The 260784-nt window shown below is 41.0% G+C and overlaps 14 protein-coding genes across 38 annotated transcripts; 6 read left to right on the top strand and 8 right to left on the bottom strand.

The window, feature by feature from the left end:
• Positions 1-18592: 18592 nt before the first annotated feature.
• On the bottom strand, positions 18593-22565 carry si:dkey-28n18.9 (sorting nexin-6). 2 transcript variants are annotated; one of them, XM_026348708.1, is made up of 14 exons: positions 22351-22565; positions 22059-22169; positions 21808-21915; positions 21055-21115; positions 20824-20948; positions 20551-20634; positions 20391-20465; positions 20283-20313; positions 20017-20104; positions 19883-19922; positions 19692-19778; positions 19449-19538; positions 19219-19284; positions 18593-19142 (listed from the first exon to the last, which is right to left on the bottom strand). In XM_026348708.1, exons 1-14 carry the CDS (start codon positions 22354-22356, stop codon positions 19002-19004), a joined length of 1113 nt encoding a protein of 370 aa, XP_026204493.1. In that variant the 5' UTR covers positions 22357-22565; the 3' UTR covers positions 18593-19001. The 2 variants fall into 2 exon arrangements, with proteins under 2 accessions (XP_026204493.1, XP_026204494.1); XM_026348709.1 differs by lacking the exon at positions 22059-22169.
• Positions 22566-22758: 193 nt separating this feature from the next.
• Positions 22759-24129, bottom strand: LOC113154474 (dnaJ homolog subfamily B member 9-like). The gene is made up of 3 exons (XM_026348710.1): positions 24012-24129; positions 23458-23877; positions 22759-23156 (listed from the first exon to the last, which is right to left on the bottom strand). Exons 2-3 carry the CDS (start codon positions 23693-23695, stop codon positions 22849-22851), a joined length of 546 nt encoding a protein of 181 aa, XP_026204495.1. The 5' UTR covers positions 23696-23877; positions 24012-24129; the 3' UTR covers positions 22759-22848.
• A 73-nt stretch (positions 24130-24202) lies between these two features.
• zc3h10 (zinc finger CCCH-type containing 10) lies at positions 24203-27794 on the top strand. Its single transcript, XM_026348706.1, has 3 exons — positions 24203-24391; positions 24800-26086; positions 26874-27794. The coding sequence occupies exons 2-3, from the start codon at positions 24941-24943 to the stop codon at positions 27384-27386; spliced, it is 1659 nt and encodes a 552-aa protein (XP_026204491.1). The 5' UTR covers positions 24203-24391; positions 24800-24940; the 3' UTR covers positions 27387-27794.
• Positions 27795-28736: 942 nt separating this feature from the next.
• On the top strand, positions 28737-46341 carry esyt1b (extended synaptotagmin-like protein 1b). Its single transcript, XM_026347002.1, has 52 exons — positions 28737-29372; positions 30418-30459; positions 31402-31536; positions 31644-31717; positions 31801-31873; positions 32032-32121; positions 32299-32354; positions 32519-32639; positions 32726-32902; positions 33107-33189; positions 33380-33428; positions 33538-33627; positions 33765-33860; positions 34375-34446; positions 34552-34638; positions 34745-34894; positions 35081-35194; positions 35281-35457; positions 35559-35644; positions 35734-35782; positions 35982-36071; positions 36158-36253; positions 36342-36413; positions 36541-36627; positions 36719-36865; positions 37087-37193; positions 37296-37473; positions 37566-37742; positions 37839-37921; positions 38238-38286; positions 38372-38461; positions 38643-38738; positions 39185-39256; positions 39619-39705; positions 39801-39947; positions 40037-40176; positions 40456-40582; positions 40683-40765; positions 41679-41820; positions 42273-42449; positions 42558-42640; positions 42958-43006; positions 43117-43206; positions 43427-43522; positions 43609-43680; positions 43770-43856; positions 43967-44113; positions 44189-44334; positions 44469-44600; positions 44725-44827; positions 45200-45249; positions 45747-46341. The coding sequence occupies exons 1-52, from the start codon at positions 29019-29021 to the stop codon at positions 45772-45774; spliced, it is 5505 nt and encodes a 1834-aa protein (XP_026202787.1). The 5' UTR covers positions 28737-29018; the 3' UTR covers positions 45775-46341.
• A 1365-nt stretch (positions 46342-47706) lies between these two features.
• Positions 47707-60193, top strand: LOC113153951. Its single transcript, XM_026347873.1, has 14 exons — positions 47707-47793; positions 48028-48117; positions 48269-48304; positions 49520-49724; positions 49921-50084; positions 50597-50801; positions 50930-51093; positions 56997-57201; positions 57388-57551; positions 57641-57716; positions 57888-58045; positions 58127-59308; positions 59420-59637; positions 59745-60193. The coding sequence occupies exons 2-14, from the start codon at positions 48037-48039 to the stop codon at positions 59812-59814; spliced, it is 2928 nt and encodes a 975-aa protein (XP_026203658.1). The 5' UTR covers positions 47707-47793; positions 48028-48036; the 3' UTR covers positions 59815-60193.
• A 68-nt stretch (positions 60194-60261) lies between these two features.
• LOC113153949 (low-density lipoprotein receptor-related protein 1-like) lies at positions 60262-135595 on the bottom strand. The gene is made up of 89 exons (XM_026347872.1): positions 134979-135595; positions 123896-124018; positions 113315-113452; positions 110407-110526; positions 109679-109807; positions 109302-109565; positions 103510-103672; positions 102279-102501; positions 100936-101125; positions 100700-100843; positions 99846-100082; positions 99502-99682; positions 98144-98366; positions 97768-97957; positions 96650-96775; positions 95900-96040; positions 95017-95142; positions 94814-94930; positions 94600-94680; positions 93365-93532; positions 92225-92407; positions 91932-92129; positions 91546-91791; positions 90551-90748; positions 89228-89432; positions 88905-89069; positions 88545-88789; positions 88310-88441; positions 87237-87464; positions 86424-86598; positions 85145-85239; positions 84920-85069; positions 84687-84827; positions 84376-84501; positions 84133-84264; positions 83841-83975; positions 83443-83572; positions 83196-83322; positions 82929-83080; positions 82673-82797; positions 82173-82547; positions 77991-78180; positions 77687-77891; positions 77298-77490; positions 75899-76024; positions 75580-75708; positions 75362-75481; positions 75166-75279; positions 74915-75064; positions 74537-74659; positions 74324-74440; positions 73909-74037; positions 73682-73804; positions 73444-73584; positions 72950-73137; positions 72672-72855; positions 72503-72588; positions 72282-72401; positions 71884-72071; positions 71444-71649; positions 71162-71350; positions 70908-71056; positions 70723-70816; positions 70496-70612; positions 70273-70392; positions 69551-69673; positions 68996-69121; positions 68771-68887; positions 68000-68106; positions 67771-67903; positions 67553-67675; positions 67341-67463; positions 66979-67119; positions 66751-66888; positions 66529-66648; positions 66152-66417; positions 65857-66038; positions 65598-65704; positions 65390-65509; positions 65061-65237; positions 64832-64972; positions 64573-64746; positions 64305-64466; positions 63967-64150; positions 63752-63859; positions 63556-63629; positions 63308-63401; positions 62217-62361; positions 60262-62121 (listed from the first exon to the last, which is right to left on the bottom strand). Exons 1-89 carry the CDS (start codon positions 135073-135075, stop codon positions 61981-61983), a joined length of 13671 nt encoding a protein of 4556 aa, XP_026203657.1. The 5' UTR covers positions 135076-135595; the 3' UTR covers positions 60262-61980.
• On the top strand, positions 79583-81664 carry LOC113153952 (delta-type opioid receptor). The gene has a single exon (XM_026347874.1). The coding sequence runs from the start codon at positions 80299-80301 to the stop codon at positions 81379-81381; it is 1083 nt and encodes a 360-aa protein (XP_026203659.1). The 5' UTR covers positions 79583-80298; the 3' UTR covers positions 81382-81664.
• A 10695-nt stretch (positions 135596-146290) lies between the features above and the next one.
• Positions 146291-171083, top strand: LOC113154212 (RNA-binding motif, single-stranded-interacting protein 2-like). Of its 2 annotated transcripts, none has more exons than XM_026348272.1 (14): positions 146291-146451; positions 158032-158195; positions 163545-163603; positions 163784-163875; positions 167059-167216; positions 167371-167450; positions 167578-167687; positions 167879-167922; positions 168119-168212; positions 168356-168406; positions 168571-168681; positions 168798-168878; positions 170236-170323; positions 170625-171083. In XM_026348272.1, exons 1-13 carry the CDS (start codon positions 146380-146382, stop codon positions 170314-170316), a joined length of 1197 nt encoding a protein of 398 aa, XP_026204057.1. In that variant the 5' UTR covers positions 146291-146379; the 3' UTR covers positions 170317-170323; positions 170625-171083. The 2 variants fall into 2 exon arrangements, with proteins under 2 accessions (XP_026204057.1, XP_026204056.1); XM_026348271.1 differs by having other exon boundaries at positions 146293-146451; positions 158029-158195.
• Positions 171084-175569: 4486 nt separating this feature from the next.
• faim2b (Fas apoptotic inhibitory molecule 2b) lies at positions 175570-178219 on the bottom strand. The gene is made up of 12 exons (XM_026349344.1): positions 178205-178219; positions 177675-177720; positions 177292-177359; positions 177145-177209; positions 176992-177045; positions 176842-176892; positions 176681-176720; positions 176542-176579; positions 176332-176419; positions 176132-176227; positions 175820-175873; positions 175570-175719 (listed from the first exon to the last, which is right to left on the bottom strand). Exons 1-12 carry the CDS (start codon positions 178217-178219, stop codon positions 175570-175572), a joined length of 765 nt encoding a protein of 254 aa, XP_026205129.1.
• Positions 178220-180953: 2734 nt separating this feature from the next.
• Positions 180954-190182, bottom strand: LOC113154958 (nuclear receptor subfamily 1 group D member 1-like). Its single transcript, XM_026349406.1, has 8 exons — positions 190164-190182; positions 185391-185702; positions 185200-185288; positions 184937-185081; positions 182929-183491; positions 182646-182831; positions 182329-182539; positions 180954-182239 (listed from the first exon to the last, which is right to left on the bottom strand). The coding sequence occupies exons 1-8, from the start codon at positions 190180-190182 to the stop codon at positions 182043-182045; spliced, it is 1722 nt and encodes a 573-aa protein (XP_026205191.1). The 3' UTR covers positions 180954-182042.
• A 10340-nt stretch (positions 190183-200522) lies between these two features.
• On the top strand, positions 200523-229590 carry LOC113153936 (retinoic acid receptor gamma-A-like). 2 transcript variants are annotated; one of them, XM_026347850.1, is made up of 9 exons: positions 200523-200673; positions 210698-211105; positions 225405-225553; positions 226225-226366; positions 226467-226630; positions 226721-226897; positions 227060-227264; positions 227378-227536; positions 227661-229590. In XM_026347850.1, exons 2-9 carry the CDS (start codon positions 210934-210936, stop codon positions 227990-227992), a joined length of 1500 nt encoding a protein of 499 aa, XP_026203635.1. In that variant the 5' UTR covers positions 200523-200673; positions 210698-210933; the 3' UTR covers positions 227993-229590. The 2 variants fall into 2 exon arrangements, with proteins under 2 accessions (XP_026203635.1, XP_026203636.1); XM_026347851.1 differs by lacking the exons at positions 200523-200673; positions 210698-211105 and adding an exon at positions 216513-217034.
• A 2083-nt stretch (positions 229591-231673) lies between these two features.
• Positions 231674-236181, bottom strand: calcoco1b (calcium binding and coiled-coil domain 1b). 2 transcript variants are annotated; one of them, XM_026346870.1, is made up of 13 exons: positions 236072-236181; positions 235228-235371; positions 235011-235113; positions 234609-234811; positions 234308-234520; positions 234054-234202; positions 233889-233958; positions 233550-233804; positions 233329-233454; positions 233054-233149; positions 232501-232588; positions 232241-232416; positions 231674-231854 (listed from the first exon to the last, which is right to left on the bottom strand). In XM_026346870.1, exons 1-13 carry the CDS (start codon positions 236138-236140, stop codon positions 231852-231854), a joined length of 1695 nt encoding a protein of 564 aa, XP_026202655.1. In that variant the 5' UTR covers positions 236141-236181; the 3' UTR covers positions 231674-231851. The 2 variants fall into 2 exon arrangements, with proteins under 2 accessions (XP_026202655.1, XP_026202654.1); XM_026346869.1 differs by having other exon boundaries at positions 235228-235443; positions 236072-236155.
• Positions 236182-237021: 840 nt separating this feature from the next.
• On the bottom strand, positions 237022-238864 carry smug1 (single-strand-selective monofunctional uracil-DNA glycosylase 1). The gene is made up of 2 exons (XM_026346983.1): positions 238365-238864; positions 237022-238126 (listed from the first exon to the last, which is right to left on the bottom strand). The coding sequence occupies exons 1-2, from the start codon at positions 238677-238679 to the stop codon at positions 237596-237598; spliced, it is 846 nt and encodes a 281-aa protein (XP_026202768.1). The 5' UTR covers positions 238680-238864; the 3' UTR covers positions 237022-237595.
• Positions 238865-239430: 566 nt separating this feature from the next.
• znf740a (zinc finger protein 740a) lies at positions 239431-260577 on the bottom strand. Of its 21 annotated transcripts, none has more exons than XM_026347562.1 (21): positions 260304-260577; positions 258245-258401; positions 257861-258043; positions 257484-257630; positions 256743-256863; positions 256417-256500; positions 254371-254454; positions 252636-252719; positions 252047-252130; positions 251506-251589; positions 251155-251238; positions 250417-250500; positions 248143-248226; positions 247699-247782; positions 247255-247338; positions 246696-246779; positions 245918-246001; positions 245395-245478; positions 243469-243552; positions 242924-243042; positions 239431-242731 (listed from the first exon to the last, which is right to left on the bottom strand). In XM_026347562.1, the coding sequence occupies exons 2-21, from the start codon at positions 258287-258289 to the stop codon at positions 242558-242560; spliced, it is 1965 nt and encodes a 654-aa protein (XP_026203347.1). In that variant the 5' UTR covers positions 258290-258401; positions 260304-260577; the 3' UTR covers positions 239431-242557. The 21 variants fall into 21 exon arrangements, with proteins under 21 accessions (XP_026203347.1, XP_026203348.1, XP_026203352.1 ...); XM_026347563.1 differs by lacking the exon at positions 260304-260577 and adding an exon at positions 259951-260286; XM_026347567.1 differs by lacking the exon at positions 243469-243552.
• Between the last annotated feature and the right edge of the window lie 207 nt (positions 260578-260784).

The following is a 260784-nucleotide window of genomic DNA, read 5'->3' as shown; positions in this document are numbered from 1 at the left end:
TGAAACTAGAAACATGAATCATTTATTGCATCACTTTGGTATAATATCTATGGGGATCTGCACTATACTCTCACAGAAGAAGAGGTGATGGGCCTCTGGCGATGGATGCCAAGAAAGCCAGAGGATACAAAGATTCCCCCTGAATTTATTATGATGCCTCATTTTTCTGAAAGAATTTGTGTCTCTGTTATGGACAACAAGGTTGTTATTTTTTTACTGCAACAAGAAATGTTATTATAAGTCAAGTGTAGGCACAGTTGAGCATTTTGGGAATTCTGCTTATTCTTGAGCGCATTAGATGAAAAGTGCAAAACCACTGTTATGTCTGTATGATAAATATGAAGCTCGAGCCAGGAGACACTTAGCTTAGCTTAGCATAATAACTGAAGATCAAGAGGAAACAGCCAGACAGGCTCTTTCCAGGGGGGTAACGAAATTCAACGCCCAGCGCCTCTAAAGCTCACTAACATTTCTGGAGTGCATATAAAAAATGTGAAAACGTCAGGTTGAGGTTTAACTAACCTTTTATTTTTTTATAAGAGCAGTGACAGTGTCATTAGAATAAGTAAAAAACTGTGTTGGTTCCAGTTGAATTTTAACAGAGATGGGAGTCATCTTTTAATCTAAGCAAATAAGACAGTGATTGTTTGTTTCCAAAAATGTCAAAACCTTCACATGGAGACTCAGACTTGGGGACCCCCAGGCTTTGTTTTAGGGCTCATTGGTCATTCATTCATGCTGCTATATGACTGTACAGGTACTATTTAAACTACAAGAGCAAAATGCTATCTTCTGCTGTGGTGTGGCACCTTTTCATTGCACAGACATTGTGGGGTTTTGGATGTATTACTACTTTTAGTCTTGGTCCAGACTGAGTTGAATATAAAATATGAGCAAATACACAGTCGTGAAAATGAAATGTATTAGTAAAATTTAAGTCATTGTTGTTTCCGAGGGAAACAGGAACTTCTTTGTGGCGTCCAAAACCTGCACAGTGAGTACTGTTTGTGTCGCTCTTCCACCACAGAGAGCTGAAAGTTGATTCAGCACTCACTCTGTGTGTTAGTTGCAACGGGCAAATCATAATTTCCCACCATTAACCTGCAGTGCTTGTGGTGTGGTTGCCATAGCAACAGCTCCCTCCCAGGAAAGGCGCTGCAGCATATCTACTGGTTTATTAGATCTCTGATCACACAGCTCCCTCCACATGGCCATCTGGGAAAACCAGTCACACAGAAACGCTTGCCCTGTGTTTTACCTTTCGCACATCTTCTCGTCATTTTGCTGCATTACACTCAGCGGCGGAGAAGACAAGGTGTCATTTTTCTCGTCAGCGCTTGTCTTCGGTCGTGGAAGGGTGGAATATCAAATGAGTGGTGTTTAGGAGCGATGAGATGAATATAGGCAGAAAATAAAGCAGCTGCTGAGAAGAAGAAGCAAACACACACAGTCACGTATCACAGCTTCAGTGAACTAGTAATGCCTCAATCCTAATTTATTTATTAAGTTCACCCACAGTTTATCCAGAATATATTAAGAGATGTCTGCATTAGATCACACGAGGTACACGAGAGTTTTATGTGGGAGATATATGCAATATTTCTTAATGAGATTTTCTTGATTGAATCTGCTCCTAATTAACATTAACACCAACAGCTTGATGCTGTCTTCAGCTGTAGCTGGAACAGATGCCTGCCTCAGAACATTTAGCACATTAGCTAGATAGTTGTGACATTGTGTCACTATCACGCCATTTCTGGTACCACTAGCATCTTCTGCCATGCTAATGCTGCAGACAAGCGGCACTACACACACACACTACATGAAGAACGCATGTATGAACGCAATAAACTCTGTCACTTTACAGACAAACATGGCAACTCCCTTTTGATTTCAGTTCCAAGCTCTGCCTATATGGATGGATGGATGGATGGATGGATCAAGCAGGAGGCAGACACAAAAACAGAAGCACTTTACAATATAACACAGTCCAATACAACAACAGCACAAACTACAGCCTCAGAAATTCCCCTCTGAGTTGAATCAGCGCCTCTCAGTCTCAACAAATTGAACATTATAAGCTTTACTGAGGCTGGATTTATTGCAGGGCTGTTATATTGGATTGCAACAGAGTGTCCGAGAGGTGCCTTTATTGTTTCCCCTGTAGCGTTCACCTGGTTTTACAGCTATATCACACCATGCCGTAGGATCAAATCCAAATAATTTACACATTTAAAGCACGAGTTTAACAATGTGGGAAATGCACGAGATGATGAGAATATCATCATGCAATTAAGCAAATGTCCCCTGGTAAAACCACAACCTGTTGCTCTTACTCTGTTTCCTGTACAGATTAATCAAACTAAATGTAATATTGAAACTTTGTTTTAGAGTGAGCACAGGCAGTACTGCTCTTCCTGCGGTCTTGGCATTGAATGTTTTCATTAGGTTGCACTGCTGAGCCCCAAGGTGAGCATGAGTGTGAAATATCTCATTGGAATCAGTCTTAACAGCCACAGAGGTGATGAGGTCCTGACTCCTGTTACACATGTCACTTTGCATTAGTGTCCACATTAGAGCCTGCCACAGAGCCACTTAACAACAAAATCAACAGATCACTTTATAATTGCTCTGAGCAAAGCAATTTAGCAGAGGCTCCTGGGGATTGACTTTCATTTGGGTTTGTCAAATACAGGACTTGCTTGATTTGTTTTGGCCCAATCGAAAAATTAATATTGCTTCTGGAGCATCTGTGTGTACGACTTTGTGAGGTGGCTGTTTGTATTCACTTGTGCTTTACAAAAACAACTTAATAAAGGTAATTGTTCCTGGAAGTGCCACTTTACAGAATAGAAAGATAATAGTCTCTTGTTAATCGATTTCATTTATCCATCTATCATCTTGTGTTTTAACAAGCCAACTTTTTTCTTTCCTTCCGCTTCATTCCACAAAAAAAAAGCAACCATCAATATTTAATTACCATGTGGCATCAGCATCTTTAACATCACCGAAGTTTTGCTAAGTACGAGAGGAAAACTGTTTTAGGTCGACTAATGGAGTTAGTTTTCTTGAAACTTTTCACACACATTTCAGACACAGCTGGGAAAAATTGCCATCAAGGGAAAGTACTGAAATGATCAAACTCTTCCCTGTAAAATCTATGGCAAAGTAAGACAGCACAGTCTTTCCCATCTGTGTCTCACCATTAAATTATTATGAACAGTATTTTGAAATCATGAAACCACACAGGCTGTTAGTTAGAAGATAGACACGAGTTGATAATGAAAGATCTTTACACAACAATGCACTATTTACACTTCATGCTGGGAAACAACACATGAAGTGACCTCTAGTAATGTCAGGAACCAGCTGGTTGTTACTCATGTCATAATGCCAACAGCTGCATTTTGCCTTAACATACATGATGCTCATAGGACATATTTTCATAACGTTGGCTATTCCAAAGTCAAAATTGTGGCATATGCAGGAAGTAAAGGACAACTGCAATAGCAACACAGCAACTAATCAGGAGCTAGAACAACAACCCTGCGCCATGACAGCAGCAGGTCACTAAGATAACAACCCAGCAACATAACACACAAGCTGGACAGCATGAGCGGGTAAGCAACAGTATGACAGACAATAGACAGCAGCACAACATCTGATCAACACAGCAGCAGACACTAAAGTGCAATTAAAGCAACTGCAACTAAACTAACAACACAGCAACATAAAGTCATAAAGTCCATGGCAACTTCATCCCCCATGCAGACTAAAGGGGTTGGGACTCTCATGAGGATCTAATGCTACATTATATTGAGTATTATACTGCACATATACAGGAAATATTGTTCCAAGTCCTGGCTGAAATAAGTGACCCTTTGCCTCCTGTGTAGGATGTGAGTAGAACTGTTTATATAGGAGCTGGAGGGAAGGACTGTTACTAGATTTAATCAATCAAACCCCCCCCCCCCCCCAAAAAAAAAAAACACAGCCATTGTTGTATTGCAATAGTTTGGTTTAAAACTAACAGGCAAAACTAATGACATCCCCAAGAGCCTCAGCTGTGCTGTGTTTCTCATGCTAATTAGAAAACGCTATTAGAAAAATATAGTAAATGGTATTCTTGCCTAACATCACCATGGTAGCATATCTACTGGGAGCACATTATCAACCTAGCATTAGTATGAGCCACACAGCCCGCAGGATGTCTGGAGACACATTTGCCTGCTTTCCTTTAAGGTACACTCATCCTTTACGAATGTCTAAGCAAAATCCTGTGCATGTTGCTTTACATCGTGTAAGCATCACAGTGACCTCTCACTTTCCCCCACCCGCCTGAATAAGTGCTGCGGTGTTTTTTTAACGCATAGCTCCCAATCTGGGCTCTGAACAGATCGCACTGAATTTGTGCACATGTTGTGAGATTAGTGGAAGAAATTTGGCTTCTTCCCTCTTGTTTTTTGTTCTCAGTGAGAAAAGGAAAATCAGTGTCTCTCCCCCATCCTCCCTCCTTATCCCTACTTGTTCCCCCCTCCCTCTGCTCTCCAGCTGAACAAAGACAACTGTTCTTTGTTACATGCTCTGTCTGGGACTTGAATTCAGAAAGTATCTTTTTTTTTTACTGCTGCCGGTGGTAGAGATACTGCTGCTAATGTGTGTACGGGCAGAAAATAATCCTGAAGCTACTGTTAGGCCTTGTGCCCAATAGGCCTCTGTTTAGAGCATCAGCACCTTTTTCAGACATTTTCAATAAAGACGGAGAGTACGTGGAGCTGAAGCAGCTGTCTCTGTAAAAGCGCTTCACACAGCACCTTTTCTTGTTCAAAACACTCCACCTTTTTGTTCTGCTGCTCTGGGTGCTTCAACTTGAAAATATCTCAGATTTTCAAAGAAGTGCACTTTTCCTGTCAGGAGGATGAGATGTTGTCAAAGATACAGTACCCGTACACAGCAGTTTTTTTTTTTTTTCACCCTCACTACACCAAAGCACTTCATCCCTGCGACCAGCCGGTGCTTTTCTGCAGGAAAAAATGCCTCAGTGAGCACAAGGCTTTGGGTTAAATGACAGGCTGGGTTGCCCCACTTGGGAAGCAGCAAGGTGAATAAAAACATATTGGAGTGAGTGATTAAGATGAGAGGGGAGAGGATTTGCATCAGAAGGGGAAATGAGGAGAGTGATGGAATTTTCTATCCCCTCTTGCTCACCTAGTTTTGTCCATATATGGCAAGACTGATGTGCCGGGGGCTGCTGATGTGGTTTGCCAGTCTGATTTCTGAGGGTATTTTTTAGGTGAGGGGGAGAAGGGGGTTGGGTGGCCTCTTTTATCACTTTCCTACGAAATACTTCTTTGTCTGCCTTTTCCATATGTACCTACTACTCTTTTGGTGCTTGTTAGTATTGCGGGTCACATTGTGCCTCAGTATTCTGCAGGAACTAAAAAAATGTGTATAACACAATGATAATGTGTGTATATTTAAACTGTGCATAAGCAGCTGTCAGTGAGTGTCTGTGTGAGAACTGCAGCAATGTTGCAATGCACACGAGTCTCCTTTAGAGGGTAAATCCTATGGCCTGTTAAAGTCACCCAGTAAATGGGATAATTTAGCACCGTTTTCTGGCTGGGCTAATATCAATATATGGAGAGTTAAAGAGCATGAAGACAGTGGGTGGCTATTAGCCCTTATAAATCACACTGGTTCCAAAGAGAGGGAGCTAGAGATAGAGAGAAGCCAGTGGGTAGGTGGAGGGAGTCAAGGACAGAAAGGCTACAGAGAATCTACGTCAAAAACTCTTTTAACTCTCAGAAAATGAACAGCATTTTCACATCCAGTGCTTCCTATTGTGGAGACGCCGCCTGAGACACAAGCTGTTAATTGCTATATCAATATTAGGCCACCCTTAGCTGTCGTCACTTATTGTGACATACACACAAAGATGCGCCATCAGTGTTTAAAGATTTAGGCAAAAAAGAAATGATACCCCAAAATTCAAAACACAATGTGCTGTTGTAATGTGAAAGAATGTGGTAAAATTTAGCTTTGCTAGTGATCCCTGTTCATCCTCACAGCTTGTGCAGCTTTAGGACTTAATACAGCTGCAGGATTCTGTGTAAATAGAAGCATTTGGGATTTTTTAAAACAGAGCTTCATTAGATTAACTCAATAGAGACTGCTCTTTAAGGGGACACTATGAAGCAGCGTTGCAACTCTTACAAGCCTCATTACATCTGAATAACTAGTAAATGTCATTTTGAGTGATTATCACGCTGCTGCTCTAACCTAAACATTAATTTTTGCAACGGCTGGTTCAAACTTGCAGCAGGTTTTCATTGAACCTTCCATAAAAATTCCTCAGCAGTAACAAGGATAACATGGAAAAATATACAGTATAATTACTTTATCTTTCCAGCACATAAAAATCGTGCATTCCTTCAAGTCACTTTACCATGTCAATTGAATCATGTTTTACCTTGATTCAACAGACTCACACAAGAGTGAGTATGTACATATGCACTATACACTCACAGACCACTTTATCTGGTACACCTATGCAATCTATTGCAATCCAAAACAGCAGCTCTGCCATGAATTCTACCTTTACTGGGTAATAGGTCATAATAAAAGGTTATAATTCTTTCTATATGTAGGCCACAGGGAGCGGTGGAGTCGTACTGGAGTTCATCATATTAAGAGGTGTCTCTAATGTTTTGGCCACCCTGTTTATATAAATGAGGGTCTCTTCCTCTTTTGGTGCCATTGCAGACTGTTAATGACGTTTTGTAACCACCAGAAAACACACACATGAGAACAAACTGGCCTATTCTAGTCTCAGTGACCTACTGTAAGTGTGTGTTTTCATTGTCCACTTTTACATTGTTCTTTCCATTGTGCAGACTCTTGGGGTATTCCCTGCTGCTGTCTTTTTGTGGCATCCTGTCAGCTCCAGTGAAACGGATTCCCACTGTCAGTGCTGTCACACAGAGTTCACTTCTTAGCGGATATCATCTCACACCATTCGCTGGTAGATTACAGTTAATGAGCAATAAGATTTCTCATGCACACAAATAACATTTTAGACAACCAGGTTGTCACCAAGTACCAAGACATTAAGTTAGTCCAGGTACAGCAGAAACACGGAGATTAACTAGTCTCAGGTTCATATCAGCGCTGACCTTCTGTTTTATCTTCAGCTTTCTTGCTACTGCCCTGTTACTTACTTCCCTTCTTCCCAACACTGTGGTTCTCATCACTCATCACATCTAGACAAACATAGAATTTAAATATTAATCAGCTCCTCAGACAAGAAGTGACATCCGCTCTGGGACAGAGATGGTGGTGGTGGCTGGTGGAACTACTGTACATCTGTGCAACCACCATGGTTAACCCACATTCATCCCATTAGCTGTCAGGACTCATGTTTCCTAACACAGACGATTGTTAATCTTTAAAATCTTGTTGGTTTTAGTTTTTTATGTTTAGTTGTTTGTATGTTTGTTTTTTTAGGTGGAGTGTAGGACCATATCGGTGTGGCAAATTAGAAGATGTAGGACCAAACATTCAGCTAAGAAATTATTGTTTGTTTGTTTTTTTCAAATTCACTTTGCTACTGTTGACCTACATTAAATGGATTATTTATGCACTAGAGCAGAGGCTGCCATTAGCCAACAGACCAGTCTATGATGACTGTGCTATGCTGCTGAGCAACTCCATGACCAATTAGATACAGCGGTTGGAGGGTTATACTATGGGGTGTAGGGAAGCTGAATGAAAAGAAAGACATGACTGAGAATTTCCCTTCAGCCACTGGAGCCGGAGAAGTTCACATCGGGGTTACAGTATCATTAGATTACTGTATCACCCAGGCTATAGTCGGGGACATCTCTGTTCATTTGACCCAGAGCCAAAGGCAATACAATTATGCCAGAGGTAGTTTTTAGACAGCTGCATAATGCTCTGGCTCGCTCTGTCCCACTGTCTACCAGTGGCTTCTTGCTTCCATCATGGAAATGAGGCTGTATGTTCAAGCATGACTGTAGTTTCCCTGTGGAGAGTATGGTGTCATTTGGTATTTAAATGGGTCAAACTGTGCTGATTTATTCATGTTCAGAGTCTTTAGTGCCACTCAGCCTGACAGGCAAGCACCACTCTCACCCTCTCTCAACATAAACTCTCTTCTCTCACCCCAACCTGATAAATACATATGTAAAGTATACAGTGTGTACAATATACAGCCGTCCAGTCCTTTTCTTCCTTTTCATTTTTCTCTATCAATAAAAAACTTTGACTGTTACGTCTAGAAGGTGCTGTTTGGGATAATCATGACCTGGACTGGTGAGAACTTTAACAGATATTTACTAATAACTACAGCCATGCATGTTATAAAAAGGTATATAACTGTGTCTCCTCATATCCCTCTGCAGCGCTAGAGAACACATGTTTTTGTATGTCCTAGGGACACAAACTTTCAAACAGTGCTGACATCCAAAGCCTCTCAACCTCCCTTTGAAATCTGCAGACTGATGCTTCTGCTTTTATTGACTGTAGGTCGGTCACCTGTATCACAGAACAATACCAAAGAACAGGCGCATTGTACACAGATCTCAAAAAAAAAAGAGAGAGAGGCAAGCACATGTACACACAGTCAGTGACACACAAGAGCTACGATGTGACTGTTCACTCCTGGGAGGTGTAAATGATGAGAAGAGGGAGAAAGGAGAGAGAAATAAAACACAAAGAGGTTTGCCCGTGATTCACCTCTGGTGAAAGTCCTTACAAAGACTCACTCGGTATTGTGGCAAATAGATTCTTATCAAGGTTGCCAGACAGCTGGGCTTGCTTTGAGTGCTAAGACACTCGAAGCCAACAGAAAGGTCATTGCTTTTTGTATTATAAATTGCAAAATTTTAAACTGTCATCTGACACAACAGATGTCAAGCTGCACACTACGTGGACACAATTACACTGTAATTACACAACTATAATAAATGTCCACAAGCTTTGTGTTATATTTAAGGTGGTGCTTCATAATATGTGAAATTAAGCACCTCTGTGTGTAAAATCTTTACTGTGTTCATTGTAACAAATGGTCGCTTGCATGAAATATTTGTTTTTGTTTGTTTTGTCTGTTTTTTTATTTCATAACTTTTTATTTGTGCATGGGCTACAGCATTAGTGAATTTAGCGATACAAAAATAAAAAGATATGTTAAAATAGCAGAGAATGTTTGTGTTTTTCTTCAGTTTCAGTCAAATACCCCCCCCCCCCCCCCCCCCCCCCAAAAAAAAGACCCAGCAAGTACTGCCACTGTTTTTAAGCCTGGGAAATCCACAGTAATTAAACTAATAAGCCACCCTCTAAGCAGGTTCATTTGTTTAGATTCCAACAGAGTCGACCAGATGGTCCCTGGAGCCTTGTGGTCGTCCATATTCATGAGGTGCAGTTTGACCCTGTCACCTCTGAAGGGCTGACCTTTAACCCAGACCCTTTACAACATCAATTGGATATGGAAGGGCGCACAGGCAGAAGCATTGCACCAGGCACACCAACCCCCACCCACAGTCCCGCGGGTGTGCGCCCCAATCCTCTGACTGAAGGCATTGGAAGTGTGTGAACGGGGTTAGCCCAAGTTTGGCCAGACTTCACATGAGTTCCCAGGCTCTGATGGGGCGTCATCTGTTGGAAGGGAACATCTGCGCCAACCACACAGAGTCCTATACAGGGACGGAGTTTGGAGTGCAAAGACAAAGCCAAGAAATCAGACTACAGATGTCAGACTGTGTGAGCAGTGTTCGAGAGCATTGCAGTGAACTCTGACCTCTCTGCAGGATGTTTTCATGAGCACATGCAACCTGTGGGAACATTCAGCGTGATTATAACTCAAATAATGTAGATGTAACAGTAGACTCGTGACCTGCATTAGTGCCATTTGTACCATTCCAACTGAACGCAATAGGAATGGTACTAGTGACATATTTAGACGAGAGTATAGTCTACACTTTGGTATCTGGGCCTATTCAACCACAGTAGTGTACAGAGGCTGTGTGCCTGTGTAGTGGAGATGAGCAAAAATAAAGATAACACTGCACATCCGTCTGACTAATTGGCTCTGCAGCGACAAGCAGAAGAAAAAAAGCTCTGATTTATAAGGCTTGAGAATGCAGTTTTGCACTTTAAAAATATCTATCCTTCTCTATCAGTTTCTGCTTAGGTCTGAATTTAGAGCCCATTTACCAATTAGAAAATTTGGTTTGTGATCTCATTTAAAATATTCTGTCTGCAAAGCCCAGTTACATACACACCTGACAGATGCTTGTGGGCATTTTCTGCTCGCTGGTTGTGTATTGTAAAGCAGGAAAGAGATACAAATGTTCAACCCCCAGAGTGATGCCACCTCTGGCAGCCTAAAAGCCTTCAGAGAGGGTTCATACAAAAGAGATTCATCCATAAAACCCAATTACAGTCCCCTCAGAGATGATCACGCAACATTTTATTTTGGGTGGCTATGAATTATCCACCAATTATGTGCACAATGGCGTCAAATTAACAATTCATTCCTAATTTGTGGTCTCTTTCTGTTATTGTCCTAACATTTGATAGACTTTAACATGGACATTGGTGGTTTTAGAGTATTTTTCACACAAACTGTGCCCCTGGGGCAATGTCAGACACACCACTGACAAACTATCTCATGACACATGGTAGACAGGCTGTCTAGGCCTAACTTGTCACAGGGATTCCTGCAACTGTCAACACAGTCCTTGTCACAGCAGCTCCGGGACAGCAGGGGAGTTTGAGGGAAGTGAAAGTTTGATAACAGTAACATTTGACACTGTGGGTACAGGAACTTATTTGGGATCTTAGCAGGATTAGTCACTCTCTGCATCACAGTTTGTCCATGTCAGGGCGAAAACATATAAAAGTAAATGTATACATATACCATAAAAACATACTCATACATGCTGTACATACGTGTCCATGCAGACAGTTCAGCTCTAAATAAGACTCACGTCTCTCTTGCAGGGATCAAGGACTGCACAGGCGATATCCCACAGATGGTGGGGGAACAATGTGATCCACACAACCATTGGGAGCCTCTTGACTCATTACTCGGAATAGGAGTCCTGGGTTAAATGGGGAGAAGCACAAGGTAAAGATGTGGTAAATGATCCCACGACAGCAGGAACAGGAGATGCTGCATTAGACCTCTAATGAAGCACTGAGAGGCTTCAGCCTGTAGATACCTTTTCATTTCTGAGTGAAGTTAAAACTGAGAGGTCTGAGTGTCTGCATGACACAGCGACAGGGATCTTCTGTCACTGACACGTTGCTTTAAGGGTAGTTCAATCATTACATCAGTAGGAAATTTTGACCTGTGACCTCACGCCATAGCTTCTATCAGTTCATCGGTCATCTGACCGGCACACCTCATTAAGCTCTGGAGTCAGTTTAATCAGTTTAATGACAGTGAAACCATTAGGGAAAATACATGTCCTTGTTTTGCACACAGTTTATCATCCAAACAAAGATCCTGTAGTGATGTCATTAGCATGTCAGGGCAGATGTATTAATTACAGAATTAGTGAGGCAGCAGAGAAATCAGTGCAAGGTGTAGCTCAGGGTTTTCTAAGACCACTGCACTGCAAAGTTGAGTTGACAACCAGCGTCACTGATAAAGTCCTTTTGCTTAAATGTGTATTTATACGATCACAATCCCACAGATATTCTCAAGTGGTACTATATTTTCAGAAAAGAGCCATGTAAAGGCAGGACACATCACAAGGTTGCTCTATGGTGATCGATTTGTTCCACTCAGTGCCCCCACACCATCCGTCAGAGGGAGGAAAAACTGCCTTCATCAATTTTTTTTTTTTTTGGTCATCTATATTCATATCCTCATTCATATTCATCACTGGTTACACAGAGCAGATTAGAGACTGTTGCATGTTTTTCTGCAGATCATCGTTTGAGATGACAAGGTGGAGCACTGCCTTGGTCCCACTAGCTGTATAGCAATAGAAGAAATGCATACAAAATACTATATTGTGCATAGCTTAAGAGGGCTTTGAACCTTAGGCAACATGCTAACACATAGTGATGTTTACCCTGTTCACAGTCTTAGTTTAGTTTGTTAGCACACTAATATTTGTACTGATTGATACTGAGCACAAAGTAAATGTGAAGTGTTTGGTCTAAAGCACTTGATAACTTAAAATGTGATGTGATGGTGACCCTGGATTAGTATTTAAATGTATTATTAAGTATTAAATCACCAAAGTTATTAAAATCCGTCCCAATGAAGACATAAATGTCAAAACCAAATCTTAGATAATCACTTTCTATCTCAACACATGTATGTGCAGGTGCATCCAGTAGTTTAAGTAAAACTTGATTTAGACCCAAGTGGTGAATCCACTGACTCAATGTGGACAGAAAAGTCAATCAAGGGTGAAAATATTTTATTTTCAAGCAAAGATTTTTGCACATACAGTATGTCAGTTGTCCACCAGCTGAGAATAACACAGCCACCATCATTTACCTTAAACTTGCTATTCTTTTAGCAGTGACGGCTCCCATTCAAATCTGACTCACGTCGAAGTGCCGCCATTGTACTCCCCTGTGTTCTGTAAGTGCACAGAGACTTAATCTGAACGCTGAGAAAGCTCATTCAGACAAGACTGGAGCACACTCTGCCTCATCATTCATTATCACTGCCACAGAATAATTCACTCAGCTGTTTGACTTTGATTAATGACACCACGGCCACATAGAAACGTTTGGATTCTTTGAACATCGTCCGGTGAATTTGCCACTTTCAGAAAATGTGTGTATTTTCTTTTCTTTTAAAGTGATACCATATTTCCCCTGCTTCTTTCCTCCCTCCTCTTCTCTTCGCCTCTCCTCAGCACACACCTCATTTCTTCCACCGCTACAATACAATTCATTTCCCCCCAATCAGCATCTAATTGGCTGCTTCACACTATAAGTGGGAGTGTGGTGTGATGTGCACACCAACATTGACAGACACACATGGGAGTGAGGAAAACAAGAGCATAGGCGTTAAAGTATGATTTAAAAATATACTTTTGCTCTTTATTGTGTTTAAATACTTTGTTCCCTCTGTCTCCTAGTCGTGTAATACAGCAACATATTAGTTTGTGATATGTGACGTTTGTTCATGAATTCACCTTGTGTCACCTAGAAAGGGCTAAAAATGAAAACTGATAATGTTTAGGTGTTTTTTCAGTGAGTTAATACAATAGATCCTGTGTCTTCTCTTTAACTGCTGTGATCAGCAGAGATTTCTTCCTCGACGTTTCCAGTTACAAAACCCTGCGTCTCTCACAGGCTCAGCTGAAAAAGACAGGAAGAAGAATCGCTGCTCGGGCAGCAGGTGAGAGAAGCAGCAGCAGGACGTGTACGTTACAGGACATTGTGGTGCGAACAGGCTCCTCCTCAGAGACTAAAGCACACACATAACTCCCAGACTGCACTGTGATGTCTTTTTTCTCTTTTCTTATACTCTAACCCTTATGACTAAAGTCAGCTTTGTTCAAAATATCACAGTGTGTACTCTACTGACTAAATCTAACCATATTCCTTGAGCTTTAACCTAAAAGTAGTGTCTTCCCATACAGTATATGCACTGCTACATTTAATGTATACTGTACACTGTCTTGCTCTGGCACATTTTTAATCCCCTCTGTTCAGTGATCCCAGCTGACAGACTACTTCATCTCTAAGAAGCAAGAGAAATATCTTCAAGAAGCCTTTTTTCCATGTTCCCTCCTGTCAGGAAAGTTTGATTTTCAAATACAGACTAAAACCTCTTTATTCTTGCTGTCTTAGGAGTGTGCGTAGCTTTCTAAATTCAAGGGGATTAAACAGTGTTTATAGTGCAGCGCAGGATTTACTCTGCCACACAACCATTTTACCGCAGCTTCTATAAATAATTTTAGCATAACCGGTGGATGGGGCACACAGTCCAGCAGTCCAGGTTTTATCTTGTGGCCTTTTTGTACACAGCTCCTGATGTTGCTGCTCTCTCCTCGACTGTTCGACCTTTAACCCTCCTTGAACTGGATGACATACTATGTTTATTTAATCACTTTTGACCTCTCATATTTGTCTTGACACTCCTAAAAGGCACCTACTATATTACTAAATTCAATTCCTGCACTTATTTTTTTTGTTGTTGTTGTTGAAATTTCCAACCCCCTCTGGATTCTATGGCTTCCCCAGCTGAGAAGGAGAGAAGATTTCTCCTTGAATTACACGTCCCGAGGCTTTGCTTCCTCCATCCCTCATTATTCTGTAAGGTTTGCCTCTGTAGAGCGCTATTACAATGTATTATTGGACACTGGGTAATACACTAGGCTGTACACATCTGCTTAATTTGACTTCACTGTGCAAGGAGTTGCCAATGATATGAATGGAGGCAATGATAAGTCAGTCTGAACAAGCAGGAAGCACAGAGACAGCTGCTGACTCCTCTTTGGTTCTCCCCGTGATACCTTAAAAAGCCCTGTACCATCTGTGTGGAAAAACACTAACACTTTAAATACAATAAAAATAAATAAATAAAGTGTATGCAAACTGCCAACATGCTCTGTGGGTGATGACAACATGCAGGTCAGTGCTGCAAAAGGCGAATGACACCACCTCTGTCACTTTTTGAACTAAACGTGACAATAATTATGTGAGTAAGCAAAAAAGGCAAAAGCACATGTGACTTTATTTACGACATAATTTCCAACACACAAAACGCAGGTTGTATATGATGACATGATCATTATTCACCTTTTAAGGCATGTTGCAGAAATCCTTTTCAATAACTTTATATTTTATATCACTTGGTTTGCACATGTCTGTTGGGTATATTGGACAAATGAGCTACTATAAGATTAAAACGATTAAGTAGTGCAGCAATTACACACCTGACAGCCTGAAGGAGTGTACATTTTGCTCATAATGTTTAAAACCACTTATATAGAAACATTAAACCCCATACAGAAATGCTCTTTCTACTTACACATTGTTTTCTTTTCCGCCAATTTATTCATTTCTGCAGTCACACAGCAATAACACTGAAAACAATTCCATTTAAAATCCACTCTCATAATAAACAATATACAATTATTTCACTTCATCCTTAGAGGAAATGATGAGATCGTTACTGCTTGCTCAGCTTGTTTTTCTGTGTTCTGTCTTTTTTTTCTGCTTGTAGCTCTTGTTTGCTCTGCAGCAGGAAGGATCTGATTAAAAACACAATCAGCACGACGGCAGGCCCTCTGCCTTCTAATCAAACCATAATGGGAGTTTACAATGCATTATATCTGACTGGGATTTAATGAGACTTTCAAATCCTCAAAGTGAAATTTAATAGCAGTATCCGGGGGGCGTTTGCAGTCCCATCTGTATTGTGCAGCCAAGTCTGAGTCTAAGAAACCAACAGCAGGAAAGGTGAGGGGAGACTTGTGTTGGGCTCCAGAATGGGCTCGAACACATCCCTGCAACAGATGTTCAACCTCTGTTTGCTGTGGGGCCTGGGATGATTTTCCATCTGGTTGCTTTGCCCTTCTATATTTGTTTAGAACATGAAGGTGGCGCAGTGAGCAGAGAGGCTGTCCTTCAACCACTGTAGCGGGCCCTGGTTTGAACCAGTTTGGCAGCAAGTATCCCCCCGTCGAGGTGTCCTTGAACAAAATTGTGAATCCTGTGCAGCTCCTGTGGCTCAGTAAAGTAGCTGACAGATATCATATCATATCTAACATGTAAAATATTCCACAAATCTACAAACTTCCAAAGTTTCATTAATAAATCTGTCAGTTAAATATAATGAAACACTGGAGTATGTTTCCAAAATACTGAAAGACTTTATATTAATAGCAAATGTTCCAGGCTTCAGGTTCTTCCAGTGCTGCTACTTTACGTGCATTATGTAATACGACTGTTACTACACTATAAGCCGCTGGACACAATTGAAAAACGCCACATGTTAAAGACATGTGACAACATGACCTCTGGAGTGAAGAGGCTCATCGCTGCTTGCCTGCTACTCTGTTCAAAGCTGTGGTGGAAAAATTGATGAATAATTGATTTTACTCTAATGGGTGCATTTGTATTAGTGTGTGTGTGTGTGTGTGTGTGTGTGTGTGTGTGTGTGTGTGTGTGTGTGTGTGTGTGTGTGTGTGTGTGTGTGTGTGTGTGTTTGTGCACTCTAAATTGTTTTCTACCTTTGCATAACAAAACACCACCACTACTCTGTGTAATATCTTATTGTTTTCTTCTTTAATATTTAAGTGGCTCCCTTTAGGTGAATACTATCGTGGGGGAAATGGGCACTTTTCCTCGCAGTGAGTAGATTCAGACAACACTGCTGTGTGTTGAGAATGGGAAGAAAGTCATCACCTCAGCATGTCAGCTTGTTCATAGGTTCGCTGTTAACATTAGTCTTGCAAACCTAATTAGCAGTATCATACCATCACCCACAATCCCTTGAATACATGACAAGCAGGCAAGACGGGAGTATGAACGTATTAATATTTATGGCCCCATTCAGTAGTGAACGGAGAAATGGACTGAATTAGCAAGTCTAATGCTTTGCACAGTGTTGCAATCCACAGCAAAGGGGGGGAAAAAAATGAGAAATGGTTCACTATCCAAATCATCAGCAGAGTGCTGCCATCAGGGTTGATTTAGGAGCCGTGAGGCTTTTTTTTTTTTTTTTTTTTTGTAGTATTTACATTGTGTTGTGCTACATATTCAGGATAGGATGTGGCTTAGGAAGCTGTGCAAACTACAGATGGTTGTGGTATTTGTCTCTTTCACTTCTTCTCCTGTCTCGTTCTCCATCCACAAACTTTTAATGAGTCATAATCTGTGTACAGCAGTGATTAGATTTAATGGAGTGCCCACAAGCTTGGGTTGACTCAACTCAGCTGCAACCTACCAGTAATTTGTGATAGAGCAAATACAAACCTTAGACCTTATGACAAAAGTATCATTAGAGTGAATATGGAATTAAAGCTTTCAATTTGTTTTTTTATTTTAAGCTCCATGTCATTAGAGGGCAATCACATTCAGTCTCATTTATATTTATTAATGTAATTTAACTGACTTTGCATTAAGTAAATGAATCAGTTAGTGACGTTTAAATACATCCTTCATACTGGTATAAGCGCAGCTTTGTTGGGATGGCTGTGTCATAAAGTATCGAGCGAGTCTGTTGCCTTCACTCTGCACTTTGCAGTCCTCGTCAGGTCTGTACTGAGTGCTGTCTTTCCACCAGTAATGAGCTGCTTAAGCAAATCAGTTCTAAGTGCATGTTTTCAATGGGATGTGCACACACACACACACACACACACAGCGTTGCCATGATCTCTCTCATCCTTGATCTGGGTCATGCTCTCAGCAGTTGAGAGGGGCTCTCATTAGTGTGCGCGTGTCCATGCGCACTCGCCATGTGCACTAGTTACTGCAGCAGCACAATGAAATCACCAGAAATGTGACTCCCCCGTTGTGAAATTCATCTGGTACACTGCAGTGACAAGCAGCGGGGCTGGAAGCATCACAGCTTTCAATAATAACTTTAAGGATTTTGTGGCAAAATATGCTGACGTACTGAGTTTGTGTTTCAGTGATCTGATGGTGACATAAATGTAGCTTTCCCAGTATAATAGAGATAAAGGAGGTAGATGTGGCTGTAGTGGGATGAACAGATAAGATAATTCCAGCTGTCTTTGTTTGTCTTATGGTCATTGTAATTGGATCAAACACATGTTTTCATAAATTTTTGTACATTTCTAATTTGTTCACTTATTTTTAAGAACAATAGTTTTTTTTAGTTTTTGTACCTTATTTAAATATGTCAAATAAAACATTTTGAGGTCCTTTGGGATAAAACCAGAGGCTAAAGAAGACCAACAAGAAGGTGGAGGATACAGATATATAACTTACAAGATCATCAGGGAAAACAATGAGGGTCTAGCATGGTCCAACATGCCAAAAGTAGCATGTTAGTATGTTTTAGCAATTCAACTCCAACCAAATGCTGCACCGAATGACTGCTCTCATTAATTTATTCTGTCTGGGTGAAATTAAACTAAAAAACACTATGACACGAGTGCCCTTTTTCTACTCCTTCACTGTCAAACGAGCCAAACCTTCTCTCCACCGTCTCTTATGACCAGTCATCTATCTCTCTCCGACTCCACAAATGAGAACAACTCCCACTTATTCACCAGTGGAGAGATTACAGAGATGAAGTGCACAGCAGAGCTGAGATACGCACCTACACTTCTCAGTAGGCAGTAAAGGATCGGATGACACTGAGCTTATCTTAGATGATTATTCTGTTAGTTAATCTTAGTTAAGCGTGACATAGTTTAATGCCACATTTCACTAAAAGTTTAACACACTACAGAAAATCAAACCAGTGGATCAAAGTTACTATACAGGCATTCACAAAACTAATTTCAAAAGCCACACAAAAAGGCAGCAAAGAGCGTCCTTGCTGCCGTGCCCTTGCAGGAGCAGTCAAACTAACTGATTAATGATCCAGGAGTAAGAAACACACACAAAGGCAAGCAGGTACTTTGGGAATCAATTCATCACACTTTATTTTGTGTGACCCCAGCTGATGTAGTGGCTAGAGAGCAGCACAATACACTCTCAGCACAAATGTCTGAGTGTAGAGTAGAACACAAACACACACAACAGCCAAACCAGACAGCTCTTCTGCTGTGATCGGAAAACAATTATTTCTGCTGGGACGTTATTCATAAGAGTGTGATTGTGGAGTGCATGTGCTCACTAATTATAGTGATGCTGTTTAATTGTGAAAAAGGTTTTCCTTTCTCCTTTACTGACATGTTATAAATTGACACTGCACATGATCAAACACAGCAAAGAATCAGAGCACAGCACAGAAGAGTGAAGGACATGTTTTATGCTATCTTTAAACATACTGAGGATGCTTCATTAAGAGGGTACTAGTGAGGTCAGTAGGCCATCCCTCTAAAGGCTTGCAGGTGCTGGTTGAACTGGTCAGCACTTTCTTTGGCTGTAAGAAGCTGCTGTTCACACCACTGAACCAGAGCCTGTTGCAACGCCGCCATGCGGATTCCCTTGAACTGTGCAATCTTGGAGAAAACCATAACATGCGTGTTAATACACAGAGTATAAACAGGAAACCCGGTTTGTAAATGGACTACTTACCTCTTCTTTAGCCACTCCACAAATTTGATTAAACTCTGTCTCTGCTGCTTTCTTCACTTCTTCCATCTGATGAATATGGAGAGCATATACAAGTAAATATACAAATTGTACTTGCATTAACTTTCCTTCTTAGTGATCTACTCTCATCTACTGCATCATCTCTGCAGAACAATGCTGCCATCTGCTGGTCACAAGAAAGAATGCACCTCGGCTTAATTACAGACACTCACAGCAGCCTTCTTCACAGGTTTCGCCTTGTCTGCATTCCTTCTGGCACTCTCCAACTCCACCAGTTTACAGGTTCTTCTAAAGAGCATTTCCTGCATTGGATACACAGTCATGTTACCTACAGGAATGTTGGTCACATGTTTCATGCAGAATATTATGTGATATTTCTATGGAAGGACGACTTTTAAGTTAGATGGTGAGACTGGATATATGACATTAAATTACATTAGACGTAGAAAACACACCTTTTCTGCCTCTTGATAGCGTGACTCCAGGTCCAGGCCTAGCCCAAGAGTGTTTACATTGTTCTTAGCAACAGTCATCATATTTTTCTGCACACACACACATCAGATTAGCAAATTATCTGGCAAAGAAATGGAGCATCACAATAAAAATCTATTAAATCTATTAAAAAGAACCAAAACAAACAATTTACCTTCATCGAATCGAAGACTTCCGATAATTTCACACAAACCCTGAAAGAGCAAAGTGTTTAATTTATCAAACTAATTTTTTGTAACTCATGGATAAGTGACAAGTGAAATGGGACCAGTATTGTTACTGTCTCACTTAGAAAAAGCTTGTTTGTCAGGATCCTCCCCTGGTTCAACACAGAGATGCAGAGCAGCTGAGAAGTGCCCACAGGCCACTGCTATTTCTGCAAAAGACATTACACGTCAACACACGGTGACATTCAACCTAAATGAAATTAGTTCTGTGATGTGAAGGAACATTAATAAACTGCATATCCAACTGAAATGTTAATGGTTGAATCTGGGAACGCAAATTACAACTGTGAAATACAACTGATGAATACTGGGGAGCACTTTTCTTACTTTGCTCAGTTTGCATCACATCCAGGAACCTCTGCAAGAAAACAAAAACAGCACAGTGTATGTCTGGTTGTGTGAGGAGGGAAGAAACCAAACAGATGATGGACTCACCTCAGCCGCATTCTTGGCACAGCCAGTTACTATGAGGTTCTGATCGCGCTCAGTTTGAAAGAACCCGTCCACATCCTGTGAACACAAGTCATGACAGGGTTAAAGGTCATATATAGGTGTAGACGCTGTCTATGCTCCGAGCATTCCCTTTGTCATTTACCTTATGGCTTTCTTTCCTCATCTCCTCCACAGCTTGACTGAGCCGGTTGAAAATGTTTTTCTTCACTCTTTGTTTACCTGGGGGCTACAAACGAGGACATGATAATATTTTTAAGGGTAAGTTACTGTTTAATAGTTAACAAACAGTAACTTATTGACTTACTTCATAGAAATATTAAATCTGCACATGTTTCTTTGATTTGGCGTGTTCGGCATTGCTCTCAGTATCCAGTGTCGTGTTTGTGACTCACTTAGACCACAACTAACCACTTACGTCTGAGCTAGTAAGGAAGATCTCCACAGCTTTGTTTTTGCAGAGCACGCGGTGTGAAGCCACCTGCTGGAGGTACGCTTCCAGTGCTTTGCAGTATGGCTGCCACTCTCCTAAACCAAGGACACCTGCAGGAAAGCCATCAGCATTTCAATCATGCTTTAGATCTCATTTGAAACTGTGCAACACAATAGACACTGTAATGAAAAGTATATATTTATGTACAGAACTCACCGAGCTGTTTCATGACCTTGGCAGATGGATTTGCCTGAGCCTTTGCAGGGAGAGGAGGAAACTTAAAGGAAAAATAGAGACGATACTTCTATTTAGAGATTTGTCCTTTTGTTCTGTTCAAAACGTTTAGTATGAGCTTCAGAGATGCATCTTAACAATGTTAGTGCATTTTGCAATATGCAGCGCTTGGAGTTGCAAAATGCACATAATGTGAACCTTTATATCTGTTCTTGTGTAATACAGCACAACCCCGACCTCACTGAACACACACTGTCATGTGACTGTATAGGAAGTAGCATACACAATACAACGCTTTGACTTCATTTTTTACAGTACTGAGTAAGGTGGCAGAGTTACAACTGTAAACTCAGCTTCCTGATTACACAGGGAACGAAGTTGTAAAGAAATACACTCCATAATTTGGACGGCAGCAGCACATTTAAAGCATTTTGTCCTGTGATTTTTTTTTTTTTTTTAATAACGAAGGCACTGTGCTGCAAGAGCAGATAATATTAAGCTATCATGTGCAGCTTGTAAATTAGACAGTTCTACTCTAACCTTTTTGCATCAGTGACGATACAGTAGTCAGTTAGAAACAAAGATAAGCAGCTCCATTCAGGAAAGGTTCTCAGCTGTTGCACAGACTTCACGGGCCTTTGGTTTTAACAACCAATTTACTGGACCAAACGATCTGTCCTAGGTTTACAAGTCGAACTGACTTAGATTGATGGGAAGAAGAAATAAAGAACTCACTATCACTCCCTGAATCCCGGGCACATCCTCCTGAGAAAACAGGTGCTGCTGCATCCACTCAAAATCCTCATAGGTCCTGTGCACATGGTACTCTCCTGTCCCAGACAGCTGACAAAAACAAGAGAGACATGTCACCCGAGCAGTCAGTCAGTTTACACTATATCCATCTATACTAGTGGTCTGCTGCATTAATCTGGATCAAATGTTGTAAATTGTTGCAAGAAATAACATCTAAATAATCCCGTTCTCACCTTTGGAGATACAATTAGAAAGGTCAGCGTGTCCCCATCTTTCAGCACCTCTGTAACTTGAATGTTATGACCATGGACACTGAGAGCAGATGTCTCCTCTTTTGCCTCTTCCTGTAATAATATGTCTGTGACTATTAGCTGAAGATAAACTCACATTAGCGTGTCAACTAAATTTAAAGAGAATATAAAACTTAACTTAGCCCACACTGTATATGTGGATTCCTGCCTGGAGTAAAACGATGTCACATGACAGTCAGAGGCGATGGAAAACAACATTTTGAGTTATACATACCATCATTTTCAAGTTTGAAAGAGAATCTTCCCAGTGCGTCTTTTATCTTCTTTGCTGAATGTTTAATTCTCCTTTTATCCTGTTAAAAATGCACAAAGCTGCTAAGATCGTTTGCCTCGTGCTGGTTTTAGTGCACTCACACTCCAACTGCTGAGAAGGCACAGGATATCCTCTGGGTCAAAGTGCACACTGGTCCTAAGAGTAACAGAGTAGAACGATGCCAAATCTAAAGTGCTGGCACAGAGAAAATCACGAGTAAATGGTGTGTTAGTCAGTAACTTGGGGCCTCTGACACACCCACACAGGAAAAGCGGCCTAACGGTCTAATCAGTTACCCAGCTGTCAGCCTGTAAACATCCCAACGCTACAAGTCATGGCACAAAGGAGGCAGAGTATAAATCATGGATATGGAGAAAACTATTTAATATGGAGACATTGTTATTAATAAAACACAGTACATTATGACAAAACTGTCACACATGGTGCAGATAGCAGACATCAGTGATAATACTCTTCCTCGTTTTCATCCTCATCACCAAAATATAAACTGAAGCCAGGCCCCTCAAAACTATAATGTTCATAGAGGACGTCCCCATCGTCCCCATCCTGGTTAGAGCTCCAGTGGAAATGTGGCTCCTCCATGAAAAAAGCCTCGTCAAAGTCGTGGAATAAGTCGGAGAAACTGAAGGGGAAGCTTGTCTCGTCCTCGTCCCCGGGGTCGTCAGAGGCCTCGTTTCTTAGGAAAGTGTCGTGGTCCACGCTGTCGTAGAGCCTCCTCTTCTCCTTGTCAGAGAGCACTGTGTAAGCTGAGAGAGGGGGAGACATAAGGAATTAAGAATTAGGTACACACAGAGAAAATGAATACAACCCTGCAATGAATCAAACGTATTCATGTTTAGATGTTCTAATACTTACTTCTAATACTTCTAATACTTACTTCTAATACTTTTATCACTGTTTCCAATGTGTCCCATCAATAAGGTTAGACAAGGTATTAGAAACACCTCTCTATATAATGCAATACAACAGATCAACAGAACTGCAAATCAAATTAATTAACTTGTGTTAATGCCGTTTACAGTATAGGGTCCATTTGCTCTATTTTACCTTCAGCGATCTCTCTGAAAGTCTTCTCTGCGTCGGCGCTCTTGTTCTTATCGGGGTGATACCTGATGGCCAGTTTTCGGAAAGCCTTTTTTATCTCCCTGTCGGTTGCACTTGGCTCAACATTGAGGGTGTCATAGTAGTTTCTGCTCGTCTCCGAGGCTGCAGGGAGGGCTTCAGATAAGCAGAGCAGCAGGACCACGCAGGCTTGCATCCAGCGGAGAGTTGCAGGCGCTGCCATGCTGAGAGCCTGAGCACGGACGAGGAGCTCCAACCAAACTCTGTGGCATAAAACTGTGGACCTGGGAGTTTGAGCAGCTACCTCGCGGCTTGACAGCTCGTCTGCATGTTCAGATAAAGCTATCTGGAGCTGGACTACACGTCAGCATTAGCGGCAGGTAGCTGTCCTGCATGTTTCTGCTTCTAACAGGGAAGAAGAAGTCAGCTTCCTAAAGATGTTGCACCTATTTCAACCAAACTACGTGTCAGAAAATGTGATAAAGTGTGCATCTAAAGAAACGAGACCCTCGACCACAGATGTTCTCAGTGCATCTCACCGTGCTTTAGCTGTAGTCTGCCACTAGATCCTCTGCACCGATCTTTACAACGTGTATTAATTATTTCTTGTTAAAAAGGGGAAGCGCAGCCCAGCTGAGAGCGTGTTGCTAGATGTCATTCCCCACTTTCACCGCCAGGTGGCTTAACACAACAACTCAAGGAAGCGGAAGTGAAGAGCGTCTTCTTCGTTGGTAGTGAAAGATGCATCAAGAAATGTGGTAAACAGTACCGGGGCTTAGACGATTTGCCAAAAATAACACAACCTTGGCTTGCTGTTGTAAGCAGAAGCATCGGTGTACGTTTCAGTGCATCGGATCAAGGTGTTGTTACACGGGAGTCGCTCAGCTGAAGTCTGGATTATGCACCTGGTTTCTGTTTGGTAAGACAACATTAGCTGTTGGCCAGCTAGCTGTATGACGTTCTCCAGCTAATATTAGCCAGCTAGCCAGTGAACCCGAGCTCGTAGCACCATAACAGGCTAGTTATTCAGAAATATGATACAGTGCGTTTTATTTGTCGAGAACCATTACGTGTAGACATTGCAGTTTGTTGTGTCAGGAGTCTAGCTTCAGTGGTTGTTTTGTTTTATTTTACCACAACGTGGACAGCTGCTCATTCTTCAGAAACAACAGGACCAGTGCTAGTTATTTACTAATCCTTGTCACGTGATATTTCAGCTCTGTAGTTCTAGTCTGACTTCAGTGTTTTGCCCTTAAGTGACCTATTTCATATATTTTGTATTTCAGTAATAAATATTTGAACCTGGCTTTGCTTTTTTCTTTTGTAGGTGCTTGAATAGGAGATTACACCGCTCCAAGGCACAAACAGTTCATGACTTCTTTCCCAGTGTATGTGAATGTTTGCCAGGTCACGTCAGCCCTTCTCATACACATGAGTGCTATTTTCTCCTTGAGCTGGGCCAAGCGCCATGCCTGACCGGGACAGTTCCTACCTGTCAGGTGGTGGTGGGAGCGGTGGTAGTCTTGGTGAAGAAGGAGTACCTGTGTCTGGTTTGACTGGAGGTTCATCAGAGTGCAGAGGGGGGTCAGGAGGAAGCGGAGGAAACGTGTCAGGCTCTGGGGGCATGGGGGGAGGAGGGGCACTCGGTAATGGCAATGGTTGTGGGAATGGTGGAGGCATGGGGCAAGGTGCAGGACTGGCGTTGGACGGCGTCTGCAGGGACTTTATACGCAATGTCTGTAAGAGAGGGAAGCGCTGCCGCTTTAGACACCCAGATTTTAACGAGGTGCCTGATTTGGGCGTGCAGAAGAATGAGTTTATCTTTTGTCATGATCATCAGAATAAGGAGTGTATGCGCTCCAACTGCCGCTTTGTCCACGGATCAAAGGAGGATGAGGACTATTACAAGAAAACTGGAGAGCTGCCCCTCAGATTAAGGGGGAAAGTTGCAGCACGCCTGGGCTTGTCGCCCATGGATCTCCCCCATAGCCGTGGGGAGGTCCCTATCTGCAGAGACTTCCTGAAGGGAGAGTGCCAAAGGGGGAACAAATGCAAATTTCGGCATGTCAAAAGGGACTATGAATATGAACCTTCTCGACTTGGAGTGGGCGGTGTTATGGGGCCAGGTGCCAGTGGAATGGTGAATGCTGTCGGAGGGATAAGTAGTGGAGGAGGTGGTGCCTGTGGAGGAATGCAGGGACTTGTGGGAGGTGGAGGTGGAAATAATATGATGGGCATGGGCTGCCCTAGCTTAGGTGGTTGCAGAGATCCAGGCTTATCAGGCGTTGGGGGAGTGGGTGGAGGTGGCATGAGTGGTTGTCTGACCGTGGCTTCTTCAGGACAACGACGTTATGACAGGAGCTCTTGCTCAGTGTATGACCCTCTGCTCGAGAGCGGGCTGTTCGATGCTGGTTCTCTGGAGGCCTCTATGGACCACACTGCCCTACAACTGAAGAGGCGGCGGTTGGAGGGTCTACGCCTGGCAGATGGGAGCGGAGGTGGGCACTATGAGCTGGGAGTTCAAGCCACCTTGCCACCACGTCCTCTGGAATACAGGTTCCTGGAGGAAGAAAACTCCCTGCTGAGGAAAAGAGTAGAAGAGCTGAAGAAGCAGGTTAGAAAAAAAATAAGAAAAAATTGTACTTTACATAAATACTCATATCAGCTGAATGTAAACATACATGTATTCATCTTTTATATTTAGCAGATATCAGATGCACTGGCAGACAATTTGATAGCGTTATGCATACATGCTGATTGTGCACTTCTTGTATTGGTAAAATAATATGGTTGCTGGTTGGTTCTGAGAAAATGTTACTGCTGCAGGGGGGAAGATGGGTTTAAGTCATTTTAAAGTTGAGTGCTAAAATAACTTTCTCTGCCAACTTTCTGTGAGCTGCTTTCTGAGCCAAAATCAAGTGAATTGATTTAGGTTCTTTATAGCACATGATGAAAATGTTTAAAGAAGTCAAATAATTAGTAGTAAACTCCCCAAACTAAACTAATTCTTCAATAATTAAATAATTAATAAATAAACATTTCACATATGCTTTTATAAAGTAAGCATATATTTGAATGTCAAAATGTAATCCTATCTGCTGCTGTTGACAAACTTAAATACATCTTCGGCATTATAACGATTTTGTTTTTGCCATGTGTTACGCCCAGTCAGTCAACTTGCTTCTTTTAGGAAGGAAAGAACGTTTTCAAAGATATATATATATATAAGAAATATTTTATATTTTAAAATGTGTTTTGAAGAGTTTGAAGAGACACCGGCAATGGTACAATAAGTGTAAGCTATAATCAATCTAAAGTCTAAAACTTATTTTCTAACCTAATTGTGGAAAGACGTTTGTGACATGTTATCCTTTCTAATCCATGTCTTGTGTGTTTCTAAGGTTTCAAATCTCATTGCCACAAACGAGGTTCTTCTGGAACAGAACGCCCAGTTCCGAAGCCAGGCCAAAGTGATGACGATGTCTTCGACTCCTGCTCCCACTGAGCAGAGTCTGGCACCCCCTGTGGGTGCAGTGAGTTCCTATAACCATGGCATTGCCCAGACTCATACCACCCTCAGCAGCGCAGGACTGCAGCCTCGGCCTGTCACTCAGCAGGACCTGGTAGCTCCCACCGGTGCTCCTGCAGCGCCACCAAACAATGCTGCTCCACCTACAGCTCCTCCTCCGCACCTCAACCCTGAGATCACCCCCCTCTCAGCTGCCCTCGCACAGACCATTGCACAAGGAATGGCACCTCCTGTTTCTATGGCACCCGTAGCTGTATCTGTGGCACCAGTGGCAGTCAGCATGACACAGCCTCTGCCTGGCATCACCATGAGTCATGCCACCACCCCAATGGTGTCGTACCCCATTGCAAGTCAAAGCATGAGGATCACCACTCTGCCTCACTAAGTGGTTCATTATCAGGACCGTATGACCCCAAGCCAGTAGCATCCTCAGTGGGGATTTTTTTAACATAGATGATCTCCTTATAATGTATATAAAACTCTGATTACAGAACAGTGACGAGAGTGAGGAAGAGACGTTTCTCCACTAGAGGGCAAGATAAGGACTTCTCTGTTTAGCCTCCTCTCTGTGGCAACATTACAAGTATTTTTTATTTCAGACAGACTGACCCGTGAACTTTGGCAGAGGTATATGTACCAAAGGGATCTTTTCAAACAGAGACACCAAAAGAGAAAACAAACTGAAAATCTGTGCAGTCATCCATCGTGTTTGAACCATTTCTGCAAGACTGCTGTGTTATAGTGGGGACTTGAAAACTTTAGAAGCAGTTTGTGTTTCTATTGTTTTTTTGTGGATTGCTCTGGTGTAATTAACTTGGTACTTTGCACATTAAAGAAAGAAAGCATACACACAGCAACCTGACCCGTGAACTTTGGCAGAGGTATATGTACCAAAGGGATCTTTTCAAACAGAGACACCAAAGAGAAAACAAACTGAAAATCTGTGCAGTCATCCATCGTGTTTGAACCATTTCTGCAAGACTGCTGTGTTATAGTGGGGACTTGAAAACTTTAGAAGCAGTTTGTGTTTCTATTTTTTTTTTTGTGGATTGCTCTGGTGTAAATTAACTTTGGTACTTTGCACATTAAAGAAAAGAAAAGCATACCAACCACAGCAATGAATCTTGTTTTATCTGTCTCTTTGTTTTACGGCTGTCTTCTTCTGTTCACAGTTACTTTTATATTGACAGTTAACTTGGGTAAGTTCAGTGAGTCTTGCCCAGACAGACGGTTTCTGAAAACTGCTGATGTTAATCCTGTTGCTTGAGTTGTTTGGGTGGAGTTGCATTGTGTAAACCGACGCAGTCTATAATATTATGCTAATTCATATCCATGTGGCTCTCTATACAAGTGGAACATTTGCTGTTGGCTTACTCTAAGGAATGGGAACCATTTGGCAAGGGCCTGTGCGCTCCTACTGGATTTAGGGATTGAGGAGAGTGCACAGTTTGCTCTTTTAAAATAAACAAGCAGCACAAAGTATTGCGCAGAAGCGGTGCGCACAGGACTGTACCACAGTATTTTCTCTTTGAAATGAGTTTATTCTGTAATTCATTAGACAGGTCAAGTTACATTTTAACATGGTTAAAGTCGTGTTTGAATAAAACTTGTTATACGCAGGAAATCTCGGTTACTATTACGCAACGCTGCAGTAATTACGGTAATTACACCAAACGGGACGTCTGCCCTGGCGCAGCAGCCAAACACTCAAATATGCATTTTTCCCCCCCAGTGGGCGGGTTTTCATGCAGATAACTGAGCTGGTTGAGGAGCAAAACTTGTAGCTGCTGCATCTGCTGCCACGGGGCTCGTCGGTTTACGAAGTGCTGCAACATCCGAGCGAGAAGAAACCAGCTCGCCGACGAAGATGCGACACGAACCGAACTAAACGAGTTCGTCCAGTCGGTGAGTTGAGACATGAGGCGTTAGGGAGGCCGTGTAAAGACAAGTAACGGGATCGTTTCATAGCAAAGAGCAGCCTTTCAGAGATTAGCAGTTTGATTTAGAAAACAACGCCATGGAAAACGACAAACCGGCGCCGAGTGAAGCCAAGGTCGCCGACAGTCCGAGCGCAGGCGACGCGGAGAAGAAAGCGCTGAGTGCGGCGCAGCGCGGAGACCCCGAGCCGCAGGGGATAAGTGCGGTGGCCGTGCTCTGGACGTTTGGCAAATGTCTGGGCGCCTTGCTGCCAGTGTATCTGGCTGGTTACTATCGGGTCAGTACCAGCCTGCTGGTGTGCGGGATGATGGTCTACACGGGCTGGAAACATGCCCGAGACGCGAAGGAGGCACGCCTGAAGTCAGCCATACAGCTGCTCGACGACCAGCAGGAGCACACAGCCTCCAGAATCAAGAGAGACCTCCCTGCATGGGTAAGAAACGACAGGCTGTCTGCAAACCCTCTTCATTAGCTGTGACTCAAGAGCCCACTTTATCCCAGGGTTGAATTAACCTCACATTACGTAACGTTGCAGCGCGTAAATCCATGAGTGAACCATAAAAACCCATCATGTCCCTGCAGGCAGGAGTTGCAAGGTGTGGTAAAGTTTCCCACAGTTATGTTTTATTTTTAGCTCACAGTCTCAGAATCATATACAACCTATAGTCTTTTGTTGTAAAACTTTTCCTTTTTTCAGAAACAGGGTTTAGGAAATAGTTTCTCATAATTCCCATCCCCATTGTTCCTGATGCTGTTTAGTACCCTGTTATTTCCTTAAGTTGTTAGTGTTTGTCTTTTGAGACCAAACTTGCTTAAAGGTGTTGCAAAATAGTTCATTGCAATAACTCCTCCAGACAAAGGTTGAAAAATTTGAGTCTAGTAGTGTTAAATTTGCATCACCCAGTCTGACATGTACCCAGAATGGAAATGCTGAAACCCACATGGGTATGTTTTGACTCAGAACATGTGGCCACACCCAAATAATGTTCCCCTGAATACTTTGAGTGAGTGATTTCCCTGATTGCTTGCACTGACAGACACGCCACTCCCCCTTAAAGTACTCAAAAAGAGACTACTTCATGTTGCTTCTCCAGTTATGTCTCCTAATATGCATAACAAATGATTTGTGTTGGGACTTTCTGTAAGAGAACCCTATGAAATATAAATGGAGAGCACATTTTGTGCACTTACAAAGTGCAAAAGTATGATCACGTGTGATCCTAATGCGCAGACAAACTGTTGTAACCATTTATATCCTTCAAAGAGATGTTCGAGTTGACAGTTGGTGCACTTAGCCGCTTTCATTTTATTTCTTTTTAAAATATTTGCTCAGTCTAAACGTTGGTGCAAAGAGCGCTGAGATGATTTTAGCAATGCTGCTGACAACATTTCCAGACCAGCATTATCTATGGCAGAAACCATATCCTGTTGTGTGTTTACCAGCCTCTATGCACCCTCATTGACTTTGTTTCTTTCAGGTCAACTTTCCAGACGTTGAGAAGGTTGAGTGGCTGAATAAGGTAAAGTATTTTCACCATGTGTCTTTACATAAAGGTGCTGTTTATTCCTTTGTTATTAACATGTATGCGCTAACACTTTATCCATTCTGTACTCCAGCTGTTGTGCTGATGGAGACTGTGTGAAGTGTGTGCCTGGTCAGATGGTGCTAACTGATAGACGGTAGCACAGCTGCTGTTGCTCTCACTTCCAAAAAGGCCCCACCACCATTTGTGTAGCGCCTCTGTCTGTCTGTGCTGCAGAGAGCAGGGGCAGTGCCAAGCAACTCGCTCAACATTTCCATTATATTACTCGCTAACTCACAAGAGGAGGGGGGAGGGGTTGGTCAGTCCCCCAAGACAAATAAAACTGCAGCTATGGTGACCCTACCTCCACCCATTTTGCTCCTGTAGCCCAGATAAATGAGGGACACTAACGTAGACATACAGGAAACAAAGTGGAACGCCAACAGGACCACGAGACCTGAGTGTCAGAAGAGACAAAGCCGAGGGCTGAGCTTGGATACTGGAGGGTAGATCAGCAGATTCCCCTGTTGCTCAGGCTTCGTCCTCCACAGGAACAGGCGGCTGATGACTCACTCTCCAGTTATGCCAGACTGTAGCAAACTCTGTGGTTCTTATTCCAGAGTCACACAAGCTCACAGAAAAACACTGCCTCTACTTTTAGATTCCTTCCCAGGAGGAACTGATTAAAAACTAAACAAGTTTACATAGCAACACAAGTCTGTAAAAGTGAAACAGTCCTACGTGAAGGACACATTAGAGGGGGCTCATCTGACTCTCATTTTGCTGTTATGGCACATGCAAGCCAAGCCATCTCGTACTTAAAGTTAGTTTGATGATTTTGTACATGGCTACTGAAGGCAGGAGCCTCTGGGTGTGTACTGCAGGGATGTATGTGTAAGTTATGTTTACTTATAACCTTGTGCTTGGTGGCCTGCTCAGGTGCTGCAGCAGGTGTGGCCCTTTGTCGGCCAATACCTCGAGAAGCTGCTGGTGGAAACCATCGCTCCATCTATCAGAGCCTCCAGCACCCACCTCCAGACCCTCAGCTTCACTAAAGTGGACATGGGAGACAAGGTGGTGCCACTCGTACCTTATCTATCATATGTAACTGCTGTAAACATTTACACTAATTATGCACATTGTTTATGTTGGGCTAACAAATGTTTTTCTGTTTGTTTCAGGCCATGAAGGTTGTGGGGATCAAGGCCCACACAGAGAATGATAAGGGACAAGTCCTGCTAGATCTGTACATCAGGTGAATGTTCGTTTAATAGTCTTTGGAATAATGACCTTTGAATTACTACGTTTAAACAACTTTTTTTGTTCTTCTTTCCTCAGCTATGTTGGAAATGTGGAGATCAACGTTGAGGTGAAAAGATATTTCTGCAAAGCTGGAGTGAAAGGAATACAGGTGTGTCTTCTTATCAAACGCAGTTACATTTATACTGTATATAAAGTCTTCATTTAAAGATGTTTATTTCGCACAAGCTCAAGGCTGAAGTGCACAGAGAAGTTTTGTTAGTATGAACAATCATTTCACAGACAGCATTTCTGTTCTTCTGTCTTCAGCTCCATGGGATGATGCGAGTGATTCTCGAGCCTCTGATTGGAGATGTGCCCATAGTGGGTGCGGTCACTATGTTTTTCATTCAGAGGCCGGTAGGTTGATCTGCAGTCACCTCTGTTTGCCCTTTTGTTGTTGCTCTCTTAACCTTCGTCCCTGTGACTATCATGTATCTCAGTTGGGAGCTTATACGCTTTTGGTGATATTGATTTCTCATCCATCCTGATCGATTTGCTGAATGCAGCACATTCTTTATTCTAATCTCTTCCCAGAAACTGGACATCAATTGGACTGGACTTACTAATTTGTTGGACGTCCCTGGACTGAAGTGAGTCATGTTGAAATAAACTTGTGGTGCACAGCAGTAAAAGCCATAACTTTTCAATAAACACAACTTCATAATATTTTTTTATAGAGTAAAGTGAACAAATAATTCAGGCACCGCAGGGGGAGTGTATTTCCACTGAAATGTTACTGTCTCTTTCGTCTCAGCGTCATGTCAGACAGCATGATAATGGATGCCATTGCCTCCTTCTTGGTTTTGCCCAACCGTCTTGTTGTTCCCCTGGTTCCTGGCTTACATGTGGCCCAGCTGCGTTGTCCTTTGCCCAGGGTAAAGCCTGAATATGTTCCTGTAGATGGTCATCTTATTTCATATTTCAGTAAACATGAGCATTAAAAGCTGTTTTTATTTCTCAGGGTGTGGTACGCATCCACCTGGTGGAGGCACAGAATCTAGCAGCAAAAGACAACTATGTGAAAGGGGTCATGGCTGGCCTGTCTGACCCCTATGCCATATTGAGAGTGGGCCCTCAGACCTTCATCTCCAAACACGTTGACAACACAGACTCTCCCAAATGGGGAGAAATGTATGAGGTAAGTACAATGATGGAGTGTGAGTCCTTGTTTTTCATATTTGCATTGGGTATCACATATCACTTCATCTTGTTGTGTGTTAGTCCAGGATTCAGAGATTAGTCTGCTGCTGTGCTGAGAATGGTCATTCATTCAGTAACGTCCATACACTGTAGATCGTCCATTCAGTTAGTCTCATGTCCTTATGTGTGTCTGGTACGTCAGGTTATAGTCCATGAAGTTCCTGGTCAAGAGTTGGAGGTGGAGGTCTATGATAAAGACCCAGACAAGGATGATTTCCTGGGCAGGTACTTATGCACAGTTCATGTCTCTCGTACACCTGAATCACCTTTCATCTCATCTTTCATGTCAATAGGATTAGAGTACATGTTTCTGACTACGTGATATCACTGTTCCAGTCAAGCTTATGCTATGATCCTTTTATTTGTATCAGTACAGTTTTTAAGTAATATTGTCTCACACTCCTCTTCCCTATAGGACCAAACTGGATTTGGGCATTGTGAAGAAATCCATAGTTGTTGATGATGTAAGTGAAAATCCTTTATCATCTCTGTCGTAACAGACAGTTGTATATGCAAATGTCTAATCTTTGGATTGTAAATGTATTCTTTGGCTGTTTTTTTTTTTTTTTTAAGTGGTTCACTTTGAAAGAAACCGACTCAGGACGGGTTCATTTCAGACTGGAGTGGTTGGCCTTGCAGCCTAGCACCAACCGACTAGAGCAGGTTTGAGTCATTTCCACCAGTGCATTACAGAATATAATGTGTAATAATAATAATATAGTGTGTTTGTGCGCGTCAATCACTGATCATCATGTCAAATAGTTGCAGTGAGGAAAAATGTGTTTGCTGTTCTCTCTCAGATCCTGAAGAGCAATGAGAATGTGACCAGCAAGAATGCCAACCCACCTTCTTCAGCCATCTTGGTTGTATATCTGGACAAGGCTGAGGCTCTTCCTGTGAGTCCTTCCTGGGTGTCAGATAGCACATTGCCACCCAGTGTGCCCACGTTTCGTGCTTAGCTCAGAGCTGCTTCCTGTGTGTGGTTAAACTGAGCTAGAGCTGTAATTGTTGTCTGTCTGACATTTCACATAGTTGTTGCTTTGGCCTGTAACCCTGCTCACTACATTGCATTATGCATGAGTGTGGCCAACACTGTCCAAGGCTGTTAATCATACATATTCTTCTGTGATATCTTTTAGAAAAGGTAACATCACTGACATAATATTTAAAATCATACTTTGTGGTTTCTTTCGATACAGAGTTTTACTTCCTAAATATGCCACGTGGTGTGCTGTTTCCCTTTAGCTATTTGTGTTGTTGCTATGGTAGCCTTATAAACACTGTTATTCACATCAACCAGTTATTCACGTCACGTCAGAGTGGGAGATAAGTCATTGTTCTGCTCTTAGTTATAAACTGTTATTGTTCCCCTTTCTTACTGCATGTTCTTCTTTACCATGTGTCTTTTAGATGAAGAAAGGAAATAAAGAGCCCAATCCCATGGTGCAGCTGTCTGTGCAGAACACTACCAAAGAGAGCAAGGTGTATTTACTGAGAAGATCCATTACAATGTAGATTATTTCATGTATTTCTATTTAATGCATCTGGACCTTTCTAATCAGTCTTATTGTTCATTTTTGTATTTAGACTTGTTACACAACCATTAATCCAGAATGGTCAGAGGCTTTCACCTTCTTCATCCACGATCCTCGCAATCAAAACATAAACATCGAGGTAACATCTTATAGGCTCCTGTACAAAACGTTTTTGTAGTTTGGCATTATAATAGACAAACCTGTTGTAGCCTTATTCTGGATTTCTTTTATGCTAAATTAACCAGGTGAAGGATGCTGACCGTGTGCAGTCACTGGGCAGCCTGGCCATCCCTTTGTCTCGCCTGCTGTCCAATTCCAATCTTTGTCTGGACCAGTGGTTTCAGTTGGAGAAGTCTGCATCTGCCAGTCGCATCTATATCAGCACAGTTCTCAGGGTAAATTGCAAAAAGGCCCTAATCTTGTGCTGCTTTAGACCAGTTAATGTCTGAAGAAAACATGCACAAAGTAGCTCATTAATGACATCAAGAAGTATTTAGTTTGATGTCTCAACTGAGATTACATTTTTTGGTCAAGTTAGTCATCTTATTTCTGACTCTCTTTTTCTTCCTGATGCAACATAGCTCCTGTGGTTGGATGAGGAACATATTCTGTCTGATGCGTCATCTAATCTGGGATCTGGACTTTCCAAACAGCTGCCCCAGCAGACCTCCCCCCATCCAAGCTTTGGCACAGAGGTAATGGAGGACAGTGTGATGGTGTGTTTTTACTTCCAATGATCTGAGCCTGGTGCACATAACATGCTAAAGTTTTTTTTCTTTAGGGATTGCTTAGAATTCACTTGTTGGCAGGCCAGAATCTTGTTCCAAAAGATAACCTGATGGGAGGTGTGGTAAAAGGCAAGAGTGATCCCTATGTCAAGATCAACATTGGAGGAGAAACATTTACAAGTCACGTTATCAAGGGCAATCTGAACCCCACCTGGAATGAGATGTATGAGGTAAATAACAGTATTAGATTGATGACTGGATATGTTTGTAGATGTCTTGTATAACTGGGTTAAGAGAGATTTTTATAATGCTGTCTTTGTTTACCTCTCAGGTGATTCTAACCCAGTTGCCAGGCCAGGACCTGCATGTGGAGGTGTTTGATAAAGACATGGACATGAAGGATGACTTCATGGGCAGGTAGTTACATATATATATATATATATATAATGTAATTATCACATGTGCTAATTAGATTTATACTGATACTTATGCTTCTTGTCATGCAGGCTGAAGATCAGTTTGAAGGACATCATTGATTCTCAGTATACTGATCAGGTGTGATACCTCAGCCAAACACACCAATTTCAGATTTTGCGAGACTTGTAAGAATTAGGGAACCAGCGACTTAATTTTAGAATATCTGGAAATCTTCTTTAACATTATTACTTATTCAAGTAACTCTGCATGTCGTTGTTTCTCTTGTTGGATCGGACCCTGTAGCTCCAGATTAAAATGGTTTATCTGTGTTTATCAGTGGTACAATCTGACTGATGTGAAATCGGGTCGAGTTCACCTGGTACTGGAATGGGTTCCTACAGCCACAGTGTCAGACAGATTAGACCAGGTTAGTATTTTTATATCTAGCCACAAATTAATGGACACTTCCTGGTTCCTGAGTCAATTTTCACTGTTTCTTTTTTGTGTCTTTAGGTTCTTAGGTTTTATTCCAAACAGTCATACCAGAACAAGACCGTTCCCTCAGCAGGCCTGCTGTTTGTGTTTATCGAACAAGCAGATGGCTTACCAGTGAGTCTTTTAGTACTACTGTGAAGGATAATCTGTGGCACTGACAACTAGCTTTTGATCTCCTGTTACCTATTCTGTCTCTCTGCAGGTGAAGAAGAGTGGAAAAGACCCTAAAGTAGGAGCAGAGCTCACCCTTAGAGATCTCTCCCGCAAGACTACAGTAAGATAATAGATAAAACTAGATAACTAGAGAACAGTGGATCTAAGTTACCACTGTAACACTGTTTCTAAGACTCATGACAAAATATCTGTCATTCATTTGACTGACTCTAATGTCTCTTCTGAAGGTGTGTGATCGCACTACATCACCTCAGTGGAATGATGCTTTCTGTTTCCCAGTTCGAGACCCCAGAGAAGATATTCTTGTAATTAAGGTAAGCTGCCCAATCAAAGGTCAATGCAGGTGATGTAATGTCTGATATATAAATACACTTATTCTAATGCCCTGTGTTGTGTTTTTTTAAGCTCTCCCACAGCTGGACCCTACCAATTGGTTCATTAGTGGTTCCTATTAGAGAGTTGTTGTCTGAACCAGAGCTGGTCTTGGACCAGTGGTTCCATCTGGATGGCGCCTCACCTGAGAGTCAGGTTCTTATAAGGGCTGAACTTAAGGTGGGAAAACTCTGTTTGTCAACATAGTTTTCTCTGTATTCTAGGCATTCAGTATAGATTCTTAACTTTCTTATTCTCTCTGCCTTTAGCATTTTCTGTATGTCTGTCGTTGTCTTTTTCTTTATCTTATATTACATTACTATTATTTTACTTGTACTGTGCATATTGATATTTACATTCAGGACTGCTGGTTAACAAACTGAAATACAATTCAATTGCAGATGCTGATTCCCAGCAAATGTCCTGGGGCCACTGATAAAGCCAAGGTCATTTCAGCGTCAGGCCCTTCCCCTGCTGTCCAAAAACAGGAGACGGGCACAGTCCAAAGGTTAGATATATCATTCAAAAAGGCCTTTCTTTTTTTTCATTGTTGCTTGTCTCTTACATTACAAACTATTACTGTATGAATAGCATTACTGTTTATATTTAGGTCAAGTTCAGTGGACACTCCTCCAGTGGAGACAGTTGTGTCTTCAGTGGCTTTTAACAAAGATGTTGATGTAAAGAAAACTGCAGTTGATGTGACAGAAGATAAGTTGGAAGAACCTCCAGCCCCTGCCATAGTACAACCTCGTCATACTTCCCCAGATCTGAGCTTTGCCAGTGAGGTAAGTTGAGATACAGATACAAGCAACATGACTTCAAATCATCACTTTTAATTAAAAATAAGTTATAAAGTTTAATGATCTCTTTTCTGTAGGGACTACTGAGAATCATCCTAATGGAGGCCAAAGGCCTAGTTGCCAAAGATAACATGATGGGCGGTATGGTGAAGGGCAAGAGTGACCCCTATGCCAAGATCAGTGTTGGAGAGGTCCCATTTAAAAGCAGCGTGATCAAGGAGAATTTAAACCCAGTCTGGAATGAGATGTATGAGGTGTGTAGATGGGGCTGTACAAATTGGATTTCCTTAAGCATGACAGTAATAAAGACTGGATTTTTGGTCTGTCTTAACATTTGTGTGTTGCCACAGGTGGTGCTGAGGCCTCAGTCAGGCCAGCAGATACAGGTAGAGGTGTACGACAAAGACATGGACAAAGATGACTTCCTGGGAAGGTGAGGGCTAATGTTGAGGTTTCTAGTTGTTCAACAGTAACTAGTCGCCTTCTAATGAAGCTACCTAAGTAGTTTATGTGTTCATAGGACTAAACTAAACAGATTTGACCATATAATCTTAAAGCTATATATATGGTATATTATATGCTATATATTAGATGACAGTCTGCACCTAATGTTTCTAAGCTGGTCATAGTTCAAGAAATAGATTGTTTAAAAAACTGTTAATAAATATTATGGTTTTAGTGATGAACCTGCATTTCACACTTCACATTTGATGGTGTTTAAAATGTGTTTTCTTTTTCATTGTGGACAGATTCCAAACCAGTGTGGCTGACATCATCCATTCCCAGTACACAGACCAGGTGAGTATTTCAGGCTTACTGTAAATATGTGCTCCTCTGGTTTAATCATAGGCTGCGACTCAGTAAGGTCACCTCTCCATTTCAGTGGTACACTCTCAATGATGTGAAGTCTGGACGTGTTCGCCTGATACTGGAGTGGGTTCCAGCAGTGTCCCACAACGACAGCCTGGACCAAGTTAGTGCACTTTAATATAATTTTCAATTTCTCCCTTTTTATCATATACATTCTTGTGATCATGATTATTTACACTGCCTAGTTATCTTACTTCCAAATAAGATCCGCTCTTGAGTTGATTCACAGTGCACATCGGTGCTGAGTCACTATAATGTATTTTTAATTTGATTTTCCACTGCAGGTCACGCAGCTGCAGTCTCTCCAGTCTTACCAGAACAAGACCATTCCCTCTGCAGCCCTGCTCTTTGTTTATGTGGACAGAGCACACTCATTGCCTGTGAGTCTCTTTTGTGAAGTCTTATTATGTACCACAGCCAACCAGGAAGATATAGTTGATTTGATCACCTTAGTTGATGCAGACAGGCCTACATAAAGTCCAGGTAAACACAGGAATAACAAGAGGTAGGGTCGGGAGATTCTTTTAACAGCAGGCAAAAGTTCAATATTACTTAGCAGCAGACTCAAAAACTAGGCACACAAAAACAGTCAGGTACAAACAGGAAGAGGGCGACTTGCACAAATTTGGCAAAGGACAATGGAAAACCAGCTTCTATAAACTAGGGGAAGTCATTTTTGAATAGAGAATAGGTGAAGGTAGGGTGGGGTAGGTCTTGCAGTTAATAAAAGGCAGCCCTAACTATACCAGATCCCTGAGGGAGTGCTGTGGTTTTAAGTAAAGGATACAAACTATTCATATAATGGTATGTGTTTTTCTGTGTCCAGTTAAAGAAGAGTGGAAAGGAGCCCAAGGCTGGGGCTGAGCTTGTCTTTGGTAAAACAACCTGCAAAACCAAGGTATGACACTGATAATAAAGACATGAAACACACACACACACACAGTCTATCACTATGTCAGTGTAGGACTGCAACCCCTAATTAATTTCATTCTATTCATTTTGGTTGAACTATTATTTGTATTGGTGACTTTAGATGTTAATTGGGTGATCTTAAAATGTAATGGGAGAAATGGCTTACAGCCTGTGGACATTTCAAACACTCTGGCACCCCTAGTGACGGTATCAAAAAAGGTTTTGCAGCAGTGCACAATAATATCCTGTTTTATTTGTTCAAAATACCAATTGAAACTGAATTAAAGCATTTTGTTTAAAGTTTGAGGCTAGTTAAGGATCTACCATTATTTATTTTTCCGTCTGAAGGTGTGTGAAAGCTCCACATCACCTCAGTGGAATGAGGCGTTCTACTTTTTGGTTCGAGACCCCAGAGAGGAGATGCTCATAATAAAGGTACAAATGTAGTATTTGTCTCAAAGTACAACAGTATTTAAAATCTAAACAATCACACGCTGACATTATGTGTTCATGTGTCCTTATCTCTGTAGTTGTCCAGTGCATGGGACCAGCCAATGGGATCTCTGGTAATTCCTGTTAGAGAGCTGCTCTCTGAGCCACAGCTGGTGCGGGACCAGTGGATGCATCTCGATGGAGCTTTACCTGAAAGTGAGATCTTACTGAGGGCTGAACTGAAGGTATGAGAATATAGAATATATATACACAGGGAATTAGTGTCATTGTCTCTGATAGAGAGATTATCCACATGGAAATATTTTGCTTACAGATCCTCAACTCAAGGATGACTGAAGTTCCAAAGCCTTCAGTAACTGGTTCGAAGGTGGACACCGTCACAGCTGAGACATTGAAAGCAGCTAGTGAGAAGGAAAAAAGCTCACAGCTGCCAACACCGCATGACACAGCCGTGTGAGTGTTTGGTGTCTGATTTTAATAATAAACAACATAAACATAACAAACATAAAAAGTGCTGCTGCTAAGACCTTAGTCTAATTTGGAAACCCTCATAATCATGCTACTCAGTGCTATTCAAATATGGTATAAGGAAACATTATCTGTAAATACTCATTTGGAAAGTAAACAAGCTTAATTTGTAGCTTAGTGAAGCTAATAGAGATAAAACTAGGTCTTGTTAGTCTCAGTCAGGAGCCTCTCTGTGGTGTTGTTAACAGCAGTGTGTTTTTCCAGGTCAGCATCCAACCAGCCTCAACAACCTAAAGCAGCAGAAGCAAATGCAGCACTCTCCACAGAAAAAGCTACTCCTCCTGAACCACCTGTGATTCACACTGCACCTGAAACGCCCCCTGATGCTGCTGTGAGTTCTGTCACATAATAGTCAGTGGTTTTGATAATCTGTCTATTTTCAATGTCATAACATGGCTGTCATTTTGTTTAGCTGGTGAAAAAACCAACAGGTGTACAGGAGCATCCCACAAAGCCAGACCCAAGCAGTTAAAGGAGACACAACTAAACCACTACAACTAAAACAAACAGAGGGGTGAGTTCTACATTGCAGAAAAAAAATCCTTCATCATTACTTTCGGTTAGAGCCATAAATTTGGAGAACCCCAATAAGATATGTATCAATAAGAGAATAATATAGCAATAATAAAATAATAATGAAGTATTATCCATTAAAATAAAATTATCCATTCATACCATGAGAGATTAATGCATATGGATATGTCAGAGATCACATCGAAAATCTGTGATATTTCCATTTAAATACATGAACAAATCAGGATGTTTCAGGATTTATAAACATAAGAAGTTATGACACGTACAATGGAAAAGATATTTAAGGTTCTGCACCATAGGTCAGCTATTTCTAGGTCATGAATCAAATTTAAGCTGATTTGTGGCATCGATCATGTTGACTTTGTTCAAAAGTCCAGAGTAAATCAGCTTACAGAAAGTATCAGAAATCAGATACTTTCTCAGCATCGGTCATGGCTGCAGGTTATTAAGGGGGCAGGGCACAGCGCTCTAAAACACTTTGCAGAAACTTGATCAGTTGCATCGAGTGCACAGCCAGGCAGACCAAACCTGACCACTCCAACAGAAGATCAATACATCAAGCTCAGTGTTCACTAGAAAAACAGCTTCATCACAGAGAAAGAATTTGCTAAATAAAGAACGTACGATTGCAGTCAGCAAAAATGTGCTGTTAAACCTGAAGGCTGATCTTACCTCCTTTTTTTCTTCAGACAAGTGGTTTAGAGATGTAAAATGTTTCTTCTTTTTATAATTTATGACAACTTGGGTTTCTAAATCCTCAAACTCTCTTGAATATTTAAGCAACACTCTACTGAAGCAGCACTGTATATTATCTATATCTATTCAGATTGTGTTTTAAAGCTGTCACTAAACACGTTTAAATCCCTGCACTATTTCTGTTTGCATAATGGTAGTTCTGGTTTGGATAACCTTGCCCATGCCACTGTGACTGGTCTGCCTGCTAAAACCATTGAGCCAGCAGAGGTCAAAGAAATCCCCAAAGCCGTTGAAGTTCTTCCACCTCACACCACCCCTGAGCCAGATTTTGGGAAAGAGGTGGGTTGTGGGATCTGTTGCCCATCATCACGTGTTTTTGTTTTTCCATTTGAGAGTATTAGTTTATGTTAATTAGTTCAGAAAACCCTCCTGGGTCTCTTTTCTTCTGCTTATCTAACTGTATAAGTTAACATGAATAAAAAAGGATGTGTGCCAAACATTGCATCATTTTTTCAATTTAAAGAACTGTGGCTAAATAAAAAAAAAGAAAAATGACGACCCTAGGAAATATTTCCATTATCTTGTCAAAGTTTATTTTTACATATTTCAGACATGATGTTAGTAGAAGTCAATGTCAGTCTAAACAAGGCTGGTTGAACTTGTTTAAATAACCCTCTGTATGATGGGGAACTGTCCCTCTGTCCCTCTAAAAGGTACAGCTGATCATAGATGCACCTAAGAGAGCTACAGATGCTGTGTGTTCTACATCACTTACAATGTTCATCCTGCAGGGGTTGCTGAGGATTCACCTGCTGGAGGCCCAAAACCTGGTTGCCAAGGACAACCTGATGGGGGGCCTGGTGAAAGGCAAGAGTGACCCCTATGTCAAGATCTACATAGGAGGGGCTACATTTAAGAGTCATGTTATCAAAGAGAATCTCAATCCAACGTGGAATGAAATGTATGAGGTATGAAGTACTAGTTATCAAATACTGTTGCACTATATCTACATATTTGTCAGGAAAATGTTTGGTATCTTTGTTGTTTATTTTAAAAAACTAATTTGTTTTTAACAGCTGGTTTTGAGTGAGCACAGTGTGCAGGAGATCAAGTTTGAAGCATTCGATAAGGATATTGATTCTGATGACTTCCTCGGCAGGTGTGTGTCTTGTTGGTTAAACAGTAACTTGCATCACTGCTCTAGAGACCTGTGTACATTGATCTGCATTGGGAGAATCTCACTTAGATACATGATCAGAGATAAAAAGAAGACTATTATAGAAAAAGAACAGTGGTTTGGTTCATAGAGGACCAACAAGTCGTATGTCACATTGTATTATGTGTATTAATAGAATATTTACATGGAGTTTCTGTAAATAACCTGTATTAATCTACTGCTTAGTGTCAGCACATGATATCTTTCTTTCTTGAAATAAAAAACGTGACGTTAACCATTGCTTGTTTTTATGTTGGCAGGTTCAGCATTAAGTTAAATGAGGTTATCAGATCCCAGTACACAGATCAGGTTAGTCAGTACCTCGGAATCTGAACCAGTGCCATGTGATCTCTCTAAACTCACTTCCTTATATGAAGGGTGTTGCCGTGCTGATCTAACTGACTTTGTTTGTGTCACAGTGGTATCCTCTGAAAGATGTGAAGACTGGACAGGTTCACTTGATACTGGAGTGGGTTCCTACAGTGTCAGATTCTGTCAGGCTTGACAAGGTGGGTCTTTACCCATGTTTGCAGCTACGTCACCCACTGGTTTTGGCCTCACTCTGCTTATCGAGTCTTTTGTTTTGTTTTTTTAAATATGGATTGTTGAAATGTACCCAGGAACGCTGCCTACTAGATAAAGCTGTTCAGTCAAATTCCAACAGGCAGGGCACATTATTCACATTGCACCATAACAATCAGGCCTAACTGACTGTGCTCTATGTTCCAGGTTTTGCAGCTTCAGTCTCTTCAGTCTTATCAGAACAAAGCCATCCCCACTGCTGCTCTGCTCTTTGTACACATCGACAGAGCACATTCCTTACCTGTAAGCCTCCTGCATTTTATTTACATACTGTGCAGTAGTTGACAAAAACAGTTTATCATGTAATAAAACTCTTTGTTCCCTATTAGTTGAAGAAAAGTGGCAAAGAACCCAAAGCAGGAGCTGAGCTCGTTCTGGCTGAAACAACATACAAAACCAAAGTGAGACTCACACACTGAACTTTGTGTTTATGAGTAAGCAATAAAAACTTTTAATAACTGTCTGATGTTTTTCCATTATCTCTCTTAAGCTGTGTGATCGCACCAACAACCCGCAGTGGAATGAGTCTTTCCACTTCCTGGTTCGTGACCCTAAACATCAGATGCTTGTAGTAAAGGCAAGACCCTTATTTACTTTTAAATATATGCACCTCTGCTGATGTGGTTACAGGTTAGATTTGTTCACATTTAGCAGCATTAATGTTTCATACTGTGTCTTCCGTTGCAGTTATCGAGTGGCTGGGACCAGCCGATGGGATCTCTGGTGGTTACTGTTAAGGAGCTGCTCGCAGAGCCACGGCTGGTCATGGACCAGTGGTTCCATCTGGATGGAGCCTCGGCCGAGAGTCAGATCCTGCTGAGAGCTGAACTCAAGGTGAGAAAGGGAGCGCATGTGCACTTATACATGTTGTACACACACAAATATTAAAGACTTCTGTTTTGTTTTCAGATTCTCAATTCCAAAATGGTGGACATGATCAGTGCAGGCACTCTGCCCTGTGCTGCCTCTGCTTGCTCTGGAAGTGGGCAGGTGAAGTTGTCTCTTTCATATGCATCAAAGGAGAAAAAGCTAATAGTCCTCGTCCACGCCTGCAGGTGAGCTTCTTCAAATAGAGTACCAAATCACTTTCAGTCAGATTGTGTTCACGTCAACGATGTAAATAGAAGTGGAGACTTTTTGCTTTAGCTTGTACAATCGGTGAGGATATTCTTTCTTTTTTTGTGTACAGAGGTCTGTTGCCTCAAAGTAAAGATGGCGTAGACAGCTACGTCTCCCTCATGCTGCTGCCAGACAAAAGCAAAGCCACCAAGAAGAAGACGGCAGTGAAGAAAAGGGACCACAACCCAGAATACAATGAGAGGTAATTATCGAAATGGGTAAATGTATTGTCTTTATATTCCAGTTCAAGATTCTTTTAATTTGAATATGCATACATTTTGGAAGATCTTTATCATATCTCTCTCATATTTGCCATTTTCTCTAAGATTTGAGTATGATCTGTCTGCGGAGGACACAAGGTTCAGATCCCTCAGTGTTTCTGTGAAGAATAACTCGGCCTCGTTCAGGAGCCGTGATGTCATTGGCCAGGTCAGTCTAATACCTGCCCCTCTTATATTGCATACATTTTATTGCTTTCTATATATGACAGATTTTATAATGGACAGATTTTTAACAAAGCTATCTAACAAAATAATACACAGATGCTCTGTGGACTTTCTAAAGATTGTTCCACCTGACTAGCCCCCAACTCAAACACATTTAGAGAACTGGGGTAAATTCACAGGTGTCCAGCTCAGGTTCTACACCAGGATAATCTCGACCAGAAACCTACAGTCTATTTTAAAACCATCCCTAGTTAACAAGTTATTTCATTCTTTAACTCTTACTTGTTTGTACTAATACATATAAACAGTAACAAAGGTAAAATATAGCTGTTAACATGTCATTCCTGTTCTTTAGGTGCAGATCGAGTTGGCTGATGTTGACCTGGTTTCTGGTGTCACTGAATGGTGAGCAGAGCTGTCTGAACTTTCTACAGACTGCACTGAAGTTAGCTATAGTGATATTCCACCCAAAATATATTTGTGATCTTCACTTGGTAAAAATAAAATGCATTCAACACTGATCATCTGATCATGTGAGAGGTTGCTGTTATGGTAAGTGTTTCCTCACTCATAGAGCAACAGATGATGTGCTCAGCTTGAATTAATCAGTTTTCATGGTACAAAGTTCAGTGCAGTGCAAATAATCAGCATTACACCAAAGGATACTGTAGCCAAATACACTCCTTGCTCTGGAGCTGTAGAGTGTTGGGGACGATTATGCAACACAGAAGCAGTGAAGGCAGCCTATCTATAAACATATAAGCACAGCAGAGAAGTGGGTTATGCTGTAGGAGTGATTTGATACATTTCAGTTCATGTTTTAGGTGGAAAATGACTTAACTGTCCACTGTTTCATTGTTTGATCAACACACTAATTAAATTGCTGTCTCCGTTTATTCCAGGTTCACGCTGAAAGACGAAGCTGAATAGACGCTTTGCTTGCCGATGCCATAGTTGCATCATCATTACTCAGCGTTTTGTCAATGCTGCAACTCACACCGATGCCTTCTCCCTCCAGTGTCACTGTGGCAGCCTTTCCTGCATCCACCCAACTTTGTGTATCAACATATACTGTAGTATAGAATGAAACTGCACTATATTTACTCACCAAAGATGAGTAGGTTGAAGTACCTGAGTTGCCAAGGACTGTGGAGCAAGTTGGTTTTAACTGAAGGTGACTTAATATTTGAAGAAATAATAGTTTTGAGTTATAGTTCACTTTTTTAACTAATGGGTTTTTTATGCATTTCTTATTCACGCTAATGCCATATCAGTATTTAGGATATGCTTTGTGACATGCTTACATTTTAGTTATGCAATATTTCACAGGATTTTTGCTTTTGAAGATTATTTTTATGAGTTATAAACTACAAGACATGCATTTTGTTTTGTCACAACTGAATCATTATATGTTTGATTTTTGTATATTTGCAAATGATATGGACCAGATGGGATACTTAAGGATGGCAACACAAATAAACAGATTTTACACTTCAATTTTGTTTTATGTAGTTTTTGATGGTTAAATCTATGGATCAGTTGTTGGCATTCACACTTGTTATTAATTCATAATCTGTGCTGTTATTTATGTTCACACATTAACTTGTTGCAACTGAAAGTGCAGAGGAACGAAAACATTCTGTCAACATATCCATTTTCTACATGTGACACAATGTCCCAGAGCGGTTTTATGTAAATACATAAAAACAATTAGCAGACTCCATGTTTCACATGGTGCCGTGGAACACTTTAAAAGTAGTTTAATTTGAGGAAAGCTCACATTTGCTCTGTACTGATAGATGCCCTTTAAATTTACATCTATCGGTCTGTGAGAACATAAAACCTTCAGGTTGCAGCATTATAATTAATAGGACTGATTTAAAGACAGATGGTACTTGTATTTATTTAGCTTGTTCTTAGTTAAACTGCCATTTTTGTGTGTTTGAAATAATTTTACTGCTTTTTACTACTGCATTAAGACTAAGTAGCAGACATTACACAATTTATTATATCAAATAAATATTTATTTCATATATCATTTCAATATATTTTGTATAAATTGACCTAAATGACTGAAATGCATATTACTGTTTTATAATGTTTCTTGTTAGTTTTTATGAATTAAAGTTTCTTTAAGATGCAGCAGACAAGAGAGGTCTTAAACCAATGTATTCTCATCACTTTATTTTTGTGTTATAATAAAACACAAAACATTTGCTTTTGTTTTCTCTACATTAAAGAAGGTTTAAATCAATACCTGTTAATGAGTTTTTAAAGAACTTGAAAATGCTCTTTGACTGCACATCACTCCCAGGCAAAGACAAAACATATAGCCTACTATACATCTCTGTATATTTACATAAACATAATGCTGATGTGAGCTGTGAGAGTGTGTGATAGCTGACATGTTCAGTAACAGTAATTGGTAAAGTGCCCCTTTGCCAGTATAGTGTTTGACCCCTACTTTGTCTTGAGAACTGCCTTAATACCTAATGGAATAAATTCAACAAAGTGCTGGAAACATTCATATTTGGGTCCATGTTGACATGACAGCATCACACCGTTGTTGTAGATTTGTCAGATGCAGGTCTATGATGACAATCACCTATTCCATACTAGATGATTTCAGTTTGGTAATGTTGCACATTGTTCTGCTGGACCTAGCCTAAAATATAAATAAACAAAATATCCCCCACCCACTACATCACCACCATCAGCAGCAGCCTAACCCTAACCACTGATACAAGGCAGGTTGGATCTATGTTTTCATGTTGTTTCTGCCAAACTGCAACTCTACAATCTGAATGTGCAAGACACATCAGACCAGGCTGTAGACTGAGTTTGCTGTGACACATGGTCTGATGCTATAGTCCGTTGGCTGAACCTCAGAGGACACTTTCACTTTCATTTCTGAGGAAGAAGCTGCGTCCAAAGCCAAGTGAAGCTGCAGTAAGTGTTTTTCTGTCTTATTCACTCATTATTTGTGCTAAGTTCATGTTCACGGTGTCAAAATAGAGTTTGAGATGTAGTGTCAGATGTTGTGTTGTCAGAAAGAAGTGGAAACGCAGGTTGTGGTGTGGAGACCATCAGCCTGCTGCAACTGAAAGTAACATGTCTGAGTGTGGATTTATAGAAATACATAACAAAAAGAATAGAAATAATAATAAATTTGCATTTGTTTAGGTAGACATCATGTTTCAGACATTTGCGAACCTCTGGAACAGTCTGACAATGGACAACCCTGCCGAGGACACAGAGGAGGAAATGGACACTGTGAGTACAAACTAAACACTGGAGCTGTAAAGACAAGTTCTTGTATTGTGATTCTACTTTAATGTTAATATGTGAATCTGTTTGTTTGTTTTGTGAAGTCTAAACTTTCTTTCTAATCTAAATATCCGATTTCTCTTCTGCTCTCTTCTAGTCTGATTATCAACCATCTTCTTCTAGTTATACTCAGGTAGGTGTATTTACATGTTCAAAGACACAGATCACTTGAACCAGTCTGGTTAAGGATTTAAAACTGATGGAAACTGCTAATGGCAGTGGGACTGGTTTTCTAATAACACATAAGCTGCTGGTTCATGTTAGGGACTAAAATCAGGTGGATAGAAAACTAATGTAGTGAAGTGTATGTGAAAGTGAAAGAACCTGCACAACGTTCTGGAGTAATTTTGGACGACTCCTCTTCACAAAACTGTTTCAGTGTAGCAATATTCTTGGGATGTGTGGTGTGAATGGCTCTCTTAAGGTCATGCCACACTATTTCAATCGGGTTGAGGTCAGGACTCTGACTGGGCCACTCCAGAAGGTGTATTTTGTTCTGGTGAAGCTATTCTATTGTTGAATTACTTGTAAGCTTTGGATCATTGTCCTGTTGCATCACCCATCCTCTGTGGAGCTTCGGTTGGCGGACAGATGGTCTTACGCTCTCCTGCAAAATGTCTTGATAAACTCTGGAATCCATTTTTCCATCAATGACAAAAATCCGTCCAGGCCCTGAGGTAGCAAAGCAGCCTCAAACCATGATGCTCCCTCCGCCATGTTTTACAGTGGGGATGAGGTTTTGATGTTGGTGTGCTGTGCCTTTTTTTCTCCACACATAGTGTTGTGTATTTTTTCCAACAACAACTCAATTTTGGTTTCATCTGTCCACAGAATATTTTGCCAGTAGTGCTGTGGAACATCCGGGTGCTCTTGTGCAACCTTCAAACATGCTGTAATATTGTGTATATTAACAACAATGGCTTCCTCCGTGGTGTCCTCCCATGTACTCCATTCTTGTTTGATGTTTTCCTTATTGTAGATGTGTCAACAAAAATGTTAGCATGTGCCAGAGATTTCTGTAAGTCTTTAGCTGAGGGAGAGTAGCAACAGTGCTGAACTTTCTCCATTTGTAGACAGCCTGTCTTACCGTGGACACGTGAACATCAAGGCTTTTGGAGATACTTTTGTAACCCTTTCCAGCTTCATGCAAGTCAACAATTCTTGATCGTAGGTCTTCTGAGAGTTCTTTTCTGAGCGGCATGGTTCACATCAGGCAGTGCTTCTTGAAACCAGTAAACCCAAAACTGGTGTGTGTTTTTAAAGGGCAGGAAAGCCAAGTTCAGTTCAATTGTAATTTCAAAACCAGATCTTTCCATGTGAATAACCCAAACAAGTTTGTTTGTTTCAGGCCTCAGGGAGTTCATCACAGGAAGAAGAAACTCTAGTTACTCTCTCAGTGAAGTGGTCAGCATCTCATCGATCACAGAAATTAAAATTCCAACTAGAGCAGATTCTTCAGACATGGTTCAACAGAAGGAAACCTGACACAGACTGTTCAGTTGTCAAGACATTAGGAGATGAGAGTTTTTTGATAAAGATCAAACCTGCTCCAGGTGCAGTAGAACTATGTTTTATACTTAACTGTTACAATTACATCTCAACCAACCATCTAATCACCTACAAATATATTCTGTATAATAACTATAATTAAAAAAAGAATACAATTCATTTTCGCCAATGTTTTGTTTATGTATTATTCTTTTTATTTGTTTGGCCATTTGAATTTTTCTTTCTTTTTCTCTTTTTAAGCCATGAAGGATCTTCAGGAACTGAATGGACAAACACTGACCCACAAAGATGGCAAAACAGTCATAATAATGTCCATTAGCCTGACACCACCACAGCTGGAGACCCAAATACCAGCGCCTGCATTAAAGAACCTTCCTCCTTCATCCTTATCACAGCCACAGGATGTATGTACTTTATAATAAATCAGTAGGATCAAATTCTATGAAAATAGCTTTTTACTAAATGAAAACATTATCTTTGTGAAACCAGTCTGTGTAACCATGAGTAAATTTTTACTGTCTTCACAAAAATACCAGTAACAAACCAAAAATAACCAGGCTATGTCAGTTGTGCCATGTGAATCAAAATTTAATATTGAAAAATACCCCTGTGTTCTGTACTGATAGATGCTCTTTAGTTGGTGCTTATATTCATTTAGCTTGTTCTGTTGAATATTTGAAATAATTGTTATTTGCACTGTTAATAAGTAGCTGACATTACATAACTTCTACGTGTTCATAAAATATATGTTTCATATATAATTTTTAGCATTTTTAAAAGTTAAACCAGGTTCAGTTCAATTGTAATTATATTTCAAACAGAAAATAACTTTTAAAACCAGATCTTTCCATGTGAATAACCCAAACGAGTTTGTGCTTCTCTGGTTGTTAATAAAGTTATATGAATGATTTTTCAGGCTTCAGGGAGTTCATCACAGGAAGAAGAACCTCTAATTACTCTCTCAGTGAAGTGGTCAGCATCTCATCGACCACAGAAATTAAAATTCCAACTAGAGCTGCTTCTTCAGACATGGTTCAACAGAAGGAAACCTGACACAGACTGTTCAGTTGTCAAGACATTAAGAGATGAGAGTTTTGTGATAAAGATCAGACCTGCTCCAGGTGCAGTAGAACTATGTTTTATACTTAACTGTTACAATTACATCTCAACTAACCATCTAATCACCTACAAATATATGCTGTATAATATCTATAATTAAAAAATTTGATTCGATTTTTCTCTCTTTAAGCACTGAAGGATCTTCAGGAACTGAATGGACAAACACTGACCCACAAAGACATCAAGACAGTCACAATAATGTCCATTTCCCTGACACCACCACAGCTGGAGACACAAACACCAGAGCCTGCATTGAAGAACCTTCCTCCTTCAGCCTTATCACAGCCACAGGATGTATGTACTTTATAATAAATCAGTAGAATCAAATTCTACAAAAATTGCTTTTAACTAAATGAAAACATCTTTTATTCAGCAGCAAATGCGTCACCTGGGACAAAATGGTTTCAGCAGTGCAGAGGCAGTTTCACAGCTGGAACCACTTCTGCAAAGAGGAAATCAAAAATATAGAGAAAAAGAATGTTAAAATCATGGCAGAGGTGATGATGACGTTTGAACCAGACCAGAAAAATGGAGACCCACAAAAAGCTTTGTCGAAGTTCACAGACCTTGCACAGAAATGCATTGGAGAAACCAACGGCTCAACCGTTCCTTTTAAGTCTGGAGATCCAGACGCATGGAGCGACACACTCAGAGTCATCCAGAGAAGTGAGAACAAAGTTTTGGTTACTCTGACTTCTGAAGAAATTACCATATGTGGGAGTTTAAGGTTTCAGAATCAGAGATAAGTGATGACAAAGTCATTGTCAGGGCTTCCTACAGGGGATTTAGAGGAAACGTGTCAATGGAGAGCCATACTGTCAGAGCTCTTCTCCTGTTCATACTTTTAATTACAATGGAAACCATAACAATGAAAAATAAACGTTAATATCAGACACCGTATGAAAAGAAGAGTAACTTATCAAATTTATAGAAGTGTATGATCCTTTTTCAATAATGGACAATAAAACGAAATGGAAAAACAATAAAAGACATTGCTATCAGCATATAACTGTCTGTTGGGTTTTCACAATACACATCATCAAGTATTCACCTCAGTATCAGGAGACTTAGAACTTATTTAATGTAGGTTTTAGTATAGTCGTCATCTTCAAGGTTCTCATCCTCGTCAATTATCTGTTGGTACTTAGCATTAATGCAATGGAGACTAGAAGAGAAGAGTTAGACTGCTCCATCTCCAAAACTATTTCTCAGACAAGGAGGTGAAAGGATCGTCTACCTCAAAATTTGTCACCAGCTGGGTGAAGGACTCCATGGCCAGAGATCAGACAGGACAGGACGGAATAGTCAATCTTTATTTATAGCAACAGAACAATCGTAAATCAATGGACACAACAGTCACTAGAAGGAGATGACGTAGGGCGAGTATGGTGGTCTGGAAACCGGACGTGACGTCACGACCAAGATGGCCGACCAACAGAGAGCACATGGACAAAATGGACAATGGAGAAGGTTCAGGAGTGCAACAAGAGTATAAGCACCATGAGAATACAGTCCAGCTTCAGTTCCTAAAGAAATCCAATGTCTAAACCAGGTGTGGGAACAGTCTGAGGTTATGAAGAAAGGCAGTCCACACAAATAATTCACAAAGCTAAACTCAGAGGCGAGGGAAATCCAGGTCATACACAGTTAGGCAGTTCGGAGATAAGTCCGGCAGGCAAAATCCAAAACAGAAAAGGGGTCCAAACTGTCAGAGAGGGGGAAAAGAACAACGAAGGACAAAACAGAACAGAGAAAACACTCACTGAACCAAAGGGGTAGTCAATTAGGTGACCGCATGTGAACAGACTGGGAAGATGAAACAGGAAGTTGCCAAAATAAGAGCATGGGGGAAAATAAAGGCAGCAACAAGGCTGGAATCATGACAAAGCTTCCAGGTTGTTCTTCAGACAGTGCAGTCAGATCTTATAAGGCTTAAGTGGTGCTGCCGTCTTTTGTGAGGTTTGAATGTACAGTATGAAACACTCTACAGACACCTCCATTTTCTGTTAACAACATTTCCAATACCTTTTGTTTCTGTTAACAACATTAATGATTGTTGGGGCCAATTGCTTTGCTGTTCCTTTGAACCCATCACTTGTAAAACTCAACAATCACTGGTGATTGGTAAAATAAATAGTTTATCCAGTCTAATCTTTTAATTTTAACCTACCACATAAGGAATTATTCAAATCTGGCACCAGTTTGGTTTGTAACCTTATATATATAAGGAACACCTCCAGGGACCTTTATAACAGTTCATCTGACCTTTTTACTGTTTGGTTTACAAATCACAAGGAATTACAGGGGAGATCTTCTGAGGTGATGTTAATGGTTTCATTATAAGACACTGTTTTGAAACATCTTCACATCTTGTTTAAACCAGTACTCTTGTTCAGTCTTGGGAGAATTATCTTGCTTATTTTTTATTAATTTAACCAAAATATCTAAATTTTGTGTTTTCAAGCTAGTTCAACTTAAAGTTAGGTTTTATTGACAGAACTTATAACCATTGACTGCTGCCTACACAGCATGTAATCACCCATATGAGGATGGGTTCCCTGTTGAGTCTGGTTCCTCTCAAGGTTTCTTCCTGTTGCCTTCTCAGGGAGTTTTTCCTTGCCACTGTCGCCCTCGGCTTGCTCATCAGGGACAATCACATTATTATGACTCATACACATACACTGTTCATGTACTGTTCTTTGGTTGTGTAAAGCTGCTTTGTGACAATGTCAATTGTAAAAAGCGCTCTACAAATAAAATTGAATTGAATTGAATTGAATTAGTTTTTCTCACTTTAGGTTTGTAACTTAAAATGATGTCATTAATAAATAAATGTGTGAATGAGTTTACTCAGCTCGATAAATTGAGTTGATAAAATACAAAACTAATTAGAATTTTAGTGGATTTCTCAGCATGCATTTGTCAATTTAATGCACTCAAAAGGCTGTTCTGCTTGAGTATTTAAAGAAAATAGTTATTGTTGAACTTTCCATGTGTCTTTAATACACATATATATATATTAGATCACAGTTGTTTACTTTCACATATACATTTAAGGACCATGATAGAGGTGGGTGTTAAATTCAATCCCCACCACAGTACACTTATAGTTTTTAAAAACACATGGTTTAGCTAAACATGACTGCCATGTATTAATTATTGTATATTTTGTCCCAAGCAGAAGCCAGCACATTATGTTAGATGCAGTACTATGGTCGTTCTACTCAGTTTGATGAGTTTCTTTAGGGTAACTGAGAAATTTGTAGATGTTAACAAAACTAGGAGCAATTTAAATATTAGACCAAACTGACTGGTATCAATGCAACAGATCGTCCAAATAAAATTAAATCTTTAAGTCAGAGCAACTGCCTAACTTGTTCAATGAACTAATAAATCTAAATCAACCAAACCAAAAACATTAGTTTACACAGCAAACTATACTTAGTCAAGACAGCCTTTAGGTGTCTCAGAAGAACAACATTACATTTCTTGACTTAATCTAAAAAAAAAAAAAAAATCAAAGCAGCCTATGAAGTTGAGACAACAATTTACATTTCACAGTGTGTGGACACTATTACTCCGATCAAGTCTAACGGGAGATTTTTCTTCCTTCGCTTCACGTTACAAGGACTATTAACATAGATATAATCTTATAATATTTATTGACAGGGCATCTTTTCTCTCACCTACATCAAATAAACCTTTTAACTACATAACCATATACACTATCTTTTTAACTGTTGACACGCAGTTACATTATTGAGCATACATATGTATTTTGGGTGGCTATGGTTTACCAGTTTCCTCCCCTTGTCTCAAAAGAAAACTCCCACATCAGTGGTTTTAATAAAGATACATGGGGCACTTAAATATTTCAATAAAATCATTCTTCTTCTATATTAAGGCCCTTGCAGCCTGTGACCTCTTATCCTAAAAAACAGTTACAGGTATCCCCAGCCTGGAGCTGTATACCTCCAGAATAATGCCCAATGTTTTTCCTGCTTGTTATTGTTTTTGTTGCCTGCTGTTCTTTTCTCTCTCCTCTTTCCACTCAGCGGTCGAGGCAGATGGCCGACCACCATGAGCCTGATTCTACTGGTTTCTTCCTCTAAAGGGAGTTTTCCTCTCCACTGTTGCCTAAAGCTTGCTCAAATGGGATTGTTGGGTTTTCTATATCATTTTTTATACAATTATATTATATTATAAGGTCTTAAACCTTACACTGTAAAGTGCCTTGTGATGACTTCTGCTGTGTTTTGGCAATGTACAAATAAAATTGAATTAAATTGAATTGAATTGTAAGTGTTAATTCTTCAGAAATATTATGCATGAGTATGCTGAGTTTCAGGTATCCTGACCCCTATCTGAGCAGAGTCAGAAAGCAGCTGAAGCCTAAAGGCATAAGGTTGATTAAGTCTAGACTGTTTTTGGAGAACTGTGGTCACAACTCTAACTTAAAAATAACTTTAGTTTAATTTAGTGAAAACTAAACATTTTTATTATCTTTCTAGAAGAAGGCCTGAGCCAACATGTATCATTGTGTAATGTAAAGCTTGACCAATATCTACAGGCTTGAATGCATTGAGCTGCTGCCATGTGATTATATAATATTTGTGCCATCATTCAGTCTTTTATTTATTTGACAACCAAGATGCAGCATTGACAACACTGAAGCTCTCACAGAAAAGGAAGCAAGAGGAGAAGGCAGAAAAGAAAACTCTCCAATATGCATGAATATATTAGTTAGTAGTTTTTTATGATTGTCTGGAACAGACAGAAGAAAATAATGAACTATTTGAGAGCACAGTGAGTTGATAATGTGCAGGATGGTGAAACGCAGCAGCTGCGCCAGTCGACGGGGGGGTGGAGCCTGTGACGTCACTGCAGCACTTTCACTTTCATTTCTGAGGAAGAAGCTGCGTCCAAATCTAAGAAAAGCTGCAGTAAGTGTTTTTCTTATTCACTCGTTATTCGTGCTAAGTTCATGTTCACGGCGTCGAAATAGAGTTTGAGATGTAGTGTCAGATGTTGTGTTGTCAGAAAGAAGTGGAAACGCAGGTTGTGGTGTGGAGACCATCAGCCTGCTGCAACCGAAAGTAACATGTCTGAGTGTGGATTTATAGAAATACATAACAAAAAGAATAGAAATAATAATAAATAATCGTTTGTTTAAGCAGACTTCATGTTTCAGATATTTGCGAAGCTGTGGAACAGTTTGACAATGTCCAACCCTGTCGAGGACATGGAGGAGGAAATGGACACTGTGAGTAGATTGATATGAACCAAGTCTACAAACTAATGTAAACACTGGAGCTGTAAAGACAAGTTCTTGTATTGTGATTCTACTTTAATGTTAATATGTGAATCTGTTTGTTTGTGTTGTGAAGTCTAAACTTTCTTTCTAATCTAAATATCCCATTTCTCTTCTGCTCTCTTGTAGTCTGATTATCAACCATCTTCTTCCAGTTATACTCAGGTAGGTGTATTTACATGTTCAAAGACACAAATCACTGATTTTAAAACTGGTGGAAACTGCTCATAGCAGTGTGAATGTTTTTCTTATAACACAGAAGCTGCTGGCTCATGTTAGGGACTAAAATCAGGTGGATAGAAAACTAGTGTCGTGAAGTGTATGTGAAAGTGAAAGAATCCAAATGAAGGCTCAAGATCAACACTGACCTCTGCTCGTCTACTAATGAACTCTGATGTTATTCCTCTTTTCCTCTCTCAGCTCTTCTGGTATACAAACAAGCAAATGTTGATTTTTTTTCAACACAACACAGGCTATTTAAATATGTTTGTAGCAGTGATGTCACATAATAAGACCAAAATTAAAACGTGAAACAGAATTTTGGATTTGTGCAACCATGAGTAAATATTTACTGTCTTCATATGTGTAGTCCGAGAGATAGATGACCTTTAGTTGGTGCTTATATTCATTTAGCTTGTTCTGTTGAATATTTGAAATAATTGTTATTTGCACTGTTAATAAGTAGCTGACATTAAATAACTTCTACGTGTTCATAAAATATGTATTTCATATATATTTTTAGCATTTTTTAAATTTAAGCCAGGTTCAGTTCAATTGTAATTTATTTGAAACTGAAAATCATTTTCAAAACCAGATTTTTCCATCTGAATAACCCAGACGAGTTTGTGCTTTTGTTGTTAATAAAGTTGTATCAATGATTTTTCAGGCCTCAGGGAGTTCATCACAGGAAGAAGAAACTCTAGTTACTCTATCAGTGAAGTGGTCAGAATCTCTTCAACCTCAGAAATTAAGAGTTAAACTAGAGCTGCTTCTTCAGACATGGTTCAGCAGAAGGAAACCTGCCAGGGACTGTTCAGTTGTCAAGACATTAGGAGATGAGAGTTTTGTGATAAAGATCAAACCTGCTCCAGGTGCAGTAAAACTATGTTTTATACTTAACTGTTACATTTACATCTCAACTAGCCATCTAATCACCTACACATATATGCTGTATAATAACTATAATAAAAATAGAACACAATTAATTTTGCCCAATGTTTTATTTTTATTTTGATTTGTTTGGCCATTTGATTTTTCTATCTTTGTCTTTTTTTAAGCCCTGAAGGATCTTCAGGAACTGAATGGACAAACACTGACCCACAAAGACATCGAAAGAGTCACAATAAGGTCCATTAGCCTGACACCACCACAGCTGGAGACACAAATACCAGCGCCTGCTTTAAAGAACATTCCTCCTTCATCCTTATCACAGCCACAGGATGTATGTACTTTATTATAAATCAGTAGGATCAAATTCTATGAAAATTGCTTTTTACTAAATGAAAACATTATCTTTTATATTTTATTCAGCAGCAAATGCGTCAGCTGGGACAAAATGGATTCAGCAGTGCAGCAGCAGCAGTTTCCACAGCTAGAGAAGAGACATGTACTTTTCCTGTCCTAGTTACATCTCAAACAACCATCTAATTTCCTATTAATTTATACTGTATACTATTAACAAAGATGAATTCCATTTTAGCCTGTGTTTTGTATTTATATGTTATGTATATTTGTTGGGAAGTTGTTTTTTTAAGTTTAGGTTTGTTTTCTTTTTAAGCCACAAAGGAGCTTCAGGAACTGAACAGACAAACCAGCAATGATTGGAAACCAGTCACAGTAATGTCTATGAGTGCATCACAACCACAGCAGAAGACACACATACCAGAGGGTGCTTTATTGACCCTTGCACCTTCATCCATGTCAGAACAACAAGATGTATGTACATCTGTGTTTATAATAAATCAGTAGAATTGTATATATAAAATTAACTAAATTAATACAGTATCTCACATACAGGTGCTAATGAATGTGGTGGAACAAAGCACTGCAGCAGCAGCAGTATCCACAGCTGGAGAGGAGACATGTACTTGTCCTGTCCCAGTTGGTCATTTCTGGTATATGAACAACATCTACAAAGAGGAAATCAAAAATATAGAGAAAAAGAATGGAGTTAAAATCATGGCAGAGGTGATGCTGACATTTGAACCAGACCAGAAAAATGGAGACCCACAAAAAGCTCTCTCTGAGTTCACAGACCTTGCACAGAAATGCATTGGAGAAACCAACGGCTCAACCGTTCCTCTTAAGTTTGTAGATCCAGACGCATGGAGCGACACACTCAGAGTCATTCAGAGAAGTGAGAATAAAGTTTTGGTTACTCTGACTTCTGAAGAAATGACCATATGTGGGCCAAGCCAACGCCAAGAAGCCATTTGTCAGTCCATAAATGCAACACAGAAATTCAAAAACACCAACAACTCTGCTGGTGAGACTTCGTTTGGATCTCAGGACACATCACCTAAGATAAGCATGAACATCAACGACCCTCTCGCCCGTGCAGGACTGGGAATTGAAAAGAGCCTCTGGAACCTGATAACTGACTCCTTCAGTGAGAACATAGATATGATCAAACGTAAGTTTGGTGTGGAGTTCAAGGTTTCAGAATCAGCTAGTGATGGCAAAGTCAGTGTCAGGGCTTCCTACAGGGGATTAGGAGGAAACGAGTCGATGGAGAGCCATGCTGTCAGAGCTCTTCTCCGTCTATGTCAGAAGGTCATAACGTCACCGATGAACTTTGTCCAACCCCCAGGTGCCAGTGGGGTCAGTCTGTCACCAGCAAATTGGAGGAGCGATGACCAGTCAGAGGGGGCCTCCAGTGGACAGTCAGGTTACAGCAAGCGTAGCAGTGAAACCCTCACAGGAGAAGACAATAAAGACGACAAGTGCCCTATATGCATAGATACATTTACTAATAAGAAACGTCTCAAGTGTAAACATGAATTTTGTGATGAATGCCTGAAACAAGCAGAGAAAAGCTTGGGACCCATCTGTCCAGTCTGCAAAGATGTCTTTGGTGTTGTAGAGGGAGACCAGCCAGATGGAAAAATGTCAGTCAGGACAGAATACTTTTCCCTCCCTGGATACTCATACTGCCAAACTATAGTCATCACCTATGATATACCAAGTGGAAGGCAGACGGTAAATTTCTTTTTGTGAATACTTGAAGAGTTTTTGCCAATTGTGTGTTCAGGTGTTTTGTGCTAATTTCTTCACTGACTGTCAATTCTGTCTATCATTCTTTTATTGCAGGAAAAACATCCAAAACCAGGACAACCCTATCATGGTATTAGCAGATCAGCATATCTTCCAGACAACAAAGAAGGCAGAGAAGTACTGCAACTGCTGAGAAAAGCATTTGACCAGAAGCTTATTTTCACTGTTGGGACGTCCAGAACAACAGGGCTGGAGAACCAGGTGACCTGGAATGACATTCACCACAAGACATCAACTTCTGGAGGACCACAGGGGTACAGTAGCCAAATACCTTTTTCTTTAATGTATATTTTTGATATTGGTAATTCTGCTGAAATGTTTTATATTCTTTATTATTTATTTACATATTCTGTTTCCACAGTTTTGGGTATCCTGATCCCGACTACCTGAGCAGAGTCAGAGAGGAGCTGAAGGCTAAAGGCATCAAGTGAAGATTAAAACTGGTTTTGGTGGGTTGTAGTCACAACTGTAACTTAAACTATGGAAAGAAATTCCAACTGAAACTCAAGTCAAAATATACAATTATAAATAACATTGCGTTGTGTGCAGTTTTGTCTCTCATACCTTTTAATTTTATCTATTAGGGCTATTTTGAGGTGCAACACTGTAAGAGTTTATTGTATAGTCAAATATACTTCCTTTATTCAGATCATTTTCTGTGATGGATTTCCTCAGTTTTTAATTAATTAACATTTAACATTTTAGAATTAACAGTATAATTTTGTTTGAATACGTACATTTAATTGTCTACAGTGTGAAAGATCAGATTCACTGTTTGCCTAATAAATGATTTAACCATCCCACTGCAAACAGACTCTTGAGTGTATTTTTCACTGTATCAGCACAGATTGTCAACAAAACACAATATGCGTTGGCTTGTTTTCTGTACAGTTTTTAAATTTTATTTATAACAATATGTTATTTAGTTTGTAAAGTACTCCAAAATTAAACATTATTCTCTTTCCAGAAGAAAGTCTGAGCCACCATGCATCTTCGTGTACTATAAAAGCTATGTGTCATTCAAAAACAAGGACTAATCAAAAAAAAAAAAAACAATTCAAGGCATGTATGATTTTGCAAAAATGTTCTTTAGGTAAAATGATTGTACTTCTCTCAATTAAAGACAAAACATATACAACAGCATAAAATAACACTTGCTGACGGCTAAGCAAAATAAAAACTTGTTATCGTAGTTACGTTAAAGATCGGTGTTACTTTTCACATGCATTAAAATATGGCTGACACATTTCTGACAGAAGCAGCATTTTAGGACAGAGGCTGAGCGTAAGGACGTGTCAGAGCGACCAGAATGGTAGCGTTAGCAGCAGCAGGGCACAGAGAAGAGAAAGAGATCCGAAAGAGCTCATTAGAAATGGAAATGCTAAGGACCAAATGAACATAATGCACTTAAGACTGAGTCGTTACAAAACTGTGAATGTACACACTTTGATCCTCTAAAGTTCAATCTACTCACAATTCCAGTTATCTGCATTTAACAAAAGAAGTGACTGCAGAGACAAAAGACAAGCGAGAAATCTGTCTTTTTCCATCCCAGTGGAACCAGTTAACTGCAGCCCCCCTCCCCCCACTTTCCTTTTGGAGGAAGACTCTTTTAACAAACAGCTAAATGGTGCAGAAATGCCCTCCCATTATCAGCCAGATGTAGCCTGGGCAGGTACAAGCAACAGTCCTCCATAAAAACATTCATCCTTACCATCTCTTTACATGCGTTATCTCCACCCACCATGCTGCCTGGAATGTTTAACCCGTGACCAACTTCCTCGTTCTGCAACTCCATAATTACACACCAAAACATGTTTCACTCTCTCACATCAACACATGAGCTCCACCTGTCATACAATGTGATAAAAACAAACGTACCTGCTTTACAGCTTACGGTATAAAGCCTACAGTATACGCTATACCGTAAAACATGATATTCTGTGCAAGGAAGACAACACAATCATGTAACATTGTTCTCTGAGGAAAGAAAATGATGTGTTAATACTGTAGTTGCCATCCGGTACTGACATTTTACATGTGCTATACACAAACTGTGCTATCACAAATCTGCCTCACACAAATCTCACGAGGAATCCAGCAAGACAACATATGTACGTACCGATTTAGAAAACTTTGAGTTTTGCCTTTCCCGCTCAAAGTCAACACAAACAACAAACAGTTGGCACTGGTGAAATGGAACAATGTTTTTTTCTTTTCTATACAATTCATACAAAAATAAAAAATTAAAATTGCTCCAATGATAGCATCTTTTCTTGTGATTTTCTTGTTTCCATTCCATTTTGCACAGAGGTAGTGGCTATTTAGGTAAAGGGTAAGGGACAACGTGTAAATTAAAAATCTCTCATAGAAAATGTCATTTTTGACCAGAGGAATCTCAAAAGAACAAAATATAATACTGCAATCACATACAAAAGTAGTCCTTCATTTTTGTACATTTTATACAGTGTTCACACTTTTTTTTTATCAATTTTCTCTCACACTTTTTTTTTAAATCAATTTCTTAAGATTTGTTTTTCTTTAAAAGGCAAGAAGGGGGTGTGTTTGGAATAGCGTGATCCAGGCCGATGGACAGTCTATGCCAGTGGGTCCACAAGCGGCTCCTCATCTCCACGTGATAGCAACTCTTTCTTCTCATCTGTGCTGGCCAGTGAGTTGCGGCTGTTGTGAGCTCCCATGTACAGAGTGGCGTATACGGGGTTTGTGAAGTTGGTGGGCTGGAGGGGATACAAAATTACCATTCATTAGATTAGATTAGATTATTTTTTTATTCTTTTTTATACAGTATAGCATGTCTGTTATTTTTCGCTACCTTGTCTGGATCCAATGTGAAGTCTGCGTCTAGCAGCTCCCCGGCGTCGTCATCAGGCTCGCCCTCGTAGATCTTGTAGGCAGGGTTTCCAATCTCAACATTCATGGCCCCATTGGTCATCCTTTGGTGCTGGAAGCCCTTGGCCCTACACAAAATATTTAGGACATGATTACACCTTCATGCCTTATTCGAGGTTGTACAGTAAGAGCCAAAACAGTACAAGCAGGGGCACAGTCACACTACAACAGGAGGGAAGAGACATTGCATGACTCTAATCACCATCCAGGCTGAGGGAACAATGCCACAGCACAGGCATCTACACAAACCCAGCATTCGTGTAGCCCAGGACAGATCCAGATACAGCTGACCTGGACAAGGCACTGTTAATATCCAAGCTATGCTTTCAGATCAAAATAACCCAATAATAGATGTTTTAAAATATTCAATGAAAGTACTGCTTATATTGCCTGCCTCTACTATAACTATACATTTTTCAAATCAGGTTTTCCAACCTGAGCTTGTAAGAATGCTGTTGTACTGTCCATGTCTCACTATGAGAGACACTACCACAGAACAAACCACAGCACAGTACAGTACAATATGACACAATATGATGGACAGGAGTATGAGAGATCTAGAGCACCTGCTATAAACAGATCTATTAAATGCTTATTTTGAATAGATCTGCCCTGGAGCTGCTCTGAGGACGGCAGTTCATCGATAAGAAGAGGTACTGTCGGAGCAGGATGAGTTACAGTTCCCACGAACACCAGAGAAAATGGCGCAACATTCACAACACAACCAAACACTGTACAGCAAAAAAAGACTCATGAGCGAAGTAAAGATAGAGAAAGAGAGAGCATCGGTGTGCAGAACTGAATGAGGTTATGGAGAGAAAAGTTTAACCCTGGCAACCGTTACCGCAAGCGCCTGGAGCCGGTTTTGCCGGGCCGGCTAGACCTGAGGAGCAGAAAAGATGTGTTTACAGAGAGGAGCGGAAAAGTGCAGATGGAAGAAAGGAAAGAGGGAATAAAAAGGCAAAAAGTGGTCTTCACTGTCTCCTGTTGTGAAGGGGTTCGAGTGTTACTTACCCTCTCATCCTCCTCCTATACCAGACCACTGCTCCTCCAGTGAGCACAACCAGCAGCAACAGCAGCAGCACAGGAATCACTATGGATGCTGTGCCTACACACACACACACACACACACACACACACACACACACACACACACACACACACACAAATGTAAAAATCTTTAACAAAGTCGTCTTCATCATAGCAGCATAAAGGAACTTCTATCTTCCACTAATTTCATAGTGGAAGCTTGAGAAACTTACGTCCACTTGATCCTGGGGAACCGCCACCGTTTTCCACAGACTCACAGCGGTGCCCCACCCAGCCAGCTGTACATCTACACACACACACACACACAAAAGAAGAGAGAACTGAGACATAACTTTGTAAGCGATGCCACAGTGAAGATAGTGAGACTGAATTGATAACAATTATTCATTAGGAGGCTCTGCTCTTCACCTGCACTCTGGAAGGCGCGTTATGGGGTTTATAGAGCACTGGCCATTTGCACAGTACTCATTTGTATCACATGTATAACAGCTGGGCTGGATTCTGCCATTTGTGCATCTATGGAAAAGAGTACAAGTCGTGAGTAACAACAAGACTGGTGAGACAGCTGGGCGTGTGATTAAGTATTGTTTGTGTCCATATAAATAAATATATTCTCTGTTTACCGGCAGGTGAAGTTCTCTGTAACTGAAAAACTGTCGCTGGGGATACACTCGCCGTCACGACAGTAGTGACACTTGTCTATTTCACATGTTTTGCCAGTGTACTGGGGCAGACAGCGGCATAGTTGGGAGCCATTTTCACTCTGTAGACATGTACCTTTGTTCTGACAGTGGCCCTCACAGCTTTCTGTTGGCACACACACACATAAAAATGTAAGTGTGACACTGTGGGATTCTGATTGTTAGCCAAACACATCACATCAATACAATACAATTCCTTTATTTCAAATGATCATTAGAAGTAAAAGAACATTTGTCAACCACATAATGAAAACACTCACTATACTGGCACTGGTCGCCCAGGAAATCAGCTGGGCAGCGGCATGTTGGCTGGTTTCCAGTGCTTACTGTACAGTTGCCGCCATTCTTGCAGTAATCCCTACAAGTGTGCAGGTTACAGTTCGGCCCTGTGAAGCCTGGCAAGCATCTGCAGGTAGGAGTGCCTGTGGAAGAACAGATACAAAAATATAAAATACTATAATCTACTGTGGTTGTAAAAAAAAAAGATGCACAAAGTCCCCAAATCAGCCTCTAATGTCTGAGCGTTACCTGTAGGTGAAGGTGTGCATGTGCCTCCGTTCTTGCAGTAGTCCCTGCACTGGTCAATCTCACATCGATCTCCTCCATAATTAGGCTGGCAGCGACACTTGGGCTGCTTGTGGGCATTCAGGAAACAGCTGCCACCATTGAGACACTGAACCAGGCACGGGCCGCTTGGAGGAGCTGTAGATAATAAAGCATTTCAGTCAAGCAAAATAATTCATATGCCAGTGTGGGAGGGTGTATTTGTGTCTGCGTGTAAACTCACAGATGGGAGACAAAGTGGGAGTGGGCAACTCCACACATGTGCCATTGTCCAGCGTGCGTCCATTGGGACAAGTACAGACCGGTCCACTGGGGCTCAGCAGACACAGCCATTCGCATTTCTTCCTGTCACAGGGATTAGTCACTGACAAAAACAGAGCAAGAACCACCATTAAAAATAATCCTCCTTGTTTTGGTGAGTATTATGGCGTTTGAGAAATGTTTCTACTCACTCTCTGGTTGTTTGTAGCGGTGGTACAAAACTATATCTGTGGCGTGGTTCATTCCAGTTGTCACATTCTCAATGGGACCTTTGCCAAATTTATTCACTCGGAAGACATAGTTATTGATGTAGGTGACACCGTAGACATAGTCCTCAAACACGTCAATGCTGAAGGGTTGATGGAGTTCTGTGCAGAAATAGAGAATACATGTTATGGATGTTTCTCTAGGAATATACAGTCCATGCTCAAATACACAGTCTTGATTTTTCCACCAAATAAAAAAAAAAAAGTAAAAGAGAAATGCAGTCGTTCTTAATTAGCAACAATTAATACTCAACTGTTCTTAATGCTGTTTACAGCCACAACTGCATCACTGCCATTCAGCCTCACACTGCAGATCAAGGACAGCTTTGCATCAGCCCAGTACAGACGCTCGTTGAAGTAGTCCACTGCCAAACCTACACAAACAGAGAGCAGTGATGATTGAAATACTGAAGGAGCACTGAACAGATTATGGGTAAGTACTCGGGTAAGACTGTGTTTTACCAGTTGGCCACTGGATGTTTTCTTCCACCAGTGTTTCTCTCATCGTTCCGTCCATTGCAGCTGTTTCGATCTTGGGGTGGTTCCCCCAATCTGCCCAGTACATTTTCCTAATCATGACAATGTTAAAGCTGCATTAACCACTGATGTCATCACAAACAAATCTCTGTTATCACAATCAATTTGAGATCATTTGTGAATTTCTAAAAGAAGCTTCTTTGTCCTATTTAACTGAATTCCCAGTCCCCAAAGCCCTACTCACCCTCTCTGGGGGTCAACCACAATGGCGTAAGGTTCATCAATCATGCCAGAGATGAGAGTTTTGCGGTGGCGTCCTCCACTTATCTGGGCCACTTCAATGACGTCTCTACCAGAGTCAGTCCAGTACAAGTTCCCTGCTACCCAGTCCACAGCAATGCCACGTGGCATCTTCAAATCGGGGATCTGAACAGAGACCCAGGACAGCAGTAAGAACATCCGAAATCAGTCTTCCATTTAATGTCTTGTTTGTATATGCCATCATATGTATATACAAAAGAAAACATATACACACTTACCTCCAGGTTGGTGACCCTGGTGTCACTCTGGCGCCGATTACGGTTGCTATTGGGAGACGAGGAGGTAGAAGGCAAATCATAGGAAGAAATGCGCCCTGTGTGCCAGTTTGTCCAGTAAATGCGGTTTGTCTTGACATGCAGGTCCATGGCATCAATGCGCACGTTGGCATCACCCTGGAAGATCTGCTCATAGCGCCAGTTTGGGATTGAAGGGTCTAAGCTGCGGATCTCATTGTCATCAGCGATGTAGAGCACTTGTCTTTGAGCTGGACAGGAAATGATGTCAGCCAGTCAGATAATTGTAGTGGAGAGAACAGATAAGGAAAATACAGTGTATGCATGTATACAGATAGCTCGGTTGTGGTGGAAGTACTCACTATCAGCCTTGCAGGTATCATTGATTCTGGTGAAGTACTTATGGCAGCTGCACTTGTAGGAACCCTTCGTGTTGTTGCAGATGTGGGAGCACATCCCAAACTGCTTACACTCGTTCTTATCTGTCAAACATCCCAAGGTTACACATAGTTTTAAGTCTACAAGTTGTAGCCATAACATCAGTGAAGCTACTGAAAAGAGAGGCAGCATGGAGAAAGCTGTACCTTCACATCTGTTACGTCCTTTGGGCTGGAAGCCAGGTTTGCAGGAGCAGAAAGAGTCAGTGCCATTCACCACACAGTGAGCTTCATCACCATCTCCACACACTGTCCTGTTACTGCGACAGTCATTCAGCCCTGTGTCTAAGGGCAAAGAAATAGGGAGCATGTATTCACACTGATAACAACACTGTCATAATGACATTAAGTACTATATACTGTCACATAACGCACCTTTCTTATTGCAGTTGATCTCATCAGAACCGTAGTCCTCACAGTCGTTGAAATAGTTGCAAACCAGGTCAGAGCTAATGCAGCGGCCAGTGGAGCACTGGAACTCCTCCTTTTGACACGTTGGCATGAGAGGAGGCACTTCTGAGGTAATACACAGAGTGTCACTGTGTCATTATTATCCCAATTATCATGTGCAATTACTGCAATACATGCAACTGCAACTGAGATAACATGTGGTCCTCTATTGTTGTCACTTCACAAAAGCTACTAAGACAATTTTCTTGCTCAATGTCTCTATTCATTCTATGCCTAGTGTCTTTATAAGTATTATTCTTTCTTGAACTAGTTCAAAAATCACTCACTGCAGTTCAGTTCATCACTCTTGTCTCCACAGTTGTTGACTCCATCACAGCGTTTTGATACCGGCAGGCACACACGGTCGTTAAGACAGCGGAACTGCCTCGTGGGCGGACACTGGAATTTGACTACAGGACAGAAGAGATGCAGTTTTTACATGAAGTTTTAAAATGGTCTTCAGTAATATTGTCAATACATTAAATGCAGAGATTCTTACCACACTCATCTGGGTTCTCATCAGAGTTGTCTCCACAGTCGTCCTCACCGTCACACTTCCAGCCCAGGGGTTTACAAAGTGTGTTATTGCACTGGAACTCATCCAGGGGGCAGTGTCTCCCCACTAAAATGCAATGGGGAAAAAGAACGAAACTGATGATTAATGTCTTCAGCTGCTATAGGATGGTGTGTGTGTGTGTGTAAGTGTGTGTCCCTTACCACCGCTATCACATTTCTCCTCATCACTGCCATCCATACAGTCAGCATCAGCATCACAGCGCCAGCGGATGGGGATGCAATGGCCATTGTTGCACTGGAATTGATCACTGTCACACTTCACGTCACAACCATTCTGGACCAAAACACAATTAGTTTTGTTAGTACCCTTAGTATTGTATGTCAAATTTCAAAGCACAATGTTAATCAGGAAGGAAATGTTTAGGGATACCTCATCTGAACCATCAGCACAGTCATGGTCCCCGTCACACTTCCAGCGCCCAGCAATGCAACGGCCATTTGTGCAAGCGAACTCACTCTCTGAACACTGCCGGGGCACTGAGGACAGACAGAACAGGCATTAACAGGGTGACAGAAGATAATCAAAAAGGAAAAGAGAGTAGAGCAACAAGAGCTGTAAGGAAAGGAAAAGAGAAACAACACTAGGTGCTCTGTTGTGATCTGGACATTCAAATAATAAAGTAAGGTTCATAATTCATATCACAAGGTTAACTCATTGGGCACAGTGGTGGGGATGGAACAACATACTGTACTGTATATGGTGGAGGAGCTAGAGGGCTAGTGGGATTGAAAAGGGAGGGATAAAGCTTAGAACAAAAGACAAGCTGAGGGTACACAAAGCACCTGGCAGCTGAGGTTGTGAATGGTTGATCTGAAGACACCTACCTCTGGCTCACAGCAACAGGCCAGTGTGAAATGCAAAACAGACATGAGATGATGTGAGATGTGCAAATGGCCACAGAACTACTCAATGCAAAACGCAATCAACCATGCATGCATTTGAATAAGTATAACCCACATACACATAGTGAAAGGTGATATATGGCTTACCACTATAGCCTGCTGCATCTGAACAATGTGCGTACAGTAGAGCTCATAATACGGAATAAATCAGTGAATTCATAAAGACAGTGAGCTGTAGTTGTGGCTGCGTGACCAAGCAGTGTCCATCCACAAAATAAGAACAACAAAAGAAACCTACCACACTTGTCTTCATCCGAGTTATCACCACAGTCATTGTCATAGTCACACTGCCAGCGGCCAGGCACACAGCGGTTGTTCTTACAGCGGAACTGGTATGGCTCACATGTCCGCTCGTCTGAGCAACATACAGACATAGTAAGTACAGTTCTATTTTCCATCAGATATCTTCCCTATCACTAACTCTGCTTCCTTTTTATTCTTCCTTATCACACTCCATTCTTACCGCACTCTTCCTTGGGTTCATCTGAAGCGTCTCCACAGTCATCCTCTCCGTCACACTTCCAGCGCGCCGGGATGCAGCGCCCTGAGTCCTTACAGCGGAACTCATCCACGCCACACATCATTTGAGCTGCGGCACAGAGGATTTAATGGATTAGACATTTATCACTAGACATGACAATGCAGGGATATTTAATCACTTTCTCCAACAGAATAAGAAGATGATAAATAGGGAATAGTCACAATTATTGTAGAAAAAACTCCTCCTGTGTTCTGATCAGACTCAATAATGACCCTCTGAATAACAATGACTTGAAAATCAATGCTCTGTACTTGTTGTGGCTGTATCATTTTGACTGTCCTTATTAAACTCCCAACGCTGGTGCAACATTTTCTAGATTTAGTATATCCTGTATATACTACTGACATCCAAAGCTTCCCATTAATCTAATCAGTTCTGTACTTAGGTTTTATTAGAACGTCATATTTAAGATGTAAAGGGGAATTATTTCTTTGGTGGAGGTGTTATTTGGTGCAGGAATAATAAGTTGTATCTTACTGCAGTTGGCAGGCTCATCAGATCCATCCACGCAGTCATTGTCCCTGTCGCACACCCACACCCGTGGAATACAGCGCTTGGTGATGGCACACTGGAACTGGTTGGGGGCACATGTCACTTCCGCTATACAAGAGACACAAAGCTTAGACCACTTAACTTAACACGAAGTAAAGTGTTTCTAAACTAATACATTTTTACAAATGAGGACGATTACGATGCTAAAGTCCTGCCACAGGCACCGTGAGACCGCAAAGTTCATTGCATAATAACACGGTGATTGTGCCGTTCTTACAGCCTTGCAGTTAAACACGCTGAAATGTAAATTCTGACCCTCAGAATGGCACACAGTTTATAGCTTATGTAATATCACACTGTGGAGGATGAATGCGCTCAGCAAATGTCATGGTGATTATATTATGCAACATCATTTAGCCTAAGGGCGTTGCCAAACAAAAGGTCAAACGGATAGCGACCCTCCTGGGGAGTGTGGTAGTGTTCAGCAATTTTCTATTTGCTCATTAGATGATAAATTAAAACTCTGGACTAAGGCATACAACATGGGAAAGGTCATGGGGTCACTACAGTCATTAATGTTCAACCTCTGGGGACAAATGTTAGTCTGACTAAACAGAAGACATACATATATTTGTTTCTTGACCAAAGAGTTGGACGAACTGCTAATCACAGGAAAAAGCTGCTAAACAAAAGATGGTCTAACTTACGACAGTCTTTCTCATCCTCTCCCTCTCCACAGTTGTCCTGTCCATTGCAACGGAAGATGCCAGGGATGCAGCGACTGGGGTGACTACATTTAAACTGACTGGGCAGACACACATGGATGTCTGGAAACAGTAGGATACCAAATAATAAGTAACAGGGACTATGGGTAATTATATGTGCAAGTAAGAAGAAGGATTTCAAATATGTGTAAGGACGTGTGTGTACCGCAATTGGCTTCGTCAGAGTTGTCTTGGCAGTCATTGTCTCCATCACAGATGTATGCTGGGTTAGTGCAGATACCGGTGCCACACTGGAACTGTCCAGGCCTACATTTAAACTCAGCTGCAGCGAGAGGACAAAGCACATTCTTAACCTGAACAAGCACAATAACGTAATACAACACTGAATCACGAGTAAATAACGGTCCTAGCCGGTCAGCGTCTATCACTCACGGCAGTCTGCTGGTTCGTCTGAGCGGTCCCCGCAGTCATCTTCGGTGTCACACTTCCACCAAAATGGAATGCATTTGTCATTTTTGCACACAAACTGGAAAGAACAGAAAAGATCACGGCTTTTCAAATTAGCACTGTGTTAATACAGGTGTATGTGATAAAAGTTAAATCCTGAGATGTCACACCTGACTTGCTGTGCAGTTGGACAAGCACTGTTTGCCATCAGCTGCTAGATAAAAGTTAGTGGGGCATGCACACTTGTAGCCCCCTCCAGGTGAGAGAAGACACAGGTTGCTGCAGCCTCCGTTGTTGATCTGACATGGGTGGCCGGCCACTAAATAACAAGGAAAATGTACACAGAGCAAAACAGGAGCCGATCAGACAAGGACCAGAACATACATGAAGATACACGTGGTTGTGGATAACAGTCAGGTCTTACCTTCAGGTTGGCGGTAAGGGTGGTAAATGTGGATGTCCATTGGTCTGTGTAAGGTGCTGATCAGCATAGTCTTGTTGATTCCCAAGGTCTTATGAGCTCTGTTGATGGACTTTGTTTCCCAGTCTGTCCAGTAGATGTACTCCTCAAACAAGGTCATAGCAAAGATGTGGGGGATATCCTGAGCAAGAACTACAGTGGCACAGGTACAAAGACAAATAAGTCAGTGGCAACAACTAGAAGAGTACACAAACACACTCCACTGTGTCTATGTGTGCGTGTTACCTGTGTGTCTGCTGGATCCATCCAGGCTGGCAAATGCAATGTAGTCCTCCCGAGCATCAGCCCAGTAGATGCGGTCATTAACGAAGTCCAGAGTCAGACCATTGGGCCAGGTTATCTTATCCTCCACGATGACACTTCTGTTGGTGCCATCCATCCCGATCCTCCCAATGTGAGGGTTGTCACCCCAGTCTGACCAGTATAAGTACCTGTCAGAGATAAGCTGTATTAGTGTGGTTCCAGAAGTCATGTGGTTAAATGAAAGAATAACAGTGGAAATAAAAATCGAATACATATTCAATGTAAGTAACTGTCAACTACCATATGTAGGCAGTTCAACTTAAAAGACACATACACACACTGACCATCAAAACAGAATAAAACAAACTTTCTCTGCTGAGAAGAATCTTTGCTCAGTGCTGCTTTTTGTCGCTCTGACTCACCCATAGCGTACGTCCACAGCCACAGCACGTGGCTCCCTCAGGCCACTGTTGACCAGAACGGTCCGGTACGCTCCATTCAGCTTTGACACCTCGATAGTGTCTCGTCCCTTATCACACCAGTACAGATTGCCTCCCACCCAGTCGACTGCCAAACCATCTGGATTGCTGAGTGATGTGCGATGAAGGACCTAACAAAATGAGCATGCAGTGTACAGTTCCTGTATTTGTGCCTCAAAATGAAGGATTTAATTGCTTTTGCCTGGGTCTTCACTGCACATGCGAGCAAACAAATGAAGTTTAATTAATCATTTTAAATGCAGGCTTTATGTTGACAAGGATAGCCAGTCAGGCATTTCCTCATATCCTATCTTCCCTAGACAAGAGGCTACTACACTGACCTGGACGTCGCTGCCGTTGATGTGCATGCGCCGTATCATGCTGCCCTGGGTGGTCACATCTGTCCAATAAATCATCTGCTCGCGGTAGTCAAAGTCCAGAGCCACAGCATTGTTCAAGCCCTGTCAAAGCACAGGAGCTCTATTAGTCTGGTCCAGAGATAAACCCCTGCAGGAGGGCTTGCAAGGTGTCACAAAGGACATTCTGTATCTGCAGGACTCACCTGTTTGAGCAGTGTGTAGTTGGAGCCATCCAAGTTGAGCTTCCTCAGGTAGTAGCGGTTTGCAAAGATCAGGAAAGGCTCCTCATCTGTAGGCATGGAGGCTTCATAAGTGGGTGGATTTACCTTTAACACTCGCCTGAACGTTTTTTAAATCTGTCATGTTTCTTACCAGAGGTGGATTTGCATATGGTGGGGTTTTCAGGGCTCAGCTGGAAACCCTCCACACACAGACAGTGGAAGCTGCCATGTGTGTTGATGCAGCGTTGTGTGCAGGGATAGGTTGTCGTACACTCATCTATGTCAACACAAGTCTTCCCATCATCTTTCAGACGGAAACCAGGATGGCATCTACACTGTGGGGAGGCAAAGTACGGAGCAGGTAAAGCAACAATGCACGCTGCTTATTTTACACATGCATGGAGGACTTACGCCGAGAATTTCACTTACCTTGAAGCCTATTTTCCAGTCCTCACAGAGCTGAGAGCAGCCACTCAGTTTGCTGTTCAAGCACTCATTGATAAAGCAGTTAAGCTCATCTGAGCCATCACCGCAGTCATCCTTGTGGTCGCAGAGCAATGTCTCATTGACACAATTTCCATTATTGCAGGCATATGCGGTATCATTGCATTTCTTCTCTGTTCCATAAAAAAAGAGGAAATTACATTAAACAAGTGCAGTAAAAATGTCAACCAATGTTGCCACTACTATTTCTGAGCCATAGGAATACATTTCAGTTTCCAGTTGTCCCAAACTTAATAACAAGTACTGGTTTCCTGGTCATTTATACATTGATGTATTTTATTGTATTGAATGTGTGTTCTGCACTTAGATTACACTGTCAGATGATATACTAATTTAATAAGATTGATGCAGATTCATACATACATATATATAATAAAAGTATGTAAAAAGTGACTCTGGAGTGGCTGTGTGAGTTTCACCTGGGCCGGTGCAGCGTGGGTTCTTGGGTGCTTCATCTGACTGGTCATGGCAGTCAAAGTCTCCATCACACTCCCATGAACTGTGGATGAGGCAGCGTCCATTAGCACAGCGGAACTCACTGGGTCGACAGGTTGGATATTCTGCAAATGAGAAACAGCACAACATTGAAAGAGAGTTGAGAACTGTTTATTATTAAATGTGACGGGGAGGTGGAGAGCGCTTCCACGATCCACTCACCACACTCTGGCGACTCATCGGAGCCATCGCTGCAGTCTTTGTCATGGTCACACACAAAATGTTTGGGGATGCACTGTCGGTTCTGGCACATGAACTCATTGCTGCTGCACGTATCGTTGAACACTGAGGTATAAACATATTTGGTGAGTGATAAGAGATGCAGTATAGATTTATGTGTTCCTTTTTATCTCAGGGTTCGACCACATCGTGACCCTGCCTGTACTCACCACAGCCAGCTTTGACGCTCTCGTCAGCTCCATCGGGACAATCTTTGTCTCCGTCACACTTCCAAAGTTGAGGGACACACATAAGCAATCCAGGGCACTGGAATGCCTCAGGACTGCAGGTTATGGTTTCTGTGATGGAAAGATGTTATCTAAAATAATTTTGCTGCTCTTGACTGTGAATGTATGATTAACAGAGCTGTGTTATTAGGGAATTACCAAAACCTAGTCTTTTAATGATGTGTAGTAATCACCCTTATAATTATCATGCAAACAGATTAAAGAAAGAGAAATGAGAAAATGTATAAATACTATTATATTTTCCCACAGAATCTGCTGTTGTAAAAAAGGTGTTTGGAGCTAAATATACTAGCGCTACATTTGAGTGTTGTATTCCAGGTTTGTGCCGAGCACTCACTGCACTTGCTGTCCTCATCGCTGCTGTCACCGCAGTCGTCAGCTCCGTCACACACCCAGCGGCTGGGAATACAGCGGTGGTTCCCACACTCAAATTGGGAGGCTGAGCAGAACTTATCTAGAGGGGCAGAAAGAATGAATGCAGTCGAGGATAACGGCACCGATAATGGTCTGCTGCAGTTCAGATTGTTTGGGTTCTCGTGTCTAAACTTACCACAGTTAGCCTCGTCTGCACCATTCTCACAGTCATTCTCCTTGTCACAAGTCCAGCTCATGGGGATACAACGTCCGCTAGGACAAGCAAAGAAGGTCGACGGACACTTCGCTTTCCCGCTTCCTGGTAGAGTGGCAGACAAGTGGTGAGTTGAAGAGTGAGGAGAAAAACTGAAAATTGAATTTATGCTGCCATGTTTTTCGAGGAAAATCTCCTCCCAGACAACAGTTTAATGGAAGAACCATCCATTGTTTTGTTTCTGTTGCATTTAGAGTAATCCTAATTGGACTTTAATCCATCTGTGAAGGTTTTTCCTTGAATACAGCATGTACAATGAGCTGTGAGAAAATATGTGGATTTCAGAGGTAGTTAAAATACCTGGGCAGTTTCTTTCATCTGAAAAGTCTCCACAGTCATTAGCTCCATCACACTGCCATGAAGGAGCAAAGCAGAGTGTGGTGAACTCGCACTTCTGAAATGTCACTCCCTTCACTCCCAGATGGAAGTAACTGGAACAGTCCGTGGCAGCTTAACAAAGAGAACAGTACTACTTTATACCACATCCCAAGAGATTTCTGTTTAACTCATTGTAGGTATTCTGGTCTATTCTGAGTGAACTGGGAACTTACGACAATTCATCTCATCACTAGCATCCTCGCAGTCCACTTTCTGGTTACACTTGCTAGAGTTGGAGATACAGCCTCCGTCTCTGCACTGGAACTGATCAGCTGAGCACAGTGTGGCTGCACGCACAAGACAGGAGGCTTTAAATTTTCATACAACTGCAGGCAAAAATAACTCTTTTAATCATAAGCCTCGACTCACTGTTACAGAAGAGTTCATCAGAATTGTCTCCACAGTCGTCTTGGCCATTGCACCAGGAGCTATGCCCCACACAGCGGCTATTCACACACCGCCTATAACCCTTCTTACACACACGGTTGACTGGGAACCACACAGGAAATGAAATTGACTCAAATTACAAATGTCAAGTACAAGAGCCTTGCTGAAAATGTTTTGGCAGAGAAAAAGGTTCCACTCACCACAGTAGGACTGTTTCTCATCAGACTTGTCCTTGCAGTGGGCTGTGCCATCACAAGTCAGAGTGTATTTTATACAGTCTCCATTTCCACACTCAAACTCATCAATGTTGTTACATGTAGTGTTGAGGGCTGAGAGGCCAAGACAGAAAAGTGTATTTAGGAAAAAAATCGCCTATCCAAAGGCATGCAGCGTAGTACATTTCATTTATAGCTATTCAAATCTATTCAAAGCCTGCCGTCACTGGTGACTTGTATTTTATTACATGATGTTCTAAAAAAACAGAAATTATAATTTTTATGAATCCCTTTTTTGTATTACCTACGCAGGTGTTGTCCTCCAACAGCTTTCTGTCACCACGGCAACTGCAGTTGACCCTTCCCTCAGAGGTCAACAGACACAGGTCCTGACATCCTCCGTTGTTAACACGGCACAGAGAGAACTCGCCTACACAGACATGAGGAAAGTTGAACACACAAACACACAAACACACACACGTCTTCGCATCCTCACATGTGTATGCACATCAACAGACAGATAGGCCTGTATGAATGTGGCGATGGCTCTGCTTCTGCTGAATGCATAATTCAATGTGACTCAATCTAAATGGGATTTGCAGCTATTACCGCAGGCTCTCGGCTCGTATGGGCGGTGCGGGTACTGGAGCACGAGAGGGTTTAGTGAATGAGGCAACTTGAGAGCAAAGATGGCTGATGATATGGCAGCGAAAGAAAACGGATACAGACAATGGGAGATGTGGAATTAGACAAGATGGAGGAAAAGGTGAAGAGTATGCATAGCGAATAGTGAAGAACACTGCTATGCATATGTGTGTGCTTGTGTAGTAATACAGTGTGTGTGTGTGCTTGTGTAGTAATACAGAGCAGGTGGGCCCGTTCTGTAGGTGTCTGTGAATCCGGCTGTGTGTGTGTGTCTGTGTGTGTGTGGCGCTCCCAGATTACTTTTGTCATCTCATTAACTGCTCTGCTGGAGCAGAATCACATCTTTGTTTGCATGTTTTGTACTTCTCTGTGTTGAAGTACAACATCTTCTTCAAGAAAGCCGATAAAACCTTTTACTTCATTTAATTTATTTGTATTGTATATTGGCCTCACTGCCATGATGTTTTCACCACAGAATAAATGGTAATGAAATTTCATAAGATATTATCTTTATTTCTACCTATCAAACGATTGCGAATATCAAATAACCACAGTGCCAACTTATTATAAATGTAAAATGTGGTGTTATCAAATTTTATTAGTTAGACTTATGTGCTGAATGTGTGGTTTAAGAGCATTTTAGTTTAGTATGAAATCTGAAGCCATTTTAATTTTGTAACTAAATAATTCATCTTAATTATTCATCTTTATTGTATTTGGCCATTGTGCTATATCAGTGACCTAGAATGATAATGATGGCGATAAGACAACTTATTATTGTCTTATTGTTTTATTTTTGCATCAGCATAAAGAAGTATGCTGACTTGGCAGGTGCTGTTTTTATTTTGTTGAAATAAATAATTTTCTCACTTGATATTGACTATAAATGTACATTACATATCACAGCAGACATTCTAACTTAATAAATAAATAAACTTTAGAAACATTTCCTGTCACATTATCATAACCGAGTGCAGTAATGATACGTGCCACACAGACGCATGCACACGCACACAGGCACAAATTATTTGGATTTCTCTTTGTGTGTAGAAACTCACAGCTGTTGGAGTCATTGGCCACTGCAACGATACCCATCGGCTGCTGAGGGATGTCGGCACGCAGCACCTTCATGTCGCCTCCTGTGTATTTATCAGCGCGAAGCACAGCCCTCCTCACCCAGTCCGTCCAGAAGATGTAGTCACCATACACAGCCAAGCCAAACGGATGGACCGGCTCATTCTTCAAAACCACCTGCAGGGGGAAGCACAACCACGGTGCTCACATTATACATTCGGGACGTTCCAGCCTCGGCTGTAAACTTGAAAGGATGAACTCACATCTGTTATTAGGCAATCCCATAACACAATTATACTTCAGAACAAATATTTTCATAATGCAGCATAATTTACACCGTGTGTGTGTCTGCATGCAAGTGTTCACCACTCACATAGCGCCGAGTGCCGTCATACTCGCAGCGTTCTATCTTGTCCAATGTGGCATCAGAAAAGTACAGCTTTTCAGCACGGTGGTCTATGGCTAGGCCGTTAGGGGTCCGGATGTCGGTGCCAATGATCACGAGAACATTAGCACCAGTCAGCGTGGCTCGCATGATACTGGGAGACTGCTCGTTCCAGTTGGTCCAGAACATGAGGCTGAAGCAGAGAGTAAGAAGTGTAAAGTTTTGCCATAATATACTAAAGGAGCAGTATCATACGCAAATGTGTTATATGAGTAAGTAGATTAGTTCTAACCCCTGACACTCGTCAAGCACAAAGGCTCTTGGGTGATCATCTCCTGACATGGTGACCACCGTGTGCCGGTCAACAGCACCCCAGCGGCTCTGATCCACAGTGTGCTGGGTGATGGTGGAGGTAGTGTAGCTAGTCCAGTACAACATATCCCAGCCCCTGTGGTATGCCAAACCCTCCACTGAGCCCACATCTGAAAAAGAACAGAGGACAAGTGTAAAGAACCGAGAGACATTAAAAGGGAAAGATGAAGATGACAGAAGGAAAAAGAGAGGAAGTAAAAGAAGCACGTCAATCCCAGCGCTATGTTAAAAGGCCAAGTCTGGACTGTTTGGCTGCAGCTCAGTGCTGGCAGACTGCTGTGTGGCAACATAGAGTCAGGACTATGAACATGACAGTTTAGTATTAATGACCAAGAACACAGTGTGATTCAAGGCTTTTATCCAACAAATAGCTCACTAAAAAGGTCACAGTAACAGTTACCGACTATGGTAGGACTTTCCATCGGACCACCTCATCAACACATGAGAAGTGAACAGTCATGTCTCTGCTCCAAAGCCTCGAAATGAGTGGGAGGCTGTGAGCTCCTCGTCTGCACAGAGGCCAGAGGACAGGTAAGAGTCAGCCAAGATGGGGAAACTTAAAGTTCTGTCGCAACAGACGCGCTGAGAAATAACACGAGCACAGAAACGTCTGTGTACTAATTAGAAAACCAGCTCACATCAGAAAACTCCAATGACAAGTAACTAGTACTGGTTGCTTTCTTGTTACCGTTACTGCAATGAAACACTGGCGGTCTAATGCTTACAGCAGCCTTTTTTTCCTGGGCTGGATATGACCTGAGATGATCAGCAACTTTCACCACAAGGTGGGATACTTAACACTACACCTCAACATCTCCAGTGCATGGCTGCAGATTGAGCCAACATTTCTCCAAACCATGCTATGACATACTGAATGAAGCAAAAGCAACTGGAGCGCTGAGCAGGGGCATGCAACAAAAAAAACAAAAACAACAACTCTCATCTGCTTCTAGCGCTCATAAATCAGTGCCCAAAAGATCGATAGACAGCAACACAAAATCCATTCACCCCTATTTCCTCCTTCTTCATTGCTGTTAATGAATTGTAAAGCTCGAGCCTGCAGCACTCGCTTCTCAGATTTTTGCCCTTCACTTCTGTTTATCTTCACATTGTTGTTCACCTAACCCTGTCTAGCCTTCTGTACATTTTGGCATGTTTACTATAATACAGATGTTGCTGATTTTAAAGCTATTGAGTCAGCCAGTTGTACCGACACTGGCTGTGTGAATTGATGCTATCTGAAGTGGGCTTGGTACAATTGTATGTTTGTTTTCAGAGCAGCAGTAAATAATTACCTTGATTTCTGTAGGCAAACACTAGTTCTCTCAGTTTCTCTATGTGCATGACACTTCTATACAGTTTATGTTGTATATTTCTGTAATTGGGGAAACACATAAGGAAAACGTACAGATTCTTTCAGAAAATGAACAGAAACAATGAACCCTGGGAAAAAACTATGCTTGGCTTCACTGGACCCTCCCACAGAGCACAGACCAACCCACCCCTGTCCTACTCTGTGATAACCAGTCCAGAGTTCACCTGTCATTTACTCGTTTAAAACCTATCCTACTGCCGAGCTGCTCTTCGCCTTTGTTTTCCCTCCCCGCTATCACCGTGTTTCTCAAGAGACCGCTTCCTTGGAGACTGAAGGAAATCTGATTTGGGATTGCTGAGCACGACCCTGATCGAGATGTCAAGTGGAGCAACCGCCTCGTCTGAGGTGACAGGAAATCCCACAATCTACAGCGTTTAGCCCTCAACACTTGCTCTTAACAGATGCTCTTAACTGGGGTTTGGGGGAAGGTATGAAAACCCTCTGATATCATTTTATTCCAAGTACTGCCTCTAGCAAATGTGGACTCTATTGTCAGGACCGTGAAGAGACATGATTTACATTCAGCACATGGGAAGCAGATTTAACACAACTATGAAAATGGAGGTTCGCCGGATACTTTGAAGGACAGTTTTTCGGATGGAGTGTCAATGTCAGTTGGAACATCAATGTATGTCATGTGTGTATATGTATTTAATAATCACCTTTAGTCCACATTGATTCATTTTGAAATGTTTAACAACCTCTCTGTTAAATGACTCAAACTCAAATGTGATGATATTTTTGAGTGCACCTCTATTGACTCACAGTGTGTGTACCTTTCCCATATGTATTATCAGTAGTTTTATGGCCACCTTGAGCATATTGACCCAACCACAAGTGCACTGTGTATGCTATGCTAACAGTAGCAGTAAGACTAGAAGACATCATCACAACTGAGGACAGGATGTTGCAGTGGAACACTACAGGTCCAGAGGATGTGCTGGGGAACAGCAGTGACCCAGGACTGGGCAGTGTGGAGCGGATACTTGTCCCAATATTAGATTCGCTGGTTCTGCTGCTGGGGGTCGTGGGGCACACCATGGTGTTAGTGATCCTGTGTGGAAGGCAGAGGAGAGGGGTGCCACGTACTGGACAGTTTACTCAAAGCTCCATGACAGGGACAGGTACAGATATTCTCCTGCTGGCTCTGAGCGCTGCAGACCTCCTTTTGCTCTCCATGCTTCCCTTCCACACTGTTGCTATAGCTATGCAGCATTGGCCATTTGGGGAAATCGCATGTCGTTTGGTAGGCTTCTTGGGATCGGCCTGCTCCTCTGCCAGTGTCTTCACACTGGCCACACTGGCTGTGTCGCGCTATCTGACGGTGGTGCAACCTGCCCGAGCGTACTCCCTCCTCTCGCGTCGCCGCGTGTCTATAGCTGCTGTGCTTCTATGGATTCCAGCCTGCTGTCTGGCTGCTCCCCAGCTTGTGTTTCGCTCTGTGGGAACCCCCCGACAAGCCTCAGACGGCCTTGCGTGCTTTGCTTTCCTGTCCCACCAAGACCAGGTGATCTATGGAGTGTTTCACTTTCTAATGTCCTTCTTGTTTCCACTGGTCACCATTGCAGTGGCCTATGGAAGCATATACTTTTTCCTGTGGCGTGGTGAGCATGCAGGCCGGGCACCCCAGGTAGAGCGCTACCAAAGCAAAGTGACACAGACATCAGCCATGCTGGTGCTGGCTTTTACCGTGTGCTGGCTGCCGTCCTATAGCCTGACACTGACATTACTGGCAGATAAAACCTCAGGGGCCACTGGAGCCTCGCCACGTTATGGCGCCTTCACTGTGTTTGCACGTTTCATGGCAACCTCCTCTACTGTAGTAAATCCCATCCTCTATGTGCTCATGTCCCAAAAGTTCAGACAGGACCTGTTAAGACTGTTCAAGAGGAAAGAACAAAGAGCAAGTGGGGCTGTGGCCATGGCTGCTACCTGACAGTATTACTATCAGCAGCTACCTTGATAAAACAGGAACACCTGACACACAAACATTTCTGGGAATTGCAATAAAACAATTACAAACTGAGCTGCTGTGCTGAGAGAATCATATGATTTAAATGGATATGGCAATTCCCTCAAAAGGAAATCCTACTTCACAAGGCACCTCCAACTGTGGGCAACATCTTTCTGACAAAACAGCATTCACTATAAACCTGGATATTGTATAGGAAGAGGAAACCATTTGCTAGAAGGCGCTGCTCTCCAGAGATAATGGGACAAACCACCCTACAATCCTGAATCATGCATTCCTTGTAAAACAGATAAAAGTAAAAGCACTTTGGTGAAACATTAACAGTGCACCTGTGTTTTGTTGTGCTGAGATAAGGTGAATGAAGGTCCATCTGTCTCTGGGCTTGTTTAAAGCTTAGAGCAACAGACAGAAAATGTCTTAATGTTGTTTATAGTTTGGCTACAACTTCAGAATAAAAGCTTTCTGGTTCAGATTAGATCAGTGGTGTTCAGAGGATTTTGAAGAAATCCAGCTGTTTTCTTTTCCAGGAAGACTTCTCACTTGGGCAGCTGATGTTTACAGTTAGGGATCTTTGTTATTCACAAAATAAATGGAGTAACCAGAAATAATTCTGACTAATGGCAGGGCCCACATCAATCATTGGCAGGGGCAATGGAAGGGAGATCAACAAGGAAGTGTGGTAGGTGGAGGCTGATTGTTAGAAATGAGATGGTGTAAAAAAGGTTTTCACAAACTTCAGAAGCGGAAACACTCACTCTCTACTACAGTCTTGCGGTCGGACCCATCATCACTGATCTGCTGGATGTTGCCGAAGTGGATGTCACTGAAGAAGATACGGTTAGCTCCCTTTCCACCTCCACCTCTGTAATCAAACGTGAGAGCGATGACATTCTTCATGTGCTCTGGGTCCTCAAATGGTTTTATGGGCGCGTTCAGGTTGTTTTCATCTGACAGGTGGACACTCTTCAGAATGGTGCGCTCTGAGTAGAGCAGATAGCCGTCATAGTCACGGCAGCCACGGCCATCTTCAGCCAGCATGCCGTGGGCACAAGCACATGTACGCTGCCCATTGCCACGGAAAAGACAAAGCTGCTGGCACCCGCCATTTTTCTCTTTGCACACATTTGTTCCTGCAAGCAGACATGAATCCAAAATGTTATTGATGATTACACTTTTCAAATTATTTCAGTAGAAAATAGTTTCTTCTAAAGTTCTTGACAGTTTTACATGTTTAACAAACAACCAGCTTCCTCACCTTGCTGCCTGACTCTGTTGAAAACTTTGATGTCCTTAAGTTGCACCCCGATTCCCGTCCTCAGTGACACAGAGTCCGTTGCGTTGTCCTTGCTGCCTCTCTTTATGGATCCATTGGCATGTGTCCTGGTTCAAAGCAGACGGACAAATATTAATAAACAGAAGGTGAAACTTGCAAATAAATGGTGCAAATAAATATTAAAATAGCACACAAATATAGAACAAGTTTTCCAAAAGTGAGGAATAGTATGTCTGACCTGTCACTCCAGTAGATATAGTTCTCAAACACAGAAACAGAGAACATGTCCATGTTGTTATTGGCCAACACCACCTCCCTGTTTTCTCCAGTCTCGAGGTTTATGCGTTCAATTTTGTCTGTTCTGGCATCACACCAGTACAGCAGACCATCCTACACGCACATGGGCAGTAACACTTAGTACTATGGTAGAATATGGTTGATACATTCATTTGTATACTGTAAAAATATATGGATGTAAATGCAAGAATGGGTAGTGTTAATGTACCTTATAGTCAATGGAGATACCATTGGGCCAGCTGATACTGACATTGACCAGGACAGCCCTCTGAGAGCCATCCAGACGAGACCGTTCAATACGAGGGTACTGGCCCCACTCTGTCCAGAACAAGTAGCTATACACATAAAAGAAGTAAAGCACAGACATTATCTTCCTCAAGAATCAATAATGAGAGAAATTAAAGAAGACAACTGAAAAAGTAGTCAGAGCTACATCCAGTGTTGTTTCCTCTCACCCTTTCTCTGGGTGGACAGTGATGGCGCGAGGCTTGTCCAAGCCCTGGGAGATCACCACATAGCGGAAGGAGCCATTCAGCCTGGCCACCTCAATCACATCAAAGCCTTGATCCGTCCAGTAGATGTTACCTGCAGGAGACAGAGAAGAAGCATTGACGTTCTTGCAGGACTTGAGCACAGGCTACATGGGCATTGATGCAAACATTTATCTTGTCTATCTAACTATTTTACTTTAGTTCACTTCTCCTCAGTCACCTGAGACATGAATTCTATTCTTTCCCACAGTCTAATCTTTATATGTTCATACATTCAGTTTATCTGATATTGTGGCGGCTAAAGCAGGAGTTAAACTGATACTGTTTCAGTGGGCATTTACAATACTCGAGGTTCGTCTCACCTGCTATCCAGTCCACAGCAATTCCTTCCACTCTGCCAATGCCGTTGGTGACCACATCCTCCCGCCAGGTCTGGTCTCTCTTGGCTCTGCTGATGGTGCTTAGGCCCATGTCTACCCAGTAGATAGTGTCATTGTCTGGAAAATAAAATAGATATTGTAGACTTGAACAGTAAGTTGCAGTACAGTGTACAGTAAATAATAGTTATACATTAATAATGCAGTGGTGAATAAAGTGGGAATTGAGGGCAGTAATTGGCAATTTCTTCTATATGTTGTATGTAAAAAGTCTTACCAGCGTGGAAATCTATGCCAACAGCTAGGGATGTGCCTGACACTGGCACAAGGGCATCAGACTTGTCAGATGGGTCCAAAGGAATACCACGTATGCCCTCATGTACAGAGTACAACAGGAAAGAGCCCACACCTACAACAAATAAGTAGAATTCTAAGTTTTTAATATCTGAAAAGCTTGTTTCATGAGTATCTTCAAACAATATTTTGCTCAGTCAACAATGTATGTAAGAATATGTCCTACCCTCACAAGACTGCTGCCCTATGCGCAGGCTGTATCCTGCTGTGCACATGCAGGCTCTGGTGGTTGGGGAGGTGGGGAGACACAGCTGGGAACAGTCTCCATTGTTATTACTGCAGAGATTGGTGCCTGGAAACACAAAAGTATGAGAACAAAAACACACAACAAATAAAAGAGGAGTAACAGAGACAAACAGATGTGCTTTGGCTTAGATAAGCAGACAGCCCCTTAAGAAGACAAGGACATATTTTCTTCCCTGCCCAGTAATTTAACTAAAACAAAGGGTTTGACTAGTTTTGCGGCCAGTCCTGCACCTTTCTGTACAGTTTCATTGTAGATTTTCATGTGCATCATTGGTGAAGTGCTGTTCCTCAAGACTTTCCAATTGCCCCCATCCTTTTTGTCACAGGTTCCTATCTGGTCGGTGCCTTGGTCTGCCCACCACAACTTGTCTCCTAAGGAATACAGCACAAAACAGGATAGTCAAGAACCAGATCTAACACTGGAAGGACACCTTAAACAAGCACAACATTTTCTGGACACCTACCCATGATGGCCAGAGCAGTAGCCTTGGTCAGCTTCCCCTTGACCCCCTCAAGCACCTCCAGTCCAGAGCCGTCCAGTTTACATCGATTGATGGTGCTGTTTCCTGAACTGATCCAGTAGAGCTGCTCAGTATCAAAGTCAATGGAGAGGCCTAGAAAACACAGACAGAGTTGATGTTTGATAACCTGCCTCATCACTGGAGTTTGCTGTCACTCACGTCACTCACCGACCGGGCCTTTCTGGTTAGTGAAAAGGACACTGCGGTTGCTGCCGTCTGTGTTTGCAATGCTGATGTTGTCCCCATCTGTCCAATAGAGTTTCCTGAAGGATGCAGGTGGTATGCATTAACAAGAGGACGTCACAAGCTCACACACACAAGTACAACTACAGCAAAGTTCTCAAATTCTTATTTTCAATATATCTGTTGTTGTTGAACTACAATATATGGTTTCTCTCTTGATTTTGTTGAGAATGCCTCTTATGTAAAATAGCAATATGATTAGCAACAGTAATAACAGCATGATGTGGAATTTGTGGAGCATTTGGTCTGGAAAGCATCCCAAACTGTGTATGACTTTAATAGAAATGTTATTAAAAATGCATGTTGTCTTTTTTGTGGGTCCGACCAATTTCAGAACAGACTGTTGAAGTTGATTTAAGCTGAAATATAGCTGAGCTGGCAAACTGGCAATGTGGCCATTGTGATTGTGTGTCATTGTGTTTAGACTGCTATGCTTATGTTTAAATGGTATCTATCCCCTGCACCCATCACCCACTTCCTGCTGAATCCAGCCTCATCCACCACACCCTTGTTTGTTAACATGCCTTTAAATAACATTTTGGAAGCATTTAAACTCCCACACGTTTGTCTTTGTATGCACACACACAGACAGAGTTTCTCAATCCCCAATTGTCTTTGCAGCCGCCCAGTTCTGAACGTATTCTGGGCAGTGTGTTTACGTGCCAGAAAGAGGAGGCAGCCCCAGCATATGGATTCAGCATCTGTTTCTCATTTTCCCCAATGCCAACAATGCTCAGGTCGGAAACATTCCTCTGTTTAAATAGGTTAAATCTTTCAAAGATGGGAAGGAGGGCACATAAAATACTAGAAAGGAGAGACATTTCCTAAGAAAGTATGCTTTCCTTATCATGCTGTAAATAATACATTGATAGTCTACGAGTGCACAGAAACCATGGTTTAAAATACAAATTGAGCAAGCGAGACAATGAGAAGGTGTGAAAGGAGAAAGATTACAAGACAGGAGAAAAACTGGAACCACTTCCTGACTGTAGAGACAGTCAGAGGTCAGCAACCATTTATTTCAAACAGTTGCCTGTCATTGCTGCCTGCAAACAGAGGGGGGGGTGGACAGCAAAACAGCACCCAGGTGTGTATGATTGTGTGTGTGCTCACGTCTGTGTGTATGTGCATTATAGGTAAAAGGTGAAATCACGCGGGTATCTGTGTGACATCGCTATGATATGTATGTGTGTATATGACCAACCCCAGAATTGGATGAAGCACTAGACAGTGAGGCTTGTCCAGGCCCTGGATGACGGCATTTTTGAAGGAACCGTCCAGTCTGGCAACATTAATCTGTTTCTTATTGGCATCATAGCTGGTCCAGAACAGGTTTCTGGACACCCAGTCTACAGCCAGGCCGTGAGCATTGGGCAAATCTGATAAAACACAAAAACAAAAACAAAAAAAGAAAATAGTTAACATTAGTTGTGTTGTATAAGAACCAAAAAGATCATACAAAGCTTTTGAGAGAGAAAAGGGGAAAGAGCTGCAACAAAAAATATATATTATCTGTTCACCACTTAAAATTAAATTAAATTTAAAAAAGTAGTGTTTGAAACAACAGGTATTTGACGGTGGGTGTCTAATTTCTAGCCTCGGATTTTGTTGGCACAACTGGGAATGGTCACTAAAATTGCTGAAACTGGGGCTTCATGCAGGCTGCTTAGCAAGTGCCTAGTTACATTTTCTAAGCTCTGACTGGGTAATTGCTGCTCAGAGGAAGTGTTTCTGTGAACAGGTAATTACTTTCCGTGCCTTCCACGTGTAAAATAAGCCACACAAACAATAAAGGAACTGGTGTAACACAGTACAACATAGGATGATTTTGTCTGTTTTGCTTCCCGTCACATTAATAAATTGCTTTCTACCCACAACCCTTGTACTCTATGTACAGTTTCTGCACAAGGAGCTAAAGGAAAATTGTTTAAAACTAACTTCTTAGAAAAATTATTTTTCAGATAAAATATCTGGGACCTATGTATGTGTACAATCTACTGCAGGGGTTTCTCCGTACCAGCAGAGACCACAGCCTCAACTCCAGTGCCATTAATGAAAGCTCTCTTGATGGTCTGGGTGCGGACATCAGACCAGTATATACGGTGCTCCAGCGCGTCATAGTCCACCACAGTCACGTTGTCGATGTCCGGCACGGTAAAGGAGATGATGTAGTTGTAGTATGGGTTGTCGATGTCCACTCCCCTGATCTCGATCTGACGGGCATACAACAGGAACTGACGAGACTCTGCAGGGGGGAGAAGAGAGGTTGGCATACATGCTTCACTACTTCTCTGGATCTTCAGCATTTAATGGGAGTAACCCACAGTTAAATGCACCTTCAAGTCAAAAGTCAAACGCATGAGTGCACACTAATGCCAGAGTTGTGGATACGTGGCTGCAGCATGGATGGGTGCATCTGCGCATTATTCCTGCCACTTGAACAAACTCAAATCCAATTGCATCTTTGACTCTAATGATTGTGTGTGGCTGGCGTGCTCAATAGCACAGCCGTGGAAGACGAGAGTGAATTCAATCAGTCGAGATACATTACAACTACAGTGGTCTCAACAGTCCTATCATCATTTAACTCCAGGCAGCTTAAATGATAGACAGGAAGAGAGGGAAAGAGAAAGGGAGATGGGAAGACTAATAACAGTGTCTGTATTGGCCAGCCCAGACTAGGTGGTGGATGCGGAGGGCTGTGGCTGATGCTTGCATCACACAGAATGGGGTTCTCCATTCCATTACCCCCGAAGATAATAGAAAGTGCTGCCCTGAATACTAAACTCACACACTGAATAAACAGGCCCGCTCTCACTTTTCACGGACATACACTTCAATGCGTGCCAAAGCTGTCACAGCAACAGCACCTCAAAGTGAAATAAGTCTAGATTGTTTAATCCTCTCTCTTTTACGCACACCAGCACACAAATGGAAATAAACAATTTTACAAGGCCAGGGATTACACTCCATTCAGTGGCAGTTTTTCCAAGACAAACAGAGAGGAAACTTGCCTTCCACCTCAGAGAGGAATCGGAGGGTGCAACTGTAACTGTATTATAAGTATGTCGACCATGTGTTCTTTCTTACCATAGCATGTTCGTTTGTCAGGGCCCAGTTTCATGAGATGCGGACAGGCACATGAGAATGTCTGATTGTAGTTGATGAGACATAAGTGAGAGCAGGGCTCCTTTCCATCTTTAGCTGCACAGGGGTTGGGAGCTGAGGGGGATAAGGTATAGAAAAACAATGGTGAATGTACACATAAATATCTCATTAATCATCATGTGTAAAGAGTATGTGCCTTTGTGTTTGTGCGTCTCACCTTGTGGCTGTCTGGATGGATGGTAGACCTGGAGGTCAAAAGGTTGTGTATTGGTTCTCTGGACTACAGTGACATTGCTTCCCGTCCACTTGTTTGCCTTGGCCAGCGTGTTGGTCCTCCAGTCTGTCCAGTAAACCTCTCCACCATACATGGTGACAGCAAAGGGATGTGACAGATACTCATGTCCCCTCAGAACCTCGATCAGCCCAGAGCCATCATACTTGGCTGAATAAATGGCATCAGACCTGCGTAAAGCACAGTTTTCAGTTGTACTCCCGTGTAGAACTAAAAGAGGCTGTACACACATCAAACAAATGTGTTTGTGTGAGTGCGTTCTTGTCTGTGCTCTCTGTATCTGACCTGGCATCGATCCACAGGATGCGGCGCTCTAGATAATCCACAGTGAGCCCATTTGGCCAGCCTCCATTACCAGTTTCTTTATGGATGGTCTTTCTGCCTTCCCCGCTCATCGACGCAGCCTCAATCCTTGGCAAGCTGGCATCCCAGTCTGTCCAGAAGAGGATCCTGCAGTGTAATGCCACAACAAAGATAAGCAATTGTTGAAAAACTAAGTTACAATAATGTTCATGGAGGAGCGCGGTCAGGACATTTAACCTTCAAATACCACTGGAATTCTCTGTCAATGTGTTTTGTTTGATGTGAGCAAGCAATGTGGCCATTACCCATCTCTGGGGTCCAGGGCAATAGCTCGAGGGTGTTCCACCTCCCCAGCCAGCAGCGTGGTTCTCATGGTGCCATCCAACTTGGCCACCTCTATCTGATCCAGGTTGCTTTCCACCCAGTAAATGTTTCCTGCTATCCAGTCCACTGCTAGACCCTCTGGGGTAGCCAGCCCATACTGGATTACTACATCAAAGCTGGTTAAAGCTACAAGGGCAGATAAAAAAAGACATAAGAGACAGTCTATCTAACCATGTACATATAATATTGTGAAACAGAAATAAACAAGAGAATAATTTAAATGTTTATGTATCATCCGTCTCTGTTAAAAACTGTCTAGAGAAGTCTGAGCTAATCATATTTAATCTTGCTGCTCAATAAAATACATGTTCCTCCAGGGTGCTTGGGTTTCTTAATGAATTCATTTTTCATTATTTCATCTTATTCATTATTTCAATACTACAGATAAAGAGTGCGAAGGCTTGCATGTGCTGAAGGCAACATTTCAGATTGTGCTGCAGCCTGAAGCACCGATCCACCCTGGCATTTACAAATTATGTAAATGTAATCAAGCAGTTTGGATTCAAAGCTAACATTGCATCGCAAACTGAAATCCCTTTAATCAAATGGTTTGATGAGAAAACATGTCAGTACAACAAATGAAAACATAAGCAAATACAGTAGCAGCACAGCAGGGGGTGTGGTGCTACAATTACAGAATAGGCCGAACAGATCTAAATATGTGGTGTCTTGCAGAGCTACAGAGACAAATGTTCCAACCTCTTTCTAACCCTTTCATTTTCTGCCGAGTCCCTAATCAGAGGGACACGTCTAATTATTTGTCATTATCCTGTTTGTAGAAATGACAACACACACTCACTGTATTTAGCTTATTGGCTGTAAACTGTAAATGTGGCTACCTCAAGCACAACCGAATACATACATGATTTGCTCATAAACAGTGATGATAGAACCATGTTTGCCAAGCATAAGGGTCATGATGACCTTCACAAAGCCATACCGCATAGAAGACACAACAAAAGCACCATCGGCAATTAAACAGTAATACAATTAAAATGTTTTGAGTCATAAAAGCCCCTCTTTTCCAAGAAAACCCCATACAGTAACAAGCTAAATAGTTGTAAACTAAAAAACACTATTACGAGCTTAATGTCTAAATATCTATCATTACTTGTTTTGTCTTTATCATAAATGTAAATGTCCTGATGTGCTCTCTATTCATTGTTGAAAACCACGTGATGCAGCTGAAAGCTGAATGTTTTCTTCCAAAAAAAAAAAAAAAATCTTTCTAGGCAAATACTCACCTCCATTCTCAGACAGTTTCCCACGATAGATCTTGTCCTCCACCACATCAGTCCAATAGAGGGCACTCTGGCTAAGATGAAAATCAAGGGCAATGGTGTTTCTTAAGCCTGGGACCAACACACTGAACTCTCCCTTGTTCAGATCAATGCGGCGGATCTCGTGGCGATTCGAGAAAATGATGAAGGGTTTGAAAGGATCTGCGGGAATGGAGCAGAAACATCAGTGGCTATCTTTTAAATGATAACCAAGCAGATAGTAAAGAGTTAAAACGCTTTGCCTGGTCGCTGTTGATTGTTACACCAAATACTGCAGAAGAGCTCTGCTGGAAAATATCACATCATGTTACTCTGCAGTGTTTGACTTGTCCAATAAAAGCGGGGCTGTGTTGAAAGTGGTTTTAATCCTGGGTAATTAAAACACAGAGTAAATAAGACAGGAGTTATCTGTGCCTAGCAGGCAGCCAAACAGGCAGCAGGATGAATGACAGGGTGCTGGTGGCTCGTCTCTGAGACCGGGCTGAAAGACCACAACCATAAATTCCTGTTTCCTTCTTCCTTGTTACTGCAGGGAAATAACTATATTCCTTATTTAGATGATAACATTCAATGTGATTTAATGTGACTGAGAAATGTTTGTTTTGCCCTCTTGTTGACTTTAATAAGAAGCATATATCTGCTCTTCATTTTATGCTTTAATATTTCAGATTATGTTCATAAAATAACAGCAGCTAGAAACCTATGCTCAGGACCTTTTCCCCTTGTCATATACTTACTCTGCAATGCTCTGTCTATTTTCCAAATAACTATTACATTTTGGCTGATTATCCCCTGCTTGATACCAAACCCAACCCACACCCTCTGATTCTGACAAAGCCCAGTACTTCTCACATCTCTCACCTCCCCCTTTTTACTGAAGTTCACATTCTCCACCAATGTTTCTTGACTTTCTCTAACGCTGCATCTTTGCCTCCTGCATCATTTCCTCTGACCCTTACCCGTGCTCTTGCAGTTCTCCATGTCAGGTTCCAGCTCCCAGCCCTCGTAGCACGAGCATTTCACACTGAACTTGTCCTGTTCGCAGCGTTGACTGCACTTAAGATGTTTGGCACAGAAGCTCTGGATCTGACAGGTCTTGTTGTCAGGCCCTAACTCCATGCCCAGTGGACAGGAACAGATCACACCCTCGCCGGGAGCCACTGTGCAGTTATGGCTACAGTCACCATTGTCCAGTGAACACAGGTCTAAAAAAAAACAGAGGATATAAAGAGTGGGGCAAGGCGAAGCTGCATAGAAGTGTTATTAAACCACTGAAACCATGGTTTAAGATGCTGTTATGGCACTCCCTATATTAAAACATAACCTGGCTACTGCTGTCTCTTACCACAGAGTTTCTCATCAGAGCCATCTGGACAATCTTCTTTGCCATCACAAAGTTTCTCTGAAGGCAGACAGATGGTGGAATCGTTGGCGCACACATGGTGAGACAGTTTACACACCAGCGCCTCGCAATTGTCCTCGTCTGAGTTGTCCTCACAGTCACTGTCACCGTCACACACCCAGGCTTTGCTGATACAGCGAGCTACAGACAGAAGGCAGGGTTACTTTAATAATAAATATTCCACATAAGCAATTCATTTATTATTCTTTGTTTTTTTTTAAAGTATGATCTCTTACCAGAGTCCCTGCAGCCAAACTTTACAGCTGGATCACACATGTGCGTGACACCCTCACAGTTCTTCTCATCACTCAGATCCATGCAGTCAGTGTCGCCATCACAGCGCCAGCGCAAGGGGATGCACAGGCCATCCATTCGACACTGAAACTCATCTGTATGGCAACCTCCTGGGGGCCGCGTGGCTGTGGTAAGAGATACTGCAATTACTCCACAATGACATTCTCAGAGGTGGCCCGCGTTAATCAAATCAGGACTCATAATATTGAGCACAGAAGTACAACATCAAACTGCGAAGACCAAAACTTATGAGCTGTCTGTGATAAATCGGGTTAGCAGCAAATCTTAACTATGGGAGAGGCTGAACTGAGCTTATTTCTACTGTATTAGTATTTCTACTGTCATTAGTTGATATTTAAAAAAGAATAATTATATCAGTCCCTTTTAAACCACTAGTGACAGTTGTTAAATGTCAGTGGTACCCATTAGACGGGTGCCAATGTGACTAATAGGAACGAGGGACCTGACTGAAATGTAAACACTTGATACTGTTTCTCTGCTGAGTGCTCTTCACACAATAAATGACAGAACAGTGTAGTAATACAACCACTCACCCACGATGACAGCAGCCACCTGTCACAGCTGTGATCCATAAGAAACAGCCAGTGGCAAGTTGTTTGTGGGATGTTCAATGTTAGATTAATTTTTTTTATGACTTACTAGGAACTAACAGGTCTTGGTGATTAGGATCTATATTTACTTAGATAACTAAGTGCAACATGCACAGCTTATGATCTATTGGTTATTGACGTGTGGTCTTTTCTAAGTTTAATCCACATAAAACCAGGTAGTGAGTTAGATTTAAGAGTTCAGCTGATAAAATTACAGGGTATGGCGTCGGCCTGCAGATGTGCTGCATGAACATGGAGCGAACATCAAAACCAAGGTGAAAACAGCATGTGCAACACACAAGTGTTGACTGAGATAATAATTATAATTTAGAATAGAACATACAGTAAAAACCCAACAGGACATTATTAAATTATCCAACTTTTGCCATCCTAATGTATTTCTTACATATAATATCTGCTGCAGTGAAAGGTTTCCTCACTGTAGGTGAATTAGCAGGTTAAGATACTGACCCTGATTGGTGCAGTTTGCGTGGGTCTCGTCACTGTAGTCCCCACAGTCATTATCTCCGTCACACGTCCAGTAATCTGGGATGCAGCGGCCACTGTTACACTTGAACTGAGCGCTAGAACAGGAGTGACTACATCCTGCCTCATCGCTGTTGTCCCCACAGTCGTTATCTGAAAAACAAATACAGTCAGACAACACCCGCTATGACATTATGAGGCCTCAAAGAGAAATTATACATTTGTATGAATATTTAATTGACAATGAGAGCAGTGACAGTGAAAACCATGGATATAAATGAAACAGAATGTGAGAGATCAGAATTAAAATAATGACACAAACTGCATAGATCAGACCATGCACCATGAGGAAATTAACCGAGCGCTGTTGTACTGAGCTTGGCAGCAGACCATCAAAGCACTTTTATACACATACTAATGCTGAAGGGCAACGTAACGTATAACTTAACTTTGGACTTTTCACAGTTGTTAATTCCATATTCATCAGTCGAAGAAAATATATTATGTGTTTAAATAGTGTTTATTTTTTAATCTGTCATCCTTTAAAATCTATAAGAAATCATAATAATAATGACATACTTTATTGATCCCCTTGGGGAGACTGTTGTTGGACAGCTGCCAAAAAGTAGATGTCAGCACCATTATGGTGTTTGGATGTCTTGTCCAAGGACACCTCAACATGTATCGTACACGAACCACTGACCCTTGCATTCATGGATGACTGCTCTTTAAAATATAGAGCTACATAAAATTAAACCAAGTTCACTGCACTAAACATTTTTGCCATGTTTTGGGCTGTCTGACTGATTCATTTAAAATGTATAAAATCTGCAGCAGACTAAATGAATGGCAGTGGCACTGAGTGCAGCTTGTGGCCATTTTCAATTAGCAGAAAAGCAGCCCTATACATTTTCTGAGCCCACATGGCTGCGTTGCTGCTGCGGTGCATGTTGATCTATGCACTAACCGGTCAGGTTTGGACAATTCAATTCATCAGAGCCGTCCCCACAATCCTTTTCTGAAAGACAGAACCAACGGAAGACAGCAGAGTGGGCGAAGAGCGCAACACTTAACAACAAAACCAACAACACAATACGCAACAAAAGACAGGACAGAAAAGTAATAACACACAAACAAATGAGGTGACAAAAGGAAGAATGCACAGTATGCCAACACGAGGCTGATGGCAAAAGAGAGTAAAATAAAGGATAGACACTAACCATTATCACAACGCCAGTTAATGTTGATGCACCGTCCATTGTTGCAAGTAAACTGGGTGAGGGGGAAACATGTGGGGTAGGCTGTGGACAGAACAAGGGTTCAGATATGGTGCTCTTAACTCCTGCAATTCCTAACTCCTAATCACACATAGAAATAGCAAAACAAACAGCCAAAAATACAGCTACAGTAAATTGTGAGAATAAATAGACCAACCGCAGGAAGCAGGTTCATCAGACCGATCGCCACAATCATCGTCCAAGTCACATGTCCAGGAAACAGGGATGCAGCGCCCACTAGCACACGAGTACTGATTAGGAGGGCAGGTACGAGCTAAAACACAGCGCGGCACAGTTCGTGTCACATTTTTAGCAGCATAACACACAAAACATACCACGGGAATATGTCTGTTCGCGTACCTGAGCAGGTGGTGTTGGACTCGTCCTCATCGTTCCCACAGTCATTGTCCCCGTCACACAGCCAGCGCAGAGGGATGCAGCGGTTGTTTTTGCACTTAAATCTGTCTGTGGGACACGTGTGCTGGTCTGGAAAGAAGAACACAATGAATAGTTAGAAGGAAACACAAATAAAAAAGTCATGTAGGGAGACACGCGTGGTATTAAGCTTATTATCTCAAATTGTTGATTTGAGTAAGGTGTGTGTACTTTTACAGTAAGCCCATCTACAGAGCACTGATTGTCTACAGTCACAGCCACCTCACTGGCTTTGGGGAGATTTTCCATAGGTTGGTCTAAACTAAATGTAGTTGGTTGTTGTTATATGATTATGATTATGTTTATGCCCGAACTGACTGCTGGTAAAAAGAAAAAGAAAACAAGGATAGAATATCTGCATGGGCTTTATTCTTGTATCGCGATGATAGATCTTAGCCTATTTGGACATGAGAAGTGGTCTCAGCATGGAAAAGGTCAGTGACCTCTGGTCGAGCTGTTTTGGACTCGGTTTTGTTTTGTCTGTCTGCACGTTGGCTACAGACAGACGGACAAAGAGAGAGAGCTTCACAGACATTACTACATTCTTCCTTGCACATGATCACAAACAACACACACACTCATATGTTGTGTACTCACATAGACACAGAATTAGTGCATAAAAGCACACATTCACACTAGTCACAGTCTGCTCTCTCCTTTCATTCTGGCATCACCAGACTGCAAATTCAGACTGCTGCAGCTCATCTGACTCAGGACCAACAGGAGGGGGTAGCTGTTTTGAAACCATGTTGAACTAGGTGTGTGTGTGCGTGTGCGCACGTACGTGCGTGAGCAAGCAATAACTCACGGCACAGCTCAGGAGCCTCGTCACTGTTGTCCAGACAGTCGTTGTCTCCGTCACATTTCCAGCGCTCCTGGATGCAGCGGTTATTCTTACAAGCAAACTCTCCAGGCTGGCACTGAGGAGGTGGCACGTAGGACGGGTTGGCTGTGGAGACAGAAGTAAGGGGAATAAAAAAGAATGTGGAAAAGAGGTCACTAAGGACATAAAAACTAGGCAGGATACAATTTCAAAATTATTTGCAACAGAGGGAAAGTGGAGGTTTTGTGGAAAAGTGCAATTATATGAAATGTAGAAAGCCATTAGTCAAAATCCACCCCACCCATGCTAGGCTGAAGTTGAGCTAACCAGAAACTACATTAACACCAACAACTGCAAGAGCTGCAGTACCTTTGCAAACATTTAACCATGTCGATCTACTGTACAATTATATTTTCACATCCATTTATTATTTTGAAATAACAGAGAGTGGGCAGCAGTAGTATGATTATTATTGCAGGAGCTGTATTGGATTTCACTGCACTGTGCTGTCGGTATTATGACCACCCGTTGTGTGTCTGCACTTGAGCCAATGCTTCAGTACAAACAGTTCTAACAAAAACAGACAGACACAGTCACACATCTTGACTCATCTTGTCCAACGCGCTGGAAATAAAACCTTGTTTATGGAATGGAACGGAATTAGTGCCATGAGAAATACCCTTCAGTCTCACATGCAAACACATGCACCTACAAACTACTCATTTTTGTACCCACCTTTGCAGCTGGTATTGTCAACTGGGTCTAGTATTTGGTCTTCTGCACAGGCACACTGTCTGCCTCCTGGTATGGCCAGACACAGACTCCCGCAGCCACCGTTGTTCACACGGCACGCATTGGAGCCTGTAGAAGAACAGACAGGGACATAGACAATAGACACTCCAATTGACAGGATCTCTTTGGACTTGAGGATACAAGAGGAAAAATAGCTTTGTACTGAAGCCCCACAAATGAAGAGGATCATCTATGCTAATTGCCAAATCCTGCACCGTGACTCTGTTAACAGAAATGTATTTAAACTGAGGCCCATCATCAATTGAAATAGGCTGCTACAATTGGAGATCGAGTCACACATACTGTAGTTATTGGCCTTCACATTCTCAGGCTTCTTAGATAACACATGGAGCCAAAGGGATGTTTGCCATGTGGAAGATGCAACCACGGCAGAATTATCGGGTTCCCACTGATGTTTTTACCAATGACATAAACGTTGGTATTAATTCATTAATAGCAAGACATCTTTTGCTGTCCATCACTTGGAATGCCGCTGAGGATGTTGGCAGGCCTAAACAGAAACATGAGAGAATTCCTGAACTTAAAAATGCCATAATAAACGCTGGCAATGCGAACTATCTCAAGGTCAGGCAACATAAAACTACACATGGCAACATCCATGATCCTTTTCAGGCAGCTGGTATTGAGGTTAAGGGGGGGGGGGGGGGACTTAAGGGATTACATCAGTGGGAAACTTCTGGATTTCCAAACTAAAAGTTTTAATTAATCTACGATTTTAGGCCACAGTTTTTTTTTTATCTGATGTATAATAAATATGTAGCTTTGTAGTTTTAATTCATGATTATATGCATTTCATTGTTTGATTTCTTTAGCCTAGCTGTCTTTCTATGTCAACACCTACAACTCATTCGCATCATCATGTTTTTTTAGGGGTTTCTATTTTATTTCAATGCGTTTAGTGCTAACCATGTAATATTAAAGGATTTTGTACCTTAGGGGTTAGAGGGCGTTTGTAAGCAGTACAGCGGCGTCAGTCGAGAAATAATGTAGATAAATGGCTGAATAGAAGACAAATCTCTGTGTGATGAGCTGCCCAATACCTTGCTGCTGCTGAGCGTCGTACATTCGTATTTCAAATATGGGCGGTCGCTCGTTGCGCAATAGGGTAGCAGCGCCAGTGGTGGTGTCCAGCTTGTAAATGCTGCCACTACGATACTCGTTCCAAAACAAGAAGTGTTTATAGTGGCACAGACCAAAGGCGTGGTTCAGCTCCTGGCCTTCGTATACAGTCTGGTGATGTGATAAAAGCAACAAGATGTTCAGTAAGTCTGCATTGTACATATGATTTATATATTGTGTTCTTTCTTTTTTCTGAAAGGTCTGAAAATCAACTGCTTTAAACCTCAGAATCAGATTCCAGTGAGTCACTCTGTCTCTACACTGCAGCAAATTAATTCATGTGATGGTGGTGCTGACCTTGCGTTCAGAGCTGTTAAGGTAGACCATCTCAATGCGGTCATAGTAAGCATCCACCCAGTAAAGAATGCCCTGTGGGATGTCCAGACTCAGGCCGTTGGGCCACAGCACAGTTTTGCTGGTCAGGAACACGTTTCTGTTGGAGCCGTCCATCCAAGCCCGCTCAATTTTGCCTCGCTTGCTCTCCTTAGGGTCTTCCTCCCAGTCTGTCCAGTACATCCACCTTAGGAAGCAACAGGGGAACTATAATGAGTAACATGTGATAGTAGGACAAAAAAGAAGAGCATTTGTTGGACTGTCTTAAACGACCTCTTGGCATTAAAAAAGGCAAAGGCATATTATTTAGCTGCCCTAAAGTGCAGAGACTTCAGAGCAGCTCCACAGTTTTTCTCAGTTAATCTGCCTTCAGGCAAACCAGTGTTTGTCAAACATCAATCTTCCCCAGTGATCTAGGCTTATCCTGTGAGCATTAGCTTTCTGTAACAAATGTCTAGTTTTGTTTCTGAACAAAACAAGAAGTATTCCATTCAAAACATGCCTTTTCTATTTTTCACTCCCTTTCCTTTCTGCAAATTCCTCCTCCTCCTCCTCCTCCTCCTCCTCCTCCTTCTTCTCCCTGAGCCTGATTGATTGCAGGTATTAGTGGAGGCGAGTGCCTTTCCCCTGGGAAGTGTGTGGACACACATCACCCTGTCAGTAGTAATCCAAAGAGAGTGTGCATGTTTGTGAGCATGCGTTTCTCAGGAGAAAGCCCAGGAGGTCATTTCAATAAGACGCATTCATACACGACAAGATTAGGAGCTATTTGAAAGAGTGTAAGGGAGATATGCCTGTGTGTTAATAGGCTCGTGGAGGAAATCTTTCATGTCTGGTGCAAAATGCTCCATCTGTTCTAATAAAACATCTGTGATACATTTCAGGGTGATAGCGGTCAACAACACAGATTAAAATATTATAAAAGGCACTCTGCTGGAAATCGTGAAGGGACGCGCACAAGAGACAGTGGAAAAAGAACAACATAGGTGGTGAATAATAGCGCCAATGAGAAGCTCCAACACAAGACAAACTCAGGAGAGAGATATGAGTTTGGTGAGAAGTGAGTAACACAGCAGCAGAATCATTCCACCTGAGTCATCAGATAACTGACCTGAAGAAATGTCCACCTGTTATTATCCCACACTGTATATTACAGAACCACAAGTAAGCACACACAGACATGCATCATACCTCATTAACCAGCCATCTCAACATCAGCAAGACTTTTTTTTTTACCTAGACTAGATCTTAATCCTCCTTGTCTGGAACAAAAACACCAAACTCCATCAGTTTTTCTATCGCTATCTCTTTGTCCCTCTTACCCGTGTAGAGGATCGACCACAATTGCTCGAGGGTGAGTCATTTTTCCCTCAATAAGAGTTTTGCGGGTCTGTGAAGCCTTTTCCAATCGAGCTACGCTGATTGTTTTCTTAGGCCCATCATCTGTCCAGTACAAGTTGTCAGCCATCCAGTCTACAGCGATGCCCTCGACGGTGTGGATTCCTGAGACAAATACAAAGTACTGGTGAGACGTATATACTGTGGACATCATTCATTCCACAGTGTTATTTTACTTTACTTAAACAGCCTTTATTTTTTACTAACAGAGTATTATTTGAGTTGTTGGTGGAGACCACTTGTTTCAAATGAGCTGTGGTTAGCGTACCTTCCTTCAGAATAATATCCCTCTCTGTTCCATCAATCTTTTGCCGTCCGATTATGTAGCTGGTGGCATCAGCAAAGTAAATGAACTCGCTCTCGGCGTGAAAGTCCAGAGCTCTGGGGTTCATCAGATTCTCGATGGGGATCATGTACTCATCTGGCACCTTGGCATTCATGTCCATACCCCTGATGACCCCTGGACGACCTTTGCCATAGACCAGGAAGAGCTCGTGCTCAGGTTCTGAAGCAAAAAGCAAACAGAACCAAAAGACTGTAACTTTGATGGGTACAGAGATGACGCATGACAAATTTTTTCCTCCACGTCTATTGATTAGACAAGTAAACAACATGCAAGTTCAGCAAAGGCCCTAAATGAAAATTTAGTGATTTCCATTTGAGAGACAGAGGGAGGGGAACAGGGTCGATCATTTAAATCAATTGTGTCATTTTCAAGGACAGTCTATTCGCAGATCAGTATGATGTTATTATCCGTTGACTGGACATTAAAACACTTCTCAGAAAAGCTGAATCATACTAGCAGTTTTACAGGGAGGTCAGTGGAGAGCTACAAAGTAGGTGCTGCTGATCCAACTCTGGTCGTAGCTACAGCCAGGGAGAAAACCACCTCGGCTTTTAGGTCAACAGAGCTGAATCACTGTGGCTCCCGAGTTTCTACTTTCAGTTATGCCTGGAGCATGCACGCATTAGTTCTGGACATGCTGAATCTGCACTACAGAAAATGTTCATTTTTTTGACTATGGCTTTTGACTGATAGTCCACTTTACATAATTCAAAATGATGTTTATTAATTGGCAGTAGCTAAAACTTGATCGTTATTTGCATTAAACTCGTACTCACTTTTGCAGGACTTGCCATCGCTGCCCAGGCTGAACCCAGAGCGACAGCGGCAGGTTCGGGTCTTGTGGCCATTTCCCAGGAGACAGATGTCGGAGCAGCCTCCAGCCTTCCCATTCTGGTCCACTTCACATGCATGGCTACGCACTGCACAACAAGGGGTGTAAAATAAAGTCACAAAACCATAATTGAGCTATTTCCATTGCTTTGTTTGAAACTATATTACGTATACAACTTACCTGGAGGCTGACGTCTCTGGTGATAGACATGCAGCGCTCCTCCTTTGTCCACCCTCGTCACTACTTGGTAATCTGTGCTGTTGAAGCGGTTGACCCTGATCACACTGCTTTTAGGCTGCAGGTTAGCATTGTCTGAGTTGGTGGCATACAGATAGTTTTCAAATACAGTCAGCCCATACAGGTGCTCGATCTAAAAGAGAAAAAGAAACCCGGAAGATGTGAAAAAGAGAAATAAAGGACAAAGGACCTACAGTTTAATAAACCATGTGCACTGATGTAGAACAATGATCTTTTTACACTGACTCTTTCTGAGGTGTCCACTATATTATTTTAACAGTTGCTCATTTGGAAGCTCGTGTTTTCTTTGACCATTGTGCAAAATGGTACTATGAAGGGATGACGTCTAGCAGCTTCTAATACTTTCAAAAGACAGAAGTCAACAAACTGGCTTCTCTCTCATAACTCAAGAAGCACAGCAAAGCAAAGTAAGTAAGGACTTTCCGATCTGAATAGACACAGGCCACTGACTCAGGGTCCCAGGAGGCTGTGTCAGCACCAGCATAAAACCTGAGATGGCACTGCGGTCTGTCACAGCAGGCTGTGCAGAGCTCAGTGGGTCATAGAGAGTGAGAAAACACACTTTTTATCTTCTGTTAGAGGGCAATGCCCTGCTGAAGCCATACAGTGTATGAAAACCTATTAATATTAGACTGTATGAACACATGATTGTGCACTGTGTCACCTTCATTCACTGATCAAGACAAACAACAACAACCATGAAAATGTGTTGAACTACTTGATTTCACACACTGAGGTTTAAAGTGTATGTAGAAATCCACAAACGTGTCATATGCAGCTTAAAGAGACAATGTCACGCTGCAGCACAAACGGCCCAATCAATAACTAACCTTTTGTTTAACGTTTACCTAAAAGATGTGCATTTCCTAATGGACCTATTACAGGTGCGCACACACACACACACACATACACTCAAAGCAAGAGTGTGTGGTTTGTGTGTGTGTCCTTAGGCTCATGGAGTAGATGAAAGCCATTACTTCTGCACAGATCACAGTAAAAGCTATGGTAACAAAGGCCACTGTGCTTCGCAAGCGCTGCAACATCAACAGACTCAGTATTAGACACTATTAATCAGTGCCTGTAATGAGAAGGCAAATGTTCACCATCTTCCCTCGGCTCATGACTCATATTACATGATGACACAAACAAATCTTAAGTTATTACTGTATCTAAAGCACACTAGACTATTAGTAGATAAGTAAATTTACGAGTAGTGATCCTTCTAACTAATGGGAATGTCCAATGTCTAATGCAGCTGTCCTCACCAGCAGGCCTTGGAGGATGGTGTGCCGGTTCTTGCCTTCATAGTCCACCACCTCAATGTAATCCAGGTAGGCATCAGCCCAGTACACCAGCCTGCTGACGAGGTCCAGTGTGATGCCATGGGGGAACACAATTTTACTGTCCACAAGCTTAGTGCGGTTCTGTCCATCCATGTCGCAGCGCTCCACCTTAGGGATCTGACCATAGTCTGTGAAGAACACCTTCCTGTAGAAACAAAGGATCAGACCTGAGTGAGGTGGATTTGCACATCTGGCTTTGTCACAACTGATGGATCACTCTTATTTCTGTCACAGGGAGACGATGAAGAATGAAGCTTTTCAGTATGCAGAAGGAGAAACGTAGGAAACCTCCCTGTAGACTCAAATGTCCTAGCAAAACAAATGAACTACTCTCTGTTTCCAACACTACATCTGACGTTCTCTTGTTGGAATCTCCTGCACCATTTTCAACACTTGCTGTAACATTATTGGGTTTTCATTTTGCAGATGTGCATTTTTTTATTCTGAAGAAACACATCCCGAAATGTAAAACTAATTTACACTAATTTTTACAGTGATCATTATTTCAGTTTTTCAGTGCTGCCAAAACAAACACTGTAACTATTTACAGCTTCAAAAAGCAAATCATGCTCCCACTCGTTGTAAACATGTTGGCAAAAAAGCTGAAAGTCCACACAGTTTCTATGGCGTGACAAATTAAGAAACAATAAGTCCTTCGCACAGTATTCGTTGAATAAAAACAGATTCAATAAAACAGGTATAAACTGGGTAAAACTTCTTAAATAGAATTATAACTGTGGTGCTCTTTTGTGAGTTTCAGTTCTTTTTGTGGTAAAAACAGTCAGTGTGGGATTTCTGAAACTAGTTTGTGGTCTAACTTGCCAGAAAAAAAGCTTTAAGTTATTTGTTTTTATTGTGGTTTATCCCACTCTAATGACACTGTAGGCTCCAACAGAAAGCTACAGTGAATTCATCCCTTGTTACTGGATGAACCAATTACTACAGAGGAAACTGTGTGGGTTGAAAATGGTACATGTAAAGCAAAAGAGCTGAAACAAAAACATTTTGTGCTCAAACCCTACACAGACAGCAGCATACCACAATGGAAACAGGACATCTGTGCTCAATTCTCCAACGTCAAAAAACCTCTTTAAACCTCTATGATTCCTTTCTAAGCATTTGTATGTGTTCATATGCAACAGATCAAACTGACCCCATGGTGGGGTCCAAGGCAATGCCTTTAGGGTTGTACAGCTCCTGGTCCAGGAGGGTGACACATGTCTGCCCATCCTTGTCACACACAAAGATCCTGTCGTCCACATCATCCACAAAGTAGAAGTTTCCGGTAAGCCAGTCGATGGCCATCTGCTCCACATCTGGACAGAGAAAGGGGAGAAGCGGGGAGAAGGGGGTAAGACAGGACCCAGGAGGTCCAATTGCAAAAACAGTTTTCTTTTTCCGTAATGGATCTTTTTTATTTGGACGGCTTTAGACCGTGAGTGTGTGATGTTGTTGTACATATTTGTTGCAGATGGGTGAGAGGTTTGACTCATAGTCATATGATGAAGTAAATTAGTCAGCAGTACTGTGCAGCAGACACATCTCTGTCTCTCTCTCTACCACACTCAAGTACGCATCTACACATAGTCCAGATCTTCAGGTTTGGGGCAGTTTTCTTGCTTGGTAAATGAGATGAGACAACCTACTCCAGTTAGCAAACTTCCCGGTAATGTGTCTGTCATTCAAAATCACTCACTCAAACAGACGGCATATGAGACAGGCTGTTTGCTGCTTCGAGGAGTGTGATGTTACTGTAGCTAGGCGACGATGACTGTGCGGTTTACGCTGGGTTTATTTTGCCAAGGCTCTGCTCTTGGGGAAGACCAGTGCTCCACCCGGCAGCACTGAAAATCAAACACCTTGGCGCAGGCACATTGCACCATACACTTGATGGAAAATTTCCAGCCTAAAGAAGAACAACATGGACAAAGCTGGATAAGGAAAAACTGGACTACCCCTACCACATAGGAGGGACTGAAAGAGGAGAGAAGAGTGTATAAGATAAGACATTAATATACCTCTCTCTGTTTTTTCATTCCCTCCTCATCTTTCTTTTCTTCAAACAGCTCAGTCAAACTGAGTCTGAGCCAAGGATCAGAGAGAGAAAGAGATTGTTAAAGGTGAAGGTAAAGATAAGCGAGGATATTAAAGAAGTTTCTTACTTACTGTTTTATTTTACTAAAATATTTTTATTCTACTACATTATTAACAGGTGCTAGTTATGCTTATATCTTAAGAAAACTATGAGCATACAAAACACAATACATTAATATGAACAGTATTTTTATAGAAGTTTTAACAATAAAATTATGCATTAAAAGTAAAAGTTCAATAAATGTAGTATTTTTTTATGTATATATATTTCCAGAGAGCTCCAGAGAGAAAATGAGAGAAAGAGTGAGGAGGAGGGCTTCAGTCACCACAAAACTTCTATTTTCACAGCTGTCACAATCTCTACTCTCTACAGGACTACCCTCACACACACGACTCACACATATACACAAACACTTCTGATTTAGGCCTAAAGTCATGCTGCAGGGGTCCTTAATCACGCAGTGATCAGTGCCAAGGCTGGAGGTCTAATGTGGTGCTTTGTTTATAAAGGTGATCGGGTCACTGTGATGATTTCGAAGAGACCAGAGGATCTGTTTCACCCACCGGGAAAGAAAAGCTTGTGTGGGGGGAAATGACGCAGCAGATTCCTCTGTATAGCAGCGCAATGCAAGTGTGTATATTGGACGTGGACCAACAAATCTGACTTAACGTAATCTCTGTAATTCCAGAGGAGCCCTCTGTGTTCACAGAAACGAACACATTTTTCTGAAGAGGCCGACTGGCAAAGGGAGGGAAATGGAACACTTTCACATTTTTTAGGTTTGTGTAAAAGGGGAAAATGGATCAAAGAAAAATGCAGAGTGAGTGGGGAAAAGAAGAAAGAGTGAGGAAGAAAAAGAGAATACAGAGAGGAGAAGAAAAAGGAGAGAGAGAGAGAGAGAGAGAGAGAGAGAGAGAGAGAGAGAGAGAGAGAGAGAGAGAGAGAGAGAGAGGTCCTATTTCCACTAGGGAAACTTGGCCACTGTGAAGCTGCATTTCTGAGGTTTATGGGAAGCAGGGGTCATATTCCCAAAGGTGCTTTTAATTTTTAACACAAAATTCTCTGTTTAAACACTTCCAGCTGCCCCTCTGCACACTGATCCACTGATGAAGCCATGGATAAACAAAGGCGGAAGAAAATATGAGACTGTGCTCAGAACGACTGCTGAACCCCAGAAAAAAAAAAAAAAAAAGTTCATCCTCTGCTCTGTGACACTCCACTCTCTCCATTTTCCTAAACCCCTGCTAAACAGAGATGGTTCCAGCAAATCCAAAGACTTCTCCATCTCCTCCCATTCTCCTCCCCCCCCCCTCCCCTCCCCTCTGTTCCCCAGAGGTGGGAAAAACAGTCTGGATTCATTAAGTGCAGCTCAGTCTGTCTGAAACTACACTATAAAAAACAACACAGTGTAATTGCAAAAAACCAGGGTGCCACCTTTCATTTTTTCCCCTCCTCTCGCTCTAAACAACTTGTTTTTTTGCTTTTCTTCTTGTTCATCTGTCTGCCTCCCTGTTGGTGTAAGAATAACAACATAGTAGATGTCTATAAGGAAATGTATTTAAACTGTCCTCCTAAATAGAGCAATGTTCAGAGGTGGTTTACTTGAGCAGCGTAGAACTGACAGTCATAACTCACAGGCATCCACTGAACTAACACAAGGGCTCAATTGTGTAGTTTTAAAAGTGGGCCTGATGTGGTGTGATACCTCCGAACTGTCACTTTTAAACTGGAAACCGCCTGCACAACGCTCCCCACTACCCCCTCCTCAACCTTCCGCACTCCAAGCATCTGGCAAAAGCATCAAGCAGAGGACGAACGTCAAAAAAAGGAAAACAATAAAAGAACAACAAGCTTTGGTTCCAAACGTGGTTATATTAAGATCCACCAGGGTCACCGCACCAGGGGAAAGAAAGTGGATAATCTGAGGGACTGATGTAGACCGAAGCCTAAAATGTATTTCATAATTCAGGGTTAAAAAAGAAGCAGAGAGGGAGGTTTAAAGCTGGAAAAAAAGAGTTGAATGGAGAGAAGATTTAAAAATGTGCTGACTGGCTTGCCTTTTAAAAGCACATGACCTCTTAAGGAGATTTCAGGCCAGTGTCTGTGCAAAGCAGCACACTGTACTGTAGCTCACTGTGCAGGAGAGCGGGTAGCAAACTGTGGCAAAAACTTAAAGTGCAAGCAGCAAAGCTGGAGTGACAGGTATAATTAGCAATAGTCATAAACAGACGCTGTCAAATGTTTCATGAAGCTTAGGTGAAAGCCTGAAGAAAAAAAAAAGAGCCAAGAGGATAGAGTGCGAGAAACATCTGGACAACTCATCTGTGATCATACTGAGGTCATGAGTCACTCCAACCACATGCGCATCATTTCCTCTACAATCACCCTTGCCATTGGTTGCTGCTGGCTCATTCCATGTTGACTGAAAACATAAACCTGCTCCTCCTATTCTGTCACACTCACACGCCAGCAGCCTATCCAAAAGATCAATTCTGCTGTCTGAGCAGTCGCTCCAGATTATGAATTCTGGCCTTCGCATCGCATAGTTTTGCCGCTGATGCTCTTTTAGGGTCGTCTGCGTGGTCAAATGATGCAGCCAAGTCATGATTTTTTCCCATTTTTTTTTATACTTAAACACAAACTGAACTGAAAATGCCTTCCCAGTGTTGTACCCAGTATTGTCACTGGGTACAGGACGTGCATTGCTTTTCAACTGCTTCCTTATTTCAGCAATACGGCTCTAATCAAGCACATCCTGTCCTCGCTCCTTAATGCCGCCAGTTTTTCACTATGCGTGTTTGTGTGCATATGTGTGTCCATCACTTTGTGTGTCTACACAGTGCGCTGCTCTGTGTGTGTGTGTGTTGGTTTGTCAACGCAGCTGAAACTGCTGGAATTTCCTGCAAATTCTTCTGGTCGTTAAATTGTTGAGTGAGCTGAGTTACAGCTGTGTGATTATAGCAACAGTGATAATTCTTGTTTTTTTAATTACTCTGATCATAATTATTACGCATAAATACATGTTTTTCCTAATAGGAAATCTCTATATCAACATAGCACTGTAATTTGGAGATAGATGTTATGTCTTATTGTTCCTGCAGGAGCTAAAATGATTAGAATATAATATGTACTGTACAGTTAGTGTGATGGAGGCAAACATGTCTTATATGCAATTTCCTGAGCTTGTCTTGTCTGATATCATCTGGTTTGAAAATAACATATTTCCAAATGACAGCTACACCACACTGTGCATGTATATGGAAGAAAGACCTGCCCGACTCAGTTTCGTCACTCGGACATTTCATTTTCTGTGAACGTCTGCGCTGACAAAGTCATTCCTGTCATGTTAATCCATTCTTTAGTCACAAAGGGATGTGGATGGAGACGAGCTGTTGCATACTCAGGGAATGTGACCAGTCATAATGCTTACAAGTAAAACCCCTAACACAGAGAAATAGGAGGTAAGGAGTTGAGTTAAACTGAGCATATACATCGTGTGCAGCATTTCTGCATTGCCGTCTTTTGTAGAGTACATGTGGAGTTTAGGGAGTATTAGAGGAACCAGGGAAGACAAGGATGAAGATATTAACATAATGAGTGAGTAGGAAAGTTCATTTAGTTTTGACTCAAGCAAAAACATTTAATTTATATTTGCAAGAGAGAGTGCAAACTATCAACTGTCAACTCCCTGAAAGTACAAAGAGGCAACCCTGTTGAGGTTGTTGTTTCTGAGGCTGCTTTCCTTCTGACTCACTCAAGACAAGATGCCTTAAATCCAGACCATGACACATAATCCACGAATACGGGGCTCAAAGCATGTTAGTGATAAACAGAGGGAGGGGAGGCAGGGTGTGTGTGTGTGTGTGTGTGTGTGTGTGTGTGAAGACTTTTGGTTGTTTCCAGTCACAAAGTACACATGTACAAACATCTGCATTGAATCATGCCCCTTATATCTCCACCATCTCTCTTTTTTCCAAGAGAAAAGACTCATCATTGTTTTCTGAAACGAAACTTAAGCAATGGAAAAACACAGCTGCTCTCAATGTTTTGCCATAATATTTTGTGACACACAGGCGGTGCACATACAAGGAGGAGCTGAGGACACGTCTATCCTACAGGTATTGGTGCTCACTTTCAGCCTTGGCTACATGTCCACCCACCTAACATTTGATTTTAAAAGTGAAATTTTATTTAAAACAACCACCAAATGTTAGGCCAAGCAGGGGCTGGCAAATCACCATATGCAAAGGAAACTACACTAAAAGAAAAAGTAAATAAGAATGACAAAAATACTGAAAGATGAATGCCACACAGGGGTAATGGAGGAAGTGGACGTGTGCTGTGCCTGTATCTTCATCTTTATGCTTCACTTCAGCCAGACCTGAAGCATCAAATCTACTTTTATAGGTGAAATGCAACATGAAATGCAAAATTCATCACCCCCCCCTGTATGTGAAGCAAGAGAAAAACCCGAGGGCAAATTCAGACAGCACACATTTTAAATAAGTGAAGTAAACTGCAGAATATAGAAAATAATGATGAGATCCTCCCTGTATTTGTGTGACTGCAGCAGCACTTGCCACACAGGCTGGTGAAATTTGCAGTGAAATTCGTGCTATATGTAACTTGCAAGAATAAAAAAAACAACCTGGAAATGTATAATGCACAAGTTGCAACATGAGGAAGCTGTTACACCTGTGGTATTAAGTATTATGTGTGGAGAATTGAGCTGTGACATTTTGCTCTGGCCCGTGCAGAGTTATTTGGTACAGTGCTACTACAGTGTTACTGTTCACGAAATACCAGCTGAATGTATCGGGGTGATCGGCGCACTGCTGTCGTGTACTTACGATGCAGGCTGAGGGAGATGTTGATCACTCTCTCGTCTGTGAAGCTCTTCAGATTGGGGATCTTGGCACATTTAAGGAGTGTGGATGAGGGGGAGTCGCCTACATGGATCCAGCAGACAGTCTCTTGAACATAGAGGAAGTCCATGGCTGTGGTTTGTTTGGTGCTGGTGGACAGCAGGCCGTTGACTGTAGTGCCGCTAAGGGACGTGACTTGGATGTTCTGGGAGTTGGCGATCAACAGGACAGGCAGGCGGTCTACTGGCACTGAAAATGTAATGTGGACATAACTGTTAAACAGGAGGAACATGCACAGGACTTCACTACAGCCTGTCTGTCAAACCGGGGAACAGTCAGGCCCGCTGCTGTGTTAAACTTACCATTCTTGGCCTTGCAAGATCGGTTGTCTGGCTGAGATAAGTAGCCCTCCACACAGGAGCAAGTGTAGGAGCCGTCAGTGTTAGTACAGGACTGACTGCAGGTCCCATACACAGTGCACTCATCAAAATCTGAACAATACAAGCAACAGATGGTCATATTATTCAGTTAAAATACAAAATACCAAATTTCAGAGTACAAATTGTACAAACAGCGAACAAAACAAAAACAAGCCACAGATGGTATACAACAACGATGACACTTTTACTTTCCTCAGCTGACTACAAATGCTAGATTGATTTTGTGGTTTATTAAAGGCGTCATATTTATTGCCACATACTGGACAAAAACACACTACATCAGGAAAGCGTTCTGTGATGTCAATGGTTGCTGAGATTCCAGCATTTCTAAACAGGCTTTTGTGAAAAAATGCCCCACACACCCAGTGCCACTGAAATGTCCTCTGTGTACTTGGTTTAGTTTCTCAAAAACCTGAGTAAACACGGTTACTGCTCCAGATTCTTCAGAGCTGATGTGGAGTTACCGCCACTTCATGTTTGTTGTTGTTACAACTTAGCAAGCAGCATGCTGGACACACCCAGAGGTAGAAATACTAAGAGATACAGCAGTTTGATCAATCAGTTATTGATCATACCCAGTTATTAATGTGGCAAATACTAAAACTATACCTCTGAGTGCCACGGAGCAGCCAGTGCTTATAAAAACTCACCTTTACATGTCTTTCCATCTGGGCTGATCTCATAACCACTCTTACAGTAACAAACAGGTCCTCCTGCAGTCGCTGCACAGTGCTCCTGACAACCCTTGAGTGAGCAGTTGGTTATGAACTCTAGAGAGAGAGAAAAGAGGAGAGGCAGTGTGTTTATTTATGATTCTTTCCTGTTATTGTTATTGGGCTGAATTGTGGTTCTAATAGGATGTGGATTTGTAAATAATTAGGTAATAATCCATTCAACATCCCACTCTACAGAATATACTGTGACATCTTAGGTTTCATTTATCCTGCTTGCTTACTACCTGGTGCACCATTAATGAAATGCCTTTCAGCATGGCCTCTTTGAGGAAATAGGGGCAAATAACGATACAATATTCAGAGTCAGCTCAGTTACACATCAACTAAACATTACAATTAAAAAGAGATGTGATCCACACTGCAAGTGTGGTTGAATGAAGGAGGACGACATGGCAGCATTTCAGAAACCTAAACCCTCACAGAGACAGAGCTTCGATCTGTCCATGAAAACAAACTATTCAACAACTAGTCAGGCAGTATGAATGATGAGAGTTCAGATCGTAAGAGAACAACAGCTCAGTACAATGCTAGATAGATACAGACTGTAAAATATATATATTGGTCCGTGTCCACTGGTTCTGAGTATGGTTCCACTGTTATCAGCTGCACACTTCGCAGCACCGATTGTTCAACTTGCTTCAAGTTCATGCATTATCGCAACCTGTAAACAAGCCGATATTTTTGGGATGCAGTGTCATGTAATATAATGTAAAAGAGGTGTAATGAAGTGTAATGTGATTTTAGTGAAGCCGTTTTCCAGAATAAGAGTTCCTAGATGTCAGTTCAGCACCCTTGTCACTGTAGTTATGGCTGTTTGCTCTACCTATCATTATAATATCATCATATCAGCTCATTTCTGTTAAGAGCAATATGTATATGTGCAGTACATAAATATCGTAAATTGCATCACAAAAAAAGACATGAATTTTTAATTACTGACTTCCAAATATAATCTAATATGTTTTCTTCCTTTAAGTTAATTAAATATGAGGCAAAAGCTCTGAATGAAAGACCAGAGACACAGTAGGACCACAAATACTTACATTTACAGTTACCTTTAGGCTAAGCCCAACTACCTCCGCAATTACATATACATGAAATACAGAATAGCACAAACACAGTGTGCCTTATTCACTTTACATTCAGCTGGGCAACTGCACAATACACTGTGCATTTTTGTGAGATATAAATTCAGCAACAGTGAGTCACAGTCAAACTATAGTCGTGTCATGGTGGTGGTGTCAAACCTGGCTGAGATCTATCAGTCACAAATGATTCACTGTGCCCGGAAACAATGGCAGACAATCCGCATTAACACCACACCTCCGAAGAGAGGGGAGCAGAGATCACATGAATCACACAAGTTAGCTCAGTTCTTTTCTCTCTTTGTGAACTTTTTGCTAATATCTAATAGTGTTAGGGGATCTACTGTGTGTATGAGAATGAACTCCGCATAACCAGTGCCATGGTGCCAATGCGTATTGAATATTACAGATGGGCAACAACTCCCTGCTGCACTCCCGAGACTTGCTCAGGCAACCACAGTTCAAATTACAGACGGGCCAGGAATTTTCCAAAACAAGTCTGAGCACCGAACAACTGAGATGTGTTTAGAAAACCAACGTGGGCAACAATGTAAACAATCTATGGTGACACATACCGCAAAATGTTCATTTTGGAGCAAATAAAACTACATTAACTGCTCTGTGTGGCTTCAGAATGCAGACCATGCATATGAATTAGATGACTCATTACTGCAATACTTAACCTCCTTGGAAAATAAAGATAAGGATGTTACGTGCACAAAGGCCCCACCTTTAACTGTAAAACCATGAGCTGGTGCATCAGTACATGCAGGCAGATTTTTTTCCCCACTGCGAGGTGAATACCCACACGGAGACACACACAAAGGAGTCGACTCTAACCTCAAACTACATCCAGCTTGAAAGTGCATGAAAATTTGATGGCCGTCCCCATGCCTCTCTCCATGTTTCTTTAATCAATATTTCATCCCAATTCATTTTTAACTGAAGGTGTAGTTGGGAGATGAGAAAATAGAAAAGATAGGGGGCCCACCTCAGTAAAGTGATGACAGACTGAATCTCAGGAGAGCAAGAGATAGCCACATTAGGTATTTAGTTCTTATTCTTAAAAAAAAACATCAGTGTTGTAGAATAAATAGTAATGAAATATTACTAGTTCAGTCAGTGCTGGTATGTATCATAAAAAATCAATCAGTGTTACGTTGAGGGTAATGCACATTTCAGGGTGATTCAGTGTTAATGATTTCTGCTGGCTGCTGTAACATCAATGCGATGTAAGGCATAATCCACAGTGACTAACAGTATGTAATGTGTCCTTATGATGTTCCTCTGCTGACCTTTTGATAGACATGACTACAAGTAGAGGAACATCCAAGTTCCTTTTTGACCTTCATCCTGTCCTGTGGCAATTAATGTATCTAATGAAAATATTTTGACGTTGCGCAAACAAACCTCATGTTTCCTCATGTCGTGGTTAACCAGTTCAGCACTTTTAAAGGATATTAGATTGTTTAGGCTCATCATAAATCACTTCCTAGTTTTTGGTTTCAAAATGTTAACTTCCCTTGTTTAAGTATTTCAGTAAGCAGAGTGACATCTATTATTTAAATATCTTTAGATAGTGTGACGACTTCAGGAGTGAGACGTGCACAATAATTCAATTACATATAAAAACAGTAAAAACAGTAAGCACTAGTGCAAAAAATATATTAATCTGTTATTTAAATATCTTTAGATATAAACAAATCCAACATTAGGATGCATGTGGGTGACAGTGCTACCTCTGCAGTGTGGTCCCTCGTCCCAGCTGTCAGCACAGTCTGGGACGCCGTTGCACAGTTTGCTCATGTGGATGCACAGCTCTGTTCCTCCACACTGGTACTCATTGGGAGGGCACCGTGACACAGTGCTGTGTGGACCTGAAGAAGATAAGCACAAATATGGTAAGCTGACAAAAAACAAGTATGGAGCAAAGTTGCATTAATCCCTACAATCACTGCTGCTCAGTTACAGTGTTACAGTGTATTATTACAAAACTGTACCTATAACAAGTTCATGGAAATAAAACTTATAGTTAGAGATAGAGCAGGTGACTCTGAACCATCTCTTAGTTATGCTGCTATAGATTGGTCAGCTGGGGGACCTCTACTGATACACTGAGCTCCTCTCCTCTCCTCTCCTCTCCTCTCCTCTCCTCTCCTCTCCTCTCCTCTCCTCTCCTCTCCTCTCCTCTCTACATTCAAATGCTACCTTTGCATTAATTGTCATTAACTTTCTGTCTTCTCTCTCCCGTAGCTGTGCTTCCTCCTCTCTGTCTCCCTCTCTTTTTCTCCTCTGCAGGTATCCTCGGCCCAGGAGCTGTATATTCCCAGAGTGCAGTTACTGGCGCTACCAACCTGCCCAGTGTTTTTGTTTCTTGTTGTTTGTTGTTGTCTGCTGTTCTTTTCCCTCTCCTCTTTCCACTCAACCCAACCAGTCGAGGCAGATGGCCGCCCACCCTGAGCCTGTTTCTGCTGGAGCTTTCTTCATATAAAGGGAGTTTTTTTCTCTCTCTGCTCAAGTGGGGTTGTTGGGTTTTCTATATAATTCTGTATACAGTTACTTACTCTGTATTACTACGGTATGTGCCTTGAGGTGACTTTTGTTTTGATTTGGCACTATACGAATAGAATTGAATTGAATTAATAATGTTTCTAATAATCATTTTTCATAATAATAATGAATAATGTTTTTGCCTTTGCTTTAAAATTAGCTAAGCGATTAATTGCACAGGATCAATATCAGTAGCTCAGTTGACAGAGCAGTCATCTGGGAACCCCAGGCACAATGGTTTTACTCCTAGTTCCTCCTGGCCTCCTAGTTGAGCTTTTCCTTAGACATGACAGCAAAAGCCCATAGTAGCACCATCATGGACTATCTGGCAGCAATCCAACAACAATTCTCCCAAGGGGATCAATGAGGAATGCCATCATTATCATCATCATCATCATCATAATCATTGATATAATTGTTAATTAATTCTGTTATTCAGCTAATGTATTAATCAACTAACCATTTCAGTTTTATAATAAGCCAATTTATGTAACCCCGAAAGAGATTCTTTCTCAATTACAGAAATTTTAGAAAGATATGAAAGTGAAAAATGCCTTCACTCACATTCAATATATAATTACCTGATGGCTTGTGTGGGTGGCTCTACCAACTGAAGTCACTAAAAATCATTCTCTCTGTCTGAGTTTGCAGTAAGAACCACTCTCAGCAGGCAGCAACACAAGTGCAATGTCACACCAAAGTGGATACCTCTGCACCACCTTATCTGTGAACACAGCTCCAGCTGTGCACCACACACCCTGAAGCCCTACAAGCAGGTACAGTACAGCACTATGTACATCATACATGATTTCCTAATATTGATGTGATAAGTCTATTTCAACCATTTTGTCCTGATACAAACTGTTCAGTGGAGCGGAAATGCTTACAAAATCAATCTTTATAAAAAAATATTGCCCTTTCATTCTGCCAGTAGATGACAGATTTCCTGACAGACAGTGGCCACTATGTGTGGATGACAACATATTTGTCAGACTGGAGTAAGACAGAAATGTTGTTCTACCATCTACCCCGGTGAGATGGTAGAAACTGTCTGCTTAATATTTGTGGATGGCGACATTGTGATAACTTTCATGCCAAACCATTATACGTCCAGATTCGAGACAAATGTAGTTGGTGTGCAGCAAACTATCTGGCTATAAATACACTAAAAAAGGAAAGATGATGGCTGTGAAATATCCATCACGCTCACCCTTATAGAATAAACAGCTTATTTTGACATTTGAACTGGCATTGCCATTTAATGTTAACAGATAATACACTTCACTGGCCCCAAAAGAGGCATTCCTCTGCACGGTAACAGAAGATGCTCAAGATCTTTGAGCAATTCCTGAACAAGAGATAAACAAAGAGATATAATCCTCATTTCTCATGTTCTCAAGAACACTCAGTACCTTCCAGCTGACCTGTCATCACAGAAATACACAACAGACAGCAAAAGGGCAAACATGATCTGCACCGACTTGTACTTTTAATCTACTAAAATCTCTTATCTTGTACAATGCTACATCATTTCCAAGAGGTGATTCACTGCTTAACCTGCAAAGGGCATCTCTACACTTCCTCCTCGCCAAACCAAACTCACTGGTAACCATAAATAACCATATGAGTGCATCCTTTGGATTGAAATTCAGGAGTTCAGCTATTTCTTGGCTAATGGCTCGTGCACCGAATGGCAAGCACAGAGACAATGTGTGGCCCACTGTCTGTAATATCCACCATCCTTTACACCCCAGTTTCCTGCAGAGAAAATCACCTACATGACTCATAATGATAAACTAAATTCATAAAGAGAGAATCTTGAAACTATAAAGCATGACAATAGTTTTACAGTTTTAAGTCTCATATGGTACTTCAGTATGTGCTAGAGAAAGGGAAGGAAAACATATTCATTTGGAATAAAGTTGAGAATGACTCCTCCTTTAAGACACAAAGCCTATGCAGCTTTAAGTCAATATAGAAGTGAATATACTGCTAAAATCCTATGCCAAGCACAGAGGGCTTTTTCTTCTTAAAGACCTTATTACTGAACTTTTTTTCTTGGATAAAGTTCTCCGCCTCGTGACTCTGACCTGATTTTTATCCAAAAAAAAAAAAAAAAAAAAAAAAACTAATGACACAGCATAACTTCTGCTTTTGAATCTAACCAGATTCTTGTATTACCCCCATCCACGTGCTTTCTCCAAAATGTTGGCACCAAATTCTGGCACAATAATTCACAACATTAACCACCGTGATTATGTAATTGGAAAAGTTAGGAATCTACCATAAAACCTAAAATATGACGTTTATCTAAAGGCTCAGTACAACATGCAGAGGCTAGTTTATATTATAAATGTGTTTAATATATTATGCATTTATTAGATTGTATTATTATTATTATAATGTATGGCAGGAGATTTAGGGAAAACTCACTTATTCCTCTCCTTCATGGTGTGCTAACCATAAAGCTGGAGTCAGGAGGCTTTTGCTTAGCTCAAGTGGACTGGTAGTAGGAGCCAGCCTGGATCTCTCCAAACATAATTTGTCTTCATAAAGAGATTTACATACACTGAAATGTAAAACTCATAAGCTGTGCATGAAATTATGTGTTATGTCTATTTCTTATTGCGTCCAGTTGCCTGGCAACCTAGCAGTGACAACACAACTAGATGAAGTCACCTCGCTTGAATAAAATGGTCCGAGGATTAAATAGGCTACATAGAAACATGAGAGTAATGTCAATCTCTCCCACCAGGGGAATTTAATTTTTCATTTATTCAAATTTGAATTAACTGGAAACTAGATTAAGTAGGTGTAATGCTAAATGTTTGCTCCATTTTAGGCATAAACTGTAATTGAAACCAACCACTCGAGCACAGGGCCAATCTTCTGTTGCCTATATGGAAAGTCAAACTGTTGTTCCACCTTCTCTTCACACCATCTTGTACTCTGCAGCTGTTGACCCCATTTACAGTAAGTGTATAAGAGGGAGGGCAACATGTGGAAAATGCACTTAGTAAGAAAAGGAGACACAGAGAGAATCATGAGTGAAAACAGAGAGGACCTAGAGGAACACCTCATCCACAGGAAATGGACACAGCCCCACAAGGCTTCATTCTTGTGTGAGCTGGCAGTGGTCGGCGGGCCACAGTGGAAAAGGCATTGCTAATTTGAATTAAACTGGATCTTTTATGTAACATTCCTCTGCTGTGAAGGAGCCAGGTTAGCAGGCCCAAGTTTTTATTCTCTCAAGTCTCAAGTTCTCTACGCAGCCTGTTGACTAGTTTGGTGAGAGATCTACGCTGGCTGGCCGGCTGGGACTGCTTTAACAGTTCTGTGGCTCAATCAGGGATGTCAGGGAAAAGGAATCATCTTAGTCTCTCAATCATCGACCAGTGCATGCTAAGTTGGGACACTGCAAGTGGTTGAAAACTGAGGCTGGAAATTGGACTATAGTAAACCAGAGTTTTTTCCAAGGTGTCATTACCAAGTCACATTTCACTTCTTCCTCAGGTTTGACTGAGGATGCACAAACAACAACGTTAACCTTAGTTCGAATCCAAAATGGAAATGCAATAAGAGTGTTTGGGATATGTTAATGAATATTTATATTCTGCAGGGTATACAGTAATTAGAGCAAAGAAACACGTTCTTCTATAAGCATCTGTCAAAACAAGACAGTTGGATTTCAGACACCTTGCGCAAGTGGGGTCTTAAAGCCGCTACACACTGAGGTAGATCACATGGAGCTTTCCAGTCTGAGGGAGTCAGAGCAGAGGGGGTGGAGAGGGAGGGGGTGGACAAAAAAACTAAGGCCATTGTTTGGATCACACAAATCAGCTATGGCCCCCTACAAAAGCCAGCTGAGCCGCAGTGTTGTAAGCAGTGTCACGTGCAAAGCCTGATCTGAACCGTGGCACGGCCACAGCGAGGGAAATATGGGGAAACAGTGAGGGCTGTGATGAAAAGGGGGTTGGCACTTTCTAATTATATGCTATTTCAGAATTAATGACAAATTCTACTTAGTTTTGTATCTGCTGGGATCGCTCACACTCTCTTAGCCACTGAGCTGCTTTCACAAGCAACATTTTTGTACAACTATTCATCTGGAAATTTGTTTCTTCACCTTCAGAGGCCCACTTGACTCTGAGTCAAGATCTGGGTCTGAGTCAGGACGCCCCTGCGCCAAAAGCTTGTTCCTATTCTATAGCTGGTGCTTCTCCTCGTATGCTGGTCGACACAATGCTTACCCAACCAACTGCAAACACACAAACAAACAACAAGATGCTGCCAGTGCTAGAGCCAAACATGAAAGGCATATTATGTGAGCCAGAATGAGGCCAACTGTAGAGAGCAACGCTGCTACCCACTGCCTGTTTATTTTAAATACTACAGACGCTTCGGCATAAGAAACAATAGTAGATGAACGCAAACAAAGTAGAGCAGCACATTCCACTGACAATCGTTAGATAATTAAAAATAAACACGCTGTTTTTCACAGATGGCAACCACCCTGACATAGATTAATATTTTAATATGCTGATCCATAAATACACCATATGAAAAAATAGTGCTGCAACACTATATTGCCAGCAGCTCTTAACGACATACTAATACTGGGTTTGTCTTGACCACTGGTGACCATGTCCTCCCAGACTGGCTGACCCTTTCTGTGACGCTCATAGCCCACATCACGCAGTTTTGGATGGTGCAGCAAATCCCGAACCAGCAGCCACAAAGCACCCCGTGACCTCCCTCCTCATCTGCTCTGCCAAAAAAAAAAAATCCAAACAACTAGGACACGGTACTGAAAACAAAGAGCAACGACACCAGAGCTTCGTCTACAGGCCGGCAGATCGGGAGCCTGTGTTTTGATGTCTGATCTTGCTACTCGACAGAGTCTTGTCACAAAGATCACGCTCAGCAAAAAAAAAGGACAGGCACAGCTAGCAGCGGACTGCTGAGGATAACAATGCCTGCACTTTGGTCCTGACAGCTCTTCTATAAACACCACGCTCTGCAGGTGAAAAACAACACATTAAGCTGCCACTCTGATCACCCCTCCAGTGGGTTTATTTTCACCCACCTTGGTCGTATGTCTAGGAAATCACATTTCAGCATAACAGTGTTTTCACAGAAATTCAGAGCATGTCGTTTTTTTAATAACATCTCCGGTTTTAACCACGGTGACAGACTGTGTGCTCTCTCTGCACATGACGGTTGGATCTTTGGTCTTTGGCTTTCTGCTCACCTCTTTCCTTCCAAGATATCAACATCACATTTTCATCTTTACCTTCCTGGGGGGGCTTCTGGGGCGGCTGGCAGGACGACAAGCAAAGCAGGGAGACTAAATCCATCGCTTGAAAGCACAACAAACTGAGTCTTCTCCAAATGCAGCAGCTCCACTGCTCCTTAGAGCAGAAAAACCACTAAGCAAACATTTCTATCAGCAAAGTAAATTCATACAGGACAGCACCACCGGATACCCTAACCTGACAAATAGAATGAGTCTATATCAGTACTGCTTATGAAACTGGAAAGGTAGGCAAATAACACAAAGGAAATAAGTGGTAGAATTTCAGGAAGTTATATCATTCATCCCACACGTTTCTCTGTGCATAAAAGGACAGCTGACAAAAGTTTTAATGACATGCCTCTGTTACAGAATCCAACACACACTCTGTGACTGTCTCTCTTTCTCCCTTCATCAACAAACACATAGACGAGAGAAGAAAAACAGACCTGTTGCCTAATGCACAAGGTTCTTACGTGCCAACTCTATTTCTGAGGTTGAACAGACTCATTATTTGATTCATTCACCTCTTGTTTCCCCACAACAGTCTGAGGATTAACTTAAAACTATTAGCACTGTGCTGCTTTTTTTTTTTTTTTTCTGTGGAAGAGGAGCGAGGACGTCACAGACCCAGAATGACTAAATATGTGAGCATTATTTTCTCCTTTGGCTTGGATTTTCTACCCAGAAATCTAGAGACTAACTTTAATTATCACGAATTAAGCACTATAAGCCCTCTCCGGAAAAGAGAGTCTTTTTTATTTGTTATGTAAAGCAACAACTAATTATTGTGCAGAAAAACACCTATGCAAATGGCATTAAAGGCCCAAGGGAGTCGGAGAGGAGGATGAGACTAATTGTCATCATAAGAGCCACAAAACCAGAGGCAACCAAAGTTAAACAACCGCTACGGCAGACGAGCCTTGCATTCAGGATGTAGTCATTTATGTACCTCTAAGGTGGTTTACCACAGAGACAAAGACCAGCCACAAAAGCCAGGTGACACATTTCTGTGTCTACCCCTTTTAAAGAGACAGAATCAGGACTTCAAATACCAAAATGACTGTATTATAATTGTTTGTGTCCCTCATCATTCTGCTGCATCATAAGGCCCAATCCATCTCTCTGTCTTGTCCCAGGCTAGTCCCCCTGCCATAAGGGTGCCTCCGGCCTTCCCCACCTCCTTCTGTGAAGAGCCATGCTGCGATTACATAATGGTCTTTTTAAAATTTAAACCCCTGACACACTTTTCTTGGCTGAACACAGGCCGGTCTTTCTTGTCCTTCTTACAGGGGCCAATTTTGCCCTCTTTTCTGCCCCAGCCATTTAAAACCAGCCAACTGGTGGCTGTTCACTCAGCAATTATGTTTTGGGCACTGTAATACCAGGGGTAACTTCAATGACTTTTAAAACTTTTAACAGTTGAAAGAGGCACTAATGAATCACTACAAGTAACGTAAAAGATGCTGCGCCGTAGAGAAAGAGGCTCATCCTCAGCCCCACTGTGTGCTAGCTTCCTTCTTAGTTGTAGTTACAGAGCTGGAGTTATGAACACTAAACTTATATTCACCAGGTGGCCTAAACGTACCTCTAAATGAATGCTGATGCTGTAAAGAGACAGAGTAAACAATTTTCTTGCATATTAGCTGTAACAATTTTATGAGATATGTCTTAATTGTTACTTACTTGATTCAATAAAAGAACAAAGTACCACAGACTTTACTAAATCGCAATAAAACACACTAGTAAATACCTCTTTGTGCTGTTCATGTGAGATGTAACAGATATTTGCGAATCTGTGTTTGTAACTATTGTGAACAGCTGCTTCACTGTCTACATGACAGGAACCACATGTGTGTAACAGAGAGAGAGAGCAGACGCCACAGCGTGCACTCCTGCACTCTCACCAGGTTCTTGCAGCAACAAGGTGCTGGAAGGCACCAGACTCTTTCATGTTGAGCAAGGGTTGTTTTCCTTGACATGTTGATGGCTTTCTGGTCTGCGTGGAGGCGGCTTTTAGGAGACATTACCAGGATCCAGCAGATCAAATATACACCAGACAACAGCCCCCTCTCAGACAGATTTCATTTCTATTTCTGATATAGTCAGTGAAGAAAAATTGTGTTAGATAAGATAAGATAAGATAAGATAAGATAAGATAAGATAAGATAAGATAAGATAAGATAAGATAAGATAAGATAAGATAAGATAAGATAAACGTTATTAATCCACGAAGGGAAATTCAGGTATATGTATATATACCTGATGTATAGTATGCATGGTATGTGCCCAGATGACCATTTTGTTTTTGTTTTACTCTGTCAGTATCCGTCTATGCCAGTCTGACCCAGCGCCCTGGGGTACAAAGAACAGCATTGTGGGGGTTACACAGCAGGGCAAAGCAGCTGCACTGGACAGTGGCTGACTTCACTGGCAATAGCCAACACCCCAACAAAGGCCACTGTGAAGCCCCATCAGCATGAGTGAATAAATAAACCCCTCACATGCATCTTTCCACCAGAAGCATCTGCAAAAGAACATTTGCAAAGAGCACATTTATCACAACAATAAAACTACAAATGTTACTCAATATGCGGGTGATGTATTTACAGTTTGGGATACATTTCAACATGACAACATGGTATATTAATCAGTCTTGCTTTTCTGTCCTTGTGACAAACTCTCCAGCTCAGGGAAGTGGGTTTCCTGCCTATTCATTTGACTGTATACATATGATTAGCTACAAAAATGCTTATTCTCCATATTTCACTGGGTGGAGATTCAATCATTTTACTAAACATCAACACCTACCATTTACTCTGTGACAAACATCACATTTGTATTATTATAGCACAGAGCAACAGGAAGCATGGGGAGAGAGTGGGAAGATGTGTGGCAAAGGACTGAATTGAATGATGGATGTTGTGGTTGCACAGTAAGGCTCCTAGAGCACTTCCTAAAAAGAAGCTCCAGAAAACTTACAGAATCGTTTTGCAGCTGACAAATCCGATGAAAGATCCAATCCAGGAAAGCCAAAACTACACTGTCGCCAGACTTAGCTGTTAATTTTAATACAGCTAAATATAAAAACCAATTCCAGTTAACACCACCTCAACAAACTATTTAACCTTCTGTACTGGCTTCTATACTTGGTCACATGCTGATGTTAATTAGTTGTAGTTTCCTTTGTAACGTACTTACAGTTAGGATAAGATTGACATTTCTTGTTTTTTTGTCATCACACTGTGTAAAGTCAGATCCATCCAGGGCATATAACAGTTTATTTTAAGGGAATTTGGCATGAGCTAGAGGGAGTAGCATGAGACAGGGGATGGAGTCTGTGTTTCTGACCCAGATGGAGACACAGAAGGAGGCCGGCCCACAGATGAGAAGGGGGGAAAGAGCAGGTTGTGAAAAACAGCAGGTTTCTCCATTGCTCTGGGCGAGTCTCTAATGACTTCCAGGCCTGCTCTTGGTCTCTGCGTCTAGACTGTAGCTACAACACTCTATCCTGGCATCATGCGCGCGCACACACACACACACACACACACACACACACACACACACACTATCCCCCCACCCACCCAGAGCCCTCTGTCCTCTTAGAAAACTACAGGCATTTCAGTCTGACCAAAAAGACACTGCTCTTTTCATTCTCTCCGCAGGGATTCAGCCTCAAAGCAACACTAAGCAACACTAACACTCTCGACACTAACAACGACTTAAAAATGGTTTTGTTTTTTTTACATTACTACTTTTAGTTTTTTTTTCTGTCCTTATGACTGCACCCTATGTGGCTTAGAATGAAAAAGGAAATAACATCTATCAAAGGCAAACTTCTGATATCTCCTAATTGGGCATGACAAGACCGTTTAAAGGGAGAATGACCTCTTTCACTAGCTGATAAAACATCCCATTGTTTTCTCCAGCTTGGCTGTAGTTGGACAAATAAATCCAATAGTCCATCAATCTCAGTCTTTTGGCCGACAACTACGTTTACAGTATGTTTGGAAGAATCAAACACTACAGTAACATATTGGAAAAAACATGTTAGGGGGGGTGTTCGAGCCAAATCAATCTACATAATTCCCACATTATCTGACAAACACCTCCTGCACACATAGGTTAAGATGTTACATCAACCATCTACAAGTCTGCAAATCAAAGGCTAACATTTCATTTTATACTGAAATGTGAAAATGCTCCCTGACTCAAGTTGCCCAGTTCACTCCTTTTTCATATCTGAGAAGATAAGCAGTACGTTTATTCCATAAATGTAACAGACTTGAATGGAGAAAAGAATCTATGTGATGTGAAATAGAAGCTCAGCTAGGACAGATTTAAATTATATGACATATATTGTATATTGATGTGCCGTGGAGTCAAATGCAGCAGAAACATATTCACATTACTGAGGATGAAAACCCACAACGTCTAGATGCAGCACATTGGACTGTTTCAACTCGGCAAGACTTACAAACATCAGGCTCCTCATCAGAGCCGTCTGGGCAGTCCTTCTCACGGTCACAACGCCAGCCCTTAGAGATGCATGTCACCCCATCCTTACACACAAACTGTTTTGGGCTGCAGGTCTTTGGGGCTGAAAAGACACAAAGAAAAAGCGCATTATTATTTTTTATAATCTGGAAAAAAAATGCTTCTTTTGTGTCAGTGATATTTATTCTGGAGGCTTCATTAGCAAGTGGGGTCTGTTGTGCTCAGAGTCAATAGTGGCCTTCACTTGCCCTAATTAGGTTCCGCAAAGTTGCTAGTCGATGGAGGGGATAAAGAATGGATACAGAAAAACATGCACCCATGCATGCCTGGAAAGTCTTTGCATAAACTTACTGGAACTAAACGTCCAGGTCAGTGTTCTCCTGGATGCCTCTGTGTCTGGAGGACATCAAAGAGCATCTTGTTTAGTGAACTGTCCCCCTATTATCGATTTCCCCTCCAATTCAACCTTCCAGAAAGAGGAAAAAAAACACTGCCCACTTCAGCCACAGCCAAATGGGGGAGCGTGTTCAAACCCACACTGACTCGAATCCTTTTGGAACAGCACATAAACACAATGACAATAAGGACATACACACAAGCAACAAAGCTGAGTCACCCGCAGGCGTACAGGGGAGGCTCTTGGTCAGTGGAGTTTTACACAACAACTTACTGCTGAGTAGTTATTTGTCTTACTTAACACTTTTGACAGGAAATAAATGAAATACAGAGGTGTACAAAGGTATTTTAGTGTGTGACTAAAATGTCCAGGGCGTATATTATATTGTGCATGTAAGAGCTAATTGAAGCCTTGTACCTGTCTTTTATTCATCGGATATTTAGCAGTGAGAAAAAGGATTAATTTATACTTAGACATACTCTAGACTACACTATTCACATTGTCCTGGCTTAAAAAGGGCTTATATACTATATGGCTTATTTAACTTAAACATGACAAATGAACTGTCACTTATTAGACTTCATCATTTACTCCTCAGCAGCATTGTCAACACATTCATTTCCATTAGCAAACGTGGCACTATAGGCTATTGGAACTTCTACATTATTTCGGCATACAGCATGACGAACAGGACAGTGGGGGAGCACAGGTGGATGATGGGATGAAGCAGGATAAACAGGATGACTGCATTTACATTTGAAGGTAGCCTCCATCTCCAGCAGGGAAGGAGATCTTCAAATGGAGCTTAACATAAATACCGTGAATTCAACCTGACATATTGCTGCACACATTTACACACTACCCACTTATCCTCCTCTCTGAACTGCTGCAATGAGTGTGTGTATGTGTGTGTGGGGGGGGATTGTGGACATGTGCGTAGAGGGGTGACTTCTTCTCTCGTTCGGCACAAGGTATTGAATTATTCATGAGATGGAACCAAGCTTGTGTTAAATGTTCTCTCCTTGCTCCTCGTTCTTCTTCTTCTTTGGTGCTTTACGTTTGTTTAGAGGTATCAACACCAGCCATAGCAGGCGGCTGACTGTGGTGCGTCTAGTGTTTATTTAGATGCTGACATGCTGTAACCCAACATGCCATTAACTCTGCTTCTAGTAATGATTGCGAGAGGAGTGTGCACACGCCCCAGACTCAGCCACAAACTGCTGCTTGCAGAAACATATCAGGGAGCAGAGGAAGTAGGTCAGGAGGTTAGCGAGCTGAAGGTGAACCCATGCAACCATGTACAAAGGCATGACGAACAGGACAAAGGCAGTGTAGATAAAGGCCATGTTCAGAACTGCCCTTAAACTCTGTCTCCATCACAACAAGACTATTAAAAGGATGGTACACAACTGAATATGTACATATACATACATACCACAGTGTGGACGGTGTTTTTAAAGTGTAGGCTCAAAATTCTCTTTTTGGCTTTTTTTTTTATCCCCTGCCACACTATTGTTCATTGTGTGTTTTTAACTTACGCAAATAAATAAATCTGAAACGCTGAGATTCCAGGAAGCCCAAACCACACTGGTGGTCTGCAGGGCCCCAGGAGGACTCGAGTGCATCTCACGGTTTTCCAGTGAAAAGAAACACAAGGAAAAGTAGTGATGAAAAGGCAATTAAGTCAATGTTTTTAGAAATATAAGACAGCCGTCATCTAAAGTCATTTTCTGACGATGACAGCACAGCTCTATCAACACTTCACTTGCTCATTAAGTTTCTCGTTGTTGAGAATAAATTCATAGGCGAAATGGTAATATTAAATCAGTGAAGTGCAAAAACTGAAGGATCTAAATACTTCCTGAAGACACTGTAGATTTTCTTGATGGATTTAAGATATCTAGATATAAATATTCCAGAAGTAATGTGCATGTCAAATAAGGCAGAAAAACAAGTGGTCCCATTTTAATGCCGGCTGTGAATGCAATCAGTGTCTGACACAATCCAAATTTATCAAACGGTTAAAAATGCTATGCCCATGTACGTCTTTCCTGGGTTTTGTAATCAAAACAACAGGTCTCAAAAAGTGTGACATGATGTAGGAGGGGTGGAGGAGGTGGGGGCTCACACAGCTGGCTTCAGGCTGCAAGATCTCAGAGCAGACTGAACTGGGCTGGGATACTGAGATGGGGTGGAGGAATGTCACACATGCTATCAATAAGCTGCCTTGTGTGTTTACCACAGCAGAGGCTGCATGAAAATGCTTTGGGTCATCACCTTTTGGACCGGATTACAAATATACTGTCCTCTGCCCCCACGGCTGTCTGCTAGTCCTCCAAGAAGAGCCCTGTCTGCTAGGGAGGAAGAGTTCTCTCCTAAGGCAAACACAGGCCTCGCCCCCAGCCACATCCCCATTTCCTCTGACACCCACAGCCGAGCTATAAATAAGTTCGAGGCCTGCCCTTTGAGATCAACCAGAGCACTACAAAGCTCCAGTAGACACTGTGACTACTGCCTCATCGCACACCAACTGGGGTCAAGGCGGACTGCGAGCACTGGCAACAGTGGTGCTTCTGCAGCGTGGAGTCCAGACTTCAAAAGTGGCCATGTAAAGTGTTGAACAGAGAAACTTCCAATCATCTGGAGGGCCACGATTCAAGTGCCCTTGAGCAGGTCGGTCTGTGCCAGCTCCAGGGCTGTTATTCTGTAATTTACCAGTGCTCTAACCTCACAACAGAGGCATGAAACATGAATGTTGATATGGGAATGTAACTGCAAACCCACAAACAATCAGCCCTAGTACAAGGTTACAGCTCTTTCTGGAGAGAGATAGCGGCTTTTTGGCATTGGCATAATTTTTTATTCATTCTAAACTCTCCAGCTTTGGACCGCTATGCAGTGTAGCTCAGAAGTAGGTACAGGTAATGTAGATGGTAGGGTAGTCGTCTCTGAACACCAGGGTGAGTGGTTCGACTTCCAGTTCCTCTTGGCTACATGTCAAAGTGTCTTTGGACAAGTCACTGAAACCGTGTAGTAACGCCAACTGTTTCCCAACAATCTCCCTAAAGGATCAATAAAGAATGTTGTGTTATCAATAACACATGAACCATTTGGCATAAATATAACTGTTCTCTTTTGCAGAACAGTGTGCTGTATGAACGCTGTTGATGATAATCTTCATGTTACATCTCAAAACCATGGAATCCCTCCAGTTCTGTAAAAAATGACTTTAGTGTGCATCCTTCACATGTGCAAAAATGCAACACAGTCAAATTAGTTTTGTTGCACAAAAATAATGATTTTATCTTTGCAGCTGCTTTTCCTTACTTCACATAGTCAGAGAAAAGCTTCTTGCTGGATTTCTATCTTGTGCAGCTTTGTAACTGGTACTGAGTCACTCTAAACTATTGAAAACAATAAAGCTAGCGGGCCACACAAAAGCACCAGGTGGGTGTGTTGGCTGAATTAAGCACAAAATGAATCTATTCGCAATGCTTGCACTGACTTTTGCTATGTCTGCTGGGAAATAAACACGAAGTTTAGTCTACTGAAGAAAATGTGTGCTTTCACTAATAAAACACAACTGTTTCTCAAGAGAAGACAATGGTACTGCTCTTTCAAATACTCTTCACTGCTAAACATTACAAAGCGTCATTATGTTTGAATTTTATGTAATCAATCTTGACATTGACGGCCATTTGGCCAAACCTTGATTTGCACTTTATCTTAACCGCGCACTGCAACCCAGCCAGTTAACATTGACTCACAGCTTAATATCTTTACAGAATGTGGCGGAATAAAACATCCAAAATGCTGCAGGAAATCAAGGATGAACAATTCAGAAAACAAATATCGAGTAAGAACTGTTGGTGTTGTTTATTATTAGGTGCTGAACAGTATTGCAGATCTCTGTAAACAATGAGCTAATCAACTCTATTTTGAGATTTTGGGGACAGAAGATCAAGTTTGGTACAGAAACACACATAGGAAGAGACTGTGGTAAAACAGAAACATAAATGGTCAATTTTGTTGACCTTAAAGCTGGTTTGACAAGGTTCGACGGAAGGCCAGAAATGAGAGAAGACTCTATATTGGCCTGTTTGGCTTCGACCTGCCACCTCCCCATCCTGATCCACAGCCCACCACGGCCAAAACGCTCCAGGGTTTTGTAATAGAAGAGAGTTAAAGGAAGAAAGGAGTAGGGGGAGAAAGATTTCCAATTTATCATGTTACAAAACAGAGAAAAAAAGGCCCCAGCTGTGCCTCATTAATAAACCTTTCCAGTCCAGTTTGGAGAAGCTGTGGTGGTCAAATCCCTAGCGAAGACTAGATACAAGCAAAAATTAAATTCAGACAGAATGTAGTCACTGATTATCAGAGTGTGCTTTAATAGCAGTCACCTACATTTTTACAATATATCTTTTTTTCCACACATAACAACATGAGCACTACTCTACAGTTTATCTTCCTGGACAAACGTAATTAAATCATATTTTCATGAGATGTTCAGTGACTTCCTAAGACAGTCGCTATGTTTGTAAATCTACTTAAGTGTAGAGCTGAGAAGAATTAACATCAGGAATGTGCTCACGTCTAGTGATCGCTGTGTGTTTGGATTTTACAGGTCAGATATGAGCAATCAATCTACATGAGCCTCTGTGTTATTAGGAGGCAGGACCTATTAAGTGAAGCAGAGTAATCAAATGTGAACTTAATTAAGAGCTATTTGGACGTCTAGCTGAGATCTCACCACCTCTCAACCCTAGCGTGGTAATCAAGCATGACTGCTATTTGTTCTAGACTCAGTGTTAGAGCTCAGGGGGAGGAGGCTACGACCTTCTACAGTTCCACATAGGGATTAAATCGAATTTGGCAGCAGAGTGGGGCCGAAGCAGAAAACCACAAGGTGTGATCCGCCATTATCAAGTTAGTCAGTGGAGACAAATCCCTTTGCCACAGCACCACCAGAGCACACTGGAGAAAAACGACGAGTAAACCAACTTAGTATAATGCAGAGTGAAACATATTATAGGAGATTATATAAAATTCTTTATTGTCTTTTCAAATAGTACAAGTACAAGTTTCAAGCTTTGGTGCGACTCTGGAACGTTCTTTCACATTGTGCTGAAACAACCTTAGCCAACCTTCAGCCATTCAACATATAAACATGGAGGCATAATTCCTCACATTTCCTATATTCACAGTCCGCCATCAGGTCCAAATAATGTAATGCTTAGACAGGGACATTTGCTAGATATATTCAATTTAGTTCACTGTGTGTAGGCTCATAAAAGTAGAGCAAAGAACCGCCCATTCTCTTCCCAGAAGCAAACAATGCACATAATCAGAGACCACGCTGCCTACACACACGTATTTAGGTGTAGGAAATCCTCCACACTGAAAATCAATTGCTTGAAACTGTGTACAGTATTGAGAATTATATTCGCAGAGCTTTATTGGATGTGGTATTGCCTTAAAATGTTTGTACTGACTCATTACATCTTTCATCTGCGCTGTGTTTTTGCTCAGGCGGAAGGCAGTAGGAATGAGAGTGGGTCTACTAAAAAACCATGTGAGAGGATTTTTGCCACTGAGTGAAGGGTGAATGCCTGCTCGAGGGATTAGTGTTACAATTAGGCTTATGTTATATTTAGGGGTGGGTACTTTGTGTTTAGGATTTATAGTTTGGAGAGAAATCTACGCAAATCGATGTTCTTGCATTAATAGCGGAACCTGGAAAATGACCGTGAATATTAGAGTTTCACAGTCCAGAAATGCTCATCAGGATGAAGCTGTGGGGACTTCTAATAGCAGATGTTGGTGTTTGAGTCACATTAACAATCTGAAACAAACATCGGAAACTAATTTAAACTTCCACTGCAAAAAATATGTCACAGGGTCTTCATTGTGCATCATGTAAGAGCAACCTGACAAATCGAAACCAACAGACCTTTCAGACTGACACAGGGGTTAAACCATGTGTTTGCGCTTGGCGCAAACAGGTCGACACAAGTTATCCAGCATGATCCTGACCCTGCTGGGCTTCAGAATGAAAGAGTAAACATCCTGTTACTTTTGTATGAAGTAGAGATACTTGTGTAGATCACACGTAATCAACAGGCGGAAAGGTTTTTGCATTTCTTTAAGGCTTAAACGTCGGCACAGGAGATTCACCAATAATATAAAAACAACCCTGCATGTGTGACAGAGCCCTTCAAACTCATATAATTACATAATATCTGAGTTTTAGCAGCGATGTGAGCTACAGTTGCTTATATTGTGCTCCGGTTTTCATCGTGACTATTGGGCTGTGATGAACTGTCAAATATGGTGTAGGGTGAATAGGGTGAATGAGCGTTAACCGTACTGGGTTTGTGTGCTGAGTGGAGGAAGACAAGCCAACTTTCTTTTTACCAAAAAAAACAACAACAACATTCTCTCAGTTCTCTACTTAGATCGTATCCACACCTTGAGAGGATGATCTGAATGCTGTAGCCTGTGCCAGACATTGTTGTTCAGCTTTGTCACAAATTAAGTTTCTTCAAATACAAAGAGCTTTCTCTCCCTTACACACATTCTTACTCACAGAGATACAAATATATCTGCTGGATCACAACGGGACTAGGAGCTCTTAAACAACCCATTCTCAGACTGATAACAGTGGCTGCAGCTATAACACCAGGAAGCGAACTGCCTGTTGCTTCCTCTGTGGACTATATATATCAAAGAAAAGTGGATTCAATAATAAAGTGCTGATTGCATGAAACTGAAGTGAGATGTGGTAATAAAATCTACGTAATGGCTTTCTTCACACTGGAATGTAAAAACAGTTAACTAAGCAAATACAGGACAAAACAGGTCTCCATTATATTTTAGATTTTGAGGTGTTAAAGCCGTTTAAAAGGATATTTTTACCTAACAATGAGTCACACAATCTGTATGTGAAGGAGGACGTTGATAGTGATGAACTCCATAGTGCCCTGCTCGTTCAAAACCTGCAGCTCATTTTCAATCTGACATTTAGTTCAATATCATATCATACATCAGGTGAGCTACAGAGCTGTCTGCGTTATTATTGCCGCTGTCCACAAATCCTTCTCACCCGTTACCATCTTTAAGATCTTCTGTCTGCTCTATCGTACCTGTTCTAACCTTCATCAGGAAGGAAACACGTGCCCCGTTTTCACAGCACGTGTTTCTAGACTCCACAATAACAAAAGGAAGGGAAATGCTATTGCCATGGTGCTGAGTAAGTCATGTTAATCCTCTGGTGAACGATGTAGGATAAATTCCTGTCATTTTGATATAAGAGGGATAGCAACTATTGAATAAGACAGATTTTCCATCCAGTGCAGTGTTTCTTCTAAGCCTGGTTTCACCAGTGTTTTTGTGACAATCTAGTGGTTGCATGTCCACAATATCCTCCTGCAAGTTTCTGCTCATGCTCTTGCAGAGGGCCTCCAGAGGCCGTGTTCTATCTCCAATCCTTAAATAGCCCTATCTAGACAATGCATCTCAATCAGTGGGTCACAACTCCAAAGTGGGTCACAGGGCTGTTCTGACATGCCTGCCCACATGTACCCAGGGCACTTTGGCTAAAATAGACTTAAGTGTAAAAAAAAAAAAAAAAAACGTAATTTCCAGCTTATTTTCTGATACACAGTCAATAGAACGAGCTGGGAGCATTTCACTGCTGCGAGTTAAACAAAACAGTCCAACATTTAGCAAAATCTGCTTATTTGCTTTCTTATGGAAAGTTAGACAATGAGATCAGCAACACTTTCATATGCGTCTGTTCAATATGAAGCTGGAGTCAGGACACGGCAGACCAGAATGGAAACAATTTCTTCATTATTGTGATAAAAGAGTGATAAACCATCAGTGGAATGAAGACAGCTGACCTTTCTAAGCCTCCTTCTTGTTTTTTTACTTCAGGAAAAGCTGCTGACCAAAGTACTGGATTTTAGATCTGCTCAGTTATGCAGTTGGGGCGGGTTCTCAGTGTGTCATATAAAGTATTTAAACAGCAGCCAATAAAAGGATTCAAGCATGTATTTATACCAGTGTTAAATATACTTCCCATTTATTTACACGTTTTTCAATATGCACTTTTTAAATGTTGCTTCTGTGACATAAGCTCATCAGCAGCCAGGGCCTAACATGCATGCTCCGTTTTCCACACTTCCCTCACTTGTCAATAAAGTGCGACCCTTTTGGCCACGTGAATGTCATTGTAACGGCAATATAACAACAACAACAACAACAAAAACCAAATTGCTTGGCCACTTCTAAAGCATTCACCAAATGTTACACCAGAGAGGTCTCCAGAAGGTGAACTAAATGAGAAATAAGGAGCCTGTTCTAGATTGGTGCTGTGGCTTAAATGAGCAAGTTTAGGATTTGAGGGAGATAAAAATCAAGAAATAAAAATGAGGAAGCTGCCATTTGACATTAGCTTTTGTTTTTTGAAGAAAATGAAAAAAGCAGAAAATGATTCAAGTTGAACTGATTCCAGCTGTCCTCAGTCAAGATGTCAAGCCCACTTCTCCATTTTTATTTTTTACAGAAGGTGTTTACCACTAAACGCCTTGGAGTCCAGTCCATTTCTGAAGACCAGTGATCCTTTTAGCAATGACATTACTTCAATGGAGTGAAACAATGTCATTTCTTTCATTAGGACCTTTTTTTTTCCCCACTGGGCCCCCAATTAGCGGCACTTCCTGAATAATGTGAGACTGTTCGTGGATGTATCCTCTGTAAAAAAAACAAAGATCCATTTAGACCCAATTAAACTCAGGGTTTGTTGGTGGCTTGGGGCCTTTGCTCTGGTTACAGTGTTGAGACAGTAATACGAAATCTTTAGAAGTCTACGAAATGGAAAAAGAAATGGGAGGCAACTGTGAAAAAAAAAAAAAAATACTGGTAGCATGTGTTGTTCAAAGGGGCCTTAGAATTAAAGAGACAATCAAAAGGCAACTTCACTATGCTTTGAAGGGGGTAGCATGCAGTAGAGCTACCTAAACTTTACTAAGTATAATAAATAAATATCGAGCTGGGTATCACATTACAGCCACCACTACTAACATGGACTTATTTGGTAAATCTCCCATTCATTGACATTATCATAAAAACTGCTTCTGAATCCCAGTGGATTTTCAGCTAAAGCTAAGGTGTTGTGAGTTCCTCTCCTCTAATGCACCAGGCTGACTCATCAATTCCAAACATTAAGATTCAGAGGAAGACCACTGTCACCAAAACAGCCACTGGACATTGTTTTAAGGCACGATTTCCCAGCAGTGAGGGTGAAACTGCAGGTGACTGCAGACTATTACTCTGTCTTCATTCACATTTCACCTTAAGAACCTGGCAACACTGCATCGCCAAACGCATCGAGATAACTTCAAAGGCGGGGGGGGGGGGGGGGAGTTTATGGCTTGACGATGAATCTCACAAAGGGTGGCTTGTGGTTTAAATCAGTCGTCCATGTGAAATTCCTCCAGAATTTAATGAAACGTCAAATGCAGAAAACTACTGCTACTTCTTTTTTATTTTACTGCACAAACCTTTTTTAAAAGTCCTCTTTTGAGCTTTGTCCACAGGTCACGCATTCCCAGGATGAACCAGACGTATTATATTCTTGCAAAAATAAACTCACGTTCTTTTTTCACCTGCAAAGAATTTAACAAATATTTCTGTACTAACTACTCTTTGATAAGGCCCCTTTCCCTTCTTACCAAACACACCCGTGTGTGCGAGGGACTGCGGCCTTTAATAGTTTCCAGAAGTTGTTCCAGGTTATGGAAGGTGTGTGTGTGTGTTCACAAGGTCGCAGTGGGAGCTGTTTGGAGCTGCTCACAATCTGCCTGAGGATCACAATATGAGTGTTGGCATGCAGGGGGGCTTCCTACCTTGTGCAGCCCAGGTCACAAACTCAATCATCCTGATCCATGGCAAATGACGCAGTGCTACGCACGCCTGTTGATGGCAGCACTACACAGTAGGAGCTTGAACATGGGCAAAACTCACTGGAATTGTTGCGTGAGATGGCCACAGATGGATCTAATGGTCAAATAAGCAACATCTGTCTGTCAACAGATTTTTAATTAACAAACGATTAAAAAAAAAAAAAAAAGACGCCATCACATCAGTGGCACTCAGTAAACATCGCTGAACGGGAACTGAGTGAAACCCAGACACGTTCATTTCATTAGAGCTCTGCAGAAGGCTCCAGCCCTGACATATTTAAAGCATGACACCGGTCACAGATCTGCCTCTCTGGCACCGAAACAGCTTCAACTCATGGGACTGTATCTGACTGCTGCGAGCAGGTAGTGGGGCCTGTGCCACAGTTTCATCACTGGATGCCACAGTAAATGAGAGGAGAGAGGCTGTAGTCAGTCAGGAATCTGCGACCACTGGCTGTGATGTGACTGTGACATCGCAGTATTCACATGTGGCACCGAGAGACAGAAAACAAAAGAGCGCTTTAATTGTCTGGGCTCGGATTCATCCCCTCCACGTTGCTCCACTCAAACACTCATTGTTACTGCATGCACACAACAAACCCAGTGAGGAGAATGGAAAACACAGCACTTGTTTGTTCTAAACTGTATATGTTTGTGTAATTTAGACAACTCAGGCTACCCCTGTAACCAGCTCTGCTTACCATCAACAGCCCTTGCTGGAGCGATTACTTCCAAACTGTGCAACAATCCCAGGAAAAGCAATCCTGTTACCAACATGTTGGCCACGGTGCGCAACATTGTCGCCTATCCTGAAGGATTATTAGTCATCAATCGGCTCTTGGTCCTGTCAAGCTGGAGGTTGTAGACAGCCAACGACGTGTAACCGACCAGCCGATGATGCTCCTCACTGGAAATCCGCTTTCTGGGTGCGCAACGACTCTGGCAACGCTGCTGCTGCTGCTGCTGCTGCTGCTGCTGCTGTCTGCCCACTCGGATTTGTTTTTGCACACTGTCAAGGTAAAAAGCCGAGGCTCCTCGCAGCCCGGGTTGGTTGCCTAAGGGCTCCTTGGATGCATGGACAGCCGTGCCACAAAGGCTAGCAGGCTGAACGGAGCATCAAGCTAGCCTGACTCGCATTCGAGGTGAGACGAGAGCTGGCGCCTCTGAATCATGCAGCTCTCCGTCTTTTGTTCTCCCTGGCCCCGGTGAAGAAGCTACAGGAGAGAGAAACGCAGAAACGGATCAAATGCTCCTCTCCTCTCCTCTCCTCTCCTCCACCTCTGCTGGCCACAGATTGAGGCTGATGCCTGGAGCCCAGTCACTGAGCGGTCTGGGTGACGTCGGCGCAGCAGTGGTCCGACCGGCCCTCCCTCCCTCCCCTCCCCTCCAGCAGCCGACACCTCCACATCACACACTACCTCCAGACCATGGTAGAGCACCGGGGATCAGGATTTGGTCTCTGGTCTCTAGCTATATATGGATTTTATTTTCCATGCACTTTGGTTTAGCAGCCAACTCTGCTTTGTTGTTTATTGTTGTGATCTGTGTGATAACAATGAAAAGGTTTCAATGAGGTGAAGGTGATGGTGCCATTATTCAGTTCAGGTTAAATTAGAGAAGATAAATATCATTAAACACCCTACAGGGAAATGATTTTAAATGAATTTTACAAAGTACAAGTCAAATAGTTCATTCAGTATGCATTTCATTTAGTCTGGCCACCTGGATCTCCATTTACTATTTCATTTGATATTAATATTGGATGTGATGGTTGAGCCATTTAACTCAAATGATTAATGACGTCTTAATGGGACACTAGCAGCGTTCTGGATTGCAACCCAAGTCTGGCCAAATCTTTCAAATCTGCCTCCTCCACCAAATGATCCACAGAGGATTCAACATCACATCAGGAGATGCCATTCCCAGTCTCAATAAGGCCAAAAGCCAGAGGCCAGCATGCAAGTTAGGTTGGAAATACTAATGACCACAAATTTTCAAAGAAGAAAGATGTATTTAGTCATATTTGGTGACACATATATACTCGCTGCTTCAATTACTCATGTTAATACTCGCTTATCCAGTGAGGAGCTTATCTGTACATCCCTGAACAACCCTATGATCCCTCATTAACTTCCCATCCATGAATAACATTGTCTTCTTTATTTAAATGACAAAATTACACTTTCTGTCTCTTAGACACACTTTACTTGCAATTTATTGGACATAAATGTCCTAATTTACACTAGTTCTCTGCTGATTTGCTGATGACACCCTGTTGTACATATAAACTGTACACTCACTAATTGCACAGCCTCACATCACATCTCTCCACATTTTTACGAAAATATTTCCAACCCAGCAGCTCAAAGACTGAGACTCACTAGCCTGTGCTGCCTGCCAGGTCCAACAATGCCATAAACCTGCACTTCTCCTAACAGCTCCCAAGTCAGACACAAATCCCGGTGCAATGTTTTGCTTTTAAGTTTCCTTTGAAAAACAAATCCAAAGTCTCCCAGAAAACATTGCCACACTGTGTCCCACTGCAACCCTTTCTTATACAGAGTCCATTTAGTCTATGTAAGGCTCCCAGTTTTTTCAGACCAGGTCTTAGAAAGGCAGCTCAACCAGTTGACAGTTAGTTACTATCCATAATCACAAATTAAAAGCAGACTAATGTAAAGTCTGAAGGCTGGAAACTCAAGTCACATCCCAGTCAGTTCCCATGTAGCTTTGAATCTTAAATATGTCTTGGTGTGTTTACAGCACTCAAAATGTTATAATATTATAAGTAATGGAAGTATAATCAAACTGACACTACATTGCAAAAAAAAACTTTTACAGTCTCTGAACAGGACAAGATCACCATAATAACCTGTGGTGAAGTTGTGATCATTCACTCAAAAGCACATAAAGCGCCACTGATGCTCAGCCTTTAAACACTGACCTAAATGTCTGCTCTGAGTATTTTGCTCATCGAGCCAAGATTCTTCTGCTCTGGGCTTTGAAAGAGCAGTGAGTCACTCAGGGCTGGAGTCCAAGTTAAATCAGAAGTTAATGGCGTCAAAGTCAAGTAAGAAGACTTTTAGACTTTTACTCTGTTTAAAGTCGGATCTGAAATCGTGACCATTTGTGATCTGGGCTTGACTTGAATCCAATTCTTATGATTCAAGTTTAACTTCTGCGGTCAGAGATCCTGATCAAACATCAGTTTAAAACATGCATTGATGAAACAGCACCACCAGCACATGAGTCTTTTCAGTTTGTGTTAATGTTATTTCAGTCAAATCACACCCACATAATTATATGTGAATAATAATTCCTGAATAATAAAAGCAGAAATGAATTTCACTTTATTCCAATTCTACACATACACATACATATACACTGTAGGTAATCCTGCACTAACAGAGACATGATTTACATTATTTTGATCAATGCTTACATATCCATTTACAGCATATCTAGAGTCCAGGGCATCAGGGAACGATTCTGACCCCCACAACCACCTCCACCTATTCATGAAATGCTGCACAGCACTGACACCTAGTGGGTCTATGCTGCTTTTATTCAACTCAAAGACAAAGGGTCCTTTGTGTTAAAAAAACAAACTAGGCTTTATTTAATACACTATCAATGTCTACGTATTATTTCCGCCTAAGTATGCCACTTCCAGATGTGATTTTACAGCAATATCACACAACAGAGAATAATGTTTCAGCACATAGTGAGACAATATTCACTAAAACACCTCACCAAGCTGTTGTGAAACTGAAAACACTGTTGCTTCTTGTCATTAATATCTCAACAATCATCTCTTCAGTAACTGCTCACCACTATTATATTTACTGGACTCACATTGTGTAGGGAGCTAGAAGAGAAAGGGCTTTTTCAGTTTCATAAAAAAAAGAGAGAGAAAGAAACAGACACAATGTGAGTTAAAATGAGTTTGAATGAGGTTACTTCTGTATTAATTCAAACAGAATTCCCAGATATTTTCCCTCCTTCAGTCTTTATACTTTACTTTCAACTTAAGTATTTTAGCAAGCGAGTTCATGTGCTTAATTTAGTCCTTGCAGCGTGGCTTACATAGCAACTGTAACACAACACTAATACTTAACCTATCAACCTATTGTTGAGGCTCAGTCCAAAAAATGTCCTCAGACCAAAGGATTTTGCACAATACTGACATAACTGAAAACAGACATGCAGGGAAAAGCGGGGAAAGACACTGGGGTACAAGGACACACAATAGTCTTCTTTAGGTGCTGAGACACAGTCAGAATCCAGATATACAAATGCAGACATGTTTTATAATTCTGTAACCAGTTTCCCTAACGATCGCATTGGTCTTCCAGTGTTATCTTTTAAGTTTTGTAACAGCAAAAGTGTCTAAAAGTGTCACTATTATGTTTATTGGTGTCTAGATTTTTAGAATTCCTCCACCAGTAAGCGAGAATATGCTGTTTCTGTGTTTTAGTGTTTAGTTTTCATTATATTTGGCATATATATTTAGATTTTGTGTATTTTTACTGTTTATTGGGTACACTGGGTTAGATAGATGAGCAGAGTAACATCACACGCAGTGAAAGAGGTGGATGGACGAAATAATCTGGATGAATTTAAGATGAAACTGTATGTTTGATCTAAAACGTTTTCATGTGTTTTACATTTTGAGTTGAGCGAAGGGAATTAGATCTCACCTAAAACAAATAAGGCTCTATAACCATAGAGTCTTCTCAAGGGTCACTTTCTCTCATTTTAGCTCTGTGTTGTGAAATGTGTGCACAGCTCACAGCCATTCAGCCTCTGCCGAGAGCTCCCTGGTAGACATGGACACGTGTGTAGGAAGTCCCAAGTGGAAAGTTGGAAGCTGCAATGCTGAAACCCTCTTATACTATGTGAAGACATAGAACCCATACTGAGTTCGGTAATACTGAATGGTTGAAATGTTGACCTGTGTAAGTCAGGAATGGTTCAGTGTTTATCACCATCTACCAGCAGATGGAAACATAACACAGATATTAGACATCCCAGTGGCGAGCATTCAATCCACCAAGGTACGCCACACTCCTCCTATGATGTCATTTTAAACTCAAGTTCAAAGCAGTAGCTTTTACTTTCTTTCCTTGCATTTTTTTTGCACTGACTCTCTGTTGTTAATATTTTTTTGCATTCTCTGCATTTTGTTCTCTATACCGGTGAAAAATGAATATGACTCCTTTATCTGCATTTATTGTTATTCTTGTTTCCCATTATTTGCAAAAGATTAGATTGCAGAAAACATATCTTCTATCAGGATCAGGAGCCTGATTGCCTCTTTACAATGAAAGTGGAAGTCAAAGGACTGCTGATGTCCACCATTTGTTGGACATCAGCACATGCTACACATTAGAATTCACCTCCCAGGATCATGATTGCTCTTTTTTTTCCATCACCTTTTCTGCTCAAGTGACACGTTTTTCATGTGTTTATGAAAGAGGAAGATAGGGATCAGAGAGATCAGCTCTAATGGCTTATGCTGATATTTGACCCTGCACTCACCAGAAAGTGACTCACTGATATACCAATCTTTCATTATTCTGACATTTTGTGCAGCAGTAATGCTTTACCTCATTCATCTTTGAGCTGTTTCTTTTCCATCTGTTGCTGTGGTATTGATCTGCTCTCTTGTAACATCATCCAGTAACATCATACTCTATCTGTCGGATGGTTTTTGTGTTACACTTTAGTTTTTTAACAGTAAAAATCACTGTGTTGGAAAAATGCATTGTCTTTATTAGTAATAAAGTCTCAACTGTGATAGTAGTAAATAAATGGTAATAGCAAAGGAACACACTGAATAAAACAGGGAAAAAATGGAAGGTGAAGAAAACTATGTTATGAGTTACAAGATGTTAGCTGTCCTTAAAATCTAACGTTAAAAGACATCAAATGTAAAACTAAAATACTGATAAGTTAAAGTGGTAAAAGTATACAACAGAAAAGCATAGCTCACTTCCTCCTCCCCTCACAAATCAGCACGGATAAAGCTTTCAAAAGGCTGACACTGATCGAGTTATTCCTCTCCTTGTGCGAAAGATGGAAAACCATCAGTCTAAGTATCCGAGAGAACTGCAGGTTATTAGTCTCCTGCTAAGACCTCTCCTGCTCTGTTAGTGAGTTTCTTTCCAGGGCGATTTTATTGTCGGAGTAAGTGAAAACACCATTCATCTGGTTTGTGTCATGACTGCAGCAAGTATTTCATGCGTCATTCTTTCATCCACAGCTAAGGCCCATCATGCACCTCCGCCCAGTTCCCTGCAGCTGTGATGGAGACCATGTTCAGTCCAGGGCGGAGAAGCAGGTCAGTATTGGTTCTATGTTAAGACACATGATGTGCGCAATAATATTACTGTTTTAAAGAATTACTGTAAATATCTGGTACATGCAGGTAACCAGAGATTAAATCTCTGTCATATACACACAGGACTGCATACACACAACGAAAAACTGCATCATGATTAGGCCCCACATCATCCTTCATCTTATACCCTCCCTTTAGCTACCTCATCAATCAAAGTTCCCAGAATCATGTCTCATGTGTCCCAATTCAGTGTGTCTTCATTCAGTAGGAGAATCGTACGAGATATTCACTGCAGCCATTTTGTGTTACCAAAAAAAAAAAAGAAAAAAGAAAAAGATATTTCATGTAATTACTGTATCATTCCTGTTTTGTATCTGTAGATTCTGAGGGAGGCACTCAGGAAACTGGCAATCTTGTCCATGCATGAGAGCCTCTTTAATGTTAGTTGACAAAATTGCATTATCAAAATGTCTGTGGGGTCCTGTGTGGCTTGACACATTGTGGATACCAGTAACCCTTTGCAGCTGCAGCTTGGCTGGCTCATAACAAGAGATATTATTTCATTTGAATCCCCAACGTTTCTATTGTTGACAATGCATCTTACAAGTGGAACAAAGACAGATGTGTTCTTTGAGTTTAACCTCCAGCAATGCAAAAAATAGCAAAGTCCAAAGTGGCGGGGTCAGTGTTCAAAGACCTTGGCCGCCCCTTTTAAGTTTCCTAGCGTTAGAAAGGAAGCTCTACAGCATTGTACAGTCTCTGGATCTTTTTTCTTATTCCTCTAAAGGAACAATTATGTAGTGGGCAATGCTGATAACACCTAAGGAATTTGAGGCATGCACAAACAGCCCTCCCCCCATCCGCTGAGCTCCCTCTCCTTTTCCCCCTGCCTCCGTCCCCCCTCTCTCCTTTCCCCATACTCCATCATCAGGCAGTCTTTCTGCCTCTTTACACTCAAATCCGTTGTTCAGATTACTTCCAGCTGGAAAGTAGAGTAAATAGCCCACTCATGAATTTCTTTAGAACTAATTTTCAAAAAGAAATAATAAAAGGAAAAAAAATATTTTGCTGATTAAATTCTAAAGAACTTTAAACTCCACATTTTCCACACTTATAGAATTAAGACATATTCATCTTAGTAGCATGGATGTATGGAGTGTCTTTAATTCATTTAGCAGCTTAAAGAAGCTGATGAGAACACAAACCCACTAGAGAGCAGGAAAAAACATTGTTGCTGAAATGCCTTTTGGTTCTTATGGTCATTCTCAAGCTCTTCTTCATGGCAAGAGATTTATCTATTTTTTTAATCGCCAGTACACATTGACTGATTGAATTGACATTGAATTGAAAGAAAATCCATAAAAGCTAAATAGATCCAGTTCAGATGTTTACATGCTTCTAAGTTTGACAGCTCAGAAATCAAATTATAACTGAAGATGAATTTAAATAGTGTTGGTAAATGTCATTTGCTGTGTCTTCCATATGTAAAAATTTTTTTCTCACTATTACAGCACATATGTTGTTTTGGCAGTCAGGGATGCCTGCCTTCGTCCACATCCTCCAAAATGTTGTCTGAAATGCTTGGGGACACAGAAACTACAGGATGGACCTAGTTCTTGCTTACATAAGTGTACCTACTTAGCTAAATACTTAATGGAAATAAGCTTAAACAGGGGATTATGATTGAATTTCCACACACAAACACACATAAACTAAGAGAAAAGATCCAAGCGGGCTGCGTCTATGTGCACACTGGATACTGACATTCATTTGTCTACCATTCCCCTCAAGCTTTCCTCACCAAAACTTCCTCTTTCACACACTGTCTGAAAAACACATTCCAACCACAGGGAATGCTTGACTGATTGACTGATGAATGTGTGAGGGTACGTGTGTGTGTGTGTGGTCTGTTCAGCAGATGTGTAAAGTAACTTCTCTCACATGAAGCAAGCATCCATCTGTTTGTCTGTGCTGTCAAACAGACCATTTTTTATTGTTTGTTATTTACTATTTACTACAAGGATGTAGACAGTGCCAAATTATCCTGCCCTTTATTGTTTTCCCAGTTGACAAGTGCACATATGCAGTTCATTACATTTAAAATCTAAGTGCACAGTATGATTTTTTGTGAAAGATTTTGAATTTCAATGAAACCAAAACCGCTGTTGCTGAAGGAATGGTTTTATGTCTAATGAGAACTATCCTGGTGAAACACAAATATGGACTTTACAGTGTGTTAACTTCAACTATGTGCGCTTGCAAAGATTCCTTCTAGATGTATTCACAGTTGACCTGTTTCTAACGTTAAGCAGGTGCCAAATGTGGCCAAGTTGCTTCTGAAGAAAGGAGAAAATAAAGAATATAATAATATAAAGAAAATAAAGCATAGGCCCACCCATGTTAATGAATCTTTAGCTTTTTCCTCTTTTTGCCCACTTCTGTGTTTGACCACGGTGTGCTGTCTTTCCCCCACTGTTAGCCAGTCTGACCTTGAACCCCAATGACAGTCTCAATGACCGTGCCCCCCGCTCACACATGAACTCCCTGAACCTTTCCACGCCAATCACATCCACTTTTCTTCATGCACACAGGCTCCCCTTCTGCCTAGACACTAGCCCACTTTAATGACTTTTGTGGGGGTGAATAGCTACAACAAAGGTTCACTCCCACTACATTGATGCTGTGGGAGTGAACCTCTGTTGTAGCGGTTTTACTCTGAAATTGACTTTTACAACAGCAAAGATGGGTGGTCTTTTAACTTGACATTATAGAAATATATAATTTTAGCTAACAACTAAAAGGAAAAATACATTTTCCACACAAAACGAGACCAGACGAAGACCAAATTTTGTGGAAGGACCTTTCACCTCCGCTCTGAAACACTTAAAGGCTAGGGTTCACTCCCATATTGAGGTCATAATAAATTAAACTGAAGAAAATTAGACAATGCACCATCTCTTCTATCCCCAAGACGCACCATTAGGCAATTCAGTGACTTACTCACAACACCTACTAGCACAAACACACACACACATACCCAGCTTAGCTACCCTAGAGGTAATAAGTATAGATTCATAGGCCAGAACACTTGGGATGGAGGGGGCTGTGTTACTTAGCAACGAGCCTGTTGATGTCCAAACAATGCTCACGTCGTTAGAGTGGCTGGTTGTGCCAGACTGAGGTTCTGCTGAGTGCAACAGTGTCACTGGTGTGTTCCTAAATGCAGACGGAGGAACAGCCCACAGACAAGCTGCTGAACTGAATGAAAGGGACTCCAACACAAAGTGTTTAATTCACACAAATAGCATCAATGTTGCTTCACGGTTCATTGTCCACGTAGAAGAAACGTGGTCAGCCTGTGAAGAAAGGAAAGGGACTAAAGGCTAATTCTGCAACTTTTTTGTTTCTTTTATACAAGAGCAGAGCAAGCATTTTGACATTTTAGACTTCATTTGTAACATATGGTCGTTTGCCACGGGTTTAAGTAATAACTATGTTACAATGTGTTTTTTTTTTTTTTCCTTCAAGAAACAATTACAGACTGTCTTCACCTTCCAGAAAACTCCTCCAAAAATTGTGTTTGGTGTCATCTCAGTGCTCGTGGTATGTTGGTTCTGGAAAAGTGTGAAAATTGATTCCTGGTAATAATGAAATAAACAAATGACCTGAGAGTTGTATAATTGCTGGACACCATGTGATGTGTGTTAAGAGTAGCAAAAGCATTTTGTTTTGTGTGTAACCAGTGCTGATTATTTTGAATACCAGTGCATTTTAGGCATCACGTTTCAGCTTCTATCTGTGTTGGGATACATCTCCAGCCAATCACTGAGCACAGGAGAAGCTGCAAAGGCATTTAAATATAGCAGAAACAGATAAGAAGCCAGAGTCAGGGTGCTAGGCTGCCATGCATAACATGTGAAAGGTAACTTTGGGACACCACCCATTCACACTCTGATGGCAAGTGTTTAGGTTTAGTACTCTGTGTGTGTCTGCTGTTTAACAGCTTTCGTCTGCAGCCTTCAGAGGAAACTACAGGACGCCGTTAGTGTGGGCACCACACACACTCGACCTGACAGTCCCCATCATGCAGATGTTTATTTCAGACCATTTACAACACAGCACCTTTGAAACAGACTTTGCTCAGCTGATGGTTCCCTCTGACGGCACCCTGCAGAGTTTCCACTCTGTTTGATTTGAGGCCTTGTGGAAATGTATCAGTGTCGTGCAGCATAATCAATCCCAAAATGTTAATATTTAGAAATGGCTCATAAAAGAAAAGGCAGCAGTCGACTGTCACAGCTGCAAACCAGGCAACACAAACCAAATAATATAACAGGCTTTTGACCTTCGATTTAGCCACTTGACCATGACAAAGTTGGGTATGCTCGACAGCATATTCAGCCTGATGGCTTTTGCTTAGCCCCTGAAAACTCTACTTGCAACTCTATTTTGAAATTAAAGGTACTGATGAGGTAATAACTTCAGTTGAAGTGGCAGTGGTGCAGAAAAACCTCAATAATGGCATTTTGATCCCATTAAGTTTTTTATTTTTTTTGTTCCATGTGCCATTGTGAATACATTTTAAAGGTTTAGTTAGTCTGAAAGACTATTTTTTCTTTTAAAGAGGTGCTTTCTCATTGACATTCATTAGAAAGAAATGGACATCTGGGCTTTTTGTCAGTAATTAAATGGCCTACACAGAGTCAGATAATTTGTTCGACCTGAGCCTGGTTCTGCTGGAGGTTTCTTCCTCTAAAGGAAGTTTTTCCTCTCTACTAGCGCCTTGAATTTGCTCAAGTGGGATTGTTGGGTTTTCTATCAATTCTGCATAAAGTTATATTTTGTAAGGTCTTAAACCGTAAATGCCGTAAAGTGCCTTGAGTCAACTTCTGTTGTGATTTGGCAATGTACAAATAAAATTGGACATGCAGCAAAACCAGAGAGAGGGTGCATGGTCAACCTGGGTCAGTTAAAAGGTGGTAAATACGCATATATAAAACCCTTTTCACAGACAACAAACTTACTGTTAACGGTGTCAGACTTGTGAGCAGTCTATGGTTGGACAGATGCAGTGGTTTTGAAAAAGGAGGCTCAAGTGATAAGAAAATATGTAATAAATCTGTAAATGCCATTGTTCTTCACTGGTGCCCTTCGGCTCAATTAAAAGATTGTAGTTTCATGTGTTGGCCAAGATCTCCTCAGTGCATAAAAACCTATTGATATATGATTGTGTTTATGTAAAAAATAGGTCATACGGACATAGAGCAGTCTGTATGTAACACTGACAGAAAGAACACAAAAGTATAAATAGTTGAGATGTTTTGTTAATCAATCTCAAGAATGAATATTTAAAAGACAAGACTGATCATCAGTGGATCCTAGAGGAAAAGAAGAGATGCCAATTAAGGACCACACACGACAGCGGGGCGCCCCATAAGCTGATTTCACAAGGCTTTGGTCCAAAGAAAAACAGTTTGCAGAAGCTTCTTTTCCAGCCATTGTCCCCTGGTGAGTGAAACAACAGTGGGCAGTGAATGTATTTGAACTAATCCCCTCTTCTGTGTGGACCCCCCGGAGCCGTGTGAAGGACCCGTGAAGGAGTCCGGGGGCCGGCGGCGGGGGGGGGGGTCCCGTCCTGCTGCAGCAGCAGCACCACTCGCAGTCGAGCAGCGGGACTCCAGGCACTCACTTCCCCAGCTGCTGACGTCAGCTGGCAGCCTGGGCTGTGCTCGCTGCTCCGGACATAGCGCCGAGAAAAAATGCTGCTCTCCGTACCGCCAAGGGCAGGAATCAACCCGTACAACAGCTATAACAGCAGAAACACCAAAAAGGTAAACGCTTTCGGGCTTTTTCCCCCCTCGTTTTCGGCTTTTTCGCCCTGCGGGGCAACACGCCCGCGTCTGTCGCGACAGGAACGGGGCTTGTGACAGTGAGCTGCAGTGTCCTTGAAAAGCGAAACGTACTGAATTTAACTTAAGAGCTGCTGGAGTGGAAAGCGCAGCTCGGAGAGCGGCCGCGCACCGCGCACCGCGCTCCGCGTCCGGCTCGCCAACTGGCCGCGGCTCGGTGCTGTCATGTTGGACGGCTTCTGTCGGATTTTTGGAGTATTTAGATATCTATATGTGTGTGTGTGCGCGTGTGCGTGTGTGTGTGTGCGTGTTGTGCTAGTGGAAGGATGTCGATATGTCTCTGCTCACTCATTTGAAAAAGTCAATGGTGGAGAGCAACTTTTATGGGTAACTGTAGCCTACTGTGTCGGGATAGCGCGCCCGAGCCTGGATGTGTTTGTGGAAGTGGGGGTAGGGAGGAAGGCAGGCGGGCGGGCGGGCGGGCGGGGAGGCTCGGAGAGGCTCGGGGAGGCATGTAACTCAATGAATTCAGCCTCTTCCTCCGTGAACTGCGTGTGTGAAAATCAGGTATCCATTGTCTCCACTAGCGCGTAAGTTTGCAAAGTTTTTTTTGTTTTTCTCCTTCGTTTCCCATCTGAAAGCGGAACACGCCCCACCCCTCGAAAAATCCCAGCACACCGTGGAGACTTCATTCCCAGAATCAGGAATCGCGCTCTCCCGACTCCGTTCACTGTTGACACTGTCACTTTTGTAACTTCCATAGGAGCTAGGACGACTCTTCTGCGGTGTTTGCTTACGCACGGTTCTCCAGAAATAGCTTTCAAATCCAAAAGAAATGAAATAAATAAATAACATGACATATCTGGGTTGCTGATGGCAAACAGATTTTTCAGTGATTACCTTTTTTTTAAAAAGGGGTTTTTTTTTTGCTTCCTGAGTGTGTTTTCATTTGGTCCAGCAGAAGCTGCATATGTCCCGTGTCTTCCCTCTGTGGACTGTATAAAGGCTCATAGGTGCTGGTAGAAGGGCTTCCAGTAAACATGGAGATGTCATTTTGCGACTTCATATCCAGTGGATAAACAGTTCTGTGTCTTTCACAGATTGTCCTGAGTGGTATTTTGAAATGTATATTGACATACTGTCTTTCTGTGATCTCGGGCACCGCCTGGCTGCTCATCTTCCTAGATCTGGTGTCAACACTTGTGCTTGTCTGAGGAAAACAGCACTGTCTTTGAATTGTTCGTTTTCCCTGTACACCCCAGCTCACAGTTTGGAATTGATTTGACTGAATTCATCTTGGGTTTTTATCTACACGTTCCTAATTGGATGCTATTTCACAGTGTCAAAGAGACTATTTGTTTCTTCTCTAAAATATCAAAGCAAACCATTTTTAGCAAGTCAGAGAGCGATAAAACCTCTGAAATGTCACTTTGTAAAAGGAAGTACACACTGTATTACTGAGCAAGTGTACAAGAACCAACATTAGCAGTTTCTTTATATATATGTATATATATATATATAAATTTGGTAATTTCCTGATAATATGTTGAGTATGTGAATGTGTAATACATGTGGGCAGGCTGCAAACGGAAGTGTACATTTATATACATTCAACACTGGCTCTGTGTTTTTTCTAGATCCAACCCATGTTTATGATTTGTTGTGTACAACAAGATTGCACTTCAATGATTAGTCAAGAAACCGAGAAGTAGATTTCTTTTTTAAATTCTAATAATAGAAGAAACGTTTCAATCATTTTTAAACCATCAAATTGTTAACAAAAAAAAAACTTTGAATTTGGAATTTGAAAAATGCGACTTTGGGAAGTTGAAATTATTTCACAAATTTTGTTTGCTAAATAATTTGATGCCCTAACTGAACTGTATGTTGCATGTTAGTCATTTGTATCGTCGGGTTGTTTCAGTGTCCCATGCTCCTGTATTTTGTTGAGCTTAAGTTCACACAGAGGTCATGTTCCTGTGTTGTGATTCGTAACATTTCCTCCTCCCACCTCCACCTCCTTCTCATTCTTTCTGTCTCTTCGTCACGTTCTGCCATCCAAGCTACATGAGTACACCAAATAAAAGCCACGATGCAAAATAAACACACCGAGGGATGAGAAAAGCGCTCTTTGTGTGTGAGTGTGAGATGATTACTGAGCCAGACGATTAAAAGGCATTTGGTTTCTGTTGTTCTTTAAGCTAACTGCTCCTCCCCTGACTCAGCACCTCATTTCCTCCCTCAAATAAATAGAATTAATGTTCTCAAATCAAATTTCCGTGTAAAGCTTCCTGGATGGAAAAATAACAGGAGGCGACTTGTCGCTTCTCAAGGTATCATGCATCTCGCTCAGGGCCTTTTCGAATGGCTTGTTTTTGTACTTGTCAATCAGATTCTTTCCCCTTCTTGGCGGGAGTCCTTTTCAACAAATGTCAACTTGCTGCTGTGTTTTAAAATGCTGCATTCCTCATAACATACTCTATCGGATCAAAACACAAGCAAGAATAAAAAGATTTTATGAAAAGGTTGTTTGCTAAAACAGCTATTAATAAACACAAGAAATAGCAGAAGTGAAGTCTCTCATGCCTCTTTTAAATCAGTGATTTCACCCTTTCACCACTTACCACTCCGCAAGCTTTCAGGCGTCAGCGTTGTTTCCTAATTCTTAAAATGTGAACCTATTATGCCTAAAAAGGATTTTCACTTTTGTAATTTTACATTTTGACTGTTGTACTTGACAGAAATGTTTTTTGGGGGGAATTTAAAGGACAAAAACTCAAACACTGGCACACAGATATAGAAAACCTAGAATAAAGACTATATAGTAATAATAATATAGAATCATATGGCAAGAAAGAGCACATGAGCTCCTTTTATTTATTTTTGACATATTTATATAGTATATCTAGTTTGAGAAAGACATTTGAGGCATTTTTTATGATGACATATATGTTAATGTAAAGAGGAACTGGGTTTTGAGTTTATGTAAATTGTTATTATTTGAACACTAGTTATCACAATGAACAACTGTAAATATATATAAATAAATAAATATATAAATGGCATTGAACATTGTAGAAAATCAGAATAAGGTGAATAATGCACAAAAAATAAATAAAAATCTGGGTTTAATAGTGTTAAAGTTGTAAACAGAGATATGTAATATCTGATACTAAATTCTAACACGACATGACAATGGTACACTTTGGTTTAAACAAAGCCAATTAGAGGGTCATTTCAGCAGGTTGGGTTGAATTATTCAAACCACGTGATGGTTAATGATCACTTTTTCTGACTTAAAATAATGACATTCATAGTTGTGCTTTCAAGCCACGTAAAAAAGATTTAGAATACTTACCCATGTTTCAGAATTTTTATTTCCTAATGCATATCAAGTCGTTTGCTTTACAGTCCCACTCACCATAGTTTAGTCTTACGTGTTGTAATGTTTTCCAGCATGTTTTGCTATGGCCAGTGGTCACTAAAGCAAGTGCTACTACAAGCGGCTAGATAATAAGTGATAGCAATTGTTGCCTATGCTTTATACTACATGAGTTTGTACTGGCACAGACCAATCAAAAAAGATATTTGTATCCAGAAATTTGCATAAATGTGGTGTCACTTATATGCAGTGTTTGGGAAGCTGCTCTAAAAGCAGAGCTTGGCAAGTTACCAATTACTCCACACTGAAAGTTACAGCAAAGCTACTCTATAGGGGAATAACTAAAGCTTCCTGGACTATACTTGAGATCCAAATATGTCTCAAACTAAATGATCCTATCTCTCTTTGCAGATTCAGTAAACTATACAACAAATGCCAAACAGTATCACTCACTTGAATTACTAAACAAATACGAGTGTAGTTGAGTCCAAGCAAACTACTGCCAAATGTAACTTTAACACAGCTGATATGCAACATCAGGATATTGATATACAGTATATACAAACAATTTATATCTAAAAATGCTAATATGTAATGCTGTGTTTCTCAGTAACTGCATAATGTGACGTTTATTGGTGTAATTTTATATCATTATTATGTTATTATGTTAGATCAGAAATCAATCTTCCATTTCACTTGATTAACTCTGGATCACTATATAGGTGAAATTATGTTATCTCTGTACAAAGGATTATTACCGCCATATTGTTTCTCCTAAATAGATATAGGTTATATAGAATATATTTACCACTAAACTCTATTACTGAAACTGGAAAGTTGGCTGTTGTTCACTAAAGAAATGACCAAGATCACATTCTCCATTACAGCCCGTGTGATTATAGTTGTTCAGAATTCGTGTTTATTGTAGGATAGCACTTATATGAGAGTGTCAGTTACAGACTCATCTCAGAAGTCATCAGTGATGTCAAATGTCAAGTATCTGAATGCATCAAGGGGATTTTTCCAAACAGCTCCTGATTTTTGTCTGGTTTACCTTGCAGCAGTAGTGTAAGTTCATGCTAAAGGTTTATTTGTTGTCCATGTTCAGTGTGATTGATCACTGTACCTACCATATGTCAGACATCTTTCAAGTCTGCACAAGTATTTTCTTGTGTCATGCTGACATGAACCGAAACTAACCCACATCTGATTAGAGGTAGACAATGAATATAAAGATGTACGCTATATCTTATTGCCAGCAGAGATATTAATTGATCAGATAAAAGTGTGTTTAAACCTGCAGTAGCCAAACACCGATGCACTGAAATGTGAATGGAGACATGATTGTAATGAACACAAGACATGTAATTGCACAGGTTTTGTGTAAATGAAGGTTTACCTATCCTCAGTGTTAAATCACATCCACTTTATAGTGTATATGAGATGCTACCTATGCCACCTGTGCTTAGAAGTCTCTGTTAAACAAGCTCGTTTCAGTTTTTATTCTGATGTACCATGAGAGTGTTGTGTTGCTTGATGCCTGTTCGTAGTTTTGATGTCCTTTGTTGTTAATGTATTTCTCTGACAATTGCACAGGTGCATGAAGCCTCTGTTGAACTAAACTAACTCACAAACTAAAGCTAAAAAAGCAAAAACTTGTAGGAATCATGCATGTAACATGTCTGTCTCAATAGAAACTTGGGGTAACTGAAGAGACTGAATACTGAACTAATTCTCGTGGTCTCTTTTCTCAAATTACACATTTGTTAATGCCACTGCTCAGATCTCAGTGGAATCCTTTGTAGGTAAGGTCACGTTAAGACAGAGATGGTGTGGCAAATTAAGTTAGTGACTGAATTGAAGGCCCTACAACTAATTTCACATGACCTTTTTTTTAATCAAAACAGACTCATGACTACAGTATAGCCATACCTCCTCATCTTGCCCCTCCCATCCTGCTTCTGCAGCTACATTGCTCACTACTTATGCGTTTATATAGCCAGACATAACTAACAGCTAACGTGTCAGGCTACCATTAGCTGTTAGCTGTTGTCTTTCCCCTAGTAACAAGAAACTGCTATATAAAAATGCCAAACGGTGCATTAGTTCATTCTTTAGAATTCATTGTAGAACTGCTGTGTGAGGTTACATTCGATTGTACACGGTGTTTCATAAAGTGGCCATGAGTGTAATAATAACATGAAGTTTAGCTGTGTATTAAAGGCACAGAAAAATATACCTATAGACCATGTAAAAGCCCTTTTTAAATGACTTCACAACAGGAAGAATAATACATACACATTGTACATAACTATTGTATGCTGCGTTCCTTTTTTTGTTTGTCAAACCAGCTGTTTGACTCTCTGCGCCTTGGCCTCCTGACAAGTATATGTTTATCTGTCTCTTTGTTTAATGTGTCAGATGTTTTAGATCGGTACCCATCTTTAGTGCCAACTACACTAACCAACCAAGGTGAACAGGTAGACAGGGAGACAAAGTCCTTGGAGAAAGCACAGCTGTCAGAAATCTGATGCCAAGTACTGCAGTGATGCCAGACACTCAGTGTACCTCACATTTTGTTAGATCTCTAGCTGAGCTGAGGGCCAGTGTTTGTAGGTATCTGTTTCCAGGCACCCGAGCGCTTGCCACCTGACCTGACTTGAAAGCCATGCATGCATGTGCATCAAGGTGTGATCAACAACAGTAATAGACAGACATTGCCTATAAAAAGACAAAAGGAAAGGGTGGGTTAGAGACAGAAAGGAAGGAAGGTTCAGGAACAAGTCTGGGCGTGAGTTTGGTGTCCCTGTCACCTGGTTGGAATGCAGAGCTCCTCATTCAAATGGCCATGTGATAAGATCAGGAGCAGACACAGAGGATTTCCTGCCTGCCGCTATACTGTAGCTCACAGCTTTACCAGACACACATTCCACACCTAAAGCTTGGCCAACTTAAAAAGACTGATATACCTTTATATAAACCCCTAGCTTCTGGTTTTATCATTGTTGTGTTATTTCTATCTGTATATGGTGCTGTTGATTATATTTGGTATGTTGTAGTAAGCTTCATAAAAAAATCTGAAAACATTATCTAAATGCTTGTTGCTGTGTCAAAAGTGAAGATTTAAGTAACTATTTTTTCAATGACTCATCTTCCTAAAGAGAAGCTGGTAGCAGTTCTGCAGCGTAACTGTATACACGTTGGAAGCTGCGTCGACATTAAGCAAGACTGTAAATCTGTGCGTTAGTATGGAAGTTGGTCAGCTGGTCAGACAGTTATGACTCTTTCTGACCTGAGGCATGACATGGGATGGTGAGCAGACCTCCCAATAGTCAGGAAATCCATGGAATTCTGTGGATCAAACTGGGGTCAACTAGAGAACCCCCACAGGCGGAGATGGAGTCAGACGTGAAAACTAAAAAGAGGCCTGGAAAGCTAAACAGGAGGACATGTGCAAAGAGTTTAGAGTGGTCATATGCATGAATCACTTCTGATATTTTATTGTCCAGTAAGGATGTACTGTACATGATACATGAGATACTAGAGATTAAAGCTAAAGTCACTGCTGACAACATGCAGTATTTGAGGACCGAAACGTCCTAGTGCTTCAGAGACATGATGTAAGTTTACATCAGGATAGAGGATATGGTTTTATTTATAGAAATGTTCTTGATTTTTATCTTTAGTTTCTAAAAATATCCAGTGATATTATTGAGCCCTTTGTTATTAGAACAGACCAGCAGAGGAGGAGAAATGTAGTATTCAAAGCGACTACAACTGAATTGTGTAAGACTGTGAAGACCTCTGTATGACCTTTGTTGCAAAACTGTACCCCCTGATGTTTTTAATTTTTAACCAGTTCTTAACTTTCTGCTATTTCATTTTCTTATGTGTGTTCTAGTGTGGTGCTCTTAGTGTTGTTGTATGTTGGTTAAAATTAACTAGAGTTTTCCAGTCCAGTTTCCAATCCAAGTGACAAGAGTTAGTATACTGACAAAAATCAACAAAATGCTATTTTCATCTTAATGGGGTCTTCAGACATAAGGCTACAAAAGCCTGGTCCAGTGACAGGTGCCCATTCATTCTCAATGCGAAGTCAGTCATGCTACTGAGTGCCACCCACAGAGCATTACAGATGCAACAAGAGACCAGCTACACTACAGAGGAAAGCTGAGAAAGGCTCAGTTTTGTGCAAATGCTCTGTTACAGTTCATCTGCAGTCAGGTGAAAGCAATAAGAAGCATTTTTATTCCAGTGGAAACCAAAGCAGAGTCAGTTCACCACCTGACATGAAGGAATCTTTGGTAGTAATTTAAATATAGTTCAAGACAAACTAGAGAAATATTAAAATTTAGATTGCTAGTGTGTATACAGAAACAGAAAACCAGTAATTTCATGACAAATGGTGAATTTCTAATTTTGAGAATTATTTATTTCAGTTTTGTCTATTTTGTAGATGGTATTTGTTTTATTGTCTTAACTTTAATCTTTAAACTTTAATCACAGTCACAGTCGCTGTGATTAATTACCATTAATTGGAAGTTTAAAATGAAAGGCTTTTCATTATTATAAAGATGTGCTCTCCAGCAAGTGCAATAAAACTTGCTTCTGCCCACTGACCTACTTCTGTAGCCTTTTCAGCATCATAAAGTTCATGCAATCTTGTAGCAATGGTTTCCCTCAGGGTAGCTTGTATATGATGGGTCGCTTGTGGCAATGTGACTCAAGACATTTAGTGATTCACTCATTCATTTACTTTACTGCCCCGGCTGCACTCTGCCAGTGTTGTTTTGCGAGCATGGCTTGTTGACCCTGTCTCAGCACCAGCATCTTTGGTAACATCAGCAAAAATGTGCTTTGCCCAAAGATGAACTTTTAAGGTCACAGTACAACAAGTTTTGTGACCTTAAAATACTTATGTGCCTGGGTTGTATAATGAAGGCAATTTGAGTTTTATGCTATTGAGTCAATCTGAGCCTTTCCTCTGTACCTATTTGTACTAAAGGTGTTACCACGGACTGATTAGATTTCAATGACGCTGCCTGGTATTAGCCCAGACTACTTTTTGAGGTACCAAATCAAGTTTTCAATTTCCAAGAAATATCAAGAGGCTCAGATTCATTTTCATATTAAATATAATATTTTTTGTGGAATATTATTTATGGATATATATATATATATATATATATATATATATATATATATATATATATATATATATATATATACAACACTATATATATTTACAACACTACATGCTAATATAACTCTGTGTTTGTGTGTGTAGGCTAGTGATTCAAAGGCTGTTGTTGCAATAATGTGATCCTGGTGCAGGGTAAAGCCTGATTCTAACTTGGCACTGTGGTAAAGAGTGTGTGAGAATGAGATTATAGGTCTCTGCTGTCCTATTCTTTCATTCACAAATTAGCTGCCTCCAAAACCTTATTCATCATGTATTACACTATGACAGCATAGATAAACTTCTGCCTGCAGGCTCATGCTGTATTTGACCTGCACAATGTGTTTCCCACCCGTCTCTGAAGGGTATGTGGACATGTTTTTTTTTAATTATTATTAATTCAATAGCTCTGCATTAAATACTCTCGTATTTAAAACCAGAACAAGAAGGATCTGCTCTTTTTAATTCAGCTCAAATCCTGTTGATATGTAATTTATGCCAAATATATTTCTTTATAATATTTATAAAGACACTTATGACACGTATGATAAATATTTAGGTTAAAAATGAAGAGAGGATTATTCTCAGAGGAATGAGTCTGATTTTGCTGAAGTGGCAGCCATGCAGCTAACAAAACAGAGGTCAGAGGGCCTCCACGTTGAATGGATGGTGTCTAATTAGAGAGATTGGTTGATGTTGCTGGTGGTCCTGCTATGACTGCATCTTCCTGCTGGGCTTTTCCGAAACACAACTGGTCTGATCAGTGACCCTTCCTCTCTTCTGAAATTAACCCATTGTCCCCTTGTCGCCTCTGTCCAATCTGTCTCTCTAATGAGAAACTCTAGACTTACAGAACCTCGCTGAGCACAGTCAGAAAGCGTATTCCTTTGGATTTCTTCATATGCAACATACGAATTTTCAACATTAACTGAATGTGATTAAAGTCACAGTTTTCCAGTTCTGCAGAGTCAAGTACTGTACTGAAGTGTTGCTATTTTTTGCCTCAGTCTTATTTAGGAAACATCTATTCCTGGAGAGAGAAGTCTTTTTTATCTGACTTCTTGACAGGAAAAGTGATAATGAAACCACATTTATCCCAATAAAATTATTCATCTGTATGGTTACACAACCTTTTGTTTAATTTCTCTGAGGAGAGCCAGAATTCCATAGTGAGATAGGATGACATGATGCAGTGGCTGTTGTGCAACAGCCTTTCATGCGCCTGGAGTTGAGTCATCGACTAGTTGACTACTTTAGTTTATGAATAGTATTCACTGGCACTCAAACAAATCAGGGAGGAGCATCCATGGTGGTTGACATAGAGTTCAAATCATTCAAAATTCGGTATTGGTCCGATATTAGCCAAAGTCTTTGGATCGGATATTGTACGGGGAGGGAAAGTAAAACCTGATTTGATACATCACAGTTTGTTTTGAACTATCCTATTACTGCTTAACAACACACAGTTGTGGACAGTCGCTAGAATGTGAATGAAAGGCAAAGTCGAGACCAGTCTACCATGTTGGCTGTGTTTATGCAATGTGAGCATTTTGAGGGAAGGCACCAGCATTGGAAATGCGGGTTTTCAATGCATAATGTAGTCTCTACACATCGATAAGATAAGTGCATGCAAGTGAGTAGGGCTCTCCCGAATACTTCTCTTTGGACTCCGGAGCTTCTGCTGTGTTATTCAGTGTATATCCGGAGCTTTGGTCCAGCGGGGGTGGGGCGAGGGGCGGTTTCCGGTGAAACAAGCTGTAATAAATAATAAAATAAAATAAAGTGTAGTCAGCGTAGTTATAACAGCAGCAGCATCAGATTGCAAGCTCTCTAAACCTTACGCTTGCCCTCCACTCTCCTATTGTGTGTAGGGAAGATTTGTTCCTTTGTGTGGTAGAAGGGAACTCCTCTCATCTTGTTCTTTATGTAGCATGTCTTTTAACAAGTCTTTATAAACATGCGTTCCAACATGTTTTGAGCGGCTGGATAAGACCCGTACGCAAGACAGTGCTATCAGTAAGGCAGAGGAGCAGTCACTGTTTTGCTGCCACCATGCAAATGGGCCAGAGTGGACTTTTGTCATGTCTCTCAAATAGGCCTTTGTTCCATTTCCATTCATGCTAGTTGTGCCACTGTTGTGGACCAGTTTGGCGCTCAGCTTTTGTCTCCTCATGGCTTAAAGTGTTTTCACATTAACTGCGGTCAGTGAGAGGGATGTCAGGCTCCCAAGGTGAGATATAGCCTATGTCTGCTTTTTTTTGTGTAGTTAAGCCTCTCGACAAATGTGTTTTTAACACCTTCATTTTTAAACAGAGGGAAAAAAGTGGTTTTGAAACTGTATCAGTATTAGAGATGAAATAGTGGCATCAAGCCATGCCTACCTACTCAGGATCTTGTTAACCGTTAACCTTACACAGTTTAAATCAAAAACGTCGGAGTACAGCATTGAAGCTGAAGCTTATGCCAGTTTAGGACAGAAAAGACAAGCTTGATTTAACATACCAGCTTTCATTAGTAGGAGGAAAAGAGAGTGAGCATTCCAGTATAAAGACAAACACCGTTCACATTTAATACTGCTCCAACAGACTAGTTAGCTCAGCTGAGATCTTTATGTTTTGGACTTTTAAATGTCCCACAAGATGTCTTTCTGGTTTCGAAAGTAAAAAACAAGTTACCCAACATGGATAAAGCATAAGAGGTTCCTTTTCTCTATATAGAGCAGGCAGCCAAGAGGCCCCACATTCCCCTCAGAAAGCGGTATTTGTGAGTGTTGACATGAAGGGTGTATGATATCATTTTTCACAGTTCCCACATAATCATCTGTCTCATGCAAACTTCCACTGAATCTCTAAACACATCTATGAATTTTCTACACTTAAAATCAAAGCTGACACTGTGGCATTTGTCCAATATTTGAGGATATCAAGTATATAGGCAACAATTTCTGTTAAGTGTCCATGCACAGAAAACTAATTCTGATGTTGCTTTGCTCTTTCAGCAGGCCTATGTGTCCTCCAGCCACCAGATGGCTCCCCCCAGTCCCAACACCAACAGTAGCAGCAACAGCAGTGGTGGTGTAGGGGAACAGCTGAGCAAAACAAACCTGTACATCCGTGGCCTCCATCCAGGGACTACAGACCAAGACCTGGTCAAGCTTTGCCAACCGTGAGTGGTTTTCAAACTTTTTTTTAACTAAAGATTTCTTTTTGGAAGCAGTGCAGTAAAGTCAAATGATGTGTGATCATGTTGGTTTGGTCTCCATAACTCTATATCACAAGTCCCATTGTTCCAAGAAAAGCCTTTTATCTATATGAGTAGAAGTAGAAGTAAAAACAAATTAGAGCAGCATTGTTTCACGTTAACTTCCAAGAATGGAAACAGGGAAACAGTTATCCTCACTCAGTGGCATGTGATATGACAATATTAGATCTTGTTTTCCAGTATATTCTTTAATGGGGTACAGTAAAATGTTAAAGTTTAGTTTTATGGTAAGAGTTGATTGGATTAAATGAGCTATGTTTTTGGCCTCAGTTTTCTGCTCGTACTGAATCACATGTTCATTTACAATTGAGGCACAAAGCAAGGCAAAATAGACAAGTCAGGGGGAAGACAGTGAAAGCAAAGTGCCATGTGAGGAAATGTTTCAGTTTTGTCATACATAACTGAATCAGACTGTGGTCAGCCAGGAATGAAGAAAAAGTGGTTTATGAATGTGGATGCTGATTAACCGCAACTAAAGTCTGTTTGATAAAATCACATGAATCCAAGGAAATCTCAACGAAGGATTGGGAAACAGAGGAGGATGTTTTTAAAGAAGCTGGTTCACCATGCAGCAGCCGCTACTGCAGCTTCTTTTAATTGACGTTAGATATGTGCTACAACTACCAGGCCCTAGTAAAGCTCTAGAAGTTCAATGCAACACTGCAAATGCTAGTGCTGCATGGCAATATGTAAATGCTCCACCTATGCAGGGAGAAATGCTACACTAAAGGCTAATCCCTACACACAAGCACATCCGCAAGTTCTGCTAAAACTAGACTTAGTCCCTCTATGGGATTTCTTACAAAGCAAATCAGCTGAAAGGGCTGACAACATACCAAGCAGACAGGACCAGCACCCTCCCTGGTAAATCCTGGGATCCTGGGCTCTGTGTATCTGTATCAACAACAAATGGTGCATTAATACTGAAATTGTGGTCAACCACTTGTTCCCTCACAGAGTTTTTGATTTTAACATCTAGACCCCTTTATTTGTGAAAGGTATTTCCTGCCATAACCGTATGTCACTGTCCAGTGGTTTGTAAAACACTTTGGATAGTGTTTACATTATTGCTGTAGACTTTAACTTGACCAACCTAAATGCAATTGTTCCACACTATTAACAACATGTGGACTTTGCAACTGGAGGAGTCAATGCAGTGGATCTAGTCTTCACAGCCATCAAAAAGGCATGCAAAGCAGTCTCCCATCCCCACCTTCGCAACTCAGATTGCTTCTCTGGGATGCTGATGTCATCACAGACAATCTGATATGGACACTGAACACCTCCTCTTTAGCTAAGTAAGCCCAGCAGTGGCTATACTTCCTATGGCAAGATCCATCCTCACCAGAGGCTGCAAAGAGAGCATACTAACCATCTGCACCTCCACCTGGTTTGGAAGCTGCAATGCAGTCCTTCCTCGCTGCAGAGAGTGGTGAGGATGCCAGAAAAGATCATCTGGATTTCTCTCCCGACCACTCAGGACACATTTCAGAAGTGCTGCATGGACAGAGCTACCAGAATTATCGAAGACTCCATCCACCCAAACCATAGACCGTTCACGCTCCTGCCTTCTGAAAAAAAGTAACGTAACATAGAAATCAGAACTGCCAGATACCCCCCTATGTGTTTGGTTTTAAATGATAGTAAAAATTAACTTGAACGTAGGATGGATGGGGCCACGAAAGGTTAGCATGTTGCCTGCTTGGGTCCTGTTGTAACCATCTACGTTATGTGAGGTTGAATCTAAGGCTCACACACCCCTAGACAAATAGCCTAGCCTCTGTAGTATATGGTTTTTACAAAGTAACACACACACACACACACACACACACTGATAAAAACCGAAAGTAAATGAACCCAAACTGGTTTTCAGTGCTGCAGGTCAGGGCCATGCTGTATGTTGTAGAAGTGAATTGTCATTTGCTGTAAAGTAACACACCTTCCTTGAACAAATGTTGACCATAACTAATAAAACCTGACTTGACTAACACCACACCTGATTTCCCTGTAAAAGTTGTGTTCATTTCTGCAGTATACCCATATAACCCTACACGAGCAAACCTTAGAAACATCAAATTCTATTATTAGTGAGGAATTATATCCTTAAATCTATTCACGAAGACCAAACACAACAGAAAATCCAGCAGAACTCAGCACAAGTACATACTGAAAGTGTAAGGTGACACAAAAGTGTAAACCTTTAGCATTATCTGCTTTTTTGGTGCTGCTGTATACTGTAATGTCCAGAGCAGCCGCTACAGTGCCAGAAAGTTACAACGTGAACGAGAGAGGGGCTTGTGCAAGTATCAACAAATTGATTGTTGCACATGATACAGACTTGCTCACAGAAGAGGTTGTAAGTGGCCCTCTGCAGACAGCATGTTCCAGGCTTTAGTGGTGGGAGGACTACCTTTGTAGAGGACACGCAAACGAGAAGAATGTAACAGTCATACATGGGGCAGACTTGTCTTTTAGGTTCCTGTGGCCCAAACGGTGTGATGGGCTGCTCTCCCGATGCATGGGGGCTGAGGTAAATCGAGGGTCACGGAGTCACTGACATCAGACCTTTGAACTCTGCTGCTTCTCTTTAAAAAACATGAAACACAGCTGTTTTCTTTTTTCTTAGTCTTGCTTTTAAAAAGAACTCAAACTGTTCAGTAGGACTTAAGTGTTTTTCAGTCTGGAAGCCATCGTTGTATGTATACCACAGAAAACAGACGAAAACAAAAATAGAAAATCCCAGATCACACAGCTCACACCATCTGTTTTTCTCCCGAATAGTTCTGAATAGGAATCTGGCAATAGATAAGTAAAATGCACCATATGATTCAGGGTCCAACTTTTGTTTTATATACATTTACGTCCATTTTGGACAAGCTGTTGAGTCGTCAAGTCGTCATTTAATATTTTAAATACTGGCTGTTAAATAAATTATGAAATCATGATATAGTAATATGTTTCACAAATGTTTCAAGAGTTGCACCTCTAGGATACACTCACAGGACACTTTCTTAGGCAGACCTGTACAATGTAATGCAAACAGCCATTATCACCTTTCTGATGGTTTGAACAAAATCTGACAAATTATAACCTTCTGTACTCAGATTAAAGATGTGCTGCACTCATGCTGAAACTGAGCAGATCATGATAGAGTTTGGACTAATAGATGTTAAACAACAATTATATCTACTGAAATTCTGCAACACAGAAAATAACGAAGAGTGTTGTCAGACCACATGGTCCATATATCACTGTGATGTTATTGTTGTGCACCAAACACAGTTGTTGCTGAAACGCATAGTTAATTTCTGGGGAGGTGCAGATCAGGCTATGGCGTAAGATCTGTATTTACTGTGCGTGGTGCTTACATCAGAGGTACGTTGTAGATTGGCTGGATAAGTCAAGCCAAAAGGGCCAGGCAATGCATTATGGTACAGAGGGTCTTCACAATTGTTTACATAGTTACTGGACATTATGAAGACCCTTTCTCTTGGGGACAGCCTTCTGAAATAGTGCCTAATGAAGCCAAAATCTGCAAAAGGAGGTTGTTCTTGAAAATGCACTTCTATCTAGTGAAACCAGTGGAGTTGTGCAAGTCAGTTTCACTTAACATACGTAATACTAAGAGGAACTTATGTTGATTGTGTTTAACCTGAACCTCACACATGTGGTCATTACTATCACTTTGTTGTTTTTGGATATTGTCTCGTGTGTGTTGATCAGTAAAGAACAATACATTTTTTTGTGATAAAATTTTAAGTGTCTCTAGATTTGTGCCATAGATATGCCTAAAGGAAATATAACTTTTCAGTTAAACTTGAATGGGTTTGGTTATATTACATTATTGTATAGATTCATGCCTAATGACTGATTTGCAGCTGTTAGATGACTGTGGGAAACTACAAACATAGCCTATACAAAGGTCATCCGGCTATTTGGTAATGGATGATGAATTATTCATGTCTGCAACAAGGAAGTTTCTTTTATAATGTGTCTATTCATCATGCCACTTTTCACTATAATCGAAATCACTGAGTCCTGCATATATATATATGTATATATATATTTATGTTGTCCTGCCTATATATGTAGCATAAAATGAGATAATATATGAATCAAAACACCTGTCCAGTGACTGTTCTTATTTTACAGCACTATGCAGGATCAGTACATATATTTAGATATTCAGAACCAAATATTAGAAAGAAGAGATAAGGCCCCAATATTTAGCATAAATACTTTAGGCTCCAGTGTTAGTCATGACACAGAACTCTGCTGTGACTGTCTACTCATATCTGAGTCATCTAGACAAATGTCCACTGAAACAAGGTGGGAGTGTAGGACCCAGCAGTGCGCTGTGAGGGTGGAAAAACAGAGAGAGAGAGAGAGGAACATGGTGGGAAGGAAGGCGAACCGGAGGGGTGAAGCATCAGGTTACAGTGTACATTCCGCCCAGACGCCATGTCGCCCAAACAGAGGAACACCAGCCTCCCTTACTGGTTAAATTCACCAGACAAGGACAGGTCTAATATACTCTAGTGCTGATGTACTATCAAATAACACCAAATTGGATTTGCCTCCATATCTTACACGAGGGTTGTCATTTACTACTTTTAATGTGATTTTCGTACCATGAATGTTTTATGATACTGCATGAATGCATTCATTGATTTTTCTCTTTTACTGATTGGCCTTTGCAATGTTTTTCTATTGACAACATCGAACTGATATAACAGGTTAGGACACAAGCTTATGTTTCACATACCATACGTCTTCTTTTGTAAGTTTCCCTGAAAGCCAATATTTCTATTGGCAAGCCAAACATTGCCACTGACAATGACTTCTGAGCTTTACGTGAACAGAATAAAGTGCAGAGCAGTGTATTTGTGTGTTAGTCTACGTGTGTGTGTGTAAAGACAGGTCTGGAACAAATTGTTTTTGGCCCTGGGGTGCTGTCTCCTGTCTGTTGAAAACAACGCCAGGGAACAGAGTTACTGTACAACAGCCTCCACTGGTAGACAAAGACAGAAGGGTGGAGGCTGACAAAGTTTTCTGTGACACATAAAAAAAAACACAAGTGATTGCACGAAGGAATATGTATTCATGTTAACACCTGTAGTCGTGCAGCCTGAGGAAGTGTGGCAGGATTGGTATGCATGCATGCATGTGGTAGGAGCAGATTCCTCACTGTGCTCTGTAGTCACCTCACCTGTCATTGATCTTATTTTCATCTGTTCTTGTCTGTCTTTGAAGGTATGGCAAAATTGTGTCAACTAAGGCCATCTTGGATAAAACCACCAACAAATGTAAAGGTGAGTTGTGTCATTTAAATATTTGTTTTAATATTTTGAGAGTTGATATTGTGATTTTTGGCTCTTGCTTTTAATTATCCTGTAGGTGTTTGTTTTTTCAAGGACTTCCTCTTCTATGTCTTATTTATTTTTCAGTAAAATATCACAGCAATTTTTAACATTAATTTGTCTGTTTTGCAGGGTATGGCTTTGTGGACTTTGACAGTCCAGCAGCAGCACAGAAGGCCGTCACAGCTCTTAAGACCAATGGGGTCCAGGCTCAGATGGCCAAAGTAAGACCTAGCCTCTTCATTACCTTATATTACTTCTTCTTCTCATTTCTAGTACCAGTCACCATTCAATTGTTGATTCAGTCTTGTTTCCAAAACATATGCAACTTTAAAGAGCCAGCTGCTGAACTTTGACCCTCAAAAGTCATAGGTTTACACAAGCTTACACTCGCCCTGTTTTATCATGTAAAAGGTAAACTGTTACGTGATGTGGCCTGGTTGGCAGTAGCTGTCCTGTTGGCAATACTAAAATAAACATTGGTTTGAAGTAGGGCTTCCCGTTTTTTAGGATCCAGTCTCTGCAATCTCTCTCCTATTCAGTCACTGTGGAGAGTGGGAGGAATGTCAGGAGCCCAAGCTGAAATAGGGCCTTTGTATTTCCACATTTCAAAATTAAATGTTTAGTTAAAGAAAACTAAATGCAAACAAACATGCTAACATTTGAATATTTGGGTTGTACTTTAAAGGGAGGTGTGTGTTTTGTATGGCCAATTGTGAAGAGGATAAAAACAGGGCTGATGCACACTAGACTTGCTTAAAGTAGAAATATTTAATCCTTTTAGATTTCTTTTCATCCTTTCACCCTCCTCCCTACCTTCTCTCTCTTTTCCCCTCACAGCCTCATCTCTGTGTTTGTGTATATTGCTAACATACTCCTGTTGTAGTGCTTGTTCTGAGCTCTTTGTCCAAGTGTCTGCAGTCAAAGCAGCTCTTGTCGGCCCATTAAGCTGATCCCTCTGGCTCTCAGGCTCCCCATTGAGGGAACCCAGGGGAGGGTGCCACTACACCCACTGTCAATAGGACAGGCACAATGGACTGGCATTGTCCATCGTCTGGGCCCAGGCCTGGGGCTGACACCAGCACTTAATATACTTCACCCCACTGTCCCTGCGCCCTCCCCCTGTTCTGCACGCAATCAGACCCAGTGCAATGTAATACCAGGGTCTTCCTCAGCCCAACTCTCCAAAACTGTAACAGATCCCTGAAACCAGTCCAGTGCAACTAAACCCTGAGTCCAAGTTCACTGCACCTCTGCTATAAGAGTGCCACACAATGTATCTCAATACCGGACAAGTGGAACTGGACACTGAAACGTGACTCATCCAGAGAACATGTCCTCAATCAGAGGTGTTGATAACCACTATAAAAACCTAAATATACACAGCTGCTGCAGAGTCACAGGGTTACTTCAGGTCAGAGAAAACAACCAACAGTTCAGTGTCAGACTCAACAGTTTAATCTATTGGCACCCTCACAGTGACTGCTGCGCAGTGTTGTTCACAAACACAATGAGCCACACCTTGCACTCCTGTCCTTAGAGTATGCTCCGTCCCTGAATGGGCCACCCCAGCCTGCAGGCAGCTGGCCCAAAGAGCTGCACGCGTAGGGGCAGTGGAACAATGGTAGAGTTAAAAATAGAACCATTCTTATTTCACTGCACTTCCCTGTTCAAACGCAGACATCAGATCACATGTGCTGCTTGACACACAAGCAAAACCACCGTACACACAGAGACACACCTCAGCACACATGGCTCACCTAGGGCCTGGCACAAAAAAATGCACTGTGACGCATCAGCAAATGCCATTCATCTGCTTGAGCCGGGTCCAACAGCATTTTCATATCTACAACAGTGAGAGTGTTTGTTTGAATATGAATTGGGACACTATCCAAGGTGAAGGGTAAATGAAAAAGAAAAGAGGGGAGCGTTTGTTCCATTGTCATATAGCCTTAAACGCCATTAGTCTTGTCTGGCCTATGACCTCCTGCAGTGTGCCACTGTGTTACATAATTGTTCTATTGACACACCCGGAATGACGACAATCACGCAAAATGCCTCTTTGCCAGGTGCCATATGACTAAGAACAGAGGCTGCTCTTAAAAGCAATATATCCTCATTGGAGATAGCTGGGGACACACTTTAATAACATACACTATGTATATAATAATATGTAACAATATACTCTATGAATTCTTCATAGTCTGATCAGCAACCCTAGTAAACCTGGCTTGTGTGACAGCCGGTACCAGCATCTTGATACTTGCTGTCCTCTCCTGTTTGACGCGTGGGTCAGTCTAGTTCACATGGTTAAATATTGAATTGTTTCACTTACATCTAACAGTTTCTGTCATGCACCGTTGAGAAATGTTATTTGCAGTTTGCAAAGCTATCATATCGCAGAATTTCTTAGGAAGAAGGGACAAAATGGAAAATGATAGAAGCAAAAGATATTTTGATAGAAGAGAAGAGACTGTTAATCAGTAGACACTCATCTATCCTGTTTTCCTTTCGAAGCTCTTTCATCTTCGTCTTTCATTACCCAAATTACTCAAGACTCCCACCACTTCCTATCCTGTCAGTCTCCTCCTCCTTTATAAAATATCAGCTTTTTAAGCCACTCGTTTCTCCCACCCTCCCCCTGCTTTATCCTCTTCCTTCACTCTCTGTTTTCCCTTCCTCTCCTTTTTAGCCCAGCCTCTTTTCTCCTGGTTGCCAGGCTCCTGTTGCTCTGTGAACTCTTTAACTTCATGCCTGGCTTCCTGTCTGCTTCTGCACAGTCACACAAGGTTTCACTTTCATGCGAGTGCCATAAAATGAGTCTCTGAATAATCTCTCCCTCTTAATTTACTTGCAGCTATCAAGATCTCTTAATTAGACATCAGTCCATGTGTGACTTTATCCTTGCAGACAAATTCAAATTTGCATGTGTCAGTATATATAAGTGTGAATGGGGATTAAAAAAAAATGACACATGAACAGGCGCGGTGAGGGTGAGGAATTACTGAGGGTTTCAGTTTATTGGTCAGGCACTAATTGCTTAAAATATTTTTATCCATACTGGGCTCTTTTACATAATGATGCTTGACATGGTGCACGGATATGATGAAGATTAACTGTGCTGAAGAGTGATGGCAGGTGTGGATGGAAAGACAGGTCACACTGCTGCCTACACAGACATTTCAGCTGTGTGAAAAAGAATTTGAAAGCGACAAGAAATTTTCCATTTACAAATGCAAATGCAGTGGCAAAGATGTTTGAAAGTGCTAAAATGAACGATTGCACTCGGGCACGTATCTTTCAGTGAGACATCCAAAAACACCGTAGTAGTTGCTGAATCAAATTGTTTTTTAATTTGTGGGTCAAAATTATCCGTTTGTGATTTGACTTTTATATCGTCTGCACAGCAACAGGAGCAGGACCCCACCAATCTCTACATCTCCAACCTGCCAGTGTCTATGGATGAGCAAGAGCTGGAGGGCATGCTCAAGTCCTTTGGCCAGGTCATTTCCACACGCATCCTGCGAGATGCCAACGGGACCAGCCGCGGTGTGGGATTTGCCAGGTCAGTCTTTAACACAATGACGTAATTTTTTAGCTGCCTATGATGAGAACACTAGTTTATGAAGAAAAAGTAGCTTCGATGCAGGCCCGGCCTAACCAAACCTGTAAACAATGCACTACAAGAGGGGCTAAATTTGAATTAAATGTTATTTCAGAATGGAGTCTACAGAGAAGTGTGAGGCCATAATTCAGCATTTCAACGGGAAATTCATCAAGACTCCACCCGGAGTGCCCGGTACGTGGAATGTTTGTTTGGTATTATAGGAACCTGATATTGTTGTTGTTAGTGCCAGAGCTGAGTGTTTTTGTTCCCCACAGTGATCACTGAATTCACTCCCTTGTTTGATCTGCTGCTTTCACAGTGCCCACAGAGCCCCTATTATGTAAGTTTGCAGACGGAGGTCAGAAGAAGAGGCAGAACCAGGGGAAGTACCTCCAGAATGGAAGGCCCTGGGCAAGAGACGGAGACACGGTAATATGGACCATTTTAACTCGTCCATTCCTAAAGCTGACTTGCTGTGTTTATATATTTCTTGCTGCAAATGAAAAAAAGAACATGTTTAAAAGTTTTGAATTTTGTGCGTTAGCTGCCTGCTTTAGTACAAACTGCACCGGTGTTTGCATGAGCTCACTGGTTCTGAATCCTGTGTATTGTTTTCCTAGGGAGGAATGACGCTTGCGTATGACCCTACAGCCCTACAAAATGGGTGAGTGGTATGCAGGGACAGACTGAAAACAGTCCCAGCCCTCCAGGAAAGTAGCAGTACTACTCAAACTCTGGTAAAGTGCTGCTCTCTGCTGGACATCAGCGGAACAGAGAGATGTTGTAAATGTATTTGGACAGCTTGACGTTGTGCAGCTGTCTACATGTTTCCCTCACACTTTCCTCTGTCTTCTTGGCAGCTTCTACTCCTCACCCTACAGTCTGGCACCAAACCGAATGATCGCTCAGACTTCACTCTCACCCTACATGCATTCTCCTGTTTCATCCTACCAGGTGGGACTTTTTAGCTACACTGATTTCAGTTTGTCTCAATGTCAAGAATTCATTTTCTGTTGCTTTAGTTGTGTTACTGTACATACAATAAAACATATATCATATGCATACATGCATTTAATGACCTCTTTCCTGATCTACAGGTACACAGCCCGTCCTGGATGCACCATCAGTCATACCTCATGCAGCCAGCTGTGAGTATCCGTCCTTCACCACCTTCCTCTCCTTTTTTATTTATTTGTCACTGTTTACAGTGCTGTTGCTGTCTTACTTTGACTGAACGACGTGATGGAGTTAATGACATTAGTGATTCACACCATGACATTACTGTTTGTGGGTGTTTTTATGCAATGCACAGGGTACAGTTCTTACCCCAACAATGGATCATGCCATGTCCATCCAGCCCACCTCCATGATGGGACCTCTCACCCAGCAGCTAAGCCACCTGTCTCTGGGCAGCACAGGCACAGTCAGTACCACTGTTACACACACAGAAATTGCCCCAGTGATTGTTAAACTCAGTAGATGAGTTGTTTATGTCACTTACTTACAAAGAATTAATGTTTTTCTCTGCCTTCCCTACAGTATATTCCGGCCAACACAACTATGCAGGGGACCTACATCCCCCAGTACACCCCAGTGCCTCCCTCCAGTGTCCCAGTAGAGGTATGAAGCTATATGCCATATGCTATAACTCCAATTATTATGCTGTCTATATAATTGACTACTAACTAAATAACCACTCAAAATGCTAACTAGCAGATTTACTGAGTTGGATGGGGTCTACGTGTCGTTGGAGTAGCAGGAGACTGAAGGATTGTTGATTATTGGCAGTACAATGCTGTTGTTGTTGTTGGTGTTGGTGTATTTGTTATATTATTAGAAAGATAGAACACAAATTTAAAAAGCGCTCTTAGGCACTGGCCAGGACAGACTAATATGGATTTCTAAAACATTCTGTGTTTTGTTTTTTTGTTGTTGGGTTGATTGCATAAGTTCTTGAGTTATCAGCTGTTATAGTGCAAAAGGGCAGGTGAGCACAGCTTTCAGTAAACTGTTCAATATGTGTAACAACCACGTGAGGCTGAACAGTGGAAGATAAAACAATTGAAAGATAAATAAATAATTCTAATAAGGCCTATATTAAGAACTTATTTTTAATGTTTTTTGAGTTTTTGCTTTTTACTATATTAAGCAATTTTGGGTGCAGAGAGTTTTCACTGATACACACACAGATGTAAATGCTGATACAAGAATTATGAATAATAAATGTTACTGTAAGTGTAGTCTGTTAACACGCCACATTTTCTGTCCTTTTTTCTCCTTTAACAAGTAATGGTAATTCTTAATTAGTTATTGAAAACATCAATATATCTTACATAATGGAATATGTCTCTTGTGAATCAGCGAGTTGTGCTTTCTAAAGACATAGATGGGTCTACATGAGCTCCTCCATGATTCAGCTGCAGTACAAGATAAATGCACAATCTTTTCACTGAGACTTTTTCTTTTGAGACGCCACAATCTGTGTGCTCCAGTGATGTAGCGGACCCTGGCTGAGTGCTGTGCAGCAGGGCGTCTGAGCCTGCGGGGAGTCCTGAGTCATTTGCTGGAAAGTAGAGTGATAGTGGTGGGAGCCTGTGGCATGAACAGTGTAGTAAATGGAAAAAAAAATCTGGTTTATGAATGAGAAAAGACACTGGTATAAGTCAGGAGCAGTCATTAGCCAATCACAAAGCAGTCAGAGGGAGAATAGAGTGAAGGTAGAGAGAGTAGGCTCAGTGTTGTCGGTGGACTTCCAGCTAAAATTATAACATACCGTTTAGTGAATACTTCATTTTCTCTACACATGACCAGATTGCACCAGTAAAATCTGATCTTTTATTTTTCTGGTTCATCCACTTAAAAGCATAATAAGATCTGGTGCGATGGGGTTTAGGCATCTTCATACATACATGTGATAAAACCTCGCCCATTGTCCAACAATTATGAAGTTGATAGTTTTACCGATCGTCTGTTTCAGGAGAATGGTGGTCAACAGCAGCAGGTTGCTATGGAGGCCCCCGCAGAACACACAAACTACTCATACCAACACACCAAGTAAAGCTAAGGTGGGACATGGACAGACACATCATTTCTCGACTGTTTTAATAAGTCAAAAATGCTCATTTGAGTCATGCAAGTCCAATTTGTCAGGGCTGTCAGTCAGTAGAGATTTAGTGAAAAAGTTACTCTGTTTGCTTTCAGGGATTATTTTTCACGTAAGATGTAATTCATGCTAACAAGCTTTAAACTGTCCGGAAATTCTACACACGCTTGACAAATTATTAAGTGCGACGTCTGACTACATGTACTACAAACTCTTGTATGAGTTCTTTGTTTGTTCTATTAATACTGAACTGTGTTTTCCAGCTCTCAGCAGGGTAGGGCCGAGGGCACGAGATGAATCCAACCAAACTGGATTCAACTGGAAGAGATCAGTGCTCCATACCATCACCAAGCACCCAGACTTGAACATGGACAACAAAAGAAACGTGTGTGTGTGTGTGTGTGTGTGCGTGTGTGTGTGTGTGTGCGCGTGTGTGTGTTTGTGCGTCTGCATTTTTTTTCTTTTTAAGAAAAAGGAAAACACTTACGTCGTTGGACTTTTCTTATCACATCCTCAAGAGATGCTCAACCAAAGGTGGGAATGTTCTTCAGAGAAGCTCTGATCTATTTTGATATCTGAAAAAGGAACATAACAAGAAGTTGGGGAAAAAAAAAAAAAAAAAAAAAAAAAACGAGACATAAACACGAGAGAGGAGGAATAGACATAGAGCATTATTTTTGTGCACGTAATATAACAAATTCTTATTTTTAAAAAAAAACAAAGCATTCTGGTTGTTTCAGAGTGATTCAAGGAAGAGTTGAAACACAATGTGTCTTTTATTTTAATTTTTTTTATTTTTTTTTTTGTAAAATATGCAAACTTTTATTTTTTATTTCCTGATGTCTGTTGTTTAACATTATGTGTGCAGCAGCGGGAGCAACAATTTGTACAGATTGAAAACATACAACACTTTTGCTGGTCTAATGTGTCAGGTCATTGGTAACCCTGGGAGGCAAACCGTTTAAAGCTACTTCTTCCTGTAACTGCTGCAGAGATTTATAGTCATGCACAGATGATAAATTAATTTTGTTTTTAAACTTTAAAGCATTCTTTCATTAGCGAACAAAAGACAATCAATTATTTCTATTTATATTTGAATTATAGTTGTATTTTGTAGAGTTTCTAGGTCATTGAAACACGCATTTATAGGGAAGAAGTTATTTAATAAGGCGAGATGAGATAAAACTTGATGGATCTTTACCCCACCGAATATGAAATTCTTTTCATTTTTGGATGCATCCTCAAAAACACATCAAAACCACACCGGGCAGCCAGAACAAAAGGACATATCACGTGATATATTGTTATTTTGTCCATATTAATAGTCATTCTGTTTGGTTCTAATGTACACCAATGCCCATGAGAAGTGGTTTTAAGCGGTTTTGTTGCGACAAACCTTCAGGTATCATTAAATGCATCCTCTGTCAAAGGGATGACGTGAACATTCTCTAAATCTGAGAAGGTAGATTGTACAAATATTATTTGTACAAAGGAAGGTGCGGTTACTAAATTAAAATATACTTTAGGTTAAGCAATGAGGGAACTAAAACAGAAGACTCACAAATTCCCTGTGAATACAATAAATCGAAAGGAAAGGGAGGAAGTCTTTTTTTCAATGCTGCTGTTGTCACTGAGTTTTATTGTCTGTTGGTAAAGTTTTAGTTTGTAGAAAGTTTAATATCCTCTTTTTTTCCTTTTGACTGTCACTTGAAAACCTTTGAGATAATTGGCCTTATTTTTTGATCATTTTATCTTTGAAGTAGATCTTAGCTGTAGATTTTAGCTTTTCTTAGACAGTAGACGTTAGCTTTTCTCTATGTAGGGATTGATGCTGTTTTCTTGTGCACATCACGTTTTGTCTTTGTTTTCTTTCTCACACGGATCTCCGTTCCAAACCTTCTGCATGGTCGGGGCCTGTTTATAAAAAGCCTTTTCCGAGTGGAGAGCTGAACCAAACACGTCATATAGTGCTGATCCAAAAGATTCATACAGATGCTGCATCAGTGTTGTGGCTCAAAGAGGCTCCAAGCCTGTGTGTGTTTCTGTCTTTCAGTCAGCATGTGGAGTGGAGCTCATGTCCCCACACAGTACATCCAAATATGTTGAACTTTAATTTATTCTGACATCAAAAACTGTAGATATGTAGATAATAGGAATAGTGGTTTTACAAAGGACTGCTCACTAGACCATGGAAGTGCCATTAAAGACAATTCTTACAGCCTTTAGTGAGACAGCAAGTCTGAATGAATTTGTGAGTGATCCCAAATTCTGCAAAAACTATTTTTAGCTAAGCCTTAATGTTTTTTCTCTGGATAAACTGCCTGCCTGATCTCTCATAGGATTGACACTAAGTTGTATATACTAGGGAAACGGCAGCGGGCTTGTTTGAGCGCCATCGAGTTAGTCGTCACGCCCGTCGAGTTAGAAGTAGGGTTACACAGTGCTTTTCTTCCTGCTCTTCAACCATCCTTGTTTGAATCCAGTAAAACGCAGTCATAATGTCTTTAATCAAGGCTCACATTTGGATGATTCTGTTTTGTCTTCCTTTTTTTTTTATTTCCACACGTCATTTTTGCTGCATGTTCTGTTCCTTTCTACAACCAAAGACGTTGTAGCCACCCACATTTTAGCTCTCTGTCACGGACAAACTCTCATCCAAAGACGATCCGCAGCACATAGCTGGATTTTTATGATAAGGGTGTTTACATCCAAACAATATTCCACATTTTGACAGTTTGTGTGGTTTTGTAGGAACTATTTCGGCACTGTATCAAAAATTCTCAGCTGATTTTCAAGTGAAGAAATTCTCAGATTTTGTTTACATGTGTTGATAGAACAGAGTTTTCCTCCAGTATACGTAAAGGAGTGTTGGAATGCATGTCAACAAAGTCATTATGAACTTTATTGGCCTCAACAGACACCCTGGAGGAACAAACAGCGCAGCTTTTATGGCAGTGAGAGTTTTCAGACACGAGAGCTACTTTTGTAAATAGTCTTTTTTTCCCTTCTTCTTCTTCTTCTTGCTTACACTGTTCTGTTTGTTTCTTCTTGTGTGTTTTCATGATTTTTTTTAATGATTTCTAACCTGTCCAAATAACAGTGAATAGCAAGTTTTCCCATTCAGTGCACCATGAAGGAAAATGTCATGGATATTGTTTATATGTTCAGAGAAAATGATATTCCATGTATTAGCCATCAATTTTAGTACAAAAACAGGATTTTGGAACTATGAAATGACCACTTGTTACAATACAGTGTTTATTTATTTTTTTTACAAACTAGTCAGCAGAGATAATGTAACAGAAAACCGTGATGCTCTAAAATGAATTAGCATCAGGGAGATGATAGAAGCTTAAATTAAATTGTAGGAATACTAGTGTGCTTTACAGACCATGAAAATTACAATAAATAGTTGCACTTACTTTTAGTCCCCATCAATAGATAGATAAATAAATATCCTGTCCATCCTTATGTAGATTTGATGGCTTATTTCATAGCTTCAAAATGTTTTGCTGCTAAAACAGGATTTCCAAACAGATGGTTAGATGTTGACCAGCCTGGATTTTCAAAATGTCTCCTTTTAGTTTGGTTGATACTAGTACTCTATATTTGATTTTATACAATAATCATAATACTAACCTAATCCCCAGGTAGAATACTATTAACTTGCTAATGGGCAGTTTCCAGTTTTGTATTTTGCACAACCTTAAGTCCGAAATGTATTCTTAAGGTGGCATTTCTGAACAGGAAATTCTTAAACAAGCTTCTTGTTGCTTGACACAGTGTAAATCTTGGACATTTTGAAAATACAATGGACTCATCTCACTTCCTGCTTGTGAACAGTTTTCTTATTTATACAAGAACTCATTTTGTACAGTTTTGTTAGAGGAAAGAGGTTTTGATATTTGGTTATTTTGCAAAGCCACTCGGCTACTTTTGTCTTCCTGTGCCAGAGTTGCTAAAATTTTCTGTAAGTTGTGTTTGTTTTTTTTTATTGATTGAGAAAAAAATTCCTTCTTTCTTGGTTTTCTCTTTGAATTTGAATATGTCAGTTTTTCTTTTTTTAATAAAAGTCTTGTTTCAATAATTGGGTAAACTGTGTTTTATTATCTGTCTTTAGGCGGCTACATATATTGTGACTAGATGTAAATAAGTGAATAAGTGTAAGTTATAGTTATATAAGTTATAGTTATAAATAAATTTAAATAAATTTTAAGTAGACTTCAATTCATGTGGAAAGCCTGGTAACCATAATAGTTTAATAATTTGCTACTGAACTGAGGTCAGAAATGACTGAATGTCATAAACTAAAGCACATTTATCATCATTTATATATACAGTAAGTCAGGCACAGAGGTGTTCATCAATCTGTTTTATTTTATTGGTGAATTAAATGTACACAGCTAATTATCTTTAAAAATATATATATTATTATGTCCAGTTTTATTAAATCAACAACATTTGTATTACTCGCATTATGATCATCGGCTTGTTAACATTAAATAATTCTCTATTAAATTCCAAAGGCCTTATTAAAGTCAGATCTTTAGTAGTAGTGAATGCTGCCACATTCTCCCTTTTGGACTTCAGACTTTATCAGCGTCACAAGTCTGTTAAAGGTTTCGCTCATGCTGTATTTTCCCCAAAAACATCAACTTAAGCATTCCAGCTCTAATTGGACCTGTTAGCATGAAAATGTTTTACATACACACACAGTAAAAATATTAACTTATATATGATTCTGTGCATAAAAAACAAGTATAAAACAAATCATATCCACTTCTCTGGTTTATCAGAAACTGACCGTCATCAACTCTGTGACTGGGATTGTTTGAATCCACTTATTAGCATAGTGACTGTTTAAACACAGGGTGGTGGGGCTGCAGCAGACCCCAGGGCAACACAAAGCCACATAAAGAGAAACAGCCAGAGTAAACTGCACTGAGGTATTATGCAGGTGTACGTGATTTCGGGGCATAGTGACAAAAACCAGGACGAGGATTGTGTAGACAGGATTACAGAGCCAAACTAGAAATTACTCTTGGTTTGCAGAGTTCTGACGCATGTACAAAAACGGAGGAAAGTCAAAACAGGGATTCATCCTCATTCATCTTGGTCATCAACATAGCTGTTGTTGAGATTGCTGAGAGCCCATATAGCACAGTGGAGAGCACAGTTATTTATTACTGGGAAAATCTATCCGATTCTTCACTCGCGGCCTTCTCCAAAGATCTGTAGGAGGAAGCTGAATAGGTAGATAATGTCCAGGTAGATGCTGAGTGTGGCAAAAATATACTCCTCTGGACTTATGGTGTACCGCTTGTTCCCTAAGAGTAACTGAGTATCAAAGGCAAGGAACTGTGACAGAAAGAGATGGAGAAAGAAATTAAGTTAGACATTTTTATCTTCATTGGGAGGTCTGTGTGTTTCTTTTATTTAATTTTGATCTGATTCTTACCAGAGTGAAGAGGATAGCTCCCAGCACAGCATAAATGGCATGTAGCCATGGGACCTGTAGAGTAAGACAAAAGCATTACATACCACAGTTCAGAAGGAAAGCAGGATACTAACTTAAGTAAGACAGCAAAGTGCTTTGGTAGATTATCCGTGAAGTTAATCGCTTCATGTCATTTAAGATGTAAATACAGCCTGCAGCACCTGAGGCATTAACCTGCAACTGTTATTTAAGTCATCATTAGCCTATTTTAGGCCTCTTCTAGAAAGGTGTGTGTGGGAATTGTACTAGAGAGGCTGACGGAAGTGAACTCACGTATCCAAAAGGGACGACAATGGAGATGGTGATGGCACAGAGAAGCATGACCATGCACAAAGAGAACAGGACACCCTGGTAGGATGTGACATCAATCTGAAACAGGCGAGAGGACAACCACATGATGGGTTTCTTTCCTTATAACAACATCTGTCTGCTTTGCTGTTTGAAAGCTATCAGATGTTACACATTCTTCTCACCCTGCTCTGGAAGCTGAAGACGGTGACGGAAAGACAAACCAGAGATGTGATTCCCAGACACAGCACCACAGATTTGGTGTTGTAAAAGCTGAAAGAAGATGTAGCACATCTTTAAATAGTATCATCTCCTCTCTTATTTTTCCTTTAATTTAATTTTTTTTTTTTTGATGGGTAAAAAATTAGTGTCTCATGTAGATCCTTAGTGTTTACCTCGACACAAATCCCATCATGAAGGCCATGCTCAATGTCTGTAAGGAAAAGGAGAAAGACAGCCACAGTTCAGCTGTTTGCTGAGTAAAGCTCATATGCTGTATTTTAGTATATGAGTTTAATACTGAGAAAAACTCACAAACAAAACCAACAGAATGATGTTCCAGGGAAACTGTCTCCTGTTTAGGTACAGAAGAAAATAAAATTTACACATTTTACATAGACAGCATTATTTACGTGCCTCTATAATATACAATGTTGTAGTCATTTACAATTAGATTCACATAAAACAAGAAGCACCTCAGATCTCCACAGCAGGACAGTGCAACGTAGGTGGAGAAGAACATGAGACTGTTAAAAAAAAGAGAGTGAAAGGGTTAATACGCAACTTAACAAACAAAATAACGTAAAGAAAGGTGGGAACATGAGCTGTGATGTGTTTTCACTTACTACGAAGCCATGTACATGCTCGGATGAGTCTGAATAAAGAACCTCACAGGTGTGCTGTAGACAAAATAATAGGTGGGTTCACTTAGTCAAAACCAAACCTCTACTGGTAAATAATGTTACAGATGAGCAGGAAAAAAAAACTAAAGTAGTTACCAAAATGTGAAGAGGCCAACTACTGCCACAGTCACAAAGAGCTGAACCATGAGAATGGCATAGACCTGTGGGGGGGGGACATGAAAGAGGTCTCTGTGACATGTGTTTTACATGTGTGATACGTTTTCATTTCATCTGTGTTCATACCTTCCGGATGAAGGTCCGCCTGACGGTCTTGTCATCCCAGACAAACTGGGCCTGCATCTCCTCGTAGCCTGAGGAAAGAAACAAGAAGGAGACATGAGAATTGTGGAAACTGAGATGAATTATACCACAGCTTCAAACGACGTGGAGACAGTGTACAAGTCGGATGCAAACAAGTACCTGTGTGATGTCAAGTCACAGCTTTAATAAATAAATTAGATACAGTAACAGAAAAACAACTATTCAAACTGTCTGGTGTCTGTTTTTCATTTTAATTTTCCACTTGTATTTTGATTGAAATAAGCAGATAGTAATTGTAACTAGAACTAGAAGACATGCTTGACTCCGTGCTATCACTTCTGTAAATAAAAGAGGTTAGTTGTTACCTGCTGTTGCCTCCTGGTAGCTTGGGGGCTCACTGGCATCACTCACCTGCTGGGATCAAATCTGGATTAGCTGTGTATTGATTTAGCTGCTAAAGCTCTGCTTCTCTCAGATGCATCAACCCAAATACAGTGGTAATCATTTTCCTTGACCACATATTCTTCCGCATAGAGCCTATGATTAGAGCCCAAATTACATTTTGTCTAGAAAACAGCCTCCGTGTGTGCTTGGTTGTAAGGATTAGGATGGATGTGATGGGCCTCCATCTTTAGGTAGCCTGCACAGATAATTCTATGGTTGAATTACACACACTACTTGAAGGATAGAGTAAAAGATTTTAGAGCTTGGTGATGTTGACGAGTCTCTCCAGGCACGGCAACATAATTTACACCCCTTTGTGAACACACTTTTCTGACATTATAGCACATTTTTAAACAAACGCAAGAAAAGAAATGTATTAATTTAGATAAATCAGCCAATACACAACTAGTACAATGCTAGTATTTAATTATAAGGTAGGAAAATTACATACCTTTCCCTTTTTCATGATTTTGCCCTTTTTGCTCCTGCGTGCCTCTGATGACGAGGAAGGCTATTCTGAAGTCACAGACAATTTCCTTTCCTATATGCAGCTGTTTTAATTCAAAATCTGTAATTTCTCAGTTCCTCTCTCTTAATTTAAAAGCATTACTGTGGCAAAAAACACTGCGAGTGGCGAGGAAAATGTCGTCCATGGAGTTGTTGCTGCTCTGAATTTGTCTCCAATGTGAGGATTACGCCAAAGCTTTATAGGCCTGCATGTGGTTAATCTCCCCCTAACCCTGATCCCACGCCACCCCTACGCTCAGCCTAATGAGGTCGTTCTAGCAATATCCAGGTAGACCCAAAACAGTGGGATGAATCCAGGCCATACCACTGGTGCTGCCGAACAGGGGTGTCGTTCATGTCTCTCTTTGCTGTCGACAGTTTTCCAGGACACATAATCATCCTAGTGCTCACCAGAAGGACTCAAAGGACTCACATGTCCATATGACAAATGCATTACATAACTATTTTGTTCCACTTTGGAGATAAGTGGGAGGCACAGATTTAAGGTGTTTACATTTTAAATTACTCAAAATATTATTTAAACAGGACCAGCAGCCCCTGCACACGTGAATGTGCTCATAGACGCTCAAACATTTACAGACAACAACAGGTTCCACTGTTTTAAACTTTAAAACACAGCATGTGATGTGAAATTAACTTTTTTTTATTGATGTTTAGGAGAACACTAAAACATCTTATTTGCATTACATAGGTGGTCGAATGTATTTGTTTATGTGCAATACTAAATGTAGCTTTTATTTTTAGCCACAAATAAGGTCTACTAACCTTATGACATCATGGTTTGTGTAAGAGATCTGTTTAGTAACACGCACAGCAGACTAATGAGATGGACGTTAAGAACATTACGGAGCACATGCTGAGAATTTACCAGAAAACATCATTTTACTCGTAGTGTATTGGTTTTACTGCTATTTTAAAGAACTGTAATATTTAAAAAAAAACTGAGTACAAATCAAAAGAAATGTCACTCTTCACTAAAAACAGCTGCTGGGGTGGAGACGCTGGAGGTTAAATGAATGAGCTGAAACTTAATTAAAAAGCTTTGTAAAAGTGGGTGGAGCTGCTCCTCAACATGCTGTTATTGTATAATTGGCTATTTTCCACTGCGGAAGCAGAGACACTTTGCTAAAGTTCATCCAGTCCCACATTTAAACAAATTAAATAAAGCAGCTGATGATGTTCTGTGCTCATTTCTTATTCTTGGCCACCAGATGGAACCAGAAGACAAGAAGATCTTCCTCAGTCAGCCCAGGGGAACTTGAGTCAGAAGCACAGTGAGTGTTAAATGAACTACCTATGATAAGTTGGCTTCTTTTCACAGGGAGGAGGCCATCACAGATGGAAGAAATAAGATATTACTTTGGACATAATGCAGTCTCTCTCTTTAATTTAACCTGCAGTCAGAGGGTATTTCATGACAGCATATGAGCCACATTCACTCTTCTGCAGTTTCAACCTAACTCTCTTATCCAGTAGGTTTTAACAAAGAAAACTAACTTTTATTGATGTTTCAAAATAAAAAGACGCACACAAAAAATGTGTTAAAATTAATGTGTAAACAACTTCACTCATTTACAAGTCTTCAAATTATCACCTAGACAATGTTCAAATGGCTAAATCATTAATATCTTCCCCAAAATTAAGCAGCACCCAAGTCAGAAAAATTGAACTTCAATAGCCTGATGATCGAGCTACACTGTCAGCACAATCCGACTCCAACCCTGATGGCAATGTCTAATAGTAACATAATGTTTTGGCTTAAACGTGCTCTTGCAGTTATTGTCCTGGCCAGTAGGTAGCGTATGAAGCCTTAACATGATGCACAGAAATGACTGGAAGCCCTGATGTGGCAGAGCACCAGAATAGTTATTATGGTGTAACTTGCAGGCTGTAAATTAAAGCATTATCCTGATACTTTCTTTTATTAGAAGTCACAAACTGCAAATACATAAAAGAGGAGACAGCACGTCGGGAGACCACAAATGTAAAACTGGAGCTGTGCCTTCCTCCTCTTTAAAAACTATGAGTCGATGTGGTATTAAGAATATTTAGGATAACTCAAGTTGTTGTTGTTGAGTCAATAAATATGAACACAGTGTTTGTGTCCATTTGACAATAAGCAAAACTAAAGACTAAACACATAATAAAGACTTCTGAAGGCCAGCGCTGGTGTTTATAGAAGCTGTTCCCAAACATTTATACTAGGGTGATTTTCCCAGGCCTTCCACTAGACTACATAGCAGCGGTGAGGACTCCTTGTTCTGTCTAGAACCCTGATTATTCACCCCCAGAGAATTTGCCTGTGCAGGTCCCAAATGAACCTACAGTACAATTGTCTTTTCAGTGTCATATTTGCATATTTCACAGACAGAAGCCACCCAGCCCATAATCTTGAACTGAGCTGCTTGTCATGTCTGCTCTGCACAAAGTCCGTGTTCACTTGCATTTATTGGAGTGTGACACTCATTGAAATTACATTTACTTGTTATCACAAACTCAAAAATCAAGTGATGTTTCTTATTAGTAGTAAAGCCCCTAATGGCTCCGAGACCTGCAGCGTGATTGGCTGATCACGCTGTTGCTAGGATACGGCTCTATGGTATGCCTGCAAGCAGTGCTGATGGTTGACTCACAAGGAAATGAAAAAAGATGAGCCAAGGAAAAATGCTATATAACGTCATTTAATAATGGTACTCTATGGTGTAACCATAAAACATTTACAAAATATTCACAAGGTGATGCATTCGGGTGATAGTACATTTATTTCAATTATATATCTTCAAATAAAAAGTTTATATTTAAGCACATAGTTCAAATGCTGCTTTCTCTTTGTAGTCTGTAGAATAATCCATTACATGTCATACAGTAAGTTCAATACTAACTTCATTTACATATCCAAGAATCTGCAAACTAACAAGGGTACGAACCAAGAATAAAGATTATATACAAAATTTACAACAGAACACTAAAACATATAGCCCGTCAGACAAGGTCTAAAATGACCAATAATTTCTCCATGGTTACCGCATACACATACAATGCATCTTACTCTCATTTCTTAAAAATGTTATATATTTCTCAATCACAAATGGGTGATTTTCATAAAGATTTCCCACATGGTGACGTGTTGTGAAAATAGCTTATGAGCAAACACAAACCAACCTCCCAACTATGTGTTAGACATTTCTATTGCTATATTATATATTGATTCATGAGGTTTCTCAATGGATGGATAGTGCATTTTACACTTAGACATGAATGTACAGTAAAAAAAAAAATTGTTGTTGAATGTTTGCACTGTTTTTTTTTTCCTCTGGGCAAGAGCACATGCTCTCTTCTTTTTAGCTTTGTGTGCTGGGACAGGAGGACAAAGTCTAGTGAGGAATGACAGGCTCTTGTTTTCTTTTTGGTCTCCAGAGCAGTACTGTCTTTAACGAGCTCAAAGAGGGAGAGGTGATGACTTGGTGGTTTGATGTTGACTTGAAAAACCCAAGGAAGAACACAGACTATGTTTTAATAGTTTTTTAGAAACCCTGGAAGCAGCTGGAGGAGAAATCAGTTTGAGTTCAGGAGCCTCCACCTCCTGCTGTGCCTCCATCCTTTACTGATATTTTTCAGTAAAGTCCACAGACTTGGCATGGTTCCCACAACAACCGCAGATCATGCAGAGGCCAGTGTACTCTATGTGGCAGGCCGGGCTGGCATGGGAGGCAGGCAGGTTGCCCAAGCAAATACCTCAGTGAGCTGCGAGCCATTTGAACTCAAGGGTCAATACGGAAAGCTAAAAGCTTGTCCGAATGTTGGTTATTTAGGGTGCGCAGATCCGGCAGACGTAGCAGCAACTTTGGGAAGAGCGTGCTGTCATCTGGGCGGCGACTAGTGATGAGAGAGCGCAGAGCTTTTATTAGATTCTCCTGCAGCTGCTCCACTGCTCCCACCTCCACTATACCAGAGCGATCTGAAGAGAGGAGGAGAAAGAGGGGTGAGACGTGAAGAAATGTGCCTGAATATGTTTGTTTGCATAGACGAGACGTGAGTAAGTCTTACCAGCTGATACGAGCACAACAGCCATGAAAAGAGCCATCTCATCTGGCTCGAGACCCAGAGATCCCAGCTTCTCACTGAAATCAAACATGGCGTCCAGTAAGGAGCCCATGCCAAGAGCCCTCAGTGATGCCAGCGAGTACGTCTGCCCGTTGAGGAAAGTCACTGTCCTCTCCTTGGGGTCAAACAATGAACAGAACCTCACCATGAGAACCTGGGAACAAAAGAAGACCAGGTCAGCATGGGAAACTAATCAGAACTTGGGGGCAAAAGAAAGACGTCCAAAGTCACACCAACAAATTCTCTTAAAGGGGAAGTACCTGGAAAGTGCCCGATTTGAGCAGCATGACCTGATCATGCTGGCTGAGAGTCTGGAAGCCTGGGATGCTCTTTGCAAACTCCACTACCTCTTTAACAGCAGGGGTGAAGCACTGGGAGAAAGACTCCCACACTTCCTGACTGGAACGACTGGCCGGAGCCACGGGACATGAATTGAGTGGACATGCCTACAGGAGACAGAGAGACGAGCGTTATGGGATTTTCTTGACATTGAATTAAGAAATATTCACATCCTGAAAATAAAAAAATAAAACAAACTCTCACCAGCACTTTGGCACCTCCACTCAGCTTCCAGGGACAGGAGTTTTGGTTCTGGGAGTCACTGGCTGGAAAACTGTTCTGATTGGCTGGGTAAGACTGAGGCGATAAGCGGCCGCTGATGGGACACTGATTCTGATTGGACGAGAAGTTGTACTTGGCGTTGTCTATGTTTTCATTGTTGGTGGAGGTGACAGGGCAGTTTGTGGGGACGTGGTAGCTTGTCAGGTGTGTCTGCTCCCCCTGAACTGTGTGCTGTGTGTGGGCTGTTGTGTGTGACAGGGCAGGTTCCTGTACAGAACGGTTCTGGAAAGAGGAAGTGCCGGCGTTGCTGTTGCCAGCAGCCATCTTAGGTGGTTTCTCATCGCCATTCATTAAGTTGCTGCGGTAAGACTGCGATATGGAGCCCGCTCCTTCGTTTGTCTGGTTCTGCGGGCTACAGGGGGTGTCTGGAGGAGGCGACACTTCCATTTCCATGGAAGCTGACTCGTTGAGACTGTTCATGTAGCTCTGCATTTCATCCAATAGTCTCTGCTTCTCCCGTTTGGGAATACGCCCAAAACGCACAGCTGTGGAGAATAGCAACCAGAAGAGAGCATCCTTTGTTAGCATTTACTGACAACCACTAGTATTACTGCCAGCTCCTTACTGGCAGCACTTTAATTAATACATTACACAGCAGAAACACAGACATTTAAAAAATAAAATAAAACATCTGACACTAGCTGTAATCTCGCCATGGATTACTACATGGATTCTGTCTCCATCACAGCTGTTTCACCACAACACGGACACTAAAGACTTCCTCTCATCTGCCTGCTTCATCCTCCTCTTCAGCCTTTACAATTCTCCCTTCCCCCCTTTTCAGTTGCTCACCTCCACTGACGGCACTATTTATAGCAGGCTGTATGCTATACCAACTCCCCCTCCTCCCTCTCCCTTTCTGCCTTTCTGTTGAGCACTCGCTCTCTCTTCTCCTGTGGAAGTAGGTCACTGGGCCAACAGCACTGAACATGATGTCATTAGCAAAGTGACAGAGTGAGTGAGTAGTGGAAAGGTCAGAAAGACAAGAGATGCAGGTAGAAGTGAAGAGTCCGTGGGTCGAACGTGGAAAAAAACTGGACGGTCAAAAATCAATTTCAAATATTGTTTAAGGCTGAACTTTTAAATATTAACTTACAAGCTGTTGTACTGTGTAAAAGACTAAATTAAATAGAAAGTAGCTTTACCTTTTTTTATCCATTTACTGTTCACATAAGGAACATTATATGTAACACAGGGTTAATACTAATTAATTAGTAGGTGATTTTCACGCCCACATTTTGTCTCTTTTGGCTCAGCTAAAAATGTTTGCTCCAGAAAAACAAAAGATGTATTATCACCTAGTTTGGCCATATCCCGAGAGACTGAACTCCTGTGGTGTAATAATGCAGTACAGCCGATTATCTGTAGTAATTTTATTCTAAATATACTGTAGGCTTTGTGATTTACAGGACAAAATAACATTATGGCTCAGATGATTGGTTGTAAATGTCAGTGTTAAGAAAAAGAGGCAAGGCTGTATGTCTTGGTGAACGCAGAGGGTAATCAACAACTTGTGCCCCAGTTCCCCAAATAAACTAGGTTTGTCACAGTTTCTCCATGACTGATGACTACTGGGACTCTAAGGCTCCTCTTGCCATAAATCAGACAGGAGGACAAGGAGAAAGGGGGGCAGAGGGGAACAAAAGACAAAGGGAGGAGAAGAGAGAAAGAGAGAGGGAGGATAGACAAGAATAGGATTTCTTTTTTTTCCTGTTTTTTGATGAGGAGTGTGACAGAATCATTGCTCTGTCAAAGCTGTAATGGGATTGATTGATTTTTAACTTTAATAACATTAAATATGACTTCTCCCTGTATCTGTGCAGCACATTTTTCAATTAAACCATTTCCTCAACACAGAGAAAGCAAACACAAAAATCTCAATTTTAGCTGCCTCATGTCTTAATATTAGAATATTAACACAGTCTCTCACCATCTCTGGACATGCCCACGGAGAGACACTTCTTAAAGCGGCAGTGTTGGCACCGGTTCCGGTTCATGCGCATGATGAGACAGTTTTCATTCTTCACGCACATCTTGTAGTGGATATTCTGCTGAATGCTGCGTCTGAAGAAACCCTAGAGAAGGAACAAGCAGAACACAGGGCTTAAATGGCGTCTGTTGTGGCAGTGTGGTTTTCAGTCCTACTGTAAAAAAAAAGAGACATGACATAATGCTGTCTTTGTTTGGTCTCACCTTGCAGCCCTCACAGGCGTGCACGCCGTAATGGAACCCAGATGCGATGTCGCCACACACCTTACACAAAAGCACCATACCTCCGGTCTCTGTGAAAGGAGCACACATCCATCATCAGACACAGAAATCCAACAACTGCTGTCAGGTAAACGTATAGTGAACACGAAGGAAGGACACGAGTGGATACTTACTGGTGAACGTGCCGGTGAAACCACAAGGTCTTTTGGCTACTGTGGGATGATTGTAGTTTGCTGATGATACCGTCGTAATTTGGGCAACTGGAGTATTGTTTACTTCAGGAAACTGGAAGACCATCTTCGGGGAAGGAGTCCCTCCCCCTTGTTCCCCTCTCTGCTTCAAGGCCCCAATCTCTTGAAAGGAGACACCCTCAGGGGATGAAGGCTGCGAGTGGGAGGAGGGTGACTGGGTCTGGTATCCACTTGAAGGGCTGCCAGGACTTGGGCTGGCACTGCCAGATGAGCCAGCATACAAGATAACACCACCTGGAGGAAGAGAGGTGGGTGAGAACTCAGGTCAGCGCGGGTCAGAGTGTTTACTTGGCAGACTTTTACAAACACACACACAAAAGGCTGATCATTCAACAATCAAATAAAAAAGGCTTTTCTGTGCCAACTCTCACAAACACAAGTTGACTGTGAAACTTTTTAAGCCCCTTGTAGTTTTTTTAAATCAATAATTCTCAATAACCAAAGACCAAAAAAAGAAGATGATGCTGATGAACCAACACTCACACACAGAAGACAAAATACCAAAATAACATTATATCTAAAATGTATTGTCTGGTAAGGTCTGCTACATTTGTGTAATAGAGTAGCCACCAATGTGTTATATGCCATCAGAAATATTTCAAATGCCTATTTCCTCTCAACGCAACACCCATCCACCCCCCTTGTTTTTCAGACAGCGTTCTTCCCTGAAGATGAAAGACTGCCCCTCATGTGCAGGCTGAGCCAACCAGCTCCCTGCCTGCTCGCTTTCAGCACTGAGTCTTTTCTCCTCTCCTCTCCTTCCACCCCCTCCCTTCCTCTCTATCCTCCTCCTCCTCCCTCCCTCTCCCGCCCCACTTTGGCTCCAGGCCTGCAGACCCATCTTTCTGCCAGCCACCTGACCGGGAGCTCACATGGACTCTTGACACAGTTCCCGCCCGGCTCACAAGGCTCTTTGCGCAGTCCCGTGTAGACAACAACAGCAGTACGACAACAAGCGCTAGGGCAGATCACGTTGGGAAGAGAGAAGGTTTTAATGCTGTGACTGCAGCAAGCAGGGCACGGCTACCTTAAGTCAATGCAGAGTGTCACTGGAAAGTGTGCAGAAGGTGATACTCACATTGCTGGTGCCCACTGGTAAATTACAATGATTTGCTTGGGGGTTAACAAAACAAGGTTTGCATGCCATCACAAGTTTCTAATGGTGGGGGGCTAGTTGAACACTCTTATTATTATTAGAATATACATATATTATGTATATACTACTACTACTTCAGTTATTCATATATCATATTGGTGATCACCTTCTGATAATCCTCTTATCCACTTCATGGTTGCTTTAATAACATAGCATAAATGCCTGCCTACCAAAATTTTTCCCATGTGCCAAACAGTCTTCATTCATGATCCTGATAATTATTTATGGGTCATTATCAGACAAAGATTTTACATTGAGAAACCGGTAATAGGTCTCAGGTTGCTTTGTTCTGCCAAACATATGACTGCAGCTTAAAGTGGATCGTTAAACTGTAGTGCCAGTGTGATCTGAAGTAGCATGAATACCCTGGAATTGTTACTACGTTCACTGTCCACTGTCGTTCTGTGCACATTGCCTCTCAAGGACCTTGGTTTATCTGAGGAAAAAAGCCTCCCTCATCTCTTGCGCCTTTTCTCCTTGAGAAAACATGTGCTGCTTTCTCTTTAGCCCTAAGTGCCTCCTTAATTCCACTGCTCACACGTGTCAATGCTGCATAAAAAGGTACTCTGGACTTGAGGGTTTTGTGCGTGGCAGACGCTTTAGACCGGCTGCCACTTTCCCTCACACACGAATGTCACATGTGCAGTTTGTGCGAGAAAGATAAAAACTTCACATTCATGCATCACCTGCAGAGGACACAGTTCATACCCTGCTCTATTGTCATGCAAGCTCCACACCCACATTCTACATTCAGTCACTTTCCCACCCCTTTGGAGTAAAAACATTTTTTTTTCTGTCTCCTCTTAATTGTTTCTTGGAATCTGGTTTGACTGGGCAGCAGAATGAGCTCTGGGAATCTTTCCTACAAGAACTACAGAACAGACACATAGCTCCACCACTTATCCTTACGCTGGTCTTTCATGACTTTCTCTGTCATGTGTTCCCACCCCCATGGGCGTGCGTGCATTGCAGGCAAACTGTACAGAGATCAAGATCATATCGCATCGCCCTCTCTTAACTTCAACTGGGCTGTCATCTTTCATGTGAACATTTAGAAGCGTCCATGGGCAGTATGCCTCGCTCCACATGAATGTTTAATACATAGACACAAGGTGAGGCTAGCTGTTTGCTTTACATCACATGGTTTTCCAATGATGTTTCACTGCTGTGTAAAGAAACTCTTCCGATGCCACTGTGCACTGTTCAAGTTTGAACTTTTACATAATAGGTGTGGTGGATTCACAAGTACGTTTAGTATGTAACAAATTAAGCAAATCAGTTTAAACTTGATCCTTCGTTGGAAATACTGCCTGTCACACCAATCAACCTTGGCTTTTATTTCAAATTAGCTGGTTGTGTGATCCTCTGTCAAGCTGACAACCACAAGGAATCATGTTTCAAGGGTGGCATCAGAGCTCAACACTGGGCTGATTGTTCTTGCGAGCAGAGACTCCACGTGACGCGTTTTATGCACTTATAAAAATATTCAGTGTTGGGATGATGCATATCTTTTTCATCATTAAAGTCATTAAAGGTTACGGCGGTTTATCATTCTTTAAGGTCACAGGATCATCTGTCTAAAAGCAGAAGGTAAATTTAGAAATGGCCTTTGAATAACTTTGGCAGCATTATTTGTCACATTACCTAAGAATGTATGAAGTAGTATGAAGATTCTTCATAGTAATAATTTAAATATATAAATATATGCACTATAAGCTAAACGCAGTTCATGTTTGTGAAGGTATAATTTCACTAATAGTACATTATGAGAGGTAAAACTCCCCTGTTGCTCTGGGTAATTACTGGGCGTGCGAAGTGCCACTGCTGCAATTACACCACTGTGAAATGCACAGTGCGGCAAACTGGTTAGTCATGTCACCCAAAACAAAGCTCGAAAGCACCCAAATGTAGGTTAATCGGTCCTTTCAGACACCGAACCCACGCTTAACGTTTGTAACGAGCCACTGTAATTACTAATGGACACGTCAAAGCGCTCATAATCATCAGGACGAGAGAGAAGAAGGGGCGACTCAAACTTCCTGACCCACTGACCAAGCTGTCGGCGAATAATGAGGAATCCCCGTGCGCACCGAGCGCGAGCGCGAGAGAGAGCGAGAGAGAGAGCGAGCGCGCGCGCGCGGCGGAGAGGAACGACCGAAAGGGGCGAGGTGCGCGGCACGTGGATGCTGAGCCTGTATACACGTGCTGTCAAGCTCGAGGCGGGGTGGCTGTGTATTAAAAAAAAAAAAAAAAAAATCACGCGCTCGAGTCCCAGCGTCGGCGCGGCCGTTTCTACCCGTGATGCACTGCGCGGAGAGCCGAACGACAATTCAAGGACTTTCTGTTTGAATTCGGTTCAGCGTCGTGTTGAACGTGGTTATTTGCTCACTCCTCGCCGGGGTGTGACTCATTCCGACTTCACATCGCTATCACCCCACTTTTTTTTAATCTGTCCAGTTCTTAAAGGGGGCCCTGCAGCAGACATGCACACCGAGCCCAGGAGCCTACATGGATCTGGTTTTGACCGCTCGGTATATGAGTAAGACCGGATCCCATTCATCATCATCATCATCATCATCATCATCATCATCATCGGCTCCCTCCCACCACATTTAGATCATGATTCAGGTCCTGGCAGGAGTGCGTGTTTACTCCGCACCCTGCTCTTTAAGTCATGGCCAGCAGCCTACATGGACGCAAACCCTGGCGCGGGTTCCTTGTTTTGACTCAGTGGGCGTGACTCCTCCCTGACACAGCCTGCTCACATGTGTCCGGACCCAAGGTGCGCAATGACCCCCCCCCTCTTAGTGCTACAAGGTGAACAACTCACACTCCACACATGAAACTTTGATATTTCACGGAGGGTAATGTGGTTCAGTCACCTTATCAGACAACTAATCTAAGAATAAAAGCAATAAGGTTAAGTGGGATATGCTGTGGGAAGATAAGGGATGGAGGAGGGAGGGGGGGGGGTGCGTTTAGGGTCCCGCTTCACGTGAGTTTGTTTACATGTAGAGAACTGGGAGAGAGAGAGAGGGGGCTTCCCTCTCCGTGCATAACTCACCCACCGAAACCCCACCGCTGTCTGCAGCCCAGAGGCACTTGGCAACGTGCCCCCCACGTTAGGCTGCTGAATTACAGCTAAAAGTCTACAATATACCATCCCACATGATCGATTAGTGCCGTGCGTGCGTGCCATTACAGTCAGAGGCAGATCCATGTGTAAGAGAGGCCGCAGCAGGTTGCAGTGCTGCAGGGACACAGCTCAGTTTCAATGGGAGGGTTCACACCAGTATCAGGTGCACTGGACGCAGCGTGTTAAACTAACACGTAGCTGAACAAACAAATCAATCAATCCAAAAAATGTATATATAAATTAACATATTTATTTTAATAAGCTACTATATTTAGATACTGACTGGTGCAATAAAAAGGTAAAACAGACATAGAGATCTATAGATATGCACCACTGCCTCTTCTTTTAAAATCTTACCACTGAAATACTTTCACACGGTTTAAAGTACAATAAGACAACTTACCACCAGGGCTATTTTCCATGTTTTCTAGTCGGTCGGTGTCGCTCTGATGTTCCGTGTTTCAGCCTTTAACTCTGCGCGTCTACTGCTGGACTGACTGCCGCTGTTTGCCACCGAGGAGCTTCGTTGATACAGGTGAAAGAGTCATGAACTGCCAAGGCATAGAGAGTGTTTCCCAAAGCTTAGACCAACAGTGTGCACAGGGCATTGGGGGGGGGGGGGGGGGGGGGGGAGTCCTGAGGAAAACCCGGTCAGCGATGAAAGAATAAAGAAGATAAGAAATACTGTTGAAAAGAAAATGAGAGCAGATCTCCTAATGATCCGGTTAATTTCCGAGGTGAGCGGTTGAAGCCTACAGGGGCACTTCGGCTCTCCGTCTGCACACCTAATGATGCCAGGCTGGGAATGACACAGGTCCCACAGTATTCAGCTTCTTGCCATGTACAGTCACCATCAAAACACGAGCAGTGTGGAAGTAGTTTAAACACTCCCCCGCTCATCAATAAGCAACACGCGTCCTAAAATAACCAGCACGTTTTCAGGTGCCTGAGAAATGTGACCAGTTTTTTTTTTTTCTGTTCTCTTTTTGTGTGTCCCTCCAGCCGCCTGTTTGTTGATGTGTATCAGAGACCTCTCTCTCTCTCTCTCTCTCTCTCTCTCTCTCTGAAAACATGTCATCCCTCCTCCTCCTCCTCCTCCTCCTCTCCTCGCGCCCCCACTCTTTTACTCTTTCTCACTTTCTCATTGGCCCACGGCCCCGCGTGGAGACGGCACATTGGGCACGTTCGACATTGGAATGGTGTTTAAAGCGCTGCAGCATGTGCGCATGGCATGTGAGCTCGCGCTGCCCTACTGACACACATTTTATGCTAATGAGCTGCCGGGGATCAGCCGTAAGCCGAGCGGAGGCACAAACAGGAGGTCTCACTCCTGCTCCACGCTGCTCAGACGAGGCGTGTGATGATACATTATACAAACTACAATAAATGAGAATCCTACAGATGTTGCCAGTCAAGAAGAAATCATTTAAAGCCACACTTTTAGAAGAGCAGTGCTCTCTAGGTCCCAGGCAGAAGTTTCAGATCCATTACATATTTTTAAACATGTTTAAACATAATTTTTACATACAAAGCTGAATGTTGAAGTCACACCAACAGGAACATTTCCAGGGTTCATCAACAATTATGTTCATCACCGAATTTGACATTTCTTTATTGTTTAAAAAAGCACCTTTCTTAAAATCTCCAGCTAACATATGTTGTCGGACCAGCAGCCAGAAGCCCCAACTGAACTTAGTTTAATGTCTTAGAAAACTCCGATATTTACAATTGAGGGGCCTTTTTTGTTGTTGCCCCTTAAATTGTTTGCTCAAAAGCAGCTTATATAATTAGAGCTGGTATCACTGTATTTTCTTTCCTATGCATGTCTGGACTTTTATTCAGCTGTCAGGAGTACACTAAGGATAAAAGTATAAAAGTATTCTAAGACATGTTTCTCAAACATTTTATTGCTCAGGTAAATATTAATGCACAACAATGTTATTCTTTAAGAATATTATAGTGGCTGTTAATCACTCAATTTCCTTGGCTCTACAAATGTTCACTTGCATTAATATTATCCTTGAAGGTACTGAGCAGGTTGGCTGAAGGATTTTTATCCTGAGACGTACAAAAGCTTTATCATTCCACCAAACCTGCCTTTCCTGACTGCATGTAGCATCGGTTAGGTGGATTCTCACTGCGGTGTCTAACTCCTCTGGCTTCACTGTTGTTGTTGTTGGTGCTACCGACCTCGAATCACTCATGGTGTTTCAACACATTCCTTTTTTTCTTTTTCTGCTGAGGTGATGGAGTAATGTAAAGTTGTTGCTAACGCCAGCAGCAACGAGCATGGCTCGACAAACTTTGCAATACACACTTTGTTCTGAACCTTCCACACTGCAGACACAGCTCCTCTCCTGGCCATAGTGTATTTTCATGCACCCTTACACTCACTGTCTTGTTTTCTGTTACTGCAGCAAAGTAGCCTCGCCCTTCCCAGCTGCCAACAGACTGTGATGTTATGTGGTTAGCGAGCTGTGCCCAGTGTGCCATTCATGTGTGTAATTTTGTAAACGGACAATTATAAGTAGCCTATTGTAAATTGTTTATGTGTCCTAAATACTAGTGGTGTTGCTCTTATTAAGAAAGTAAACTCTGGGTAATTAATTAGTTCGTTATAAAGTTATACCGGCTCAACCAGTATACCGACCAACACTAATCTGCTCTGCTGCCAGGATGTTTAATGAGTCTAGGTCACTTTTAAAAAAAAACCTCTCCAGATGAAAACAACAAACCTACATACTGCAGCTTTAATCAGTTATCAAAAATATTGCAATTTTTTTCTACATATAAACGATTAACCACTCTATCATTTGTCTGTAGACCACCAGTTTGCTAGATTATAGTGAATGTACAGGAATAATGTACTGCAAAGTATTATGTATGTTTATTTTTGAAGATTAGTTGATAATGTTAATGACAAAGACAGTGAAGCTTTAGATTTTAGGGACCCTTCTGGACACGTCATGACATTTCTGGTGCTAAAGAATCCTTCTGTTTTAGGCCTGGGTATGTTTTATTGTTATGCCCTTTATAAACATTTCACCAAGAGATCTCCCTATTAATATTTCTAGTTAAATGTGTTTTTAATATGTATAAAACACAATGATGTGAATTTACATAATCTCTAAAACCTTATTTGATGTGGGTGAAGATTCTCAGTCATCCAGGGGAAGTTATCTGGAAGTTGAGTCATGGCAACAAAAGGAAGTCCAGTTGCCATGACTCGACTTCCAGATATTTATTTGATGTGTGATTCTTGATACAGTGGTACAGTCCACTCTTCTCAGTGAAGTAGGTAACCTAAATGCAAGGGGCAAAGAATAAAAGTCCAATATTAAAATATTTGGCCTACAATAGTTTACATGAATTTACAGTCTGAGGTGAACGTGTGTCAGCTCCTGTGCACGAACCCTCTTCTCAATCGGAGAAGACTGGAGCACGGCGCATGCGCGAACACTGCCATGCAGGAACCTGACTAGCGAGTGGCTGTTCTTTCCGAAGATAGACGATCTTCGCACGAAATGGCTGGCACGTGCGGAAAGGGCGGTGCACACCGTGACTCCCCCTCCCTTCCCCGCAACCCGCTGCACCCCCCCTCCCCGCCTCCATCACGTTTCCTTTCTCTCTGCACATTGTGTTTGCTGAAAGCCCAGATACCGCCGGAGATTGGCTGGGACGCGGCGAATGTAGGTCAGGAGCCGCTTGTGCAAACAAAAGCGTCGCAAAATAGCTCAAATGTGCCTAAAAGCGCTGCTGCCCCTCCACAGAGAAGCCGTAAGACCGCTGGTTGCTGGCAGGCATCTAGAGGATTCAATTTAGGTCACGGATCTCACTCCTGGGGGGGTGGGGGTGGTGGACTGGTTCTATTCACAAGCTTTTTCTTATTCTAGACAGGTGAGCTGAACGAGCCCCTCGCTGCAGCCTTCAACATGTGAGGAATTAGGCTAAGGGGTCAAGAGGCTGTGCGACTAAATAAAACTCATCACCTGCTCCGGATGCCAGTGTCACCTGCTTGTTTCGATTTCGGAGAATCAGCTTAACATTTTATTGTAATGGGAAAGCAAAACCAAAAAAAAAAAAAAAATAAATAAAATAATAGTAGAATTCCTCGAAATTCCTCCCCCAGCATGCTACCTAACCAGACCTGACGTAATAATGTTATTATTTTAGTATAATTTAAATAATAATAATGTAATAGATTACAATAAACATAAAATATGATGACTCTGACGACCTTATATTAGGGGAAGGTCTCATGACTTTCATACAAAGTGAAACATGTGACCAGCTACGTCATTACATTTGCAGTTTTAACATTTATTGACACTGCTGGTTATATTTCCATATATTAACTTTTCTGTTAAGAAGCTTTAGCTCAGCTTCCTGTTTGCCACCATTTTTCACAACTTTATTGTGGTACAAGCAATTTCTCAGACATATTGAAAATCATTTGTTCAGGCTTTTTGTGATGGAAATATCGACATTTTTTTCAATATGCTCTTTTTTGTCCTATACCTGATGTCAATAAGCATTTCTTCATTTGAGCATATTCATTAAGTCACTGAAGTTGACTCATGTTGATCAGGAACATGAAACTGGTTACAATACATGTAATAAGTGATTAAACAGCGCCACCCTGTGGTTTAAATAAGATGTACAGCCTAGTCCTGGTGGATGACATTTGGTGTTACATAGTCCTGAAGAGTTAGTTTGCACTGTGCCGTTGGTGTTGACTGTGTTATTCACTGCATTGAAGCCTTAACAAGTGTGTTTGTAGCTGTCATGTCTTAATTAGCCGTTACCAGCACACACTGTGGAATTCACACGATTTGTTTTCCCAGTGTCATTGCAGCATTTTTACTGTCACAGCTGTTTCAGGACTACCAAACTTGAAGAACTGCTGTCTTTTGCATTTGTGCTGCTGTAGAGATGCTGCAGTGATGCAGTGTTTTGATGGCTGCTGGCTGATTTCCATTATTTTTTTTTTATAAACACTGTTTCAGTTATGTGCAGGATCAGATCCGAAGCTCGAGTTTAAATGCTGTGTGACAGTAGATAGACGGGAACACAGTGCATCATATCTCAGACTAAATTGAGCACTGTCTGCGAAGTAAACAGAAATGTACAGACTGCACATACAAGTGTTCTCTGAAAACTTAATTCTCTTACTTTTCCTCCTCAGCTCAAGTAGAAACAGCTCCACTGGCCCTCTGACTCCCATGTTGTGGCTGAAGAGTAGCAGTGCAGTATAGGTTTGCATTTGGCAGTTTCCATGGTGATGGGTACCATCAGAGATCATTTCACCTGCAAGGAAAGGTGAGTTCGAACAAAACACTGCTACAATAAATTACCACAGCAGTATGACTGACAGTCGATACGAAGGCAGTCACAAATAAGTCACTAAATGTTGTCGAAGGTCACAGAGGTTACATGTAATGAATTCATCACTTATATTAGCTGCTGAAAAAAAGAGACACCCACCATTCTGTGGAATAAGTTCAGGTAATACAGTCCTCTTCAAAAGTATTTGAAAGACATTTGTGTTTAAGATCAAACCCATTCTACTTCATACTACTAGATCATAGAGGGTGGTGGAGTTGTACTGGACTGAATTGAATTTAGAGGTGTTTCTAAGACTTGTCTAAAGACAAGTGTTTTAAATTGTTATTCAGCTATGTAGCAACACAAGTAAACCAGAAAAAAGGGCAAATCCATAATCATATGCAAGTGTGATTTTGTTTGTACAGTGCTTTAGCAATGCCCATCAATCACACTGTTTAATCCAAGTTCAGAACAATGTTCTGCAGTATGCGAATGTAAAAAAACAAAACTTATTTTGTTGCTGCCTGAGGGAAATTTTAAGGAGTAATAGGGAACAGTTGGTTGCAATAAAGCAGGCAAACACATAAATAAGCAGCTTTAATCCAGGAGAAGTTTGTACTGCTGGCTGAGTTTGGGTCTGTAGGACACTGAGACACATTAAGCATTATTCAGAAACCATATTAGTCTCTTCACACAAAACAGAGTCTAGTACTACGACGGTAGTAACAACCTGCGTGTGATCGTTTAGCCTCCATAGGGCATTTACATTTCCTGACAGGTCGACAGATTTTGCTGTGGCCGGTCAAGATCTGCTGAGATCTGTTGACAGGTGGCTTCTTGTGAAGAGGTGCCAGATTATCCTGAGGGTGGCAGCTCCATCCCTACTGTATCCAGGCAGTGTCACGTATTTACGTTAGTTTTAGCACAGGGAGGAAAGCGGAGACAGAGAGTGCAGCAAAGACAGGTGCCTCCATAGATCATGGCACTTGCACCGTGTTGTCAGAGTCACGACATATTCAACTGTCTGAGTTGAGGAGTGTCGCTCAATTGCGGCAGTAGTTTTAGTGTTTGTAGAAAGCCTGAGTCTGACCTCATGTGAAGGAGGTATTATCAGTGCAGCCCTTAATTTGGAAATTCTAAGAAGAGATGGGGAGATGATGCAGGAGCTACCCTTACACCTCTCTTGATCTTATTCTCCTCCTCCTTTACTAATTACTGCTCTTGATTCCTCCCTCATCCAATCACCTCATTTCCACCGTGCTGCGCCCTCCAATCACCATCTGTCCTGCAGGCAGTAACACTTACACATATCTGCTGTAATTAGACAATCACTTCCACATGTGGATCAAACTCCTTCAGCCGCTCAACCCCTACCTCACCCTCCCATCCGCCCACTGCCTCCTTTTTCCTCCCTCTGTTTTTCTTATTTCCCCGTCTCACACTCTACTACCCTCTGTGTGCCCCTTTTCACTTTTTCTCTCCCCCTCTTTCCCTTCTCTCTTTCTGATTGAATTACCATAAGTGCGCGTCTCGGCCAAAATATGCCAGCTTGTTCTGATTAAAACTGTCCTTGTTATACCAGAGACTTTCCAAAATGGATGTGAGCATTTTTGTCCATTTTTGTGTTTGAGGCTTGGGTTAGGAGGGGCTGAGGAGGAGGAGGGGGGGGGGGGGGGGGGGGGGGCAGCAGAATATTAAGTTTGCAATGAAAAGAAAGCATGCAGCTAGACAACACTGCACAGCAGAAGGTAAAGAGTGAAAGCCCAAGAACTAGATGGGGACAGAGTGGAAGGAGATGAAGAGGCAGTGCGGTAAAGCAGGAGAGAGAGACAGTAATGATCGCTGACAGACTCGGGTTCACAACAGGTTCATAGTGACATCATGGTTAAATTTTGGGGAACAGTTATATAGGAAAAACTATTTGCCGTTCATTGGATGCACATGTACTGTACACCCCCACCCTCCTCTGCTTTCCTGTCTTCTTTTTTCTTTTTCATTCACACAAACACTTTTTGCAAACACACCAAATATGCAGATCTGCTTTTGGCGGTGTTTTGGTTACAGTGTTGTGAAAGTGTTTAATGTTTGTGTATTCATTTGGTTTTCTCTTTTTGCTCATGGTTCAATTAACTCCCTCACTTATCCCAACACCGAACTCTCGCTCCTTTCCTTTTCTCTCCCTTTAGTCGTCCCTTTCTCTCCTCGTTGCTGCCTCTGTTTTTTTTTCTTCTTCTTTTGCCTGCTGGTCTAGCCAGCCCCTCATCACTGGCACAGTATATTCTTTGTGTGTAGGCATGTTTAGCTGTTTGAGAGACAGAAAAGACATAAAAGAGCCTTGGGTCCCAAACGTGTTTATGGTGTATGTGTGGGTGTGATTTTATTTGTGTCAGCTCTTTTTCTTGCTTGAAGAAAATGAACAGCAGTGTGTTGCGGTGAATTAAAGGTTCTCTGTGTCTGGTGTGTGTGTGTGTGTGTGTGTGTGTGTGTGTGTACCGCTGTTTATTGGTTTGTGGGCATTCGCCAGCCTTAATACGAGTGTAACCCTGTCTTTGCTGTTCTGCATGCATGCTCGTATGTTTGTGTGTGCCCGAGCGAGCTTGTCATGCATGCCTGTCGTCCTCGGCATGCCTCTTTTGTGCACCACAGCGCTTCACATGACATCAATCGGAGAGCAGTGGGATAGTGATCTCATTACCAACAGCCTGCTGCTGATTAAAACCTGCCGTCTGCACCCTCCTCCTTCACCCTCTCTTTTCTTATCCCTCTCCTCCGCTTTCTCTTGCTTCCTTGTCCTTTGCCTCAGCCCCCCTCCTGCCTCTTCCACCCCTCTACTCCAGAGTCGCACCATTCTGTGGTTTCTCCACTGCTTGCTGCCAAAAAAGGGCCCCATTTCAAACTCTGCAAAAAGTTATAAGCTCCGTTCTTCTTCTCTTCAGTTTTCCTCCGTTTCTTTGTGCTTTGCTCTGTGCTGTACGTCTTTAGGCTGTCTATATCGGGGGCAGAACCTCCAATAACCTACCTGAAGGGTCCATTGAAGCGCTTCTCATCTTCCTAATCGCGCTCCTGCTTCTACACTCATTGACACTAAAGAAGAACAAAAGCTGGAGAGAATGAAAGTGTCTGTGAATGTGTCTGAATATGTGAACATGTATCAACATGTGGCTACATGTGCGGGAAAAGCAACACCCCCCCACCAGCCCCCTCCATGGATTTACAGTGAGAAACTCACAAATGCCTCTTTCATACTCAGCCACTCATTATGCACTCCCCTGCTCTTTGTGCATTTGATTGACACAGTAACATAAACAGCAGTAACCTTTCACTTTTCTCATGGCCGCAGCAGCGGACCGATCAAGTGTGATTTAAATGCAAATCAGAAATGTAGCAGAATATACAATTTTAGTATATCCACAGATTTAGTGGATATACTAACTACTTTTGTCATATTTACTAGTCAGAGTTTTATTTTCTTCCCAAACGAAGTTGCTGAGGTAGGCGGCAGAAGAATTACGCAAAATAATTTCATGATGAGAAGGATATAAATTTAAATCGTGTTTTTCATTTTGAGAGGTGACACATTTTCAGCTCACCACATTTTATATATTTTATCACTAAATGACGTGTGAATATGCAACACCTCATTCTGCAAGTGGAATTAATCGTAATCCTTTTATAAGTGCGGAAATGAAACAGTTCAGAGAACAGTTTAAAGCTTTGAGTGGAGTTTCTTTTTCCATGAACACTCTTTTGGTTAGTATGAAGAAAACATTTAAAAAAACATTATATTTGTCTCTGTACAGTCTGGCTTGGCTTAATATTATACCTAACGGTATTATGCATTTTTATAAAAAATAAAAAATTGACACATAATTTTGGCCATACACTGTTCAAATGGTATTTGTAGAGCACATTGTGAGTATATAAATGTCTCAAAATATAGTATAAAACATTGATTGTTGTTATGATTTCACCAAAGACTTAGAACAAATACATACAAAATATAAAATATACAAATAAAAACTTTTTCCATAGCTTTTTTTTCATATTGAGCATATTGAAGGGTTAGAAAACAATAATGACAAACACAGTTATTCATCATCCAAAATTGTCTTCAACAATCAAAGTGAGACTGAAAAGGTTTTGACTTGCACTGACTGTTGTTGTCATGGATCACTCTAACCGGCGAGCTCAGCCTGTCACACAGTAGCAGACAGTTTTATCTCTGACATAAAGAGGCAGCTAGCTTTGCCCCACAGGCGCCGACTGGCCAGGTTTAATTTCATCAAATGTACCTCTATAAAATGCGTCCGTACCAGAAAACCACTGGGTAGAGTTGCTTAGGAAAATCCTGTAGGAGGGAAAGAGTCCACTTGAACTGATGTAAAGATGGAGAAACAGCCAGAAAAATGAACCATTGTACTGTAGATGGAAAACAGCTCATGGTCATTTCAGAGATTTAATGAAGTCAAACGTATATACCAGGTTTTGGATGATTTTCAGAGGCGACATCTATACTATAGCTCTGTTGTGTGTTATATTTTACACACATTTCAGATTTGGTTGGAGTTTACATCAGTGTAAACTGTTATTCTGTTCAAATTCACTGTTTGCACATGGATCTTGCATTTGAAATGCAAAATATGAATGTGAATCACAGTAGTGACACTGAATTATTCATTTCCTGTTGCGTTATTGTTTATTTTGTCCTTAGTCAGATAGATGCTGAGAGGGTGTAGTTTTTGGTCATCAGGGAAATAGAGTCACAATAAAACACTAACTGGCCCGTGATTGGCTTCAATCCCCTCAACTCACACGTTGGCTGCCCACGGTTCCAACATCCAGGCTTCTGGAAACATGAAGCAAAAGCCAAGGCTTGATACTGATATCCCCAAAGGTGTGCAGCCCCCTGCAGCATGTGTATTTGTGAGTTAATGACTGTTTCATTAGTGCGTACATGCCTGTGTGTGTGTGTGTGTGTGTGTGTGTGTGTGTGTGTGTGTGTGTGTGTGTGTAAAAGCATGGGACTATCTTTGGACAGTGAGCACGGAAGGAACGAATTTAGAAATTCAAAACAAACACTTACAGAGTTGAACTCCAACAAAAGAGCGTTGACTGACAGTACAGTGCAGAAGGAGTGAAGGTATGGAGAGACTGTGAGACAAAGAAAGAGAGAAAGGGGAGGAGAGGAGGTGGGCAGCAAGTTGAAACCTAAGCTTTCTGGACCCTGTTTTCCCTTCCTTCGGGCATTCTGTGGCTGGTAAAAAATGTGCTGTATATTTGAAGTGTTGGATCACGTGACAAAGGCAGGGTTTGTGAATCAAAGTACACAATGATTTCAGGAGAGAAAGAGGGTGTATACTAGTGAGTGTGTGTGTGTGTGTGTGTGTGTGAGGGAGAGAGAGAGAGAGAGAGAGAGAGAGAGACGGGAAAAGGAGAGGGAGGTGGAATGCAACAGGCTGAGCTCTAGCGTCGCTTTGAGAGGGACTTCTGACTAACAAACACAACTACTCCTCTGCTTCTCAGCTCATTTCTTCTTTGACTTATTCTCTCTAACCACCCGACTGTGTGGCGTTCGCATCCCAGGTCTGGTAAGTTCTTTTTTTTTTCTTTTTTTTTTTTCCAGTCCCGTTTTAAGATCTTTTCCTTTTAACCTCAGTGTGTTGGCGGTGTACGAGAAAAGAAGACGGACAGAGGACATGTCAGAGCATGAGTGAGGTGTGTGTGTGTGTGTGTATTTGTCCTGTCTCTCTCCCTGTCTTTCTTAAGGTGTGTATCTCAGTGTGTGTGTGTGTTGGAGTGTGTGTGTTCCTGGGACAGCATGAGTAGAGAGATTGAGTTTCCTGAGGACAGCCTTAATTGAGAACAGAGCTTTTGAGAGAAGGAGAAAGAACAACAGAAACAAGCCAAGGAGGCGAGTGAGAAGTGATCAGCACTTGTGCTCCGGGGCTGCTCCGTGCGAGGAGATGAACCCTTGGGAGTCCTCATTTGTTTGCCCCGTTGATGGATGCACGTCTCTTTGTTTATTCCTTTGCTTCATAAACGAATGGCATAAACAATAGAAGCTTGGGTTCTGCAGGTGATCTTTAAAATCTCATCTCAGGCCATTTTCCAGCAGCAGACAAAGTGGCTGCTTTAGCCCGCAGGCTCCCAGCCAGCAGACTGGCTGTCAGACTCAGATGGATCACTCCATCCTAGATCATCACAAATGGCCGAGTAGGTCTGGTATACCTGAGTATGTACACACTCGGTCATTCATCCCCCTGAAGGTTATCTAAACAGGTTTCCATCCACACCATTACATAAGCGGGATGGAAACACTGGAAGAAGCCACTCCGGATATTACAGGACAATCTGCTGTGTGTCTGATCACTGCCGCTGCTGCTTTGCATTGTGTGTGTGTGTGTGTGTGTGTGTGTGTGTGTGAGAGAGAGATGCATGTGTGAATAAACCTTCTGACCCTGTCACACTGAAACTCAGACTCTTTTATAAAAGCTGTGAATCATTTCAAATGAATTCCAAGGTGCGACATGTCCCGTATAAAAATAGATGCATTTCTTGATTGATGACCGTGATTAAGCGGCTGTTTAATCTGCTCCTTCCCAGCTGATCCGAGCCCAGCGCGTCTAACACTACGCTGCTGGGCTATGCTATGCACTGCAATGCAAGGCCCTGCTGGGAGCTGTTCTGGCAAACTCTCGCCAAATCTATTTCAGATTAATTTTCCTTAATGTCTGGAGGAATGTTCATCAGCAGGAAGGAGCACACAAGCCTGCAACAGGACATAAACAGCTGGGTGTAAATAATGCACAGTATAGCTGAGATCACATTCTGGGAAACTGTGACACCTCTCTTTTAATTGAATGGCTTTTATTTTGACGTGCTTTTCACCACCTGGTCATTTTCCACAGAGTGTCGGCTACTTAGCGAAGTCTGTCGCTCGGATCCCAGGTCGGACTTTTTCAGCTTTTAAGATCAAACATTAAGCATCTGTTCTTGGTTAAGCTCTGCTTTTAGTTTCAACATTTGTAGAAGAAACATCTAGAAAAGTTTGTGTTTTTATGTGCGTGTGTTGGATATAACTTCTTTAACTGCATTGCAATCTCATCCTTTTTCTCTACACTTTCAAAATTGACAGCCCCTCAGGCTGAGGAGGAAGTCTGGCTCCTCTCTCGTTCCCTCTGTCTCACTGACTTCTTTCTGCTTTATTTTCTCAATATATAAAAAAAAAAGTCTTCTTTGCTGGCCCTAGTCAGCTGAGTTTGATTTTGTATGGGGGTTGTTCTCTTGGTCACTACATATAAATGGAAACGTGGAACTTCCAAAACAAAGATGTGAGCATTTGCTACTTGTTTTTGAGAGCGTAGGACACAAATGTTTTCTTGTTCTGCAGAATTACATAGTGTCCACTGGATTATTTGGAGAGATTTTGGGAGGAGCCATGCACTGGCCGATGTGCACAGTTGGCTTTGGAGATTTGAAAGTGATTTGTTATGTTCATTGTTGCTTTTTTTAAAACTTGAGGCTGAATGTGTCTTAGTGTATTTGAAAAGCTTCTCAGTGTGTTTAATCGTGGCTTGAGGCTGCTCTTCAACACAGGCTACAAGCCCTTTAAACACACTTCTAATCCTCTTTGTGGAGGAACAGCAAGAAACAGATTTAATGTGTGTGTGTGTGTGTGTGTGTGTGTGTGTGTGTGTGTGTGTGTGTGTGTGTGTGTGTGTGTGTGTGTGTGTGTGTGTGTGTGTGTGAGACATAGATGAAGGGGCCTCATGCCATCTTTAGAATCACTTTTCACTTTAATACTAAATGAAAAGCTCCCTAGTAAATGCTTCAATTAGGCCTGACCCATGGCCGGGCTCCACAGCCTGGAGCGACAGGGGCTGACCCCAGCTCCGACCTGCAGAACCTCAGGAGCTCACAAAATGGATCGGCATAATGACAACATTGTGTGTTTCATGAAACATGACTATCATCATTATCGCTATTACAGAATTCACACCTTGTTTTTCTAGGTATGGCAGATGGTTTAAATTTCTTGAGCTTAAGTAAAACTTAAAGATAGATAAAATTCAGGTGATGCTGGTAATAGTAGAACTCAGAAAGAGTTTTCTGAAGTGTGCCCAGTGTGACTGTCAATTGTTTCAGCTATATAAATAAAAAAAAACAACAAAAAACGTATTGTAGAAAGTTAGAAAGTTAGAAACTATTCTGATTTGAAAAACTATGTAGAAAGTTAAAGTAGGTACATTCTTCCAGTCTGACTTTGTAGGCTAAGCTAAAAACTTAGCTTAACTTTTTGGAAATAATTTTTATTTTATTAAGTAAATAATGTGAATGTCTCGCAATTATTCTGAAAGATGTTTCTGATCAATAAATGCTTGGAAAATAGATATCAAATATTGCCTTAATGTATACACATACACATATGTGTATACATTCTCGACTAAGCCAACAACATAATTGCTTGCATAAATTAAAAATATTTGTTTACCACAGCCAGAACCATTTTGCGGTTCAAAAGATGGCTGTCGCATACTGATGCTTTACGACCCCACGATATTTGTATTCCTCAAAAAACATTTTTACATGTCAGTTTGACATAAAATATAGTATGGCCATTTGTTGGAAAATCTAATTATGTTGTTTGTGGGTGATGGTGTCTGTGTTTTTTCTCCTCTTTAATGGTCCCTGTGTGTAAGTATGTGCATTTTCTACTCAGTGTGTTCAGCACAGCTCATCCCTGGCAACATTCTCACAGAAAAAGGCAGATTTGATTGTGGTTTTATGGTTTACAGCTAATTGTCACCGCTGAAGCTATGATTTTCTTGCATTTTGGCTGTTTAGTGGGTGTTTTTAGCCTTTATAACCACTCAGGCTCAGACCCCTCAGCTCTAGGTGTCATAAAAAGACTGTGGTTTCACATAAGGACACTGTAGTTATGTTAATCCCGTTTTTATTTTTATTTAAGATGTTTTTGGCATTTTTTAGCCTTTATTTGATAGATTTATAGCAGAGAAGACTCAAGCCGGGGAAGTTGCGGATCTATTGCATTATATTGCAATAACCATTAGGCTAACAGTGCGTTCCTAAGTTTGTTCTCCTCAAACTAAAGCTGAAGAAAGCCGTAAACCTTCCTGTGTTATGCAAGTCAGAGGTGGCTCAGCACAAAAAAACAGGATTATTTGCTTCATATTTCACTAACAATGGCAAAGATATTTCAGAAGAAAAGAGAAAGAACAACAGATAAGCAGGGCTCACACTGACAAAATAACCACACAAGATAACCAAACCAACAAATTCAGAAACAAAAAGCGTGCAGTGCTTCAACACTGAATACCCACCTATTTTCCAGCTGAGTCACATTGAACTGGATGAAACCCACACACTGGGAGTATGGAAACAGAAAGATGACTAAATAGTTGGAAAGAGAAAAAAAAAAAAACACAATTTTTTTACTTTCTATTTACTGAGAGAAGAAAAATAGCAGAAAATTAAAGTGAAGACATTTGGCCTGTTCGCCATCCAAAAGATCAAAGTGTGTTTATCATCAGACAAACAGTTTCTGTTTGAGTCTTAGACAAGTATTCTCACTCTAACTGGGGTGAACACACTTCTGAGGACAGAAAATGCATAATAATGTAATCCATCTGATATGCTAAAACTGAGGACTCATCAACCACATGATAAACAAAATAAAGGACATCATTATGTGATGTGGAGCGGAGAATTTGTATCCTCTGGTTCCAGTTTGTAGTAACTGGAGCTCTTCCAGGCGTCGCTGAGCTCTGTGTCACATCTGTATCCTACAATCTCTAGCACGTATTGACACTGTTCCGAGTGCAGAGAAGTGTGGTCCGTTCCTATTATTTGAAGGTGTGTGACATGTTTTAATGGTTGGATGGACTGAGTGACATAGTGATGAAAAATACAAACCAATACTGCTGAGAAATGTGTATTCACCTAGTTTAACCTTTGAACTAACTGCTCCACTTGAAGTCTTTGTACATTCACTGACTGACAATGAGCAACATTAAGACTTCTTGTTACCTTTCAATGCTCACACCTGCTGTACGTCAGTATAAAACTATAATAAATGACATTAACTGTAATTCTCCAGTCATCTGTGTCCCTGGAAATGTTGCAACACATTATTTCCAAGGACATTTTAATGTGTTGTTCATAAAGAAAGTAAAACCCCTTACCTTGTGAGTCATGCAATAAGTAACAATCCAAATCCACCATTTTTTTAATGATTGAATTATGATTTATTCAGCTGTCTTCAGTTTATGTCAATAGCTGCACAGGAAATATCTTAAACAATAATGAAAAAGATGTTGGTGTTACTTGTTTCCCTCCATATAATTTTATTTACCTTACCAATCCTGTCTGGCTTAGTATAGTTTAGGAAAGGTTATTTTGTAATGTACTAATGCATCTTAAAATATTAGAATATTTAATTTCAAGTTTGAGTAAATTACTCAATTCATACAGAATAAAAACAAATGATGTCTCTGTTTAGTTTAGTACATGCGACCACAATAATGGGGAAGACTGCTGACTGATCAGCAACGCTGTCCACAAGGAGAATAAGCTACAGACGGTCACTACTGAAAGCGCTGGCTGTTTGCAGTGTGGTGTATCAAAGTACATTCATGGAAAGTTGACTGGAAGGGAAAAATGTGGCAGGAGAAGGTGCACGAGCAACAGGGATGACTGCAGTCTGAAGAAGACTGTCAAACAAAGGAGTTGGGTGAGGTTGGAGTCAATGCATCAAGAGCCACCATGCACAGAAATCTTCAGGGAATGGGCTACAGCTGTTGAATTCCTGGTGTGATGGCTGAATCAGACACAACATCAGAGATGTCTTACCTTCAGAAAGTAGAAAAAGAACTGGACCATTGCTCAGTGGTCTAAAGTTCTTTTTTCAGATAAGAGTGAATGTTGCATTTTCTCTGGAAATCAAGACTCCACAGTCTGGAAGAAGAGTGGAGAGGTACAGGATTGCTTCAAGTCCAGTGTGAGGTTTCCACAGTCAGAGTAGTGAGTTGGAGGTGCAGTGTCGTCAGCTGGTGTTGGTCCGCCGTGTTTTATCATATCCAAAGTCACTGCAGCTGTCTACCAGGAGGTTTTAGAGCACTTCATGCTTCTCTGCTGTCAGTGGGATTTAGCACCTGCACACAATACCAAAACAAACCCAAACTGGTTTGCTGAATTGGATCATGCTATGCCTCAATGATCAACTTGCCTGACCTGAACCCCATAGAGAATCTGTGGTGTATTGTCAAGGGGAAGATGAAAAGCACCTATTGCAAAAATACAGATGAACCAAAAGCTGCTGTTAAGGCAAAACTTCAATATTGCCTCAACCTTTTGAGATGCACTAGTAAGTATAAGTTTGTAAGATGGCGCAGAGACATATAGTGTAGACCCTTTACCAGACAACTAACCTTGGTTTCTTGTCAGTAGTTTAGTAGGATACATTTTATTTCATAGGTCAACAGAATGTGAGTGACTTTTCCTTTATATTTAATTTGTACAAAACCTACATAGGGTAGCCTAAACTGTTCCAAGTACCGGGAGAAGGGGTTAATTCTCGTAGCAGCACCCAAGATGATAGATACATGTACAGTCAAAAGAAAGGCAGATAGATATCTTTATTAATCCTCCAAACAGTAAACCTGTTTGGTTGCCATTGCACAGCAACAGGTTCCACCTTAAAATAATAAAACAAAATAAATTATTTCTTATAACTAATATGTCGATCTCTCCCATGAAGTCAGACTTATTGGACAGCCCTACAGAAACATGCAGAACATGATGGAGCGTTAGCACATGGTAGAAGAGTGTAGCAGAGCAGAAAGGAGTCCACTGACATGATACAGAGTCTTTGGTTAGCACTAGCTTGTAATAAGCTATGTAATAACATGTTATCTCTTTAAATTAAGATTAAATCTAAAGCAATCAATCTATATATTAAAAAAACACATACATCAATTAAGATTACACCAAAAATTAAGTAAATATATACCAACCTAACATGACAACATCAGGTCATTTATTTCTTTATGACCATAAACACTGAGTGAACTGGTTAAAAAGGCATAAATACAGGTGTTCATGTCATACCAGGAAGCACTTTGATGAAGGTGATCATAAAGAACAGGTTTAACCAGCTGAGAGTGAGCAGAGTAACAGGCTGTGTCCAACCCACTTCTGACCAGTTGATTGTGATACAGAGTTTTGTTGCTTAAGGACCAAAATAACACAAAGAAGAAGACATTTAGTTTAGTTTTATAGGAACAAGTTTCACAAAGAAACGCGACTGCAGATAAACCAGGGAGACCTGTTGTATGCTCACGTCTCGCTTGCAAGCGTTAGCGTTTGGTTTGTTGAAGTGAGTGACAAGAAATTATATCATGCGGCATGTGGGTTGCAGATTTGGTGAGATGACCTCCTTGAAGGCTAATCTGAACACAGGTCGTTTTCATGTGTAAATGACATTTTCAAAAAGAACCAGCTTAGTGTGGACGGGCTCTCATTAATGACCTTCTCTGTGTGTGTGTGTGTGTGTGGAGTATGCAGTTTCATAACTGTACCCCCAGGCTGATTTGAGCTGGAAAAAACCTAATGCTCAGTCAAATTTACACCCAGAATAACTAGATCCAGATGATGCTCCTAATAAGCACTTAAAACTTGTTATTCAAAAAACGTTTTTTTTGCCATTCAGTTAACTAAAAGCTGTTTACAACTGAACAATGCGTGCAATAAGAACTCAACAGAATGAGGTCGATAATACAATTGTAGCTCAGTGGCAGTTATGTAAAAACAAGTTGTAAGTCGCTGGAAAAGACGGAGCGATGGAAAGCCCCATCGTTTTTTGCACCAAAGCTGTTTTTAATCCCCGCAGTCTGGGAAAAGGTAGCATCAGTTGTGTATGTCAGTGTGTGCTGGTGTATTTGTGTGTGACTGGGTGTCAGCAGGACCAGGACCAGATGACCCAGTCTGACCTGACCCATCCAGGTCTCATAAAAGCAGCATTGAGCCCTGGAGGCCCGGAGACACAGCACCGCTTTTGTTGCCCTACCCAAGGTGTATTCCCCCTGGAGGGAGAGCGAGGGGGCGGAGGGGTGTTACTCATTAGAGAGAAAGAAACCATTCCTTGGCCTAGGTGCACATTATTTCATAGTTTATTAGTGCAAATAAAACTTTCTTCATTTTTATGTATGTTTTCTGCAGCCTTTCTGTCTGTTTTCCTGCCTCCTCCCATGCTGCTTTACCACAGTCATTTTTTCTCTTATTAATCCAGTTTCCAGTATGGCTCTAATTAATGGGACTCTGTTCACGTCTTGCACATGGCCTGCCAGATGCTTGAAACTCCCTCCTATGTTCTTTCTTTCCCCGTCTTTTTCCATTTTTTTTTCAACTTTCGACACTTTCTTTTTTTCTCCATCACAGTCCTTTTATACATCTGGCTTTCATACTAGTGATTTCAGTCTTTGAATTTGATTAGTTTAAGAGTCAACTTGAAGTCAAGGATCCTCCATCCTATATTTACTCTTTCCTTCTGCAAGGTCAGTTGCAGCTTTCAATGGTGTTTTAGTGTGTGTGAGTGCTGTGTGTTTTTCACTGATTACTTGCCCATGAACATGATTAAAGTCACTGAACATCTGTGTATGTTCACTTCTGCAGCCTGCATGTCCATGCTTGTATATTTCTGTTTTCTACTTTTAGAAAGGCATGTTTATGCATAATGTTTATTTTAACGGGGCCATCCCATACTAGTGCGTCTATAGTCATTTTTATAATCATTGCACACATTGTCCAGTCTGTGTTTGAGATTTTTTTGATCTTCAAACACAAAACATCTTTGTCAAAATAGTTGCAGGGACTCTCACTAACTGGCTCTCAATGTGAAACAAGCCAAACAGTTACAGAAAATATGTCAATATGTGAAACATCACTTTAAAAGCATCACTCGGCCGGCTCATTTTGCGACTTTGAATGTGTTACGTGTGCTGTGTGTGCGCAAAAGAATAGGTTGCTCTGACAACAGAAGACGTAGCACAGAGAGACAAATACAGTATATAGCAAATCATTTGCACAAGAGTAAGGATACCAGAAAAATGTCAACCACTCAACAGCACTCTTAATAATAAAATGTTCCGCTGTGATTATATTTCTGCATTTTAATATGAACTATGAGGTACTTAAAGGGCTGGTTCGCCCAAATGAAAAACAAACAAAAACCACATTTTCTTAGGATTTGGAGCGATGAGATCTAGAGCATGCTGTTATGGTTAGAGGTTTTTAATAAGGTGAAGCAACTCATTTCGACATACAGCGTGTCTTAACCAGAGTAAACACAGTTTCTCATCTAGACTAGTTGGATTGTGCCATTCAGACAGAGTTGTATATATTTGCCAAAGTTTTCCGCCTAATACCAAAGAAATAAAAGTTTGTAGAAACTTGTAATTACGGCTGCTTTGTAATGAAAGAAATAAACTTTACGAAAACGGCTCCTAAGTGACAATGTTACTGGAGAGGAGTCTTTGCACCACTGACAAACATTTATTTATTTGTCTAGTACCATACTACAAAACAGATCATTTAAAATCTGAACAAATAAAACCATAATCTCTATATTTGAGTCAACTGATCCTTTAATAAGTAAGCTGCAATGTGTATTTTTGCTACAAAGGGAAGTGTGTGTGTGTATTTTTACCACCACTTGTGGAACAGTACTTTAACTAACACTATAGATAGCGCTCTAAATGACAGCTTGCCCTGTCAGTTACAGTTGTTTGTGTGCACTAGTTTATGTTTTTATGCAGGTTTTCTTTGTAGTATTTCAATGAACAACATTTGAAAATTCATAATTCTCTCACCCATCCTTAGCGTTTGATTCCCATGCTAAAACCGGCCCAAAAAAACAAGACATTCTTTGGCCGAGCTGTATTTACCACAGCTCCACCACAGAGACTAGGCTCCACCCACTCATGAAATCACTAAAGGGGATGAGAGTCATAGAGAAACAAGAGGGGAGGGCTGCCCTCGTTTAACTTATTGACAGGGTCACAGAGTCCTGCGCGACGGAAAAGCTGAGAAAGGTTGTGATCATCAGAAACGTTAAAGTGGAAGCGCAGCAGTTTTACTGTATGCTGTGGGGTAGCTTGAGAATGAATAGGTTGTGTGTGTGTGTGTTGTTGTAAAGGGTTAATTGTACCCATGTTGTGGCTGGCTGTTCTCTGGCAGGCTGGCTAGAGGCAGGCTGGCAGAGGGAACAGAGAGACCCTTTATAATACAGTTCTGCTGATTGAAATCATATGGCATTGCCTGAAATCATTGCACTACTTGGAAGACAGACAAGAAGCAGAGAGAAAAGTCTGCTTTTCTGTGTTTCTTCAACACTCTCGTTCTGTTCATCATCTCGTTTCTGCTCCAGAGTTTGCTTTTTTCAAGCTTCGTGCTGGTTGTAGAAAGTGACAGATTTTGTTGAAAACATTCTTGTAGTTGATTTGTCTTCAGGTGAGTTGGTAAGTCACTGCTGAACAATAACCAGACTTCGGTTGCAGTGTTTAACCCCTCCTGCTTCTCTTTCCTCCTTTTCTACAGAACCTCGACCTGATCAGGGTTTGGTCACTTGGCTCCGTGTGTCTCTCCAGCTCTTCCTCCCTCATCAGCATCCCTCTCACCTCTCTGCTGCCTGAACAGGAGATAAGCCAGAAACCGAGACGGGCTGAATGGCACCGGCCTGTTTCACACTTACCACAGACCTCTGACAAAGACGAAGGACCGGGATTCAGCAAGAGAGTCAGAGAGAAGTCACCTAAACCATCAGCTTTCCTTTTATGATGGCAACCAACAGGGAGCACCAAGTCCGTCACATGACCGGCTTCCCCCGTGCTATGTACCCCTTCATGTTTAACTCCATGAGGAGCCACTCGCCCTTTGACCTGCTGGCCAGTAGCCACCTCTTCGGCCAGTTTGGGGCTGACCTTCCCAAAGAGATGGCTGCATTGTGTGAGTAACAAAAAGTATTTACTATTCCCTCACACAGCTTACACCAACAGCTGTGGCAATCTGTTGTGCATTACTGTAACAGGATTTATTGCAAGAAAGATTTGCATTTATGATTTCGTGCATTTCATGACACATTAGATAGAAATAGAGAATCCTTTATTAATGCCAAAGGGAAAAAAAATTGTTTTGCAGGAGCCACTTAAGAAAATAATAACAGCCTCAATCATGAAGCAAGAATAGTTACATACAATTACATACATAAAATATACGATAAGATACTATGAACTGTAATGTACTGAGTGTACATATGATACAGTGCACCTAAAAAAAAGGTGAATTGTATTCTCCTATAAACAGGTACTCATCAAATATAAAATTATACCAGCCCCAAACTACAAAATCACATTCAGGTTAATTCAGATTTAATTGAATGTCTGTTTAAAACATATTTGATATATTCACAAGGGTTCACACTGGTCAGAGGTTAAATCAGGCAGCAGGAACTCTCTGCCCCACACATGACAAGACATGCCAAATGCCTGTGACCATCGCTGTTTTGTGTAAACCAGTGGAGAGTGTCCACAGTTTTGGAAAAAAAAGGCTTCTGGGCCCAATTTGAAAAAAAAAAAAAAATCAGGCCTGAAATCACGCACAGAAGAGAAGAGAAGAGAAGAGAAGAGAAGAGAAGAGAAGAGAAGAGAAGAGAAGAGAAGAGAAGAGAAGAGAAGAGCTGTACAGCAGGCGACGTGTGAGGGATGGCACTACGTTTGTGCCCTTTTTGAATCACAGGGGGCGCTACTGCACTTCAGCATGAGGAAAAACTGCAAGACTACAGAGAAACACACTGCATGAGTTTATGCAAAGGCTGAGAATACCAGGCATTTAGAAAGTGGACTGAGAAGACCGTAGGACACATTCTCATCTGGGATCATTTCTGTTTTAAATAAGTCTTTTTTTAATAATTATTATTTATTTTCTCTATTACCTGGCTTAGCAGAGGCTCCTAGTACTTTTGTAATAAATATGAATACATATATTTATATTGTGGACCCTTGCTGTCCACATTGCTAGTTCCCTGTAATACAAGTTGTGTAATGTCAAGATGTAACACAGGTGGTCTTTCATATTATAGTAATATTGACTCAAGTTACAATGAAGAAAAATCCTTAAACAAAGATTCAAGATTCAAAAAACTTTATTAATCCCAGAGGGAAATTGTTTTGCCTCATTACAGTTGTTCTCAACACAGACAGAAAGAAAAGGAACCACAACCAGGAAAGATCCAACACCAACATAAATACACATAAGCAATAACATCAATACAGAAAAACTCAGTATATATACAGAAAATGTAAAATATGTAAAATAGATGAATGAAATTGGGTCAATATTTATAGCTTATGTGGACTGACAGCGAATTGATTGATATTGATGTTTTGTTAACTGTGCAGTGTCCAGATCAAACCCTTCCGTTGAGTCTACATATATACATATATATATATGTATACCTATGTATACCTATATATACATAGGTTGTTAATCTTTAAAAATGTAATTACAATGCGAGTGTGATCATAACAGTACATGGCTTTCTTTTTTCTCCACATGTTTTTGGTTCTCCGGATTGAACTTAAAACCAAAGAACCCAAAGTAAAAACGCAGTGGCAAGAATTTAGCAGTTTTGTGGTTTCTGCATTAATTTGTCATAAAACATGATCTAATCTTCATCATGAAGTCCAGAGTATTAACGAATATAATGTGTATAACAACCATAAAAACCTCATCGTGCTGATGGAGTCAGGTGCTTGCATACCTTGAGTCTTGTTAAGAAAATTAGTTTGGAATTGTGGACTAGAGCTACTTCGACTGACAAAAAACACTCTAACTTTTTGAGTTGAGAAGAATACGACAAGTTATTCACTCAATACTACTTTTTCCGCTCGCGCTATGAGTTTTTTCAGGTTGTTTTCAATAAAGACATGAGAGCAGAATGTTTTGTGTTCTTATTTTAGGCACATTATATTAATTCTCTTGACATTTTATGACAAATAAAAGCAGAAAACTACAAAATTTCAGTTCTCTAGCTGTATTTGTAACCTACAATAAACGTTCATTAAAACAGAACTGAAGCTCACACAGTTCAGAAGATATCTCTGTCTCATTGAATCATGTGTGGAGAAGTTTACACTTAAATACAAATGAATGGGATTAGCTAATAAACTAAGATAGCCCCAGTATTGTGAACTCTCTGGCTTTCTAACTTCTTCAACAATCAACAATGACTTTACATATCATAGTACAATTTGTACAATTACAAAAGTACAAGGTTACAAAGTATACCTTTGTTGATACTGCACCACAACTAAACCCAAAAGTGCTGTGCCAGAGACCACACCTAACAGACTGTATACGCCGACAGCACTGCGACGCAACAGTGATGTCAGAAAATACGATTTACACCTTGAATAGACTTGTACATGTACTTGTAGGTGATGTACAAGTACGTCAAGTTACTGTATTTATGTATTGTAAACGTGTTAATTTCACTTGCAAAGCAAGTGCAGGTTCCCTAAAATATAACAGGAGCTCACTTACTTTATCTAAACTGACAAATAGTTGTGCCTGCCAGCCAACAAAAGGTTTTTGTTTGCAAATAATTTCCAGTAAGGAGGAAACCATGTTAAATAACTTAACAGCATCTCATAATAGAGCAGAGTGAACAATATTTAGCAAAATTAGAGGTTTAGGTGGGATTTGCAAATGAATTTAAACCATTTTCTAATCAGTGTGAGTGGAAGACCAGACTTTGTTCCTTATGGGGATAAAACACAAAATATCTCTGGATTTGAACTTAGTAAATATCCACATCAAACGCTCCCTGCTGTCGGTTCATTCACACAGTGAGTTCTCCCAGTTCCTAATAGCAGTGGGGATTAACAGAAACACACAAGGAACTCTTTTGGACTAAATCTTTTCTGTCCAGCACCTCCAGGAATTGGAGTAAATACATGATACAATCTCTGGGTTCTGGCTGGAATAAGAAAATGTTTCTTGGATTCTTTAGAAATAACGACTTTTCTCTTTTTTTTTTTAGCGTTGACGTTCTGTTTATATCAAAATCATTTTTAGTTGTGAACAGGAAGAAATCTTGATATCACGAGGAAAAGAAGTGTACTCGCCACAATGAACACATTGTCCTTTCGTAATTTCTGTACTAGTCACATCTTGTTCTTTGTAATGTTTTGAGTGTGTGTGTGCGTGTGTGTGTGTGTGTGTGTGTGTGTGTGTGTGTGTGTGTGTGTGTGTGTGTGTGTGTGTGTGATATTAGTAACATGAACCTAAAGGCACAGAGTGAGGCTTGTGTGTTTTTCTTTGTGTCTGTCATCGCAGGCACTCTGTTTAAGCACATGCACACATAATTGTTTGGTTTGCGCATCTACACACACACACACGTGCACACACACACACACACGCACACACACATAGAAATACACACATTTCCACTACCACTCTGTTGGCTGCACATTCCAACACCCATGAATATCACAAACCAATGCACTCGCGCCCCTTGCCTCACATTTGTGACTATATTTGTGCGCCCGCTGATGACCACAGTGAGACTTTGTGCAAATATCTGCGGTGGAGTTGAAGGAGCTGCTGCCGGACACAGACAGAGAAAGAGAGAGAGGCCATTGTTCAGCTCTGTGTGTTTGTGTCAGACATGATGACAGGATGAATAGCTGAAGAACCTGATTGTAAATAGTTTAAATGTGACTCGCTCTTTTTACAAGTTGTGTATGTGTATGTGTGTGTGTGTGTGTGTGATAAAGAAAAAGGGACATGGCTGTCTAGGGAGTCCCTTGTCCAAATAAAACAGTAAAGTAAGAGTAGAGTAGTAGCTTTGTTAAAAATGAGGAAACTTTTTCTCCTTCTTGGCATTCCCTCCGCATTTGTGTGTCTCTTTCCTCAAAGCAGCAACAGGGGGCAGGGTGCTGTGAGGCGGGGAGGGTAATTGTCTCAAGGTGTGGAGAGAGCTCAGCAGGCTGATATTGTGCAGCTCTGCTCCCTGCAGTGTGTCATTGTGGTGTGTGTGCATGTGTGTGTGTGTGTGTGTGTGTGTGTGTGTGTGTGTGTGTGTGTGTGATTGTGCGCGTGCCTGGGCATCATGGTGACAGACAGGTAAAAACTTTACCCAGAAGAGAGGAGATTCCTAGAAGAATACATGAAAAATGTATGATAAAAGTTAAGGAAAAAAACAGCGGCTGGGTGAATTCACACAAAAATGAATTAAAATGGATTCAGGCTGTTGGGGGATTATAAACAAACAAACACAAATAGGAGAAAAATAAAGAATTGTAGTCGACAAGAGCAGTTTGAAGCGTAGTTTGAAGCCACAGGCAGGACAAGTTGGGAAGTCAGTGTGTGTGTGTGTGTGTGTGTGTGTGTGTGTGTGTTGTGGGGGGGGTTAGAGCCCCAGTGGGGGTTTCTTCCAGAGTTCATCCCTCTTGAACGAGGGAAGGAAAGGGAGGAGGAGGTGGAGGACGGGGGAGGCTGTCTCGTACACAAACTATCCAGACTCCGGCCCAGTGTGGTTCGCCTGCAGCGGAGTCTCACTTCAGTGTGACTGAAGTATCCAATAAGCTCCAGGAGGGAAGATAACTGAATCCATTTGGACCAAATTCGAAGGAATTGAATTAGATAGCTGCACATGCCAAGACCAAATGGGAAAAGAGAAAGAAAAAGCTGTGTAGGTAAAGGACAGAAATGTAGATTATTCACTGACCCCGCGAGAAGGAGGAATAAGATAAGAAAACCACAAATACTCCTCATATATGTTTAAAGTCTACATATCTGGTATATCCTTTGTTTCTTTTGTCTATTTAGGTTTAAAGTGGGCCTTTCTTTTTATAAAATTCTCCTGTAAGTTCGCAGCTGCTTATAAACTCAATAATAATAAAATCAATATATTTGAAATTACATCATTTCTTCAAGAAATTAGAAAAATGCACCTGTAAAATACAAAGGGTCACCCTCCATCTGAACATCAGAACACTGGATCTGAAAGGCGACACTGAAAATGTGACTTTCTGTGTTTATGTGTGTGTGTGAGAGAGAGAGATGTCAATGTTCTCTGCTTTGTGGTGAAACAAAGTTGAAAGTTGACGCTGGAAAAAAGAAGAAAGAAGAAAGAAGAAAGAGTCTAGGGGGAGAGCAGGGGAGTTGACGAGTGTTTGTTTTCATTTGCAGAATATGAAATATGAAGAAGTGACTTGAAAATCTTGAAGGCGAAAAGAGGGTAGGAGAGAGAATGCCTTTTCGCACGGCCAATCAGAAAGCAGGTACACACCGCCCCCCCAGGCTGCAGGTCCCTCCCTCTTCTTCTTCCTCCTCAACCCCACCTCCTTTTTCTCTGCTGAGAGAGCATGCAGATAGTAGGCAGTGTCTGTGCTGGAGTGTGAGAGGCCCAGAGAGCAGAGATCAGTTACAGCAGGCGGGTGAGCGCAGAGAGGGGAAAAGTAGTTTGGTTTCTGGAAAAGAGACACGGCAAAGGAAGAAGCAAGTAAAAAAAGACGTTTGACTTTTTGTCCAGGGAGTGGATTTAGTTAGGAAGAGACAGTTCAGGCAGTCAGAGGGGGCAAAGACAGGCAGATAAGGAACACCTGGACCGGGCAGGACATTGAGTTTCATCAAGTTACAGGAAGCTTTTCACAGTCACTATTTCTTACTCCAACTGCTGGACGACAGCAGAGGACTGCAGTGGTGTTGCTGTGATTTGAGAGCAGCATGTTTGACTGTATGGAGGCTCTGGGGCTGGCCTCGCGGCCCCTCTTTGATGTGTCCGGACAGGGCTCCTGCATGCTCGGAAAAGCCACCCCATACTTCTCTGGCTTGGACCCGTTCGCCTGGGCTGGGTCTAGCAGCATTCAGTGTGAGTACCCTGTCCCGTCCCGTCCCGTCCGTCGGGCTGTAAGAGAACAGCTGTGCGTGTTAATGTGTGTCCTCATCTGAGTTCTGGTTTTGTTATCACAGAGCTCTCTCCACAGGAAGAGTCAGATTCCTCTGGATTCTATGTACCCATTCTCACCCTGCAGTTTGTTTGTTTATGCTCTTAGTGAGCTTTGCGAGTGTGACTGAGTGAGTTGGGGAGTGCATATTTATACATCATCGCGTTTGTTTTCTTTATGAATGACTTCACATGATTGACAGGTCTTTTAAACAATGCAGGACCTGACCCGGCAACGTGTCCAGAACAACCACCGACGTCCAAACAGACACAGCACACACAGACTGAGGGTAAATGGGCTGTGATTTGGGCAATAAACAGTTATTTAGGCATTAACAGTTTACAAAAGATAAATGAAAATAGTAATGGAACAAATCATTTTTCTGTTTTTACTTTTTGAGCAATGTTTTTCTGAAGGGAAGTTGAGTGTAAGAGATGTCTGTGATTAAATAGTCAACTATGAACCGCTGGACACAGAAGCACTCCCTGTTTCCTAATCCCACTGGCTAGATATTCTTTTGACAGGTCCTCCAAAGACCTGAGTAGACGAGGCACAGATTGCAGCAACTGGGAAGATAATGTTGAAAAAATCCCTAATGCAAAAAGAAAAATGTGACGTCCACACAGAAACAGTCCCACAAACACTGCGGAGACAAATAAGAAAAGTACTTTTTATCTGGCTAAACTGAAGCGTACCTTTTGTTACTGTCAGGGAGTCCATTGCAGCCTCTTTGGTTACACTCGGCTTTGTGGCTTGGAAAGTCAAACATTGACTCTGTCTTTCTGCAGAAACTGACCTCCTGAAGTCTATTCATATGTGTCATACTGCGCGTGAGCTGAATGCACTTTTTTTGTAATTTGTCAAAATACATCCTCTCCACTTTGCTGAAGCTGCACATGCTTTGGGACGTCTCCTCCGAGCACCTTGAGTCTATTTATCCTCAGTAATTATTTAGATACCAGGGCATCAAGCACTGTCATGTCCACAGTGCTCGCTAATGATGATGGATGAGCTGTCAGGATGACAAACACCACAGCAGGGCCTGTTTCAACTCGCTAAGGAGCTTCGCCAGATGCCAGCCTGAAAGACAAATGTCCACAAGTGTTCATTAATCATGTTTTCTTTATGTAAGATTTTTTTTTTTTTTAATTTAAAGGTCTAGTACTAGATGAGAACGTCTGCACAGTATCAGTACATGTTTCCTGACTCACTGGAGGGAGTTCTCTGTTTCTGAATAACCCACACAGTAGTTAGTCACCTCTGCCTATATCTCTTTTTTTATTCCTTATGGGAACATAACATTTTGGGGTTTGAGCAGATAAACTGATAACAAGATAATCCCTGCAGTCCTTTTTTTATATTGCTGACACAGCATTTTATGTTCAAATTATTTATAACAAAGCTGACACCGGATAATAATTTGCTTCATTACTGTAATGTAGTAACATGTAATGCAGTCAGAGCACAGTCACACACACTGTTACACACACTGTTGTGATCACCAACCATCAGTGGAAAGTGACCATGAATGATAATGTTTGCATCTTGTGGACTGTTTTCTGTTGTGCTCTGCAGCTCTAGATTCCTGAGAGCAGTCCGGCCTCTGTGACACATGGTTTCTGTCCTGTGTGTGTGTGTGTGTGTGTGTGTGTGTGTGTGTGTGTGTGTGTGTGTGTGTCAGGGGCGGTGGTGGTGGTGGTAGTGGTTGGGGGGGGTCATCTTTTCCTGTGTTTTTTTTATGTGAGGCAGTTCAGCACCTCTCTGCCTTCCTTTGTTTCAAGGTCAGGAGGCATTAAACGGAGCAGGGACAAACCAAAGTCTGTCCACTCCTCTCTTCTCACCTTCTTCTCTATGGGACTTTTCTCTCTCTCGCCTTTTGAAGATTGTCTCTTTCTAAAGTTGATCTTCTCTGTCACGCACGTGTGTAAGTGTGCGTATGTCCCCCCGAGCAATAATGTGTTTGTTTTTTGCTCACACTTGCGATGTGTAACTAAGAGCTTTTAATGGTTCCATTACAATTAGAAAAGGGTCAATTAAGAGATTAAGTGGTGTTTTAGGCCTTGAGGGGAAGTTTTCTTCTCTTCATTCAGTGATAATCTGCTCTTTCTCTGGCACCCTCCTTTCTTTAAATGGTTTCTTCAAAGCCAGTTTAACAATGGACCATCATATTAACTCAGGTGGAGAACTGCTGAGTGGGACACAATGGGCAGATGCTGTTACTGCCACTAGCTGATAAAGACACGAGTTTAAAAGTGTGGTCGTTTTTGAGGACGTGTGCTTCTTTGAGTTTCTCGGCTGTACCTGCACCACTGTCATTAGGCTTTAATAAAACCAGTTTGTGTCACTTAGTTATGAAATACGTGTGGGCTAGTTCTCAATAACACTGTGACTTTATCAGCACTGGTGGAAAAAGAAACTGCACTGACTCAACAACCTCTGTGAACCTGGAAATTCAAGTTCAGTGAGTGTTTGCGATCCGCTCCACAGAAGCAGATTCTTGTGGTTGCAGTAAAACTGCTTTGTCCATTCTGGTGTATACCACACAATAACAGTTTAATAAAAAAACGACTAAGGCAACAGTAATAGCCGTAAGAAACACTTTTTCAGTGTCTCCTGTCAAGTTCAATGTGCTGAGGTACAGAAAGGTCGATAAGACATGCCTGTTGCTCTCAGTTAGGCTCGATTAGTCTGTGGAGATCTTACTAACTTTTTTTTTTTACTGTACTTCTAAGTAAAACATCTTTAAACTTATATCAGGAGATGTTTTTTAAGAGTCTCTTTCAAAATAAAAACTTGTAAAGTTGAAAGCTATATGTATGCACCATCAAGTATTTTTTATGTGGCATAAATGACAAACTTAAACGTGGCATACATGATCAACATTATTTTAATTTAAAAACGCTTTTAACAACTATGGTTAGTTTCAAAGTATGTATCTGAGGAGCCATGTCGACTCCCAGTATTGTGCTGATGGTTTCCAGTATGGAGTTGGGAGCTGGCTGTTGTCTTTCTAATATCAAAACAGAGTTAAAATGGGAAGCTGGGTGTTGTGAGATGAAAGGATGTATTGTGTGTATGATGATGAATGGGAAGGACAAAACCCACATTTAACAACCTGTTAAAATAGCCATAAACGCAGTTTCCTCCACAATGAAAAAAAAAAAAACTGAATGTTGTTTTCTAGGTCTTGTCCTAAACTTTGCCACACTGTGAAGTTCAGCTGAGTGTTTTTTATTTGGCCCAGATTGTAACAGTGCATCTGAAATTGCAGGACAACAACAAGAAAAAGCAGGTTTGAGGATTTGTTGTTCTGTCTTTCCTTGTGAGCTTATGCAAATGGCACAGTAGTGTGTGTGTGTGTGTGTGTGTGTGTGTGTGTGTGTGTGTGTGTGTGTGTGTGTGTGTGTGTGTGTGTGTGTGTGTGTGTATGTGTGTGTGTGTGAGCGTGCTTGCACCTCATTTGTAACAGTTTGTTGCTGCTGTTTTTATGGAGCCGTCTCCTGGACAGTGGCCTGGTTTTCACAAGCCTGCCTTTAAAAAAAAAAAAAAAAAGTGCTACCAAAATGACAGGAAGTCAGGAGAAGACAGAGGGGGAAGAGGGTTATTAGGGAGGGATGAGCTGGAGGGGGCACCGGTATTGAACTTAAAACAGCTGATGAAAGGGACTGTCAATCAGATCTCCTGGATCTCCTCCCTACTGTTGTGGTAATTACTCAGCATATTTGAGCTGGAAACCCTCCCCTGCTGTTTATCTTCTCATGAATTACAACATAGCACCATGTCTTCAAGCACGACTCCCATTTTATAGTGGAAAATCTAGACTTGCAGTGGCCTGGTGGTTGTATGGGTAGATTATCGGCCTGGTTCAAACGCTCTAGTTCTCCGGGCGCTGTATGTTGCTGCCCACTGAGGGGGATGGGTTAAATTACATTGTAACATGTACATGTGACATATGAAACATAAAGGCTGCTTCTATATCTAGATCTTATCATTTTATCTAATAGTTATATTTACACGTTAAAACATTTCTTCTGTTACGGCTTTTTAATAATGAACAACGCATTTCCCATTGTTTTCCTCCCCCTCCTTCCAAGTTTGCTTCTCTCAGTGTGGTTACACTCAGTCACACTGAAAACCATCACACACTCTCCCACCAGCCCTTGGCGCTGTGCATCAGCCCACACACACACACACACACACACACACACACACACACACACACACACACACACACACACACACACACACACACACACACACACACACACACACACATTCACATGTGCTCGCACATTGCACAGCTACAGGCGAGAAGTTATGTCAAAATTGATCCAGGCTCATTTTTGAGAAGCTAAATTTCTATGAAATAAAACATTGTTGTAGCTGCAGTTTAGTCATTATTAAAACTCTTTGTACTGATAACTACTGATACTGATTCTCCTCCCTTCTGGAGCCCCCAGGCCAAAGTCTAGCTCAATGAGATGTATGATTTTGAGCCAGGCTGGAGGCCCTATAGGCCATATGTCACACTGTGTCGTCCACATAGCTGTCCAAGAAGAACGCCATAACACCTTCATCAGTATCACAGTAAAGCACTCCTCATGTTCACTCTGTTTTTGTGTTGTGTGTACACACAGCTACAGCTTGATGACACATCATGTCATGTCATTCAGTCTCATGTCGTTTTTGTGATACAGGATCACAGATCAATTCTTCCCTGCTGAGACGTCAGCTGACTCACCCCTTACTGATCGTCAGTGCACGGGAACACAGACTTGCTGGCTTTATAAAGTTTATTTCGGGTTCATTTGCATTTGAAAGCAGTGTCACACGCAGCCACTACACACTACGCAAAATAAAAAATCTAATACGGTACAATGCATAACGCTTCTCACTACTCAAAAAATAATCTGGTAAAACAGGATTGTGCTAAAATAGATTCAGGAAAAAGTTCCAGTTTGATCAGAAGATTCTCATTTCTTGTTAGTATGAAACTGCAAAGCAGAGCAGAGCAGATTTCTTATACACTACTGCTAAAACAATATATATCTTTTAATTTTATCTTATTTATTTTATTTAACAGTATGTAAAATGTGATGTACACATGAAGCAGGGATTTCTCTTTTAATGGAGCCATGTTTTCTAGGCTTGTAAGAATGTATTTCTATAAAGCAGGTTTATATTTATTATTACTTTACTCAGCAAATGAAATCTCGATTCCATCATCCCGATAAGGAAGGTGTCTGTTTTTAGCGGGGCATCTGTTGTCCAAACAGGGATTTGCAGATCTGACAACAAACACTGACTTTGGTTGCTCTGTTGAAATAAGATGAAGTTTAAAAAAAAAAAAAAAAAGCTTTCTAGGTGGAAAATGAAAAGCTAGACGGGGAATTTTGTCATTTGACAGCTTAGATTTATAGTTTCGATTGCATGTGAAGCGCCGCATAAGAGACACATCCAGCTCGCTGACGAAGCTGAATTACACAAGTCATGTTGTCTCTTCTGTGTCCAACAGTGGTGTGTAGATTGATGTTGTGACATGCTATGGGGTGAGTTGCAGGTTAAGAAGAAAAAGGCTTTTTTTTTTTTTTCAGGCAGAGGCTCTGAGGCTGAGCTCAGTTCAAGGTGATGACAGCTGCTGACAGTTTTTGGCTCCTCTCCTTGTTTCTCCACTCTAGGTGGAGTCCAACCCCCTTTGCGCTCCTCCCTCTCTCTTGCTGCCCTCAGCACAACGTCTCTCACCCCGTCATGTTTCTGTCGAGTCACATCCCTCCACACCCGCTCTCGCCGCCCTCAGACGCTGTCAGTCACTACCTCTCTCCTGGCGCCAGATGCGGCTCCTCCGTTTCGGTGGGAGCTATATTTCCACTTGTCCTTTCAGGGCAGCTTTTACATTGTCACTGTTACTGTATAAACAGAAAACAACGATCAAGTTACCGTGCCACTCACTCAGCTCCACCCCTTCACTTTACCTCCCACACCTGGGATTAAATGCTCTACAGCTCAGTGCATTATAGTATTTACACCTCGCTCACTAAGCAGCTTGTTGTTGACTCATAAACCTGTGGTTTATTCTGACACCGGCTGCAGCAGAGTTAGATTCACTTCAATTCACTTTCTATACTAATTGTATATTAGTGTAAATAAAATGTTCATTAAATAAATGTTCATTAAAAATTAGTAGAAAAACTGGCTTAAGTTCGTTATGGATTATTATAAATAATATAGATAAGTTGCAGTTTAATTTTCAGTCAAAGTGTATTTATCTCATATCAGTTTCCAAGTATCAGTTGTTTGCACAAGTGAGCCTATAGTGATTTGTTGATGCTTATTAAAACTTGCTTGGCTGGTAGATTCAGAACTGGATGGTATACTTGTTGTCTGTCTCTGGATGTTTGTTTTGAAGTGAAGTGTAGATAACACGAACTGTTCAATGTCTGTGTTGTGTAAAAAAAAAAAAAAGACATTATAAAATAATTTCGCTTTAACGAGACGTTATTAGGGAAAATATTGTTAAAGTTCACTGTAGCACTTTAAAGGAATGGTCGGAGATTTTTAACAGTGGTTTTAATACAGTATTGATGTGCTCTCTTTTGCCCACTCTCTTTATCACCAGGAACACGACCACACTGCAAAGTTACTTGAAAACAGACATGTATCATTGAAGAATTGAACGCAGTAATCCCAGCTCCCCAATAACACTCACTGAGAGACACTGTGTCCCTGGGGAATCATATCCATGCTTTCCATTTAAATAATTACAGACATATAAAAAATATATGATCATCAAGTTTTTATTTCTAATTTTCTAACACACGAAGTCAGTCATGTTGTTTGTTGGCACATTTGAACATTTGTGAATGTGTTCAACAGACTGCTGGTGATGCACTTAGTGTTGACCTTGTTCAGTCAAGGTCAAAGTTAACTGGTCAGGATTTATCTTCACCTCTTGGCCACTGGGAAGTTTTTGTCCTTTGCCTCACCTTCTTTTCCCCTTTCTTTCTCTTTTTCTTTCTCCCTCTCTGTTTTTATTAGATTATTCCTTTGTGCCTTTGCTTCTCTGTTTTTTGAAACCTTACCACTCTTGTTAATGACCAGCTGTGGGTTCAGGTTGGGGTTGCTGCACTGGGGTGGGAGTCACATTTGGTTCAGTCCTGTGCTTTCCATTGGAGGTGACAGGAGGGGCTGTGACTTTGGGTTTTTGACCTCAGATTCTTTATTTTTACTAGGAAGGGATCCAAGGATGAAGCTGTTGATGTGAATAGCTGCCCAAGGTGACTGAGTCCCAATAAAGAGGCCGTCAGCCTGGCCGGGGGCCTCCTTCCCATCCCAGACACAACTTTTATAGGGCCCGCTTATGAGCCTGGGCAACTATTAAACCCTGTCCAGCCTGCACTGAGGAATTTAGGGCCAGGAAACAAGGGAGTGGGGGTGGAAATGGGCATAGGGAGGTGAAGTTAGGGTGACTGAAGGTGAAAGTTGAAAGACATGTTTAGAGGAGTCTACTTGTTCTTTAGTCATCACCTTTAAATATGTACCAGGCGTGTTACTGTGCTTTTGTTTGAATCTGTGTTCAGGTACCCACACTCTCATTCAGCTGGATGTGCTTGTTGTGTCCCTTTTACATTGTTTGTTTTCAGCGTTTTCATTAGCAGCAGTTAAATGACGTCGCCTGTGGCCGGCAAATGGTGTTATACAGTGTGCCATTTTCTTTAGCGAGAGACAGCACGAAGAAGCAGAGTGAGACAGCCAAGTCTCATAAACATCCCGCCTCTGTTTGTTCACATGGGGCTGTTGGTATTATGGGCAGATCAAGTTGGACAGCCTTTCACATAAAAATGTGAGCCGGTGCATGTGCTCACACACACACACACACACACACACATCCAAAAATTCAAATGTCAGTCAGAAAGTCAACAGAGGTATGCTGCTCCCCCCACTCGCCTGTAAATGGAGAAGCCAATCAAATCTCAGCTGCCAATCAGCATTTTATCAGCAGGGTCATCTGGCCATCAGCTAATTGTGTCTCTTTAAAGTCCTGTCAATCAGCAGAGACCCCCCCGCCTCCCTTTTCTCTTAAAAATGTCTGCCTTTGAGCTTGCCTTCTGGCTCCAAGGGGTGTCCTGCGAGGGGTCGGGGGTTGTTTGTTGACCACTCACTCCTAATCAGCTCTATTAGCAACTGTATTAGCTTTCATCATAGTTTCAAAGACTTTAAGAAGTCATGTAAACAAGCTCTGTTTTAGACTTTAAAGAGAGACTTTAAATTTTTTTTTTTTATTCCTCTCCCTGCAGCGGTGGAGACCCAGAGCACCAGTTCAGAGGAGATGGTGCCCAGCTCTCCTTCTCCTCCTCCTCCCCCTCGGGTCTACAAGCCGTGCTTTGTGTGCCAGGACAAATCATCTGGTTATCACTACGGCGTGAGCTCCTGTGAGGGCTGCAAGGTAAATGACGCCAGGTTACGTATGAAATGAACAGCTGTACTAAAACAAGGCCAGAGAGAGAACCCGATGTTCATCTGGAGCGTGATGGATGTCAGGACCTCACACCTGTAATGTTTGCTGTTGTCGAGCTGCCCTCTTGTGTATCCTTACAGATACTGCACGCTATTCATTCACAGCTTGTTTATAAACTTTTAATGTGCACTGTGTGACCTTCAAATCGCTACGGCATCGCAATTATATGGAAGTGTTGTCAAATTAGAGATGTAGCGCGTAACATGAAATAGAAATATAAACACATGAAATATTTGGAATATAGCAGAATATAAGGTTTTGTGTGTTTGTAGTTTATAACAGAGACCAAGTTCTGTGTGAAGCTGCAGCCAGCCAGTCCTATGTTAGCATGCAATGCAGCGCCCTTTGATTTTACTATTATGAAATGTAAAAATACTCCAGATTGAACATCTACAGCCATAGTAGGGGCTCCGTGAGGCTGTACTCAACACCGCTTTGAACAGTTTGCCAACAGGCTTGCAAAAACAAAGCTTACATACTCGTTAAGCAGCTGCAATGCTCACCAAGTTTAAAATCTTAGTTAGGCATGTTATCATGGTGCACATCACAAGGCATTTTGATCTGGTGAGCTACAAAACGTTTTCTTTTATTGCTTTCAGGGTTTTTTTCGGCGCAGTATCCAGAAGAACATGGTGTATACCTGCCACAGAGACAAGAACTGTCAGATCAACAAAGTGACCCGCAACCGCTGCCAGTACTGTCGGCTGCAGAAGTGCTTTGAGGTTGGCATGTCCAAAGAAGGTGAGTGTAGTCAGGGGCTCTGGGAGATAATTCTTTCTACTACTATTCTTACTACCATCACAGTAGTGCAACTGATTGTGTTACGTGTGTTCCCCTGCAGCGGTGCGTAATGACAGGAACAAAAAGAAGAAGGATCTGAAGGAGGAGGTGGTGCTGCAAGAGAGCTATGAACTGAGTGGAGAACTGGAGGAGCTGGTTAATAAAGTTAGCAAAGCTCACCAGGAGACTTTTCCATCTCTGTGCCAACTAGGAAAATACACCACAGTGAGTTTTGTAATGCTCATTCACTCAATCACAGGCATTTGTCAGAAGGACAAACACAGACAAACAGTGTCCCTCTATTTTCTCTCCCAGAATTCAAGTGCTGACCACAGAATTCAGCTGGACTTGGGCCTCTGGGATAAGTTCAGTGAGCTCTCCACTAAGTGCATTATAAAAATCGTGGAGTTTGCCAAAAGGCTACCAGGCTTCACTTCGCTCACCATCGCTGACCAGATCACTCTCCTCAAATCTGCATGTCTGGATATCCTGGTACCTACCACATGCTCCTATTGCTCTCCCTAGCTCTCCTTCCACCTTTTACATTCCCCTAACACTTTCTCACACTGCTTAACTTATAAACCGACAAAGGTTTAATTTCAGATGCCATTATGTTTGGGTCAATTTCATTCTCATTTCTCATTGTCCACTTAGATGCTGAGGATATGCACTCGTTACACCCCGGAACAAGACACAATGACCTTCTCGGATGGCCTAACTCTGAACAGGACACAGATGCACAATGCTGGCTTTGGTCCACTCACAGACCTAGTGTTTGCGTTTGCTGGTCAGCTGCTGCCTCTGGAGATGGACGACACAGAGACAGGACTTCTCAGTGCCATCTGTCTCATTTGTGGAGGTAATTCTGGCTTCTGTTTTAGGTTTTGTGACACCAGCTTCACGTCAGCTGCTTTTCTAGTTCCCTAATATCTCTGCTGCGTACTGGTGCTTAATTACCTCTTATTCTCTTAGACCGCATGGACCTGGAAGAGCCAGAGAAGGTAGACAAGCTGCAGGAGCCGCTGCTAGAGGCTCTGAAGATCTACACACGCCGCAGACGCCCGAACAAGCCTCATATGTTTCCTCGTATGCTGATGAAAGTCACGGACCTCAGAGGAATCAGCACTAAAGGTCAGCGGAGGCTTTTGACCACAGATTAGGGGAAGGGCTGGGTATCACACTTCAATACTCTTTGGCACAGACTGAATCGCTTCTTGTTAATCCTTGTTAAATACATGCGCATGTATCTGTGCAGGTGCAGAAAGAGCCATCACGCTGAAGATGGAGATCCCAGGGCCCATGCCTCCGCTGATCAGGGAGATGCTGGAGAACCCTGATGCCTTCGAGGACAGCAGTGACTCAGGGGACGGTGCTGCAGCTGCTCCACCTGCTATCCAAGCCATCAAACAAGAGGAGAAAGCCACGGACGAGTCGGCCGTCGAGGAGGAAGAGGAGGAGGAAGAAGACGACTACTGGGATGAGGAGAAAGAGAAAGGGGTGGACAGTGAAGGGGAGCTGTGGGGGGAAGTGGCGGCAGCGGCGGCGGCGGCCACACAAATGAAAGGTGTGACTGGGAAAACGCAGTGAGAGAGACACGGTGATGCTGCTTCCTCCTCCAGATCACTGAGCTCAGCAATCTCACCAAGAAAACCTCACAGAATTAGGCTCTTATACAACAGCAGTGTTGCGTGCAGCACATATTTACATACTGTACATAATGACTGAAATTATAATGCGTTCAGCATAGGAACCAGTGAATGGGAAAAGCAAAAGCACTAAATATGAGTGGGTTGGGGAGAGCGCCATTCAAAATCATTGTGCCAAAATTGAGACTGTAAAATGTAAAAGATATTTCCAAAGTGTTTTGTCCACACAGAGAGGAACGCGATGTGGTGGACGGGAATAAAAATGCACTCCTCTGCTTTCTATAAGGGCTATGCTTTGTATAAAATTGATGGTGAAAGTGCATTGCAACAACAAGGACTCGTGTGGTGACTATTCGCCACAAATATCTTCTCAAAATTCATTTTATTACTATTCAGAGATATGCGACTTATTTTTTTATTGTATGTTTTTTCTAAGCATGTGCACATTCGTGTTCTGTCTTTGTGCCTGTTTATGAGACTATGAGTTGGTATTTTGTACATATTTCATTTAGAACTGCTCCCATTTGACTGGACATGTGCGTTCTTAGCTTGGCTTTTATGCATTTCTGCTCTTTTGGACAGAGAGAAAAAAAAAAAGCAATAAGCAAAGATTTGAAACAGAGAAATAGCAGAGAGAGAGAGAGCAGGTGATGAGCAGGACTCAAACTCATGCAAGTTCCTCATGTAAGTTAGCTTTCCGTTGTATGAAATTCGAAAACATCTAAACAGATAAGATAAGGATAATTCCAACTGCTTTTGATCCAAATATGATTGTGACAAAGAATGCAAAGCAAATGCAGCGATATAGCTGAACAAGAAATATACATTAATGATAATCAAAAAATATTAAACTAAAGAATCAGTAGATTATATTTGACACCATCACACAATCTCAGGTTGACTCTGTCAGGTCCATGACTCACCAGTCACCTAAGAAGATCTTGGCATGAATACGCTGTAATAACTCCCCAGTCTAGAAAAACATCGTTGACTTTGCTGTACAGACACCCGGTACAGTAGCCAGGTACAGATAAGCCATAAGATTTTCATTTTTGTACAAGTGAGGATAAAGAAAATCAGCCAAACAGACGTGACCTTTTAAAAGCAGTTTACAGAAAACCTCAGGAGTGTACGTGTGTGTGTGTGTAGATGAGTGTGTAGCTGAGAGCTTTTACCGATGTCATGTTACTGTCATTGCGTTCATTATACACGTTGGAACTTTATGCTGACATGCAGCTGGGAGTAAAAACTCGTCAGGCCAAAGACATCAGGTGCCGGTGTAAGCTGACCTACGCTCACATGATCAGTTGCAGCTGGCAGTGGTAAACATTGCCTCTCACATATCTGACGTTGCGACTCAACCAACAAATCGACAAAACAAATTTATGTCAGATCGCGTGTCTGCTGAAGCACAAGGCAATAATTTTAAATGGTGTGTTCTGTTCTGTACTGTATGTACATGTATGCGTGCTGTATCTAATGGGTGATGCAAACCTGGATTTTGTAAAATAAATACTTGCAATTTGTTGTTCGTTGATATACAACTTTTTTTTCTTTTTTTTTTTTTATGCAACATGGAAACTGGCCAAGTCGTATAAAGCTCCAGAGTTGCAATGGGAAGATTATTCATGAGTACCTTGTCCATGGCATGGAGGCATAACAGGCATAACTGTTTGGATCTTTTTGAGTGTCTTCATATGAATGGTCCATTTCAAAAATGGTATGCTGTAAGAAACAAAGGAGAGCAAGATGCTTATTCCCTGAACAAAGCAGATTGAGACAAGATACACACTGCCTGTCCCAAAATAAGTCACCACCTGGATTTAACTAGGCTATGTAAGAGCCTCCTATTGGATAATTACTTCATGGATGATTATTTTTCTTTAGTTATTTAACCCAAACTGATGCAGTGATCAGCTTCTCATTATTAAACAACCATGTTTGAAGACACATCCTGTGGAAAAGATGTTCATCTGTTTCAGAAGTCAAATTATTGGCATGAATCAAGCAAAGAAAACATCAAAGGAGACTGATGAAACTACTAAAACTGGGTTAAGAACTGTCCAATGGAGAAGTGGAGTGATGGGAGCATCAGGGTAAGAAGAGAAGCGGGTGAAGTGATGCACCTATCATGTCTAGTGTCTACAGTAAAAGCCTGTGGGGGCAGTGCTATGATCTGGGGTTGCTGGACACCAAGGATTTATGTGTTTATTAATCAACAGTGATGCCACAAGGACCACAGCATTTAATTGTTGAATTATTGAAAGTTCTCTAAGCGTCTTCCTTCTCATACACACACAGATAAACATTCACCATTTAGCACATCATCAACCAATTGTACATGTTATTTAGTATTTATAGTATGTTTCTACATCTTGTAACCGTGCTGTTTTGCAATAAGTGCTTCCTGTTTCTTTTATCTAATTCTTTAACTTGTTTTTTTCTTTAATTTGCTCTGGTGCAATAAATAATGCATGAAACAGGCCTTAGCTCAATATGTAAGCATGAAAAATAGACCAAAGACAGATGTTACATTTCACATGGACAAATAGGAATTATTAATTAAGAAAAAGTGTAAGTTTATGGATGAGAAATATGTTCACTTGTATTATGTTATGGAAGAAACTGTATCATGTTAGTTTTGGAAACATTTTATCTCTGTTGTTTTTTTGTTGTCTTACTTTTCTTTTGTAAAATCAAGCTTTGTCGTGTGCAAGTAACTTCATGTCTTCACATTCAGGGATTCAGGAAACTCACGAGTTCTCAGTTTGTACCAAAATAACTCGAATACAAACCAACACACACAAACTGAAACGCAGAGATTGGGCTGATGTGTTCTTTTTCCATTTTCATGAAAAGTATTTTGTTTGCTCATTTGTTATTTGTTCTTGTGTCTCTTGTATTTTGATAAAAGCGTTTTTTTTTTTTTTGTTGTTGTTGTTGAGTTCAGTAGTCATCTTCTTTGCCATCACTTTACACGAGTCTTCAGACTGAAACACAACCATGAGTCACTGTTTTGGTTTCAGTGCACAGTATTCATACTTAATCAATGAAGAAAAAAAAAATCTTGTCACATGTTTTCACCAAAATACAAACTGCCATCAGCACCTCTTTATTATATTTTATTAAAGAGCCACATCTTTCCAACAGATGCTCACATCAATAAAGTATAAATAAACCTGACACTGCGCTCAGCAAGCTACAACAAAACATTTCACACTTGTCTGCAACAGACACCCACACAGTTTGACATGGTTTCAGGATTCACACTCACATGCAGAGGTCAAGGAGAGCATACGCCACAAAAACAAGACGTGATGTGTTGAAGTGAAGCTGATTGTGGCATCTCACTTGCATCATGTCCACGTTTCAATCAGCTAAAAAGTCACACAATCCAGAAAATCACGCTCAGAGTCTGAAATGAACCTACAGTAAAGATATTTTTAGACAAAAAACATCTAGAAGTGAAAGTCTAAAAGAAGAGGCATGTCCAGAGGTGTGTTATTTGCACTAATTTGGCACTTACTTATTGAATCCATCCTCAAAAATAAGCCACTCTAATGAAACTAAATTCTGGACATGTGAGACTTACAAGTAGTTTGATGTTTTCTTTAAATACAGGTCCCCGTGAGGTGAACGATCTGCTGTAATTATGGCCTTTGTGAGGGCCAAATGTCTACGTGCTACGAAACAGAAGAAGAATCACAACAAAATTAAACCAGGCCAGATGAACTTGTTAAACAGGCAACCTGCTGTCTTCCATCCCTTTTTGTGTTACCAGACGGGGGAGTCAGCTGTTCTCACTGTAGAGAGAGAGAGAAGTGATAATTTGACAGAAGCTGCTGAGGATAAAAGATAAACAGCCGATGATGCGGTTAATAAATAAGGTCGATCCTACTCTACTCCTGCCTGCTAAACATCAGCAACTGTATTATTGCTGCTATGTTTGCTCTTCATCATATTGTTATTATGACATTATTGCAACAAGTCTATCAGGCCATGGAATGTGAAGGACGTCCCCCATTATATCTTAGGAGAGGTGGAGTTGGAGCTACAACTTGCCGGACAGGGGGAACTTCAGGACTCAAGTGGGAAGCTAGTCAAATATTTACCCAGTCATGTCTGTTAGCACCAAATGCTGGAGGTGTTAATCTTTGTTTGGTTTCTGTGTGAATAGGAAAAGGCATACCTGTGTGTCAGAGGTGTGTGTCTCTTCTTTGCTCTGGCTTTGTGTCTCTGCAGGGATCTCGGCTCCACTGAGCCGTTCCAGGTGAGCGGACAGGAAAAGAGGTGAACAGATTGATCTGGGGGAGGCTGAAGAGGCCGAAGAGGCTTCCTCGTCATCCTCGGAGGAAGAGCTAGCAGCTGTTTGAATGAATAAAGACTCTTTACTTTGGTTCACTTTACAATGCAGGATGATAGAGCTGCTGGAGAGATTTCGTTACTCACAGGTAGATGTGGGAATGTCTCCATTTGGCTTTGTTCCTGGCACAATCCCCAACCTCTGCTCCAGCTGACAGATGTAGCTCACCAGGTCCTGTGAGTTTACAATTTTAAACCCCCGCATCAGAAAAAGACAAATCGAGGAACTGAACTGATTAAACAAACAGCTAAATTTGAACTGTCATCTCTCATTATAAGATTGTGAAAATGAAAACCAGGCTTCTGTCTGTTGAGCACTTTAACCTACTTTTACTGTCTGCATGTGTAGATGAGTAGCTTTCCAGAATTCTCTCTGCTATCCAATAAAGTCTTATGTTGTCTGTTAATGTTGTTACATGATGTATTTGTAATTTGAAACTAAGGCAGTTCAATAAATGCAATAAATTAAAAAACATAGAAAAGCAGAATATTCTCTGCAAAATGCAGCAAAGTACAAATACAAAGCAGAATTATACAGGAATTCAGGAAACGTTGCACACATTTCATATTTCACAGGGGACAGTGCAGAAACATCTGCCAACCACCAAACATATGAAACTGAAAAGAGCTGACTCCTTGCCTGTTTCTCACGCTGCTGCTCCTCGGTCTTGTTTTGGACCTTCCTCAGATTGGCATTGAGCTCCTGCAGCTCTCGCTTGGCATCACTCAGCAGCTCCTACAAGGTGCATTAGGGTTAGACGCAGATCATCCAAACACACACACACACACACACACATCTGACCTGTTTGCCGCTGTTGGTCACATGATAGTACGAAGAAATAAGCCTTCACATCACAAGAGCAGTTATATTTAAAGCCAAATGCGTTTAAATAGCAGTGATTGTGATTCACTGACTCGATTGTATTCGCTCTCTCTCCCGAGGGCCACCTCTAGTTTCTCCCTCTCCATCCTCTCCTCTTGGAGCCACTCCTCCTTTTTCTGCAGCTCAAAGCTCAGTTCTTGAAGTTTCCGTTTATCAGTCTGCATGAAAACAAACAGAAAAGAAGCACATATAACAACAAAGTCGCCTCTGCACACTCGTCTCGCTCGGGCAGCATTAGGCTCTTTGTGCTCACTTCTGCTGCATGTTTGTAAGCCTCTCTCTCCAGAGCCCAGTTGGCGCGCTCCTCCCTGATGACCAGGTTCTCCTCAGATAGCTGCAGGGTCAGCTGGGCCAGTTGCATCCGGGCTTGGTGCAGCTCGGTGTGGGTGTGGCCCTGACTTTTGCCCAGCTCCCTCAGCTCCCTGCGCAGGTTCTCGGCTGCAAGCTCACTAGCCTCCAGACGCTCCTGCAGCCTTTGCACCTCAGCCAGAGCAAGTTCGTTTTCCACCTGAAATCAGGAGAAGATACATGAGTGCAGAAATAATAATACACAGACATTAGGGAAAGAAATGTTTTAGCCAGCACCCACAACCTGCAGAGACTTTCTCTTCTCCTCATCGTGCTTCATTTGACTGGACATCTTCTTCACTCGCTCTTTCAGCCTGCGGATAGTAGGGGGAGCAAATGTTAGGCTCAGTTTAGGATCAAGACACTGGAGGGATACGTGTTTGAGCTGCCACATGTCTCTGACACCTACCTATCCAGATCCAAGTTCCCCTCTTTCTCCCTGTCCGTCAGAAGCTTCACATCGTTCTCCAGGCGTTTGATTCGCTGCTGACTCTCGGCCTTTTCAGCCATCAGGTTTCTCAGCTCAGAGCTCAGGCTTTCCTGACTATACTTCACATCCTTTCAGTGTTGTTGGGAGAAGAGAAATGATTACAGATCTCTACTGGGTATTTTTAATCAAACCCAGGACAGTGCTACACCTGTTTATTCACAGTCTGCCTGTACCTTGTGTTTTCCCTCCATCTGCTTCAACATGTTGCAGTTTTGTCTCAGGTTGTCTCTGAGCTCGTTGATCTCCTCCATCATTGCTCCTCTTTCACTCTCCCACTCCATCCTTGCTTTTTTGTTGCCCTCTTTGTCGTCCTCGGCCTCTTTTTTCGACGCGTCCAGGGCCTGCTGTAAATGCGTTTGCTTTTTTAAGCATTCCTCCAGTCGAGTCTGTTCTCGGCAGAAGGGGGAAACAGGCAGGTTTGCTTTATTTACTCTTTATTTCGCTTTGTCTTTCGTTTGAGGTTTCTCTCCCTACCTGAAGCAGCTGAGCTCTGGGGATGACAAGGAGCAGCTCTTCCTCTCCGTCGTCCTCGTCTCGTTCCTCCTTCAGAGTCTCCAGCTCCTCCAGCGGTTTGGGAGCACAGAAAGTGAAGGGACGACTACATGCGCACACCTCTCCCAGCGTATCCACGTACACGAACTGGTACTCCACAGTACTGGGGCGGGGCAGGTAACATGCTGTGTTGAGTGGACATATTTGATTAATGGCTTTCAGTTAGCCCCGTATGAAGGGTACAAATGAAGTTGATATCTTGTGCTTTAGTGTGCTATGACATCACTGTTGTGTGGTTGCAGATGCAGCTCAACACATTTCTGACCACACCCATCAGTGATGTTTTTTGTTATTATTATTTATATAGTTAGACTAATTTCTTACCATGGAAAAGTGCACAGCCGTCAACACTGGATCCCTCAGTGTAGCCTTCAGGAACCAGAGCCCATGTATATGTGTAATAGTCCTTCACTGAAGACCATCCCACCTGTGGCATGAAAGCAAACACACTTTTAGCATCAAACTATATAAACGTGCTTCTAAAAAATGAATTTCTGTTTTAGTGTGGGGGTATTATTGGCGCTAAAGTGGGAAGATCTACCTCAAATATCCCTATCCAGTCACTGCTGCTCCACTGATGGTCAGAGGTCAGGCTGTAGTGGCACTCCACTCTGGTCTGGGGGAAGTATAGTTGCCCCACATTTCGAAACACCACCGTGAACTGTTTATCCATGGTAATAGGAAGCTGTGCCATTGAGGAAGAAAACATCCGTGGATGCAGTGAAATGAGGTCAAGTTTCAGTCTGGAGGGGAACAGCTGGTGAAAGGCGATAGCAGGAATACAGCGTGGTCATAACACCAGCCGCCTGTGTAATATGTTTATAGCCAACAAGCTCACATAGTTATTGTGTACCGAGGTTAAACCATAATGTAATGCAGATATATTGAGAGGATCGTCTGCAACTCTCAGCACTGTTTTATTATATATGACAATATGTGTTTTGATAATTTATCAAGTTACATCAGAAATCATGTCAATATGTTACTGAAACAAGAGTTTTTAGAAATTATTATTGATCATGCAGAATTCTTCATGCCTTATATTAAAATAAATACACAACAATTTCTGTATTCACAAATAGGCGACATGAGTAGGTAACACAAATTAAAAGTCAGACTTTATTCTACATTTAGAATTAAGCTATTTACAAGTGCACACCTTTAATAAAAAATACACCAATACGCATATTTAGTGTTTTTTACTTGTTAACTTGTGAATATATTTATTCAGAAGTTAACAAATGAATCCTTCTGTTTGTTATTGCTCTTGTTAAGAGCAGTTCTATCTATAATTAAGTATTAATGGCTTTCTATGAACACATCATAACTGCATGTTTGCATCTAATACATTCATAAACCCCACTTGTTGCTCATTTTCATCTTACCTTATTCTGCTTTGGAAATAATGTGATGTTTTTTTTTTCTGCTACCTCATGAAGGACAGAGCTGAGCATCAATCTGTAGATAGTGATGAGCAATACCGTCAGGTGCAAGAGTTTCACAATATCTCTTGAACCATGTGGTAAAATTAGTGTTGGTGGGTGACTCATGGGAGATGCAGTCCACCAGTACACAGTGTGTTGCAAGGCAAAGCAATGCTGCACACTTCAACTCCCACAGTTACAGGACACGGGATCCGCTGCTGGTTTTTCTAACTCATTGCAGTTCTTAGAAGAGGCAGTGGAGGGGGTGAAGATTGGTAGGAGGGGGTGGAGCTGCCATTCCCTAGACCGAACATTTCTCTGAAATCTAACAACGGACATCCAAAGCATGAGGCAAAGACATGACAGCGTGATTCACTTATTTCCTATATACCTCTGAAAATACAGATGCACTGACAAGCAGTATTTATCAGCAGGGTTTTGTGTATAACACATCAGACACTGAGGTGTTTCTGTGACTTGAATCCAGCTTTGATATTGAAGAGCCAGGTTAGTGTTTTTTTTAATGGTTATCTGATTGCGTAACAATTGTAGTTCCAGTCCTGAACACCTGATGGTGTGGTTTTAGCACAAACTGACATTGAATGTGAGAAATGTTTTGCACGTGTTTGGGTAATTTGCTGACGTTTGACCTTTCACAGCAGGAAAAGATCTGTCAAGTGCGTCAGTTATGATGACAACAACACTGAGCTGAAAAAAAAAAAACGACACTATTTTAATATGTCAGAATAGTTTTATCTGTTTCCAACAAAAGGTGAAAAGCACCCACAGGACCGACACTGCAGATCATGACATGAAACACCCAGTTTTTCCCAGTGTAGCACTGTAAAATTAAGCATGAGTCAGCAACATGACAAATGTTATTTATTAATTATTTATTTTGTAATGCTAGGTGTGCTGAAATATACAGAATTTGTAAAATTCTGACAAATTAGTGTATAAATGAAAAAATGACAATTAAAAGAGCATTTAAAAAGACAACAAAATAATAGTCGGTATAATACAGAAGTCCAGCATGAAAAATGTCAGCTTTTACACAATGTTCTTTTTAAAGTCAAACTATTTCTCAGCTCAGTGATATGAAGAGTGAAAAGTTACAGAACATCTGTAACAGATTAGGAATAACAGACCAGCTCTATCCGTGCTGATATTGATTTGATGTTACATGTGTTAACACTGAGCATGTCCAATGTACCTGACAAGGAAACTGAATATTGAAAAACACAGTTTTGTTGTGGATACGAATCACCTTCTATTTACATTAGCTACAGTATACTGTAGTTTCTCTGTCCACTGATCTGCACACACATCTTTACACAAGAAGGAAAGTGTGCAGACATATTCACAGCACCAGTGTACTTCAAGCTTATCTTGCAGCTGTTTGTGAGGAATAATGTGAGTCTGCACTTGTTGTGCACTGCATCCTCTGCTCCCTGAGTCTTGTCCTGCTCCCCTCCTTTGATTAGCTCATGTGTTGCTCAGCAGCGACATGACACCCAGTTCTGTCAATTTGGTTTTGGCTACTTCCTCCCAGCCCTTATTGGCCAGTGGGTTCCTAGGCGACGGATGCATGATGCCCTCCACCTGCACACTGACTTGTGCAGCAGACAGAGCTCGCCGTGCCCGCTGCTCTGCTACCCGACCAACACCAATCACCATGGAGACTCCCAGCGCCTTCACAGCCTCACACAGTGCAGTGTCACACATGTTGAGGAGGGCATCTCGTTCAGCTGCTTTAAGCTCCGGCGGGGTCAGATTCTTCCCACTGGCGTTCATGAAAATCAGTGGGCACAAGTTGTGCACGAAGCAGTGGCGGAAGAACAAGGCCGGCTCACCACACAGTTTCCTGAACAACCCCCAGAAACGTGCACCACTCACTTCACTCTGAGTGCAGGCGAGCCCTGTGATCCGGCGCTTTGGATGCTCATCATGAGGATGACCGACCTCCCCAGTGATCTGGAGCCAATCAACAACTGTCCTCACCTCACCAAAGGGGACCTGCACAAAAAAAACACAAGTACAGCGTCAGTGCAGTCATAACTTTAGACTATGTGACATAAGAAATACAAACTGATGCATAATAATTGTAATGAGGGCCTCTCCATAGGGTGACAGTTCACATGTGGATATGACAAATTAAAAACACGGTTGTTCTTGTGCATGACAGCTGCGTTACCAACTTCAGTTTCCACTTTTACGCGCCTAAGACAAGACCATCTGTAAACACAGAGCTCACCCCAGTCTGTGCCATGCCGAAAGGTCCTGGATTCATCCCCAGAAACAGGATCCTTTGTCCGCCCCGACAGTACGTCTGCACGTAGCAGCTGTGGGTGTCCCACGCGTACTCCAGCGGATTGTAGATGTACCGCACAGGCTCGCTGAAGGTCAGTCGACGCAGGTGGGTGTTCAGCTCCAGCTCAACCTGCAGGAACCTGGAGGAAGGTGACATGTTGACCTCAGGTGTCAGCTTCCGTCCATGCTCGGGATCCCCGTCTCCATCTCCACAGGCGAGTTTGTCCGATTCTTGCGCACATGTGTTATCCTCCAACATTTTTCGATCGTGCGCGTATTAAACGAGATGTTGCTGTGTTGTAACGTAAAAGATTAGCATTAATATTATGTTTCTTTGACGTTTTTAGAGTAACTTCCTTCTATGCTGAAGGCTTTTGTTGCTCCGGTTCCTCCATGGAGCGATTTCTTCCTCAGGCTCTTCCTGTGTGCAGCGAGCAAAGCGTCTGCTGCCCCCTACAGCCACACTGCTGTCATTACAGCTGAAAGCCTCAGTCTGCCTACTGTGGATCTGGATCCTTTGTCAGACTCCAACTCATCCCACCAATTTGAAAACAGTTGGGTCCAAGGTCAGCTTAATCAACAACAGCATGCAAAAGCTGTCAGATTTTAAATTATATACATATAGAAATGGTCTAGTATATTGCAATAGTCCAGTATATCCCAACTGGGGACAAGGTGGGTGCTTTTATTCAGTCCCACTCCAGACTCTTAACTGGAACATTTATCTCGCCACTGTTCATGTACAAAGCAAAGCGTTCTTAAAATGATCAGCGAGTCCAAAAAAAAATGTCCTTTCGTCTAAACATGTGAAATCTGGGTCAGCATTAATGTCAAGTGAAATCAGGTCAGTCTACCTGGTTGCACGAGTAAGTAAAACAGTTCACTCGTGCATGTTAGTAAAATCTTAGTAAAATATGATCTTTTGTTTTAACTTAGAATGTCTGAAGCAGAGTCTACTTTTTCCATGTGAATTGCAAAGGAGCAAAATGAAGTCAGTGAGCACACAAACATCCTTTACAAATTCTTTTATTTCAGCATAATAGTAAGAAGCCTCTCCTCTGATTTTCATACGGTTGAAACTAATTGGATCACAAGGGTACATATTAGTTAGCCCATTTTACAATAATCATTGTAACATTTTTTTTAGGAAGTTATTCTTATGCACTCGTTTTCCTACACAAAATAATTAATATCAAGATCCTATTGTAACTGAGGACCATAACTCTGCATGCAAGACTAATAAAGAAAACAACTAATCTGTGATAGCTACTGTTATGCTGCTGTTCATCTAATACCATTATCAATATAATTTACTACAAATACCAGGGACTTTGTATAAGAAAGAAAACATTTCCTTGTGGCACTACTGCCTCTAATGTCAAAATAACCGAACATACTGGGCTCTCAACTGTACTGATCCAAACGGTTCTGTCCACCTTCTGTGTGAAGTTGAGGAGAAAAAGGCTTTGTCTAAAACCTAAAATCTAGTAGGCCTACAGTCTGAAGGAAAAAAAATATCCATATTTCTTTTTTGTCTTTTTCCTTTCACTCCAGTGTTTACAATTTCATCAGAATAAAAAAAGGTCCTTGAAACAATCATCAAAATGTGATGAGAAATCCTCAGACAAATAAATCCTCTGATCTGTCTGAAAAATTAAACCTCAATCTTATAAACAAATTATTTGAGACTCAAGGATTCTATTGCATTTTAACAATGAGATTGATAATACTAAAAACAATAAATGACAAAAAGTTATCAACAAGAGACACCAACTATATACTGTATTGCCCTTAAGCCTTTTTAAGTATGTGCTTGCACCAGCAGTGTCTCTTCCACAGATTAGAAATAGTGTTTCCAGAGCAAGTTAATGCATTTCTCAAACTTGGTCCTGCCGCTGCCACTGGGTTGTACTTATCATGTCAAGTCACTCATCCTTGTGCACACATTTCACCGTCTCAACATTGCCTTCATACCAATAGACCATTTAAATAAATCTTCCAAATAATACTTTTGGTAAAAATCACTTAACTCCTAAATCTCATATGTATCAAACTCAAACATAAACCAGATGATGTAATCTAGAACTCCATCTCCACATTCAGTCAAAGGCTTAAAATTTAAAAACAAAATTTCCAACTCGGCATGATCGAGAGGAGACTGCAGTCCCCTGAAGTCACCTTTGATGCTTTCAGCCATCTGTTACTTGCCGTGATATCAAAGAACAGTTGTCGTGTCTTGATATGTCTATGCATGTTCTGCCTTGTAGACCTCGCCAGTCACAGAAAGGATCAAGTTTGAGAAATTCTGCACGATCACACTTCTCTGTGCTGTCTGAGCACCAAACTCTTCCACACAATCAGAATTCATCACAGATAAAAGAAATAGTTTGTTACAATATTGTTTAGTACTACAATGATTATTTGTGTAGCCGTGCGTACTTAAGGCTAAACCCAATGACATGAAAGACATCCATTATTACACACCAACCACATACTATTTGGATAAAAAGGCAATCGTTAGTGTGTAGCAGAGTCAAGCACGTGTTGATCCTGCTATGGCCTGAGACCGGCCAATGCACTGCAGTGGGAAACAATTTAGCACTACTGACTTCTCACAAGAACTGTTCAACTTCCAGGAACTCCTTTAGGATTATATACTGTGTTACACTGTAATCAGTAACAATGACCCAAAATATTCATTACCATCACAACCTCTCGACAGCACACGACTATCTGTTGTAGCGCCACTGAAGCCATCAACATTCTGTAACCATGACAGCTTTAGGACAAACAAAATGTCTGGTAAGTACATCTGATCCACGATAATAAACAGGTGAGAAAAAGGCAAATTTAAAAAAAATTTAAAAAAGAAACACACTAAGGCCACAAGATTTTGTATACCCCCGTCATCTCACGATGTGAGAATCTGTACAAACAACACATGGGACTTAAAGTGGCCAACTTGCACTATTTTAGACCAGAATCCATGGACAGAGCTGGGAGGGATAGCTGTCTGCTAAGTACTGGAGATCTCTGTATATATACTGTGTATATCTATATATATACACACACACACACACACTCACACATACAACTGTAAGCACAATAACACAACTCAAGAAGAGAACTTGCTAAGGCTGCCATGCTGTGCCATTTCCTGAGTCATTAGCACGTAACACATGACACAGAACATGAGATACACAGGCGACACTCCTGTGACCCGACTCTTCACGTGTGACACATCTAGTCAACTGCAGGTTGCCCTCTTATCATCCACTTCTTGGAAGTCCTGGTTTTACAGTTGTGAAGAACTGTTATTACATTTTTTTTCAATAAACACACTCACAAAGTTACTTAGGTTCCCTCAGGATTTCACTAAAAGTGATGGCAAAAGACCTAATTTGAGCCACAATCTAATTTCTGCTTCCTTTGTGGCCAATCTTTCCACATGAAAAGAATTATCACTTAAGTGCCATAGCGAATAGAAATAGACATTTTCAATTATTTACACAAAGTCATCATTAGAACTGTACCTCCTGTGCTGATTGAGTCATGGAAATCCTGTAGTTTGAGTCATATTCTGAGCAGAAACTGCTTTCAGTGAAATGTTTAACAATGTTGTTGTCCACAGAGTGGTTTCCACGTTTTAGCTGGAGGTTCAGTTTTATTGATTTTGACCTAAGTGACAATACTTTTGTGTCGAAATGGGCCACGTAAAATAAAATTAGAAAGGAGCTCAAATACGTCTCCCAACCACCTAAATCCCATTCTGTTGCTAACATGCCAGGATCAAAAGTAACCAGTGCCCCCCCTCGCGAGTACCATCAAATGCAGATATAATTGAACAACAATATTTTTTTTTCTTTCTTTTGCAAAAATCAAATAGATTAAGTACAAAAACAGGACCACTGTTCATCACAGAAAACTCTTGTCTTAAAAAATGGGGAAGAAAAGGAAACAGTAAAAAGTTAACAAAATAAAAACACAAATGTCCCTCTGTCATTAGTAATTCCAAGACTGGAGCTGCAAGATCAGTCTGTGCTAGAGTGTGGCGTCACTAAGCACAGAGCTGAGAAGAAGAAACCCTGTGGCTTGTCCTGTCTCTGGCGGTGTTGTGGATGTAGGAAAGGTGGAATGTCAGACTGCCAGCCGACCTGGAGGGGGGTGAAGAGGACTCCAGGTTGGGGGTGCGGGTGGAGGTTCTTGGGGATATGGGCGTGGTTCGCAGCATGGCTGGTTCTCTACTTTGGCTACGCTGCGGCCCTGGCACAACCGCCGATGCCGCAACAGCCGGTCTGTCCGTGAAAAGTTCTTTGTAACACAAAAATTGGAGTTAATCATTAAGGAAGAGTAAGGGAGAAAGTCTGGTTCAGAACAACAAGCAAGCATAATACTATAAATAGCATAATATAATACAATAAAGATGAAATCAGTCTTTGTAGTGCACATTTCATACATCCAACATTCAAAATCTTTAGGAAAGTTACTTTATTTCACACATACCTGCTGGCACCGTTCACACTGGTAAGGCTTCTCCCCACTATGGACACGCTTGTGTCTCTCAAGGTGGTAGCGCTGGATAAACCTCATATCACACATGTCACAAGCAAATGGCTTCTCCCCTAAAAGAGCACACAAATACACAGTCAATGGATCAATTTTAGCATCTCATATCAAGATATGATATGATAAATATCATATCTGCGTGCATCTTTTACTTACTAATCCTTCTTTGTAGACTACATTTCCAACACTTGGAACTGCTCTATTAGTACATTTCAGTGTAACAGTGTAGTTTCAGCATCTGCAAATTGATTTTCTAAAAGGCCTCGTCATCAACTCATTATGTGTAGATAAGAGTGGAATTTCTTGTTTTCATGGCCCAGATCTATGCAACATGACCCCACAAACTGGGGTAAGTATTTTGAGGCTGGTTCAACATCCCATCAAATGACTTGACAATCCAAACTCGAGTTTGTTGTTAACCTGTCCTGTTGCAAGCGCCAGAGCCTTTTATTAGTAATAGGGTACGGTGAAGGAACGCATACCCGTATGAGTGAGGCTGTGTCTCTCCAGGTGGTTACGCTGAATAAACCTCATGTCACACATGGAACAAGCATACGGCTTCACCCCTACACACACAGAGCAATACATTAGCCCTACCACCCACAAGTGCAAGAAATACAACTTTCAAACTCAAGCTAGTAAAAGGACTAAATTACTGACATAGAGAATAACTCATCCCGCTTAAGGTGCACTTCTGATTTCTAAATGTACGTTGAACGTTCTGACATGCAGCTAAAAATGCAGTTGATGTAGATTTTATTAACATATTGTGAAGCAAATCATGTTTTAATCAAGTTTGAAAGCAAAAACATTGGGATCACTCATGCTCTAGATGAGATTCACATTTTGTCTTGTCTGAAAAAACATCTATAATATCCTCACTTTACATTGCAGCAAGATTATTTTAGTATCCTCTCATAGTCTTATGCTTAATGCCAATGATTATTCCACAAGAACAAAAACAAATAAATAATAATCCTGTTTAAAACTTTTTTTTTCCTACAAGCAAATGTACAGAATATTTTTTGTGAATGTTGTAGACTAGTAGATACTGTTAATACTTTTCCACAATGCAATCGCATGTAATAATAAATGCAAGGATAGTTATTGTAGAATTAGATGTTTGGAGGTTCTATGTTGATCTGCAAAAAGGTAATTGTCCTGTCTAACTGAATGATAAGCGGCTCAAAGGTAAATTAACTTTTCTTAGAACTGAGGATTTATTTAGTTTGGTGCCTTTCAAGTTTGAAGTTACTCCAATTTTGTGCTTCTATATTCCGGATCTGGCCACAATTAAGGTGAAAAGTATAGATGGTTTTAGTTTTTGTTTGTTGTTGGCCAAAATTGCAACTAGAACAGTGATACCAGAATTCACAACTGGAATTTGTTCACCATGTTAGTTCTTGAATTGCCCTCTATCATTACTGATATGTACTGTAAAATAATAACATAAACGGCAGAACAAAGGAAACTTCAGCAGCATTTGTGTACAAGGCCAGCAGCCTTGCGCACAAATTAAATTTAACCTGCGTGTGTTCACTCATGCATTGGAAGTATGCAGAGAGAGGAGCCAGGAACACACTGAGACAGACTCTAAATTAAAACTACCATTCAAAACTCTGACAAAATATTATTACGATAACTTTGTTTTTTCTACCTGATCATAAAAATGGTTAAAGAAAGGCTGGTTACTTATTATAACCCCAGTGTCTGTGAGTATGGGTGGATAAGGAGCAATGAAAGCTAGATTTGAACTGTGTCTGATATATTACTATATTTTTTGCAGAAACACTTTGGTTTGGTGCTGTCTGAGGAGCGTTTTATGCATGTATGCACATCTACTCACACACTTATAGTGTAGACATGCTGTAATTCTGAACTTTTGACAGATTCAGGTAAGAGCAGGGAGAACTATCATGCTATCGCGACACTTGGTATATTACGCTTTTTACTTGCCAGACATTAGGCCGTGTACAGACAAACGTGTCCCCTAAAACTCGTGAAAAAATGCGTGAAAAAAAAATGTGCCAACGCAAAAAGCTCAGCAAAAAATATTCTGTTATAATAATTATCTAATATCTCTACTAATTACCTTGCAATTGTTGTGACAAAAATATAAAATAACTACTATTTGAAAATGTTATGCTGTTGAATTGTGAAATCCTGTAAAGTCCCACTATATACCAATAATTCTGGAGGGCAACATTCATTGTTCTGTCAAATAAATTATAATATAGGTTTAAGAAAATGCGAGACAATGAGTAAACAGTGGTAATTTAAGCATCTTACAAACAGCAACTATCAGAGCACCTACGAAAAAAAAAAGCATTTTGATCTCTTATATTTGCACAATGAAAGGTAAATTGTGATTTATATATTGTGAGAAGGGTAGGTGCACGGACCCATACCCGTATGAGTGAGGCTGTGTCTTGCCAGGTGGTAACGCTGAACAAACCTCATGTCACACATGGTACAAGCAAAAGGTTTCACACCTGAATGCAGAGCAGCAATACATTATTTTCAGGATTTCAGTTTCTATTTCACAATCCATCAATCAGAAAGACACTTTAAAATCCATTTACAATTGATGGGTTGTTAACCACAATTCACATATGTGAAATTTTCCTAAAAAAATGCATGTCATGTTTTTGTTTATCTCCAAGTATCCAATTAAAAATACATCAAACTGTGTTGGTCAGATTTCAAGTCCACAACTAAACACATTACATGAGCTGATGATGTCACAATCCTCTATTTAGGTTCATATACAGTAAAGACTTTGACTTTAATGTCACATTGACATATAGTGCAGTATAGCCTTGATAAAGTAAAATGTGCTAGTTACTTATACAGAATAAAAAACAATTGCCTCTAACATAATGTAAGTACAGTCTGATTTCAGTGACATGGGTAAGGTGGGCGGACGCATACCCATATGAGTGAGGCTGTGTCTCGCCAGGTGGTAGCGCTGAAAAAACCTCTTGTCACACATGGTGCAAGCATAAGGTTTCACACCTAAATGCAAAGTAGCAATATTATATCACTTTATCTCCATTTCCATTCTTTACCAATAAATATCCATGCTATTGGTTATTAACCACACAATTGCCAATTCATGCAAAAACAGAAAGATATATCAAATGGTCTCATTTATGCAACACTTCTAATTACCAACAAAGACTGTACAACTAACACTTGTATTAGGTTGTATTACCAATATAAATTAATGGCTAATAGATTATTAATTCAATTAGGCTTTGAATAAAAGTTTATATATAATTAAGTATTTTGTTTCATCTGTGCCTTGAAAGCTCAACATCAACATAAATTTCAACTAACTGGAGATTTTACCAGTAGTGATCACGCCTATTAGAGAGGACTGATGAATTAAGATATTCCTAAAAACTGTGACGACCACAAAAGCAGTAATAGAAGAGTTTACGTAAACAGGATGAAGCCAAATGTGTCTATACTGTTGATTTTTAGTTTTTTAGTTAAAAAAGTAAAAAAGGGCATCAATTATTTGAAATAAATTATCTTAACCTAGTTAAGTAAAAAGATTACATGTGACAGCAAAGGTTTTACATACAGCTGCTAATGCTCTACTATCTGTAAGATAAGACTTTTGTTTGTGCTACTGATATTAGCACAATAAAGACTGTAATTATGACCTACAAAGTGTGAGAAGGGCAAGGGCGCTGGCGCATACCCGTATGAGTGAGGCTGTGTCTCGCCAGGTGGTAACGCTGAACAAACCTCATGTCACACATGGTACAAGCAAAAGGTTTCACACCTAAACGCAAAGCATTAAGGTATTATTTTCAGACCTTGCTTTTTTTGTGTTCACAATCCATCAATAGGCAATACATTTCAAATATTTGTTCAGAATTGATGAGTTGTTAACCACTTTTTTCAATTGTGCTGATGTTTCCTTTATGAGAAATACATGCTTATTAAGTTTTTGCTTTTTTATCCCCAATTCAATAAAGAATCCAAATGTTTAAATCCGATTGTCAAATCCACAACTCAACACATCACATGAGCTGATGATGTTGCAGTCCTGTGTTTTTTTTGTTTGTTTTATTGTTTTACATATTAAACCTGTTAAAACTGTTGCATTTACACACACAGTGTAGGAGAGGCTTGATCAAGACATCTTTCTGTTGGTCAGTTCAACAAAAACACTAATAGCTGCCTTAAATGAAGCTGTAACATAATGTAAGCACAGTCTGATTTCAGTGACATGGGTAAGGTGGGCGGACGCATACCCATATGAGTGAGGCTGTGTCTCGCCAGGTGGTAGCGCTGAAAAAACCTCTTGTCACACATGGTGCAAGCATAAGGTTTCACACCTAAATGCAAAGTAGCAATATTATATCACTTTGCCTCACTTTCATTTTTTATTTAGGAATCAGTATCTAAGCTATTGGTTATTAACCACACAATTGCCAATTCATGCAAAAACACAGAACTTTGTTTTAAAACAATTTCCTTCATAGTGCTTTTATCCATTTTGTGGTGATGTAGATATAAACAAACATCAAAAATTACTTATGTTTTGTCAAATTGACTAGGAAACCATGTTAAAACCTAATGCTTCATATTCACATTTCCCCCCAAATATGAACAGGCATGTGTGAAGTGAACTAACAAATTTAAATGTGCACGATTTTAAACACTGAGTGTCATGGGCACGGTGCACGGACCCATACCAGTATGAGTGAGGCTGTGTCTTGCCAGGTGGTAACGCTGAAAAAACTTCATGTCACACATGGTGCAAGCATAAGGTTTCACACCTAAACGCAGAGCATCAAGAGAATTAATTTTGTGTCTCTGCCACTAAGAGAAAAAAATATCTGTACTACTATCTCGTAGCTGAAGAACAACCGTCTGGGCTAAATTGATATCTGTGGTTAATAACCAATGTCATACCCTAAAATAATTTACAAAGTTACAATGTAATAAATGTTTGTTTCAAATGACAAAATTCCTAAAGGAGATCTAAATTCCATTTACATATCATATGAGATCATGAATAGAATAAATCCCAAAAATAATAACTCATGTATAAATACAAATATTTAAGACTAGATCAAGCATTCAGATGTTGCAGCATCCTAATCTTGTGACTTGGTTTAAAATCGGCAGACGCATACCCATATGAGTGAGGCTGTGTCTCGCCAGGTGGTAGCGCTGAAAAAACCTCTTGTCACACATGGTGCAAGCGTACGGCTTCACCCCTATACACACAAAGTACCAACTTTAGCATAAAAAAAAACTCAACTGCCAAAAATGATCGATGTTCAACTTTACTAATTGCTTAGTAAAGTTCGGTTGCACTTATCAGCGCTTTGTTTACACTGGAAATTCTAGCATGTTTCAAAACATGCTACTCCAATTGGAAATTACACTTTTTTTTTTTTTTACATTTGACGGAAGTTCAACTGAAGCTGACCCAAGTTTTAATTTGAAAAATTGAGAAATCATAAAAAACTTGTAGACAACATTATCTTCAGACCTAAAAACAATTGAGGCAAAGTCAATGTATCTAATGGGCACATTCCAACTAGCATGACAGCAAGATTTTCAAACTATGCCAAGATGCTCGTGTTCATAAAATTTCAACATACTGCTTACAATTTCTGGAATAGATTTGTTAAGAACTTTTGTCACGCTGATCGCAGACGTTAGACTATTTTAGGCAGTTGGTAGACAACTATGCACAACACATTAAACATTGTTTTGCAGAGCAACTTGTGATTTACACTGGACAGGGACAGAAAAAGCTCTAAAAATCATGATACAGAAGCTAGCTTGCAATATAAGCAAAGATAAACCAAACTCTGTTCTCTCTGTTATGTATGACAGACAATTATACTAAACAACCAATAATAAGGACTATAAGTCATTTCCTCACCATTACCTTGAATGTGAAATGACACAATGACTAAACTACGTGAGCAGTCAGCTCCAATAGTTGCATGTTTTTGACCCTGTGAGTGTTTTAGCCTAAATATTTCCTACCGACATCAAACCCAAAGTGTTTTTACCCATCAGCTTTATAGCCCCACATTACCAACACCTACTCCCTAATTTAGAGCCTTAAATTGGGTCTACAGTTCAGCTCAATTTTCCTTGAGCCAGTTTTTGCATTTCCATTTTTTTTGTTTGGATTAAAGATGCACCGATCAATTGGCCAGACATCGGACAGACTGGTGTTAGGCCCAATTGGCTGTGAGTGGTGACCAGTCACTAAGTTCTGGTTGGTCCAATTATTTTACACACATAAACTTTCATAATTTCATTTCTTAACCTAAAATCTAGTTTTAACCCTGAAAATTCTCTTTGAACATGTGAGGATGAGCTAAAATGTCCTCAAAAAAATCTGTCCACACAAAGAAAAGAAAAAACATTCATTTCCTTTCTTAAAAGAAAATGTTTGAAATCTAGAATACCTGTAAAGCCAAAATAAACCGTGGAGAAACAACCACCATGAAAACATTCGGGGCTTAGTTATATTCTTCAGTTTCTAGTACCTTTTACAAGTGTTTACATCTAGACAACTACAAGTACAGCACTTTATTTATATGTGGAGGTTTGTAAAGAAATAAAAAAAAAAGGTTTGCTTTATTTTAAGATTTGTAAGAGAACATTTTTACAATTGAATTCTACATTGAAGTTAAAAAAGTCTGTATATGTTCTAATAATGGTCTAATAATTATTCTTAGAAAGAAAGGAAACCTGAATTGGCTAAAATCAAAATTGGTATGCCAGATTACAAAAAGAATCAAAAAAATCACAATCGGCCAGGTAAACTGCATTCGGTGCATCTCTAGCTTGGATAAAGTTTTAAAAGCTTTATCCAAACTTCCCTCATTAATGACTTAATTATGTGAATGTGACAATTTCAAATGGGTTAAAGACTGCTAAAATGTCCCTAGCCTATTTGACCTTATATACCAAAAATATATTTTGTTGACATTAATTATGTCTTCAAATTGTGCTGGTGAATTTCTTTTATATGCTCTTCTGCTGCAGTATAGATTTGATGTATTTATTTGAATCTGGCAGTTTATGATAAATATATAAATACAATATACAACACTGTGTACTAGTACTATGGTACTATAAAACATTTGCAGACGGCAAGAAGCCCAATAATTAGTAGTTTTAACATTTTGCAGCAAGCTCTTTGGTTCTTGGTCATCGTGTCATTTCATGTACAAAGTATTGGGAAAGTATCGTGATGTTAAGTGCTTGTGAAGCCCTTTGTAGATGCTACATGAAACATTAGCATATGTCAATATATTGACTGAAAGCAATACAAACTCGAGTTTGAAGCAGCCATGTAAACATTAGTGGGGGGTGCATGCATAATCAAAGTCAGGGAACGAAGAGCGATGGTCAAAGTTCAAACAATGAGGACATACCTGTATGTGTAAGACTGTGTCTCTCCAGTTGGTAACGTTGTATAAACCTCATGTCACACATGGTACAAGCATATGGCTTCACCCCTAAAAAGAGCACAATAATGTTAGATGTATTTCAACAGTGTGATGAGGTTTCAGGTTTTATAAAAACTAATAAAATCTTTGTCTTAAGGTGCATGCTTTGTTACATATAAAATTATGTTTGAGACATTATGCAAAAAACATAAAATAACCTGCAGACATCAGTAATTAAATTGGGTTTATATATTGAAATTTTGACAAATTTGGGCAATACATTCAATCTGCAAACACACTGACGGTGACAAAAAAACCCACCTTAATTTAATGTTCAAGTTTCCCATGTTCTGGGTATGCATTTTTAACATTCAGTTATAACATTACCGTTGATGCCTGCACTAAATTAAAATTTCTTTTTTTTTTTATAAATAATACATTTTTTGCATAATGTGCCTTTCATTTCACTATCATGTGACATAGTAATCATTAACACACATGCAATAGTACTATTACAGTGTTTAAAAAAAAAACAAGATAATTGACAGAGAGAGTCACTTTCTCAGTGGACAGTTTTCCAACAAAGCCTAAAAATTCTAGTAAAATTTTTTAGAAAAGGAATTATGGTATTGTATAGAGAGGGACTTATCAATAAAAAATAAACATTGGTAGGTTTAAATGAAAGGTTTTATAGTGAAAGGGGAATAATTAATTCAATCATACCAGTATGAGTGAGGCTGTGTCTTGCCAAATGGTAACGCTGGAAGAACCTCATGTCACACATGGAGCAAGCGTATGGCTTCACCCCTAAATGCATACAGTACCAAACTTTAGAAAGTGTTTACATAAACTATATACACAAAATATTTCATTTTACATGTACTAGTTTGTGTTATGTCATTACAATGTCTTGTGTATTTTCATGACCATCTGTAAACATGGGGTAGGATATAAAATGTGTCATGTCAACTCTAAAAGCAGTTATCAGATACAATGATATCAGATACAATGCCAAATATACTGTATGTATAACTCCTGATACTGTCAAGTGAGAGGGATAAGTAAAACTTATACCCGTATGGGTGAGAGTGTGTCTTGCCAGGTGGTATCTCTGGAAAAATCTCATGTCACACATGGAGCAAGCATATGGCTTCACCCCTGCACACACAGATCAAAATATTTTGTAAAACAACACAATTAACTAAACAGGACACAATCACTCATTATGTATCCAGACATGCCAAAAGTAGTGACACCAGTATGATGGAACACCAAATGCATTCAGTTAACATCTTCTAATTTCTGAACATAAGAAATACCTCAAATAAACAAAATTTTGCAGAACTCAGGGCAACTTTTCAGTCCTTACGGATACTTAAGGTTTATAGATTTAAGCCTAGGTGTAATTTACAGAAACTGCAATAAGGTACTTGAAAAATCCTTTCCAAAAACTAAAAGGCACTCCCCTCCAGTATGACCAAACAGTTGAATCAGCTTAATGAATATTTTAACATTTTACAAAACCTGAGTCAAGTCATCTGTAAACAAAAGACTGCTAAACTTCAGTAAGCTGGGTAATTGGGCTCTAATATAACATAGAATGGCGAACCCATACCCGTGTGAGTGAGGCTGTGTCTTGCCAAGTGGTAGCGTTGGAAAAATCTCATGTCACACATGGAGCAAGCGTATGGCTTCACCCCTATACACATAAAAAGTATGTAAATATTAGCTAGAAACACAAAATATTTTCAACACATACCATCAACTCTTCCCCTAGAATACCTCGCTTGCTTCTACATTGTATTGTCAACATGATGAGAAAGACGTGGCTCGTTTTGCATGCAATAGTTGTATTTTGTGACCATCAGTGGGTCATTTCATGCAAATAAGAAGTGTATTTTAAATTAGTACTAACAAAGAATTATTTGAGCAGAACAAAGTACAGTATTCTGCAGAGGAAAAGCTGATGATGTGTACATTCATTTGCCCCACTTTGTATGCACATATAAATAGCTCTTGATGTAAATATGAGTGTTGTATATATATTTTCCATCCTAATACATGTCTGGATACATATTTATGTTTCTGGATATGTGCAGATTTTACTCTGGCAGTAATTTAACCATCCTAAATCTCTGTAAATTGAAGGCCCTTCTAAAAACACTGCACCACTAACTAGTGAGCTACGGTAAGCAGACGCATACCAGTATGAGTGAGGCTGTGTCTTGCCAGATGATAACGTTGGAAGAACCTCATGTCACACATGGAGCAAGCGTACGGCTTCACCCCTACGTATACAAAGTATCAACATATTAGCTAAACCGTTCCTTTTTCATAAAAGGGAAGCATGGTTCACAGACATTAAATTACTAGGACCTGGATTACATCATGCGAATGGGCAACCTTTTTTTTTTTTTACTAATTAGTAAAACTGTCATCCTTCCTTTTCACATAATCTGTATTTCACCATACAACAAAAGCGGCAACAGGATATAAGCAAGCATGTTGAAAACAAGAAATACAGCAGCAGCAAAAAAGCAAAGAAAAGTCTAAGACACCACTGAGGTGAACATATTTGTTGCAACCTAAAGCAAAGTTAAAACTGGTTTAATATCGATATACCCCACATTAGGTCAGGTTAATAGTGAAAAAGTGTGTTTCCTTTTGAACTGTTTAAATTGTACTTGTTTTCTAGCACTACAAAGTACCTCAACTTGCTAATGCTTCCAATCTGATCTCTACCATAACAGCATAAGTATGTATTAGCAGCTGTGCAACTATAAAGAAAAATCTTAGTTTAAAAAGCCAAACAATTACGTCTTAGAGACACAGCATGTACAACCATTGGGTTGTATGTAAAATAAGTGTGGACATCAAAGAACTATTCCCATAGTATACCATGGCCTAAGTGAATGAGCTACTTTATGACTTGGTCATCATGCAATGTGTTAACACAACTTTAAGATGTTAAATGATCTTAGAGTTGAAATCCGCTATTCTTTTACTTTTTATGATTACACTTTATAAGATAACAGGAATATTTTATAACGATTATGATATAAATCAAGTTATTTCCAGGGGAAACCAAAGCACAAACTCTTTCTACTACCCACTGTGAAGACATTTTGGTGGTCTCAGTCACCCAATTATTTACACGTCTAAAAAGTTATGGGGACAGAAATAAATAATAACTATGACTTGTAAAAACAATTTGCCACCATTACTTGTGTGTCTGCTAGTAGAGGATAAGTCTGCCAACAATCGTCCAGTCAGAGCATTGTATATAAATGATGAGCTCTTTGGATAATAGATGCTGTTAAATTTTGCAAGCTAATTTGTATCTGTATGTCTGCAAACACAATGTTTATGAGTTCTCCAACTACAACAGATCCATTAATAATTAAATATTTCAGTTAATAATGTTTCTAAAATATGCAAAGTCTAAAAAACTCATGTACACCATGTACAAAATGTAAGTTAAGTTCAGCCCTGCTAACACAATAAGCACTTGTTTGCTCAGAAAATAAAAAACTACTAAATAATAAAAGACAGAGTAAATTTGTTTGTGTAGCAATGGTACAAGAGGAGTAATAGACTTTGAGGGGTCCACTGAAGCAATTTCTGTTCATTTCGAGTGTTTACTGAACTGCTGCTATATCTACATTTTTTACAAATGGCTGCGATCAAGTACAACTAGAAAAACACTATGCTGAGACAAAACAATGTGAGCAATCAGTCCAACATATAAACAACTCCTGTAGAATATTTTCCCCACTTTTCTGTTCAATTCAAATCAAACAGTTGTTTTGGGCCTGCATATTTGCTTGTATGCTGTTTTTAATATGCAGACTGTATGTTGTTAATGGGTCTCTCTAGACTAAGAAACATGTATCTCAATTATTTCTTAACTAAAACTGGGTACGGTAAATGGACGCATACCCGTATGAGTGAGTCTGTGTCTCTCCAGGTGGTAACGCTGGAAAAACCTCATGTCACACATGGAACAAGCGTATGGCTTCACCCCTACACACACACAGAGCATAAAATAATTAGCTATTCAGTCTATTAAAGTAGCGAAAATGGGGGGGGGGGGTATATATATATATATATCACAAAATATAAAATGTGGAAAACAGAGAAAACAGATGCAGTTTCCTTAATGAGCTAAGGTTTACTCAAGCTACTGGGATACTGAAATAAAATATATATATAAATACTAAATCATGCCAACTAAGCTGTGTAGATGTGATCAATACTAGTTTATGGTTGATGCATTGCTCTGTTGTCAAATTTGGGGCAGTAGGGGTAGTACTTACCCTTACCTTACTGTATACTTCTCAAAAAAAGAGTTTTCAGTGAAAAGGTATAATGCAAATATAGAAAGTATGCATGATTTTCAGTCCTTAATTTTCATTTTAGATTAATAATTAACATAGTTCTTTGATGTCCATGTACTTATTTTCACTGACAAAATTAAAGAAACATACAAAAAATACATATATCTTGCATGTTTCTGTGGCCTATACTTGTAGGCTTTCACAGACACGCACACACATATATATATATATGCATCTGTGTGTGTGTGTGTGTATATATATATATATATATTTATATTTATATACACAGTATACATATATACTGTGTGTATACACACACATACACACAGTATATTTGTATGTATACACACACACACACAAACATTAGGGTCCAAAAGTTTAAGTCCACTTTCAAGTCCACTATTAAAAAGTCTTGTTTCCAGAAGTAAATTTATTTACATGTATTCTCAGGTTTTAATCAACAATCTTATTCAGCCGGTACTGCAGGTATTCTTTGCAACACAAAGCTAAAATTACTTTTCTTTTTACAAAGACCTATATGCTCACGAAATTAAAATGGTCACCAACATCCCACTACTGCTGGTTCTATAATGTTGAGTTACAACTGAATCAAACTTTGAACTGGTCAATTAGCATTGTTTTCCAGCTTTCCAAGTTTTCCAGCACACAACTGCTTCTAAACTGAAAGTTCTACAGGGACAACATGCTGGAAACACTTTCTGAAGTCAAACCAAGACGAGGCAGACTAAGAATAAAGGAGGTCAGTATGCATCAACAGAAGTGCTTGTCAAATGGTCAAACAGAGTGGGTGGTCAATGTGGTCTGTTGTACTTGAAACTACAACCAGCTGTGATAGTGCGTTATACAGTGCTGCTCTGCACAAGGTGTCCACACAGCATCTGCTACATGGCAGAACATGCAGTATTGATAGCCTGGGTATAGCTACTCCTTAAACTGGCCACACTGGATGAAAACCAGTATATCAAACTGACATCTCTGCAAGACTCAACAGCATTTGCACAACACAAATTCAAGTAAACAATACACATCCTACTTTACTCATTAAAACAATTTAACAATAAAACAGTGTGAAAAATAAAGGTATGGGCCAAACAATAGCAACGTGTGGCAGTTGAAACTTATTTGTACACATGAATCCAAGTTTGAACTTGCAAGATTCTAAGAAACTCACAAAAGAGGCTACTGTCTGCCTCCGCAAGCACCAAAACTCAACCCCAGTGAATAATATTTGAGAAATAGGTTGAATGTACCTCATCAATATCTTTGATGAGGCATGCAAATGCAAATATTTTTTTAACTGATTCCAGTCAAATTTTCATCTGTGATAACAAATAATAAACAACCAAAAACCAAAACACATAACATCCTAAGAGTTTTTAATAGTGGACTCGGGACCATTGGACCACACTGTGATAAATTGATTTCTTTAAATTTTCCTTAATGTGAGGGGACAAATATTCATAAAAAAATAATGTATTTTGGGGCTGAACAGATTTTGAGGGATGGCTTTGTTGGAAATGACTGTCCAGAGACAAAATTAACCCTGAGCATCTGTCCATTGATTCAAGTGACAGACTACAGAGGTAGTCCAGTTTATGTAATATGGGTACGGTTAAAAGACGCATACCCGTGTGAATGAGGCTGTGTCTCTCCAGGTGGTAACGCTGAATAAACCTCATGTCACATACGGCACAAGCATACGGCTTCTCCCCTAAACCGAAGAGCACCAGTTTTAGTTCAAGTCCCCACAGATACCACCAATTAGCTGTGAGGCAAAAGCTATTACCAAACAAGGTTTTTAAGCAGACCATTGCAAAACCTTAACAGTTGCTGCACATTCCTAGATTCAGTCCAACTCAAGCTTTCAGGGCCTCTTTCAACAAATGATTTACGTATTCAGGTATTAGAAGTTGCTTGGCTTAACTGTGAACTTGTTCCAGACTCAAACCATACCTGTGTGAATAAGGATATGTCTCTTCAGGTGGTATCCACTCCTAAATGCTCCATAACAGTGATCACAAATAAAGTTTTTCTGCACTTTGGATGATGGACCATTCTCATCTCCACCAGTGCCCTATGAAGGACAAAAAAGTTTGGTTGTTTCAAATGCTGCCTTAAAATGTTGTTACCAATATAAAATCTTATCTCTGTAGTTCACCATCCACACCCAACACCTCAGAATCTGATGAAAATCTAAAATTCCACTTATGAGTTAATATAGGCATATGATTTCTATTGCAATTAATTAACATGCATATGTTTTATGTTTTGTTATTCATTAAGTACAGATAATCTTCGATATAAATAAGCAATACATCAAAGTTTGTCTTAGTACATGTAACTGTCTGAATTGAGAAATACCCCAGTCTCTTCCAATGGCCTATTGCCCTCATGTTACTACTCCCCCTCTTATGCACACAACTGCAGTTATTGTGCTCAGCTTCACCCTGCTCCCCTCCCCCCCTTCCTCTCTAGAGATCCTCCACCCCCTCCACATCTTCCATGAACTCCTCCCCCCACCCCCACACAAACAAAATGTGCACATGTGAAAGCTCCAAGTCAGCCTCACTCAAATAAAGTTAAATGCTGTTACAAAAATATGTACAAGTAACTGAAGACACATTTTATGTAATGAGAAAGAAATTAACATTCATAGCAGAGGCCATTCCCTATTTTGAAAGCATAGCCACTGACCTTCCCTCCCCTTCCTTCTTGTTCTCTCACTTTACAGGGCGTTACTGATTTCCTGTTCTTTTTTTTCTGCTGCATGTCCTCGTTGGCCCTCATCTCCTTCTCATCCAGCAGGCGGGGAGCTTGGAATTCTCCTTCCTTCCGGATAAGCTACAGACCAGAAAAAGTCAATTATTTCCCAATTTAAAATTAAACACAGAGTATTAGAACATTACTAAAATGAAGTAATAAATGTCAAGTAAACCTCTATAATGTGCATTTTCTGCTAGTGCTAACTGAAGAACCCAAGGCTGAGATATGTGGGTTTGTAAATGTTGCATATTGATTTGAATGCCCATGTGGAACAAATCTAATAAATGAGAAGACAAGTATGTTCTAACCAGAGGTGGACAGCTCATTCCTGATGGAAGGATCATATGGCTCTGAGGAGCACGGTCAGGTCCCTCTCTCTGTGGAGGTCCATGGCCAAGTGGGGCTATCATTTTTTTGGGTGGAGCAGCCATGGAGCTGGCCTGCATCAGCGCCATACTGGAGAGGACAGCTTCGCAGCCAAGCAGCCCTGCCTGCGAAAAAATAAATGAAAAAAATGAAAACAGGGTACATTGTAAACTATAGCAAACATTTCAAAAACACCTTGAAATTGGTATCTGTACATTGCCAGACACATGGCATTTGTCAAACTAGTTATCAACGACAACATCCTGAGTGACACAAGACTGCAAGTAAAATTATTTGTAGCCAGTTTGGTGTTTTCAACAACAAACCCATTTCATATGGTCGCGGACTGAGCTGCTGGGCAGATGTGACATTGCTGTGGTGTATGTGAGCACACGGGTGGGGACAAGGTCATCCAGAGATCCGTCAGTCAGGATGGTCGGGCTGGTGGGAAGCCACACCCACCTCACTCATCTAGCATTAAAACTGAGGAAGAGGAGGATGCGGGTGAAACAGACAAACATCAAATTACAACATCATCACAAAATAGAACATATAAATATCTTTTTTTGTATAAATAATAAAATAATATGTGCTAGCTGATTTTGCTTTGTTTTCGTTCACAGAAAATCAATAGACTTACCATTACAGAAACTGACCATTAACAGAGATAGCTGAATGTGGACAGTAACTAGTCATACTGTATAATCTCTCTTCTGCCTATAATAACATGCTGCAATATGTAGTACAACTGAGCATATATATATTATAAAAATAAAAAACAAATACCTTTCCCTTGTTAGGTATCTAAAATCACCTCTCTAGTGCTACAGGGTAGCAAGTATTTTAAGCAAGATTCTGCCTAACTAATTTAGTTTAACAAATAACATGTATATAACCATGTCATCAACATGATACTAAATGCACAGCTTCAATATGAATACCATTTATTAATCAGATGGCAGTATTTTCAGTTTCAATAAATCAGATTTAAAATCTGCTCTCTGTTTATTCTTGCCTTAAACTACTAAAAACTTGATTTTCTCTTTTGTACTCGGAAACTAAAAACATAGGACATCAAGTGGTTCGGAGGTACTGTGCAAACCAAAAAAAAAAAAGGTTCCCCCCATTGTGTTCTGTGGTGAAACACAAAGAACCAACCACACCTGGATGTTCTGAACCATGAACACACAAACATAAAAACTCTGTATACACTTTTCAAGTATAGTAAAATTTGACACCGTAAACAAAAAAGCACGACGCATCGCAAACAAGTTGCAATGTCGAGACAGGGCTGCAAAGAAAATATGCTAAAGAAAAGTCTGTTTGGGGACAGATTTTGAAGGTGTAACCTCAAGCCTAGATGGAATATCTACGAGTTATAGTTATTTAATGCTGCAGGAGAGGCTTTGTAATACCATGGATAATAAAGAAGGAGGCTTTCGACATTCACCCATAAGATACTGATCTGTTAATTTACTGTAAAACGTGTGGTTCGTAACCTTAAATAACGTTTACCATGTTACGAGGAGGCCATTAACGTACCCAAACAAACGTTGCTCGATCTTGCGATGGCTTTTTCAGGTTTAACTCACGCTAGATTTGGGCTTTGTGTATTCTTTGGTCCAATGCTACAAGGTAAGTGTGGTTGTGCCATAATAAAAGTTAACGGTGGCCAGATTCTTCAACGCTATAGTGCTTTCGCATTTGGCGTTAGCTAGCTAAGGTTGCTACTAAAGTAGCTAACGCTAACCCTGACTAACACTAATTAAAACACTCCGAGACTGTCGTATTTTTCAGTCGTTGTCATCGTTGTAAGCAAATGAAAAGCCCAAATCCTAAAATAATGTTCCTTTGTAGATAAGTGTCATTTTCAGCACTGGCTGAGCTGGCCTTCGCACTACCCCCAGCCTAATCTAACGTTAGTTTTGCTGATGTTGAACAAGCTGGCTAACCCCAGCTAGCCAGCAGCTAGCTGCTCCCTGGCGCCTTCGCCCACTTTACTGTTAGTAATCGAACCATTTTTTCAGCCCACCTGTTTATCGATTTGATAGAGCAGCTTTACGATAGTATATATCTTGCAGACTGGACCGGATTAACCTTTTCACCATGATACTACTATAAGACACAGACTAAAGGTTCAAGACAAGACAGAGCGATGAAGACATTCGTGATGGCCGTCGCTGCGAGTGCCTCCCCCTCCCGATGATTAGGCTAACGTTTGTTAGCGAGCTAGCAGTGGCTAACATTCTCGCTGAAAATTACTGGGTAAATCCCATTGCTGCCCTCTCCGAGCATTCATTTTACAGACGAAAGAGCAGACCACAGCGTGCACAGCCACAAATGACCGAGCATCGAAGAGAAATAAAGATATTTGCAAATCGTTACCTCTCTGCTCCACTCGCCCGACGTTTTCAATACCGTCTAGTTTACAAACACAGGAAACGCCACAGGATGTAACCCACTCCCCCACACGACAGCAAAGCCTCCTCAGACGAAGAGAAAAGGGTCATGTTCTTCTATCAGCTTTCCGTGATCGGAGTGTTTCACGATGAAGTGAAAAAGAAAATTGCTGCTAATCCATATGGTGTAATATTGTGGAGATTTAACTGTAACGATGTGCTATTGTGGTGAAACGGGCCTCTCTCGGTTTGCAGCAGATTCAGACGACGACTGATGAGACGCGGATGAAAAGGAAGGAGTGGACACTAAAAACGACAGAAAACAGGGACGTGCAAGCACCTATACATACAGTGATGGTTATAATGCCTCAATCCGCTGCCCCTGTGCCCTGTTTGGCTGCAATGCTCCTCGGTGTAACTCAACAATAGAGTATTTACAATAAGACTGCTGTTATTGTCATCGCTGC

Source organism: Anabas testudineus, chromosome 5 (assembly GCF_900324465.2).
Source record: "Anabas testudineus chromosome 5, fAnaTes1.2, whole genome shotgun sequence".
Taxonomy (NCBI): Eukaryota; Metazoa; Chordata; class Actinopteri; order Anabantiformes; family Anabantidae; genus Anabas; species Anabas testudineus.
The sequence above is the reverse complement of the archived record's forward strand: the minus strand, read 5'-3'. Positions and strand labels throughout refer to the sequence as shown.

Bases quoted from the DNA above. Each gene is read 5' to 3' on its own strand.
- esyt1b (XM_026347002.1), top strand. From the start codon at position 29,019: ATGGAAAACGACAAACCGGCGCCGAGTGAAGCCAAGGTCGCCGACAGT. The intron at 29,373-30,417 runs GTAAGAAACGAC...TGTTTCTTTCAG, and splicing joins AGAGAGACCTCCCTGCATGG to GTCAACTTTCCAGACGTTGA. The intron at 36,628-36,718 runs GTAAGCTGCCCA...TGTTTTTTTAAG, and splicing joins AAGATATTCTTGTAATTAAG to CTCTCCCACAGCTGGACCCT.
- si:dkey-28n18.9 (XM_026348708.1), bottom strand. The intron at 20,105-20,282 runs GTAAGAAAAGTG...TGTCTTTTGCAG, and splicing joins TGTGATGCAAACTGAGCAAA to AAATAGCAGTGGCCTGTGGG. The intron at 19,779-19,882 runs GTAAATTGTTTG...GTGTGTGTGCAG, and splicing joins AAGTCTTCGATTCGATGAAG to AAAAATATGATGACTGTTGC.
- LOC113154212 (XM_026348271.1), top strand. From the start codon at position 146,380: ATGCTGCTCTCCGTACCGCCAAGGGCAGGAATCAACCCGTACAACAGC. The intron at 163,876-167,058 runs GTAAGACCTAGC...TCGTCTGCACAG, and splicing joins TCCAGGCTCAGATGGCCAAA to CAACAGGAGCAGGACCCCAC. The intron at 167,451-167,577 runs GTACGTGGAATG...CTGCTTTCACAG, and splicing joins GACTCCACCCGGAGTGCCCG to TGCCCACAGAGCCCCTATTA.
- LOC113154958 (XM_026349406.1), bottom strand. The intron at 185,289-185,390 runs GTAAGTATCCAC...CTCCTTTCACAG, and splicing joins TTTCACCGGCACGTTCACCA to AGACCGGAGGTATGGTGCTT. The intron at 185,082-185,199 runs GTGAGACCAAAC...TTCCTTCTCTAG, and splicing joins ACGCCTGTGAGGGCTGCAAG to GGTTTCTTCAGACGCAGCAT.
- LOC113153951 (XM_026347873.1), top strand. From the start codon at position 48,037: ATGTTTCAGACATTTGCGAACCTCTGGAACAGTCTGACAATGGACAAC. The intron at 57,202-57,387 runs GTGCAGTAAAAC...TCTTTTTTTAAG, and splicing joins AAAGATCAAACCTGCTCCAG to CCCTGAAGGATCTTCAGGAA. The intron at 57,717-57,887 runs GTACTTTTCCTG...TTTCTTTTTAAG, and splicing joins CACAGCTAGAGAAGAGACAT to CCACAAAGGAGCTTCAGGAA.
- faim2b (XM_026349344.1), bottom strand. The intron at 176,580-176,680 runs GTGAGTTTTTCT...TTTTCCTTACAG, and splicing joins TCATTCTGTTGGTTTTGTTT to ACATTGAGCATGGCCTTCAT. The intron at 175,874-176,131 runs GTGAGTTCACTT...CTTACTCTACAG, and splicing joins TTGTCGTCCCTTTTGGATAC to GTCCCATGGCTACATGCCAT.
- LOC113153952 (XM_026347874.1), top strand. From the start codon at position 80,299: ATGCTAACAGTAGCAGTAAGACTAGAAGACATCATCACAACTGAGGAC.
- LOC113153949 (XM_026347872.1), bottom strand. From the start codon at position 135,075: ATGTTGCGCACCGTGGCCAACATGTTGGTAACAGGATTGCTTTTCCTG. The intron at 76,025-77,297 runs GTGAGTTTCTAC...ATGTCTGTGTAG, and splicing joins GGCCAATGACTCCAACAGCT to GCGAGTTCTCTCTGTGCCGT. The intron at 74,660-74,914 runs GTATTTTAACTA...CCACTCTACCAG, and splicing joins AGATGAAAGAAACTGCCCAG to GAAGCGGGAAAGCGAAGTGT.
- LOC113153936 (XM_026347850.1), top strand. From the start codon at position 210,934: ATGATGGCAACCAACAGGGAGCACCAAGTCCGTCACATGACCGGCTTC. The intron at 226,898-227,059 runs GTACCTACCACA...TTGTCCACTTAG, and splicing joins CTGCATGTCTGGATATCCTG to ATGCTGAGGATATGCACTCG. The intron at 227,537-227,660 runs GTCAGCGGAGGC...GTATCTGTGCAG, and splicing joins CAGAGGAATCAGCACTAAAG to GTGCAGAAAGAGCCATCACG.
- znf740a (XM_026347562.1), bottom strand. From the start codon at position 258,289: ATGTCACATCTGCCCAGCAGCTCAGTCCGCGACCATATGAAATGG. The intron at 254,455-256,416 runs GTATGCGTCTTT...GTGTGTGTGTAG, and splicing joins ACACAGCCTCATTCACACGG to GGGTGAAGCCATACGCTTGT. The intron at 246,780-247,254 runs GTATGCGTCCGC...CTTTGCGTTTAG, and splicing joins ACACAGCCTCACTCATATGG to GTGTGAAACCTTTTGCTTGT.
- LOC113154474 (XM_026348710.1), bottom strand. From the start codon at position 23,695: ATGGCAGCGCCTGCAACTCTCCGCTGGATGCAAGCCTGCGTGGTCCTG. The intron at 23,157-23,457 runs GTAAAATAGAGC...CCCCTCTCTCAG, and splicing joins TTTCAGAGAGATCGCTGAAG to CTTACACAGTGCTCTCTGAC.
- zc3h10 (XM_026348706.1), top strand. From the start codon at position 24,941: ATGCCTGACCGGGACAGTTCCTACCTGTCAGGTGGTGGTGGGAGCGGT. The intron at 26,087-26,873 runs GTTAGAAAAAAA...TGTGTTTCTAAG, and splicing joins TAGAAGAGCTGAAGAAGCAG to GTTTCAAATCTCATTGCCAC.
- calcoco1b (XM_026346869.1), bottom strand. From the start codon at position 236,140: ATGCTCAGCTCTGTCCTTCATGAGGTAGCAGAAAAAAAAAACATCACA. The intron at 234,812-235,010 runs GTAAGAAATTAG...CACTCAACACAG, and splicing joins CGGCTGTGCACTTTTCCATG to CATGTTACCTGCCCCGCCCC. The intron at 233,455-233,549 runs GTGAGCACAAAG...GTTTTCATGCAG, and splicing joins CTTACAAACATGCAGCAGAA to ACTGATAAACGGAAACTTCA.
- smug1 (XM_026346983.1), bottom strand. From the start codon at position 238,679: ATGTTGGAGGATAACACATGTGCGCAAGAATCGGACAAACTCGCCTGT. The intron at 238,127-238,364 runs GTGAGCTCTGTG...TTTTTTGTGCAG, and splicing joins TCGGCATGGCACAGACTGGG to GTCCCCTTTGGTGAGGTGAG.